Source organism: Bacillus rossius, chromosome 1 (assembly GCF_032445375.1).
Source record: "Bacillus rossius redtenbacheri isolate Brsri chromosome 1, Brsri_v3, whole genome shotgun sequence".
In the NCBI taxonomy this organism is placed as follows: Eukaryota; Metazoa; Arthropoda; class Insecta; order Phasmatodea; family Bacillidae; genus Bacillus; species Bacillus rossius.
The window spans coordinates 37149212-37437569 of NC_086330.1; the positions used below are offsets into that span (position 1 = coordinate 37149212).

General features: G+C 38.9%; 4 protein-coding genes across 8 annotated transcripts; 2 read left to right on the top strand and 2 right to left on the bottom strand.

Annotated features, from left to right (window-relative positions):
• Nucleotides 1–4006: 4006 nt before the first annotated feature.
• Nucleotides 4007–33033, top strand: LOC134534842 (lysosomal acid glucosylceramidase-like). 3 transcript variants are annotated; one of them, XM_063373471.1, is made up of 11 exons: nt 4007–4511; nt 5810–5855; nt 6657–6857; nt 7878–8004; nt 9939–10092; nt 14472–14632; nt 16607–16844; nt 19293–19437; nt 30239–30318; nt 32036–32316; nt 32875–33033. In XM_063373471.1, the coding sequence occupies exons 1-11, from the start codon at nt 4491–4493 to the stop codon at nt 32972–32974; spliced, it is 1554 nt and encodes a 517-aa protein (XP_063229541.1). In that variant the 5' UTR covers nt 4007–4490; the 3' UTR covers nt 32975–33033. The 3 variants fall into 3 exon arrangements, with proteins under 3 accessions (XP_063229541.1, XP_063229550.1, XP_063229558.1); XM_063373480.1 differs by having other exon boundaries at nt 4008–4229; XM_063373488.1 differs by lacking the exon at nt 4007–4511 and adding an exon at nt 4546–5564.
• Nucleotides 33034–35327: 2294 nt separating this feature from the next.
• Nucleotides 35328–84967, bottom strand: LOC134534858 (uncharacterized). 2 transcript variants are annotated; one of them, XM_063373501.1, is made up of 8 exons: nt 84704–84967; nt 55533–55669; nt 54079–54343; nt 45193–45404; nt 43922–44186; nt 41232–41336; nt 38916–39301; nt 35328–35910 (listed from the first exon to the last, which is right to left on the bottom strand). In XM_063373501.1, the coding sequence occupies exons 1-8, from the start codon at nt 84711–84713 to the stop codon at nt 35824–35826; spliced, it is 1467 nt and encodes a 488-aa protein (XP_063229571.1). In that variant the 5' UTR covers nt 84714–84967; the 3' UTR covers nt 35328–35823. The 2 variants fall into 2 exon arrangements, with proteins under 2 accessions (XP_063229571.1, XP_063229579.1); XM_063373509.1 differs by lacking the exon at nt 41232–41336 and having other exon boundaries at nt 84704–84932.
• Nucleotides 62672–175259, top strand: LOC134534874 (uncharacterized MFS-type transporter C09D4.1-like). 2 transcript variants are annotated; one of them, XM_063373521.1, is made up of 8 exons: nt 62672–62955; nt 155504–155748; nt 159636–159860; nt 165935–166076; nt 169357–169562; nt 170002–170105; nt 172284–172394; nt 173762–175259. In XM_063373521.1, the coding sequence occupies exons 1-8, from the start codon at nt 62883–62885 to the stop codon at nt 174066–174068; spliced, it is 1413 nt and encodes a 470-aa protein (XP_063229591.1). In that variant the 5' UTR covers nt 62672–62882; the 3' UTR covers nt 174069–175259. The 2 variants fall into 2 exon arrangements, with proteins under 2 accessions (XP_063229591.1, XP_063229600.1); XM_063373530.1 differs by lacking the exon at nt 62672–62955 and adding an exon at nt 136354–136472.
• An 11302-nt stretch (nt 175260–186561) lies between these two features.
• On the bottom strand, nt 186562–188517 carry LOC134539199 (pikachurin). Its single transcript, XM_063381403.1, has 3 exons — nt 188420–188517; nt 187647–187877; nt 186562–186601 (listed from the first exon to the last, which is right to left on the bottom strand). The coding sequence occupies exons 1-3, from the start codon at nt 188449–188451 to the stop codon at nt 186562–186564; spliced, it is 303 nt and encodes a 100-aa protein (XP_063237473.1). The 5' UTR covers nt 188452–188517.
• Nucleotides 188518–288358: the final 99841 nt, after the last annotated feature.

Genomic DNA, 288358 nt, shown 5'->3' on the forward strand with positions numbered 1-288358 from the left:
TTTAGCCATGTTAATAAAATATTAATTTATTACTGCAAAATAATATTCATTGCACGTATGCAAACATAAATAATATGTATGTACATTTTTACTATTTAGTTATTTCTATAACATACAATTTTTTTCCCGATAAAAACGAGTTTCTTATGTTATAGCTTACTAAAGTTTTTGTGAATGTATGACTAAGTTCGTGCACAGATTTACACTGATCAACCATTTCTATAACAGTGTCCGGTATTTTATAATTTCCGCTTTGGATACATTTGGTTGAATTCATATTGAAGTGGATTCTTTGAGGTAGGTATACTTTAATTAATTTGGTGAATAATATATATATATATTTTTTATGTCCAATTGGACCAACTTTTATTCAAATACAATAATTATTACACCATCTGGAATCAAACACAAATGAATTACTGATTTAAGTGGCTGTTTTTAAATAATTGTGTAATATTTCAAGGATTTTTTTTTTTTTTTTTGCTTTCGGTTCTTTAAACAAAATACATTTGTGTTAAATATATTTACGCATCTTTTTGACGAGCATAACATCCCGCCTTGTCAATGCGCTGGCCCTCCACACAGCAACGGAAACAAAATACAAAAGATTGAGAGAGAGAGAGAGAGAGAGAGAGAGAGAGACAGAGAGAGAGAGATAATACGCGCGCGACCTTGAGACAAGCGATACTATAGCGCTCTAGCGGGAGAGACACTAACCACGAATGCCTTCTTTTCGAAAGCAGAGCTGTCTGGCGGGGGAGCTTCCAACTACCTCAGTTTGAATTCCAAAACCGGCAGAATAAATCGTATCCCTTCGCGACTTCTATATGTTATATAATATTCAATGCTACCACTGTTCCGCCCCAACCATTGTGGTAAGGGTGCTTAATAACGTCTGATGATCATTAGTAAGTATTAATTATAATGCCAAATCTTAAAAACAGTCACTTTCATTAAGAATGTTATTTTTACACTAGAATCACTACCCCACATCCTATGTTTTGGACGTCTAACCAACATGGCGCTTCTATTAGCTGGAGAAACAAAACAGCTTCACACACTTAAAATTGTAATCATGCAGACATGGACATTTCTTGATTTGTTGCATGATATTAGGTATTATCAAAGCTGTTTGACAGGGGGAATCCTAATTTTCAAAAGTATTTTTCAGGTTCTCTATTTTGTGGTAGTTTAAAAAATTAAGACCGCGAAATGTTCTCTTCGCATACATTCTGACCTAGGTTCATTTATTTACCATTTCTAGGGAGCAAAGAGAAGGCGAGTAAAACAACAGTAGAATCAGATGAACGAGAAAAACAATAGAAACAATGAATGTCGATTCGAGATAGGGATGGGAAATATAGTTCTTTGGAAAGAACTAGTTCGTTCGGAACTAGTCACTTCAAAGACTAGTTCTTTAGGAACCGTTCTATTGAACTACATCGGTCGCGGACTGTATCGTGGTTTCCAATGTTTAAACAAAATATTCCATACATGACACCAACACAATCGTTACGAACTTTTTGTTTTATGGGCATTTCTTTTTCTATAAATAAAAGAGGCACACAGTAATCCGATGCTTGTAAACAATATCTCCCATTACAAATGAACGACTATCATATTGTTTTTCTTTCACACACTTCTTACATTTTTGAATGTTTATTAATTTATTTTCTGCAAGTAAAGTGCTTATTTTCACATGTGTACAAAACAAAATAATGGTATAGTGTTTTCTCATCTGTGACAACCTTAGCTGATTTTTTTCGTATTAGGTAAGTTTTATTATGTTTCTTTAAATTTTAGTGTAGTTTTGTAATGTGTGGTCTATGTGTAATTAAAATTTAATTTCAGATTGTATAGGCTATCTGAAATTTAACGTAATTACACTTATTTACGTGACACGTTTTTTAATGCCAATATGTAATGTAAATGTCTAAAGAATATTAGATAAAAATTAAGAGTTCACGATCGTTAAACGATACATCATTTCGCAAGAAAGAACGAAACGAAAATAATGACCGGCAGCCTAACTACGCAAATAAATAAACTTTTGAACTAGCTAGTTCAGTGTGTATATGTACTCCCTTTCTCTTCGGTCTTCGTAGTTCAGATCAGTACTTGGAACTGAAGAAGCGTAGGGGAAATATAAAAAAAGGGGGGGGGGGGATGAGACCAAATAAAGAACAAACGTAAGAGAGGGAAGAAAGGAAGAAAGAAAGACGTGGCATATTGGATGTCATTGCGCTGGCGTGGGGGGGGGGGGGGGGGGGGGGATCTTTCGCGCATGCGCAGTAAGGACCAAACAGAGAAGGAGACGAGAAACACGCAAAGAACGAAAGAACGAAAGAACGATTGTTTTTGGTAACAGCGAACGAGCGAACTAGTCACCCAGGGATCTTTCACGCATGCGCAGTAAGGACCAAACAGATAGGAGAAGAGAAACACGCAAAGAACGAAAGAACGAAAGAACGATTGTTTTTGGTAACAGCGAACTAGTCACCTAGTTCGCTCGTCAGAACAGTTCAAAATGAACTGGTAGTTCGCGAACTACCCATCCTAGAGGTGGGTTGGGACAGCAATTTTCGGTATCAGTCTCAACCTGATACTGATACAGTAATGTACCTAGGTACAAGTCTCTGATACTTCTGTATCAGACGGTCCCAGGAGGCAACAAAGCTCCGCGTACGCAGACCGTGCGACCGGAAGGAGAATCTGATACATTATTTATCACGCCCGGTAATTCTCTACCTCTGTTACTCTCATGCCCGCCTGATACAGCCAGTATCAATCAGTTCAACATTCACTGCAGTTCGTCCTGGCCGTGTATCACCATGTACATTGTTGCGGGCTGTCATGCTTTGTAGTTAGTATCTTTATAGTGAAATAAGGAATGGATAAGTGCACGAAAAAGACTTCATTTGTGTGGAATTTTTTCACGGAAAATAATGAGTTTGCTAATTGTAATTTGTGTAAACAAAAACTGAGTTATAAATCATCGACTAATCTGAAGAAACATTTGAAACGTAAACATTGATATAGTATGCTCACTAATGTACCTATCTGTTTTTTATTTTTTATTTTTGATAAAATCGTGCATTTTTAATGTATAAAAACACTAGTTACTAATTGTTTTCGAAAAAAGAAAGTCCATATGTTGATTACATCTATTATTAGTGTCAACTGAGAATTTATTTGCATTTTCATAGCTGTTAGGTGCACAAATATAAATATTATATCTTGTATTAATGTACTTTTTAATATTAAATTTTCATTAGTTTTATTATTGAACGAGACGGTGCACGCACTGCGCACTGAGCGTACTTTGAAGTAGGAGAATAAACAAAACGACTTGTAACCAGGGCTGCCACTCTGATATTCATGAAAAACCTGGATAACCTACAAAAAAAACCCAGACACATGGGTAAAAAACCCAGATGCGTCTAAAATGCTATCGTTGAAAATGTTTGCGTACTAATTCAAAAATATAAACATAACTGGTTTTAATATAAAACAATTAATTACCTTACAAGACTGAAAACGGTTAAATACAACCAATACAAGAAAATTACACTGCAGCAAAATGGCTGTATAAGTAATTCTTGGACCAGTACATATCATAAAAAAACCTACAAATATATACATGACAAAACAAACACCATCACTGCATCCTTTAAACCGGTAATTGTTTTTATAAAACTGCATCATGTACGTTAGTCTTTATTCAGAGTCTGATTCTACAAGATTGGTTTGAAGGTTAATTGTTGCATTGGTTTTGTGTTCTGCAAGCCTCTTTGAAGAACGTGTCTATTTTAATATTCGACTTAGCTTCTTGAAAACTAGTTTTGTGTTTATATGTATTTTTGTGTGTGAAACACATAGACTTGTTTGCATTTATCAAACAGATATTGCAACAGATACAGTAGCTACTACCTTTATTATTGTTTTAGGTATAAAAATAATTAAAATTATAAAAAACCTAGAATTGTTGGAATTCATTATTTAAAAACCCAGAAACCCAAACACCATTGGAAAAACCCAGATCTGGGTGGAAAAACCCATGAGTGGCAGCCCTGCTTGTAACAATATCGCTTTGCGCCTCTCCTTCAAGGCTTCAACGCCTTCCCCTGCGCTTCCTCCCCTACATTCATTCCCTTCTTTATCCCTTATTCGTCGTTCCTGCTCCCTCCCCTTTCACAAGCTCCGCCCAAGTGACCGTCATCTGCGATCGGGTACTGTATTCATTGGCCGTGGTGTTGTTCCAGCTGAATTCTGAACTGATACTAAAGTCTCTGATACTTTTCAAGTGTCCTCGTTTGCCATTCCTGATACAGGCGCGTATCAGTGCCAAAGTATCAGGTTGATACTTTTCGACCCACCTCTAACCCATCCCTAATTCGAGATTTTTGACTTGCTTAACCAGAATACTCTCCCTTTAAAGTCTGTATAAACGTAATTTTATCTAAATGTAAAATGGAGTGGTAGTGACAGCAATGTTACTACGGACTACGAATGTAAGTTATAAACTATAAAATATAAAAGTGATCGTAACTTGCACGGCACATTTATGTTTTATTGCTGCATTTAATATCTGTGTGGTAAATTATTCGATAAATTTTAATTGAAAAATATTTTATTATTTTCTATGGTGGTAGCTGGTAACATTGAAATATATGACTTTAAGCAAATGACAAAAGTAGGTTACCAGTAGTATACATTGTAATTATTGGTTAGGTTAGCTACATTACAAATACTGTGATATTGATAAAATAGAGGGGGACTAGTTTAAATCGTGATACCATAATGCTATTGATGGCTTCGTTGACATTACCATCAATATTTTTCTACGCGACAAGCATGGGAATAAGGTTTTGTGCTAGGAACATTCACACACTTGTTTTGCACAAAATAAGTACATGTCTTTATTAAACTAACTTTCGGGTATTGTATTTTACACTACAGCCCTACTTATTATAGTTTAGAACTCAACCTCGACAATATATTACCCATGATGTTGCATTATATACTACAGTCCTGTCCGGTTCAGTATATTTTGCAGTTATAATTTAAATATTTATTTTAACTACGGTTTGAACGTCCTAGGAATCATAAAGTATACTTATTTCTTATGTATTCTTGTTTAGGACATGATACTGAAGATATATTACTTTCCTCAAGAAATATATCTTGTGCTAAACAAACATGAATCTTCCTAGTCCTAAATTCTCTTCCTGTGCTTGTACCGTAGAAGGTCGTAATTACTTCAGCACCACCTGGCTTCATAAATTTCACTACCATATTGCAAATGGTGCTTATTAAGTATTTCGGTCAATTCACTACCGTAAAAATTTTGTGTGGTAATTAAAATCCCACAATCTTGCACTCCTGAGTCAACACAACTAAAGTAATGGTTATTAGAACTGAATTAGGCCTATAATATTTGAAGTAGATAATCTGGATACTTACCAACAATATTGATGAAGGTTTCTAGAAAGGAGAGTTAGCAGAGCCTAGCAGTAGTGAAATGTGGGAGTCCGACACTCTTGCCAAGGATATGTCAAATCCAGGCCTGTATCTTTTAATAGTTGTTTATATATCCATACAATAGGAAGTGTTTCATGTTTTTATACTTAACTTGTGCCTATGTTATCTTAGTTTGGTAAATAATGCCAATGACATACTGCATAGACATAGTAACTTTTTTTTCCAGTAATTTTTCTTAAAATCTTAAAATAATGGCTTGATTTTGTGGATTGTCGTCTTTGATTCACTGATATTTTGTTTTAATCTTTTTTTTTTTCTCTTTTTACAGATGAATATTCAATTTTTTATCTTGGCAGTTTGCTTCATAGGCTATGGTAAGTTACTGTATCTGCTTGAAGTAGGCCTAGTGAAGGCCTTCTCAATGAAATTTACCTTCGGGCCACTTGCATTAATTTTATAATTGCCTGAATTTCTGGGGCCAAAATTAAAAAAAAGGAGCTTTAATATTACATGTTTTTACACTGTTTATAAGACCATGTTCATTATAGTCTCTCGTTAATTAAGGGCAAATAAGGTTGTGATCATGAATATACTGTGCGGGCAGATCGCACAGATGGTGTGGCCATGTGGTCTCTGTTGTTTATAAAGTACTTATTGAATGCAAATACTCTAAGCCCCAAGCCGGTCAATGTACCCCAGTAAATAGAGAGTTGATTCAATTGACATTGAAGTCTTGTTTTTTGGAACTAGTGTCCTCACTTTATCATTTTCATGGCGGGCCAGCAAAAATTTGTCTGCGGGCTGGATTTGGCTCGTGGAGCACCTGTTGAAAAGGCCTGGCCTAGTGTGAACTTATAAAAATTTTGATGTTAGAAGGAAACCAAACTAATTTTTTTTTTAATTGTCTATAAGTTCATTCTGTGTGCATTGCTTTCTTTATTTTCTACTGAGTACACTACAGATGTTATTATTTGCATTTTAAATTAGTGGTTTCTGCATAAAAAAAATACATTAAAAATAGGTTGTATTTAACTGCTGCTAACCATTGTGGTGGTTGAGTTTCCACAGGAGTGCAAAATTCTGAAATTTTAATTAATTGCAAAACGTTTAAGGTTCATGTTTTTTTTTTGGGGGGGGGAGAGGATCAATATGTGTTTTTTTCTTTTTAAATGCAGTGTCAGCCGACCAGCCATGCATACGGCGGATGTACAAAGCTGACAGGATGGTGTGTGTTTGCAATGCGACGTACTGTGATACGATAGACAAGGCAGTGCCTGTACCGAAAGGCCAGTTTATTAAGTACACCTCTAGCAAGCAAGGACTGCGTTTCCACAAGACTAATGGATCATTTTCCACTGCTGGGAAACAGAATACAGGTATGTTCAGTGACTGGTGTTTACAGTAAGTTGTATAAGGATCCCGAATGGATGCTAATAAAGTGATGGACAAGAAAGGTTGATAAATGTGTAGTCGCAGCTTCTGGGGAATAATGGGAATAGTAACTTTAGTGAAAATTTTTGAATGGGGATAAAAACATTTTTTCAAGCATTTATAATAAACATATAATTAATGTTGCTGATGTAACCTAATAAACCTTTCCCTTCAGTTATTATTAGCCTTATTTCATTGGAGCAGTGATTCTTCAACATTAACTCAATTTTTTTTCTTTCAAAAATCAATAGTTTTTATTATTTGCACGAAACACCCCCATGGATGAGTACAGTTAATTTTAATTTATCTGATTGTTATAAACATTAATACCTTAAAGATGTTGGAAGGCTCAACATGACAGTACAATTTACTTTTCTTTCCATTTGTGTATTCATGTTTTTGCACATATGTACTTAAGCATGTAGCATGCACCCATACCTTTATGGGTATATTTCTTTAAGATATAGATTGTAGTATAGGAAATACCTTAGATATATAATTGTTTCATTTAAATAGTGATTGAATGGTTTGATAAATGGTATTGATTCAAAATATTTTACTCATATTAGCATAATGTTTATGGTAGGCCAGTGAGCTATCATAAATATAAAACAATCATAATGACAAGGGTGTAGTTAAATGGGGGAAAGCTAATTCCCCCCCCCCCCCCTTTTCACAATCCTCCTTTGAAGTGGGTAAACAATTTAAGCAACAAATTTTTGAAAATTGTTTGCTTATTGGTATTACGACACTTTAAAGAAACTGTGTTTCAAATTTCATAGTGGAGAAATGTGGTTCTTCCATTTGTTAATGTTTTTTATTGTTGTATTCTGAAGAATGACTCCCTTCTGTTTTGAGCTAGATACATGCAGGTCTAGCATGCTAACATCATGTAGCTGAAACCAGGTATTAACAGTTTGGTAATTATTTGAGTGGCACTCTGTGAAAATTGAAATAATTTTCAGGGGTCTTTCTTGAAGTTTCGTCCAATATAACTTACCAGTCTGTCATTGGTTTTGGGGGAGCTTTCACGGATTCGGCTGGCATCAACATTGACTCTATCAGTTCAGCAGCAGGAGAAAAGCTTTTGAAGTAAGTTAAGCTGTTAAAATTTAATTAATGAATAACTACTGGCTTGTTTCAGAAATACTACATTACAAACTTTTGTGGCATCAGTATTTGACACAAGTAAATTGTCTCTTATCTGTCATGATTTAGCCCAGACTAAATCCTTTGGTGCAGCTATAACATTTTTTTTCCACTGACATAACTCTTTTTTACACTGTGTTGGCTACCTTAAATTTTTTTTAATATTGTCGCGGTTTGAAATTTTGCAGGGTTGTTGAAATCAAATTTAGGGACTTTACTGACGGGACTCTGGGCTGGCTGCTCTGTTCACTCGTCAGCGCAAGTGGCGTGACCATGTAAATGGGGCACGGGGCCGGCGCGGCGCGCTGCGGACTTGCAGATTTTTGTTTGTTTGTTCGGCCACGCGCAGGCGCAGCCACAGGCCGCAGTTACTGGGGCGCTCTGTCGTAACAAGCCGCGCGGTGTGGCCTGCACGTCGGGGTAGAGGGGGGGTAGCCTTCCTAGATGTTCTAGTTAGTTGTTTAGTAAATTTGACTTCAATAACGAGCGTTTGTTATAGTAGGCGCGGCAGGGCGCGCGAATTTAAGCGCAAGTGAGTGGTAGCTCGGGGCTCACTCTGGCGGAAGCTATGGCGGTCGCCAGAGGTTACGAGTTGCTAGGTCGTAATGTAATTTAAGTTAGTTCATAATGTAGGCGTCTTCAAGCACTCGGGCGGAGGCTATGGCCCTCATCAGGGGTCACACGTCATAGTTTTTAAAATGTAATGTTCGTTCGGGTTTCAAGGTTTTTAAAGTAATCGATCAAGAGGTGCTTATTGGAAAATGTGAGTATTGCTTGATCTTTGTCTTAATTTTAATTATAAATTAAGATGTATTCGTAAGGATTAGGGAAGCGTTTAGTGAAGTTCTCTCTTTCTCTCTTGTAAGGTCGTTCAGTAGTTAGGGAAGAAATGAAGAGATTGTTGTTGTAAATTTTAATCCCGCTTTGTAAATGTTCAAGACTGATTTTACTTTATTTGACTTTAAGAATAAAATCATTTTAATTTAGTATTATGTTATTTTGCAAAATCTCCTGAGTTCAACTCTCTCCAGACATCCTGTACGGGATGCCGAACCTATGATCCTAGGTACAGTAAAGTATTTTATGAAGTTAAGACTAGTTGAAGCCAGCAAGCGAGTTGTCTCTATGTAAAGAGCTACGATTCTCTTTTCCCCCCAACATTTGGATATTTGCGATTTATTCTTACTTACGATTATCTATCTTTCTTAATTATGTCCCCTGTGACATATGGTGGTGGCACCGGCTAGGTGCGACGTTACAATATCATAATAAAAGTGCCTTTATTTGTGATGTAAAAGCAAATACTTTCATTTTACTACATATTTCTGTAACTCTAATGGTAATAAAAATTTGTATGGTAGTATATATTATTGTTCAAGATTGTTTACTATGATAGTTCCATATGTGTATTATTTTGTATAGATGAGTATTAATTATGTGTGGTATATATGCAAACACTAGAAATATAGATTATCAAACAATGGAATAAGAGAAGTGAAAATAGGTTTCCATTTTCTCGTGAACATTTGTAATTGTAAATTAATTTTATTAATTTTGAAAACATATTATTATTTTAGATACATTGTGTATTTTAATTTTTTTATTTAGCTACATGAATTATTTTGTGTTGTGTAACACTCACTAGTAAAGTTTTATATTTTGTAGATTAAAATTGCCTCTCACATACCTAATCCAGAAATGTATAGAAAATACTCACCTTATTCACTGACATACTAAAATATTTTCCTGTACTTTTTAATTTTTTAAAAATAAGAATTTATATAGTATTTAAGTTTTCTCATAATTAAATTACGATTACACTGCCACCATTAAAGCTTTGGTAGTAGGCTCACTACTATACGATTTCCTGTTCACAGGTCTTATTTTTCCCCAGAAGGCATTGAGTTCAATATTGGAAGAGTGCCTATAGCTGGCTGTGATTTCTCGACTCACACATACACCTACAATGATGCTGTGGGGGACATTAATCTTACACACTTCAAGTTGACGGAGGAAGATTATAAGTACAAGGTGAATAAAATGTACAAATTATTGACATAACCAACATAACTTATTCAGTGCAGCCATAATCTTAAGAACCTTTTCAATGTTCATTAGCTGCTATCTTTCATTTGCCATTAAACCAGGACCAGACTAGTGTAATTTCTCAGATTTGTCATATTTTCAGATTACTTAAAAGGTTAAAAGTGAACAAATAATAATGTTAAAAGCTTCTGCATCTTCCATGTCCTTCACAGATAGTACAGGGTCTGTGCACTTTCTTAACTTCCTTATAAAGTTCTTAATTTGTATGGATAAATGCCCTTAAATTTAACTACAAATTCTATAAAACTACTGACTAAAAATTTTATTCCAGTAACATAAAAAGTTTTTATGCAAAGCATTGTGTTGCGTGAATTTTTTATTCTTAAGTATTCTAAAATATGCTTTGTGCCTGCATTTCTTTTGTCGATGGCGAAGCAGAGAATTTTCGTAAGTTTAGTTTTGAGATGATAATTTTACAGATGGTGAATTACTAATTAAAAAGAAATTTACGGATATTTAGTATTTCTGAAGCCATTAAAATCCTTAAATGGCTCTTCAAAAACTCCCTAAATTGTATTAATTAATGAAGATATGAACCATATAGGAATATCAAAGATGTAAAATTAACAACAATGAACTTCCTGCCTACTTTTGCTATTTTTTGCATTTGGTTATTTTACTTAATGTTATAAACTGCAGGCAGCTCAGTATGTAATTCTTTAATCATTCCGTAAGGCTTAGAAGTAGGTGTGAAAGGCAGGAGTGTGCAGATTGAAGAAACGTATTCTTTGATTGGAACTGATAAATAAAAATGCTACAAATCGCAGAAAACTAAAATTATGGTTGGCTGTTAAATTATAGTTTATAGTTAAGTTTGTATTTCAGAAAAACTTGTAGCACTCAGAATGATTTTTTTTTTCTGGTATGTGATGAACAATTGGTTATAAACCAGGTACATGCAGTCCGTCCAGGCTTTGCACACCCTAAAAGAAAAATAATTAATATTTGTCATTGCTAAAAACTTATTTCTTTTGAATAATCAGTTTTATTACACACACTGAGTTAACATTTTTTGGAAGGATAATGAATATACATAAATATAAAGATAATTTTACTTTTATGTTCATGTATTAAAAAATAGTGATTTTAGTTGCTGTTGGTACCATGTTTCATTTATGACAATTAAAATATTTAGTAGAAAAAATTAAAATGCACAGTAGTAATATTATTATTTGATACAATCTTGAAATAACAAACTTTTGTTAAAATGTTTAGTCATAATTTTAAAAATCAAAAATGAAAGCTATTGAGGGGCAGCAAGTGGCCGACTTTTTAGCATTAAGATTTCTTCGGTTATTCTTTTAAGCTTTGTTTCAGTGTCATTAGTTAGTGCCTAATGAAAATTGTAAAAGAAACCATTCTAAAAAAAAATAATCTTGTGCTATTTTTAGCTTTGGGGAACAGATGCCCTGTGATGTCACAAGATCTAACTTTGACACAAATGTGAATTCAAGGGTAGGGGGGCTGGCCTTATTTTCAAAGGTGTAAAAAAAATGTTAAGAAAAATTTTCTGTAAACAGGTTAGTTGTTAGCATATTGACACTTAAATAAATTATTACAAAATATAGACACTGCATCATTTGAAAGCGGTTTAGTTCCAAAAAAAATCCCCCCCTCCCGTTTCCAATCCCATTCAGCTATTTTGAGATGAATACACCCATGCTTTGACATAAAATATTTCGCTTGTCATTACTGTATTTCAAGTGTTACTGGTAATGTGTGTTCATATAGTATTCTATGTTGCATTGTAGTGACCTTATGTTTATGAGAGGCATCTACTCAAGTAAATAAATAATGTGTACATAAGTCTCATTGAGTTCCTTGTGTGGAACTGAATTTTTTGATTGAGTTATGGTAGATATAGCATCCGTTATTCCGAATTGCTATTCAGTAACTTTATCTTCTGCATATGCAATTCCATCTTTCTACCTTTTTTCCCCGTATCATACTTTAATAATACCATATGTAAATAATAGTGGCAAACTCTCTAAGTCTAAGTGACTGTCCCCCTGTGATAGAAATAATAGACACAATATTGTTTTTTTAGTGTCATTAAAACACTGTCACTAATTCTTGATATTTGGTAAACGTATGTTGGTTTTATTGGTTGAATGAGATCAAAGTGTTAGAAATTTTAATTTATTTTAATAAAACTAGGCTTCACATAATTTAATTCACATTTTATTTTGAAACATTTTGTGAGCTTGTTAAAGATAACTTATTCACAACTTTTGACTGGGTTAATGTGTGTTAATGGTTTTTTTTTTTTAATTATATATTACTTAAGCATATATATTGTTCTAGAACCTTATGTACCTAACCTTTGTGATGATTATAGGAGCATGGGAATACTATATTTCTCACAGGATAGTTTCTCTAACCAATAGGAAAGAGTTTGTTATGGGGAAAGTCCATGCTATGAAATTATGAAAATATTTATGTATTTTGAACTGTAAAAATAATTTTTAAAGTTGTGTGGAAGCCAGGTTGTTTTTCAGTTTGTCTGAGCTCGGCAACTCAGGAAATATATTCTTTAAACGTTTCATGCAACGGGAAATTTGATTTAATATGTTTGGACATACACCATTGCAGTTTTGTACTGTTGTCATGGAAAATTTCACGAACGCAAACTATGAAATAAAGATTAAAATAAAACCATAGAGAACAAGCCTAAATCAGCCATGTCAAACAGATAAACCCAACTATGTACCTAAATAGGTATTCTGGACAACACAAGGATGACAAGACAGGCGAACACATTCAAACTTAAAAATCAGATGCCACAAGAATTCCTTGGAAAAAATTAGTCATGAAAAAACTAATAACAGCACAGACAAACACAGTGGACTAACAATGAAAAGATAGTTTCAACAATAATATTAAATGCAAGCAGATAACAAAACCTGTACAAAGAAGAAAATATATGAAAACAATGATGAAGATAAACAGATAATTAAGGACAACGCAATGATGACGACACCGACAAACACAGTAGGTTTCCTATGACGAAACAGTTGCGACATTTCAGGAACTGGCATCTGTTCCCGTCATCAGGCACAAACGTCATCTGACTTTTTTTTTTGGACTGCAGCCTCTCCACTTTGAAGTCCACGTGCTACCTGGTAGCAGCACCAGGCAACTACCGACCACAGTGTGCCTGGCGGTCGCGGTACGAACCCTTGCCGGCCTGCAGACCAGCCAGGGAACATGCCACAAGTAGTTGCATTGTCGCCTCTCATCGTCCATTTCTTCCTCCGACAGCTAACAACACCCTGAAAAGGGTGAGAGGCTAGGGCAATACCATACACCTCCTGACCACGCCATGGATTTTGAGTGTTGCCCCCTCTTCTGTGTGCGATGTAGCGAGCCCCCGAAGGGGCTGCACCATCCCAAAGTCCACTTCAGGCGAGTCTTGAGTCTTCATCAGGCCGCCCAAGCTGTGAAGACTACTGCTAGTCTAGTCCACGAGTCAGTATTTTATATTCCTGACTACCCCAACTGCTCATAACAACTGGGGCCCCGCAATCCGTCACCCGTGGGACGCGTTCGGTTGCAGATTTTTGCTGCATCCTTTTCACCGGCCTACACAGTGCATTTCACTCCCCTCCCACGCCGTCAGAGGCAATAATATCGGACATTTGAAAACGGGATTTATATATGTTCCACCACCTCATCTAGTACAGCCAATGGCAGGCGAGGGTTCCCTTGATTGGCCGCGCACCAGCCAATGGCAGGAATGAGTTTGTCTGTGCTGTCGTTGTGTTGTCCATAATACCTGGTCAGGTACATAGTTGAGTTTATCTGTTTGACATGGCTGATTTAGGTCTGTTCTCTGGGGGTTTATGTTGTCATTTTTATTTCTTAATTTGCGTTCTTCAATTTTTTCCAAGACAAACAGTGCAAAACTGCAATGGCCTATGTCCAAGATATCATATTATATCAGGAAATATAATTTGTAATATTTAATTTTTGAGCATTGAACTTTAAGTATTTGATACTATGTATGAATTAGTGTCGTGGCTGTGTAATAGCAGTCTTTTTTTTTCTTTGAAGGAAAATTAAATCTCTATAAATATTCATAAACCTTTTACTCAGCATGCAAGCCAACATAAATACATGTAAACAAATGTAATCTTAAAATTGTGACCTTATTATCTACTGTCTACAACACCCAATATTTCACAAGTGTATCATGAATTGTATCAAGGCTGGGCCAATCTGTATGGTTATAATTTTTTGTGTGTTTTGAAAACAGTATCAGATTCGAGGTACCATCGGCTAACGCAGCAGCTTTGCTGTTCCAGATTCCTTTCCTCAAGTATGCGCAGACAATCAGCCCTAAGCAAATCCTCCTTATTGGTGCCTCATGGTCTGCTCCTCCCTGGATGAAAACTAATGACGACTACTCGGGATTTGGCTTTCTGAGAGAAGAGTACTACCAGGCTTGGGCTGACTACCACATCAAGTGAGTGCATGTTGGTATTCACAAACTCGACTAGCTAGGCTGGGAGTATATATTATGTATTTGGGGACTTTTATTTTGTGATATGGTTTTCATGTTCTAAAAGACCTAGTTGATGAATTAAATAAATAAACACCTTTGATGATGCACTGCTAATCATTACCTCCCAGATTTCCGTTTCGAAGTGGCATGACGATTTACTTTGAATTCTCACATGGTCAGCGGTCAGAATTGGTTGTTTTCGTTTTGCACATTTTGACGTCTTTCTGGTTGAAGTCATTCTCTGGCAGACTGGACTCTTGGTGGAAGGTTTCTTTGATTGAGCTTGTCATCTTCAGAGCTTTGAGGGTTCCACTTCATAACTAGGTACTAATGCTCTATGTCATTGATAGGAACAAGATTATGTGGTAGATTGCGATAAAACCAAAATAGAACCGAAAAGTATTTCAATATACCATGTAAAACCGAAATGCAAGTTAATACACCATAAAGCACTGAAACACAACTTATATCAATCAGCATTTTTAAGTAAAACTTAACTTAAATCACAAACACATAAAATTTTAATATATTAAATTCAATGAATGAAATTTATTTAACATGAATTTTGTACCAAAATTTATGTACTAAATATATTTAAAAAAAAACTAATTTTCTTTGATTTTTGCTTTTGTCATTAGTAGGTACCTAACTGATTTTTACATTATGACATTGGTACATTTTTCAAACACAAAAATACATGCCGATTTATTTTTAGAGTTTGGAGTAATTCTGCCATAGACATGCTTATTAAAAATTATTATATTGTAAAAATGCACCATTTATCAGTCAAAATGACATTTTGGTGAAATATGTATTGTGAAAAATTTATGTTATGTTTGTTCAATAATTTGTTATCTTTATGAATAAAAATAATTCATAAAAATTTAAACAATAATACAGAAATCTCTCCGGTTGTAAAAATGAAATTGGCCTAAAAATAAAACCATAAAATCTTGTCTAGTCATTGACTGTTTTAAATCAATGCCACCCCTGCCTGTACTAAGGGTCTCTAATCTAATGGTTGTATGTTGTCTATGATCTGAATGTTAGACTTGATCGTAATTTTTTTGTTTCAGTAGCTGCTCTGTAAGTATCTAGTCTATTTGACAGTATGTTTGAGGTTACTGGTCATTATTTTTGTTTGCATTTACCAACGTTATTAATGCACTCTTTAGCATAAAAATTACGTTGCTCTGATTATTTGTACTGTTTCTAAAGACTTCTCATGCTGCATGTTAACTTTTTTAGGGGGTGGCAGCAATGTAGTTATCTGTTGTCAAAGCTACCAGTGATTGAACCTGGTAGCTCTATACTTATATTTCTCAGAAGTGGTGGGTTTCTCAGGCTTCTCAGACCGCCTCACCATTGTCATCATCATTGTTTGTGTTCCGCTAACACTTCATCAGTCAGTCTCTTGGATGGAAATAACTGAACCTGTTCCTGTGGAAGGATAGTTTTTTTTTGACAATGCTCAAATTGGCGGTGTAACTGTTTTAAAAGAAGGATTTCTGAATGCTGCTTATGATTTTTTTATATATGTACTAAATACAACATATATTGATACTGTTAACTAGCAAGTAAAATAACGTTTCAGAAATGTGAAGGGCTTAGAATTTAAAATTACAAAAACTGTTCAAAGTTACACTTTAATCTTTGTACTTCTTATCATAACTTTATGTTACTATATCTGAATTGTTTGTTATTTCACATTTTGTTCCACACATTTCTATGATTTAATAAGATTATCAACAACAGCATGCTTTATTTTTTTTGTACAGATACTGATAATTTACAGATAAAGTAATATGAGCATATTCAAATGAGAGCACATTCAAATTAGTACATCCCTACCTTTTATGCCAAATGTACAAAGTATGTTCTAGTGGAATTTTGTAAACCTTCTTACTTGTCTTTAGGTAATGTAGTGTGTTTAAGGTTCTTGGATGCGTACAAGAAGGAAGGAATTCATTTCTGGGCCATATCGAGTGGCAATGAACCTTCGAATGGAATAATACCAGTAAATCGCTTTAACTCTCTTGGCTGGTCTCCTTTCTCCCAGAAGCGATGGATAGAAAAGAACCTCGGACCATCGTTGCACGCATCTCTTCATAGAGACACTAAGCTGTTAGCTCTGGATGACCAGCGCTTCATGTTGCCTTGGTGGATAAATATCGTAAGTAGAAATCAAAAACTTAAGTATGTTATTTTTCACCATAGCAATAGAATATGTAAGTAAAATATTAAGTTGGAAATTTTTGGCTAAGTTGTTGCCATAGTCTAAATTTCCAGTCAGGATTGAATCCAAACATATAATAGAGTATTGAAACATCTGTAACTTGTTTGGCAAGTCAGGTTATTTCAATAAATAATAGCCTTTTATCTAGTTAACCGTGAAAACTTGATTGGAATGTCAACTCTTTTCTAATTTATTATATTTATTATTATATTTGCACCATAAAATCTTGTTCCTACTCATGGTACTAAAAAATCATAAATTTATACATTAAAATAAAAATTAAGTTTACTAAAAAAATTCATATCAGCCATTTTGATGTAAATATTGGCAACTTAAGGTTGTGTAGATAAATATATAAAATTAAGTATGAGAAATTATTTATAATGCAATTTATTTATAAATTGAAATGCTATCAGCAGATTTAAATAGTGTAACTATTGCATATAATAAACTAGTGACCAACCCCGGCTTCACACGTGTGCAATTCACTGTAATTATGCATCATTTAGATTTAATAAGTACAAACTTATAAATATCAAGATCTTGTAAGTGTTCGGTGTTATCAATAATTATATACATAACACATACTGCCCAAAACTAAAGAATTTTGTGGAAACAATGTTGACAGTTATTTCTCATGAGTCATGAGACAACACAATCATATTATTTTGTTTAGAACATGCGAATGTGCTACATATAGTTGTCTATGTTTTATTTATGACTTGATTATAAAACATTGAGATTTCTCTATCTTTATATTTAATTTGAATGTATTATACACATAAACCATCTGGAAAAGATTCTCTGGTGGCGAAAATGGCATTGAAATCCATCAGCTAACAAACACATATGTAGATAGCGACTTGGTTTTATAATACATATCTAGAGATAAAAATTTTTAAGTATGTTGTTAGCAGTATTAACGAGTGGAATATAACAATACGTATTCAGTTATAGTAATTTTTTTTATTTCAGTTTTTTGAGGTAAAGTCTGCTAAGTACGTAAATAAAATAGTTTGACAAACCAAGGAGTGCTAGTTCATACTTGTGTATATAACTCATTATCCAACAAATGGTTTGGAAGTCATTGTTTTTATTTTAAAAATGCATAGTTTATTTTTTCAAGTAATTTTTTTTTTGCTGGTTTCGTTGTGGGGAGGCATGCTGACGTAATTCTCCTTCGTTATTTCCACGGCCGAGGCTTTGTTTCACACGCTAGGCGTGTGAGTCACAGTCACGGGAGTGTGAGAAAGAGAGAAAATCACTGCGTCGTGGTAACAGAAGTAAGCATTTCGTGGAAGTTTCTGTTGCTATGCGCTGTGATTGGCTGAGAATTACGTCAGCGAGCCCAGGACAATGCCCGCACAAGAGGAAGGAAGACTGTAAAATTCAGTCATTGTCCGAGCACCGCGCCGAACGGTCGTTGTTCGAACACCGGGCTGAGCAGGCCGTGGTCGGGTGATGGCTCTGTGTATTATCTTTGTTTTGGATGTACAGTTAATTTTTTTTTTTTTTTTTTTGTATTCTGTTGTGCGGAATATTTTGTGATTTTTACATGAATAAAAAAAAAACAGATAATACATAGAAAATTGCGTATGAATTTCTTCGTGACCTGCTACCAACCTGTATGTACCCTCATCACCTAATTTTGAGCTAGCCGGAGGTGGTGAGTGGTAACAAACTACATGGTGATTTTCATTTCATGATTTAGACTTTATCTGCTGTTTGTAAAACTACAAACTAAACTATTTATAAATAATATAAAAAAAATTGTTTGGGTAACTGCTTAATGGTCACTCTCTAAAAATTCATTTTCTGTGTTTCTACAATTGGGTAATGTAGTCCTATTTTTGAAATATGTAGTTCTCTCTAAAGCTCTGGAACTAGCAAAAAATGTGACAAGCCCTAAATCTAATGTGGTGTTTGAAACTGAGAACTAAGGGAACCATCAAGTTAGGGGTGTAATCATGTTAGTGAGGTAGTATAATAAGTGCGCTATTTGCTGGTGCTTCTAGCACAGTATCACCTCTAAGCGCAAGGCTGTGGACTGGTGTGCAGTATTATTGTCGTGCACAGGACAACTATGTCATTTGAGTGGTGTCCATAACATTAGATTGCAGAGAAATGAAGATAAAGGTGTAGTGCTAGGTCCTCGCATATTTTCAAGTCTTAAAATTTTACTGAAATTACACGTTTTCACTCTTCTAAGAATACAGTTTAAAAACATAATCCGAAACAGATCTAGTCTTAAATGCTTAGATATTGTGAGCAGTTTTGAAATCACATGTTTTCTTCTGAAGTGCCCATTTAGGTGGGGCTCTGAATCCTTCCATACACTACTACTACTACACAATGTGTTTACCTGTGTTTTTGTTGTTGTTGTAGCTGATGTCGGACAGGCTGGCTGCTTCATATGTGGACGGAGTGGCCGTCCACTGGTACTGGGACAGTCTGCTGCCCGCACGGCTTCTGGACTGGACCCACGACAACCACCCGGACAAGTTCATCATCTCCACGGAGGCCAGCGTCGGTAAGTGCCGACTGTGGGTGCCTATTTTTTCAGCGTCGTTGGTTGCTGTATTTTTTCAAGTCCTGGAGGCCAGTTTCGTCTTCAACCGGTCTCTAGCAGGGTCGTTGATAGTAAGGGGACCCGAACACCATGCAGAAGGGCAGTTAGATTTTGTTTAATGCACGAGTTTATCCTAATATTACTACAAAATCCAAGTGTTTATTGCTAATAGCATTTCATGCAGTTTGCATTTACAGTTATGGCCACAATAACGTTTTTTTAAATTGTGGGATCTGAAAAATTTTACATTAAGTAATGGGGAGGGGGCCTGAAGAATTTATTTGCGTGCCGCCCTTAGTTTCTCTCTATGGCCCTGATCTGTAGTGGCACTCTGCTACGTCAAAGATTCCTGCCTAGGTCCAATAATACTGAGTATCATTGATATATCCTTGATAAGGAGTACTAAGCCAGGTGTTTAATGGTGCAAGGCGAAGTGGTTCCAGGAAAGTAGTGGTCGTAAGAAATGTGGTTCTTTGGTTGATGTTAGTTTGAAATGCCTGGGGGAAGGTCGGTTATTGTGAAAATTATATCATACAAAATCAATATATTTACTATTAACATTTTTGCAGAATCAAAATACTTTTAAAACATATGACTTGGTATACCTAAAATAAATAATATCTAAATTATATAGTATTTAAAGTTTTGAGGCCTTACTTAAGGCGCTCGAGTTTAAAGTCGGGAGCCGCAGAAGGGTGTACCAACTAAATGCAGTGAGAAGTACGGTCCCTAGGCAAAAAAGAATGACCTGGATAATAATTGAAAACATCACTGCCTGTTTACTATTTAATATTCCTGCTTGGCATCGGCTTGGTACATTAAAATACAGAACCATTTACACAAATCTACCGAAGATCTAGATCTCGCATTAAAGAAAAGGACATCTAATGTAATCACATATTATAAACACTATATTACGGGTAATTTTACAAATATTTATAAAGGATAAGTTTTTCCCTAACAGGTCCGTTGATTACACTCCTGGATGACGTAATTGTCTATAAATGTTATTTAGGCACAATTCCGAATATTCTGGTCTAACCGGACTCTCGTTTCGACGTAATTATGCGAGTCTCACATCCCGCACCACAGCAACGTGATAAGTCTGGCTTGCAGTTTACGTAAATTCTCACGTAGCGTAAAAAAGAGAAGTAGAGTTTATTTCGCCCAATTACGATTCAAGAAACTAGCAAGATAATGAATTTGAGTTTATGATCAGTCAAGTCTCTCTGCTCATAGTTTTTCCTTGAAAAACCAACCCGGTGTCCGGCTGTTAATAGCGGTTGCGTCGAGGCTTACTTGTAGTTGCGCAGCATGGTGGACGATAACCCGGGCTGGGCACTGGTCGATGCGTAGGTGAATGGAACAGCCTTTCCATTTTAGCAGCGGCGCAACACGCCTGCACCCGACGAGCCGAAGTCGACTCCACCAGCCGCCACCACCGTCTCCCTGCTCGCCAGCCGCAGACCGTCGCAGGTTAACGCGTCACCATGACGTCATAAGGCTTCGCGCGCCGCGCGGTGTTGGCTCGCGGAAACACACACAAGCGCAGCGCCGTGAATGTCCGTAATGCTTATGTTTTAATCAATCTTCAGGACGAAAATGAACCAAGTGCCAAACATATGATATAATTAATTACCAAATTAAAAGGAGGCGTGGCAAACGCCTCAATATCCCCCCCTTAAAAAAAAACTAAATTAATGCCAAAAACCAAAGAAATTTAGGTAGCTTCGAGCCACTATAAGGCGAGAAAACGGGGAAGCACTCAAAACACGCCATTCAAACAAACGACCTCAAAGAAAAGCAAGAAGAAAAAAGCACACAGTGAGAAAAAACACGCGAAGAAAAACACATGAGAGAGACAAAAAAAAACAATGATTAAGACCAAACAATGCTTTGTGCCACTTTCCCGTTTACTCGTTAACAAACAGCAACATAATTCCTTACTAGGGGGTAGTAACCGTAATCCACCTCTGAGACACGTAAGGCGCAATAAGAAACCTACTCAGCAGCATTAGCCCTATACTTAAGTCGAGCAGCCACCCAAAAAGAAAACAAAAAATTTAAAACCCCAAAAAAAAACTAACCAATACGACGATAAAAAAAACTTTTAGACCTCAAGTCAAACCCCACAGTCACGAGCGAAATGCCCTAAACGCCCACACCTAAAACACGTACCTCCCTCCCTTCTTAACTTTATTTGGCCCTCGCGAACTTTCACTACTTTTGCCCACCGCGCCTTGCATTAATTGCTTTTTGAACTGGAAACTGGTAAAACAAACGTTTTCCACCGCCACTGCCCACTCTAATAAATCTGACAACTTATGTGGCTTGTTCACGTAACACGACTCATGACGCACCTGTGGACAAACATTTTCGAGAACAAGACTAACCCATTCCTCCTCAGTCTTACTCACTCCTAGTGCCTTCGCATAATCCAAAATCTCCTGCACAAAATGCAAGACGGTTTCATTTAGCTCCTGAAATCTATAAACTTTACTCATAATTAATTGCTCACGAACCCGCCGAGGACAAAGCTTATTCCACAGCGCCTCCTTACAATCAACCCATGACATATGACTCTTATAACCCGCAATGACTATATCGTAAGCTAAGCCTGTGCAACGCGAAGCAACAGCTAAAATTAAATCGCTCTCCTTGGAAAAATAATTTGCGTTAGCTAGCTTGTCTACGGCCATGCAAAACTCTAATATATCCTCTACATTTGCTGACTGCAGTTTCGGAACGTTTTCTAGTGATCGCAAGGCAAACTTATTTTTTAGAAAATTTGTACTAAGCGAGCCACACCCACTCGCTTCTGCCTGTTCCGTTTGCCACGAAACTCTTTCTCCTTTCAAATGCGCCACAAACTTTTGTCTTAAAACATCTATGCTTTCGTCCGCACTGTGCTCGACTGACGCAGCTTTTAAATTAGTCATTATCTCCTCTTTATGTAATTTATATATCCAAGCCAATGCCATACTGGTGATATAAAAAATCAATAAGTATCTTAAACACCGAAAACTACCGCGTCTGCGACTCTGACTAGCAGAGTTGCGCAGTTTTGAGGCCTTACTTAAGGCGCTCGAGTTTAAAGTCGGGAGCCGCAGAAGGGTGTACCAACTAAATGCAGTGAGAAGTACGGTCCCTAGGCAAAAAAGAATGACCTGGATAATAATTGAAAACATCACTGCCTGTTTACTATTTAATATTCCTGCTTGGCATCGGCTTGGTACATTAAAATACAGAACCATTTACACAAATCTACCGAAGATCTAGATCTCGCATTAAAGAAAAGGACATCTAATGTAATCACATATTATAAACACTATATTACGGGTAATTTTACAAATATTTATAAAGGATAAGTTTTTCCCTAACAGGTCCGTTGATTACACTCCTGGATGACGTAATTGTCTATAAATGTTATTTAGGCACAATTCCGAATATTCTGGTCTAACCGGACTCTCGTTTCGACGTAATTATGCGAGTCTCACATCCCGCACCACAGCAACGTGATAAGTCTGGCTTGCAGTTTACGTAAATTCTCACGTAGCGTAAAAAAGAGAAGTAGAGTTTATTTCGCCCAATTACGATTCAAGAAACTAGCAAGATAATGAATTTGAGTTTATGATCAGTCAAGTCTCTCTGCTCATAGTTTTTCCTTGAAAAACCAACCCGGTGTCCGGCTGTTAATAGCGGTTGCGTCGAGGCTTACTTGTAGTTGCGCAGCATGGTGGACGATAACCCGGGCTGGGCACTGGTCGATGCGTAGGTGAATGGAACAGCCTTTCCATTTTAGCAGCGGCGCAACACGCCTGCACCCGACGAGCCGAAGTCGACTCCACCAGCCGCCACCACCGTCTCCCTGCTCGCCAGCCGCAGACCGTCGCAGGTTAACGCGTCACCATGACGTCATAAGGCTTCGCGCGCCGCGCGGTGTTGGCTCGCGGAAACACACACAAGCGCAGCGCCGTGAATGTCCGTAATGCTTATGTTTTAATCAATCTTCAGGACGAAAATGAACCAAGTGCCAAACATATGATATAATTAATTACCAAATTAAAAGGAGGCGTGGCAAACGCCTCAGTTCTTTATTTTGACAGTTTTTTTAAAATGCGCAAAGTATTGTGACACAAGTACTAGTTGACACAATGATAGGGAATCTTGCTTAGTTTTTAACAAATACGGTTCTCTTGTGCAGGAAACACAATTGGGGTATTTTACAAAACACCGTTTGACAATTACAAACTGTTCAGATAGTGCTGTCCAAAGTCAACTTGGTACACAACTATACAAAAGCTCAATAAGTCACATTGCTTATACCATAATAAAAATATTTAACAAGGAAAAAATTGCAAAATTCATTATATTATTTGACAAAGTTTAGAATAAAAATTTTCAGTGCCCTTCGTCATTGGATCGCAACATTATAAACCCATGACAAATACCTGATCAAACCATGTACAACCTTTGGAGAATGCGAAATGTGGCAGCAGTCAGCAAACACATGGCATCCCCTTTGTATTGTTCACATCTGTGAAGTTAACTTTAGCACTGGAAATAATATGAATTACAGGTCTCTAGCAATGAATATAATTAGTGTTGGTCACTACCAAATGGTTTATTATTTTTTCTATTGTACATGTAAGGCAGTGGTTCCCAAACTGGGGGTCGCGACCCCTGGGGGGGTCGCGGATCGTTTCGAGAGGGGTCGCGAAAGGTTTCCAAAATAATTTTAAAAAGTCGAAAAATACTCTCGAATAGAGTAACGAAAGAAAAAATGAAGTTCTGCCTAAAACAAATTAATTTACTTTAAAAGTAAATAAATACTAATTTACCATTAAACTAATTACTAAACACTAAAGACGATTGTGGTGAATTAAAAATGAAATATCTTCTCAAACTTTCAATATATCTATTTAGTAATTATAGATTAATACAAAATAAATCAGCTACATAATTCTTGGCTTCTGGGCCTGCGATGTATGTTAAATTGGCTACAGTTATAAAGTTTTTAAATAAAAAAATAGCAAATATGTAAAAAAAAAGGAACTGATGTGGCTTCAGTGCGACACATGTGCCTTCTTCTCGTTAACAAGTTTTTCTAGGTTTGGCTTAATTTTTGAGATACACAAAAAAAGATCATCTTCCACATCGAAACGATTTCTCGCCTTGGTTTTTATATTAATCAGTGTTGAAAACCCCAGCTCGCAGAGGTAAGACGTTGCAAATGGCATAATAATTCTGAGGGCTGCCGTAGTCAAACTCGGATATTCGGTTCTTCTATCCAGCCAGAACTTGTCCACGTCTTTGGTGCTGAAAGACAGCTGCAAAGTCTTGTCACAAGACAACTCAATAAGTTTGTCGTGGATATGTGGGCTTAGGTCCGCTTGGTTAACAGAATGCTCGTTAAAAGGGTTCAGCACCCACCTCAAATCGGTATGTTCATCTTCGGGAATGTAGTCGATGATCTGCTCTCGTAGACCCGTCAAATGTGTAACAATCAGTTTGGACAGCTCGCTGACGTCAGGAAAATCTTCATCGCGTTCATCAAGGGACGTAAGAAATTCGTGTGCCAATTCGAAGTTTTCTAAAAAATTTTTCTCAACCCTGGATGCCCACACTGCCAATTTTTTTACAAACGCATTCACTCTGTCTTGGGCAAAAATGATAGTTTTGTCTCTACCTTGCAAGGTAATATTCAGATCGTTAAGATGTTGAAATATGTCCGCCAAGTACGCAAGCTTTAATAGCCACTCCTTCTTGTCAAACAAACCAACAAAGTCTTTGTTTATAACTTGAAAAAATGCTTTAAGCTCAGTGCGCAGAGCGAACACTCGAGAGAACACCTTCCCACGTGACAACCACCTAACTTCTGTGTGCAGTAAGAGGCATTTGTATTCCGCCCCCATTTCTTCGCACAACTGTGAGAACAATCGACACTGTAATGGCCTGCTTTTTATAAAATTTACCGATTTAACGACATTGTTCAAAACTTCTTTCAGTTCGATGGGCATGTTCTTTGAAGCTAATGCCTGACGATGTAGAAAGCAATGTACCCAGACAGCCTTAGGCATAATAGCCATTAGAAGTTTCACGAAACCACTTTTTTTACCTGTCAGTGCTTTGGCACCATCACTACAGATCGAAACACACTTTTTCCAGTCAATGTTAGGGGAAGCGGTGGCAGAAATAAACAGTTTGTACATTTCCTCACCTGTTGCGTGGTCAGGCAAAGGTTTGCAAAATAATATGTCCTCCTCCACACCGTCATCATTTTCGTAGCGAACAAAACACATAAACTCTGTCAAATTAGATACATCCGTAGACTCGTCTACTTGAATAGAAAGAAATTCACTTTTCTGCAATTTTTCTTTCAACTGGTTCTTGCAGTCTTCAGCCATTTCAGTAATACGCCTCCCCACTGAATTATTTGACAATGGAACATTGGACAGTTTGCTAGCTGCCTCCGGACCAACCATTGTTGAAAGCATGTCTTGAGCGGCCGGTAGAATGAGATCTTCAGCAATCGTGTGTGGCTTGCCTTTCTTCGCTATTCGTAAAGCTACTTGATACGATGCTAGCAAAGCATTTTTACTCACATTATTGCTACTCAACTGAGACACCGAGTTTTTCTGACCGACTAGAACAGTTAATTTTCGCTCAAAAAAGTCCACTGGTTTGTCTTTCAAACTTGAATGTTTAGTTTCCAAGTGACGAATCATCTTGTATGGTTTCATACTCTCGGCGGATAACAACTCACTGCACACAACACATTGTGGCCGATTCCCGAGCACTGTAAATCCGTACTTAATATAACAGTCATTGTACTTTCTCATCTTAGCCTTTTTTGTTTCGTTCTTATCGTGAGAAACTGAAGGCCCCGCACGTTTAACAAATTTATCCATGACAGAATAAACGCAAACAATATGTGACCGAACAAAACACTATTAACGCACCAAACGACAGTTCGCTCGAGCCACTGCACTCTCCAGTGCTTTGTTTATCTCCGTTTTCCATCACGGCTTTGTGTGCCATCTTTTGGGGACAGTTTGAACTACTTCTTCACATATTTCAGCTCCGATGGCTCGGTGACTAAAAAATTATTTTTTATACACATTTTATTATTTTTTTTTTATTTATAAAAAAATGTAGCACAATATTTATATGTTTTAATTTTATCACTGTACCAAAAATGTTTAAGGGGGTCGCAGCAAAAATTAGTATCCAAAAGGGGGTCGTGGAACCAAAAAGTTTGGGAATCACTGATGTAAGGTGAAATTCACATACAACTTTAGGGTTTACAGCGCAACAGATTGTGGTAACCTTGCATCCAGTGACATATCAAAGAGTATAATAATGAATAATCATCATAACTTTGACGTTTTCAATGTAAATAACATCATGTCGGTGATACAAGAGTTTTAATTTCTGAAAAGTTAATAGGAACTTTAGTTGTTTTAGAATGACTTATTGATTGGGTCACTTGCACCCACACTTTAAGAATGCATTCAGCTAAGACAGGAGAACCAGAAGGATTCTGATTGGCCCTTGGGATATGGAACACAATAGTATTTGTTTTATAAATTCTCAATTATATTATATATTTTATTATGTGTAAACATCTTAGCACTCAGAATACAACATTTGGTAGGAGTAAATTTGTGAATGTAACGGAAGTCAAATGAACGGAAATGTGTATAACCACGGTGTTGAAGTTGTTAAGATGGCGGACCCACTTGTAGCAACATAAACCCTTATATAATCACTTTTGTAAACATTAGGGGGCATTCCAAATGTAGTGGTATACCAAATGAAACTTTATGATAGTGAAACTACTCTGGAATATATTTGGTAAAATAAAATTGTATTAATAAAATGTAGTCTCAAGTTTTAAAATACGTAAGAAACTGGCATTACAATGATGGTAATATGTACATATGTCTTCTCCTTGAAAATCCTAATAGACTCGGTAGCACAGCAGTAAATTGCACACTTGTAAAGTTCAAAAGCAAATTTTTGACGTGTTTCTAACTTCCTCGTCGCTGGGGAAAAAAAAAAATTTTTTTACTTTATAATATAAATACTATTTTTTGTAATAATAACAATAATAATATTGAATCAGCTCATTAAGGCTGTGCCAATCATGTGCATTATAGGCACCTTTTTTAATTTTATAATAAAATAAGTTTTTTTAGTTAAAAAAAATTAAACTTAAATTTATTGGCCTATGGCCTTTTTCAGCCCAGTGTACGACCGTGTCAATTCTTTTTGTAGCGTATTCTTTCTCCTCCCCCCCCCCCCTCCCGCCCACCCCCTCTTCAAACCTTCAGCTCCCAAGCTCGCCGAAGCTGCGTTAAGCAGCCATCTCCTATAATTCCCGGCTCCAGTCAGGCCTGGCGTCTCAAACCCCTACACGATTTCGTGACTAGAAAAGCTGTGGCAAGCACTGGCGTCGCTCCCAACGGACTTCATGGAAGTATGGCCATCAGCAGTCTTCAAGCCGGAGCAGACACATAGCGGCGTTCGTCCGCTGCGAATTTCCATCGCCCAAGCGGAAATTTCCCCTCTCCCGGCGCCTAGAACCCTGAAGTGACCCCGGGCGGTCATAAACACCTTTCGGTCACTGTTCCCGCTCAAGGCTTTCCCCCCACAGGTCCGCCATCTTGGGAGGCCTTTCAAAAAAACTTCTGGGCGTGCCAGAAGTGACAGCTCGCCCCATCTAATGGAGCTACACCAACTAACCAGGTGTCCTTCCCCCAGACCGCCGCCAGAGCGCTGCTCTGTCCACCCCTCCCTTTTTGCGAGGCAACTCGCAGAAGTCGACCATGCGCTTGAGGGTTCGAGAGATCGAAGAGTCCCCCTCCACCTGGACCCAAAGGGCAGAGCCCCCGCTTTTAATTTGGAAGTCCTCTTGATCGAGGAGGATTCTCTGGGCAGCTTTTCAACAGAGCAGACGGGCGGGTTTCTCCACTGATCCGCACCTCAGACGCATTTCGCCGAATTCCGTCATCTGCCTGCGGAATGTAGTTACCTACATTAAAGGCACCCTGGTCTTATAACTTTAGTCTTACTTTTATCTTCGATAGTCTGCCCAGAGCAGTTAGGAAAATTTGTAAATTCTTTTGTATTTTATTAAGCTCCAAGAACATGGCTTCCGCGAACGACCGCGTCTTCACGCGATGGGCACCAACCCGGTACCGAGACAGCTGAGTTTTCCCCGCTTCGGTAAGTGTTCACCACTGCCCCTTTTTGATTCCACCCCTTCACGAGGGCGAATTCCGCCCCTTCCTTAATCGCCTACAGATCAGGGCTAATTTCTTTGATTGGTTTGGTCTGTAGGCGGGTTCAAGAGTACCGCCAAGATTCCACCCACGTGACGGCTCCAGGAGTGCAGGCCAAGCCTCCGTTGTTCAGCCCCATTAGCCGGTCATCAACTGGGATACCACCATTCTGGTCTTAACTTCGTCCCGGGCAACTGGGGAGTGAATTTCCCACCTTCCACCGGCAACATGCCCCAAATAAAACCAACAAGTGCCAGCTGGGAGACAATTTAAATTTAGTTTGTTTTTGTCTTTATAAATGTATTTTATATTGTTTTTAAGGAAGGATTTAACTGTGTTGCATAACTGGTATAATTCTGTGTAGGGCCCGGGCCAACTTAACTTTTGTTGTTGTTTAAGAAATAATGTTGTTTATTACAATTCAACCAGCAAACTAAAAGAAAAGAATTTGAATGATTTAATTTAATAAATAAAAAAGAATCCTAGCAACCCTAATCTTGACTTTTTATTTAAGCTCATAAACCAAACGATCCTCCAGCTCCTTGTAAGCCATTCAGGGGCTGTATGAAATTTCTTGTACACTCTCTCTCTCTCGCACCTCTGTTATTCTTTTTGACCAGTTCGTTTCCAGCAATTTCTTGTGATTCAGATTTCCATTTCAAAGTGTTTCCTAATTTTGATAAGGAATATAAATAACTTTTACAAGACACGAGGGAGGGACGTTACAAGGCTAAGGTTTGTTTGTAGGAATTATTAACAGACTGATTTCTGTCATAGAAAAAACATATACAAACATATATTTGTTGTTATAAAACCTGTTATAAAATCTTTCAGGTGAATATTTTAGCAATGCCGTAGAGGTATAACTTATAAAGTATGCGGAAATTGTGTAGTATTATCTGTTAAATGAATTTGAACAAGATTGACAGTATTTTAATGAAATCATTTGTTGAAAATCGGGTCCAAAGCCGGTGTTCAGGATTTTTTCAAGTCTTTTTTGCTTTTATCAGAGCCATTTCGAATAGTTCAAAATTTCCTTTTGTTGTGACCTGCTATCTGTGCATGATGGTGGCAAGCAGCGAATTCTAGGGGAAGACGCAGAAGTGTGATTCACTTCTAGAAATTTTGGTACTTAAAAAGCACTGCATTATTTTAAAGAATTCTACTTTAAATTTTGTGTCTGAGTTTATTGCAACATGAACAACATCAGAACACATGAATTTGCTCGTTGCCGAGGTTAGATGTTTACACGTCACTGGCGAGTACTGGAAGACTCGTTCACATTTTTTTTATTCTGAACCAAATTTGGCAAAGGAATGTGTGTTGCCAGCACTTTTAAATTTTTGTTTAAGAACAATACTGAAGGGTTTTCAAAAATTTAGAAGTTATTTAGGAAGTATTTTGTAATTATGCATGGTCACATTTAGGTATTAAATAAAAAAATTTAGTTTGTAGTTTTTTAAATTTATTTTCAGGTGACAAGCCCTGGCAGTTTGAAAAAGTTGCCTTGGGTTCATGGTCTCGTGGAGAAGCATACATGGATGACATCATTGAGGTTGGGTCAACAACATTTGATTAAAATACCTATATTATATAGAGTCTTAAGTCAGGGTGTCTACAAGTCACGAAAGTCCCGAAAGTAACGAAAAGGTAACGAATTTTGATGCGAGGTCACGAAGTCACTAAAAAGTCACGGAATTCGGTACAAGCTCACGAAAAATATTTCTATTGACGTATTTTCACGTGTATTTATTGGACACTAAGTGACTGTGTAATTGGCACAGCCGTATTTTTCTTTCTTTAGTATGGTTTGGCCTGCAGTAGAAGAACAAAGTGCTGAAATAAGATACCATGAAACGCAGTGGTGAATTTCAATGCCATGCCAAGCTGATTGTCGTGCTATGTTCGTTTTCGTTGTTTCATTTTTTAGGGCACATGCCGTACAAGTCTAGCATTGCCTGGCGTATGAAAAGTCTCGTATTTGTACGAGGATTCAGAGGTTTTCAAACCATAGATGTTACAGTTTACTACGGTACGTACAACTTGTTACGATAACGATGCTTTCCGCCTCCGCGTCTATTTGTACACACACACTTGGTAAAAACTTACGTAAATAATATCACAGGGAACTTATCTATGAAGTAAAGTACGGGACTTTGTGTGTGTCATAAAATAACTCAAAATGTTTTTTTGTTTACGTGTTCGTGATCTTTATTTGCATATACATTGGCGAAAATCTAAGAAATGTGATAGTGCCGCAAATTACATACAAAAATGTGTTCTTAACCTGTTTTGTGATTTCGAAATAAAAAAAAAACTACCTCAATGGATAAACAGAAGTTTGTGAGAAATGAACCTTAATTTGTGTTATAGAACTTGAAGTTGGTTTTTCACTAAATTGGACTTGAACCACAGGTTTTGCTATAATGTAAATAGGCCAGTTGGCTCTTAAAGGTTGAATTAAAATGCCAGGGAAGTGTAGCTTTCAAGAAAGTTGGTATGACCAACCGTTTGCAAGTACGTGGAAAATGTGGTTAAGGCGAGTTGAAAGTGAGAAAGTGACAAATTCAAAGATCATTGCAGTACTTGTAGGACAGATTTTGATGTTTCTCATGCAGGGGTCAACTCGGTAAAAGTACATAAAAAAGGGAAACGTCACTCGCAGTTAGTGGCTGGCTTTCTTTCTGCTAAACAGTCTCCAGTAAACTATCCTTAAACACAGAACAGAGAAACACATCATGTTATCAAGATGATTTATCCAAACTAAGTACATATGTACATGTAATTATAAATTTGGTGGTCATTGGTAGTTTTTAGGCATAATTGTTATTCCTAATGTGTAATTTTTTTGTAGAAGTGTCAATTAGTTTAGTCAAAAGTACAAAGTAAAAAAAAATCCGAAATTTTTTTTTTTCCATTTAGGTCAGTTAAAGTCACTGAAAAGGTCACTAAAAAGTCACTAAAATTGATTTTGTCACTTCTGTAGACACCCTGTAAGTAAATTATTGATATATTATACAATTTGTTTCAAAATTTGCTAAGATACATTAACACTTTGGTTACATAACTATCATAGTTTATTGTAATTTTAATATTTAATTACTTAGTTAAAATATTTTTGTAGCCAGAGTTCAGTAGTCGAGTATTGATTTTCTATCAGTGTTCTGGAGCACTGCCAAAGTCTTGTGTTGGCGACCACTGTTCTGCAGTCTGCTGTGCCCATAAAACATAGGTGCATCGACAGTGATCATGGGTGGTTCCTGTGTCCGCAGGATTTCAGCCATTGGGTGACCGGCTGGGTTGACTGGAACCTTGCACTGGATCCACAGGGTGGCCCCAACTGGGCCCGTAACTTTGTTGATGCCGCAGTCATCGTGAACGCTACGGCGGACGAGTTCTACAAACAACCCATGTTCTACGCTGTGGGACACTTCTCCAAGTTTGTGCCGAGAGGTTCTGTCCGAATAGACGTTCAGCCTGGGGAACAAGCGGGACTGAGGGCGGTCGCTTTCCAGACCCCGGACCAAGCGGTAGTCATCGTGGTTTATAACAAGTGAGTAGAAGTTTATTCATGTTTTCGGTGGTGGCTCACAGTGCTAGTAACGTCTACCAATATCTAATTTCTGACGAAGTGTAGGAATATTAAACATGTGTTAATGAAATAATAGTAATGCAAAAATATGTTGGGAACTAAATTTATCTAAAAATCATATGCTTAATAAATCTCAAATTTGGTACACGAGATTCTCTGCGTAGGATGAATGAATGAATGTCATAAAGAAAAACAAAAAAAATGTTGTGAGTAGCCCCCCTTATGCAGGGGATTTTCTTAAGAGGGTTTTACTATATATCATAATAAATTTTAGATATAATTATGAATGCTCATCGGGAATGTTTATCTATGTTCATTTTTTTTTTTTTAAGGTTTGATTATGAGCTAACACTTTGATTTGATTTTGTAAATATCATATATATATATATATATATATATATATATAAAAGAGCTTTCAGACCAATATGGCACATGGTTCAGCTGTTGAGGTTTTGATAATGGTCAGTGTATGTATTTGCTAGGTTCAGCGTAATTGTTGGTGTGTGTGGTTTGTTACAGGCAGGAACACGAAATTCCACTCTCTATTCATGATCCAAGGCGAGGCCTCCTTAACTTATCTGTTGAAAGGAATTCATTTAGTACTATTTTGTACTGGTAATGTATATATATTGATGCATATGTAAATACTCATTATCAATAAAATTCTTATTTTTTTAACAATGTGTTTCATTTCTTCTTGTTTTTTATTTAGAACAAGTATGTCTTCAAGTATGCCTATAACCAGCTGTGTCAAATGAATTATGTGCGAGTTAACGCAGTTTTCTGAAGCAGTAAGATAAAACTTACATGTACAAAGGTAACGGCTTATGACTTGTTGAAAACATGTTGCCAATTACTATATTGGTAGGCTCCCAAGTATTTACTTTGTTAAGCCTGTAACTGTTAGACCAAGCAACAAATTTTTCCTTACAAATAGTCTGTTCACAGCAACCAGATGCTTCATATTGAATTAATGATAGTTAGTGATGGGCCGAGACTCGAAAATTCGAGTTGAGCGAGTAGCATCAGCTCGGCTCGGCTCGGCATTCGAGTTTATTTTACTCGATGGGGCGAAACTCGAAAGGAAATTCTGGTAAAACTCGATAATAAAATATAATAAAATTGAATTACAATTCTTAATATCTCCTTACGTGACTTCGGCCGACACTAAAAATTACGTACGTAAGACCGAAACACGTAGGTACTTACAAAAAATGATGACAATCGGCCATATTATTTATATTTTAGTTTAACATATTGCCAACTTAACAGGTGTGACCACATAGCAAAGAAGACAAACACATTTTTAATAAACAAAACACGAATTAAATTTTATAATCATAATATCGGCACAAATATTACTTTTTTTAGTAAATCCGTGCTACAACCGACGCAACGTTACAATAATAAATTAACGGTAGCGTTATATTTGTGTCACAGAGCGCATGTTTGTGCCTGATACGCCACCAATCACGAAATAGCATTAAAAAAAACTTTGTCTATTGGCTCCTCTAATTTTAGGAAGTGTAGGTTGGCGAACATGAATTTTTTTTCCGTGTTTGTATACACTATTACGTTCGGCAAGATTGCATTTTGTATAATTGTTTCTATCCAAGTTAAGTGGCAAGTTGAAATTAATTATGAAGTATAAAGTATTTTATAAAGTGTAACTATTCAATACAAATACAAAAGCATGGATTGGTTGGAAGTGCCAGCTTGCGATTGGCCGGCAACGTAACGACGTTAGTGTTGTAGCAATCATCTTTAGTTAAATGTATTATATTTGTCATGGGAACATTTATTGTAATGTTGCGCCAATTGTAGCACGGCCTTACACTTCCCATAAGTGAAAGTTTTTAAAAATGTTCTAATGATTGTGTGAAACTTAACCTAACCTTCGCGCCTACAAGCCTAAATTATATTCATTGTTTTTTATTGACTCGTGAATGCTGCAGGCCGCAGCTAACTCTTTCGGTCCAAAATAATCATTGGAACCATCAAACTGTTTGTGCACAAAGTCGTGTTCCATTGTCGTAAATGGTACATAATCTTCTATCTTTCGGCGATTAAAATTTTTTTCCACGCCACGTTAGTGTTAATTTAGGTGTACTTTTACTGAGCAAACACTTACAATGTCAGTCAAAAATTCATCTTCTAAGGGTATGTGGCCTTAAAATATTACTTCTTATAGTTATACGCTTTCCATAAAAATATTTTTAAATATGTACTGCTAGGAATATATTTTAATTATGTTTTGTAGGCTGATACCACAGTCTTTAATATTCTCTTTTATAGGTGGTATAAAATAATCAAAATGAATACTGTACAATATTTTCATTTTTTACAGTTTCATTTGTTGCTTATTTGAAATTGATTTCATTTACCATGTTAATAGTTAACTGCACCTTTGGAACAGTTTTTGTATAACTATTAACATATTTTTCAATTTTTATAATGAGTTAATTTACTGTGATTAGTAATGTAACTAGTAGTATGATGCTCTACAGAATACCTCAATTATTGAATTGTATTATATCAGTTAAGAATTTATTCTAAATGAATTATTTGTATTAATACTTGTATTTTAAATATATTTGATTAAGTGGGCCATGATATAACAAGACAACCATCTAAGGACTCTTAGCAGTAAAGTGCAAATATTCAAGCTCGACTTAAGTGTCAAAGATTCAAATAAAAATTCAGACTCGAATCGACTCGACTTGAATTTATGATCTACAAACTCGACTCGAACTAATTATTGTAAAATTCGACTCGACTCGACTTAAAAATTTGCAGGTTCGTAATTGATAATATTGAAGCTGACTGGTGATATTACAATAAATTGTAAACAGATATATATTATGAAGTTGTGAATTATGAACGTATATTTTACTTCAGAAGTTTTGTAAATTAAAATCTGAATCCTTTACATTGGGAAAATTTAGTAGGAGTCCTTGAGATAACCAACAATATGACAAGTATCATATTTATTTCACATCTTTGTGCTTACACATGTGTATCATTTTTAACTTAATATCAGTGTAAGTTTAACCAAAGCCACTTTTGTTATTGTTTAAAACAACATTTAATATCACCACAACTTTAAGGCCACTACGGCAGCTGATTATATCTTAACACATTTATCTAAAATACCTTTTCTGTATATCTACAAAAATACAATAAAAATTATAAAACAATATTAACAATTGATAACACTCTCTCAAACAAGTAAGCATGAAGCTGCCAACATTTATCTTGGAGATGAGATTCCTTAAATAACAACATCATTACAAACTGGCCGACATAACAGTTAGAAGGAAGCACTGCAGGAAGACAACTTCCACAGTAAATACAAGTGTTTCCAGCTGGCATGAATAGCAGAGTCCACATTTCTAGTTAACGCTGGATGTCGGTGCAAGTAAATAGCTTCCTAGTCGAGCGGCAATGCGTGTGGAACCATCACATCCTTTACTTGGCGACCATCACCTCGTACTCAGGGTAGCCAATCTCCATGCCACCATACGGAATGTAGCACACGCTGTGACTTGGCTGCACCTGCAAATATATCAAAGGCTTACAATTGTGCTGAGTCGCAAAACTTCCTCAAGATAACTGCAATCCCCAAAAACATATATTTTGTTTTGTCATTACAGATGTTCCACTTGATCAAAACTTTGCAGTTGTATTAAAATACTAGTTGCACAAATCAAACTATTAGCTGTAATGTTTAAAATAAGTGCTTTATAAAAAATTATCTAAGAAGTAAATACAAAATTTGCTTCAGTTGCCTCAACAATAAGACAGGGCTGAAAATCAATTTCAAGAATAGTGATTTGATTTTTGTGCATGTGTGGATGTGCGTGTATGTATGTATGTTATGTATGTATGTGTGTGTGTGTGTATGTGTGTGTATGCAGTGTTGTTAAAAGTATTCGGAAAAGTAATTGGGCTCAATTACAATTACTGTGGTGACAATGTAACTAATTACAAGTAAAAATTACTTTACATAGAAGTAATCAGTAAAATTAAAATTACAATTACTTTACGCTACCATTTTAAAACTGACTTACGATTCCATTTTTTTGCACACTGTTACATTAATATACATACATATATGTTTTGTTAAAAACATGATTTCATGTAGTGATTAAATTTATTATCTTTAGTTAAATGAATAATATTTGAGGACAAACTTGCTTGAATAACATCAAAAGACTTCATACAAGTAGCTACATGTAATAAAATTAACACACTTTAAATTTTGGAATTGACCTTACAAAACAATTACAATCGTGGAAATACAGTAGCTGATGTCAGTAAATGTTGTAAAAAAACAATGTTAATACATATTAATAAAATGCATTATCTAGTTTGCTTACCGTGATGTGTTTCCTTAAATTTAAAGCAGTGCTCCATGCTGATTTGAGTATTTTATTTCCCAAACATAAGTTACACTTCACAGACATATTCTCTTTCCTCTGCTTCCCAGATAATACAGAATATTTATCAAGGTAACTAAAAGGAAAAATTCTATCTACATTATTAACGACTTCTTCAGCATTTGAATTTGTTGCAGTATCACTTCGGTTACCTATACCATCCATGATTGCGATGCGTTTGCGAGGAAGAGCCTATGATGTACATTCTGTATTGCACAGACCCGAACAAGCCCGAATATCTACCTTTGGCCAACTTCGTCAGTTTTTTTGTTTATTACTTTACAAAATTGTGGATGGTTGGTTATGTTAGGTTGGTATTGCTACATTAAAAATACTGTCAAATCATTTTAATGCCGACGTTGGCTGAAGGTAGATATTCGGGCTTGTTCGGGTCTGTGCAATAAAGAATGTACATCGTAGGCTTCCCATTTGCGAGTAGTGAACACAAAACAAGCAAACTAAGTGAAGATAAGAAGGCAAAGATATCTAGAACCCTACAAGCCACTTCTGTACTTTGTCATTTTTGATCATAGATGTTGTGCATACGATTGTAGCACTACAAGCGTAAAATTATAAACTTTACTAATACAAAAATGTATGTTTTTCTTGTTCTTAATTGTATTCATTATATGTTCCGAGAATAAAAGTAACTGCAAATAAATATAAAGTATCGATTACCTTAATGTATCAATTACAATTAATGTTATGTATTCCGATTACAAGTACGAATTACATTTTTTAATTGTAACTCGTTACAAGTATAAATTACTTGAAAAGTAATCGTTACAAGTAATCAGATTACTTGTAATTCGTTAGTTAACAACACTGTGTGTGTGTATGTATATATATACACACACACACACACAAACATGTATATATATTTCAAGGCCCAGAAAAGTCCTTTGTCACTTTTAATGTCTATTGTACTATTTTATGACTTGCTCTCAGTACCTTATTGCTAAAGACAAGATATTGTGGTTTTGTTTTTAGTTAAATTTAATTTTTGAAATAGAAGATATCATTGTTATTGGTCTTATGTTTACAATTACTGTTAATTTTATGAAAATTAAGCAACATTCAACATATACAAGTTAAAATCTTTCTTTACATTACAGTTTTTTTTCCAACTCAAATAGTAATGTCTATTTGACTGTGATGCATTGCATTTTTTTAAAATCTCTATTTGCTAAAAACAAAAAAAAAAATGTACAAATGCGTGTTTATTACAAAAAAATTGTAATAAAACTGCAAAATAAGTTTGGAAAGGTATTGAATTTTTACCACCCACTCTTATCTGAATATTGTGTCAAAAACTACATACTAAAATAATTATTAAATTATTGATGATAAAGAATAAAACTTAAGTGATTTGAGTAGAAATTTGTTGGACTCGTGTTTTATTTTACTTGCCTTCGGGCATACTTAATGAATCAGCATTGTTTTTTTTGTCTCTTCAAACAATATTAGCCAACTAAACAAGTTATTTACATTTTGTTAACACTTATTGTTGTCGCAAAAAACTCGCAGAAATATGTTTATGATTCTACTTTTTTTTCCTAGTTACGATCAGTACATACAGTTTCTTAAGAAAATCCCACATAATAAAATTTCCTGCATAAAAAGCTAAAAAAATTTAGCACATAACCTTTAAAACATACAGTTTTACCTTTTAAAATTTTTTTCGTTTAGTAAATCAAATTTTTAAGTTAAACTTATGAACAGGAATTTACTGAAAGTGTTAATGTTTTAGTAAAACTTTCCTTATAATCATGTTGAAAAATAAATTTTATTATTCTACTTATTAATACGTCATACATGAAGAGAAAACAATTTTGTCTTTAAATTACTTGCATATCTGCCAAATATAACCTACAAATTCCTTTTCAAAATGTCAGTTTCTCTAACTCAAAGTAAAGGTAAATTTATCATTTTTTTGATTGTTTTCTTCACTACCGGTTCGACAGCCCTTCAGTACGTGTGAGTATATGTAGTTCAAGCATTCAAACACAGCCTCTGTGCTAACGGTGTATAAACTCTAAGTTCAATGTTGTTTTATCACCACAAAGTCTCGTCCCTACACATGCACCCTGCGTGTTGAGGGCAAGGCGAGTGGTTGGTTACCTTCCCGACGGTGATGGTGCCCTCGTGGTTGGCCCGCCCCACAAACAGCGGCTCCCCCTCCTCGGTCTCGCCCGCGGGCAGGGCCCCCTGGGGCAGCTGGCCGCCCGCCGCGGGCACCCAGGCCGGCTCGCAGCCCACCAGCACCTGGTACTCGGGCTTGCCGTGCTCCTGCCCGCCCCACGGCACGTAGCACACGCCGTGCGACGGGATCAGCTTGCCCGGGATGAGGGCGCCCTCGTGCTGGGCGCGCGCCACGTACAGCTGCTCGTTGTCGAAGCCTCCGGGCACGGCGTGGGGGGGCACGGAGCCGCCCGAGGCATCCACCCAGGTGGCGGTCCCGCCGGAGGGGGCCACGCTCTGGGCCAGGTTCCAGCCCGGCCCGGCCGCTGCAACAGGCCCTCGCGGTCACCACCGGAACCACCACAACTGAGGGGGCCTCTTTGCACTTGCAATGATGAACGTAACTCCATAGGCCCCTCTGGGAATCCTGTAGATTTTCGCTCCCGCATTTCACCGGCATGATGAACATTACATTTTCCTCAACATCGACATTAATAAGTAGCTTAGAATTTTTACGTTTATACAACATCTAACGTTAAGAACAGTTGAATTGCTACAGTATTACAACTTATCATGCAAATAGACAAGGTCAGTCAAGGATTTTAGAAAAAAGTAAATAGTTAATTAACATTTCATTTTCTGAACCAGTGTTAAATATTTGATCCTTAAACATCTATGTTTTTCTTAACGATAATGAATTACTTCAGCTTATTAAATAAAATGCAGTATGATACAAAATTTTATATAATTTCTTAACGGCATAATAAGCATTTTGATGAGCTTTTCTTATACTACTACACATTAAGATGCTAATAACCCTGTACCACTTGCATGCAACTAAATATAGTTTAAGGTTCTTTAAAAATAATAAAACCATTGCTACAAAATTGAAATTGAGAATCCAGTTGAAATATTATATAGGTATTTCAGAAGTGTAAACCTTAAAAATTAAACCAAAAGCCCCAGTGTTCTATATTTTGAAATGGATAAGCAGGCGCATGCAATAATGTAGCAAAACAACATCCTGACCATCACAAGTCATGCTAATTTATGTACATATTTAAAAATTTACAGAACTTACTGGAATTTTAATGTAAGAAATATAAATGGCATTAAGCCACTAATTATACCCAATACAGTATGTATCAACTGAAAGACATTACAATGATGCATAACATGCACTATGGTCTGTGGTTCAGCCACTGGTTTACATGCAGTACAGCAGTCAGAAATTTCCTCTGAAATAAGCAATACATCTAAAATAGTCATATTTTATGCTGAAGGAGAGTGCTAAATACTGAGTACCATGTGCTTATAGGTACTTAAATACAAACAGCATAAAAAATGGAAGCTGTTGAGTACTAAATGTAAATATATATATACACAATATATACATCAACACTTCCAGTATTTGGTTCGACATGTTCCTCAATTTTTTTAGTTCAGTTTATCTCTGAGCCTTTTTTGAGAATTATGTACAATGTCAAATAAATACCCTACAACTAATATCAGAATTTAAAATGTTTTAAAATAAATCTGAAACCTTGATGGTTAAAATTAGATATTTGGAATCACAGGCTTGGTTATCGAAACCCAATTTTCCTCAATTTTTCAGAAACAGTAAAGCAAATATATACATCAAAGTCATTTTTATTTGTTTGGATACGTATTTATACATTTCACAGTCCAGGATGTCTACAAATACCTGATTCACCAATTTCAGGATCTTTTAACATTGTTTCCATTTTTTTTATTAGCAAACTGTGATTTTTAGTGCACACATATAACCAAATTTAAACATGAAATTTTATACAATTCGTAAAACTTGCAGAAATTTTAAATTAGAAAGCTGAAACCCTATCAGAGATGATTTCCATGTGATTTAAATGGACTATTTTTTTATTTAACGTGTGACTGCAATATAAAGTGAGGCATCAAAAAACAAAATGTGAGTTAGAAAAGAGCTAATGGAAATTAATTTTCTTGACTTCCAACGCCACTGCTGTTTATTTCCCAACTTTAATGACTTTTGTGACCAGTCCAGTTTCCTTACACTTTCGGCACTTCCATGACGTGGCGACACCCTACTATTTTCATGATGAAATAGTTTCTACATCTCAGACTTGGGAAAGCCTCACCACCCTCCAGCTCTATCAGAACTCGGCACACTGGCTACGCTTAGCGGGAGATATGAGCCGACTGACTGATGCTTCCCTCTGGCCACGACGGAAGGCCGTACAACACGCAGTAATTTACCTGATGGTGCTGACGGTAAGCCTCCCGCCTGCCACGGCTGAGGGGCTGAGCTCCAGGCTGGGTTGCCACCCATATTCTGGGCTCCGTGAGGAGCCTGGAACGGCCCTGCTAGCAACAGGGACGTCTGTATCCTTCGCCGAAGACACAAAACTAACCCACCTCTTCCTTGAATCTCCTCTAGTGGATTTCCTCACTTAAAATCAATTGCTGCCCAGAGTCTCTTAACAAAAACTTTTAACTTTCAGCATGGTTGCCAGTTCTTTGAACAGTGGCAAACCCTGTGGCAATGGAAAGAATGGGTAAGTGCATACTACTTTAAAGAGAGAAAAAAAAAGCATTGGTAAAAATAACTTATACGGGTAACCAGTCTGCTGCGATTTTGCACAAGGATCACTCAACATACCACTTGTATGCAAAATTACGGAACTGAACTGACACACACAGCAAACAAGTTACCGCAGTTAGACTTGCAAGTAAACTAACTGTATGACATCACATGGGTGTCAATTTTTCCCACGCAAAACTGCCTCTCCCTTTAGATGCATTTTTCTCAGGTTCTTTTTGCATGAAAAAAAAATTGGTTTGAAGTTTGTGCCCCGGTTCTTACAAATTATCGTACCTTTTATTGGAAAGAAGATAAAATGAGGAATCACCCCTATTAAAGTAATGTGTTACTGTAATGTAAGTTTAGCTTCGCCGTTTTGCGTCTACTATAAAATAGTTGAAAACTGACCCTGTTATTAATTATTTTATCAGAAGGGAGTTTTACTCTTGTCTTAACTTGCCTTTCTTTTCCACCCTGAGGCTTTCACGCTGAAAGCCTTCTCTAAGTTCTTTACGGCTTATAGCCACTGAACGTAATCTTAGAGTGCGAGATTATGTCTTCAGATATATTACAAGTGCTCATGTTGTTCTGTTCACTGTAGTGAGCAAGAGTGTTGACCCACCACACACAAAGCACGTACTCAATGAGGCTAATTCATGAGGTGTTTCAACCACCTTCAAAATCACAAGTCAAGACACCCCAAAGTTTGCACCTTGGCTAGCTGCATCTCACTCACAACAGATTGAGCCCGGTGGAACATGAGCAGTTATGGATGAGTTTTTGTTTCATTGGGGTTTCGTGTTTGTTGACAGCGAAGTCGCTATAGTTGGATAGATACGAGTGGAATGACAGGGAATCTAGGAAGGAATTGGCAGTTTCCTAGATAAGTAGTTTTCAAAATGTAGGCCAGGGTGCATTGGTGGGCCCTAGATGATTCCAGTATGCGCCCTGTGGTATTCCAGAAATAAAAAATATATAGTTACTCTATCATACCATTTCATTACGGATATACCGATGTTTATGTTACATCATTATGATGTGTTATTTGTACAACTCTACAGGTTTTGCTCGAACAGCGATTTAGTTCAGTATGGTGCTGTAGCAGCTCGTTTGTAAACAAGCTTTAAGTTGATCATCAGTATATATTTCTGAAGCATTAATTATTGTAACATGTTTCTCAGAAACTGGTATATGATGCGCCTACAATTATTTGAAGGATTTTAAATGTGCCCCAACTTCAAAAAGTTCGATAACTACTGTCCTAGAGCAATACACACCTATCCTAACAATATCCCAGAGGAATCTTAGGATATCACAGGAAACATAATCAGATAGGCCGAACCAGGATTCTAACCCGTGGTCTTCCTGGACATGAGTTTTAATATTTTGTAACTACACCAACTTGCTCTTGCTATACCTTGCAGATACAAAATGGTAACTCTGAACATCTACTGCCAATCACGAAGGTAGTTTCTAGCTTGCTCGCACTCTTCTCAAACATGAGGAGAACGGGTAGTGGCAAAAAGGCAGCTCCGTCCACTCCTGCCTCATCCCTGGGACCTGACGATGCCTGCTTGTTCGACCTCGCGAGGCAACCGGCCCAAGAAAAGAGTAGTAATTCGCACTCACGGGAGTATGTCAAGCTTGATGTTACGTTCGCACATCAGCACCCACCCTTCAACACTTGCTGACTGAGAATGAGCCCTGAAGATTTTCCCGATACATCACTGCTTACAGCCTCACCAAAGAAAGCTTTTAAGCAACGGATCTAAACAGCTTGGAGACAGGTAAGAACAGACTGTTGATCTTCATCTGCAGTACGCTTCGGCTACTGTTTACAATCTCACAGCATCAAACCAGTTTTGGCTCTGCTCTTGTTACCAAAAGAACTCAGATTAAAAATGTTTTCATTTTTGTTCTTTACACAGATGCTAAAAGTAGGTTCTCAATGATAAATAGGTTTTACAACACCAGTATTACAGTAACACTTTGGAACAATTTTTGCTATGTCACAAGAAGGATGGGATCATGGAAGATAAAAATATCTCATTTATAAAACAATGAAATATATCAAGATGTTACAATACACTGCAAGATTGTCTGATTCGCCATTTCAACAATCTTTCTTTACTGCTTTGCTTCTCAAGTTTGCCATACAATCACTAAGAAAATACTTTCAGTTACTGGTAGAAGAAAGCTAGCATGGAAGTTTTAGTAAGCGATCCCCGGTATTTATTTTTCCAAACCCGCAGCAGCAGGGCAGAAGACATGCAGACCCGATCGCCAGCCAGAGGAGCCAGAGGACCAGTTCACGTGCCACCACAAGTACAAGCGAGCAACACGGATAACGGCAGCGAGACAGTACCTGGGACTGCGCGGGTGGTCATCCCACCTGGGGCAGGTGGGGCAGAGGGGGTCGCTCCATGGGGGTCAACCGCCGCGATGCGCCAGTGGCCCTTCGCACCCCACGCCGTGCGAATACCAAAGTGCGTGATTCCGAACGGCTTAGGGTTATTCCACTCTAGCAGCACGGCGCCGTCCTTCTTCACTTGCAGCAGGCCTCCTCGCCACTCGATAATAAAGCGCTTGGGCTCGGCCGATGTAAGCAACCCAGGGGTTTCCGCACGCACCTTTCCAACCAAACCAGTACCCGAGTTATGCCCTATTTGTGAAGATTTGACAGGTGTAACCATTACCCTTGAAAAAGTGAAATTTACAAATTAAGTATATGATATCAAATTTTTTTTTTATGTTTTGAAATTAAATCTTTAAAGCTAAAACTAATTTTTTAAAAAAAAATTATACTTGACTTCTTTTGGTTTGTAAAGTACTGAAGCCTAACATTACGAGTTGGCCAACAGCTAAGACTTGTTTTTAAGGAGGGGGTCCAAATATTTAATTGAGAGGAGGGAGGGGGAATACAGAAGGAAAACTTCATTAGACATATTAAATTTTCTGGTCCTATAATGCGGATATAAAAGTTATTAATTTCAAGGGAAATGATGGACCAGTCATCACGGAGCTACATATAATAGGTTTGTTCACTTGGTCAGCTTTTTCTGCCTCCAGGAGAAGGTGAAATATTTCAGGAGTAGTGAAGGAGAATAAAGAACTATTTTGCTCGATGTTGACAACAAAATGCTTCAGCCGTGTTGTTTTGGATTTAAGTGTAAAACCTAATTTACCCACCCCAAAAATATAATTAGTGATATAACTGTCAATCAAAATTTTTGAGTAACAATTATATTTTTGCATTATTTTGAAAAATCAAAGAGCTATCAAAGCAGGTAATCAACATCATCCCACCTTCAGTTGAAGCATTCATTTTTCGACCTGGTGTAATCAACTCACTTCGTCACGCGACTCAAAAACCATTCCAGAACGTGAGTTTTATTGCTTACTCTGGCTTTTTCTGTTCCATCTCAGAAAGCACACGCAGAAAGAGGTTGTCTAATAGAGCTGCGTTCTTGTGATGCAATTGCATGGTTAAAGCTGTTCCCGGTGACCCGAACGGAAGGGAGCGTGAAAGAGCGCTCTGGAGAGTTGACCATGTGAACAAAACTAACAAGGTTCAGTTTTGTTCGAACAGGACATTGGACACGACGCGTGGATGGCTGGAGATCCCCGACGGTCTACCTTGTCCGGCTTCTGCTTGTTGAGCCTGATAACGGAGGCAGAGTTCTCCCAGCCCCCCAGAAGGATCTCGTAAAGGGGCTCTGCCTCGCTGGGGGACGACGCCAGGGCCACGTGGGCGTTGGACGGACTGCGCACCTCCAGCTCCAGGCGGCCGGACAGGACGGGGAGGAAGTTGTACTGCAGGTTGTCCGCCGTGGTCACTTCCAGACCGTCTGGCAACACCCGCCCGCCCGTCCGCCTTAGAGCTCGCCAACCAACTACCAGGACTACAGTTCCACTCAAGTGAGAAAAATACTGCGCCTTATTGTCTTGTAACCCCTTCTTTGAACAACCGTTTCATTTTTTGGTAATTGTTCTGTATAACGTACCCAGGTTCATCCCTTGATCCTGATGGCATGATTGTGTACATATTGATCCTGTGGTGCATCATGCTTACCGTTATAATTTAGTGTGTCCAAAACATCCTGACCAAACAAAAACTCAAATATCACAATAGCAAATAAATTATTGTGACAAGTCTTTTCTTGTGGAAAGTTCTTCTTTCGTATTTAACTTACGACCATAATTCATACAGTATCATAAGTGTTTATTATGTCCGGGATCTTTTAAACTTAATACGATGAAATAGCAAGCATAATGTACCAGACAATCAGGCCATCAGGAACAAGAGATGAACTTGGACATATCAGTTTTAAAATGCCACATGTTTTGCTTATTTTTAAGTTGAATTCTCAGATTCCCACAAGAGTAGGTATATATTCATTATTTTGTATTATATTATTGGTAAGCAGTGTGCTTTGTGTTGCATACACTTTCGTTACATCAATAACAATGTATTTAGATTGAGTGATTTTATCTAAGAGACTTTTAGGCTATTGTAATAAATATATGTGTGTTTCCTTAGCTATACTTTTTGACCTACAATGTATTTTTTTTTCTTTAGGCCAACACTTCTTTGATGGTTAATGAAGCCCTTTTACATTCTTCTTTAGTATGAACTTGTTGCTATCTGTAACTTGCTTTTTTTTTTTGTAATATTATTCAGCTGGATGTATGCCACTATGAGGTTTTTTACCTTACAAATAACTAGATTACTGTAATTAAATAATCTACAATAATTAACAGATCACCTATAAACAACAGTTAACTAAAATGAACTAATTTAAAATATAATATACAGGATGTATCAAAATTCATGTTACAACGCTTGAGGGTAGAAAGCTCTTATTATTTGCAACCATTTTTGCCAATAAACATGTTGCTGGAAACGCGTAGTTAAGCCCCTGTAGCCCCAGAAAGAGTCAGCGTAGGCAACCCGTTGGGCTTTGTGCGAGACAGACGATGCTGTGGTGAATTACGTGTTTACGACGCCGGGCAGCGCTCGAGAGGACTGTATGATGTCGAATGCTGACCCCTGCCCCTTTTTACTTCCGTTGGTGGCGCCCTCACCTCTTTTCTTCAGTTCGTGCCGTGCCATAGCACTGCGCAGCGTGACATCGCAGTGTCGCAGTGTGTTTTGATATCACTGGTGGTCTGTCGTTGACTGTTCTGTCGTACAAGCAAACTCGTGGTGTCATTTATTTCGCTGTGGTTCTGAAAAGGGCGACGTTTTAGTGGAGCTCAATGGAGTAGACGTTTAGTGAGTACACAGACATGCTGCTTGTTTACGGGGAAGCTAGACAAAATGGACGAGCCGCCCGTCGTCTGTACGAAGAACGATATCCGGGTCGTAGGATTCCAGCTCACACCATGTTTGCAAGACTTACTCAGCGAATGCGTGATACTGGTACATGTGCCGTCACAAGACCAAATGCTGGTGCTCCACGCAGGGTTCGTACTCCCAGTTTTGAAGAGGATGTACTTCAGAGATTTGAGGAGAGTCCGGATATAAGCACAAGGGCAGAAGGTTCCAATATGGACGCTGACAAAATGGCTGTTTGGTGAGTTCTTCATGAGCAACTCTTGTACCCGTACCACCTTCAAAGAGTGCAACACATGGGTCCGGCGGACTATCCTCTTCGCATGACCTTTTCTTGTTGGTACATTTGAAGAGTATTGAGGAACCCCGAGTTAGCTGTTTTATTCAGCGATGAAGCCAAGTTCACTCAAGACGCTATTCTCAATTCGCACAACAGTCATGTTTGGAATGATATCAATCCGCATGCAACGTGTGTTACAGCTCGCCGGGAACGTTTTTCAGTTAATGTGTGGGCCGGTATTGTTGACGGCGTACTCATCGGGCCTTTTTTTCTTTCGCCACGACTTACCGGCGCCGGATACCTCCACTTCCTTCAGAACGAACTACCAGGTCTTCTTGAAGAGGTTGCATTGCATTTCCGACGTGTGATGTGGTACCAACATGACAGGGCACCACCTCATTTTACCCTGCAAGTGCGAGAGTATTTAAACCAAACATTTCCAAACCGATGTATTGGACGAGTGGGCCCTGTCGCATGGCCGCCAAGGTCACCGGACCTAACCCCGTTAGATTTCTTTCTGTGGGGTTACGTAAAAGGGCTTATCTACGCTACGCCAGTAGAAACGGTAGAAGAGCTTACACAGCGAATTATTGAATCGTTTGAAATCATAAGGTTGACTCCACACATGCTCCAGCGTATTCGTGAAAACATGATTCGCCGTTGCCACCTCTATGTCGCTCAAGGTGGGCGTGTTTTTGAGCCGTTGCTTTAGGCTGTCACGTTAAAACGTATGCAACAATTTCAATGTTGTGAAACAAAGCCGAAACTGTGATTGATTTCAGAGTGAAATTAAAATCTGTGCCACGATTAAAAAGGTTATTTCTCTACTCGAACGCCCGCACATCGACAACATAACACTACAACGGGTTGCCTACGCTGACTCTTTCTGGGGCTACAGGGGCTTAACTATGTGTTTCCGGCAACATGTTTACTGGCAAAAATGGTTGCAAATAATAAGAGTTTTCTACCCTCAAGCGTTGTAACATGAATTTTTATACATCCTGTTTACAGTGTACAATTTATGTTTGTCAGCATTAATTCTTAATAAATAAAAATCAGAAGAGTATGGTATATTCATTCACACTAGATCTACACTCTATCTAAACTCAATCTAAAAGCACAAATTTTGTCAGCCCTTCAGAGAAGCTCTCAAACCTAATCACACTAAATTTCAGCATCTTTGGCCAATTATAAGCTAATAACTCGGTAGGCCCTACAAAACTTCAGATGGCATATTTGAAATATCTAACAAAAACTAAAAATTACACACAACATTGAAATCTAATAAGATACTAACCACGGAGAAAGCAAAATTAAGTTAAAAATAACAATTTTACATCAAAATTCAAATATATAATCAAGCTGACAAGTTAACCCCAGTTACGAAAATTTAGTAGGCCTATGCTGAGCAAACAAATCTGATAAAAATACTAGGCATTGCATTCTAAAAAAACTACAGTCAATCATTATAAGTCACATCAGCAAAGCAAGTAAGTAGAGAAATTAAAATCACTATACTTTGGAATGAGATTTATTTTCACTATTGCCTGTTAATAAAAACTTTCATTTCCAAAAGCATACATAACTACAAATATTTATTTGCATATGGCTTAGATCTCTGTCTGAATATTGTCATCAAAGTTTTCCATCTAACGAATTTTGTTTTATCAGAAACATTATATGTCTATCATTCTGATTTCAAAGTAAAACAAAAAGGTTTGTAAAATTTGTTCAAAGTAACATAACAATTCAACCAAAACACCCAACTTGCAGTTACATAGTAAGTTATCAAGATAAATGAATTCTGTTCAATATTGTTAACACCCAAAATTTTTCATAAATAGGTCAACTCAATTTTTTGCACAGATATCACGACCCTGTAAAACAGTTTTGCCTGAACAAGAACTGATTCAGATGCTGATCCCATCTAGGTAGATTTTTTCAAACTATATTTAAAATAGCTGGATGTAATTACAACGGTTCAGGTAAAACAATAAGTCCAGTACTTAACACATAAATAACTAAAAGCAAAACATTAATCCTAGGTACCTTTTTATTCGAGGAACATTTTTTGTATCACAGTCAAGGTATCATTTTTGAGGTGGTGTTTCTTCAGTATCACAATAGGCCAAGAATGTAGTGTAGATATTACCAACATTCTGAAGTTAAAAATTGGTCTGAGGTGGTAGCAACACCAATGAGATATGGGTGTAAAATCATTTGATCGAAGATGTGGGAACATTAAATATTTAAGTTGTAGCAAATTATACTCCAACAGCCTAACTCATGTTTGAAATATTTTCAGGACAATACAACATAGCCTCTTGGCTGTAACACCGGATATTAAACAAATGTTGACAAGGACACAAATAAGCTAGCCTACAGAGCAATCAATCTTTATGTTTTATGTGCGTTTCTTTAAAAATGATATTTATTTTGGTCTCAATATTTAAAAAAAACATAACTGTTTAATAACAGTATAATAATGCTTTGAATTTATCCATGTCCCAAAGCAAATCATTTCTATATAATTTAGAATGTTTTCATTTCTATGGAAAATGAAGAAGAGATAACAGAAGTGAATACAGCTATAGACTCTGTGCGTCAAATAAATGAGAAAGTGAACAAGATAGGACAGTCACCAAAGCTTCATTCTATTGGTGTTTTCTGTACTAGAAACTTATATATGAAGACAAAGGAGAGGACTATGCCAAAAAAGTCCTAATTGTGGTATCATACAGAGAAGATATGTGGAATAACAATTTTGAAGAACTTGTCCGGGTTGTTGGTGACTGTAAAAGATTACCTAGATGTAGTTTCCAAAAGACAGGATGGATCATTAATTATTCATTATGTCCAAAAGTTTGTGATGAGAAAGAGCTAAAGTAAAGGAAGACTAATAAAAATAATGCTTTTATATTATTTAATAATTATCTTATCAATAAGTCAGTATTTTAGAGTTCATGTATAAAAAGAAATTTAAAAATAATATGGACAGCGCTCTTTATTCCTATTTGGTTTGGCACAATTTGTAATTTAATACCGAACTAGCGAAAGCTTTAACATTGCAGAACTCATCTTTTTATGAGTAAACTATCATTATTTTTTGAAAAATATATCAGAATCTATGAGGCAAAGTAACATCAAAGACATTTTTAAACAGTAAAAACTCGGATATATTTTTTTTCTTGCCATAGAAGCCTCTTATTACATCTTGTTTTGAATATCATTGAACTGTATATCAATCTTTCTTTGTTATTCATGTTAAAACTATGATGACATTCCTTTATCCGGCTAGGCCACGGTTCCGAACTGTACAGCAGCATTGTCGCTTTAAGTATAGCTCGTTTTCTGAGCTCCGGATGTCCAAGGCCAGCCTTTCATTGAGAAATGCCTTTGTGCTGCGAACATTGCTCATTCTCGGTCAGGGGTGAACATGACCTGATGTGTGCCCGGGATTTAGAGCATGTGCATCACACCTCAGTATAAAGGCATACAATGCTGCCAACTTTCACACCCATCAGTAACCAAATTAATGCACACAATCCAACATGTGTTAAACAAACACTATGAAATTTCCTCCAGATACTAGACACTAAAAAATAATTAATGCCACTTATATACAATGAGATGATTACACAGGTTTGCAAACCACTTGATAGATTAAAAGATAGAATACATTTCAGAGTTCATATTTATTTTAAGTACTTTACCAAAAGCTACACGAGTGATATTTATCGTACGAAAAACTGACGAGACGTCTTTAAGTTAATACATAACACTCCATAGTTCCATAACTGGATGTATAAATTAGTAATAATTACTGAAAAACTGCACTACTTGGCAGTACTGGGCGTACTTTGTGGCCCACAGGCTGTCCTACAAACAGCCGTCCGTGGGGGCCGAGGAGACACTCCCAAGAACACACCACTCCTGAGAAGATTCTCCTTGCGTGCCTTCCGAGGCTTGCTGGTGTCCATCCAACATTGTTCTTACCCCAGCCCCAAGCCGGAAGAACGACAGTATGGCACCTACTTCTTTCACGTGAGATAAGCTCTGTATGGATGAGATCAGAAAGAGGGACTGGCTTCCCTTAAATTATTCAAAATTATTTTTAGTTAAACAATCTCTTAAAAACTTCCCCCCAAACATTTTCACCTCAAAATACTTGGTATTACGTATATCTCTTAAAATTTCAACCCAGAGTTGCAGTCGTGTTAGCACTTGAATAACCATCTTTCCATTGCCACAATCATTAAAAATAATAATAATAATTTTTGTCAAAACAACCATTTCACAACTATGATACTGAGTTGCTTTTAACCATATACAGACACTAAAATTCAAAAACGGAGGTTTCCTGAAGAATCAAGAGCTAAACAACATCCTAAGAAATGATCACTCGACACAGATGCTAGACGGCAAGCAGGGTTAGATTGCTGATGAGAAAAATCACAAAGTGACACACAACAAGGAAGCATCACTACATTTTAGACACATTACAGTACAAAGATGCAGACCCTACTGATATTATGCTGTTAACAGGTATTAAATGTGCAAAGTTTTCACAAACATGTGACTCTAATGAAGACTTTAGGAACAAAAAATTCTGAAGAGAATGAAACAGGAAATCAGATGAGTCATTACACACATTAGGAACAGAAAAATAAAGAAACCATTAACTGAGTTACTGGCGTTATGGTTAAAATTTAGAACAACTATTTTGTTTTATTCTTTTAAGGTTGTTTGTAAAACTTACGTAATATTCCTGGATAGTAACCCCTGCTTAAAGTATTATTGATTTAGTGACAAATATACTCTGCCTTGATAAATATTATGATTTCCAAGAACATTACATATGTAAAGTGTTACATGATTAAAGAATTTGTTCACATGTTTAATAACATTAAGTGAATAAACTACAAATATGTGAAGCAACATAAAAATAAATGCCATCAGGGAAGCTCTCTAAGTATATTTTTAAGATAGGTACCTGGCTAAGATCATTGGCTTGGCAAATAAAAACCGAATGATATAGAAGACTTCCATTAGTTAATTTCTAAAGCATAGAATGAAAGAGAAAGCACTACAATAATATTAAACAAGACAAACTTCACATGCAATAACATTGCAAGCTCTCTATGCACATATCTACACATGCACAAACAACATGCACAGTACGATACAAAGTAGGTACTTACTGGAAACCCCAATTTATATATACCAACATAAATAACAGGTGCTTCTTTTCATTCTAGGTATACTTTTCTAATAATTTTCTTATAAGTATGTATATTTTACAAGAATTCACAAATTTTTACAGGCCATTCATACTTTTCAGGAACAAAAGTTTTGAAGCACAAAACTCCGATGATATGTACTTCAGATGATGTGTACTGTACCAGTAATGAATGGTTTGTTGACATCTTGGTTGTATTTTTATTTTAGTTATTTTATAAAAAAAAATTAAATACTGAGCTATTTGTGGTTTACTAAATTTATTGAGTATTTTGAGCTGCCCCAAAAGTTGTAAAGAATTGAAGGATTTACGTCAAACCATTTTGGAATTTTTTTTTTTTAGATTGGGCATAACTTGAAATTAAGTTACCGTATATTATTAAATTTTGATGTTTGATATACCACTGGACTCTAGCAGAAATTAACATTTTTGGCTTAGTATCACTGTATTACATGAAATGCAGTCCCTCATGAGAAACACCTAGTTAGTTACATTCTGAACATAACAGCGTAAAAAGTTTGGAAAGATATTATTTATGCTTTGTGTGTCAATAATGATGACAGATAATTATAAAAAAAAATTACCTAATCTCGGTTGGCTTCACATGCCATGTTGATTATTTTATTTTATTTTTATTTCAATTATTTTAAAGGCCTTAACAGTAAATTTATCATGACGGCTCTTTTCAATTTAATGTTTCATCCCAAAATGTGTAAACAGATGTTATTTACATATTTTCTAATAGGATTAAAATGCATTGTTTGTAATTATGATCACTTGAGTGAACTTTTATGCCTCAAAAATTTTTTTTATTAAATATCTACTGAGAAAAGTTGTGACTGAACATAAAATACAAGAGAGCTGTTTTGATGAATTTACCATAAAAGTTTTTGGTTAATAGTACTGACAATAAAATATAATAACCAACAAGTACCTAATGCATGAAAGAGCCTTAATGTTTGGTCTTACACACCTCATTACTATTATTTAATAGCTACTTTTGAAAATTATAACTCAACACCTCCCTTTAATTTGTTGTTCTGGCACAACATTTTCAACTGATATTCACCAAGTGTAATATAATGTGCGTAAAAAGTCACAAAGTTGATAATTACCTTTAAAGATAGAGGGCCAATTACAAAGTTTTTAAAAAGAGCACACCAATTTATATTTAGTATTAACCACAAACTGCTCTTCACCCTTTAACTTAATGTAATTTAGGTTTGTGAAGCAACCAAGCATTTTACAATAGGATATTTAAATTACCAGTTTGGTGAAATGTATGTCTTTAACCTATAATGGTTCTATGGAATATGCCACATTACCCGTGAAAATTTCTATGTATGTACAAACATTTCTTGAAGTAGCAGAAAACTCTCTCATGTATTATATACAGTACAACAAATTGACCACAGTTCACACTCGCAGAAATTTAAAATAATATTTAATTTAAGAAGTTCCCCTTGGCTTCTGGGTTGTAGCCCTGATGATGGCGGGTACAACCCAGAAGCCAAGAAACTTCAGACGATGTCCGTGAAAGCCTGCGATCTTTATATAATTTTAAAATTTTTTTTAAAAATGTGCTATCTTGTTTGATTTCAATTTATTTCCAGTGGAGCAGTAATTTCCTGTCAGTGTGGGTGGTGCACAAGGATGACGCTCACTCACTTTCAATGATCCAGGAGCCGGTGGCGCCCCAGCCGGTGCAGATGCCGTAGTAGCCAATGCCGAAGGGCTCGGGGTCGTCCCAGGTGAGGAAGGGGGCCACCTCCCCCTCCATGCCGACGGCGATGTTGCCGCCCGACCAGCGGATCCAGAAGCCGCGGTACTCGCCGCCGTTCAGGACGTCGGGGGTGTCCGTGAGGGCCTTCTCCGGCTTCTGGCGGTTGCGGCGGATGCCGGTCTTGGCGTTCCCCCAGCCGCCGATGAGGACCTGCCCATGGATTCACACACTGCTTCTGCTTGTCCACCGAGAGAAGACCCAGCTTCTTGCTGACACGTGATTTTCAAGTACGACATGTACAGCTTTCAAAGTTAAATATATTCATTTCAAAAATTAAATCTTAACTTCAACCGCTGTAATATTTCTGCATCGTTACACAATTGGACTGAAAATTTTCTGATGAATAGGGAAATTCACTGAGCATTAACTTACTTGCACAGATAGCATAAAAACTTACATAAGCATTGGTTACCATGACAAATACCAATAAACTAGATTTTTCCCATGTAGAATTTCTATTTTCTTGCCATGTATTTTTTTAAATATTAAGTCATTATGTCCTCTAAATATAAAGTTTCTTGCTACTGTTTTGTCTTACGTATTAGTAGATTCTTAGCTATCTTAAATATTTATTAATGAAAATACTTTCACAAAAATTTTAATTAATAGAACTGTTTACAATTTAATAGTATTTCAAACTTGGCTCCCTGATTCCAATTCTTAAGGACTTGCTTTCTGGTAACTGTAAAAGTATGTTCAAATATGTCTTTATTTTTTACAGTACTTTCATGAATTTCAAGTAAATAGAATCATTCAAATTTTTGTTTCTCTATAAAAACCTATTTAGGGCTTAAATTTTAAAACATCTCTTCTTAGTGGCTCCCTAAATTTTATATTAAATGTTTCCTCCACATTTCATGTTTCTAGGAGTAAGGTTAGAGATAGAATTTTTTAAAAAAATTCCTCTTTTATTGGCTGCATGCAGTTTACACTCTGCCCTCTTAATCCACACTCTTCAATTCAGCATTCTGTAATCCGGCATGGAGCAAACTGCTTGAGTTCAGGATTTTTTGAGTGGAATCAGGCATTAGTTGACTTCAACCACCAAGTCACACCACTGCGCTCCCAGCTCAAGTGAGTTTTTTTCTTACCATAAAGTAGCTTATTACTACTTTATTACTGTGCTGCATACATTTTTCTTGGGTTTTCCGTTAATTTTTTATTGAAGCCAGATCAAAGAAATTTTACTGTGTAAGGAATGTTTTAATATTTCTAGGGCCAACAGTTTAGCCTGGATGTTGATATTTCAGTCATTCAATTAATCAAGGGCAATCAAAACAGTTTATAAATGAGCATTCTGCTCAGAACTATGAACGTAACTGACGCAGTGTTGTCTCACCTCGTACATGGGATCCCCCTCTGATGGACCGGTGGTGAGTGCCACGTGGGCATCATTTGCTGCGCGTACTTTGAAGTTGAGTGACCCAGCTGTCACCGGGAAGAACTGGTACTCTAACTTGTCTTCCGTGAAGATTTCTGCAACCAAGAGTAAAACAATACTTTGTAGATACAGCAATGAAGGATTTTGGTCCGTAACACAACCATTGCACCCTCAGATCGATACATAATTGGACGAAGATGAAACGATTTACCTAATGGTTACAGATTTAAAACAGTAAGTGTTAATACATTGATGATTGTGGGTTTTAATGAAACTGCTGTTAGGCTTACGCCCCGTGGGAAACAGCCATCTACTTTCCTCTTACCCTCATTTAAATTACTCCATTCCCTACTTGTTTTAATGTTGTACCTCTTTCCATCCTCCTCCTGTCTCTAAATACTTTTCTGGAGTTCTACATTCTGCATCTAGGCTTACCTCTTCCCATCCCACCCTCCCACCTCACTTGTTACTTGGTACATCCTAACTGGCCGCTCTGTTCGCCTTCCGACTTAAGATCCTCCCTATTCAAATCCTTCATTAGTTCTGACATGCTGTTAATATATTCTCTTTTTATCCATTTTTCTATTCTCCTCCACTTCCCCGCCCACCTAGCTGCTCTCAAGCACCACTGTGTATGGATCCCACTCTGCAGCAGCATACAAAACCCCCCCCCCCCCCATGGGGCACACCATGGTGGTGTAAGGCTTCTCCTTCAGCACACTGCTTCCTCCCCTCAGAAGACTTCCCAGCTTATCTTCTTCCTACTTTCCCCACTTACTCCCCCAATGCAGGTTCCTTGGAGCACTAGCCCTAGCTTTAAGGATGCCCATTTCTTAATTTTATTTGGTTACACACAGCTCTAAACTGAATGGAAAAACTTCCATGGATTTCAAATGGCACCAATTTCGAAAGATAATGCTCAATGTTGGCAGGTCATAGGCAATGGTGTACAAGATACACAACTAAATGGATTGCGATTGTTGTATTAAGTAATAATATACTAACAACCTGTAATCTTGTACATACAATATTTATTAAGTCCTCTCGTCATTTTACATGTTTTATCACTGTCGAACCTGTGTACCAACATTACCCCTGTTCAATCAACATTACCAACACACAACACATACCAACATTAATAACACATCAGCGATGTTGTTACACAATATTACTTAGTGAATATTTCAATTTGTTTACATTTTCTCCTGTTCTTTTCAGTTGCTGTACCCTACTATTACTCAGGGTTAAAAATTGGAGTTAAAGTTGAGCAAACCCAATCCAGATTTTAAATGTGGATAAACTATTTGGGATTATGTTTTTAAATGAGTTAAGTAAACCTTCACTCTAAGTTAGCCTGGTATGGTTTTGGAAAGTACATAAAGGGAGCGTCTAGCTGGGCAAAAAAAATAAACATTAAAAAACGAATATGCAATGTAGCACATGGTTTGTTTTCAGATGAATAACAAATAGTTTATGTAACAAACTAATTAAAAACATTTGCTCACATATGTTTTTATATTTAACTAATAGACTACAAGTTCAGTTTTTTTATCAATGTTATCCTTACTTAATGAACACTTCATTTTGATGTTAACTATATGCTTTAGTTTATTTTTTAATCATGCCAATTGACATTTAAAGAAATTTAACTTACAGTACCCTTATAAATGATCTGAAAACACGCATTATAGCCATTTTCACATTTATAAAAATACATTTTAAAACTAAACACGAGACAGAACTACGCATCCGCTATCAGTGTATTTTTTAAACGCTTTTCATAAAGAGACATCACTAGGATATATTGAGCAGTTTTCAAATCACGTGGTTTTATATGAAGCTCTGCAAACTGTGTGTGTGTATGCCGAGGTAGGTGGGAGGCCTTAAGAAGTGAAGACAACAAAAATATCCAAGGTGGATCCACCTTACAGAAAAGTCAGTATGGTGGTTGTGGCCAGATGTAACCGACCACGCCCCACGGGTGCAGTGGGTGCTAAGGAGTGGAGCGACAACCTGTCTGCTGGCTGCCATCCAAGGGGCAAACCTGCCAGAGGCGTCTCCATGGCCGGACAATCCGGGCAACCGCCCAGGGCCCCACACCAACTATTTTCATTTCTATTTTCCTTGTTTGTTTTTTGTGAGAAATATGCACATTTATGGGAAAAGGAAGTCTTTATTTTTTTACTACTATGTAATTTAAAGTGCCAATCTATCTACCTATCGATTTAAAATTAGGTCGTCGTGATTCCCGCAAGAAAAACTTGAACCAATTTTATTGCCTCATACAGTGTCACAATTTCCCTGGACTATAAAACTAATCTGAGTACAATTTATCACATAAGTATATAAACATTCATAAAAATAAATTAGCGAACACACTGTCAAAATTAAAGTTTCCAGTTGGCTTAAAAACGTTATTTTTAAATTTTTCTTCTTTTCCTTCTTCTTCTTCGGGATTCCTGTTTTTCTGGGGGCTGTTCGATACCTTCCAGCCCCCTAGGTAAGAAAAGCAAAAGCGAAGTCTGGAGCCGCTACTGACGCCTGCTATCCGCGGTGAATGGGGAGTGGTAGAAGGGGAACTGGAGGGGAGCGGGCGGCGCAGTAGCGCGGCGCGGACGTCCTTGACACGAGGTGGTCGGAGGGGCCGCGACTGAGGTGACTTCATCGCCCGTTACGGGAAAGCGAGCTCGCCACGCGGCAACAATTGAGCACAGGCCCCGTCACACTGTCAAATGTTCGCTTCCAAACCTTCCAATGCGTTGTGTCAAATAACGTGGAGGGTTACGTCATCACCGAAAACGTTACTAGCGCAGCCATGTTTGTTTGACAAGTTGGATGACTGGAGTTTCCATCAAATATTTTGCATGTAAGGACGGGTTCTAAAATAAGTTGTATGCTGGAAACGATCGGCCAATCAAAATGGTGCCTAGCGAAAACGTAAATGACATCCGTTTCCGTCTCAACGATTCTTTAAAGTGGCGAAGAGCACATAGCCAATTAAAGATATTATAAAAGTTAAATAACTAAAATAATGTTAATACGAATGTTGTCTGCGAAAAAAAAAAAATTAAAAATTCCGCCCAGCCCTATGATGCATTATTTGATTTAAAAAATGAGGGGAAAAAAATGTTTGAGATAGCTCAGACCAAAAATAAACTTTGATAACGTGACAATTGAAAACATATTTGATGTAATCTGACCAAATAAATTTGATGGAGAAAATGGAAGCCATTTTTCGTCTGATACTTCTCCTCTAACTTCATTGTCAAATAGGTATATTTGTATTCAACCAAATTTTAGAATAGAGTTGGAGGGAAGGGGTGGTACTGGATGGATAATGGCTTCAAATTTTCTCCATAAAATAAATTTGGACACATAACCTCAACTATGTTTTAAATCACGTCACACTATCAAAGTTAATTTTTGGTCTGAGCTATTTCAAACTGGATGGAATTTTTTAACTTGTTATGCTAATTGTGTATTATATATATTTTTTAAACATGTTAAAATATAACTCATAATAATATTCGTTACATAATATAATTAATGTTCTGGATTTTTTTTAATTATAGAAACATTATTTCCTTTTTACAAATACTGTTATTTGACATGCGACATTCATATTAACATTATTTTAATTATTTCACTGTTATATCCTCTTTTTAAAAGTCGCTGTTCTCCGCAATTTTAAAGAATCGTCGAGACGGAAACGGATGTCATTTTCCTTTTGGCTAGGCACCATTTTGATTGGCCGATCGCTTCAAACATCCAATTTTTATAGAACCCGTTCTACATGCAAAATATTTGATGGAAACTCGTCATCCAACTCGTCAAACAAACATGGCCGCATTAGTGACGTTATCGGTTACGTCATAACCCTCCAACTTTATTTGACAACATATTGGAAGGTGTTGTGAGTGAAAGTTTGACAGTGTGACGGCCGTTACCGAGCGGGGAAGCAGGTAGCTTGACCGGCCGACCGCCACACGAGGCCGGTTCCTCACTAAGTTTGCTTACGTATGAGCGGTCGTGGAAGTAGCAGTTTTATTCCCTGTGCGTTTAAAAAAATAAAAAAATATATAACTGGTCTTCATGACCTCGTTCCAAGGGCGTATCCAGCTCAAAACAAAAAGGAAAGGGGAAAATTTATTTTCGGAATTCGACCTTGTATGGAGGAGGAGAGTTTATGGTGCCATACAATAATAAGCCAAAGTAAAAAAAAAAGAATAATATATAATATAAATATGCTCATCAGTCATCACTGACTCACTGGCTGACTCTGTAACGCAGTAGAATTCTGTCTTCACGGAGAAGCCTATGATGTACATTCTGTATTGCACAGACCCGAACAAGCCCGAATATCTACCTTCGGCCAACTACGGGATAATTTTTTATTACTTTACAACATTGTGGATGGTTGGTTATGTTAGGTTAGTATAGCTACATCAAAAATACTGTCAAATCATTTTAATGGTTGTTTAGGAATTGGCCGAAGGTAGATATTCGGGCTTGTTCGGGTCTGTGCAATACAGAATGTACATCATAGGCTTCCCGTCTTCACGCGCTTACAGTGTAACATTTTCATTGCTCTTTGCTAACCTGTTCCTCTTAGCATTGTTGCCGAGTCCGTGGCGCAAAGATAAAATGCAAGGGGGGGGGGGGGGGGGGGGGGCAATAGCGTCTTTCACTGCAGTTGCGTTTTTTGCGTCTCACGTAATTTATGAACGGGAATTTGGAAACGTTATTAACATTTTATATTTTGCGTTCCTTGCGTTTTTGCTTCTCATGCGTAAAATAATAAATCCGGCCAGACATAAGGTACGGCTACGTTCTTAAACTGTAGAATGGGTTTTAAAAAAAAGAGTATTTAGTTGAATTTTAATTTTAATTATGTTTTAACGTCACCGTATTTGATCAAAACATATTACGTTCAGAGAAAGTCAATTTAAAGTTTATCTTGAATTAATGGTTTCGTTAGAAAATAAATTTTGGGATTATAACGAGTAAGTACCTGCAATTTGACTGTAGACAATAGCTATTGTGTTTAATCTGTGAGAAGCTATTACAAGTAAATCCATTGTGTTGTCAATTATCTAGTATTTGCTAATCCTATGTCTGTATTCCAAGCACTGTGTTCGAACGATTATGAAAAGATAAGTCAGTAATTTGGGCTGTATCTTTTGAGGTAGATTTCGAAGAAGACTTACCTATTGTAGCCGTTACCATGGTGGGATTTCAGAAAGTTTTTATGTAACTTTTCATTTCATGATCCATAAACCTCAAAACAATCATCAACTCAAATGTATCCATATGTATATACACACATACATGTACACATATATCACATTTTTTATGGACACAACTGCTGTAATTTTGTACAAATCACTTCCAAATTGACACATAAAATATAGTAACGGAAAATATCGGTCGAGTTCATTAATGGGCCAAATTCCATCAAAGGGGCAGAAATGTGGAAGGTTTTATGAATAATAGAAACTCGCTATAACTCCCATACTATGAAAATATCGCATCCGTTGGAATGTATTAGAACTCGTAGGAGTGATACAAAAACATTTTGTCTAAATACATTTTTGATACCTAAGACCAACCATAACTGCAAGGGGGGGAAAAAACCAGGGCTGGAGAACAAAAACAATCCATAACTCAATTAGTAGGCACATTATCGAATCCGTTCAGATTGTTATGTAGATGGTATAATTTTTGTCTATCTAAAATCAATTTTGATCGAACGAATCATTGCAGTAAGGAGAGTAAAATAACTGGGGTATAATTAAAACAATTATTATTTTCGTACCACGTAGTACACTACTAAATCCGTTATTATTTATTGTAAAACCTTAAAAAATTTATCTAAAAATGTCATTCAAAATAATTTTTATACGGGTTCTGTTTGTGTCAGTGAGGCTGGATGATAAATGGTACGGTCGCTGGTGTTTCTAACTTCTAAGCGCAGGGCTGTGGTCTGGCGCGCAGTCTTCTCGTCACCCATAGGGCAACCATAACATATTATGGCGAAGAAATGAGAATATAGTTGTAATGCAAGCCCCTTGAGTGTTTTCAATAAATCTATATTGGGCGTTTCATGACTAGATATTACTCTGATAACACACGTTTGAGCCATTTTTCACTCTCCTAAAAATACAGCTAAAAAAAATTATTACTGATAACAGAATTACTCATCCTCCCTCGTTGTATTCTTAAATGCTTTTCATTACCAGACATGTAGTGTGTCCGGGTAGGTGGAGGCCTTAAGGCCCCTGCCTACCCGGGCACCACACGGTGTGCAGAGCTTCAGGAAAAAACAACGCGATTTCAAGACTACTCAAGATATCCGAGTAGGGTCTGCTAACAAAAGCATTTAAGATTTCGCTGAGGGCCGAAAAGTACTCTTTTATTTCGGATTAAGTTTTCAAACTGTATTTTTAGAAGAATTAAAATGGCAGCGTAAAACAACCGGTACAGATTCTTGAAAACACATTTAAGGGCTTTGCATTACACCTTTATCTTGATTTCTCCGCCAAATAATATTACGGTCACCGCTCAAATTTCACAGTAGTTATACCTTTGAATATATATACTGTATAGAAGTCGCGAGTGGATAGGATTTACTCTACGTTTTTCAGAAGCGTATGATGAGCAGCTTGGGAACTTCACCGCTGCAGTGCGCTGCCGTAACGCCCTGTATCGTCTTAGTTGTTATTTACACGTTAGAGTGCAGAACTGTCGCCCGCTGTCATCCCCCGCACCACCACCTATCATTCACTGCAGCTCAAGGTCGTTCAACGAAAGGGGGGAAGGGGTGTTTGAAGAGTTCGACACTTGTACGCTAGGGACCACAAGTCGATGCCCTAGAGATGGTGGTGATTGCGGCGGTGAATTAACCAACTACCTCAAAACCGTATTAGAAATTTTAACCTGGGCTGGCGACTTCTATACAGTATATATATTCAAAGGTTATACTGTGACGACGAGAAGACTGCGCGCCAGACAAGAGGCTACACCGCGCTTATCATCCCTGACTAGAGAGAACTGTCACATTGAGACAGGTCAGACGACACAGACTGTAACAGGTGTGTGAGTGCGCTGGGGCGACGGCGAGAGCGCGCACCGCGCGTTATCAGCCAGGGCCGCGACACGTCTCGATAGCAGGTAATCCCCAGGAGCGGCGCCGGGCGGCGGGTCAGATCGCGATAAGGGGGGGACACCGGGCCGGTGATAAGAGATCTGGGCGGCGCGATACGGCGCGAGGCACTGCGCTCAGGGAGGTGCTGCTACCAGCCTCGCGACATGGAGTCCAACGGCAAGGAGTCCCTGGGCAACCCCATCCCGCCCGCGGAGGCCGCGCTGCTCAACAGCCATGGTGAGTGCTTGCCGCCATCTTGCATCTCTCAATCACCGGTTATACATACTTCTTAAGGCGCGTTATGGAAAAAAAAAATGACGAGAGTGAATTTTTACGATGCGCGCCGACCATGCAACGAAAAAAAAAGGCTACATACAAATATATGCTTTTAAATGTTATACTTCAGTGATTGATATTGAATACTGGTCCATATCATTAAAAACGTTTATTTATAGTTTTATATTAGTGAAAGGAATTCGGTTTTCAAGTTTATATGAGTAAGGTCGTGTTCCCGTATGCATATTTTATTTGCATTGTAAATCATTACTTTATTATTTAATAAATAATTAAAATCAATACATTAGAATATAAACATTCGGAATATGTATTGATTTTCATTAATAATTAATTTTATACACTTGTTTATATTAGTATTGAATACTGAGTCTTTATTTTAATTATTTTTAATTTATACTTTACCAACCGTATTTATAATATCACTACGGTCCTTTTATTATTTTATTTGTCTCAATTACTTGCATAAAAAATATAGTTTTTATATTTCGCCAAGTAAGTGCACGAACAGATTTTTTTTTGTGCGATTGTTCCTTATCACGTATCCAAGTTTATCCCTTAAAGTAAGTTTTTTATCAGAAAAAAATATTTTTATAAAAGTGAAAACAACATTAAATAAGACAATATATATATTTCTTGGCATTTTTAATAGAGAAGACTTTTCTTGTTCCTTTAAAAAAAAATAACAAGTTTTTTTTACTAAGGTAAAAAATAAATTATTTTTTCAGCCTTTACTTTAACAGTAGGTAATATGTTCAAAGCCGGGGTTTAGTATTTTTTTTTCGTGTCTTTTTAGCTTTTATCGGACCAGTTTCATTATATAGTTTACAATTTCGGTCTGCTATTCAAATTATTCAATAGTCGACGTAGCTGCACCGGCAGCGAATTCTAGAAGCTGGTGAGGAAACTACGTGTGATTCGCCTCAATATTAAAAACACAAGTTATGTATATTTATTAAGCTCAGCATTATTTTAAATAATTCTACGTTAAATTTCAGATTCGAGTTCCATATTAGTATCATGAACACGAATTTGCTCGTTAACGAGGTTGGACGTTGCACATCTCTGGAGTGACGAGTTCTGATGACTCGCTTACGCTCCCCCCCCCCCCCCCCCCCCTTCTCTCTTTGCGATCTCTTATCTCGGGGAAACATTTACTTTCATGCACTGCTATTAAGAAAAAAGATTTATACTAGTTGTCAGTTCTTAACTCGTAAGCGAAAAACAAAACTGTGAAATACCACCTCCTTTTTCTCATTACCACCCACATGATCAGCATCTCTCGTACTCAACCACTGCCAATATTTCCCTGAACTATTGCTTCTGACGCATGCTATAGCAGACTGCGAATAACACACGATACGGCCACTGATTTCGCAGAAAAGCACAAAACCCTACGCATGCAAGCCTCGTTTTCTATACGCGCAAGCATGCGACGTGGACGCGGAACGACATTTATCTCGAATGTGGACATGTTATGTTTTAGCCTTTGATGTGGGGTTGGATCCCACTTGATCGTACGTGACTTAGCGCACTACGGCGAAGCAGACCCGCAGGAGCTAGCGTTATCTATGCTCGGCAGATAAACTAAAACACCAGATGCCTGCAGTCAGCTCTTAAGAATGTTAGTAATACCAGCGTACTGCTAAAAAGGCGAGTCACGTACCGTGATACGGAGCTGTTACGAAATCACACATACGAGCGCCGTTTTTTTTTTCAACCTACGACGGGCTATAAAAAAAAGACAAATTTACATGCTATTATAATTTTACTACCAAAAGTTCGGCAGGGTCTTACTTATTTTTCTACCTGATCGCCAAAACGTTCGAGGCATTTGTCATATAGTAAAACCAGCTTCTAGATTCTTTCTTCGGAGAAGTTAGCCGCCAGTGAATAGATGTATATTATACAGGGCCAGGGCCTTTGTCCTGCGTCACGACTTACCGCAAGAGATGCGAATAATGGGGCAGAATGCGCCGCGCGATTAGTCCACCCGCCTCACAGCGGCGTCGTGAGGGAGAGAGAGACCCAGCGCTGGCCCTGTGTCTATTCACTGGCGGCTAACTTCTTCCAAGAAGACATCGAGAAGCTTGTGTTACGATATGACGAATGCCTCGATCGTTTTGGCGATCAGGTAGAAAAATAAGACCATGCTGAAATCTTGGTATTAAAATTTTTATGTTATGTAAATTTGTCTTTTTTAAATAGCCCATCGAAGGTTGAAAAAAAAAATTGTAAACGTGTCGTGAAAAGCTATTCATGAACAGATTATGGACGGGAAGCCTACGATTCACGCCGAGTATTCGACATGCCTGAACATTACCGAATATACTTGCCTTCCGGTGTCTTCGGAATTCTTTTGTTTAGGTGAAAAAACGTCTGTTTTAAATGCCGGACATATAAAAAAAAGGTAGGAAGTTTCATAACAATAATACAAATTAAGCCATTAAAACCAAGACTAATACATTCTTATCTTTTACATTCGTCTTGCAATGTCATCAAATTAAAATGCGATGTAATTAACTTAAGATTTATTTGTTGTTTGGATATTGTTGCGCAAGTAATAAGTAAAAAAATTACGTGAGTTCCTACTGTTCATCCTTTGTCCCGGTTTGTTAGGTCAGGTCAGTTACATTATAAAAAATACTTTAAAAATAAACAACCATTAAAAATAATTCATATTATTTTTAATGTCCGCTTAGTTTGAAAGTATTTATAATGTAACTGACCTGACCTAATCGACCATTTTAATTAATTAGGTATTCACGAACACACGGCAAAATAAAAATGCGTTTTTTCACCTAAACAAAAGAATTCCGAAGTCACCCGGAGGCAGGTATTCGGTAATCTTCGGGCATGTCGAATACTCGGCGTGAATCGTAGGCTTCCCGATTATGGACACCGATTTCCACAGAGAAGTGTCGCACGTCACGTCACACCTCACGACGGTGTTTCGAAATCCACTCACACATGTCGTGCACATTATCAATAATACAAGGTTATCTGATAAGCGCTTAATACAATCGTAAACTATGTCGTTACGTAACAAGGTCCCACGAAATTTTTTTTGACGTGATAACGTCTTATAATTCGATGAACGCCGGCTGCACGCACGAAAAATTGTCACGTTCCGCCTGAGCCGAGCGTGCAAGAACCGGCCAACCACCGTGCAAGAAAATCTATAATATCAAACAGGTTAAGGCGGGCTTTTTAACTAATAGTTCGTGATTAAGTTTAAACCAATTATTTAAATTAAATTTGCAAAAACTGTAAATAATATTTGAAAATTAAAACGTATGCAATTTTTCATCAATTCATTTCTTATGGCGTTATCACATAAAATTATCGTCCGTAAACCGACTTTACAGACAACCCCCCCCCCCCCCCTTTTTTTTTTTACTGGAGTAACTTCGTCACCTTGCGTACAAGAGTACACACTTTACAGTGTTTTTTTAATACAAAACTTTCAAAGAGAAATCACCGAAGGCAACTGCAATAGACAAAAGGTATACACAAGACAAACAGAAAACTATAGCTAAGTTTTTGATTTGATTTTATTTGGAATAGACCCCCATTTTAAGACATTGAGTGTTTTCTTAGTATTATATTTTTCATAAACTAATTTTTTTTTACTTGCAGGTTTAGAGAGTACGCAGTTATTTTCAATACCTGCAATGAAAACAAATAATCGACTGTTGTGCATATTTATTAGGCAATTATTATAATAACCTGCCATTACATAACATAATATGACAGTAGGAATTTACTGGCTGTGCCAAAATATCTTTTTGTTGTAATTCGTATGTTATATCAACCATGTATATTAAATAAGGTATTCAGAGAAGAAACATGAATGCTGACATAACATACACTTACGAAAGGGGAAAAAAATGATCGCATGAACGAAAAAAGGCAGAAGTCGATAGAAAATTAGTGCCAAAATTATAAACTAGATAATGTAACGGCTCCGATAAAAGGGAAAAAAACTTGAATAAATACTAAACCTCGGCTTTGGGATTTATTTCTGACAAGGAATTTTATTAAAATACTGCCCATATTTTTTAAATTCCTTAAACAGTTAATGCTATGAAGTTTCCCTTTGGCTTTGTGAACTGAGGTTCCCGCCATCCGCCCCCAGCTGGCAGCACCGTGGTTACACATTTCCGTTCCATGCGACTTCCGTTCCATTCACGAAATTACTCCTACCAAATGCCATAAACCGGGAGCCAAGATGTTACACGTCAAAAGTTGAGGAAAGCTGCGGGTAAACTGTTGAGGCTGAGCTAAGACCTCGCATACACCGGCACACAGTCTCGGAAAACACCAGTAAAACGAGCAAACTGCGCTGTTTGCATGCAAGACTTCAAGAGATCCCGCGCGAGAGATTAGCGAGCATCCGACAGCCTTTAGATGGCGTTTCCTCGCGGCCCAAGTTAGGGGGCGTTCACGAATGTTTCGCTAATAACCGTACATTTCAGCGAAGGCCAACGACAACAGCTTTGCACGCCCGCTTAAAGGATCTTTCAATAACATGTAATTACGTATACCCCCTTGTATTAGCCATCTCTGCTTGCCTATATTGAAGATAAGTTGTCAGCAGACACTGTTATGACACCATAATCCCACAGAAATATTGAAAAATATTCATATATATTTTTTTTAATTTATATATGATTTCATGGTAATTGATTATTTGATAAAACTATGTTTCAAATAATAGTTTTTCTTTCCATAATGACATTACATATATATATATATATATATATATATATATATATATATATATATTTAAAATGTAATATTGATACATGTGTGTCTGGCCCTCAGATTGGTTTGAAGAACGATAGCTGGCCCTCGGAAAATCCTTGTAAAATATGAAGTGAACCATATTTTACGAGAATGGCGACGTGTCTTGACCTGGAAGGAGTATACTTGGCATACCAGCATACCTCACTTCCAGTTTGGACAGCTCTCGTGATGACGCGACTCAAACTATATTTCCACGGGAGTGTATAATTTAATAGAGAAATGTTATGATTAGGAGACATGAGTGGATTTGCAAAGTATCTTAATTTGTCACAAATCTCTCATAAAGTTTGGATTTTGTTCGCAGGGCCTGGCACAAAAAAGTTTAAAATTCTCTTACTGAAAAAAAAAATATATATTTCCCCTCCCCCACCCCCCTCACTAGGGGGGAGACAGCTTTCCAACGGTCGTGGCGAACGTCTCTGTCTCTCTCTAACACAGGACGCGATAAATATCGTCTAGCAACGTGAATTTTGAATTGCAAGAATACAGCTTTAGAAAAATTTAGAAACGTGTTAAGATATTCAGTCGCTGATCTATGCTAGAAGTTCGTTCGTTCGCTTGTTTGCGTGCTCGCTTGAGTCCAGTATTCCCTGCACGTGGTGCAGCTGTCGTCGGAGCGCGCGTCATCGAGCCGGAGGGACGTTATCTGGACCGTCAGCCGCGGCGGATCCAGACGAATGGCCCATCCGTCAGCCGGCGACAGCCCGGGAGGCGCGCCCCGCGTCCCAGGACAAGCTCCGAGTGCAACGCAACTCAACCATCTGGACGGAATACGAGCCGCGCGCACAACATTTCTGAGCCGATCTGCCAGAGGTTTCGGGCGCGCGTTTTACACGGGACTTTGAACTACTTCAGGTGGATGGTGCGTTTACACGCAGTCTGAACACGTTTCGTTCGAAGCCATTTCTCTTTCAACCCAAATAGGTTGGCAAAGTAAGTAGTTCAGAACATCTCTTCTACATAAGCCTATGATTGGCCGTTGAAAGTAGAGTGTAAAAACAGTGAAAGATGGAGAATGTTCCGGACACAAGTTCGTGTAATATTTTTTACAGACTGCGACAAAAAAAAAGATCGACACGTAAATATTTTATTGTTTCAAAATTGAAGCTGGCGGTAATTGTCTAACAGAGGGACACTTGCTAAACAGGATCCACAACACATTCATTCGACGACAGTAGTCAATCGGTTTTGGATACTTAAAAATGTTCACCTGAAGTATAAACCTGTTCACTTGGAGTAATGTGGCGTTTCCTTTTTCTCCCAGCCATACGAACCAGTTTAGTGTTTTTGATGCATAACACCTTAGTTCTCGGTATACGGCATTTGGTAGGAGTAATTACGTGAATGGAACGGAGGTCGCATGGAACGGAAATGTGTAACCACAGTGCTGCCACCTATGATGAATGGTGCGAACCAAAGTTGACAAAGACAATGGAAACTTTATAGTATTAACTGTTTAATGAATTTTAACAAGATGGACAGTATTTTGATCAAATTCCTTGCAAAAATCAGTTCCTAAGTCGGGTTTTATTTTTTTTTTTTCAATCTTTTATAGGAGCCGTTTCATTGTACAGTTTAAAATTTCGCTCTGCAAATCGAATGAGTCGATAGTCGACGTAGCTACTTCGGCAACGAATTCAATTCTAGTGGTGGGTGCGGAAAGAAATTTTGTTGAAAATACATTTTGCGTAAATATTTATCATGCTCGGCATTATTTTAAGGAATTCTACGTTAAATTTCATGTCCGAGTGTGTGTGTATCTGCAACATGAGAACACATGAATTTGCACGTTACCGAGGTTAGATGTTACACATCACTAGCGAGTACTGAAAAACTCGCTCATTTTTCATTTTTATTTTAAGTGATTGTCACTGGCTTGTAGTAATTCAGGTCGTGCCAAATAAACTGGGATTCGATGACAAGGATCATTCGAACGTACAAACATTTGCAATCTTGACGGTCGCCAAATTAGAGCTAGAATTTTGAATTATAAGTGATTTAAAATACGTTGTCATATTACAACGTTTAGTTCAAAAAGTTCTCTCCAAAACCACGAGTATGTGGGCGTACTGTGAAACCGAGTTTATAAACTACGCAAGGCACGCCACGTCGCAACAACGCAACACGCAACCAATGGAGAACAATACGATTGTGTATAAAACACGTAAGTCGCAAGACGTTACCAACCCAGAACTATTAAATTGTTAGAACAGTAGAAAACAAATTTCTACCCCGGGCTTCTTTTGATAATTCATATTTATCATGAAAACAAAATATAATGTCAACAATTTGATTTGAGTGCTTATTTTCTTTCACTGTATGAAGGCTTAACGTTGTGTATATAATAAACGAAACTTTTGGGCTTCTATGCAAAAAAAAATCAGCGTCTTTAAAAGTTTTCGGAACACTTCTCTTCCAATATTGACGTCAGAAACGCAAGCCAAAGCGCACGAAAGTTGAAGTTGAACAATACTTGCGTTGCGTTATTGCGCCTTGCGTAGTTTATAAACTGGTACTCTGAAACGTGGTTTGCTGTAAATTTTACGTTTCGCAAGCTTGAGTTCTTGCGTAGTTTTTTTAAAAAAAACTTGCCTTAGTAAACAAACCCAAATGGCTTTGTTAACATGAGTGGAATTCGTCAGTTCGTGTTGGTAAGTGGGTAAGCGAACCATGGGCTCGTGCGCAGAACTCAAGAATCTGTCTTTGTTGTGCAACTCGTCAATGGCAAAAACCCCTCGCAGTGCGGTGCAGCGGGAACAGGAGGAGGGGGAGGGCAGGGAGAGGCTGACACTGACCTAACCGCGCGAGGCACGCCGGCGGCCGATGACTTGCGAGGCACTCGCCGGCTATATCCGTGCCGCGACTCACCGCCAGGAATAGGACCCGCCCCGGCCGGCGACGGGGGCAAGCCGTTATTAACCCCCCTCCCCCCGCAATTACCCTTTAAGCAATGTCGCCTTTGGAGACCTAGCGACGGGCGTGGTCTCCAAGCTTCCGGTGGCGAGGAAAAGACGTCGATGGTAAACAGAGACGCCTGTAACCCGAGGGAAAAATTAAGCTGCTTGTAAGCCTAAAGGCCACCACACACTGTCAGTTCGGACTTATCAGTCGGAACTGTTGGCCCGACGAACTGGTGGCTTCCCATCAAATCGGACTGTGGGCTCGAGAGCCCCCTCAGTCCGAACTGCCGTGTGTGATGGGAACAGCGTCTCGCCAGTCCAAACTGTCAGTCCAAACAATCAATCCGTCAGTTGAGTGTCGTGGCAGACATCTTTGTTTATACTCTTCATTACTTTGCTGCCCCCCTCCCCTTCTTCTAACTAAAAGTGCAACTGCAATTGCAACATCCAAAGTTGCTTCCATAGTCTCCGATGAATCCAACCAGCAACAGCAACCCAAGACTGATCGTGTGTGGGAGCCTTAAGACACTGTGTGTTAATTAACTGCACAAATTCAAAATCCGTGTTATCATTTGGAGGGTGACTGGAACGCATATCATCATACAACAAAACTACGTTTTCATTTGCCCATATGTAGTTTTTGACACGTCTCAAAAGTCAAAATGATCCAATCATATGCAATCCTGCCGGAAGGTGGAATGCGGCAGCAACCAATGGACAATAACAGACAGACTTACTTATGCACAAGTGTGTGCATCCTGGGATCAGAAAATGATGCCAATTTTGCAAGTTTATAATTTTTTATTTAATTATGTTGTGTAGAGATGCTTCGCCCACTTTAATTAGCCAATTATAATTTGGTTACGCTCTACTGAACGTCTATTATTCGCTCGAAAACAGCTACGCTCTGTCAAACATTTTTCTACCAACCATAAAAGTTAGGACAAGCTACAGTGTTTCGAGAAATAGCTTGAAACGTTTAGGCGAAATACAGAGGTCTTAATTATGATTCAAACAAAAAAACTTACATATGGACACAGAAGGTATTTGCGGATTCATCTCGTAACATGTTTAAATTCAAATACCTTTGCACTGTTGTGCTGATTCTGATATTGGTCGAAAATTAATGAAGAGAACTCTGGGTCAATAAAAAAATCTGATTTAAACAAGTCTCGAATAAAAAGCTTCCCAGCAGTCAATAAACATGTGACGTAAGCAGGGGCGCAAGTCTTCAGTACAAGCAAGCCGAAAATCGCGGAAATTTGCAGGGGAGGATAGGCTGGTTTTATGTTGTATAGTGGCCATATTTAAACCTGTATGCATACAATAGGCAGAAAACTTTAAAACATACTACCAAAAGTTTTCCTTAAAACATAGTTTTGACGTTTACGTTTGTCCGTCCCGTTTCACAAACCGATTTTGAAAGCGCAAACAGGTCCCCTCAGTGAGGGACTTCTTAATTCCAGGGGGGCTCGGCCCCCCTACTCAACCCCTCCCTCCGTGATGTTCTGGTCCCAAATTTGACATTTCTCTAAGTATAGTGCACCCATTTCCCGTCTGTCACTTGCAAAACATCACAAGAAGTTTGTTTACGAACAATGACAACCAAATGAAGCTGTTCACAAAACTTATTGGGACAACAATAGTACACAAGGATACGTAGACCATTGGCACCTACTACTTATGAGAACTACTTGTGTGTTTCAAGTCACGTGACATAGACTATACAGGCGGATGTGCAGAAACCTATCCAACCGATGCGACGGAGCTATAGCCTTCACACACGAAGGTCACGGGGCTATATTTAGCGAATTTTTAATCGCTGCACTTCGGTTTCGTCGATAAACCCATTAGGATGTCGAAAAACCTCAAAATACTTTTGTCTTAGAAAGAACACGTAAACCTAAAAGTGGCTTGAAAGTCCTAAGAGCTAGCTGCTCTAAGCCGCTGACGTCATCTAGGATAATGACATCGTCGCAATTTCCGTTACGGCCGCCATCTTGAAAATCTTTATTTATTATCCGATTTTAATGAAAAAAAATAATTAAAATTACAAAAAAAATTATATTAATCAAATTTTAATAAAAAATATTAAAAAAACATACATTTACGACATGGAACTCGGGATTCCTCGGTTCGAACCCGACAAGTACAAAATAAAAATGGTGACCGATCCTTTCCTCATGGTGGCTGCAGGCAGACTGACCTCCCACCACTTATGTCAAGATATATATATATCGTTAGCTAGTATGACGTCACGTCCGCCAACTTGAAAATCCGTAATTTTAAAGATAGAAAATCGGGAAAATTTTTAAAAATTATAAAGAATATTTATTAATCAAAATTTAATAAAAATCTTTTAAAAACACCGTTGCACTTTTCGTTACGGCCGCCATCTTGGAAATCCATAATTTTTATCCTAAAAATTTGGAATTTTTGAGTCAAAGATAGCCGCCGTGACGTCAGAGCAATCTGTCATTGACCCGGCTCCAGCTGCACAGCCTGAAGCCTGGCGCAGGACCGGCCAATACATACTAATAACATAAATGTTCAAATTTTAGTACATCGCGAAATTAATTCGCGAATTTTTACGGTCTCTACCTATAATATTCGCTGACATGGAGTCAAGACGCCCGAACAAGGCAACGACTTCTCTCGCAGACGGCCGCCAATAGCATGGAAGGAACCGTTGGTGCGGGCATACCTTGTTGCAGTCTAATGAGCGTTCAGAATTTGTTTCGCGATAAGTGCTTGACCTTAATCATAATGAACTTTCTAGTCGTTGCGATTGCTTTGCCTTCTGAGGGGAAGAGGAAGGGGCGTTCAATTCGTTTGTTTAAAGTTCGTTTTTTATTTAATTCAATGGACTGAGAAATTCACCGTTAAAGCCACGCAAGAGCTACTTTGAAGTGAACTGCCGAAGGTCAGGTGTAAATCTTTAATTACGCCTACACTCGAGCAATCCGGCACAATCAAGGCAAACCTAATTCAACTTTGTTATCTGCTTGCCAATAATGATTAATTGGCTCCCATAAAACTAATTGCCCCCGCAAGACAGGCGGATTACAGCTTCGACAGAACATACAATTAGCTAAAAAGAAATATAAGGCCACAGAATATAACACAGTTACTTATCGCTGGAGTCAAGTAATCAATAGATAATGGTAATCAATAGATGGTTACAAGTGCAGTTTTGAACTTCACGCTAAACATAAGCCTCATTGGCATTAAACCAACTGACGCTTGAAATAGCTATAATGGACTAATCTCAAGCAGGAGGGTACACAAGAGCACAAGAAGAGGTAAAAAAGCTAAACCCCTAAATCCTTTTTTTAAAAAAAACTGTCATCCTCACTAACAAATGGAATGAATTTGAAAGCAAACCGCGGGCAAAGTGGTTCTATCACCTCCCCCTTGCCTAGAAAATTGAATTCTGCATGCGCTTCTAATCGAAGGTGCTTTAAATTATAGAATAAACATGACAGCCTAAATGTTTTTAATTTCACGTTAATTTTAGTAGTGGTATTATTCACCGATAAATGACATGCAACTGAGCGGTATGGGACTATGGTTTAAAAATTGGACTATTTAGGAAGAAACCCAGATGCGAATGCCGGACCAGACGTATTAGTCCCTATTTTCATGGTTAAAAAAAAAAGAAAAAAGAAAACTTCAGGCACATTCTGGGATGGTTCTGATATCCCTGTTTTGTAAGGTGTACAGCACAAAAAAAATTAACTCGTCGCAACGCTACTGAATATATTTATTCCAACGTCTTCGACTCTCTGAGAGCGTATCAAAAAATAACTGTAGTCCCTAGTCCAATCGTTCAAGTAAAGCGCAAGTATAAGTGTGTGAGATGGACCCATAGTTTCCAGTAATTTCTAAGTGTCTAGTTGTATTCTCTTCTAAACATATTTTTTGCTATGTTAATGGAAAAGTTTTCATGTTCTATATTTAACTAGTAAAGATGTATGCGTACTTCGCTGGTATTGCACGTTTGAAAGACACTGTCTCTATTTCAACAATTTTAAAGCATAAAAATTTTCTATTTTTAAAATTTCAAAATCTTACTATGTTAAAGCATAACAGATAATTTAGTGAAATTACTGAAGTCAATAGTGAATGGCTGCTCCAAATAGTTCCCCCCTCTTCCCACCCCTTAAAACGAAGTCATTGGAGTTTAGTATTGAATTTTACTTGGGGGGGGGGGGGACTACTACTACTATCAATAATTTTTTTTTATGATCTGTGTAATCGAAGGCTAATGTTAATCCAAAACGATAAAGAATTGTTACCTACGGCATACAAAAAGTTGAAAAATATGGTCTCTTTCGGCTCCTAGATCTCCCCCTGGAAGGTAGTAGAATTCACGTGGAAATTCAGCGGAAACCACATAATAATAGGGGAATGTATTTTTCACGAAAATACCCGAGCTCTCGTTAGACTGCAATTAAGTATGCCCGCGCCAACAGTTTCTTCGTTGTCTGCAAGAGAAGCCACTGCCACTTTACACCAGGCCAATCAGGACGAGTTCGCTTCCGCACAGGATTGCTGTTGATTCGTGCGCCGACAGTGGACATGTACCGGAGAGAAAACCCAAACAATCACGAAAACACAAACGACGATACAATTTCTTAACACACCGCTAATCTATAAATCTTTTCGCGAAAAATACATTCCCGTACGGATTAATCAACGAAATTCGGTAAACTGATATGGAGAGTATGAATGGACACATTCGAGTGGGTGTATCTGCGATTGAAACGTGACCGATGCGTAAGGCTGGAAGCAGTTCCCCGCTGCTGTGGAGTAGGGGCTCCAGTTCGAGGTCAACGCCTCCCCGGACACGCCCACCGCGCCGGCCGCGCTGAGGTCACGCTCTGCAAGAGGCGGTGGCCTGATCCCCGAGGTGGGTGTGCCGCTCCAGTGGAGGGAGGGGCGGTTCCCCGCGCCGCCACCGCGGCGCCACCTGTCTCGCCGCGTCAGCAAGTCGCGAAGAAACGAAAAAAAATTCAGCGAGTCTTCTTTCAGTACCCGCCAGTGATGTGTGTAACATCTAACCTCGTTAACATGCAAATTCATGTGTTCTCGTGACGCCAATATACTTAAACATGCCAAACTCGGACACGAAATTTTCACGTAGAATATTTAAAAAATAATGCCGAGCGTGAAGAAAATACGCCAATTGTGTTTCCAACTACATTTCTTTACGCGAATCGCACCCGCCGCTATAACTCGCTGCCAGAGCAGCTTCGTCGACTATTGAATCTTTGAAAAGCGAATAGTTAAACTATATGATAAAACGAATCCGACAAAAGCGAAAATGACTTGAAAAAATATTAAATCTCGGCTTTGTACCTGTTTTTGACAAGGAATTTTATAAGAACTACTTCCCATCTTGTTAAAATTCACTAAACAGGTGATACTTTAAAAATTCCTCTTGACTTTGTGAACTTTGGTTCGCGCCATCCACCACAGATGGCAACACCATGGTTACACATTTTCGTTCCGTGCGTCTTTTGTTCCACTCACGAAATGACTCCCACCAACTGCCGTAAACCGCCAGCTAAGATGTTAAACATAAAAAAAAAAAAAAAGTCGCGACCGTGGACTCAACCAGTGGCGAATGGAAGAGGAGGGGAGTGACAGGGGGATACATCCCACTCCCCCCTAAAGTTATGAAATAATATGCCAGATCTCGGTGAAGGCAGTATGTTATTTTGGGCGATTCAAGGAGAGCTATTACAACACCCTGGAATCACAAACCACACAGGAAGTGAGTGATACATGTTGAGAATGAGAATGTAGATAACCGTCGTTCTTTTTACTGACGTAAGATTTCTTAACACTGAAATTCTAATTTAAACATGGTCTTTTTTTATTTTTCAAATACTCTCTCGAAAAAAAAAATTATATATCCGCAATTGGCTCAACGTTAGTTACGGCACCGCCGGTTCTGTCCATCACACTAGATATAATCAAGCAGAATGTCACAAAATTATTTATTCTCTAACCCTTCTATCAAAACATTTTCGATGATGAGTACCTTTGCTCTAGGTGTAAGGCATTTGGTGGGAGTAATTTCATAAATACGACGGAAGTTAGGAACGGAAATATGTAACAACCACTGTGCTGCCATCTATGGCGGATGGCGCAAATCGAAGTTTACAAAGCCGAAAGGAAACTAAAGTATTACCTGTATAATGATATTTAACAAAATTTTAATAAAATTCCTTGTCGAAAATCAGCTCCAAAATCGGGCTTCAGTATTATTCACTTTTATCGAAGCCATTTCACCGTACTATAAAATTTTGGTCTGCTAAAAAAATTATTCAATAGTCGACGTAGCTACTACTCCGGCAACGAATTCTAGCGGCGGGTGCGGAAACTACGGTCATTCGCGTCAAGAAATGTAGTTCAAACTAACGTTCAAACTGGCATATATTTGCAACGCTTGGCATTATTTAAATATATATATATATATGTTTCATTTCGTGTCTGAGTTTCGTATTATATGTGTATGTGCAACATGAGCACACATGAACTTGTTCGTTACCCAGGTTAGATGTTACACTTCACTGGCGAGTTATGAAAAACTCGCTCACTTTTTTTTGCCAAGTGATCTCTTAGCTGGTTGCAATATACAGAATAACTAGCCTATAGCACGTTCCACAGAAATTCGATGGAAAATGGTCACAACAACATATCAGTACTGCTTTTGTAATTAAAGGAAAATATTTCACCAACTATTTCTCGAAAGAATAGTTTCGTAAGACCAAAGAAAAGATGTTTCACTGCGTGAATTATTTCCCCACAGTCATCAAGATTCAAAATGTTTGTGCTCATTCACTGAGCTCCTGTGCGGAGATAAAAAGAGTGATTAATTCGTGGACAATTAATATGTTATAACTAAACGAATAATGTTGGCGGACGTTTGTTTATATTTGTATAAGCCGTTCTAGTCTGTTTTTATTAACAACTGTAATTAATATCTGTTTTGTAGTAAATTATATCAAAATATTACTGTTTATATATATAAAGTCCAAAACGAATCTTCATTAATACAAATTATATGAGTTGACATTTTTTTCCAATTTAACCTCCAATACAGGTACAACTGATACATTTGTAAACAAACGGCCGCCATATTGGTACGTGTAGTACACTGAAATCCCCCTGCTCATTTTGGCTTCAGCGCCCTTGCCTAGGATCGGAACTTATGCTCCATCTGTATAGTTCTCTACTATGTGGGTAGGGGCTCCAGGTCTCCATTGTTATCTGCGCGGAGTGTACCGTTGGTCACAGTACCGCCTCGCTCTGTGACGTGGGCTGTTGGTCGGGAGCCGCGACCAAACATGGCGGCGTCGCCCTCGGCGCTTGCATCCGGTTCGACGGGTGTTTGCAGTTGTGTTATTCCCTTCGCATTGGTTGTGCCCAGAGTGGCTTAGGAAGAGTGGTGATGGCCAATTGTAATCAGCTTCAAGAAACGTAGAGCTGCATCCAAACGCTTACATCCCAAAGCCAGGGTTCGGCAGACTTTCGAGAGAGATGAGCCAAAACAATTTTTTCCTAATTTTTTACAGAGCCGCAACTTGTATTTTTCCTGTATCTACAATGTACACATACGCGTGAAAAGAAAAATAAAGTACACTGAGTATTTTTAATTTTGCGAACATCCGTAGATTCACGAAGATTCCTGTGGTTATATTTTGTAAACCGTGTTCGTCATGAATTTAAGGTGAAATTTTTAACGGTGTACGTGAGAGCTGCCACAAAAGTTAATATTAAGTTAAGTCAATATAATTAACAAAAATAAACTATAGAAAAATTTTCATAGTAAAGTAAAAAGTAGGCCTATGTATTCTCATGGACATAACATAAACGCTAAAGCTATGACTATGGTTATATTTCGCTGTATATTTTCTAGTCAGGGGTGTATTTGTGTTAGTGAGGCGGAATGGTAAGTGCGACCTCTCGCTGAAGACTAACCAGTTATCAAACTATTTGCTGAAATTTTTCATTCCCTTGGATACACGTGAGGTCCCCTACCACGCCACTGCCAAATTATTAAAGAATGATGGTGATGAGTCGTTTCAGCCCATCATTACTGGGTATCGTGAGCACAGGCGACTCCACCGTGACGTCCCTATGCCTGCCAAGGCGCGATGGTTCTGCGGTGGTTTCCCACTTCCTTCCGCGGGACGTGGATCCTGTCAAGTCCTGTCCTAACCCAGCATACATCCCCTCCCCGGCAGGGAATCGAGCCCGTGCCCCTAGGCCCGCTAGCCACCAGACCACGTGGGCGGACTACGAACGAATCAATGCATTAAATAATGAACTAAATAAAAGGTTCGACGTCTCCCTGGCATCGAAGTAAATTCTAGACGAATGTCCGTTGCGGTGTGGCGAGATGGAGAAGCGAAGGAATGCTTTAAGGAGAGGGGAGGATAACTGTAGCACCACGAGAAAACCAAAAAAAAACACTTCCGGCTCAAGGCAACATCCACCACGTTTCACACCCACGGAAAAAAAAATTCATCCGGGCTGATCCCGAAGAGAAAAAGAACCGCAGGCTGATCTTGTTGAGGCGAGTTATATGACCACCCAGCCACATCCCCCCTCCCCTTTTACTAAACTATAACCTCGGCCATGGGTACATGATGATCACTCGGCAGAATGAAAGGAATCAAGTGCAATCCGCTCAAGCTAGGGGTAGTCTATAATAGGTCGACCTACGCACGTATATTACTTATGACTTCTTGTAAAGCCAATCAGGAGATAATAATCCGCATGACCGAATCAATGTAGGTTTTATTTACTCTTTTCGTTAAAAAATAATAATAAAAATAGGAACGGAATAATACGACAATAAATTTCCCTTTAGTACTGCATTGATGTCTTGTTTAAAATGCAGAGGACTGCAAATCTAGTAACTCGTAATCAAACACCAAATTTCTTCCCACTCTCTACTCATGTCCAGAAGAGAACGAAGTATTCGTCGTTCGGATCCTCTAGTTGATGCTCAAGGCCAGCTGGAACAAAGATGACGTAGGAGTGCGGAAAATAGCAGGAAATGCGCGTAAGTATGTACGATTCAGTGATTGCTCAGGGACGCGTTTATTAATTACTTATTTACAACTCTAAAAAAATCTCAATACACCTCTCTCTAGATATACATAAATGTAACTCTATCTCTTTATATATATATCTTTATGTAGGTAGGTATCTATGTTTCTATTCATCTATTTATATCTATCTCTCTGCATCTCTATATATGTCTATTTATATATATATATATACATATATCTATATCTCTTTCTCTCTATGTCTATATCTTCCAATCTATATCTTTATATTTACAAAACAGAAGACGAACACACAAACATTCGTTTATACATATTACATATATATACCGGTTTACCTGTTACAGGTGTGACATAGGTATATATAAACACGCTCGTATTCGAATGCAATGTTGTGACAAAATTTCAAAGAAATCGGTAAGGAACTTTCGGAGGTTTGAGATGTTAACAAAGGTGTGTACATTTACATTTTTATTTATGTAAATTATCTCTGACACTGCATAATCTTAAATTTAAATTTAATTTAAGGTTTCAATTGCACATTCCATTTAAATTTGATCAGTTAAGATATACGTTGTCACTTTACACTACTTCTGCACACTGCGAGCAATACCCGGCAGCCTTGATTTACAACGAGAAGTTCAGGAATCGATGTGCAAACCATGCAAAACATCAGGATTCCAATCACCCGCGTACATACAACTGCTTAGGCCCGGTCCACACGAACGGGCAGTGTGCGGGACGGGAGCCGCGCGGCGCCCGCACGGTTTGTTACGGACAGTAAGATAGGTAGAGCAGCCCACACAGGGCGGGCACTGCGCGGCAGCGGTGCGGCAGCCGTGCGGCTGTAGCTGCCACCCGCACTGCCCATAGCGCGACGGGCACCGCGCGGCAGCCGCAACTTTGTTACGGGCTGATGTGAGATATCGAGTCGTCCACACGAGCGGTCGCACCAGTCTTGCGGGGGAACCGTAGCGATATCATTGTCTTCTGTGTGCTGTCAAGTTAGTAAGAATTGGTTTCCACCATGAATGATACTGATGTAGAAAAAGTTGATGTTGAAGTGTATACAGACCAGAAACTGGTTCACTCCAAAAAATTAGACGGGCAACATTGCAACCAGGTCAAATAATTGATTCCCTAAATACAGCTCCTATGTAGCCACTGCAAAGTACTTCCGCACACCCAAACCACATTTCTGCTTTCCAGACACCACTTACAAGTGTGTACCACCCACCTCCAACACCTATGTATGGACACCTCCAGGTACAAAGTGCAAAACCTATGTATACCCATCATCTGTCACAAATACAAGGAAGCCAAAACAGCGAGCTTACAGAAAATCGGCTTTTCACTTCATGTAGTTCCATCGTGTCACCATCTGACACCGAACTGTCTGCATTCTCGGATGACTCCTAATGTGCATACCATAAATAAACACTTTGAATATCAAGTTTCATATTTATTATCTTTAATTTTTTATTGTACGTGAATAGCTGTGCGAAAGAATTTTTTCAGACTTAAGGACATATTTGTTTTCCAGTGCGTACTGTACATAACAATATTAATAGAATTGTATAAATACACCTACAATACAATTATATTTTTAACTTTCTCATATTTAAAACAAACCTGTATTGTCTAAGAAAGTTATTGCGATATGTAAATGGCCTTGTCAACTTATTTAGTACAAGTTAGTACAAGGAAAAGGAAACACGCTTAAATAAGCGTTAAAGCCATCATTTCCATTGTAGGTATAGCCAGCCTCATGTTTGTATCTTGCTTTTGCAGTCTTCACAGTCTCATGCAGTTCATGAAAGCTTGCAGACGACATTCTGAAGTAATTAAAAAATTTCATTTCGTCTTCTTGCAATAAAAAGTTCCTTGTAACAAACGACTGCTCACTATGGGATGTACCCAATAGGTACTTAAGATTCGACTTTCTTATTTTTAACACCTGAATACCTACGTACACAAGTACTGCACTATGGCGTGCATCCATTGCATCTAATGACTGAACTCCAAAATGGTAATGCCCGCAGACATCAGCCGCACACTGACCGCTCGTGTGGACTGCACCACGCAACTGCTATGCGGGCGCCGCGCGGCTCCCGTCCCGCACACTGGCCGTTCGTGTGGACCGGGCCTTACTCGTTCTGATCTCGCGAAGCATTTCTACCCGCGCGCGCGCGCTCACTCACACACACACACACACAAACAAATTCCCCTGCCTGCATGTGCTGAAAATAGCCACCGAGTCCGGCAGACGCTCGCTGGCCAGAACTCTCAGACGTGCATGGCAGATAACGCAGGACTGACCCGAGTAACTTTGTCCTCGCTGACTCGAGTAACTTCACCCTCGCTGACACTTTACCCTCTCCCCCAGCATTTATTTCAATAAGAAAAAAGAAAGGGTGGGTTGGAGACCTTACAAGGCAACTCGCGCGCTACGTTTGAAACATTTGAACACACCCTAGCTTGTGAAGTAGCTACGATAGCGGCATGTAGTATTAGACAGCTTTCCGGCCAAGTGATACCAATTTGCAACTATTTCGTACATTAAAAATATACATACATATATAAAATATATGAGCGAGTCTTTCATTACTCGCCATTCAAGTGTAACACCTAACCTCTGTAACGATCGATTCGATTTGCAGAGCAAAATTTTAAACTATATAATGAAACGGCTCCGATACAAGCGAAAAAGACTTGACCGTCTTTCCGGCTGATTTTCGACAAAGAATGTGATTAAAATACTACCTTTTTTTTTAATTTACTGAACTATCGACACTATAAAGTTTCCCGTTGTGAACTTTGTTTGGCACCATCCGCCACAGATGGCAGCACCATGGTTACACAGTTCCGTTCCATGCTACTTCCGTTCCATTCAGGATTTCATTCATACCAAATGCGGTATACCGTGAGCTAAGATGTTAACACATCAACAATTAACCAAATATGTCGATTAAGGCCGGGTTTACAAATCACGCAAGGAACGCAACTCGCAACCAACGCAAGAAAACCAGTCGTTTACAAAGCACACAAATCGCAAGACGCCACCAACCCTGTAACTTGAAATGATAAAACAACAGAAAATAAACTCCTACCCTGCGGGGTTCTATTGGTGATTCATATTTATTATGAAAACAAAAGTGTGACAATAATTTGGTTTTAAAATGCAATTTTCTTTCACTGAGTGAAAGTTTAACAAGTGTAAACGTGGTATAGGTATATAAATGACACATCGAGACCTTAACATTTACCTAACGTCTGCGTCTGTAATTTTTTCGCAACACCTTTCTGCTCTCTTCAAATACGGCCGTCGGAAACGCAAGCCGAATCGCAAGTTGGAAGTTGACCGATGCTTAGGTTGCATTTTGCGTTTATAACGTGGTTCATAAACGGTTATTTGAAAACGTCGCCACTGAACTTTTTTCATCCTGCGTTTCTTGAGTAGTTTATAAACCCGGCCTTAAGACTACTCTCTCTTTTCTTCAGTGACGCATAATGCGAATTAAGCGGCCTGCCTAGTCAGGGGTGTATTTGTGTTACTGAGAAGGAATAATAAGGTCGACGCTGGTGTATCTAGTGCGGTATCGCCTCTAGGTGTAAAGCGGTGGACAGGTGCGCAGTCCTCGAGTTTTGCATTAGGAAACTGCGATATTCGAGATAACCATAAAATTACATGGTATTTAAATGAAGATCAGTGCTTTCAATTATCTCTACCGGGAGTTCCATGCATGAATTATTTTTCTTCTTCTTCTGAATACATGCGTTTCAGTCATTTTTACTCTTCTGAAAACACAGTTTAAAAACGAAATACGGAAACAGAACTACTCGTCCGCCCTCAACGTCTTCTTCAATGCTTTTCGAAAACCGGCACCACTCGCGTATCCTGAGCAATTTCCAGTTCGCGTGTTTTCTTTAGCTCTGCACACCGTATGTGTGTCCAGGTAGGCGTGGCCCATAAAAATAATTTAAGTTTTAAATGAGTTTGTCCTTGTTCGGCGCCAGCGCCGAATCAATACGGCAACTTGATATATGTAGGAATGACGTGGCCGGCGCGAGGAATTTCACCCAGCTGAAGGTCACGCGGTCGTCTTGAGATGACACAAGGCGTGGCATCTCAGAGCCGCGCGCGTGCTAACATGACGAATATATACTCTTCTTTGGACTTTATTTTGACGAATCCTCTCTAAAATCTAGATCTCAAGCTTTCGTGACAAGTGTCGCAAACTACTTCTTGGCAGTTAGAATCTGTCCTAGACCCTGGGCCCGCTGTTAGGTATACGTACTGAATTCGTGCAATGGAACTATCCCCGAATAAAAATTGGCAATTTCTAGAAAAACTTGTCGAATTACTCAAATTCAAATGTTCAATACACACAACTAAAACGTGATAGAATTGGCAACATGTGGACACTACAGAATTGTCACATGAACCGATATTGAATTAAAATAGTATTTTATGATTTTATTTCGAATATTTTGAAACAAAAAATTACATCACTTGACTTCATTAAAATTAAAACGTCGGTACGTCCTCCACTTATTTTGAAACTGAGAATTTACGAAAAGTAAAACAAGTAAAAGTTATAAACTGTAATTTTCGCTGGAATGTTTATTGAAATTTTTGCAAATTTTTGTTCGGGAAAAGTAGTTTTTGGGTTAAATAACATTCGAGACATTTCTGAGATGATCAGATAAAAAGTATTTTGGAATGGAAAACAAGTGAATGCTAACCACATTCCAACATGGGAAAAAAAAGTTTCAAAAATTGTATGTGTTGTTTACGTGCGTGTTAGTACACGTATGTCAACACGCAAACGCAATTTTGCGTATCGGCCTTATTGTTAATATATTTAAAAATTTCTTTCTTTACACTACTCTTACCTTGCGTCATGTTCAAAGCCGCCGAATGCGTTCGCCTGCAGTGCAGCACCACAACACACTTACTGCTCCACTCCTGACTCGGAAAGTATTCACAGATCAGACCGGTCGCGGTGCCTATAAAACCTCTCAGCTAGACGCAGTGACGGTGCCCGAGCAAGCGCAGTCCACAGTACACGTAGCGCAGTATGGCAGCCGGCTCGGCGCATGCGCAGTGCGAGTTATTTCCTGTCCCGCTCCTGCCACTCCGATGCGCAACGAACACTCCGCCCTAACCCCCCCCCCCCCCCCCCAAATTATCAACAGCTCTCTCTCTCTCATTTCCCCTCCCCGACCGTGGTCTTCCTCCTTCCCCTTCTCGTGGCCTCATTTCCGCCCAGACTTCCCCCCACCACCCCTCGCGCGCACACACATACACGTACACACACTGACTCACACAAGTGCAGCCTCGTGATTGCTGGTGCATTACGTCATTGTTCTATGCGCGACGTGATTTCAACGAACTGTGTACGAGTAACTTCGTCACCAAATTGGTGATTTCCGTTTGCGGTCCACGGCCGTTTCAAAAGTGTTTTCAAACACAGACCTTCTCCCACGATTGGAATTTTACTTGATAAAATGGAAATGGCGATGCATTTCAAAAATTATGAAAGTTCGACGCACTAAAAAATCTAAATATTAGTGACATATTACATTTGTCAAAGTAGAGGAAAATCAGTTGATTTAAAATAAGGAAACAAATAAAACTGCATATCTTTTAAAGTTCCCGAACGTTGCAACTGTCGTTTTTGCTGTCTTTGTGGTGTCCAGAATATATGTTTAGTCGCTAGGTTCGTTTTTGCGTGTCTGTGCTGTGTCGTACTGATTATCTGCTTAATAACATCGTTGGATTTGCCTGTTCATCGGTATGTTGTTCAAGGTCGATATTTTGTTCTTTTTTGTTGTTAATTTTGCAACTGTCTCGTCGTTGTTAGACCTTCGTGTTCGTCTGTCGAGACGTATCACAAGTTAACAGCCAATGAACAGGTAGTATTTTCCCCAGCTAGCAGAGGATTTTGGAAGCTAGCCTAGAGGTCATTGAATCCGCGAATTTTTCCAGTCCCTAAGAATAACGTATCATTAACTTGTGTTGCAAATCACTATGACAGTGTTACTGTCACGTAGCATTCGCTTTTCGCTTTGCAGTACTGACGTTTTGGATATATCTAAGGCACTGACAACCGTCAACTTTTTTTGTTGAAAATGGTCCTAAGAGCTTCCCATCAATAGACCTTATTTTGTCACCTGTGAAATTCAGTAATATAATTGTTCATAAAAGTAACAAAAACTCGTTCGAGATCATGCATAAGTAAGATGGAATATTTTTTTTCCCCTTTTCATATTGATTGTTTGGTTGTCAGTGGCTACACGTGAGTATTCATTAGTTAAAACAGAAAACAATCATGCAATGGATAATCTTAAATAGATTTTTTTTTTCTTGTAATTTGAAAGCTTTTCAGAGTCACTTGGAATAAAGAGTTAATTCATGTGTTCATTTATATTAACTTCGACTACTGCCATTTACATTATAACTTGTTGATGAAGCCATCCTTTTTTATGTTGTTTTATTTTTAACTTTAAAATCTTAGAATTAAACCTACTAATTTTGGACACGATATTGGTCTTCTCTATTTCGCTGTACCTTGCTAGTGGTTTTACAGTAATGACAATAGCAAATCATGTATCAAAAACCATCTTTCAAAATGGGAATTCCTCACTAGTTTACATGCTAGTCATTAAAATCTTGATTTTCCCATCCTTCATTTAGAAGAAACAATAATATTGTAGTGCTGTAAAGAGAAAAAAATAGGGAATTCATACGTGTCAGTTTTCGTAATAGCCAATCGCTCATATAACGTCCTCGGCTATAAAAGCTTGACATAATAGCTTTTGAAAAGAAAACGCTTCTCAAAACGACAGAATAGTGTTTTTTCCTTCATCTTAGATTCAGTACACAACAAATATCCTATATATTATATAATGTAATTACTATTTTAATGTCACAGTCTGTTTGGTCGCAGTGTAGATCATCCAGAAAGTGTTTTGACTACACACTGGGAAAAATGACGTTTAATTGGAAATAAGTACTAATATTTGACCACAAATTCTAACCCCCTCCCTCGCCAAATTCCTTATATTATATATATATATATATATATATATATATATATATATATATATATATACATATATATACAACAAATCTATCATTTCCACCAAGAAAAGGAAAGAATTTGAAAGCAAACCGAGGGCAAAGTGATTCTAACCTCTTTCCATCATCCCCCCCCCCCCCCCCCCATTTTTCTTTTTAACTTTTTTTACAAAATTGAAATTCTGCGTACGCTTCTGTCTATGCTCTCGTGTATTATTGTGAGACTATATTGTAATTGTCTTATGAACTCTGCGATAAGGTCCACACACATGATTGTCATGTTCTGTTGGCTGCAAATAAAATGAGATTCTTCTGGTTGTGATCTCTTCGTTGTGTGTGACTAACAACATATTTTTACACTACGTTGGTTGTGGCTCCATCGCACGGGAAAATCACTATCCCCTCGTCACAGCGGTGACTCACGCCCTGCCATAGCCGCGCGTCACGTGTGGCGCGGCGGGAGTTTCGTCACATGACCCGTGACGTCACGGACGGCGCGCCTCACAGCAGGAACCCGCCGGGACACCTGCCTCTCTTTAGCTCGCAGCTGCCAATCACGAGTTAGCTACGTGCTAATTAGTGCTCCACGTCACGCACTGCACGCCCAACGCCAACTAAGGACACGCCCACCTCGCCGGTTCCGTTAATTGCAATTGGGCGAGGAGTGGGAACAGGGCTCGTTTCCGACTGACGGAAGGTTTCTGAAGGCAGAACTGCCGCCCGTGCTTGTATGCGAGCAGCGGTGAACGCTTCTATGGAATAACACGAAGACTTACGTTCCTCACAGCTTGTACAATACTAGCAAATACACTAGAGACTAATACCGGACAGATCAAGGGTTTTGGGTAAAAACCTGGCTTTGTTGTCACGTTAGTCCGGTAGATGATAGTATTTGGTTGCCCAGTGTGAAAAATGTATATGTTTAATACATCTCGTACCAACATTAAGACAACGAAATTAAAGTTCTTTTCTTAACATTTTTTTAAAAATCATTGTACAGGTTAATGGGGGAAAAAATAACCTCCAGTGTAAAAAATCCTTAAAACGAAGTTTGTCTTGTTATCTATAAAATATTTTGAATTCACACCTCTTGCCACTAGGTTGTTTTTCTCGCTCTCCCCTGTGTTGTTAGTATAGAGCTATCCAGTATATGTCTCGAGTGTGTTTGACACTAGTTTGTGGGTGTTCATATTTTCGAATGGTTTTATTCGGGGAATCCATTGTAAAATAATAGATACCAACAAAAACAAGAATTTCTGATCATTTTTGCATTAGGATGATGCGTTTTATTACTTCGTTGCCGACGAAGCATAGAGCTAAACCAACTAAACTAAAAAAAAAATATATATTCGTGTTAAAAAGTTCACTTTTTTTCGGTTTTGAACAATATACATTAGAAGTTTTAATGAACTTATAACCCCCTCTTCATCTTTCCCTTCTTAACTACAAATGCCTATTTCATGACTTAGGGTTTATTTTTTTTTTTTTACATTTTGCCAAAAATGTTTACTTTAACGCACCCACAATGCCGATGTCCCCCAGGTTTAATGTTCACCTTGCGTTGTGAAAATAAGTTTTAAGGGGCCCACCTAGTCAGGGGTGTATTTGTTACTGAGACGGGATGATAGTGTGACGCTCACAAGTTTTTTTAGCACGGTATCGCCTTTAAGCGCAAGGCTCTGAACTGAAGCGCATTTCTCGTCGTGCATAGGGCAACTATGATATTGGAGCGGCAACCATAAAATTATATGGCGGATAAAATATTATATGGAGATAAAAGTTGTGATGCAAGTCCCTTAAGTGCTTTCAAGAATCTGTGCCGGTTGGTTCATACCTAAAGATTGTTCTTAAAACACACATATTGAACATTTTCACCCTACTAAAAATACAGTTTATAAACGAAATAAGGAATCAGAACTACTCGTTCACCCTCAGCGTTAAATGCTTTTCGTGAACAGACACCTCTCGGGTGTCTTGAGCAGTGTGCGCAAGAAAGTGTGGACATTATACTTTTCATTCTCAAAGTTACATAGCTTTCCTTTCGTTTTCACTACTATGATATTGCAGTTGAAGGATTATAATGTTTTACCAGGGGATTAGCATTCTTCTCTCCGTGCTCAAATTGGGTTTCACACTTTTTCATAAGTGTAGTCATTTGTGCCATTCATCCAATTCCCATTGACTTTTAACTGCTCCAGTTCAATGTGCAGCCTGTGCTGTAACTGCGACTCAGACGGACAAGAGAAGATCTGGACGAAGGTCATTCCTATTGGAGGCAATTGTATTCGAGTTCTCAGAATGGTACAGGACCAAGCGTGTTAAAATTGCTCCGTGTTTTATTAGTCAAAAAAAGAATGTATTCGGATGTTTGTAAGTTCCTGCGGTTTACACTGAAATTATAGTCCTTGTGGGAAAATGGCGCCGACTCAGAAGTTATGTTTGTTAGCACCGCCGTAAAACTGTGTTTTAAGAGATATTAGATGTGGGGAATGTACAAAAGTAGTATAAATTTAATTTTATATTAAAATTGTAACAAGTGGAATCACTAATGAGTGTAGTAATATAGAGAAAAGCAATGTTTTGGAAAAAAAAATGTGTGTTTGGGCCATGCGTGTAATGCATAAAGATGATGAAAATTACATGGCATCACAGTCGCTGGATTAAACCACCGCGCGACACATCTGTGCTACTGAATCAGAAGATAGTGCTACAGAAAAGCAGGAGTACCTAGAAAAAAACAACTTCTGTAAGAGGTGAGTTCACTGCAAAAAGTCATTAATGTACTGTAATTTGAACTGAAATCTCTCTCACACAAAGAAAAAGACACCGTAGTGACAAGTCTTCCTTCTGTTGGCTTATGGTCACAAGTGGTGCAAAAATGTAAGTCCATTTAATCAACTCGTGACTTTTCAATTCCTCTGTCTAACAAGTTTGATGCTCGGAAAGATAGGAGAGAAGAAGTTGTCAAACAAGTACGCACACCGTTACATGATACAATGCAACGAAAAAAGAAATCAAGTCCGGGAGCATAGTAATTCTTACTGACAGTCATGCCACAGTGATTGCCAGAGTGTTGTGAAATGTCATGCCTGTAAAATGTGTTTTAGGTGGTGAAACCAGGCGCAAGGATGGAAAATGTATTGGACAAAAGTGAAAATGCGATTAACAACTTGAACATAAAGAATCAGTTGTCATCATTAATGGATCCAATGATGTTTCAAAAATTGAAGGTGATAAAGTGATTAATGAGCTGAAACAAAAACTTAAAACATTCAGGGAAACATGTGCCTATTGCAGAAATACCCCCTTTGTAGGGCCTGCCAACTTGGTCGTGTGATGATATAGCAATAAAGGAAACGAATCGGAGAATCAACAAAGTCTGCAGTATGTTACATAATGTTCAAGTAATATAAACTGGTATTTTGAACAGGAAATTGTTTAATAGACATGGGTTGCACTTGAATCGTGAAGGTAAACAAAGGCTGACAACTCTTATCAGTAGCTCTATTAACATAATGTAATGTGGGGATTATATCTCACAGGCTATTCCTTTGGGTTTTACGGTGCAGAGAAACTACAGATGGGAATAAGGGAATCAAACTAATAAATAATAATAACAATAATAATACCTCCAATATAGCTCGGTACTGAAACACAGATGCTTGTAATGCCGATAATGGTAATGGTGTATTTCCAAAAAAAAAAAAAAAAAACCATTAGTAATTATGTAGAGATTGGGTGTTAAGATTTAAGAACAAACAATCCATATGTTATGGACCGACTCACTCTTAGATTGCAGAACTTGGCTTATGGCTCGCACTGTTGCCAAATCTCTAACTCCTTACAAATTTCAGGAAATGTGTGTGTTTTTTTTTTAAATTCTGATTGCACAAGAATCATTTTGAGAATGAATATATTAATTTATAATATTTTATACTATCACACTTATAAATTTGTAATAAATCGTCAGTTATTAACTCTTACTTACAACAAGAAACCATTCAGACCAATTCATTGGTACCTACGAATTCGTACAATAATAATAAAGTGTAATTTATAAATAAATTAATAATAACACATACCTTTTAATCACTATTGCTACCGCTGACCAAAGTTGACCAAAGTTTCCTTTATTGCATTGATCACACACATTTGTTACTTCTCCAAACACACAGCGGTGTTTCCTCGTACGACAGCAAAGTGGGAGCCTGCCTCTATTACAGCGCACTCTTGTGCTGATAAGACACACCTTCACAGCTATGGACACGAAAACTGTAGGAGCAATTGAAATGATGTTGCTTTTAAAAACAAATTACATTCACTGTGAACATCTTTCACGCTTTCGACCAAGATTTATTCGGTGGCATCTTAAAACATGAACTTATTAACAAAAAAAGAAACTAAATTGAATAGACCGGTAGGTTAAATTTTTTTTTTAAGTGATACATTTTGGAATATTTCCAAACAGTTCCCAGCGAGGAAGTTATGTTTTTTTTTCGGCCCCTTAAAATGCTATTCCGTTTGCAATGTATGTATGTATATATATATATATATATATATATATATGCACATATATACATATATATCGCCTGATGCATATTTTGATGCTATACAATATACAAAAACATTCGGTTCAGAAATACAATTTCAAATTCGTATGATATATGGCAACAGCGTATGAAACCTGGCTGGCTGGCAGCCTGGCGGGAAACGACGAAAGTCGCCCCCTAAAAACCAGTCATTCCCAAACCCCCAAATGCGGACAAAAATGTCCAAGTGCCCGCCCTTGCTTAGTAGATATTTTCTACTCTTCCAACTCTTCTTCCTGAGCCATCCTTCTATTCCCGTAGCCAACCCGCATGTAATTAATGCATGAAATTTTGCATCCCGCATGTAAGTGCCCAGGGTTTTCCCTGTGTCTATGCAGGTTTTACCTGGGCCAAACTTATCTAGTTTTAGTCTAGAATAGTCACTGAGGGGAGTTAGTCATGGCGCCAATCGCTGCCATGGCTGGCCAATCCCCCTCCTAGCACTCGATGCATGCACCCTCTCCCGCATGGCTAACCCCTGCATGATTAGAGCGTATAGGCTTCGGCCTGAGACGCACTTAGAGTCTGTCCCTAATCCAGACCCCTCCCAAACTCACTTAGTTTTAATTTAGGTTAGGAAAAAAAATCAGCGTATGAAGAAACAAGGACAGCTCTAACGGCAGTCAGGGTGTGTTAGAAAGAGAGAGAGAAAGCGCCTATTTACTTCCACACTGCTCTTTACCATATACATACATTATGTAATCAAATTATAGCATAAATAAACTGACTAATGTAGGTATTTGTGTGGACATTCATAGAGATTTGTTTAAATTCACAGAGGGTAGGAAGGTTCTAGTATTGCTTAATAATGAAAAAAAAAAAACTATTAGAATGTTCAGCCGTCGAAATCAAACTTGCATAAACCATATGTGTTATATTGTGTATGTACTTATAGACAACCTAATGAAGCCATTGTATCATTTTTTTAAACAACTTGCTCAAGTGTTAAAAAAAAAACCACGGAACACCGAAAAAACACAAGAATACTTTGTGGTGACCTAGACATTGACTTCTCGAAAGATACTAATGCAAAAAGAAAATTATTGAATATTCTTTATTCATATAATTTCTTAACATTATTAATGAACTTATCAGTGTCACCAAACAATCCAGTTCTGATACTATTTCACTGCTGACCTTACAAGTACCTACCTAATGTAGGTATGTTTTTATGGGCTCTCGGATCATATGGCTCAGATAATTAAAGGATATCTAACAAACTTACCTAAAACCTTTTTAAAAATACAATCATGTGCATTAATATAAAAAAAATATTCTTAGATAAGTACATGTGGGTGCTGCATTAAAGCCGGACGTGACTACCACCTGATGTGTTAGTACTGTTTACCCCGATCGTTAACATGCCCTTGTGAGTGTCGACAGAGGGTCTACCCTAGCTACCTACAGGCTTGCAATACATATGTCAGCGAGGGTTCAGGATAGTTTGCATAGCATCGTTTCTCCAGCGCGTGAGACGTCACTCGGTAAGCTACATGGCTAAATGTTCCACTATCTCCCTGTGGGAGGGTGCTCTTCCATGTCTCTGTACTCCAAAAGAGACCGGACCGCTTCAGTGGTAAGTAGGGAGTTGACATCTCAATTGTTATACTCCCCCTTTTAAATTATATCATATTAAACACACATTTTCGTACCTAATTGGATTACTAATGACTATGTTTTTGTGTGTTCTATTAATAATTTAATATATAAAAATATTCAATAATCAATTAAATGTTATCATTAATTGATAAAAAGCCAACAAAAATTTAATGCAGTTCTATGATATACGCCATTGCAGTTTTGCACTGTTTGTCATGGAAAAATGTATTTTTTATTTATTTATTTTTTCTCGGAATTTTTCATGACAAACAGTGCAAAACTTCAATGGTGTATGTCCAAAAAACTTCATTTAGTCAAAATTCCCCATTGCATTAATCATTTAAAGAAAGTCAACGAAAACTGCTGACCACCCACAAAAATGGTGAATTTGTAAGAAGTCACACTAAAATTAATCTCTGAAAACAAGTAAAGAAATATGAATATTAAAATTTAAATAAAATAATTGTTTTAAAATATATCACATTTGAGTTAAAGACAAAAACCTATCATATAATAATAACAAATATATTCTAACACAAAAAGTATAACGTACTCTGTTTAACGTATCGATATAGATAAAACTACACTCGAACTGATTACTCAAACCAACGCTAGATGCCAGGGTTGGAAGTGTGCAGTTAGAGTAACCTATATATGTTACTCTATGTGCAGTAGAGAAACATGTATATTTTCCTGAAATTTAACGTATGAGAGAGAAATGGGAATAAAGAGGAAGATACAAAATTAAAGGTGCCATTTGAGTATAAAACTTGTTTTTTTGCAATTATAACTTTTATTGCTTTGAATTAAAAAAAATGTTTTAGTTAAAACATATATGGTACTTATTGTTAAGTATCAACTGTAGACAATAGTTACATGCTACTACAATTACAGTAATACTGTTAAAATACATTATTGTATAGAATTTGTAAATATTTGAAAGTAAGATTAATTCCTTAATGTAACATTAAAGGATTAAAAAAAATCGTAAAAACAATTGAACCCATTATGGCGTTTTGCGGTCATTAACATTAATAAAATTTACATTTACCTTTAAGTTTAAAAAAAAGACACTATTTGTATTTTACACAGCATTAAATAGCTCTCAATTTCAAGTTTACCTCTTCACTCATGTGAATGCTGTAGCAATTATTATAACATTTAACGAAATAAGGTTAAATTAATCTCGAATTATTCTTCATCTATTGGTACGAATGCAGCCATGTTATATATGATGATTTTTGTATTTGTGGGTATTTTCTGCATTTTGAAGTGCATTTGGTTAACAATTATTGCCGATTGATAAGTTCTTCAATAAAACATTTTTATTTGCGGTGCAATTGGTTTTGTACCTACATGTGCCATTATCCACAGTCATGAGTTCGAGACACGGGGTGTGCCGATTGGGGGCTGGCATGAAATATGTTTGACTTTGCTTCGGGAGGGCGCCAGGCTAGCTCTTGCGGCTAAACGATGATGTCTCGTGAGTGGACTGCCCCAGCGTGGTTCACTAGGTTGAGAAGCTGAGGTTTAATTGGAAGCCCAATACACACTTTAAGCTGAAAAGGGTCTCTAAAATAATAGAAGCATTTGAAAAACATGTAGTTTTATTGCTGTTTGGGCTGGCAGCGGTACGCGGTAAAGGCATTGCACCGACAGAACAACAGTGCACTGGCAAATTGAAATGTCACGTTAAATGATTCATAATATAAAATAATACATAAATCTAACATGCTGTAATTCATGTTGACGTAGTACCGACCATGTCCTTAGCACCCGTGCTCCGCACTGCCAGTACCGGATCCCGTTTACGAAGCGCACCCCTAGCCCAGCCAGAATGAGTCAAGCGAGCGCCCCGGGCGTGACCTCAATTAACTGAATTAAACATCAGGACACGAAACTCCGGGGGCTAGACTACGGAAAACAATTCCCAAATTAGGCATTAAGACAAAATTAATTAATCACAAGCAGTGAGCAAGTGTGTCGTAGAGACTCCGTGCGTGCGCGGCACGCACGGAACAGAAAACAAACCTTGTTACTAGCCACAGTGGCTACTGGCCTTGATTAATTGGCCTGTGATAGTAGTCTAGCCAAACTAAGGGGATTCAAACCCAAACAGTGCACGTTGAGACAATTTATAGTAAAATTTACAGTCGCCAACTTGGTGCCACTTTTTAAATTATTAAATAATTTAAAACAACTGTTAAGCCTTAGGCAACTATTTACCAGGTGCAAAGTTTTAATCAAGCACCTGGAAAATGTTTTTTTTATTCATAGTATAACAAATTAGGTTATTATAAGTTTTTGGCGCCGACTCACAAAGGAGGTGACAGTTCCCTCCCTTGCGAAGCGCCCATCTTTCGGCAGTCTCCAATCACTCCACGCCGGGAACAGACGTGTGTCCGTGGGCAGCATTCAAGTTAGTTTCACTGATTATTTTTATTCTGCACTATACCTTCATAACTAAATCCTTTTATTAATTCACCGCTGCCCACGTCGACTCAGCGCGTATTTTGCGGAACCGGGCCTATCCCGACCGTCTTCATTGTGATACCGTGCTGCGTATCGGATCACGAAACTTACGGTACAGGCCGACTCCAGCGAGAGCATTTTATTTAAGGACGCCGTGCATATGCATGCCGGCTGCACTATCATGTAAGTGTTACTCCGAACTTAGGAGCCCGCTCATCGAGCCCCCCTGCACCTGTTCACTTTCGGCGCTGGCCGTCTCCAGCAAGCATTGACCCACATCCCGCGAGACTGCCGCTGTAATCATTTCAGTGTCACGTAGTTTGTTTTTTGATCGTTTTGTAAGTGTAACTGTGCAACTGCTAGACATTGCCAAGTGTTTGTGAGAGTTATGTAGCGGGACTGACCCGCGGAGCGAACGTGTAGAGCGTCCCGTGTACCCACGCGGACCCCCGGTGAAGCTCTTAAATTAAACGTAATTCTCACCAACTTGTGTTACAATCATTTCCATAGTCTTCTGTCCTCCACACGGCCGAGCGGCCTTCACAGCCAAGGGAAAACAATTCAGGTTAGATTTCAAGCCGTGTACCTGGCGGAGCACGCGGGGCAGAGTACCCACGACCCGACATCAACGGCCTAGCAGCCCGCTAGCCTGGCGCCCCTCCGGACAACAGCAGCATCACGACGCCCGTAGCGCCCGTCAGGTACCTCCCGGGCCTTTCACAGAGGTCGGGTGACGGCAAACTTATGCACTTTCATTCCACGATAATGGTCGTGGCTGGCAAAGTTACATATACACGTAACAAGACAGAAAATTACATGTTAATATTAATGTAACGTTGATGAAAGTTAAAAGATGTATGTTGCACTTCATGTTACTTGAAATAGAACCTGGTTACCATCTTGCATGAGTTCTTACTTGAGTCGGCCAGTACCGTTAATGATAGAGTAACTGTAGATTATAGCAGGCTATTGTAAGCTGTGAATTTATGTTAGTATCTACAAAGTTTGTTGATGTCGTCAGACGTATGTTCGTAGATAAAATAAATTATGTGTGGGTGTGGGTGAAGGGGGGGGGTTTGGGGGGGGGGGGGGGTAGGTCAGCCCGATTATGATTAAATGTCAATAGTTATTGGAAATAAGTAATCGATAAAAGCAAAGATGATTGTTCCCCATGGGATGGCCGAACAACTTGGGTCGTAGCCTGATGAAGACTGAAGACTCCCAGCAGGTGGTGCTAGCGAGAGAGGAGGGGAAACAGCGCCGCCTCCCACCAAACCATGTAAAATAAGTACAGTTTTTATGTGAAACTTAATAACAAACAATTCACAAATTCCTTGAATAAAAAATCGAATAACAAATTAAGTTAATGTAGGCTTAAAAAGTTGTATTAAAAATCATGTAAAAAATAGTTACAATTACTAGTCAAGTTGGAGACTGCCAGTGTTTGCTGTGGACCACTTCGTGGATTTAAGATGGATTTTAAATATAGATGGTGTGACCCAGCATAATTATGGATTAAGTTAGACCCCGGACCGTATGAGGAAAACTGCAACTTTCACAAAATAGAGTGCCCTTAAGGGATCAACAAACTTGTATGACGTACTATCCCTTGTGGGCACTAAAGGGGCTGATGTACATTGCATGGGCACACATGGAAATTAAAGAATAATTAACATCAAGATGGAGGCTTATCACAACACTGGTTACTTCCCTTCCGAGTTGGCACAGTTGTGTCTTTGACTCGGTTGGCGAGGGTGAGGGGCATGTTTCGACAGCAGGGTCTGGTACTGGTGGGGTGGGAACCGGGCTTTACTGCCACAGGAGATATTATGGCACATGAAATACCAGGCATTTCCATTACATGGCCGCATAGCTGCAAGCTGTGTTGAGCGACCCTTCTGGGGCTCAGAGGTATTGCCTGGGTGTTATTGGAGGTATTATTGGAGAGGTATGTTCCGGGTGCTAACTACTGGTAGAAAAGTGTGAAGAGAACATGGATCCTTCGGCTGGGCCATCTCCAGTGCTTGGCTTATTGTTGACCCCTTTGCTCCTTGTCTATCAAAACACCTACCCACTGGAGTGATATCTAGGCTCTAGCCATTCCTTAACTACACAAGAGCCAAGGTTCTAAATAATACTCACTCTTCGTGGTTACTGATTTACCTATGCTTGAACTTACATACACTTGCAGTAAATCGACAAAACAGCAAACTCCCATGGTATCCCATTGCATTGAATCCGTCCACCACGAGCTGCTCGTCTCCAACTAACGGTTTCTGACATGCAAAATCTCCACCTTTCGAAGCCAAGCTTTCCTACTTACATTTAAATAATTAATACATGTGATGTCCTTCGCCCTGCGGTCCCTAAGTCCCTGTTGCGAATTGTCCTGAGACTCGCCCTGATTTGCCCGCGTAGCTCCAGTCGGAGAGAAGGTGGAGTTCAGGCCAACGTGGCCGGGACCATAAAGCATGGGACCGGGAGGAAAACTTTTATAGGTTAGAGGATATGAAGAGGGCTGTAAGGAGAAGATGTTGCTATCCGTTTTCACGAGCTACTTTATTCCGTCGAAGCCCTATCGCAGCCTGGCCGACACATTGCAGGACGAACGTTCTCCCTCGCCGCGACCCGGACTCCCGGAAATACACTGGTAGCAACTTAAATGCGACTCGATGTGACTGCGGAGGCAGTCCCGTGACGAAACGCGCTGGTTACGAAAGTTCAGACGTGCAAAGTAACTTATACGTGGTCTGATACGACTACGGAGACAGTCCCGTGACGAACTTGCTGGTTGCGAGAATTCAGCAATACAAAATGACTCAGACGCTGCATGACACGACTGCGGAGGCAGTCCCGTGACGAACTTGCTGGTAGCGAGAATTATACCGTACTGATCGCGCGTCTCGAGCGGAGCGGAGCGAGCGAGAGCACGTCTGCTCGGCTCTGAGTCTGGCTAGCCATTGCCGCTACGCGCGGGTCGCGGAGGAGGGGAAGGGGAAATAGGCCGGCGTGGGAGAAACACGACTGGCGGCGGGCCAGGTTGCAGTTTATATTATGAACACAGCACTTGAAAATAAATACAAAATTATTTAAGAGTTAAGACGACATTATATACAGACACGTAAACATAAGTTATTAAGAATTTTGCAATGTTACAAATTATACAAAACGTAGACGCTCGTGATTATTTACAATAGAAACATAATGACACAATAATTATTAGAAAGTAGAAAATATTTACAAAACACATAGTCGTCTCTGGACGTTCCAGGGTGCACACGGGTGCGTCCCTGATCGTAGACACTGCACTGCACTTAGGTTGCACTAATGGGGGAAAATACCTCCCTTAGGCCCACGTTGGTGGACAGGTACGGCCTCTACGTCTAGGAGGGCACGACGTCTGTCGTCACATGGTTAACACAAAAACAAATTTACTCTCTACCTTAATAATGTTTAAATGTACATTCAATTGTCTCTTATTGGACATATTACAGAATGTTCATTAATGGATCAAATCACTGCTATTTAACAATAAAACTCTCTCTGAGCATCTAAGGCTGTCGGCTAGACTACCATTATGTGGGAAAACATATTATCACTAGTACTTGAATTAGGTACAGAATACAGCATTACATTTATATTGTTGTACTAGGGATGTAAGGGAACGAACAAATTAAATCTCGGAGTGGGCTCCACCACATGATGTGGGCACGTGGACCCGGCGGAGACTCCCTTCAGGGCGTGACGTGACCTGTGTAGGGCTAGGCCCGGTTCCCTTAGCATGCGATATCGCTCCAGTGGGCTCTTAAGGCTTCCCACACGCCTCGAGGTTCAGGAGCTGGGACACGTGGTCACTCGACTAAAAATCACAAGTTCGACGTACTCCTTTTATTTCAGCAACGTTACAACACGTCTCCAATTGCGCTACATCTACATACACTCAATGAAACTGTTAATAACACCAACAGCGGGAAAGAATCAGTTTACAGGCTGACCAGGTCACCTCGTGGCCTGGCCTCGTGAGTTTAGAACGTAGTTCGTGGTTAAATGTTCGAAATGAACTGAAATATTTATTAAAACGAGTCGGCCACCCGGAGTAGGCCTCGCAGATACAAAAAGGTTTTAAGAATTATAAAAAGTCCGGTGGATGTTAAAATATCAGTTGATTAAGAAAAAAATGAAGTTGCGCGGTGCTCACCAAGCATCCTACCCCGGGTGACGAACGGAAGCGACTGAAGAGGCCAGGGCAGCATGGCGGCCGGAAAGTGCTGGATTTACCGTTAGCCTCTGCTGTTATTTATTACCACTTATTTAACTAAAACAAATACACTAAAATTCTATACTAAAATGATAACAAGGTTTCCTTAATTTATTTATGTTGAGTATTAATTTATTTAATTACGATTATGGTTCAAACTGGTTGCGAGTAGTTCCATTGCCTGTTGCGTGGGGTGCTGCGCCATCCTTACCAACTAGCATTGCAAACATAATCCTTAGGTAATATTATTTAAAGAAAAGACATGTAGCAATTATGTAAACATTAAAATTGAATGATAAATTAAAGGGGTCGTGGCACAGACTCTAATCTCGCCTCTTGTTGGCGTCTCACATGCACACACACACACACACACACACACCTGCACACAGGGCGGGAGGTTTGAAATAGAGGGTGGTGATGTTCCCTCATCCCCCTACCCCAGTCTCACCCACCGGCTCTCCCGCTCCTCCCCTCGTCCCATCGAAGTTCCTCCTCTCCCCGACTGCCGCCCCCCCCCCCCTCCCCCCGAAGCACTATACGGCCGGTGACAGCCCTCGGGAGTCGCGGCTGCAGCCCATCTCGGCCAGACTTGCTGCACGGCTACAAGAGCTCTTCGTCCCAGACGCCTGATCACGTCACTCATCGGGGGTTTTTACCCCCACCTGAACCCAAAATGATGTTATGATTGAACCAAAAATTTGTAACATTTCAGTTTGTAACCCAGCATTCGTATACTAATTACAGTATTACCATTCATTTAAATTTAAATATTGTTAATGAAATGCTAATATTATCAATTCCAAGCCACTTAAAAATGAAAGTATAGTTAGAAAATAATTTCATGAATAGTAAATACATTTTCATGGACTCTTACAATGGAAAAAAATCAACCAGATACATACTATAAAAATCAATTCCCAGAATCATAAAACAAAATAACAATTCCCATAAGAACGTTTCTCAATATTCGGTGCAATTTTTAGTGAGTATTTTATCTTTTATTGACATTTTGCTAATATTTATTTTATTTTATTGTGCTTTCGTAATATATCATAAACTGTTTTCCACAAGGAAACATTATTTCGCACCAAGAACACATCCCACTGTGCTCTAAATAGTTATTTCCATAATTTAAAAAATATATATATTATATTTTGTTTATTTTTAATGTCAACATATGATTCTCACACGACCCATCAAAACTCCTACACAAAAATCATATATAATTACACTAAAATACATTAAGCCAAAATTTATTTAAACGGGTAATTATTAATAAATATTGTGCATTTTATTAATGCCAATTGTAAACACACTTTAAAAACTTATTCGAACGTATCCAAATTTAAGACCATAAGACGCCATATTTGATTCAAAAGATTTTAAGACATATCAAATTTTTATTTTTTAATGGTGAAAATTTGTCTATAATTAGGCAGATATCAGACAGCAAGAATGGAGGATAGGAACAGAAAACTGAATTCTGAAGTGGTTTCAATTTTTGTCGTTTGATAATGAAATTTTGCCTCAACATATTTACAAAACTATTTCATTTGAAATTATTAAAAAAATTAAATAAATTCTCTATATCATTTATAGTTCGCGTGTATTACAGCTAGTACCAATAAAATTCAGGTATTCCAATACTTTTGTATTAAGCTTTAACGATGCCAAACTTAAAAATAAATCAAATCAATCATAGAAACATTGTTAAAGCTGAAGTAAGTTTGAAATCAAGATGGCGTCATTTCAGGTTTCATCACTCCTACGAACTATTTTGCACGGAAAATAAAAAAAAAAACAATACATAGTTTATATTGTTAGGACCACTTGTTGCAGAGTAAATCAATTTAAATCTAAGCGTAATCTTTGCTGATTAATGAATTAGATAGGTAAATTCCAAGGTCAATAGATACCAAGTCATCTCATCCCGCTATTTTGCTGTTATTGGTCAATCGCATCTGACGTACATGCTAGACCACATTGCCGTGGGAATTCAAATTAATCATGTGTCTAAATGGTACTTTTTTAAATTTTCCTTTTCATATAGACTTATGTAATTTATGTACAGGTTAAATATATCATGTGTTTCCATGAGTAATATATTTAATCTTTGTAATGTTGTACTAGGTACTAGTTTTGAAATACTGTCGTGGTCTGGTCAGTGGCGCAGCGTGCCATCTCGGCGCCTGGGGCGGGAGACCCATTTTGCCGCCCTCATTCTATAGGTGCTTAATTAAAATTAGTGATTTCGCAGTTTTTCTTTTAAATAAATATTAAAAAATAGTTGGTGCGCAAAATTTTAGATAAAAATGGAACATTATAGTGTGTCTGACACATGTAATGAATGAATCATAGATCAGATCTCAACCCGCTTCACCGGTGACCCGCCCCCGCGGGCTGCCGCCCGGGGCGAGCCGCCCCCTCCGCCCCACCCACGCTACGCCACTGGGTCTGGTCGACTAGTCCCTGACAATGCTGCTGTTCTGCCAGCTACTCAGGGTTCGATAGAGGGGGGTTCAGGCCGCATGGCCGAGGGACTTAGTCTCCAGAGATGAAATAAGGACAACTCGATTAAAGTTTGATGGTCCTTTATACTCAAGACACTGAACACTTTACATGGGGCTGCCGCGTTTCCGCCTGTGACTATCTCTATGTGGGTCGAAACCCGGTTCCGCGCACTAATCTGATTAAGAAAATTACGGAACGTCCCGCCCGTGACGACTATTACTTCCACAGTAAGAAATATAATTCTTATGACCCACGCGCGAAAGGATGTCTGCCTGACGGTGCAGCACACTGGCCTGAAATAAATGAACAGCACAGAACCTATGACGACGAATGATCAGTTTGAAAATGAACCGCGACTCGCCAAAATTGAGAGAAGAACACTCGTGCGTGCTAATAACAAGTTGAGAGCTCGCGACTGAATAGCAAATTAACAAGCTCGACTGCAAAGTTGAGAAAACGTCTCAGCACGGCAAAAGTCTAGAACCTCTGCTAATACCGCGCCCGCTTGTCTCACCGTCCCGGAGCGGCGTCACCAACACGTTCGTCGCCTCTCGTGCCGGGTCCACGACTGCCTTCCCACTAGCGCGGAGCGATGACACTCGCGTGACCGCTGTTTTCCGAGTCCTCGCGACGACTGACTACCACTCCCCTGCCGCGCCTCAGCGCCCGCGTCTCCCCCCCTTCTCCGCGAGCCCGCGGAACACGCTGATTGGTCACAGGCGGAAGCCACGACCTTGGCGCCCGGTGAACAATTAAAACTTACACGAAAAACATAACCCTTCCATACAAAATTAATTATAATAAAATATAAGCAAAATATATACAAAAAAGTAAAACAAAATATATTTACAATAAAATAATAAGTCATATCCTGTAAAGAAACACAACGTCACACCTCACCGTCACTTGCGTCGCACAACACATGCAAGAGATGGCGCTGGCGAGGCATAACAACCTGAAGGAGCCGGGGAGACACTTGGGTCGACGTCAATACAGGATTAATTTTTTATGGCAACAACATATCACACTAATTACATAATTTTAAATTATTTTCAATGTGCCTAAAGTAACCAACCAACTGTTCAAATCTTGAACTACTTGATATATCGCAATACCGCTTCATAAAAACAAATGATATGAGAGACACTCAAAAATACCATTTTCTGTATTTTATTTAAAAATTTTCAGATGTGCGCCTAGGTACTTCAGAAAATTATCCACAATAATAAAATAAACACAATGGAAACATAGTAATCTTATTGAATTTATGTCACTACTAAGAAAGCACAATACAGGGTAAAAGTTCCGTATTGCGTGTCCAAGTTAACCCTGTGATCCTGATTGTATAATCCTGATGGCATTGACGTCCCTCGGCTTTAGGTCCCTGATTCCCCGTTTGCGTAATTGCCCTGTTTTGCCCAAGCAGCTCTCGTCGGTGAGGTGTGGGTCCAGGCCAACGTGGCCCGGACCGGGAAATATGGGACCTGGAGGGAGTTTTAGGTGAGGAGGAAGAATGGTAGGTATTTCCAAGGATAACTCGGTGTTGACAGTTCTACGAGCCCCTTTTATTGTCGCTTAGAGAACCTGCCGCAGCCTGGCGGACCCATCGCGTAACGAGCGCCCTCCCCGCTACGACCCGGACTCCCGGAAGAAAGTCTCGTCCGTTAACACGTCCCGACACAAACTGGGAAGTTTCTCCCATAACAATTGCCCCGATTAAGGTTGCTCCATAATGATGCGTAAAAGTCTCGTACTGACTGCGAGGTTCGGCGGTCCGTAACTGCGCGTATGCGGCCTATGACGGTCGTCTGGTGACGTCCCGGAAAACTCGTAAAACTCAATATGGTGAGCGATGCAACGGATGCAGCTCGGCTGCAGCGACAACCCGTGATGTTACACTGTCGTCGGACCACGAACTGAGAAGACGCGCCTCACGAGCAGCGCGGAGCGGCGTGCACATCTGTCCTCGATCACGCTCAGAACACCACTGCCCTTCCCCGCCCGCCAGCGGACCGAGGCCCGCGGGCCGCGGAGGAGGGGAGGGGAAATCGGCCGGCGTAGGAGAGGCCCACCCCGCGACGCGCCAGACTGCGATTACATTACTAGCACGGTGAAACACTTGAGAATAATCACAGAATTATTTACACAACTTAGCGAGACATTAATCAAAAAGCGAATTTACACATCAGTTAATTAGTTACGATTACAAAATATACACAATTATTGAGGCTCGCGACCATTTAAAAATACATAAAAAGCAGAATTATTTATAACACAAAAAGAAGCTCACTGGCATGCTAGGGTGCACGCGGGTACGTCCCTGACCGTCTCACTTCACAGATGGTGCACTGGGGTGACAAAACTCCCTCAGGCCCACGTCGGTGGCCAGGTACGGCTTCTGCATCTGGGAGGGTACGACGACTGTCGTAATATGCCCCCCTCTCCCGAGGGCGTCCTGGCCCCCAACATCGACCTAGACCGGCAGCTGCATCCGCGTCCGGCCACAAGTCTGGTCGTCGGAGTTCGTCACGTCATTGTGTATGGGTCGGGCGAACTGGGGCAGGAGCTGCATCACACTGCAGCGTAGCCCTCGGCGGCCGTCTGTCGTACAACTCGGGGCTTGTATTGACCTCCCCACTTGTAGTCCTTGAGGTAGTGAGGGGCCATTGTCTCACGCGTGGACTGTGGCAACGCCGGTCCTCTCCTCGCGTGAGTGGTCGTCATCGGCTCCCCGGAAGGCAAGTCCAGGACCACCTGCTGGGCCCTGTCGACATCGACCTCCCCACTGAGGAGCCGGACCGTTACCCCATCTGTCACGTCCTTGCTCACGTCCGTCCTCGTCACCCGCCGTTCCCAGGGGTGGACGCATCTCTGTCCACGTCTCTGGACAGGCTCCGGCAACGTCACTACTGGTTCACTCAGGTCGACCAGGTCGCCCTGTGCAGTGTCGTCATGCGTCACGTCCTCGATGAGCGGTCTGTCATTAACGTTGGAGTTGGCATTGTCGTCAGCGGGCGGAAGTACCCGGTCCACAAAGCGCTCCAGCTCTGCCATGCTCGTGCCACGCGGGGCCCTTCCGCCCCTCCTGACGCGCGTCCTTGTCCCGCCCCCTATCGCTAGCCGAGAGCCGCCGTCTCCTCCCTGATGTCCCCTCGTAGGGGGCTGAGTCGGTATCGTCGTGCGTGCCTGTTCTTGCGTCGTGCCCCGTGTGTCATCGACTCCGTCAACGCCCCCGCGTACCACCCGCTGTGACTTGGGGTGGGCGTGTCCCCGTCGACGTCCCTGGTACAGCTCCGGTGGCGTCACCACGGGGTCACCGAGGTGGACCAGTATTCCTACGGCGACGTTGTCATTGGCCCGGTCCTTGACCACTGGCCCGCCGCCGTCGTGGCCGCCCCCGTGTGTCCCGTCCCCGTCATCGCCCCCGCTTACCACCCGCCGTGACCTGGGGTGGGTGTGTCCCCATCGACGTCCCTGGTCCAGCTCCGGTGGCGTCACCACGGGGTCACCGAGGTGGACCAGTATTCCTACGGCGACGTTGTCATTGGCCCGGTCCTTGACCACTGGCCCGCCGCCGTAGTGGCGGCCCCGTGTGTCCCGTCCCGTGTGTCATCGTCTCCGTCAATGTCCCCGCTTACCACCCGCCGTGACCTGGGGTGGGTGTGTCCCCGTCGACATCCCTGGTCCAGCTCCGGTGGCGTCACCACGGGGTCACCGAGGTTGACCAGTACTCCTACGCTGACGTCATCATTGGCTCCGTCCTCAACAACTGGTCCACTGTCGTCATGGTCGTCCTCGTCGTGCAGCTCATCTACCAATCGGATGTCGTCTCTGTGTACTTTAGTCGGCCGTCCGTCGGCGCGACGTACCAGTTACGTGGTGGTCCCCAGTCTGTCAAATACCTCCTGCGGCCCTGACCACTTAGGTGCCAGACTGGCGCAGAAGCCCCTCTCGCCAGACGACAGGTGGTGACTCCTGACAAAAACCTGCTGGCAAGGCTCGAATTGTCCTGGGGGCTGGTGCGTCTGCGGCGTGAGTCGGGCCAGGTAGTCAGCTTGGCGTGGTAGGGCATCTTCGCGCAGATTATCCGTGGTCATGCCGTGCGAGTCGGGGGGTGTGCATGCTTCCCCGGGCAGGGCGAGGTTTCGGCCCTGCACCAGTTCAGTGGGGGAATGGCCGTGACAGCGTTCGTCCGACGGCGCAGGCAAAACAGCAGCGTTGGCAGGTGCAGGTCCCACTTTGTGTGGTCCTCGTCCAGCCGGATGCGCAGCTGAGTCTTAATGTCCTGATTCCGCCTTTCGGTCAGATTCGCGCGAGGATGGTAGGTGGGTGTCGTGTGATGGTCCAGCCCACATCCCGCGAAAGACATTCGCCAGCTTCTCCCCGTGAACTGAACCCCGTTGTCCGTCAGCAGGACTGCGGGGTACCCGTATCGCGGGAAGAACTCGCGCTCGAGCAGGGCAATCACAGTGCCGGCCTTCACGTTTGGCACTGCGAACGCCTCCGCCCAGCGGGTGAAGACGTCCGTGACCACAACAATGAAACGCCGGCCACGGGACGTGCGAGGATACGGCTTCATGATATCCACCACCACAGTGTGGAAGGGATCCCGGGGCCGTCGCTGGACCATAGCCCATGACCCACCGCCTAGCCTCGGGCGGCACGTGGGTCTGCCACCCGCTCGTTCTGTGAGCCCCCCTGGCCTGCAGCACCCCGTTCAGACTTCGGCAGCCCAGTACCACCCCTTCCCCGCACTCCGTTGGTCGAGTCTGGGTGTCGGGGTCCCGGAGCTGCGCAGCGTGGACCCACGTGAGCAGTCCAGTCATAGTCCCTGGTCGCGCGTCAGACGCAGGGGCAGTGGAGCTGGACAGCACATACAACGCACACGGTCGCGACACCGAGTCCTCTACCCCACGTTCGCGCTCAGGGAGCAGCACTTCCTCCCAGCCCTGGTCGTTGCGGAACTCATTCTCAGGATCCGGATTCCGGGACAACTCGTCGGCCAGCTCATTTTCACGTCCAGGAATGTGATCGACCGTGAACGAGAATTCCTGGATCAGCATGGCCCACCCATTGAAATTAGACTTCCGGCCCTGAGCGGAGTCTAGCCAGCGGAGGCATTGGCTGTCGGTTCTCAGCGTGAATGAGCGCCCCTCGACGTGGTGACGGTACCTCTACAGGGCCTAGACCACCGCAAGACACTCCTGCTCATTCACGTGATACTTCCGCTCAGCCTGCCCAAACTTGGCGCTGGTGTACTCGATCACATGCCTCACGCCCTGGTCATCCATCTGATACAGTACCGCACCCATCCCCTCCTGACTAGCGTCCGTCTGGATGAAGATGGGGCAACTGGGCACGAGGCGCGAGAGCGTGTGTCAGTTCCTGAATCGGTGCTTCACCTGTCTCAAGGACTCGTCCGCGGCGGGGGTCCACCGAAACTTAGTCTTCGGCGACAGTAGGTCCGTCATTGAGGCCGTGACCGTGGCGAAGTCGGGGACAAAGGACCGCAGCCAGTTGAGCAGCCCCAGCAGCTTCTGGAGCTGCTTCCTGGTCTTCGGTGCCCCCTTTTCCTCGATCAGCTCTAACTGCTCAGGTCGGGGGCGGCACCCCTCCGCCATCACAATGTGTCCCAGGAACTCGATCTCAGTGGCCCCAATGTGACATTTCTTTGGGGCACACGTCAGTCTGTGTCTGGCCATACGTTCTAGCACCAGCGCCAGGTGGTGCGCGTGCTCCTCCCACGTCCTGGACCAGATGATAACGTCGTCCAGATAGGCACTAGCAAATTTGCCAATGTACCCATCCAGAACACGTACCATCAGGGCCTGGAATGTTGCAGGGGCGTCCATGAGACCAAACAGCATGGCGCAGAACTGGTATCGCCAGCCGTCTGGTGCAGTAAATGACGTCTTAGGGCGGTCCTCCGGGCATACCGGCACCTGCCAGTAGCCCGATTTCAGGTCAAGTGCATTGAAGATAGTTGCGTCCCCCAGTCCGGCTAGAGTGTCCGTGATGTTGATCTGCGGGGGGCGGGGCGGGAATGGTCAGTTTGTTTACCGCCTTGAAGTTCACGCAAAAGCGTAAACTTCCGTCCTTTTTGGTGGCCAGCACCACCCGCGAGTTGTACGGGGAGGTGCTGGGCTCAATCACTCCGTCATGTAACTTTTCGTCAACCTGAGTCTGAATGGCCTCCCGCTCTCGGATACCAAATCCGTACACCTTCTCAAAGAGGGGGCGGTGCGGTACCATCAGTGTCTGGTGTTCGGTCACGTTCGTCCGTCGTAGCCTGTCCGCGGCCGCAAATACCTGTGCTTGGGAGGCGAGGACACTGTTGATGGTGCCGACGTACTCCTCGGGGACACCCTGCTGAAGTTCCTCTAGGCGGATGACTGACTGAGGGGGACTGGGGGGAACCTGGTGTACCCCGTACACCGTCCAGCGCCCCCGGGTGCCGAAGTGCAACCGCCCAGCTCGTACTTCCACGGTGGCATCGACCTCGTACAGCCATGGGACTCCCAGGATCAGCCCCTCGCGGAGCCCGGGGACCACCCAGGCCTCGATGTGGCTAACGTGACGAACGATGCTCAATGTTACCTGAGTGATGCCCCCTGCTGCGACGACGGCGTCCCTGGTGGCTAGCTGCACCAGCTCCCTCCGCGGGGTCACCGCCTCCACCCTCACCAGGTGGGCCGTGATGTAGGATCGGCTGGCGGCGGTGTCCACCAGGGCCAGCATCTCCAGTCCGTTAGCATGGACGGGAACTCGCAGCAGATCCTGCTCCTCGGGGCCGACCTGCCCCAGCTGTGCGGCCGTCTGTCCCCTAACGCCCTCGGCCTCCTGGCCGTCTGGGCTTGGGGAACTCGCAGCGAGGTCCTCAGCTTGTCCTGGAGTTGGCGCGTTGATGTTCCGGTGGTCCACCTCGTCGATGGCAGGTCGACAAGGTGGCTGGTCCGGCCCCAGAATAGCCTCCGTCGGGGCCGCTGTGGTCGTGGTGGTACTCACTTGTCCCTTGTGTTGTCCCGGCACGGGAACCGCTGAAGGGGGGCACTTCTGTTGCCCCTCGCTTCCCGGCGACGGACATGATGTTGGTGTTGTAGGCGCGTGCGGTGGTCGACGAGTCCTGCGGGTTACTGGGTCTGCCGGTGGTTAGCGGGTCGGGGAACGCCACCCAGTTGTCCCTCCGTCCCCGTTCTCGCGTTTCCCGCCTGCGACGTGTTGCCCTCGCGCGGGTTAGGGAGGGAGACTAAGTGCATCTCAGGCCGGAGCCCATATGCTCTAATCATGCAGGGTATTAGTCATGCTGGAGGGGTAGCATGCATCGTGTGCTAGGAGGGGATTGGCCAGCCATGGCAGCGATTGGCGCCATGACTAACTCCCCTCACTGACTATACTAGACTAAAACTAGATAAGTTGAGCCCAGGTAAAACCTGCATAGACACAGGGAAAACCCTGGGCTCTGACATGCGGAATGCAAAATTTCATTCATTAATATCAAGCAGGAGGCTTACGGGAAAACAGAAGGATGGATCTGGAATAAGAGTTGGACAGAGTAGAAAAGAGTCTACCATGGGTTGCGAGGGGTGAGGGGGGGGGGGGGGGGGGTTGGGGGCTTGGACATTGCTGTCCGCATCCTGTACACCTGTACATGATGCTTGTTTTATTAGCAGTAGGGAGGCTAATAGCGCCGACACTATTGAAGCGAAACCTGACATAATTTATCTTATACGTAATATCGCACGAAACGCGTCGGCGCGTACGCCTCCCCACTGCTAAAAAAATAAGCATCATGTACCACAGGATCAGGTCTACTGGATCAGGTGTACGGGATATGCCATCAGGATCATAGTTATATCTGGATACACCTGGATATGCAATACATAACTTTTACCCAATACAGAATATAACCACAAAAAAAAATTAACAAAATTCCCCTTATAAAACTTGCATAGGGAACCGATTTAATGCTTGATAATAAATTGCTATAATATTAGTCTTCATTATATCAGATATTACATGTGCCTTTTCTCTGTACGTACTGACAAACTTTTGGAGTTATAACGACTGTAATGAAATACATTATGTAACTTCTTATACCTATATACATTAACTTCCTTTCTTTTGAACTAAGCCCATAAGTTCGTTCCTGAGGTCTCTTTCGTGGTCCTCGTCTTTAAAATGAACAGAACACACATGACAGGACAATGGATTCCATTTACCATCTCGCTTGCAACGTTTTATCCATATCTTTCTCACATTCTCATCGTTTGGAAAACTGTGGTACTTAATATGTACAGTATCTGGATTTAGTTTAGTCTTTTGCAAACTATTGGAGAAAACACCCACAGAACAATGCGTCCCAGGCATTTTTACATTACTAAACCACAGCACGAAAACAAAATCAAAACAAGCACGCAATTTCACAGTTTTGTTTACTTTGAAGTTCTAGCGAATACGTCATATCACGGAAACACCCGAACGACCCAAAACTCGTTTCTCTTCTGTTGAGATGACCTGGTATCTAATGACCTTGAGTACATTCCTTTGTTTTAAATCACGACTGTACAAGCTGCACATAGTAGTACCTACTTATACAAAAGTAGTCATTACCCAAAATAAAATCAATACAAATCATTAATGAAGTATCTGAGGATAATCATTTGAGGAAGCCAGTTGCCTCCAACTTCAAGCAATCCACTTAAGTACAAAGCCAAATATTGAAAATTTAATGATAATTAAAAAAAAACATTTACGAATTTAGTTTTTACCTCCCCAACTTAATAGTTAGCATTTGGAATGAAATTGGCATTGTAACACAGCCAAGGATAATCTCTAAAACATCATGAAACTAATTATTTAAAATAAAATTCATATTTATAAGGCTGTGCCACCTTTCTACAGAATACCATCGATGATGTGATGAACTAGGGCCCCACCTAGTTGTTGTTCACCTGCTTGCTAGGCCACAGAACATGAGACACTGCTCCCTTGGTAATTGCATCACCTTTTTATGAGCAGTTGGCAAGTGGAAGTGCAGACAAAATACCCAAAAGTGTTTCAGCCCTCCCGGATGCAATGCTACTGATGAAGATGGGGGTTACTGACAAGAGGGATTTATTGGTATTTGATACATGTTGGGTTTCTCATCGTGACAGTCACCTGTTCTAATCAGAGCCATTGATAGTCATTAAATGTTACAGAGGTAACTCTTATTTTTGTTTGAGATAGGAGAAAACATAAAAGCCAAGAGGCTGAGTTATTACAAAATGCTAAATGGGCTGGATACTAAAGGTGGATTTTGGGCAATCCAGATTTAAATGCATTGCTATCACTTGCAGTTTGGGATTCACGTTACTTACAGTTTGGAATTGTCCCAGAGGGCACCATGCTTGCTCGAAGTTTAATCTAATGCTGTATCGTGGGTTGATAGCCCCAGCACGTCATTCGAAGGCTAATAATCTTACAGTGGAGACACACAGTCTCTAGCCAGCATACTCCGTGGAGGTCTGACTATTACTAATTACATCAGATATATATCTGTTACTCCTCAAAACACATTACACATTATGCTAATTGCTATTCATAATGGCAGTCTTTTTAGAGTCTGATTGGAGGTGACCAATCCCATAAGTTTTGATGTCGTTTCTCTTGTTGCAGTAAAGCCTGGTACCCACTGTGTCAGTCGCAGAATCCACTGGTAGAATACATCTGCTCGCCTGGCCCATGTGTGAACCTCTGTGCCAATATGCAAATAGCATAACCCAGCATTATTTTGTGACCATTCCTTATAATTTGATGACTTAACCGTCCAATGATTATGTAACCCAATTAATTTAACCCCAGTTATGCCCAAGAGGGAAAGTGCGATGTGAGACATGTGTTGTTGCCCCTTAATGGCACTGTGCTTTTTGAATGCTCTTAATTCATCTTGCTACAATTTTCTTGAATTAATTCCTACTATCTCTGTGTGTGTCACATAATTAATATTTGTTTAATCTATAAGTTATCATGAAAATACTTAAACAATTTTTGTGCGATTTTTGGTGCAGAGTGACACTGCCCCTCCATCCCACCATTACCTTTCAGTTCTTGTCAGCCCATGGCCTGGTGCGGACACACTGTTCCATGGGTAGCCTTCAACCTTGTGTATTGAATACTTCTTTCTGTTAAAAATTATTCTAGGCACCTACATTTTTTAGTTAATCACTCACGTTTCTCTGTGTCACTTTGCAGTGCAGAGCCTAACCTGAAAATTTTAAACTTGACTTCGCCACTTGAATATGCCGCGAAATTAATCATTTATGGGACTGGCCGATTACAGTGATCGAATTTTTAATTAATACGTCGTGCATATGTCTGGTGGACAAATTAACGTAAAGTAGGTTCACGGCTCTGACAAACAAGCCTGATCCATGGTTATATTTGCATACTTATAGGATATGCCACCTCTAATCGGACTTTCATTTAGACTGCCTCTATATACAGTTTATTAGTGTAATATGTATTTCTTGCTCAATGGTCAACAGAGCAACTTGTCGCATTAACCACAATTGTATTGCCGTCGCCTGGGTTCTCGTGTTCGAGATCCGGCGTAGTTCCTAGCGGGAAGGCTGGTTTTTTACGTGAAACGTGTCCGGGAGGGCGCCAGGCTAACTCGGTGGTTAACCACGAGGTGGGTCGGTGGGTACGTATGCCCCTGCGTGGCCCACTAGGAACGGCAGCGGTGGTCGTGGTGTTAGGGATCCCTGATTACTGATACACTACTGGCCCTACACTGCATAGCATGCTGATCCCTAACTGGGTTGGGGAATTCACAAATAACACACACGAGTCTGGTTGGCACTGTCGTATACACGTTGCGCACGGCGTGTGCGGAGTGGACGTTTAATTAACGTTGGCAATTACATTTGCAGTTACAGTTACACTATTTTCCATACACAAATTACCCTATGTTTACACTGGGTGCTCTGACGTGCTGTCACTAAAGTTAGGCCCTCATGCCAGTCGAGGTTGAGGGGGGAGAGTTCGTTTGGAGTCGGCCAATCCTGTAAATTGCGAACGGCGACGCGCGGGCCAACCTGTGTGGACCGCGGCTTGCTATGGAATTAGTTTTAAAGTCTTTAACTAGATGTGGCCAGTGCCTGTGCACTTCGGCAATTAACCAAATGTCTGTTATTGCGGGAGTCGGCCCGTGCCGTATACTGTACTGCCCCGCGTAATGTGTTGTGCAGGGAGTGTTACGTTTAAGCGGCTGGGATAGGCCCTACACCGTAAAATGACCGGGCGCACACGGGGAGTTAATTAAAAAAGGTTTTGAAGCATGACTATAATTACCAGAATGAAATCAGTGTAGACAATGATTGAAGGCTCCCCGTGGGACGCATGTCCGTCCCGGTCCGCGAGTCGCTCGGTATTGGCATCTGGCCCTGGCGCGAGGGGAGGGGTGAGCATCCTCTCGCGCCAAGGTTTCTAAAGTTCCGTTATTCGTAAAATATTATATTAACAAAAGATTGTAAGTGGCTCTAAATTCACACATTAAAAATTAACAATTAACCTAATACATATATACATTTTGGAAATTGGATTTAACATGTTTACATTAATTGAGTTTGAATAATCTGAGTCACACTGGAGACTGTTCGTCGCTTGATGATTGATCCAGTGGCGAATGATACATGAAAATTTGGGGCGGTTATAATTAAGTCACACACTACTTTATTTAAATTAGGCTGAAGGCCGCAAGGGGAGCTCTCACAATTGTATTAATAAAAAACCACACGTGAGTGACCCGGGCACACCTACATCGCACTTCCTTTGTACGGGGTTGTTAATTAAAAGTGATGTGATCATTAATGTATGTTGAATTTACAATGTACTGGAATCGTGTTGTCTGGTCGATTAAGGCATGGACTTTAATTCTACCTTTGCTCCGCGGTGCTCGCCTGACTCGGGTGGGCCATGGCTAGGGGTGCGTTCCGTTAGCGGGATCGAATACTGGCGGTTGCAGGTCGGACTTTAGGGTGGCCTTCAGCCGGACGACGTCAGTATAGTGATAGGTGTAAAAAGTGTCTTGCAAATAGTCTCCAGTCATTTACAAGTCAGTATTAATAATTGTCAGATATTATTTTAGTATGCTGGAGTTATTCAGTAATTTACAGCCCATGAGCCTAGTAAGACACATTAGGACTGATGACCCACGAAAAGTATAACTTTGGTTGGATGCACAACCTAGCCTGAAGCCCTCCCGGACAATCAACATATTAGTTCACTCAAAAACTCACTAGGCCCACCCCAGGTTTCGGGCCTGAAATCATAGGTGATGGCTGTTTGTAATTTAACCATGGATCGTGCTCAGCTGTCAGAGCTATGAATCAACATTATGTTACTTAAGGACTTTGTTGATGCCTGCAGACATATGCGAGACTAATTAGTTAAAAATACATTATTTACTGGATTCAGCCAGTGCCATAAGTTTGGAACCTTGCGGGCAGTCATGGCGTGTTTTGCCAGGGCCGGCGCGTCCATATAGGCGAACTAGGCAACCGCCTAGGGCGCCAAGTAGCTGGGGGCGGCGCAGCACGACACACAACAGCTCATATAATATGTTTGACGATTATTGAAACTAGATGAAAATTGATTTTTGTAACAGTTTGGAATGTTTATATTGATATAAGTAATTATTTAAAGTCCACAGTAACCTGTTTATGAATTGTAATAAGTAAAAAAGTAAAAAAAAACACAAGCCTGCTTACATTTGATTGTTGACAAAATCTTAGGCTTACGTGATGTATTTTGAGGCAAGGAAAAATTTTTTTGGGGTGTCCGGCCGGGAGGGGGGTGGGCATTAAGGTTATTCGCCTAGGGCGCCAATTTACCTTGCACCGGCCCTGGGTTTGGCCCTGCATCGCAAAATGACCCGCAGATGCATGGAGAGGAATCAATAAAAGGTTTGGGTGCGATGAATTATAATTACCAGAAAGAAGCTGTTGGAAATAAAATATGTTGACTCGCCATTAAACAAAGTGTCTGCCCCAGGCCGCGGTCTAACAAGGGCTGCTGGAAGGTAATGACGCTAGGGACGAGATAGCATCACCTCGCGCTAAAATGTATCAAAAAAAATGCACATACATTATATTTAGATAATATTATATGGAGCACATGCTTTGATAAAAAACAAAGCTAAGGTTGGGAATGTTGAAGTTTTGACAACTGTGGGCAGACGGTGGGTGTATTCAGCAAGCAGGAGCGACAATTAGTGGTTGGATAGGAACTGGGTTTCAGGCCTCGTGAGAGGTACGACATCAGTAAATATGTGCACGGATTTCCGCTCGCAGAACACATTACCCTACAAAATAAACTGAAAATGATTTTAGAGCCAGGATTTTGGCCAACCTGGAACTAAATTTAATGTTTGTTCATTGCTTGCCCATGGACAGAATCCATCGCAAGGGTGAAACTGTAAAATACTGTTGTGGTCACCAATGGTTAGATGAAACTTGGGACACGACATGTGTCCGGGCGGCGCTTATGTAAATCTGAGTGCGGAAAAATTCCGAAGGAAACTATAATTAAACTGCCTGTATGTAAAACTGGCCAGGTGACTAGCCGCAAGGGCAAATAAAGGTTTTAAAGAATTTATTATTCCAGTGATGATCGATTGAGTACCAAGAATGATGGGCCCCACGAGCAACGCACATCTAGTCTTGAAGCAGGTAGTAACCGAACTGCACGAGACACTAGGACATGTAAACCAGCAGCTATATTCACGCGCAAAGTCATATCGAATAGAAGATTGTTATAGTCCATGTTACAAAAAGAAAATTATGCACTGAATAGCTTATCTGTATTAAATCACGAACTTGTCATACTTTCAAATATTTAAGTAATGTTAAAGAACCATGTAAACATGGAAAAAACTGGGTCTATCATCATGTGGGCGATAATCGAAAGTTGATGTGTTGACCCGTACAGGGTGCATTCCAACACAGTCTTCAAACACCGTCGTTACACATGCCTAGCGAGACGGCATTGAAAGCTAATGGACTGCGAGTAAAGGGAGCATCGATGACTGTTGTGAATTCGTCATAGCTAACTCATGATAATACCGAAAAATGTAAGCTATTTTAGATAAAATTATGAGTAATAGAGTTGTTATCACCTATGGTTTCGGGTTCGAGACCCAAGGTGGGCATAGTGGTGCCTGGGAGAAAAATACGTTTGAAATTTTTCCTGGAATTCGGAGGGTAGGCTAATTCTATGTGTTAGACCGATGCTGCTATCGTAGACTGTCAGTCACAGCATGTTTTGGTTTAATGTTTTATTTATTCTACTATATACTGTACTGATTCATATGTGATATACAGGGGCGAAGCCAGGGGGGGGTGGGTGGTTTAGGGGTTCAACCCCCCCCTTACCACCAAATCTTTAATTAATTTCTTATTCATCACTCAAACAAATTTCATATTAAAATTAATACAATTTTTACCATTACAATATTTAAATTTAAGTACCGAAAACTGCTAAAATAGCACTATTTTACACCTTAAAATCCAAATTTTCCCGGGGGAGGACCCCCGGACCCCCCGTTTAACATCCCCCATAATCAAATCCTGGCTACGACACTGGTGATATATGATTGAGAATTGAAATTAAACAGTGATATTTAAAAGACACAAATATGTTTATTCAAAGAACAATTTACGATCGTAACAGGAGAATAGTGGTTAATGTAGATGACCCTTAAATTACTTGCTAAGGCATTCTTTGTTCGGAGTTTTACTGGAGTCGGCCAGTACCGTAAATAACAAGTTCAAATAAAGGGTTAGGCTAGTGATGGCTCTGGACTTTGAGGGGCCCTGGGCCATTTACTTTTTTGTGGCCTTTAGGAAAAGGGGTGTGTGGGTGGGAGATGGAGAATATATCCACAATGAATAGGCCGGAAAATGATTAAAATAAACTAGACAAACAAATATCATAAAAAAGAAAATGGCCACCATGGGCCCTGCTAGTCACAGGCCCTGGGTAGTTGCCTGTGTTTTCTGGCCCTGGGGCCGTCTCTGGTTTGGGCTCGGTGATCCGTAGCCGTGATGTGATATTAGTTGTAATTAAGAATGTTTGCTAGCTCATGGATGAAAAAAACGTTGCACACTGGGTCGGCAAGTCTCGTAAGCACAGCACCTTGTGATGCGATTGCTGGTGGATGTAAGTAGATGTGTTTGGGTTAGGCCCTACACTAGACTGTGGCCTGCATTAGACTGCCTACGTGAGCTGGCATGGGGGTGGGGGAAGTTCCATCCTCATTTCAAAACCATACCAAAAATAAACATAAATAAAATTATGCGATGACTAAAAGATTAAACTTATTACACTTCCTTATCCTATATGTAGATATGCTCATCACTCACTCAGTGACTCTGTATTGCCAAATATATATGTATACCATGGAGACAGGTGTATCATGAAGCACAAATTCTAGCCTACTCCATAGAGGCGTATATAAAATAAAAAATATAATGTAACAATAGAGTAACATTTGAATTACAGCTACATAATTAATTGTAACAAGACTTAATTAACAAAATATTTGCTATACTTATCATTAGACACCTTATTAATAACTATGCTTATACCTAATTACCAAAAAGACTTATACCTTAGAAAGTTTAGCTTTAAACGAAAAACTGTAATTTTTTCCTAATTGGAAATCTAAGATTACATTACTTGCAATCTTTTGATGATATTTTGAATTTTGTACTTATGACCTTTCGAAAAACTTTGTTTTTATTTTTTTAATATGCTTATATTTTGAAGTGTTGATTTTATTCAAACCATTGGTATTTTTGTCTTTAATGTGTGTGTGTGTGTGTATATATATATATATATATATATATATATATATATATATATATTTGAATGCCTGAAAGATTTTGGCATAATTGCTTTTTTGTAGTTAGGCCCTTTTAAATTTTTATACTATATTCTTCTTTTGAGGTCACTTAATTTCTTGCTCCTAGAATTATCAGTAAATATTACAGATGCATTATATATGAATGTGCGTGTTGTTTGCAAAATATTAAATGAAATTGATTTTTTTAATAAATAGGTTTCGTGTACTTACATACGCACAATATAAGTTACTTACTTGGAATAATAATACATTTTTTATTTTTTCATGCATATAATTATAAAAATAAAATTATAAAAGGACTGGAGTGAAATTATCAAAATGTATTTTAAGAATAAATTTTATTAAATTAAAAACTCAGTATTCAATATAAATGTTAACTCATGTCTAAAATTAATTATTAAATTTAGTAAAATAATCGAAATAAATCTAATAAATGTTGAAAAAATACCGAATGTTTATTCAAAATTTTATTAATATCATTTATTTATTAAATAATGATACCTATAATAGAAACATTATATACATTCGAGAACATAAATGCACTTATATAAATACACTTGAAAAAGTTCATAAACACAATAAATTTCTATTACTAATAATCACAATAAAATATGTTTTTAACCATATGGACCAGTATTCAATATCAACCATCAAAGTATATGATGAAAAAGCACATATATAATTTATTATTATGTAGACTTTTCATTCTGCCAATTAAAAAAAAATTCTGGTTTGTGTTAGAACTCTATTATTGCTGAACAAAGGAGGAGTTCACAAGCTGGCAGAAGCTGTTTTTGTAATATATATATATATATATATATATATATATATATATATATATATATATATATAGTGATTCACTGGTCTAGATTTAGGAAAACGTACTTTCGGTTTTCTCCGAGTGCTCCTGATTATTATTGCCAACATTTTGTTGGTTTTCCCGAATGCTTCTGATTATTCCTATCAAATATTTTGTTGCTTTTCTCCCTGTCCTGATTATTTCTGTTAAAACAATTTACTTCATATATTTTTTTTTTCATAATGAGACAGGCAATTTTATTCCGAATTTCGCCTACTTGGTGAATTCCTGTTACCAAATCAGCACTTAAAATGTTTTTTTCAGGTGGACCTCAGGCAAAAAAAATTAATTACTGAGACGATTACTGTCTTGGGACAGCTGATTAACACTTCCAGGTGGACTTCAATAAAAAAAAATAGTTTAATTATCCAGTAAATTACTCTACCTTGAGACAGCTGAGGAACACTGCCATGTAAGACGAACTTCCTTATCCTTGATGTCTTAGCGAACCCCTCCTTCTCTTACGATCATGAGTGAGCATCCCGCATCCCACATGAAAGAGCGACTACCTGTAAAACACATCGAATAAAAGATTCATTAGTTAGTTGATTACTATGTCTTGAGATAGCTGAGAAACGCTATCATGCAATACGAATTTTCTTCTTCTTGAGGTTAAGCGAAGCTCTCCTTCTATTGCGATCGTGAGAGAGCATCATGCACCCCACATAATAACAGTGACTACCTGTATTAACACAGCATGTGGCATCAACTGTTGGTAAGAATCCGGACTACTTGCATCACCTGACTGTACGTATTGTGAAAGCATCAAAAACTTGAAAATTTGTGATTATGTAATAATAACTCTGAACACATTAAATATCAGTGCACGTGGTGTTGTATCCAGTTTATACGCTATGGAAGATTAAAAAGACACATCAGGAATTGTGATGGACTGGTTGCGCATTCGATGGGATCAAAATGTATCTTCTGAGGCAAGATGTTTGTTCATATGTTCAGTGCGAGTCATCATGAAATATATCACTGTCCTTTTAACAAAATTGAGAACTCTGTACTGTGTGCTGTAAGCGGTAATCAACTGTGATATGGACATCATAAGGTATATGACATCATAAGGTATGCAAAGGACTTGCTTCCTACTATAAGGAAACTGTATAAACTGAAAAATTTTAGTACTTAGTTTGTTTTTTGTTCTGGTAGAAATTAAGTAATATTTTTTTACTTTTAATTTTGTTTTTTCTTGAACCAGAAGTTTTTAAGGAAATTTTAATTTAATTACGTGTTTTGCATCAAGTAAGAATCGAACCAATAACGAATATCGATCGAATCACTCAGTAAAATAACAAGTAATGTTTTTGATGATATTTGGAATTTTTTCAGATTTCTAGTTTAATAATTAGAGAATTTCAAGATGGCGGCTGGATGACCGAAAGTTGGCCTACGTCACAGAAATAAATGATTCCTGTTCTCTAGCGGGTAAAAATTAAACTAATATGGCGGCAATGCATTCCAACAGATGTTGTGTAAGCTGGTGCACCTAGTAAAGATTAGGGGAAAGGCACCTAAGTGTGCGCACCTAACAAGCAATATCCATATATGATTACATTTTAAATTTAAAATAAATGTTTCAGTCAAATTTGGTTTTATTATTCTATTATGCTTCCATCTTCATATGCTCAATCATGTAGAAATATTCAAATTGTTATAAAAAACACAAAACCCAAAACATGCAAATGCGCACTCTTAGGTGAGCTGGCTCCTAAGAGTGCGCATTGTTTACCCTAAGAGTGCGCACTTAAAACAGTTCACAAGTAAATGTTACAGATCCTTCAAATGACGAACATTGCTCATGCCACCACTGTAGGCATTTAATACACTGTATACAGTCATCTAAGATTGTATCAGCATATCTCTCATCACATCCTGGACAGAATACATCACTTTCCACTGTCTTTGAAGTTTCACCCATCTTCAATGGACCTGATGACTTTCCCCTCTTATTTAACTTCTGTGAATCTTGTGGCCTTTTCTTTCCACTCTCAAGAAAAAGAACATTTTCAAATGGCGAGCTTGTCATTACTTCCGATCGCCTGACTTTCCTTTGTCTCTTGACAGGTATGATGCTGGCTGGAGAGATTCCTTTCCCTTCACTATGATCTACAATCATAGGGCTATTATTTACAATGCAGGTGGAAGAGTTAATTTTCTCAACATTTTTCTCAATTGATACACATGCTAGCATTTGGCAACCCAGATTAATTTCACTAGTCGACAGCTCAACAATACTATCACTACTCGGCGTATCATTCTCATCAGGGTCAGAAAAATCCAATCTAGCTACATACATGAATCATATCACTAGTCGATGGTATTTGGTCCTGCATTGTTTCATTATTCTCACTAGACACTAAACATTCCATTTCAACTTGAGGATAATTTCCAGTAGTTGATGGGGATATGTCAAAGCTAGAAGGTCTCATGGAATTTTTCACAGTTTGTACATAAGTATTTGGAGCACCAGGAACCACCTCGTTGCCAGTGTTCTTTGGCTGTTCTATATATGTCCTGTCAGTCACATGAGATGGGATAAGATCCTCGTCGCATCCACATCAGGGTTATAAGGATAAATAACTGTTGAGCGAAATGAATTCTTTGCTTTCTCCATGGTGGCAACCTTCTAATATGAATTGCGGAACAAAAAACTAATTTCAGAATTGTAACTTGCACGGCAGGGGTGGTTGTGCATCCAAAGTGCGTGCGCACTTTTGTGGACAAACTTTGTGCGCACTCTTAGGGTATGAGCACGAGATATGTGAAAGACTCGACAGATAGCAGCACATATCATGAAAGCTAAACTGACTTTATCGACCCAAATGCTAATAACCATGGCTGTTACGTAGTATACAGATAATGAATGCATCTCTTTTTACCTAATTGGTAGAGCTTAAGTTACGTGATTAGAATATTACATGCAAAGAACAAAAAAAAATAACTTTCACCTTTCAAATCTACAAATATTATTACGCAGCTGCAAGTTTCACGCAATTCGTTTGTCACACCGTAACGAACCAACTGAGGCTATAGCCTACAGTTTTTTTTTTTTTCAATTTTGCCAACTTTAAGACAATGGCACTGCGTATTCTTAGGGGATGCGCACTCTTAGATGCCTTTCCCCTACTGAAAACAAGATGGCGACGACGCCCTCTAACCGGCGATGTTTGTTAACTAGCGCTCTTTGTAGCAAGTATTGAAAAAAATTATGACAGCTCGGCCTTAAACAGATGATGCTATTAGGCCTATTCCTTTAAATTAAAAAAGTCCGAATGTGTGTTATTTTATATACCTTAATTACTTACCAGTCTGGTAAATGTCTCGATGGCCGTGTGGTCAATGATTTATTTTTCCAACCCAAAAGTCCGAGCTGTCATGGATAAATCGCAGCTCTTCCAATGTATTTTGTAAAAATAAAAAATTAAAATTATTGTGTCGATAAGGACCACAACATTAGGAGGCATTGGAACATCGACATTATGTGCATGAGACAGAGCGATACTGGCATTCTCTAGGAACAAACAGCAGACACAAATATGTCGGTATCCAAGATGGCGGCTTCTAGCGGAACAGAATAAACCAAGATGGCGGGCTCTAGCAGACGACAACAAGATGGTGGCTGTGTCATCAGAATCTAAAAAAGTAGCTGAGTCATCAGATCCAAGATGGTGGAAATTTTATTAGAATTCAAGAGATAACGACCCAACGAAAATTGCAACATTCGGAGATTGGGGCGCTCCATGACAAGATTGTGGAATACAAGATGGCGACTGAGGTCAAAGGTCAAAGTCCAAGATCAAGGTCAAGGTAATCCAAGATGGCCACCGTGACGTCACAATCCAAGATAGCGGTCGGCTCCTCCATCTCCTCCGTCAGAAGCCAGTTTCCGCACCGGCTGTTATACACTACTTACATGATTTAAAAGCACATATTTAATTTTTTTCACTGAGAATAACTTAAATACTACCGAATATATTCTCGAAATGGCTGTTCCGACTGTCACAGCAAAGTTTCAGGAAAAATGAAACATCTAAATATCAGAAAAGAAAGTTAAACTAGTGCATGGCGAACTTTCTGTGTACATACGTGAATTAATCTTTTTCCAGCAAAATCATTTGTGGCACATATTCACCAGGTTAAGACAGCACGATATCAAAAGGAGGCGAGGATTTCCAACCTCAAAACCCAATACAACTGCAGTAGTGTGATGAAAAGAGTCTTATATTTAAAATATAATTTCTATAGAAGCAATAATTAATTAGGTTGGTAATAATGTGTGCAGCTCCCATGTGAGCAATGATAGCGGACACACGCTTAATTAAACTGCGAAGATATCAAAATAACTGTTCATGAATTGCGACAGACACTCAGGGTCATCGAGATAAACTAGGAGCCAGAGGGTAAATCATTTTGACACAATGTTCAATTTTAAAAACCCCACATTAAAAGAATATAAATCTAAAGACTAAAATTAACAGTGGTTATATCTGGAAATGTGATCTGTAAGAATTGAATAACTAGTCTACCCGTGCGAATTCTGGCATCACTGCTAGTATGGCATAAAATGGTATGTAGCAACCAGCAGGAAACGTCTCTTAGAATAAATGGTAAGAATGGTTAGTCGAAATATGCAAGCAGGGCGGAGAATAAAAGTCCAGAAGATGGGGAAACAAGAAATAAGCGAACTTGAGATCAAGCGCTAAAAATCAAATGTATAATTTTTTTGATCGTATAATACAATACAAATTTGTATCATATAATAAAATAAAGATAAAACATCGAATTTGATAAATAAAAAAAGGTTGTTTAGAATAACTCAAGCAGCTGTCTAGAAAAAACCTTTTTTAAAAATAATTATAGTAATGTATGATGTAACATATAAGTTATGGCACACGTCATGATATTAATTACATAGGAGTTAAAAAAACGATGTAAATTTTGTATTTTGATAAATTGTTATTCTAGTGTTTACCACAGCTCAGAACCTTTGAACAAAAGTGGACTTACAGTCCCTGTTTTACAACACAGGTCAATTAAATTCTCCCAAACATCTTACAGGAGGCGTTATCCGACAAAAATGCATTCTTAAATGATTTGAAACCTTTTGAAAAACACGAAATTTCAATTGAATACTTTTTAAATTCTTACATAAAGTGTTTATAAATACTCTGTTCCTAATTATATATTTCAACTAGCCGAACCCGCCCGCTTCGCTGGACGTGAAATAAGGGAACTGCATTGAAGGCAAATAATTAAGTAATGACTGTTATACGCAAGAACCCATTAAAATTAGTATAGTAGTTGTGTAGAACACCGCGTATAAACAGACAGACGGACAGAAAAAGAACTACTTTTTTATTATAGTAAGATAGATTATTCTTACATGTTCGCATCCATGCAGTATATGAAAAATCAGCATGCATAGCCCTATACCTATAACTATACGTAGCTGCTGCCCACGACTTTTTCCGCATGGAATTTTGTATTATCTTGCACCATTTAAATTTGAACATTATAACATAACAGTTGATACAGTTGTAGTAGTTTTATTATGTTCACAAATGATAATTTATCTCACCTCCATTTCAGTCTTTGCAATAAAAATATGTTACTACCTAAATTTTGTGTAAATATGTTTCTACTTTCAAAGGTAATGTCGGCAAGACACTTCATAAAATTTCTTTGTAAAACACATTTACTGTTTTCCCGTCTTGAGCTAGAATGTAAATATTGTCTGCATTACTGACCCGCGAGCTAGCCACATACATCTGGCCGTGGGAAAAACAATCAGACCTTAAGTCGACACCAGCTGCCTTAAGGCTCTGACACTGAGACTTATTTATTGTCATCGCGAAACAAACTGCTATTGGAAACTGTGTGCGCTTGAACCCGAACGGGAAGTTATTCGGGATGATCGGTATGCGTGATATGAAAACAGTTTCACCTGAGCCACATCCAGTGTCGGGTTCCATTGCACAATTTTGGGGGAGTAAGGTTCCTCAGAAGCATTATTGGAACACCGACTTTGATAACAATTTTGTGAACAGGAAGACCACTTGCAGTGAGAGAACTCAAAAACTCAATTGGATAATTAGTGGCGTCGGCCTGATTAAGGACGCTGTTAAACGATGTGTAAACCACTTCAGCCCCATTCAATTCGTTAAACATTTTTTCATTGATTGCAGCAGCTTGGTCATTTATTGGAGTGAGTATGGCACGTTCACATAACCACGTATGTTCCTGATGTTGTATGTTTGACAGATCCCCGAATACCGAACGCATGAGTTCGTCTTCCGAATATACGACTCTGCCAAGTATTTCTGGAAGCGTCACCTGACCGTGTTGCTCAGGGAGGGCACCTTCTCCAACTTTTAATAGAACACCGGAAAATTCTTGCGCATGAGAATTACCACCCAGCTGTGCTCTCATGTTAATTGTTAGTTGCAGTTTTTTTATTTGATGCCAGAGGTAAGAATTCTTCAGTGAACCTTTGATATCATCGGCTCTAGTCCCTCGACTTGCAACTGGTAGAGTTTGCCGAAAATCTCCAGAAAAGAGTAGTGTGACATTCCCCATGGGCCTTTCATTGCGCCTAATGTCCCGTAGTGTCCTGTCCACAGCTTCAACTGCTTTTTTATTCGCCATCGTGCATTCATCCCAAACGATTAGAGAGCAATCTTGTAACACTTTTGCCATATCACAATTTCTTGTTATCGAACATGTTGGTGATTCATTAGTGTCTTTATGAGAGCAGATTTTCATGAAATAAATATTTCAACGATAAAAGCTGTTTATTTAATTTAATTAAGCGGATGGGTTCGCCCCAAGGAGAAAATTGACGTGGCGAGACCTCGTGGACATAGAGAAATGACACCCACTCACTATTTATGTGTCTATGAAACATGATTTTTTTCTGCAATTAAAATTGTAATATACAAAAAGGGTATTGAAAATTGAAACAAATATGGCGACACTACAAACTGTCAGGATCTGTATTTTTTTCTTACTCTCTACTTAGTTCCTTACAATAGCAAAACTTAATGGTTTTCTTATAATAATTATATTGTATGTTTATTATTTTTATAGTAAATACAGGCCTATTTTAAATATGGAGGCTGTAACGAAAAGTGCAATGCGCAGGAGTGGGTTATTCGATGCTATCATCGTAACGGAAACACAAAGGAGTGGAGCATTCAATTGGAAAAGTAGAAAGTTCTAGAAAACAAAATGGTGGATGTGACATCATAATTCAAAATGGCAGAATGTTTTAGAGAACAAACATAGCAAAATACAAAATGGTCGCTGGAAGTGACATAAACTAAGATTGCCACTGGAAGTGACATAGTCCAATCTTGTTGATTTGATGGTTTCCAATTGAAATGTTAGGAAACGAATAACTTATTTTTTTTTCTTTTTTTTCACAATTTCACAGTGAACACAATACCGGTTTGTCACATGAAATTAACTGAGCAGAGAACAATGAGTAGCTGTCAAACAATGTATCACGCACCGGCGCCATCTACTTAAAATGTTGGTTTGTCCTGAATTTTTCCTGAATTTTCTTTGCTATAAACCTCACGGAGCCCGAGACCTTTCCAACGACTGCAAAACCGTGGAAATCGGTTCGTGCGTTCTGGAGTTATAGCGTCAGGAAGGAAAACCCGACTTATTTTTATATAGTAGATTTAATGATTATGGCCAAAATAAATTTAAGAAAAGGGAAAAATATAAATTTTTAATGAAGGAAAAATCACTTTTAAAATTAACACGTGAGTAATTTACATTTCTTAAATTTAACACGAATTATATCATACAACTGCAAATAGCTTAACTGTAAATTCTGCAAAAAATCTCACTAAATAAATGATTGCATAAGAAGGCTTTGTATGAAATTTGCAATTTACCCGTACACGACGAGCACTAAAACTAATTTTAAATATGATATAACTAAAAATTACAAACTATCATTAGAAACACGTTTAATTGAATAATCTAAGTATATATTTAAATTATTTATTTTAAAAATGCTGATTGTAGGTTCTTCATTATAAAAATTAATTTATAGAGATAAAAATTATGTGTGTTTATTAAAAGTGAATTTTAACAACAATATATATTTTTATTTATAAATATTATGACTGAGATAATAACAATGCAATTTCTTTTAAGATTTTAAAACATTTTTCTACAGAATTTTTAAATATTTAATCGGTAAATATATTAGCAAAGGTAGTTTAAATCATGGCTTTTGTACAGGTCTGACGCCTTTCGGAATGCCCTCAAATATAAATTTTAAAAGCTTAAAAACACTTTATAGAAATTTTTGTCACACATAAGTTTTAATAAATGTGATGTATCAGCAAAATGTTTCTTAAATGTATGTAAAAACAGACGTTTACAATGCATAATATATAGGCGGAACGGTGATTAAGTTAAGATACAGTCACGAATTGATAAAAGAGCTAAGTAAATGTAAAGTTAAATATTTAATGTAATTTTTATCTTTACTCTGATAATAGTTTGCTGCGCAGGGTTTGCTGTAAACATGTGTGTAAAAATATACAATTCATTATATATTACAATTCAGCTTTCAATGTAAAAATTTGTGTAATTTTACACTAAATGTATGTGGCAGCAGAGTTTCCACAGATGTTAGTGTAAGTTTACACCTACACGTGTTGGTGTATTTTTACTTATACACACAAGTGTGGGTTAGTGAATCATTACACTAACATCGGCGAAGACTCTGCTGCCACACACATTTATTGTAAAATTAAATTTGCTATGGTTTGGTAAATATGCCATAGCTCTTGGTGTATTTTTACTCCGTGTTATAAAAATTTACAAATGTATGGATTTGTGAATTGATCACAACTAACAGTTAATTTAACTGCATCTAACCTAATGTAAATGAAATATATTTGTCAGCATGAATAATAAAAAATTCTATCTTTGTATACGTGTGTATTTACCTCTACAGTATACTGACAAACTAAGAGGAATTTGATTAATTTAACACCTATTTTATGTACATTTTTACATATACATCCAAAATTGTTATTTTAAACATAAATTACTGGAAAATTTACATTCCGGTATATTTTACTGAAGCCTGAGCAAAATTTGGTTTGCTGTAAACATGTGTGTCAAACTATACAAGCGGTAGTTACTGGTTTTTAAAAAATATGTTACAAAATTTTAAAATTACGTATATTTTATATGTAATTTTACGAACTATTTTTACTCCGTAGGTGTAAAATTTCAAAAGAATCGTTAATTTACACGGCAACTGTCAATTTTCACACCAATGTTGAGTTTTTAGAATATCAACCTATATTTAGTTTAAAATGCACATGTAATAGTAATTTTGACCAAGTAATGTGGAAAAAAATACACTATGTATGTATGTGTGTTTTTCCTGATTACACGACGAAAATATAAAAATACATTAAACCGAATGTGTCAATTCACACAATTTTTTACAGTGTTGATTGATTTAAATTCATTTGATTTTTTGCCTGGAAATTATTGTTATATTCAGTGCTACAATGATCATATTTTCATCTCAGTATAAATTTAAGTGCTCGAAAATAATTGGAAGTATGACTAACTTAAAAATTAGGTCTGCAAATTGACATTATATTAGTCATTTTAAACGTTAGTCACAGTAAACCATAAAAACTATTCTAGCTCAGATCTTACAACTTAAATGCCAATGAATAAATTTTTCTCAAAGTCAATTAATTGTATTCAGTTTTATACCTTTATTTAAGTTCGTAACATGAGACTATGTTTATTTTGTATTTTGTATAATTCATAGTTAGTTATATTCATAAGTGGTTATTTGTTTTATGAAAAAACTATTTAATGAAATTAAAATAAAATGGGACAGAGCGAGTCTTGCGCTCCACGTAAAACACTGTACCTACCAAAATATCCATGTGAAAAATGCCGTATATTGCGTCTGTAAAATCTATAGGCTATAACCTGGTTTGTGACGTGCTATTCTCGTGCTCGGTCGCGCGAACCACACTTGAGCAGCAACCAGGCACACAGTGCGCAAGGACACACCTGCCTCACAAGCATATAGGCACAGCAAATAGACCGGGAATGAAATTAGCAATTGCGCTCACGATTCCCCGTTCTCATGGAAATGCGGACATTGTCCGCGACAATGCGCGGCCGACGTGCGAACCAGGTGGCGAGCCAGGGAAGAAAAGGTCGCCGTGTTGGCACCTACTGTGTGCGCGCCAGCGCAAACCCACGAGCATAATGGCCCCTGTCAATTAGCTGTGCTCGTTATTCGTTAGCGAGCGGTTATCACTGGCGTCAGCTATCACTTAGCGACGCGGGGGCCTTGAATGTGATCCCAAGAATCTCCTACTTTGGGTTCCATAGCTTTCTGTTATTCCGTATTATTACAGCACAAAGGAGCAGTGTTTGGAGTGTACACCCTTCAAACTACACCCCCTGACATGTTTGAACAACGGCGAATTTCCGAACATTTGTTAGTTGTACATTACACCAAGTGCAGCTAGAAAGTAACCGGTTGGGGAGGGGGGGGGGGAAATTGGTGATAGCCCCTCCCGAGTCAGCCCAAATTATATATATATTTTTACTAGGAGCAGGGGCGCAAATCTGTAGGATTCTCAAGGGGTGGCCCCCTGAAATTTTCGGGGGGTTAGGGGGAGGGATACATGGCCCGAGATTTTTGTGCGTGAGTTTTAACCGACACACGCTATCTCTGGATATGGGGCTTGTATGTTGCATACTGCCCATATTTGCCCTATATGCATGTAATAAGAAGAAAACTAAAAAAAACGAATAGACATAGTTTTGACATCAAACCCGTTTCACAGACACGCTTTTGGGAGCGCAAGTGGGCCCCCTCAGTGAGGGGATTCGGGCCCCTCTGCCTTTTGGGATCTAGGCCCATGATTAGGAGGGTATATTTATGTTTACCTGTACACTTAAATTCATGTGTTAAGCTTTCCTTCAATAAAAGTGGCAGGAAAAATCTAAAGTATATTATTTTGGACCATTAATTTAGTAAATATTCCAAGGCCAATCTTTGACTTATTTAACGTCGTGTTTTGCAACTGCACCCTTATCTCTCCCGAAAAGTCTTCCTGGAGCTCCCCTTGCATCACCAGGTTATGCAAGGAACATCAACTGCGGTACTACGGCAGGGGTGATGGGGTGGAAAAACACCCCCCCCCCCCCCCCAACTACCACCATAGCTAAAAATAACTGGAGATATAAATTTTTTTCTATGACGACAGAAATGCGTTAAAATAATTGGCTATTACTTTTCAAACTGTCTAATGTGGAGGAATTTCATACCTTCCACCTAAGACACCCCTGTCATCCGCTTCCCCCCTTCCCTAAAAATCGCGCACCACCAAAATTGGAAGCTGGGTCGCCCTTGATTATAAGTGGGCTCCAAACCACTTTGGTACAGACTCGACACTCGTAACTTTCAGCTATGCCTGGGTGTTTGTTGCAATCGAAGCCGCAACCCTCGATTTAAAAGATTTTCATGTACAGATATGCCATCGCTGATTTCAAACGTGTGTCAGAGAGAAAACTGAAGAATGAGCAACAAAGATAAAAACACAAACACGCAGAAAAGCCGTCGAAATCAGCCCATGTCAAATGTTAAACACACAGATAACACAGAGGGAATCCCGTGAATGGAATTGGCCGGAACAATTTATCACCGTACAGCTAAACAATGAGCTGACAACGGGACAGTTGTAACAAGAACAGAAATTAAAGACAAACACCTACCTTGGACAGCATAGCGACAAACAGACAAACACAAATATTCTGGAAAACGCCACGACGTCGGCACAGACGAATATAGCAGGCTTCCTAAGACAATTGCGACGTTTCTAGAACTCACGCACGTTCCCGTAATCAGGCACAAACGGGCTGAGCTATGACATACATTTAAAACCAGCAATGTCGTTATGTCAATGAAAATCTTTATAAAATATCGTGTGTTCTTTCCGCCGCTACCAAATGATTCGCCAGAGTTGAGACACAGAATTGATAAGGCTAAATTGCTTCCATTTCTTCCGGACATGTTAACCAAAGTGTGGGAAGAATGGGACTTCAGGTTGGATGTGTGCCGTATAACTAAAGGTGCACATATTGAACATTTGTAACATTTGTAAGGAAAACTAGGTTAGTTTACTTCAATTTTATATATCATTTGTTGTAAAAAGTCTAAATTAAACTGTTATAATATACCATTGAAACTTGGACATTCTTTTAGGTACATTCTGTATTTCAGTGTAATGGGCGTTCATATATATATATATATATATATATATATATATATATATTTTCACGAAAAATGCCTGCCCCTAACGATCACTGTCGCCGAGGAGCTGTGACAGTTTGAACATTAGTGTAACTAACTCGAGCACAATCTCCTTTATCTTAACTCTTTGATGAACACACGACGTCTACTTAAAAACCACGTACTTGACTTGAAACGGCATACACCGTACTCAATTATAACCTCAAGTCGCATATTTTTAACTAATGAGAAAAGAAAGTAGCAGGGTTGGAATATGTCTATTCTGAACGTTCACGTAATCGCTCATTCGCAAATCCGTGACAAGCAGTAGCTATAGTTAATCATTTTTCTTGGCTGAAAAATCCCTGGTTTTGGTATAGGGAAAGGAAAGATTACCAGTCCACACAATGATTTTTTAAAAAATTGAATTTGATCAAAAATACAACACTGTAAAAATACGCGTAATGTTTACCTAAAATATTAATTCATCACAATGACGATGTTGAGCGAACACATGATGAGAGACAATGTTTTATTCTCAGTTGAAAAAGGCTGCCCCTATAATCGTATTCCAGAAATAATTATATATATAGCCTATATGCGTAGGTATTGGCTTACTATAAACCTACTTAAGTAAATTAATGCGCAACGTGTAAATCGTCGTTTTCCACAATAATAATTCTTAATATAGCAGTAAAGTAAATGTATATGACTCATCTACGTAATCGAAAGACCTTAATTAAAATAAGGATACTATGTAAGCAACGAAAATAATAGTGTTTAACTAGTATTTTAATTTAAACCATTAGTTACAAAGTTGATACCGTTTATTCCTTACATAAATAAGATAAGACAATTTTGATATCTCATTCTGAAGTTCAAGTTGACGATGGTAAGTCCGAATATAAGTTTTATCTGGCTCGGCTTTGGTTGGGCAGCAGTATATGACAAGCAGTATTTTATCGCCTTGGGTTTCAACAGACTACACCCACTTGTAACTTGGTCAAGGCTAGCTAAATCTCAAGTGTTGTGTTCTCACGCCATTGCAAACCACGCAGTGTCTAGAAAAATTGAAAGTAGTTGCTTAGGAAATATGTAATATATTATCATCTCCTTTCACGATAATACTAGCCTTAATCACCAATGCATACATCGATTCAGAGCTTATCTTGTGAGTAAAAATATGATCTGAAATATAATTCCTCAAATTGATTTATTTTGATTCATTAAATAATAACCCATAAAAAATACTATTTTTACAGTTTGGTTCGAAAACTTAAACGAAATTTTAACTGAAGCTAAATTGCGATGTTATGTTACATGAAAATACTCATAAAATTCAAATACAATTTAGCCTCATAATTTTGGTATCCCAGTCACTTGTATCATTTCATGATTGTAAATGTTGACTTATGCGATGATACACTCTACAATAACGTAGGACTAATAAATTTCGATTATTTTAAAGACATTTTCATACGACACTAAATTTTTTGTTCCCCCCCCCCCCCCCTCATCGAAGTTATTAAAACCAGTAGAAAATGTATAATAAAAATGAAATTTTAAAAAAAAATCACCAAGACATTTATACTGTAAGTTTTTTGTAAATGGAACAGAAATATTAATGTAAAATTACAGATATTTGTAAATTTGTACGTGGGTACTGCATGGAGCCGCTTGTTGCCCCGCTGGTTGTCTGCACGATGTTTTCAGCACAAAAAAACTTTCTGAAATGTTCCGTCGTGGAAACATTTTTAAGGAATGCATTTTATAGAAGGGCCGTATTTGAAGACGGGCAGAATCGTCCCTAGACTTTTCGGTGCCCTGGGGCATTTACTATTGGGCGGCCCCTACCAGGGGCACTCCCCCGAATTATTGGAAAAATAAACTCTTTAAAACAACATTTTAAAGACAAACTGGGACTTCGGCAGCGGTTTTGAAAATTTATATTAAGTCGGTATTATTATTAATATTAGAATAAATTATATTTATATTGTATGTTGAAAAGGTATCTACAATTTAATGTTAAATATTTGACACGACTGGTGCACAGGTGATTAAAGGGCTTTCCCGACCCTGAGCCGCCCCCTTTAATAATGGCTACTGCTGTTATTAATGTTAATAATACTATCTGAATAATTACAATAAATGTTATTACTAAATCTTACATAAAATGTTGTGTTTCCTAAATGCGTTAAAATTAAATGACCTGCGATTATAATTGAAGTTAATCATACATATAAAGTTCCTGGTTGGATTAAATTTATAATAGTTTCAATACATACAAGGAATGGTATTAACACTCTAAGTTGTAGTAATATTCCTAATTTTTTATTTAAATATTGCATTATTACCTACTATGCCAACAAAAAATTATCAGAAATTAAAAAAAAAAATAATAATTTCATTAATTATTTTAGATGTGTAAACATCTTAACTCTGGGTATACGGCATTTAGTAGGAGTAATTTAGTGAATGTAACAGAAGTCAATGAACGGAAATGTGACACAAAGATTGCTGACTCACGTGTAGTAACATAAACCTGTATATAATCACTTTCGTTAACATGATGGTACCTATACACCAAACGTATTGGTGTGCCAAATGCCACCTTATGGTAGTAAAACTACCCCGGAATATATTTGGTAAACTAATATAGTTATAGTAAAAAGTAATAATAAGTTTTAAAATACCTAAGAAAGCTGGCATCACAGTGATTTTTCTTGCAATATGTAAATAGGCTCTGTAGCGCAGTGGTAATGCGCTCGCTTGTTTATCTGAAGGGACGTGGTTACTGGGAATATATTTTTATTTTTGAATAAAATTAAAAATATATTATACAATTTTAATATTGTTTCAGGTCAATATGATTAAGATTTGTTTCTAGTAATTATTTACACATTGATTTATGTATGTCTTTTAAGCGAAAACAAAAACAACAAATATTAAAACATATCTTACTTAGTGTTACAATATGTGTTTTAAAGCGTTTCAGGTAAATATTTTTGGAATTCCATAACTTCTAACGTGTGCGGAAACTTAAAAGTACAAATTTTTCATGAATTTTAACAAGACGGGCAGTATTTGAATAAATTTCCTTCATCGTGAAAGTTTATTTGCAGCGTGAGCAGCAAGAGAACACACGAACATGCTTGTTACCGAGGTTAGATGTTCACAAATCACTGGTGAGTACTGAAACACTCGCTCACATTTGTTTTTAAGCTGCTAACTAATTAAAAAAAAACATAAAATTTTCATTGTAAAATAAAAATAAAAATTTGTTATGAATATTTATCAGAATAATGATTCTTCCTTAATATCTTCAATAGCAGACTGTGGACGACAGAGATTAGAGAAAGTTACAGATGGAGCATAAGTTCTGAGCACTGTGGCCAGTTTCTTCACGTAATAATATGGCGGCCATTTGTTTATATAGCATATATAAATGTAGTTTATTACATACTCTTGTACACAATCATTTTTTCTCGAGTCAACAGTCTTTATTTGTTTAATATTCATGCACTTTTCCGCCACCATACATACATAACTTATGAGAAAATGCGATTTTCTGCATTTCACAATATGGCGGCGACCTGCTTCCCCCTTGGGAAGCCTACAACTCACGTAGTTTCGGTTCCCTACCACGTTCGTGCAACTTCTGATTTCTCTCAAAAATTGAAATAAAAAAAAATCGAAGGGTTAGGTTAGGTTAGGTCGGTCACAACATGCTTGTTTTCATTGCAAACTTCTGATTTAGCTGCTGAAGTGGCGTTAGCACCAAAACGCAAAACTTCGGAAATCTTCGGAAATTCTTGCAGGGAACCGAAACTACGTGAGTTGTAGGCTTCCCTTCCCCCTTACGTCCCCTGGCTTCAGCAGAGATACCTACAAACTGTGTTTTATGCTCCGTCTGTAACTTTCTCTAATCTCTGGTCGACGATGGGAATCCCGACTGGCACTCATGAACCATCTCGGAGGCGTGGCCAAGCGCCATCGACGACCCGGGAGAGGCAGAGCAGAGACTCGCACGCCGTCTCCCGGCGGTCCGCGACTCCGTGCTCCTGCACGTGGGAACCAGCGCACAAGTACACCGCTGGGCGCACAATTGAAAACAAAACAAACAAACAAACAATTAATACCAACATTATCTCGCGCGCACGAGATTCGACCGCCGTGTTTCCGAACCTGCTGATTCGCAACAGCGCTCGGGACTGTCGTGTGCACGGGAGGAAAATGAACATATTTTATTCCTGTGATGGACGGACGGACGGCGCAACGGCCAGTGAAAGTGGAGAAAGATGCAATTTCGGCGGGGTTTAGAGAATTTATTGTAATTTATCAATAACACCGTGGCAAGTAGTTGTCGAGATGTTACAATGTTCAAGTTTAATTCCTGCTTTGGAAATTAATTATTGCTATTGCTAGAGACTGGAAAAATTCGTGATTTCGATGACCTCTAGGATAGACTCTACAATCCCCTTCACACTCAGGAAAATGCCACCTGCTCATTGGCTATTGAGACTCGTGACACCTGTCAACTGGGAAGCTTGCGATTCGATACTCTTTTGGTTGAAGGTTTTTCATTGGCTCAGAGTCCTTCAGATAAATTGTGAGTCAATCACAGAAGCAATATAAATATACAGTTGTTTGTATTCTAGCATATCATGAAATGAACCCGCGAATTTTTCCGGTCTCTAGCTGTTGCTTATAAAAAGACACTAGAAATTAGTGCAACATAAAAAAAAAATATAAGTGTTTTGTGGTTTGGATGGTAAAATAAACCATTTTTTACATAACCCAAATTAATTTACATGTTGAAATACTGTGTTCACAAATCGCTGGTGAGATGTGTGTGCACCCAGCTAACCAGGACGGTCCACACAGTCCGCGCCGTGTGTGCGATTGTGGGAGGGGGGGATGGTGAGGGGGCGGAGGGGCGGGAACTGATAGCGCGGGAGGCTGTCGCCCGCCGCGGACATCTCCGCTGCAGTCGGCTTCTGGCGGCGCGGCGCGGGACCACGCGGCGGGCGATGGCGGAGCTCAAGATGGCGGGCCTCGTCGAGAAACCAAGTAAGGACGTCTTCCCCCAAAGCACTCCGTCTGGAACACGCTTCTCGAGCTGAAGAGAAGTCCGTGGAGGTGCTTGAAGCATGGGGGAGACGGACTGGCTGGACGTATTCCAAGGCAGTCGGCGTTGGTCAACTCGGTTGTACAGAGGGTTAAACTTCAGTGCATAAAAATAATATTTACATCTTAAAAATGACGTGTTACTAACGGGGATTTAAAAATATCAGCGCAGAAAAGTATGACATAAAACTGGGGCAGTGATGGTTTTCCAGCAAGTGAAATCCCAAAAGCCTTATCATCACCACTAGTTCAGTGACACTCGTCAAAAGCACGGGCAGATTTCACAGACACGACACGACATCTTCAGCTCTTACCCTCACACGCCTCGAACTAAAATAAACTCTGCTTCCAAAGGCCACCAACGTTTCACGTTGGACGGATGTAAATCGAGCGAATGAACATCGGGTACGTTGGAGTTTCACCAGGGATTTTTTTTTTCTCCTGTCCACTGCAAAAGTGTGCCGACAAGTGCGAACGCCCAATGCAGTTCGCGCAAGTTTCTGCTCGCCGCTGATGCAACGCGGCGACTTGCGACGTGGTCCTGATTGCTGGCAGATGGGCTCCGGGGAGGCGTGTGATGACCACGTGAGCTCACCACGTCCCGATGCGTCAGCACGCCGTCCGAACTGTCGTCTTGAGTTCGCGGTAAACACTGGTTCCAAATTACCCAGGGATCTTCGTAAACTTATGGACGTCTTCGTAAATTCACACGTACTGATGATACTTACTTTGACCGTTAATCACAAGAATAGATTTGGAGCAGGATGTAACCCTCGTGAACTTGACATATATGTGTGTATGTATATATATATACATACACATACACACAACTATATATGTCTTCTTTTCTATTTATCACTCCTCGAAAGACACAATAAGCAGAATAATAAAGCGTAGATTGTACGAAGACCCAGCTATCTGAAACTACGAAGAACTTTTTTTGTTGTTTTAATTTCAGGTGAAATCTAAGTTGAAAATCCTGTAAATTTCCTGTTATTTCCAACAATGCAGTAGATGTAAACATGCCACTAAACGAAATTCTTTTCGTTATGAAGTACGGTGTACAACATAAGCTAAGGTATGTCAACTTCCTTCAAAGAGAATCAAAACGTCGAAGATAGATATAGGCGCGCCACACGCTGCAGCACGACGAACAAAACTCGAGGCGCGGGGCCGCAGTCCTGAAGTGTGACCCCGAACACTTCGTGCTCGACGCGATTGGTGGAAACACGCTCGCGTTATCGGAGATCAAGACCGCGCCTAGACGCGTCGAGGAGTCTGGATCGAAAACGAAATAAAATTTAACCATGGCAAAATATTTAGTTTTCACACACACACACACACAAACTACTATTAATTTGTATGTTACATCTAAAAAAAAAAAAAAGACTACAAAATGCCCTTCCCCGTTTTAAAAAGAAATAGTAAATAAAACTATACATTAATTTTTTATAAATTATTTACTCTACCACTCAGTTAAATGCAATTTATTTCAATATCTATAAAACAGCTAATGATCTATTACGAGTTGAACTGATGCACACATAAATTTTATACCGAAAACAGTCAAGAAAAATAAAAAATATATATTTTTGGTGTGTTTAGAAGCCGCAGTTAACGTTACCAACCTGAGTATAATTCATTGCATTAGGATTCTGTTTCCCTCCCAGGTTTAATTGTAGTAAATGTTCAGCGGAAACTTCTCTCTGTACCTATTCGGCCGGTCCTCCTGGTTGTACTCATTCACGAACATCGATACGGTATTTAGGATTCGGCCTCTTACGCCATTTTCATTAGTTTTTCCATCTTTTTTCAATATTATTATTATTAAGGGCTCTTTCAGGAATTCTAACACCATACCTGCCGTGCATAATTTCAAAAGATGTTCACTAAGTGTAATGCAATGGCTGTAAAAATTCAAGCAAGTGTTCGTAATCAATTTGACACCCTCTGAGGGGCGTTTGACGGTTTTAGTGTGGGGGATATACCTCCTCCTTTCACAGAAATCCTAATATCGTAAAAAATCTATCATTCCCTCACAGAAAAGGCACAACAAAAGGAAAGAATTTGTACGCAAACAGCAGGCAAAGAGATCCTATCCCCGTTTTTTCACCCCAATGAAATTATTGGTACGCTCCTGCCCAATGTATTAAACTTAGTTAATATCTGTTAAAAATATTAGTGAAAATAATAACAAATGCAAGGAAGGTATCGTGTTAAAACCTAAGAAATAGCCTTATATTAAAGTAATGAAACAAATTTACAAAAAAATGTGAACGAGTCTTTTAGTACTCGCCAGTGATGTGTATCATTTAACCTCGGTAACGAGCAAATTCATGTGTTCCCATGTTAAAAATACACTTATTATACGAAACTTGGACACGGAATTTATTTTATGATTATTTAAAATAATGCCGAGTGTGATAAAAATACGCAAATTGTGTTTTTAACTACATTTCTGGACGCGATTCGCACGTATTTTCCGCACCCGCCGCTAAAAATCGCTGCCGTAGCAACTACGTCGTCTATCGAATCATTCCATTTTCCGACCGAAATTTTAAACTGTACGATGAATCGGCTCCGATAAAAGCGAAGAAGACTAAATGAAATACTAAACCCCGGCTTTGGAACCGATTTTCGAAATTTCTAAATTGATTAAAATACTGCCAATATTATTAAAATTCATTTAACAGTTAATACTTTAAAGTTTATCTTTGGCTTTGTGAACTTCGGTTCGCGCCATCCGTAATAGATGGCAGCACCGTGGTTACACATTTCCGTTCCATTCACGAAATTACACCTAGGCCCTACCAAATGTCCTATACAGGGAGCTAAGATGTTACACAGCTAAAAAGTCAACATGGCGTCTAAGAGCGAGCGTTATTGGTTCGGAGCCATTAAGCCACCGAGGCGGTCCCGTTGCCTTCCGCCTTTGAGCATGACCGCGCGACGCAAGCCCTCGACTGTTACCTTCACTTCATTCGGCGAGTTGTTCGCGATACCCTATCGCAATCGGTCGGTTCATTCCGCGCCGTTCCGCTGCTCCGTGTGAACCGCGCCGGTTCACGAGTCGAACACTCGGTCACGCCGCAAGCCGTTCTCTCGGCGCTCTGCTAGCCAGTTAGGACGTACGCGCTAAATATCGTATCGCAGAGGCGCTTCGCAGGTCGATAACTAACTAGCCCTGAGTGGATTCGCTCCCGTGTCAACAAAAAATGGATGTAAACAAGTTTACCTGATTCTAAGTGCTTTGAAATTATTTACGGTCATCACGTAATTGCTGCGGACTGGAAAAAATGTCGCAGTTTCGAATACCTCTAGGATAGACGCCACGATCCTCTACAATGCCGCCTGCTCATTAGCTACTAACTCGTGAGACCTGTTAACTGGAATGCTTGTTATTCGATACTTTTTTTTGTTGAAGGGGTTTTCATTGTCTCAAGAGTCCTAAAGATAAACTGTGATCCGATCACTGAGGCAGCATGCAAATGAACGAGTTTGGATTCTAGCCTATCGCGAGATGAATCCGCGAGTTTTTCCGGTCTCTAGTAATTTATGATGTTGAAGTTTGGAATGTTACAGATTTTTGTTGTTACGAGCGATCGGCGAAGTTCGGAGAACTTCGGAACTGTTCGGGTGTGGCTCTCGTCCCTGTGAACTGTAGACTTCCCCAAATTTAATAGAAGTTTTAGAATATTGTTTAGTAAACACTTATGGTGTATAATTTTTCTGAGCTAGCATAAAATTGATAGTCGTTCACATAAAAAATTACGGCATTGTTTTTTATTTCAAATAACACAGCCGCTCTCTCAAGTAATCACTGGTTTCGCCTCAACTAATGGCGGTAAAATTTTACGAAAGTGTTCATAGTTACGAAAAATTGCGTGAACTTTTACAGCTCGAAAAATAAAGTTCAACGAATATCTGGTGAAAACATTTTGGGAGCTATCAAGAAATATAAGGGAATAAAAGGAATTAATTTACAGGGAAATCACTCAGATAATAGTAATGGCAAGAAATTGAAGTAACCAACCCAGCTTATGAAACTGAGTATTAAGACGCAATGCAATATGCGATTAGTGTTACCGTTCTCGCAATTGAGAAGATTGATTTATGATGTTTTTGTGAACATAAGCCATTGGTTACACTGTATGTCATAAAAAAAAACCTTAGTATTGTTTGTTCCCGAAACGTCGCAACTGATGTGTCTTAAGAAGCCTACTTTGTTTGTCTGTGTAGTATTCGTTGTGTTGTCAGAATAATTGTTTAATTTCATCGCTGGGTTCGCATGAGGTTCGCTGTTCATGTTATCTGTTTTGAATAATCTTTGGGTACTTTTGTTTGTCGCATTGTGTTGTTCAAAAGTTGTTGTTTTGTTTGCATTCACCGTTCTCGTCTTTAAAGCCCACTGTGTCCATCAACGCTATAATGATTTCTTTATTAGTTTTTGACTAATTCCCTCTAGAAATTTTCTGTGCTATGTTCTTTCAATTTTTTGACATCGACTGATTTTGGCTTGCTTTATATGAGTTTGCGCATTCATCTGTTTTATATATTCATCTTCTGTGTCTGTTATTGAAGTTTCTTATACGGTGTAATCAACAATCAATATTAAATCAGTGCGAAGTTGTCCAAATACTGTGACAAACATCACGCTTGTCGGGACAATGACGTTTATGCCGGTAGGTTTTAGTGTTTTTTTTTGCATCACACTGTGGTATGTGGCCACGTCGAACAGGATGACTAAGTAATACGTAACATTGCTTATCAGTAGATATGCTTCTCACCGTTATGGATTCTCACGTGTATAGTTAGCTGATAGATAAGTGGACACCTTTCAAAGCCCAGCTTCGTTTCGTTTTGCTAATCGCTTTTTAGCTTTCTGTTACACCGTTAAAGGCCATCTGATAGCTAAAACTTTCTACTCTTTTTTATAGACCCGTCCAAAACTTTTAAATAATCCTAATCCCCGCAACGATCACAAAACATATAAATCCACCAAATATAATGGAATACACGAATATAGCCTAGTATATATTTTCAACATAAACACGTATGCAAGTAGCGTTGATAATCAAAAACTGATCGTAGGTACCATAAAAAATACATTTTTCATTTATATCAATCAGCTATGTCAAATTATATCACGTTTTGAATTGATGTTAAATAAAATCTAAGTTTGAAGTAAATAAATTAAAGTCATCTAAAAAATACAATGATTTTATATTACTGTATTACATTAAGACATTATACAACACGAAACACTCGTTAGGTAGCAAAGAGTGGATTTTACACATAGATAAAAAAGATTTGATTTTAAAAAGAGCAAAAATACTTTCAGTACACTATGTTGCGTCAATTCTTACTTAAATGCTTTGAATGTACATAAAAAACCAGAAAACCTAATTTAATGTCTGCCGAATTTGATCGTACCGCTCAACACGATTTTTGGGTCTGCTTCTGCTTGTGAAATTTTGGTTTCTCTTACGTTAAAAATAAAGGAAACAATTGTTGGCTTTTGTAGAAACTAGATCAATTTCTTGAATTTTCAAGAAAAATGATTGATTTTATACTTGTTTTATAATCGTACAATAATAGCTACTAATAGCAAAAAAAATGCAATTTTTTTAGAATAAAATCTGTTTAAGATAAGTGGACGAATGCACTTTCTTAAAAAAAATTACAATTAATTATCGTCCATTTCAACTTCCATTGGGATGGTTTGTTCCAAAGGTAAGCCTAACCGGTTAATTTCACTCCCTACACATAAAATGAAAATCTTTTCTTTTGGAAAAGATTAATTTGGAAACCATTTACCAATAATTAGTTTGAATTACTACAAGAAAGGTATTGTAACTTTGTACAGCACATGACTAGGAATAGTTTTGCATATATGACATACGTTTTCGGTATAATACTAAGGTTTATTATTAAAATAGGTGCATGATTTTATATTTTAAATGAATTTTCTTTCAACCATAACATTTTTTAAACCATGGAGAATAAATTCGAATATACCATTATTCGATTTACTGTTGTAATTATGCTTAATAATGTGCGCAGTTAAAACTGTAAAGATATTCAGGGAACGGTTACAAATAACTTTAACTATTGGAGGTACTGGGACAACACATTGCAAATGCGAGAGTAAGAATCTGAACCCAGCATTACTGCAAACACTATTTTGTAGTGATATAGTTGTTTTCATGTAAATGTTCTGATAAACAAATATCTGTAATTTAAAATAAATATTTATGTTCCATTTACAAAAAAAATAAATACATTGTAATAAGGAACCATTGATTTCAAGTTGTGTGACCCACCACGTCACACTGAAGCATCATGCCTTATGGTAGTTAAAGCACTTCAAACAAAATCTCTGCTAAAGTAAGAAACATACAATGCTGCGTGAGTGGAATTGACTTAACGGCGCGCTGTCTGGCGTGCCAGTTGGAAGAACCAACTCTTCCAGGGAGCAGTGACACCTGTACGAAGAGCACGCGTGTTTGATAAGTGAGAAAGAAAGCAACAAAGCATCTGTACATTGTCTCCGAGAGTTACATGACACGGAGTGTTTGTAGAGCCACAACATGCAGTTTAGATAGCGTCACCACCGGGAGCGAAACGGTTTTTAAGAAACCCCGTCTATGATGAACGCATCTGTTTATTTATTCGTCAGCGTCTGTTTCTGTCTTCCTCCAAATGATACACAGGCATAACACAAAGAATCATTCAGCTCCGTTGTCTAACTTAGCAGAATTTAAGATTTATTTTTCCAGAACCATCTTCCAACTTTTGGCCTTACGTGCATAAATCATCGAGCCCAATAGCACACCAAGTCCTGCTTCGAGCTTCAGTTAGTTTTCAATGCAATTCATTAATAGTCTTGGTTGCCAATTTATAGATATTTTGTTGTTTTGATGGATAGTTATTTAGTTACGTATGTTACTGAAATGGACGAGGTCGTAATCGGGTCAAGATTACCGTTTCATCTAAACAACGAACTGGTGAAAAAAGTAAAACAAATCAGTGGAATTCGACAGTAATCAACTATAAAAACTCCATAAGTAAAGCAATTATGAACCTTTGCAATAAAATGTTATTTATTTGCAACTGTTTTTAATACTTAAAATTTTGAGCAAATATTCGTACGAAAGCTGTCTATCAGGAAAATATATGAAGGGTTAGATGTCGCTGTACCTTACAATGATATTTTTTAAGTTCATTTTAAAAAGTGTTTTTTAAGTCATTATTTTTCATAGAAATTTAAAAATTTTAATCAAGTTTATGCAAAAGATAATCAGAACCAAAATTTTCCAGTTAGTAAACCAAAGTCGAATTGAACCTAACAACTTAGGACGGCACTTACACTACTTTTATTTTGAATACTTGTTAAATAATTTGCTAAACAGTTTATAACATTTGCTATCTAATGATCAGTTACAAATAAATATGATACTTAGTAACCAGCTGAGAATAATTTTAATGTAATATTTTAAAAGTGATTGTTGAATCACGACTTATGCATACACTATGCAGGTATAAATATTATAATGAGTTACTAAACTTTAGTTGTTTTATTGACGGGCGAGGTCAATAGAGATCGAGTACACTGGAGAAGAACTCTGCCGTACCAGCATCTTACTGTATTGAATTCAGGAACCCACGTAAAAAAAAAAAAAATTGGTTGTCTGTAAAGTCGGTTTACGGACGATAGTTTAACGTGACGTCATAACAAAACATTGATGAAATGATTGCATACTTTTATGAATAAAATTGAATCTTTTTATTGAACTATCACTATTTTGTATGGATACAAAGAAAAGGTGACATTAAATCTACAATTTAATTGATAAATTTACTTTTATTTGCACTAATTAATTCAAATATATTTATTACTTTAACGAAGAGATTATTTTAACTATAACTTTTATACAATCATGTTTGCTATTTAACTTCTTCCAATCTGTGTTATTCTGTTAACGATAGGACGATGATAGGACAATTAGGAAAAGAATGGGAGTGTTTCAAGTTTAATGTGTCTCGAAAAAGTCAAATCGGCCGGTTGTTCCAATCGAGTGGAAGAGAGATAGATGCGGCGCAAGCGTACAACGAGCGTAACGGGACACATCGTAACGGGAGAATGTGCGTAACGGGACACTTTTTCCGTGCGTGCAGCCGGCGTTCATCGATTTATTAGACGTTGTCACGTCAAAAAAAAAAAAGAAATCACGATGACCGAACCTGGGTTGGAAACAGGGGTCCTCCGGAAAGCGGGCGGGGTGCATTACCACTACACCGGTGACCAGGGGGGGGGGAAGGTGGAACCCCGAGTGTCCACACGCGTCACGGAGCTGCTAAATGTCGTCCAAACAGCCGCCCGCCCAGCAACACTCACCAAGCCGCCTCGCGGAAACACCCATTCCGCGACTCCCCTCTTCCGAGAGCATCTTCGAGTCCGCCGCGCCCGGGAGACGGTCCACACGTCCACGCCGTCAAACGGACGGAAGGAATTTCATACGCAAAAGCTAGGCGGAGCATGCCAAACCCGTCACAATTTCATATTTTTTTTTTAGAATTAATGTTTTATATATATATATATATATATATATATATATATATATATATATATACTAGATAATGCCCGGCATGCGTTGCAATGCCTCAATCAATTTTTTTTTGTAATTTTTTAAACGTATACTAAGCATCACTCTTTATCTCTCTAATTCTCTATCTCTCTATGTATATCTCTATAACTCTCTCTATCTTTCTATTTATATCTCTATCTCTCTATATATCTTTCTACATATATATATCTCTATATATCTTTCTAGCGGACCCGACAGACATTGTCCTGCCCAAATGTACTTTTTGTGAGATATGGATATGGCGGTAAGTATTTCTACGCTGGACATTTTGTATCTTCTCATTATACATACCCCTCCTCTTGGGCACGCCACTGCCGTTACCAAAAACCTTTCCCATGGTTACGCAGAAAGCAACAACAATGCAAAAGCCCGTTGCCATGGAGGCTAATTATCAACATTTCTTAGTTTTTTTGCTTTTAAAGCGTGTTTTTTTTAGTTTTTTCTTAACTCAGAATCGAGATAAAATATCCAATTGTGAATCTAAACCATCATCGAATCCCCGTGAACTCACACAAAAAATTTCATCAAAATCGGTCCAGCCGTCTAGGAGGAGTTCAGTGACATACACACGTACACAAGAAATATATATAAAGATATATTATATATATATATATATATATATATATATATATATATAAGAGATTGAGACGTGCCTTGCAGATTACGTCAACTGCAACGAATTATCTAGTACACGCTGCAAAATATATATGTGGACAGTAATACAGACGAATACAACACAGCGAAGACAAGCAACACGGGTGTTGAAGTGTTCGCGACGATAAGAAACGACCACTGCGCGTCAGTCTGGCTACCTCTCGTACAACCCTGCTGCGACTCCTGCCTACTTATAGGCGCACAGGTGCAGGGGACAGGTTGCAGTTTCACTGACGTCGCGTCTGTCCCGTTGCTAGAAGCCTTCTGTGGCTATCTGCGCTGTCTCCGTTTGTCGCCTAGAGTTTTTTAAAACAAATATTCATTACATTTTTGATGTGTAACCTCTTAGCTCTCGCTGTACTGCTTTTTGGTAGGAGTAATTTCGTGAATGGAACGGAAGTCGAATGAACGGAAATGCGTAACCTCGGTGCTGCCAACTGTGGCGGATGGCACAGAAATCTCGAAAAGATGGAGGACCTGCGAGATTCATCCGTATTAATTTCATTCATGAACATCACAGAAATTACACCACGCGTAGGTATTAAATAATAAAACTTAATAATTTAATTATTATATAGTACTTTATGCAATAATTTATAGTCATAAAAAGAAAAAAAATAACAACTGAAAAAAATATGTTAGAATCCTAGCATTATAATTTTCACAGCTCTTATTTAAAGTTAAAGTGTTGAGATAGCCCATCATACTGTAGAGACAAAACAAATTGTTATCCTCTATATATTCGACGCCATGACAAATTAAAAAAGAAATTCGTGATTAAATTGCTGCTGCTGAATCTTAAATGATTAATCAGCTATAAAAAGATCAAGGTTTGTTTTTAAGGAATGTAGTTACAGACTGGTTTCAGTCCTTTAAGCAAAATCAAACACTTCGTGTTATAATTAGTGTTTTAAAATTATTCAGGTCAATATTTTATTTTAAAGAATTATACGCGAAAATTTATGTCTTAAGTTTAGTATTGTATGCGTATATGCAAAACGAGAACATAAATTTTTCAAGTCTTTTCATTTTCATAGGATATGTGTCATTATAGAGTTTAAATTTTCGGTTTGCTATCAGATGATTCGATAATCGACGCAGCTGCTCCGGTAGCGAGTTCTTGCGGTGGGTGTGGAAACTAAGTTTGAGTCACGCCCAGAAATATAGTTGAAAACACAATTTGCGTATATTTATCACGTGTGGCACTATTTTAAAGAATTCTGTGTCGAATATCGTGTCCGAGTTTCATTATCATAAGTGTATTTGTATAATGAGAACCCACGGATTATCTCGTTACTGAGGTTTGATGTTACAAAACTCTGGATAGCACTGAAAGACTCGCTCTCGTTATTTATTTATTTTTGACGTGACAACGTCTAATAAATCGAAAAAGTGTCCCGTTACGCACATTGTCCCGTTACGCGGTGTCCCGTTACGCTCATTGTACGCTTGCGCCGCATCTATCTCTCTTCCACTCGATTGGAACAACCATCGATTTGACTTTTTCGAGGCACATTAAACTTGAAACACTCCCCATTCGTTTCCTACTTTTCCTATCATCGTCCTATCCTTAACAGAATAACACATATTGGAAGAAGTTAAATAGCAAACATGTATAAAAGTTATTGTTAAAATAATCTCTTCGTTAAAGTAATAAACATATTTGAATTAATGAGTGATAATATATAAAAATGATTCAATTTTATTCATAAAAGTATGCAATAATTTCATCAATGTTTTGTTATGACGTCACGTTAAACTATCGTCCGTAAACCGACTTTACAGACAACCAAATTTTTTACTAGTCTGTAGTTCTATATAATTATTGTACAGCGGGACTGTAAATTAGTTTGCAGAAAATAAACTAAAAAATTGCCAGACTACTTATACAAATTATATTTCACTGTTATGAAATTACATAATTCATGCTGAACTAAGAACATAAGAATACATAAATTTGTTCGTTACTAAGGTTAGATGTTACTGCATGTGTTAATGGCACACGAAACTACAGTAAACTCGTTTAATAACATCATGTTAGTGTTAAGAATACTTCAAGTATCCGCTCTACCGCTCTGGTTCTGGTGGTAGAGCGCCTGCCTTGTGACTTGTAGGACCCGGGTTCGCGCCCCGGCTTCTCCAAGGCGGATTGCCCAGATAAAATGGTGGCATTTTCTCTGGTATGAATACAATCCCTTGCAACAAGTCAGGCTACCAAAAGAAACGGTGGGTGGAACAGAAAAAAACCTTCCAGGTGGCTTCCAAATGGGGAGCCCGTTTCTTTTCTTGGGCTCCCCATGCGGTGGCCATTCCGGGGGTTTCTCCGGGGGAACGGAGTTTTGCAAAAATATTTTTTTTTTAAATTATAAAACAACCTTAAGTGTTTATTGCACAGTTATTATTATATTATTATTATTATTAATCGTAAAGTAGTTAATTGAACATTATAAATCAAGCACTTTGGGTTTGAACCTCCCTTCCGAGGTGTTTTTTTCTTGTTATTTCATTTATTTTAATATTTAAGTGTGGTTTAACTGACTTGAATGTTTTTTTTTTTGGGGGGGGGAATTCCATACGTGATATTTTACTTATTTTCTACATAATCTAACTTCAGCAAGTTGTCTGAGCTCTGTTAGTATATATGAATAAATATTATTTTTAATTTTATGTAAAGGAAATTAAAATACAGTGACATAGGTCCATAATATTTTACAAATTTACTTACCCCTATTACAAAGGACCTTTGAGATCACATATGCAAATTGTAATTGTACTATTTTGTTTTGTACGGCTAGATACTTTAGACCGATGACTATATTATTGAGTGAATATGTTCAAACGAAGAGCTCTAAATTGCTGACAGTTCCCCTCCCCCAAAAGTCACGACATCCCTCGAACAACAGGGACACCCACCTACCTACAGACGTATCGTAACGCCGCAAACATATCCCTTGAAACAGTCCTCCACAAGTCGAACAGAGTCGATGAAATCCACGTTCGTCGTGCGCGACCGGGCATGTGAAGCTTCAGTTACTCACGCTACTTCTTGACTTGCGAGCAGGCGATCAGCCTTAGATAATGTCTTGTCTGTAAACCTTGACCTCCCCGTCCCGTTACGTCGAAGCTTGTTTGTTTACGTTCGCCTGTGCGTGTGTGTTTGTGTGCCAGTGAGGTCACGCGTTAGTAGGGTTACCAACATTGTGGCAGGAAATTAAATCTAAACAACTATATATATTTTAGTATTTTCTCATGATTAGCTGAATATGGTTCAACATCTGTTATTGCTCCTAATATTTGAATTAATTAATTTTACGACCTCTAATCTACGTAAACTGTTTTTTTCTTGTACAAGAAGAATAAATAAAAGCTAAACCAATTTCCTTGGAGATGATTATATAACAGTGAAACGCGAGGAAGTTTTGGCCTGTATATGTTTATAGAAGTAGAACATACACATTCTTTTCGTTCCCATTTTTCGGCAATTAATATATTTTGCAACACTCTATATGGAAGCATTATAATTTTTTCACCCTTATCAAATATCTATTCCATGTTGATACAACAGTATTCACGTTACATTCACGACAGTTAGTCCATCTGAATCCAACATAAAGTCAACTTAGGTCACATAAAACTTTCTTCGCATATCGTTTAGTACAACGGCAAAACATGTGTTTTAAGAGTAGTGCAACATGTTGTGAAGATATAAATAAGCGCCTTGTTTAAATTACGACTCATTTAATCATATCAGCCTATTACAGTCAATTAAATTTACCAGGTAGATGGTAAGCTAACAAATGGCCACCACTAGTGTGGACTCTTTATTTTACATAATTCCAAAGTTTTAAACTATGGGCAGAAATCAAAACAGTAGGTTGTAAATTCATTACTTTATTACATATACCAATGAAATTCTGTTAAGAAGGTTATTTTGTACACCATAAACGCTGTATATTATTAAGCCCTAGATAAAAAGATTAAATAAATATTACATAGGTATGAAAGAACATTTTTGCACTATGAAGAAAATGCACAGTAGACACTATGAGCTCCGCTCTGATTAATACGTGAAATAACAAAACGCGCTGAGGGATGTTTTATAGCCCTCCGTTAATATCCTACTGAAGTCGTAAACCATTTTTATTTTACAGCACATTCTCTTCTTGGTATCACTTAAAAAATGCTAACAAGATTTTCTTTTTTAACGAAAGCTGGCAATGGAATAAACGGAAGTTTAACTTTATAACCATTACAAATTCACAGATAGTGTAGTAGTTTTATGAATGATATTTGAACATATATGTTTTAGTTTGATTGCTTGTGGATTCATATGCACCCACGTTGGTGACTGTATGAATATAAATTTGTAACGGGAATTTTGTCTGTAGTTTTCAAAATAGTACTAAGGGCACTTTATATCCTGAAAAAAAAGAAATAACAAAACTTTGGAAACACATTTTCAGTCGGTATGTTATGTTGGTTTACTTACTACTTGAGAATGAACCATCAAAGTCTTTTCCACAGACATTCTTAAAATATTTACTTAACCAGTGTCTTAACAGTTTAAGAAACGGTACTCCTAGTTACTCTAGGTTATCTGTGAGATAAGACGTGGAGTGAACTCTAAAGTCTATATGACATCTACACATTGCAGTTTTTACACACAGTTTTGTTTGGTTTCCCGTTGTTTTATAAGCATTTCAGTCATAGATTTTTCTTTGATTATATTTATACATCAAGTAATTATAGCGTTCATGAACAAAAAAATTGGAGATTATCATGACTCTACGGTTCTGTATTCACGTTAAACATTTAGTTACATAATCGAATAGAAATTTACCCGTTAGCTATGGTAATAACAGCTTGTAGTGAATGAAATCTTGTTCACGCTGCCATTATAAATCTAAACGTGAACATGTTTATTAATGTTATATTTTACTAACATGTCTGAAAAATGTATGATGATAAAAAATAACCCTCCATTATTTCAATGAAAAAAAAAAATGTTACCTCAAAAAAACCTCGCATATTACTTCCAATTAAAAAAATTATTCACCCCCAACTTCAAAAGAAAAGGCATGCAACATCCTTGAGAAGCACGTTAGACATACAGATTACAGATTCTTTTAACGTAATTTCTCATTATGAACATGCAGCCGAAATTTACCGGTTGAATTCTAATTCTGTGTATTTCGTCATATGTTTTTTTTTTTTTTTTTTTTTTTAAGTTGTGGGGTCTGAAAGTTTTGTTATTAGTATGTTAAATGTGAATGTGTGCGTGTGTATGTGTGGTTTTCTTCAAGAGGTTATTATCGTTCCCGCCTGGCGCTGGGAGGCTTAAGGCCCGTCTACAATTGTCCGAACCTGTGCGTGGTCCGCGTCCTTATCCGAATGTGAGTGACGTCACATTGTCTCACCGAAAACTTCCCTGTCCACAATTGCGATGTCCGATGTCCGAATGTATTGATTTCTAAAGTTGTCACTAGAGCGGAGTAAATGTGCCAAACCAAATGTTTTTGTTTATATTTTTGATGCTTTGTAGTTTGAGATTGAACTTATGTAAGTTATAAGTGACTAACAACACCTTCAATTTCCTTCTATAACAAAAACAAACACAGCATTTTCAAACGGGAACCGGAAATTCAAATATCGTGAGTGTTCTGTTCTTTTTCTGTTTCCGAAGTACACAGGTTGGGACAAAATGTTCAAATTGACGAATGTCTTCGGACCAGGTAGGTTCGGACCTTCGCCCACTTGACGCATGACGTCAGAGGGTCATGTGGACCAATCAGCGACGAGTGACCTTCGGACACAGTTTAGGACATTGCTACTGTAGACGGGCCATTACAAGCTTCCTAGTTCTCATGAATCCAGGCCTGGAGTAGAACTGAAACCCCCCGACCACTTGGGTCACAAGTAGCGCGCGCTCATCCTCACTCCGCCGCGCGGTGTTCAGACCGAGGTTCAGACCGGGCCAGTCACGACGGGCGTCGGGATGAGGTTGTGCTGACTGAAGCCCGGGTGGGCCACGTGACGGGAGGACACCAGCCGCGCGGCCAATCAGGTGACACCGGGATACGTCACGGCGCTGACGAGTCGCGCAAAGCCAGGAGCTTTACAGGATGGACTAGTGTCACTGACTTAAGTAATCAATCAGTGAACTCACAGTAACTGTAAATCATGCTGACGGAGAGTTTGCTGACTGGCGAAAACAGCGGAACTCGGCGGGAATCAGCGATGAAAGGCGCAATCCCCTAAATCATTTTGCTTCAAAAATTGTGAAAAATCTTTTCAATTATGTAAATTTAATCAATACTGTAACATTAGTTGATAGTTAACAAAGAGTTTTATTTGAATTAAAAAAGATTTTGAGAACCTTAAATTTAAATTTACATTTAATTTCTGGTATAAATTGAGAACATTAAATGCCTATAACATAATTTTTAATTAACCGTTGGCATTTAGCCGTTGACGCAATAAACTTTATTTTAATTACATCATTTATAGATCAATAAAAAATAAGTATTTCCAAAACCCAGAAGAAATAAGGTTTCTATGATTTTGGCAAAACGATTTTTTGTTTTGTTTGTGAATACTATCCTAAAAAATATTTTTTACTACAAAAAGCTACTTATGATCGGTTAATTCAAAACTGCATTCCACACGATTACATGGTCATGGTTCATTCTAGCGTTGGTGTATACATATGCTTAAATTTTTGCAAACCATTGCAATAATATTAATTAAGTTTATGTAAAATTATATAAACAATTACCATAGTTTATTCATGAACTTATGAGAAAAACTCGAAATTAAAGAAACAAATTAATTTATGATTAAAAAAAGAATCGGAATCCAATGCAAAATTAGTGGAAGTCACTGGTACATAGTTCATACTTTTTTTTTTAACAAACCGTTTTATTTCAAGTGAGTTAGTTCCGTCAACTAGTTCATAGTTGCAGGTTTTTGTGCACCGTTGGGTTATTTTAAATTCAGATTAAAGAATATTGTTACCGATTATGTGAAAGCGTTAACAAAACCCTGTAGAAGTTGTGATTTGAACACATACTAAATTAATTGTTAAGAACTTTTTAAAGTACCTATGCCTTCGAAAGTAAACAGAATTGTGTCAAAATTAATTTTACACACATGTAAAAGTAGATCATTAACACTATAAAAACCACTTTACTTTTTGTGAAAAACATAATATTACTATATATATACTATACTGCTTTGCACATAAACATCCTAATACACACGATGTCCATAAACTAATGTCCAAGTTTAAATGGTATATTATAACGGTTTAATTTATATTATTTACAACAAATCATACATCAAATTGAAGGTAAACTAACCTAGATTATTTTAGAAAAGTTCAATATGTACAAATGTTCAACCTTTAGTTATACGGCACACATCCAACTTAAAGTTCAATTCTTCCCACACTTCGGTTAACACGTCCGATGTAATAGAAGCAATAGTCTCATCGATTCTGTGTCAACTCTGGCAAGTAATTAGGTAGCAGCGGAACGTAGACACGATCTTTAATAAAGCCCCAAAAGAAAAAATCGCTTGGCGTTATGTCAGGTGAACGTGGAGGCCAGCGGAAAATAGCTCTGTCGTCTCGATCATCACTACTAATCCAACGGTCAGGGACTTCGACGTTCAACCACAATTGTACAAAGAGATTCCAATGGGGAGCGGTTCCATCCTGTTGCCAAATTAAGTTTGCAGGTTTATCCTCTACTAATAGGGAAAAGAGCCATTCTTTCGAGCTGCAAGAGAGAAAATAACAAAGCCTTACTCGCGTATGCGTTTATCTAAAACTGAGTTACTCTTTGTGACCTTAAACCAACAATCTAAATGATTACAGTTAATACTTTCAAATTTTAAAACTTGGACATTCTTTTATAAACATAATGAACTTACTCGACATACACAAATCCACTCGTGTATAAAGGACGTGTCAGCGAACGACTTACCTCAAAACATAGTGTATAACTAAATACTATATAAAGATAATATATATAATAATTGATAATATGCAATTATATTTTGTCAAACTAATTTTGTTTATTTTCGCCAAAAATCCTGGAAATATTTTAAACGAGATGATAACTAGACTATAAAAGTGTGCAATTTAAACAGTTGTTCCACCTCCATCCCTAGATTTAAAAAAAGTGGAAATGGTTATTATTTTCAAAAAAATCAAAAAAATATTCTCCAAGTTACAGTTTATGAATCACAGATAACCAAGAAAAACACTGCAAATAACTTTGGAAGTCACAATTTAGAACAGCCATTTATTGTTTGTAAGTAGTCAAATCTAAAACTAATGGAGAGATAAAAATTTTCTCTCCCCTATATAAAGCTACATTATACCAGATAGACATACGCTACATTTTCTTTATTTAAAAAAAATATATATAAACATTTCCGTAAGATATAGCAATTTTTAACTTAAACCGGAGAAAAAGAACAGATTCTCTGCATTCTGGGCTTAAGCTGTTTAAGCCGTTGCAGATATAACAAAATAACTATACCACGCTGGCACTCGTGCGTTGTAAATATACTTTCTTATGTATCATATTATTTTATATATCTTGCAAGATGACTTGGTTTTTGGTATTAATTCTGATTTATCTGTTATTATATTTTCCATCATATGGATACAATATTGGTTAAACAAATTTAAATTTTAAGACATTAATTAAGGATTAGACAGGTACACATAAAGATATTAAAATAGAATTTTTAAAAAATCTATATCCATCCGTGTGAACCTAGTACTACAGCAAGTAAAATATCTTATAAACATTCATACATGAGAGAAATATAAGTTTATTAATATACAGTAACAACTTATAGACACACATATAGTGACTTTTCCCCCCGTAATTTTACAAGGAAAGCAATTGGAAACTCAGTTGTCAACGATATCACTTGTAAAAATACAAGACAGAGTTTTGTAACATTTGTAATTTTACCAAGCCCTGTCTTGAAATTTTACAAGTTATACCGTTGGCAACGGAGTTTCCAAGAATTTTCCTTGTAAAAGTACGGAAAAAAAGTCACTATACATATGTGTGTAACTAAGTTGTTACTGTATATTAATAAACTTATTTTTCTCTCATGTATGAATGCTTTTTTACTTGCTGTAGTACTAGGTTCACACGGATGGATAAAGATTTTTAAAAAAGATCGCGCTTTGCTGATTTATTACACGCGCTCCCTTACCCTTGCGGGCTGGCATTTACTCCCTAGAAGGGCAGATCCGACGGGGTACTGCATGGACCAATGTAGCTAGGGAATTTGTACCCAGTAAAATTGCGGTCTGGAGGCGTCGGTAAAGAGCTATGTCGAGAGGCTGAGGCCACCCATCCCAGCATCGACACCACCCAACCCCCTAGCTCAATCAGCAACCAATAGCTTCCCTGCCAGCTTGACCTCCCTTCCCCGGCAGACAGTAAAGTCCCCTATCCAGACCTCTTACATCTTTGGGACTCCTGAGAACAACCAGAGAGCCCGCGATCCTGCCGAGGACCTAGTCCACCTCTACTAGCTGAGGCTAGTGCCGGAAGAGTCCACTCCTGGGCTTGCTCGTGATGTGACCGCGATGAGTTGTAAGACTCGCGAACGAGAGAGTCACTTGGCTGTCCGTGTTTGCAGACCAGGAGCAGGACCGAGCGGCCGACTACCAAGTGAAGGTGTACGGCCGGCGCTGGGTCATGCTCGCCATATACGCCTTCTGCGCCACCAGCAACGCCGCGCACTGGCTGCAGTTCTCCATCATCGCCAACATCATCATCAAGTACTACAACGTGAGCAGCCACGCCGTCAACTGGACCTCCATGGTGTACATGGCGGCCTACGTCCTGCTGGTGCTGCCGGCGTCCTGGCTGCTGGACAAGAAGGTAGCCGTCGCACTATCCCCGGGTTCTCTGGACGATCCTTGCGGTGGGGAAGACTGGGTTAACACAATATATGTCTTGCTGGTGCTGCCAGCGTCCTGGCTTCTGGACAAGAAGGTAGCCGTCGCACTATCCCCGAGTTCAATGGACGATCCTTGCGGCGGGGAAGATCGAGTTAACACAATGCATGTCTTGGTGGTGCTGTCGGGATCAATTGCTGCAATTGAAAGTAGTCGTCACTCTCTCCTCAGGTCCTCTGAAAGATTCTTACAATGTTGAAGACTGAGTTACCACAATGCATGTGTTGCCCGTTCAGCTGGTTTTCATAGATAAAATCTCAGGAATGGACAATGAAGACTATCTGTTTAGTTTCAAAACTGCGTTTGCCTGTGCGTCGCTGTATTGTCCGGGGTTGTTGTTTTTTTCTGTATCTACTGCCCTTGTCGCAAATGTCTCTACGTGTGCCCCAGATCTTATACAGCATTCATTCACGCCCAGTTTCATCCGCACAGATTTAAGTGGGCTCCGAACCAACGGGTATCCAACTAATTGCTCATAATTTTGAGCTAAGCCGGGGAGTTGTGATGTAGTCCACGACCTTTTCATATGAGCTTGACCCGTCAGCCATCGCCGGTGCTGAGGCAGTGTCCTTCCAACCAGACTAGGGATGCTTTTGAAAAACATTTTACTCAAGGGAGAAAAATGTGTAAAATCAATAAATATCGTAACAGCTATGAATAAAAATGTACTTTTACATTGAAAAAAGGTACTAATTTCTACGTAAGTTCAAAAATTAGTCTGCTCATGTTTTTGAAAAGTTAACTGAAAGCACTCTCATAACAAATTAACTTAATACGCCGCTGAGTCTAACTACATGTTCTTGTGTATGAATGCATTTGATTACAAACATTTCTCACCATGTGTGTATCCAGATATTAATTAAAAGGGGAAGAGGAGAGGGGTGGAGATATTTTCGGAATTTATCCTTTTTCGTGCGTAAGGATGGTCCATAGTGGCATTACATAATAAATAAACAATAACTATAAGCAAAATAACATTTATTTAACAGCATTTGAGAGGTTTAATTACAAAATTGTTAACTGTACAGTAGCATCTTGCTCTTTGTGCTTTCACTTCTCCCTGAATACGCCCTTATAAATCACTGGTCTGAGCTGGTACCATGGTAACTTGGTCGAGTTCCGACCAGATCGCATGTTACACTTTTTAATACCAATACATTTTCGGGTTCAAAACCGGTTATTCTGTGTACTTCAAATACACTCTGTGGGACGCAACACCAGTACCATTGCACAACTATCCTGCTGACGAGAAGGTTTGGCCTAGTTAAAATAGAATAAAGTGAATGAACAACGGAATATCGTCATCAATCACTCAGTTAAAAAAAAATAACTCAGCAATAATAACTATATTAACAACAAAATTTCAACGAAGTTATTAGTTGAAGATTAGGCTGTTCGGTCTGATGATAGGCCTACATCAGTATATTTACCGCAGAATGTGTACCGAAAACATAGGTAACTCTCATTTATGTGGCATGATTGCTAAGAATAATAAAAGTTATAGATTCTGCGAGTGGTGGCAACTCCTCACTATGTAAAATATAAATTTATTTTTCTACATAAGTGTTTTTTTGGCTGTGTAAGTGTTAACCAGGAATAGCTCAAGGGCTGAGCAAGCCAGCCCTTTTTACTGGATCTTTTGTAATGTCAAATGTTTTGTCATTGAATTTAAGACCTATATTTGTTACGTAACGTAAACTTCATTATGTCGAATTTGATAAGAAACGAAATTTCTAAAGACATTTAACAATACCATCGTCTAAATTAACAAGTTAAAAAAATTATTTCGTTTACTCCAGATTTTCGGAAAAAGAGCCTTGAACCCCGGGGCTAGTACACACCGCCCCCCGCCCAGCCCCTCTCCCTGCAGTAAGGACCATCTCCCAAATATCAGGGCTCAAGGGCGGTTCCAGACAGGGCAAGCCGTCGCCCCGCGCCGGGGTTGTCCATTTGGGCTTTACTTGTCTGACTAGTGTTCTTTTAAAAATATGGGCCTCAGTGGGAATAAAATAAAAATAAAAATATGATTAGCATATAAATTAAAGAACTGGTGTTTACTAATTCCAGTTCATAATTTCGTATTAAAAAAGCTTTCAGATTATCTTATTGCCACTTATACTTACGCGATTCCACCGGAATTTGATCGTAAGCATTTATAAATCTGACTCGAGGATAATTTATCGGAAAAGAATATTAAAATTTCTCAAGTAAAATGAGCAAAACTATCGCCGATACGTAAGTTCCAAGTTGGCTTAAAAATTTGTTTGAAAAAGATAATATTTTCAAATTTATCCTGGAAGAGCCTCGATAAAAGTTAAAAAAAAAAGCCCAGTTCCCGCAGAGTTTAGGACTGCAATTGCGCCTAAAGGCGGAATTACAATAGCCCGTCCGTCACTCTTTCGTCCGCCAACGACCGCAGCTAGACAAGCGTCCGTCAAAATATTTCCCCAAGTACCTAAATTATACTAACAATAATTAATGTTTTTCTCTCAGAGACTTATCTCGATGTTGTTTAGTATTTGTGACGTGTTTCTTTACGTGTTGTATCAGCACATCCTCGGAAAAATTCCGAGCAGTGATATAATTTTTTTGGACATGTGTTTTACGAACAGCGTTGTGGTTATGCAAAAATAATGTGAAAGACCTGATACAAAACACCACAGTCCTGTATTGACTCATATGAACGACCTAATAAAAACACCACAGTCCTGTATTCGAGTAACAATTGACTGCCGCGGCTATAAACCACAGATATAATCCATCCGTCCGTCCGTCGAAAGTGCGAGTTTGCCATTCTTTCGACGGGCTGGCGAATGAAGTTTGTCGGGCCCTCCGATCGGCTGCAGGTGAAGTGACCGACGGGCTGTTGCAAGGCCGTGTGGCTCAGACTTGTTGCTCAATCAGGCAATACCGCCGCAGGGTGAGCTGCAAATGTACTGTCATCACAGCCATTGCGGGCCTCGAGGTCCGAATGCAAGACCCGAGCATCGAACCGCGGGCCCGCGTAGAGTTCCAGGCCACGGATTGCCGCCCAACTACCTCTAGTTGTGAAAATATACGAGGGCTGTTTTTTTTTCAACCTCCGAAAGGCTATATAAAAAAAGGAAATTTACGTAACATAGTAATTCTACCACCAAAAGTACAGTAGGGTCTTACTTATTTTAATACATAAAAGCCAAAACTATCGAGGCATTTGTCATATCGTAACACAAGCTTATCTATGCATGTTTCGAAGAAGTTAGCCGCCAGTGAATAGAGATAACAGGACAAGTGCCTTGATCTCCCGCTCCCTCACGACACCACTGTGAGGCGGGTGGACTAATCGTGCGGCGCACTGGCTCCCGCGTCAAGAATTATCGCAAGAATATGAAAAATGAGGCACAATACTCCGCACAATTAGTCCACCCGCCTTACAGTGGTGTCGTGAGGGAGCGGGAGATCAAGGCACTTGTCCTGTTATCTCTATTCACTGGCGGCGAACTTCTTCGAAACATGACATGCATAGATAAGCTTGTGTTACGATATGACAAATGCCTCGATAGTTTTGGCTTTTATGTATTAAAATAAGTAAGACCCTACTGTACTTTTGGTGGTAGAATTACTATGTTACGTAAATTTCTTTTTTTTATATAGCCTTTCGGAGGTTGAAAAAAACAGCCCTCGTATATTAGGTTTTAATGGTGATGTAGATAACGGATGTTTGGTGACCCTGAGGTGTTGTGAGTCGGGTGGTTTTCGCCGGGGGTTGCAGTCGGGACTCGAACCCCGTGCTGTGCTGAGGGTGCAAGGCCGCGCGTGTCTCCGCCGCAGGGCCTGAAGGTGACCCTGCTGTGCGGCGCCGTGCTGATGACGGCCGGCTCGTGGATCAAGGTGGCGTCCGTGGCGCGCCACCTCTTCTACGTCGCCTTCCTGGGCCAGACGTTCGTGGGCGCCGCTCAGATCTTCATCATCGGCCTGCCCGCCCGGCTGGCCGCCGTGTGGTTCGGGCCCGACCAGGTGTCCACGGCCACCGCCATCGGCGTCTTCGGCATCCAGGTGATTCCCCGCTCCCTCGCCGCAGCACTCGCCGCGACACTCCGTGCTCCTGCACGGGATCCCTCTGGGAACCAGCTGCCGACAGACAGTCGGTAATATCGCGGGTGCGCGGGATAAAGGGGATATGTCAAAATTACTTAAATTAAGATGTTAAACATTTAAAGTTCTTCCAAGTATGCAAGATCAGTAATTAATCATTCCAAAAGTTCAGTGCCATAGAATAACTCACAAGGGTGCTAGACTTAACCCATTTGGACCAATTTGTAGAGCTTGTTCTCCTTTATTTCATTCCATAAAAAAAATACATTGTTACCAATATTTGACTTATCCCCTTATTCACGCGCACCCGAGAATTATACAATTGTACAACACGTGGCTGTGGCAATTTTTTCATAGATGAAATCCGATTTTCGTGATATACCGAGTTGGTGGATAATTTTATATTTTAATTGATATTTCATCCAAGCATAACTTTTTTCAAACCGTGGGAAAGATAAAAGAATATTAAAAAATTTGATATTACATGCGCATTTAATGCTGGAAAGCTATTCGTGGAACGGTTTACAAATATCTTTAACTATAATTGGAGGTGCTGGGTAAGAATCCGAACCCAGTATTACTGCGAACACTATTTTTTTTGTGATACAGTTGTTTTCATGTCAATGTGCAAATGTAGAATCAAGTGACCGTAAATTTATATGACTCTTTCTGTTCCATTTACAAAAAAAAAAGTAATATAGTGCAGGGTGACAGAAGGAACCTTACAGAAATGCGCGTCAGTATTTTTGTTTTGCTACGATGGTCAGACTAGTGCATTGCTATTATTATTATTATTATTAAAACAATTTTTAAATATTTCTAATGATAATTGAATTTGAATTAAACATTTATAAGTATTACTCTCAAACAATAATATTGTAACGGGATTGGGTTTAAAAACAATAAGTACCCGGCGACGACAGCCGTTGTAACCTCTACCGAGAAAAGGGGGGGGGGGGGGAAGAGAGAGAGTAAATAATACATAATAATTGGAGTTTTTACCAAATGTAACGTGACAGTGCTTTATAAAAAGTCAGCACCAACTCTCAATTACTATTATATGGTCAGTAATAAGTTACGCCCTTCTTACTTCGGGGAAAATTTTCCTGAGCACTCGCTAAATGCGGCTTTTAAATAATCGGACAAATACGTGAATATTTGTCATGCGAAAGGTTCTCTGGGACGCGACAATACGATAATAATTTTTTTTCTAGCATTGATGGGCTCTCGTATGTGTGGTGTTGGTTTCTCGGGTAAAACCTGCATGTTTACAATAGAGCGATGTTTTGCTGTCGCATCGTGACCTTCGCGTCGCGCTGTCGTGAGTGCAGCATAGCATAGAGCTTAGTCCAGTGAAGTTAACAAAAACAACACCTCCTACAGGCGCAGGTAGATTCCGAGGTGGCCATTTCTTTCGGTACGTACTAGAAACTTCTGGAACACTATAGAAAATTCTTGAATATTTTGTGATTGTAATGTACTTAACATCTTATGTATTTGCCAATAATCGAAAATGAGGACTCAGACATTTTACCACATTTCATGCAGCTAAAATATTTTGAGACCTTAATTCACTACATCCAGCAAGGGATAATTTAGAATGAAGTTCATACTATACTTACTAAGGTAGAAATTATTTTGTTTTGACTTTCAAACAATATTTTTGATCCTTTTTAATAATAAGTTGTTCGTAAAACTTGTATTGGACCAAGTTATAAGATCATGTCTATAAGGATTACAAACCAATTGAACGGATTTTAACGTGTAGCTACTGAGGGAGTTATGATTAATTTTTGTTCTTCAACATTTTTTTTCCCCACCCCTTGCAGTGATGGTTTACTTTCAAAAACTGTTTCAGACAAAAGTTTATGATAATATTTAGAAGGTTTGCAATAAATTGTAATGATTTGGTAATAGCTATGTCTACTAAGGGAGTTATGATTTTTCGTTGTCCTTAAGACCCTGTTTTTTTCACCCCCTACAGTTATGTTTAGTGATGAAAAATATTTTTACTTAAGTTGTAGAAAACATTTAGAAGGTTTACAATAAATGGTAACAGTTTTGATAGTGTATATGGAATGGAAAATATGATTTTATCCGTATTTCAATTACCTTTTTTAATCCCTTACAGCAATGGTTCGTCTTATGAAAAATTGTTTTAGGCAAATATTTAAGATAATATTTAGGGGGGCCTATAAGGTTTACAAACAATTTCAAAGGATTTGATGGTGTTCCTACTAAGGGAGTTATGAAATTGTTGTCCTCCAACCCCGATTTTTTTCCCAAACATTGTAGTTATGGTTACATGGTTACAAAGGTTTTTGGTATATCTATGAATATATATAATAAATTAGTACGGATGTGACATTTGTCATATTAAGGTAGTTATAAAAATTTTTTGGTTTTAAAAACTTTCCCCATATATAGGGGAGGACGGGGCAAGTTGGCGATGTTAAGAGTTCACCATTTTTTATAATTTTAATTTTGGAAATACGATTTCCTTCTTTCCAGACACTATTAGAATAGTCTTTTGTCGTGGTGTAACTACATGAAAAAAATCTATATTTCTATATTATCTCAAAAATTCTGCCCTTTTAAAAATATAATGCAAATGTGCCATCTTGCCCCGTTACCGGGGCAAGATGACTTTGACTACGGGGTAAGATGACATTTTTGACACAAGTTTAAACATATTTATTCTTAGAATGCAAACTACTGTAAACTAACTAATTTAACATTGTTACATGCGTTTTTACATATAAGGCATGTTATTAAAGGCTTGGTTTGTTGAAAATTACAATTAATAGTTAACTTACATAACTAATTCAGAGTTGGTGTTTTATAAACAATAATCGCACACAAATTTTCCTCCTTCAAAGTTCGAGCAGTCCTCGTGCCACCATGTGTGGCATTTGCAACACTCGATCCAGTCTTCTGATGGAGGATTGACATAAATCTCATCACACACTGGACACTGCACTTCGGATATTTGAGCTGAAGTCATGCCTGTCGAAAGTTGGAGCTTCTTGGATTTTTCTCGAGAATCGAGCTTCAGTTTCTTAGTAACAGTTCCTTTTTTGGCTTCTCTAGACTCTTGTCTTTGTTGCTTCAAACGTTCTTGTTCTATCCTCTGAGCTCTCCTCTGAACCAGAATCGCTTTCATGGGTGAGCTTGTGATGACACTTGCATTTTGCTTATGAGATTATAAAGCTCAGAAAATCAAACAAAAGTTATAAAAGAGTTGTATGTGGATACCACAAAAACCGTATAAAGCACTTGGGGCAAGATGACGAGTCGTCATCTTGCCCCAGTCAACTTGCCCCGATCAGCAATGTTATTAGTATTGGATTTTTTCGCTAGGAAAAAAAATTAAAGGTTAACAATATATAGTGGTTAAGAAAAGTATATAGTCTAAGGTAATAATGTGTGGCATTGAATATCCAAATATCTTACCTGTTTGTCCATGAGATATTACTTCGAAGTTCTTGAAAATTACAATACGTCAGACCAAATGTACGAACATCATCTAACAAACAACTAAATGGTGGCAGCGGCTTCACTGTGCGATTCTTTAGTGCCCACCAGTGTGGAGCGCTAGTAGTGTCTGTTAGGTGGTGCTATCTAGTGCCATGACGTGGAAATAAGTCATTCGTCATCTTGCCCCGCTCGTCAACTTGCCCCGTCCTCCCCTACCTATTTTTTTTTATTTTGCCCATTAACGAACTTGAACGAGATTTTCCATTACTATATTTTTTGTAGCAGTGATCATTTATCACAAAAATGTGATATATATGTTTAAACTTTTGAGATAACGATGGTTTTGGAGCATTATGACTTTGAAACGAAAAACTGTGTAAAACTGTTCCGTAAAAGTACCTAAAAAGTATATTAAAATTCGTGAAAGGTAGCTTGCTACTTTTTTCTGTGTACGAATACAAATTATAAATAATATCCATAGTGTAAACGATATGACAACATACCAAATTAAATTAATTTAAAGAATCGTTTTCTGCATCACTTTAGTTGGACAGTTAAATTGGGTGAACCGATCTGCGAACCAGTGTTGTAGACTTGTGTGAAAGGCGAAACGCCTGAAATGCTTATTGGTGATTCAGCTTTATAAATAAACATTTAGACGTTTTTTAGTTGATGGTACGTAATGCAGTCGGTTGTCCAATTTTTTTTCCTGGCCGCTCTGAAAAGCGTATGGCGTGTGTTTTCTTAAAAGAGAAGGGGAATGGAGTTGAATTAAGATAACAAGGCCAGTGAGAGCACCCCTGTAAAATCCCAAACGCCTCGTTTACGTGTCTGCCTCACCACTACTTGGTTTACTTGGACCTAGCCGTTGGTCCAACTGTGGGATGCAAGTGATTAGCCTGGTAACATTTATAACGCTAGGAAACAACTAACACTTATCATAACTTTACTAACTGCCAGTATATATATGTATATACAAATTAAAATAAAAATAGTTATTTACTAGTCTCGTACACAATTTCAACAATGAATGATTATTGAATTTCAACAAATTTAAAATTTTCGATTTTGAAAAAAAAATTAATTTTAGCAATTTTATTAGTTAATCTAAAAAATGCCCTTTGTCTTACATGTATGCCATATTGATAAATGAGAAGTTTGAGTCTTTGTAGAGCAATATATTAAGGCTGGGTTTCACATGCCATATGGATTTTATTTTCATATTTTTTCATCATTAGTGTTAGTTAAAGGGTATTTCTATAAATTGAAAACTACTTAAATTTGTTCGGTCACGACAAAATATTAACGGATATTTACTACGTGTACTATCAGTGGAAAATATTTGTGACAGAACAACAATTGCAAGAAAGTTATAGTGTTAAAATTAATATATATACACACATACATTTAACTACTAGTAATGACAATTAAGTTTTTTTTTAAATGTGAGCGAGTGTAAACATCTAACCTCGGTAACGAGCAAATTCATGTTTTCTAAAGATGAAAATAAACTTATAATATGAAACTCGGACACAATATTTAGCGTAGAATTATTTCAAATAAAGCCGAGCGTGATAAATGCACGAAAAATTGTGTTTTTAATTACATTTATTGACGGGATTCAAACGTTGTTTCCACACCCGCAGCTAGAATTAACTGCCGAAGCAGCCAAGTCGAAAGGCTCCGATAAAAAAAAAAAGACTTGAAACAATACTAAACCTCAGCTTTGGACCTGATTTTCGACAAACGAGTTTTATAAAAATGCTGCCTCATCCTGTTAAAAATTTCATCAAACCGTTAATAATGTAGTGTTTTCCTTTGTCTCCGTGCACTCTGGTTCACGCCGTCCGCCACAGATGGCAGCACCGTGGTTACACATTTGTTTTCCACGCGATTTCCGTTCCTGTCATGACATTACTCCTACAAAATGCCGTTTACCAAGCGCTGAGATGTTAACACGAAAAAATAAATCAACATGGAGATTGAGACCCGGTCGGAAAGTTCAATATTGCGTACACAAACTGCACGAGCAGTAGACACTAGCCAGACAGAGTAACAGGCGATTTGCCTAAAGGCGGTTTGCCTAAACATGAATTCATTACGGCGATTTTCCTAAAGTCATTTCGCCTAAAGGCGTTTTTCCTAACGTCGAATTGCCTAACGGCTATTTGCCTAAAGGCGATTTGCCTAAAGGCGATTTGCCTAACGGCGTTTTCCCTAACGGAGTTCTGCCTGACGGCGATTTGCCTAACAGCGATTTACCTAACGGCGTTTTGCCTAAAATGTTACTATGATGACAAAACCTCGTTTTGCCTAACGGCGTTTTGCCTAACGGAGAATTGCCTAACGGCGAATTGCCTAACGGCGTTTTGTCTAATGGCAAATTGCCTAACATCGTTTTGCCTAACTACGATTTGGCCAACGGCGTTTTGCCTAACGGCGTTTTGCCTAACCTAACCTAACCTAACGACGTTTTGCCTATCGGCCTTTAGGCTTAACGACACATGCCCGCCAGACAGCGCGGCGCGGTGCAGGCTCGGCTGCAACTGTGTGCGCAGGTCGGCATGGCCACGGGCTTCGTCATACCCCCGGCCATTGTGGGCAACCACGAGGACGCGGACCACATCGGCGGGGACCTGATGAAGCTGTACGTGGGGCTGGCCGTGGGCCCGACCATCGCCCTGCTGCTCGTCATATTCGGTGAGTGAGACTCCGCCGACCGTCACACCGGTATAAGGGACCGGTAAAATTTCGCGGATCCAATGACCTCTAGGATAGCCTCCATTTATCCTCTGCACTTCTCAAAGTAAACACGCGTGTTCATTGGTTACTAAATAATTGTGAGTCGTCTCCACTGGGTAGGCTTGTGATTCGACGCTTCTTTGGTCGGATAGTCTCTCATTGGCCCAGAGAGCTCCAGTTAAACCGCGATCCAATAGCAGAACCAGCAGAATTATACACATGTTTGAATTTTCAGCCTATCACGAAATGAATCCGCGAATTTTTCCGGTCTCGACACACTGGTCGTTCAGGCATCTGTCAACTCTCCACGCAGAAGCTTCCTCTGGGAAACCAGTTTACAAGAAATGGTTTCTAATGTCGTAGCTTTGTACAATACACGGTTATCATTATTAATTTTTGCATAATATGAAAATACGTTAAGAAATTTGGTGCAATATTTTATATGCTTATTAATGTTTCATTCAAGCATAACCTTTTTAAACCATGGTAAAGATAATCAAATATTCAACAATTTGGCTTTATTTTGTTTTTTTCACCGCGCGCAGTTAATACTGAAAGATATTCAAAGAACGGTTTACAAATAATTTTGACTATTGGAGGTACTGGGACAACACAACGCATAAGTGCCCGGATAAGAATCCGAACCCAGTATTACTGCGAACAATTTTTTTTACAAATATCTGTATTTTTACACTAATATTTCTGTTCCATTTACAAAAAAAAATTACAGTGTACAGACGACGTTTACATTTTATCGTAATTTGCCCATTATGTGTTTAGAACAACGTAAATGATAATTAAGTTTTTGAATAAAATTCATAATACATCGTACCCATAGAATATAAATGGATGTATAAAGTCAAATTTCAGAAATACCTCAACCCAAGTTACAATAGGCGTGCAAGGGACGTGTTGTACCCTTTACATTTTTTCATACAGTCAAATTATTGTATACTGGTAATTAATTATGCCAGGATTTTATAGTTCTTTTATACATCATGCACATTTTCTGTGCATATTAACAACAATTAATGGTTGGGGTGTACATATAAGCTATAAGAGCAAAAAAAAAAAATTCGTATCGCCCAAAAAGCTAACTTCTGGCAACCTGTTTTTTAACACAAAAAGTGATATTTTTCATATCCCAAAATACTTACCAACATGAATACTCATAAAATATATATTACAATGGCTACAAATCCATATTTTCAGTGCCAAATCGAAATGAACAATAATTGTTTCGGTAAGTTCAGTAGTATCAAGTTATAATCAAAATAAGGTAAGGAGGTTTTAAATCTCTAATTATCGAAATGAATTTCTGTGTAAATAAGACTTGGTTTCATTCGTAAAAATTAAAGAATACAGTTTTATAGTTTTTAAATAAATATTAGAGCAATTTTTGTATTGATATTTTTTCAGGAGGAATCTTACTTTTTAGTGTTACAAAAGTTCGATTACATCAATGAGTTTACTAAACTGAGTTCATGTAGACGTAACTATTATAGCCGGAGGAGAGTGGCCATGCATGCGTTACTCCAGAGAAAAATTTTTATGTACTTTAACAAAAGATTCCTTTACAAACCAGTTGCCAAGAAATAGTTTGTAATACTTCAGGAAATATATTTTAAATCTGTGGAACATATTTCCATGGTTAATTTTGCATGTATGAAATGCGTTTATCGAGATGATACTGAGTATTTATTACAAAAAGTGGCGCATAATTTTACATTTTAATTGATGTTTCATTTAAGCATAAACTTTTTTGAACAATGGAAAAGATAATCGAATATTCAATCATTTAACTTTATTTTGTTGTATCATGCTTATAATGTGTGCGTAGTTAATACTGGACAGCTATTCAGGGAACGGTTTTAACTTTAACTACAGTAGGCACTGGGATAAATGCATAAATGCCCGTGTAAGGATCCGAACTCATAAGTGATATAGTTATATTCATGTAAATGTACAAATTCACAAATGACTGTAAATTAAAATTAATAATTCAGTTTCAATTACGCAAAAAAAAGTGTTAGTGTGGAGTCCACGAGCGATAGAATTGAAACCTATTGCGTTACGAGGATTCGAGAATTCCGTAGCATCACTGCTGAGTCATTTATACCTCTCCCTTGCCGTCTTTCCTTCCGGCTACGTTACGTACCTATCCCCCAACCCCCTTCCCTTGCTGTCTTCCAATTCGACCGCTAGCGCGTGTGTTGGGAGTGGCGTCGCCTCTGACGCACTCTCCTCCTCTACCGGTTCCCCCACCACTTACCTAACTATTCCCTTCATGCGATCGGAATTGTAGCCCCCTCAGCAGTTTTATTCCAGTCTATGGCCGGCAACTTTCCCCTCCCATGTGTGCGCCCTTGTAGGGTAGAATGGGAACCAGGGATCACTCCCCCTTTTTTTTATCAGGAAGGTGTTAGAGCCTCGGCTATGACCAAATGCTCGGGATACCCATCCGAGCATAGTCACCACCTCACTCAGCTAACCAGACAGTTGGCTGTGTACTTAGCCCTTACACCTTATCAGTAGAGACCGGAAAAAATTCGCGAATTCATTTAGCTACAGGCTAAATCACAAATATTTATACCTCAGTGCTGCCTCTGCTATTGGCTCACAACTCACCTGGATGACTCCGGGCAAATGAGAAACACCCACACCAAAGCTTTATCGAATCACAAGCTGCTACGCTGGGACGTCTCACAAAGACAGCAGCCAATGAGTGGGTGACATTTGACCGAGTGTACGTAGAACTATGGAGTTCATCCTGCAGGTCATTGAACCCGCGAATTTTTCCGGTCTACTTATCAGTAGAGACCCGTGAATTTCGCGGATTCAATGACCTACAGGATAGACTCCAATATCCTCTACACACTCGGGCAAATGCCAACTATTCATTGGCTGTTGACTTGTGAGTCGTCTCGACTGGGTGGCCTGTGATTCGACACTTCTATGAGTGAGGGTCTCTAATTGGCCCTCAGTCCTCCAGATTAACAGAGAACCAATGAAAGAAGCAGCACTAAGGTATAATTATTTGTATTTTAGCATAACACGAAATGAATCCGCGAAATTCACGGGTCTCTACTTATCAGCATTGCTGATCTCCCACATCACGCTGGGACCCAGTGAAACAGTGGTGCCCTCAGCAATGATGAGTTGTGGGCAGCAGCTATGAGGAAGCACAGAGCTGTGGTGAGGGAATAAGCATGTCCGCAACGACGCGGGGGTGTCGCAGTGTTCCGCGCCGCCCCGAAGCTGCCGCCCAGCGAGGCTCAGGCCAGCGTGAAGCGCCAGGAGGAGAAGCCGTCCTACTTCGCCTCGCTCAAGGCCCTGGTCACCAACAGGAACTTCCTGCTGCTCGTCATCAGCTACGGCATCAACATGGGCACCTTCTACGCCGTCTCCACGCTGCTCAACCAGATACTGCTCGTCTACTTCGAGGTGCGTCTCAGCTGTCGTGACTCTGTACAACACACGGCTATTGTTATTCCTGCAAAATATAAATTACGTATGTCAAGATAATTGGCGCATAATTTTATATTTTAATTGATGTTTCATTCAAGCGCAATATTATTTTAAACCATGGAAATGAAAATCGAGTCGTGTTATTTTGTTGTTTACTGCTTATTATGTGCACAGTTAATACTAGAATGCTTTTCAGGGAACAGTTAAAAAATAACTTCAACTATTACAGGTACTGGGACAACATGGGTAAGAAACCGAACCCAGCATTACCGCGAACACTATTCTGTAGTGATATATAGTTGTTTTCGTGTAAATGTACAAATTTTTCAAATCGCTGTGAGTTTATATGAGTATTTGTATACTGTTTATATAAAAAAAAAGGTTTGTAGTGCGAGTTGTCGCTCCTTGTGGCCAGAACTCCGAGGCGGACGGAGGCAGGATCGGCTTCGCGATGGTGCTGGCGGGAGTCTTCGGGTCAGTCATCGGGGGCGTCGTCCTGGACAAGACCCACAAGTTCAAGTGAGTGGTGACCCGCGCGCGGACAGCTGGCGTCAGCTGTGAACGGTTGTCCATGTTTCGCCAGTGCATGAGATGTACGAAAAAGCAACTGCATTTTTGCTAGTGCCTCTTTATTTATGCTCTGAAAAGCCTTTTCTGCCTGAGATGTACCTGTGGTGGTCATTTGCACATTTTCTAAGTCTTGACACTGCCTGTGGCAACTACTTGCTGCATGGGACGTCAAGGTTTCTTTACGAAAAATTTGAACATCCTTTTACCAATGCCGACTCGAATGCTAGTTTGGGATACACTTCACAGACGTTGCAGTACATATTTCTCTGAGCATTATCATACCGAACCCATTGAAATTCTGTACACCAGTTCAGAATAAACTCACGTGCCCGCACTTTTGTTTTCATTTTGATTATCGTATTCTTTCTTGTCGTCGTCCGTTTTCCGTTTTTTTTTTTCAGGCGGCTTTGAAGCACCACTTACAAAGAGCTGGTCAGTAAGAGACTGACATCCATCGACGAACAGACAAACTATACGTCCTCGAAGTAACGGTATCTTTTTTTTAATGATTCTTGCATTGAGGAAGATTATTTCAATATTCACACGCATTTGCTATTTTGCACTGTATGTAAAAAAAGAAAAAAAAACGAATAACGGCAAAGAAAGATGAATACAAAAAAAACACGAAAAAAAACAACCCAAATTCTTCGATAGTAAGTGTATAGACTATAGCAGAGAGTTCCGCGAAGGAATTGATCACAACAATATCACAGCACAGGCGAACACAGTTGGCTGACAACGACGAGGCAGTTGCAACAAGAATAGTAAACACAGACGAACAACAACAATCCTGGACAATAGAGATACCGACAGAGAAACCCAATGATGGATCTGAACAGATAATCTGGACAACTCACCGACAGTATAGCGACGCAATGCGAACCCAGCGATGAAATGAAACAGGTGTTCCGACAACTCAACGACGACAGCGCAGACGTACGCAGCAGGCTTCCCTAAGACGAGACCTAATAGGCTGGTGAAACAAATAGTCTGCCACCATTAGCGAAATACAGAAACTACGTGATTTTTTTCATAGTGGTATTTCTATGATACCACTTTATAAATATGTTACTATTTGCAATGTTCCAGTGTTATTGCCGAAATACCTCGCGTGAGTAAGCCTTGTGCTGCTATCTGGTGATCCTAACAAGAACAAGCAACATTGGCTGCTTTAATTTTTCCTTAAAAAGTTACACAATAGATTCTAACTTATTTTTAATATATTTCTGTGTGCCTCAAAGGGTTAAAACAAAACATTTTCCTATACTAGAGAGCATGTGAGGTATTGCTTGTATTTCAATTTGGATGTTAGTTCGGAGATTCAGCTAACGGAAATATTACTTAACAAAATTTCCATTTTCTTCGTAATTGCAAAGCAAAATATTTAAGAGAAAGCTGTATTCAATACATGTTATTTACAAATAAAATACAACATAGTCTTTTACACATGCATTATTTAAGGTGACACTTTCCATATGTTAGGTTCTATCTTCGGGAAATTTAGTTGGAGGAAAATTTATTTATAAGTTTATTAAAGTAAATAAATACAACGATTAAAAACATTAGACACATTAGAAACATTGTTTATTCTTTATTTCGAGTTTTTTTTCTGAGGGGATTCCAGCGGTACCACGTTCTTTCTCGAAATGTAGTGACACTTGCCTCGTTCACCTTCCTATCAAAGTTGCATTATTGTTTCGCATAGAGTTGTGAAAATCGTGACATGAGCTTTAACTAAATTTGTACAATATTAAAGTTGAATGATTATAGAAGAGTTTGAAATGGTTATTGTTCCAAAATCCTTGTTTTCAGTTTGATTATTTAATGTTTTTTATTTTACACGTCTTTTACTTTTAAATTGTTAAAATCAAACAAAAATTGTATGCAGAAACGTCGTTATGGAAACAATGAACGACTATATGCATTAATTTATTTGAGTAGCATATTCTTATAATATTTTGTTCAAAAAATAAACATTAAAATATTTAGTTGGTTTAAATAAGTTTAGTTTTTGTGTTTTTAAATATGGTTTGTAGAATGTCTTTGCTGTAAATGCAACTCCGCTGTCGCCCGGGACATCAGCGGTGAGCGACGCTAGGAGGCCTGCATGTTGCGATTGTTTCGCAGGGAGACCTCTCTGGTGGTGTACAGCATGGCTCTGCTCGGAATGGTGGGGTACACCTTCTCCTTCAAGATGGGCTACATCCTGATCGTGTACGCCGTCGGCGCATTCCTCGGGTGCGTATCTCGCAACATTGTCGCGATACAAGGTGCGTGTGCTTCCCATGGGAGAAACTTAATGTTCATTGAACCCGGGTCAGACGCCCGAATAATCCGCTTCCGTGCGTCTTAGAATTGTTTTGCTGTTGTAGAAACAAAAAGGTGATAGCAATCACAAGCCCTTGCGCGCCTTTTAACTTAACATTATATAACACTTAGGGAATGTCTGTGAAAAATATTTATGGCAGAAGAACATATGCAAACTAGGTATGGTTTTAAATTTATAGAAATTGCCCTTAACTAGTAGTAATGACGAGATATTAATAAAAAAATCAATATGTCTTGTGAGACCTCACCTTAGGGATTACCAAATTTCTAGTGGGCGCTCGTAAATAAATTTTTAAATGCTTCGGTGGGGAATTATTGGCTCGTTGATAGACGATCTCTCGGCACCAAAAATAGGAAACAGAAACGCCTCATTGCTTTCTGGTCCATCTCGGAGTTTGTCCGTTCGCACCGTCTGTGGCAATGGCTAACTAAGGTGGCGCAGCGACAACACATTGGATCTGCATTCCAGAGAACCTGGGTCAGAATTCCGGGCCCCGTCATCGTGATCTCGGTTTTTATTTCAGACATTACTGAAATCACTCAGGGAAAATGTTGGGTTGTTTTCTTACTTCAGGCCAGAGTATATCCTTTCCCCAGTATCCTTGTTCTGTGTAGTTGTGTTATCGTATGTAACGACATTGCTGTTGACTGGTGTGGTCCAGGTGCAACTGGGCCGTCGAACATTTGGGGGAAGGGGGAGGAGGGGAAGCTAGTTCAGTTAAAACATTTTTTTAAATACAAGTGTTTTCCCTGGTAGCAGAACAAAATATTACAAGCCTTTCGCCAGCGGCCGGAAAAAATTTGCAGATCCGTTTAATGGCAGGCTAAAGTTCGAAATTTCAGCCTTTAAGCCACTTGCGATATTTGCACACAGTTCATGAGGAATACTCTTGGCCAATGAATGGGAATACATCAACTAAAGAATAATCGCATCGCCGACTACCCAGTTGACACGTCTCACCATTCTGCAGCAAAGGCCCGAGTATGCAGAGGACTGTGAAGTCTATTCTAGAGGTCATTGAAATAATGGATATTTTTTTCTGGTCCCTATCTATTGTTAACGGCAATCCAATGAAAAAACTACAAGTGAGGCAATATCTGCAGACATTGTTTACAGTTATGGACACGGTAATTTTTAATTGTGTGATTGAGAATGTGCACCTACATTAAGTAATTGGTAGGGAACGCAACAGAACGGTTTGCCCCCGGGCCCTTAGTTACGAAGGCCCTCGGTGCTTCGTGCCTCGCCGTGACCTTGTGACGGCCTCGCTCCGCAGGTTCTTCATCACGAGCTACCTGACCATCGGCTTCGAGTTCGCGGCGGAGCTGACGTACCCGGAGCCGGAGGGCACCTCGTCGGGCCTGCTGAACATGATGGCGGAGATTTGCGGCGTGGGCTTCACCATGATCACGGGCAAGCTGCTGGTGTCGTACGGCGACCTGGTGACCAACATCACCATGTGCGTGATGCTGGCGGCGGGCTTCGTCGCCACGATGATGATCAACGGCAAGGACCTGAGGCGGCAGGCGGCCAGCAGGCAGCTGCGGGCGCCCGAGACGGAGATGCTCAACATCGGGGCGTGAAGATCGAGGTCGTGCGTGTGCGGGGGACGGGGGGAGTGCCGGGCGCAGAACTGTCGAAAGCGCGTGGCACGAAGGGAGCGTACAGGACACGTAAACTTGAAAGGGTTCAGGGGGCGTGGTGTCTCTGATGTAAAACTCTTCTATTGGCCAGTCCCCCGCCCCCCGCCATCAGTTGGAAGGGGCAGGGAGTAAGATGGACTTGGCAGCCACGACAAACGGCCGCACGCGCTTTATGAAGGGTAAGGGGGCAGGATGAGGAGTGGAAGGGGTCAGGAGGATAAGGGGAAGGGGTCAGGTGGATAAGGGGAAGGGATCAGGAGGAGGAGGGGAAAGGGGCGGGATTACTGATGCGCGTCCGGAAACCCCTTCCTCGTTTGCGTGCTCTGTACGCCAATGGGTGCTTTGAAGGTTTCATAGCACTCCCTCCAACTTTCAAAGGAAAAAAAAAAGTAGCAAACGAGAGGTTGACTCCAGTGTGAGGCATGTAGGCATCTGCCGTCTACTGATGAGGGAGACATGAAACAAGGTCCTTACAAAATAGAGATGTTACGGGACGCGTTAATTGGTGAAACGGTTGTAAATTGTAAAAACCTGTGTGTGTCCAGCGATTTATGCCACTTTTTCTACAAGCAAAAGTCCGGGAAATGCTTGCCAGAGATAAAACTAGGCTAGACCAGCATGATCACTGCAGAAAATATAATTTTTTATTTAAATTTGAACCACAGCAGCTGTAATTGTAGTAACCAGTTAAAAAAATGTTCGATGCAATAAGATATTTATGAAAATATGTATGAGAGTTGTGGAACACGCCAAGAGACAGACGCATGAGTGTACTTAGTCACATGATCTCGACAGTTCTACTGGCAGTTCGTGACGCAACGTTGGGGGAATGCGCAGAGTACAAAAGTCAGTCTAACTGATGTTCAGACCAGGCTAAGTTCGCTCAAGGCTTCCACAGCCGCGATCAGCATTCCAGTGCAGTATCTGAAAGTTGAAAACACGACGACTGTGAAAACCGAGAATTCGTACGAGAGACGAACCACTTGTGACACTTGCAGTTTTATTCTGGGAATAACATGACGTCACAATGGATGCGAAGGGCCGTTAATTCAAATAGTTTCCTTCAATGCTCTCAGTGTTGCTGAATGTGTCTGCTCTGGAGGAAAATAAATTGAACATTCATCGCTGTGACTTTGTCTTGTACTTGATATGAGGTGTTAATTTTTTTCTTTCAAATTTTAATTTTTAAAATAATCTTAAAACTATAAATTAATTTAGGGTATTATTTGTAAAACTAAGAAATAGTATTCTATAAATTACACTAGATTCTAGCATTCATAGAACTAAACTTTGTGAATGGATTTCAGTATTATTTTAGCAGAAAAAAATTAGCAGTACTCAATTTAAAATAAGAAATAAGATTCACACATTACTTCAAGTTAGACGTTTCAATGAAAAAATAAATAAATAAATAAAGTTTTGAAGGACGACTGGGAAAATGTTTTTGGGAGAGTGATAAACATAATATATGTAGTGATTTCTACTACTTTTTAAATAATATCGATCATTTCCAGAAATACTGACAGGTGAATTTAAAACAAGTTTTAGAATTTTCATTCTCAAGCAATGAATTTGGAATTACGTGTAATGTATAAAGCATCTATATAAATGAATATGCAAATTTCACTAAAGACATTTTCAACTGAAGGAAACTGTACCTGTCATGTCATATAGGGATTATGGATCCTGTCCCTGTTATTTTATGTGTTTGTTATTGTTAATAGATAAATAAATTTAGTTATGAAATCTTGTTATAAAGTGAAAAAAATGCATCTAATGGTCTCAGAGGCATACATAAAATTGATATTGACCCAGTAACACAGCATGAAGCAGTAAATCCTGTCAGTAGATCTTCTGTCCGATAAATGAGTTTGCACTTAACTATTGTAAACGCTTTTTGATTAAAAAAGTCAAGTAAAATTATCTCTCATTTAAAGAATTTAAAAAAAATATTATTTGTTTGATATGTTTGTGTGGTCTTGAGCAGTATAGACACAGATATTTCAGTCTAGCCTGTAAATCAAAGAACAGCATCCACCTTGAATTTTGTCATATATAACTTACAACGATTACATATTTTGAGGAACTGTTATCTTTAGTAGTGAATTTACAGTAATTTATTTTACGTTCACTTTACGTTCTTTTGGAAAGGAAGTTACGTAAGCTAATGTAGAATTCATTGATTTTCAAAGATTTTATTCAAGTCATACAAATACAATAAATAGCCTTTTATCAACTTGTTAGTGTCAACAAGTACTTAGTATTGTAGTAGATTTAATTTGCAGTTGGCTTGAAAGCTGCTTGGATCAACAAATTTACTCTCTGAAACAAAAATAAATGCAGATGACTATTTCTGGAAGATGAACTGCATGAGTTCATGTTACAGTAAAGAATCAACACTAATTAACTAAATACAATGACACACTTCTCTTAAAAATCACATTAACTGTTAAGAGTCTGCAAAATTTTACTTTAAACTACAATGTTGTTTGTAGTAAGCATAAAAACAAATTTAAATAAATACAACATATTTTTGAAAATACAATTAATGTTTCAGGTAACTTGTAAAGGATATATAATACAGAGCTCTTTATACACAATATACAATTTATTTGGTTGTTTAGGCATATAATTTTAAGAAACAAAACCATGCAAATACCTGTATCTTTCCTACTTCGTAAAACGCTGTGCTACAAAAAAACATATTGTTGTAAGAAACTATTAAATGTAATAATATCGTACAGTCAGTATCAAAAAATGTATTCGACTATAGTAGACATTACCACTGATAAATATTAACGAAATTTGTAAAAAAAAATTTAAAAATTACAAAATCGCAAATCACAAATCACTAAGAATTCAGCTGCTCGCGTTCTTTGGGAATTCCTGAATAAGGTAAGTTAGTCATTTTTAATGTTTATTATTCATATGTTTTCAAGTAACCTCAACATTCAAAATGACCACGAAACAATTTTATTTTGGGAGGTGCATTTGTTTGTGTAGTTTATGGGACCCAAAACAGAAACCTTGATATTTCGACATACATATATTTATTTAAGTGAAGGGAGTTGTTCAATGCTGTTATTTTCTTGTAGCCGTTCGACGGTATCAAATTAGGTAAGTCACCAAGTTGTTTCTAGTAGCCAATAATTAACATTTACATTTGAAAGTGAAAAAAAAATCTCGAATATTTTATACATATTTACCTGTAATTTAAGGGTTTTAAAATTTAATAATTTGATTTGAAGCGCTAAATGAACGATATTAATTTTCATTCATAATAACTGGCAAAAAATTAGAATTTTATAATTTTTTTGTAAGGCTATGAAGTTTTAACTAGAAATAAGAGAGACACATATAGTTATGCTACTTTGTATTTATGTTTGTACATGAAACTAAACATGGAAAAATTATCACTAAACTAACATTAAAACGTTTGCCTGTGCAAACCACAACATTTATCCAGAATAAGCTTTAAATTGATCAAATTTTTATTACAAAATGCAATAAAAGCAGGTGTGTTTTTTAATTATTTTAAAATTATTTAAATGTGATAACTTGCAAAATACATAATAATATAACTGTGCAACAACAAAACTCTTTCATAATCATGCATAAGCACAAAAACGAATATCTTCTAATTTTTTTTATACCCATGAAATAATAAAAGACTCTACATCAAGAACGTTTCTTTTCTCAAGATATATTTTCATATTCAAAATTTGAAGAATACACCTTTCAAGTGAACCGAAACATTCTTTATGTAACTTCACAGACAGCGGAATTTATTAAAATAATGCAGGAATAAACAACCATTCACCTTTAGGTGATCGGCTTTACTTCCACATAAATTTTTTTAACACTTTTTGTTTTTAAATAAGGTATTCAAATTTCTTAGTTCATGATAGATAAATGTTAAAAAATCCTTCAAAAAACTTTTGTAAAAAAAGTATTTGTATTAGATAATTTCAACAATATGTGTCTCAGAAGAGCATCTTAGTATATTCTGGTTTACCATGTATATCTAGTGCCAGAATTATTTGAATTTTAATATTCACCATTGTCACAGGTGCAACTAATAGAACATAATTCCTCCCCACAAGCAAACAGTATTAAAACGAAGACTACAAATTTTCAACTTCTGCAGTATTATTCAAATAATTGCATAATACCAGATCCCTGGTATATATAATCTTTTAGACCATTCAATTAGATGGGTAGGGGTAATTATTTGTTTATTAGTATCAGAAAAGAAACTGACTAAGCACATTTTGACTGACTGACCAGAAACTGGACGGATGTTTAACAGGCAAAATAAAGATCTCACTTAACTCCAATTAGTGTTGGAAAAATTTCTAGACTTTATTTTAGTATCTGTCAAACAAGATAGTGATTAGTGTGTGCAATTAAATATATCATGTAGATTTCAAATATTTTTTTTTAGTAAATTTTAACTGTTCAAAATACTAACATTCAGTACTACATATGGGTGTGTCTATCATTGGTCAACATATGGTGTTGTTCCTTAGCAGTAGGCCTCTACATAATATAGCAGCTAACACCTTAGTACTGAATCTTATACATCGGTCAAGACACACTTCAAAAACTACATATTTTTATTATTTACAACAGATTGATTGCTTTAGCTAACAGCCAAGTGATAAGTTAAAATCAAGATGATTTAAACATTTTTAAACAGTATTACAGTATGGATAACAATCCTAAGTTACAGATGTATAATAATTATAATATTTTAATTGGGTTTTTGAAAACAGTAATCTCATAAACAACAATTTATTAGAATATAAAAAATCAAATATTGAATACCAGTACCATAATGAACTTAAGAGTTTTTGTACTGAAGGTTGAAGATGGATGATTGAAGGACTTAAACACTATTTTTTTCCACATTTGTGACTGTATTCAATTATCAAATTAGTAAGTTTAGCAAAGGGAAATCAACAGATATGAATAAATTCATAGCCTGAGATATTTTATATATTAAAATTAATGAAAGTTTTCCTTATTAGATACTCTGATTTTTTTGACCTGAAAATTTTGGAAGTTCTTTAATTCACTGTAAAGAAATAAGAGAAACAACTGTTTGCAGTTTAATGAAGTGTGACTCAACTCACCACATTCCAGTCAGCAGACACTTAGTGACACATTTGTACAGAAATAACATACAAAACTATTCCCTACAGGTCTAGACATTGCACAAAATGATATGTTTCCAAACTGTTATATTCATGGCTTCGTAGGAAATTGCATTTAAGTCATGTTTCTTACACTTGTGTTGCAGTGTTAAATATAAACACATGTTTTACAATATATTTGGATGAAATCGTATTATATTCGTGTAGTAATATTTTAGCAAAACCGTGCGCCATTTTTAGTGCTGCATTTCAAAACAGTGATGACAATTTTCATAAACAATTGTGCAGACACATACAAAAAAAGTGGAGAGGACGAAAAAAGTGGAAGTGGTTTACAGACTAAAATACTGAGAAGTGCAGAGGAATGTGCTTTTAAATCGTAAATGGCAACATCAAAGTACATACTGCCCTTCTAAATTCACACCAACTACAAATAACACGAACTTTTCACTTTGTAATAAATGAAAAAAAATTAAACGAAACTATCAGACTCTTTTTTTTCTCATTATTGTTATTCATCTTCTCGACACTTACTATTTGCATACGTTTAAACTTTTCTAAACCCTGATGACACTTTCCTAACCATGAAAACAATGTTAACGAATGTGTTCTTGATTACTTAATGACACTAAATCGACAGTTCTGTTTAGTTTCACTTTCACTTCACTGCAGATACACGCCAGTATTTTATTAATATAATACAATACGTAGAGCACATTTACACTGTACACAGGTTCCACGGAACAGTGAACGAGTGTTTGAGGCTTGCTTCGGACCGCAAGGAAAGATAGAAGAAGAGAAATCTTCCATAAAGCACTTGGAAACAATGTTAAGATACACTTCACGCAAACAAGAACTATCACACAACAAGTAACCATCGATTGCTGTTACATTGTTCAGAACAGTTTTATTAACTGGCTATTCCCTTGCTTATTTTTTAACGTAGTTTAGGAGCAGGAATTTTTTCATACTACAACGCCAATTTTAGTACCGAAGAATGATATTTCAATTTTCTTTTTCCACCATTATTTACGTTCAGAAGTAGTAATAGTTGTTCAGTACATGGCCATACTCTTTTCAATAGTACTGCAAGCGTTAACTTGCAAGTGTTGACTCATTACAATTTTTTTAAAGCATGAATTACTCAAATAGAGTAAAATTGTGTCTTGAAAATCCCCACCGAGATACTTAGCCTTCCGCTAGTACCATCGAATACCTACACATTCAGAAGCGAACTCTAGTCGCATATACCACCAAGACGGCTTAACCGGGCAGGCAATATGGCAGACCTCGATTTGCCAATCAAGTGTCCTGGAATTGCAAAAATCGACCATTGCGACGCATGAAGAGGCAATCGGACGCGGGGGCGTGCCATTTGCGCTTCTGTAGCGTTATTTATGTAATGGTATTGCGAAGGAGAAATGTTTTTCTCGACTAGCCGGGTAGGTGTGACAGCAAGGCTATCAGTAGCTCCGAAGTTCCAACGAGATATGACAGGGGCGCTGGCGACCCTGCTGGCAGTAGCCTCGGAGTTCCGGCAAGATACGCCAGGGACGCTGATAACCCTGCTAGCAGTAGCCTCGGAGTTCCGACGAGGGACGCCAGGGGCGCTGAGAACCCTGCTAGCAGTAGCCTCGGAGCTCCGGAGAGGGACACTCCTAGCCGCAGTGCTTGATGTTCCGGCCGGCGGTGGACATGTGCACGAGGTGCACATGGTAGTCGGTGTCGAGGATCAGGTCTGAGATGCACCCCACCATGCCGATCACATACTTGTTCATGGTGCCGTGCTGAATGTTGTCCATGCCACCTGCACAATCACAGGTGCCCGGTTAAAATAAGGCTACGGGACATGCTCCTTCACCTAGCCAGGGGCGTATTTGTTTTAGCGAGTCAGAATGATCAGTACACTTCGTGACGTTCGCTGGTGCTTTTAGTACGGTATCGCTTCTAAGCGCAAAACCCTGAACTAGCAGGCTGTTTCTTCTTAGTTCATGCAGAGGCGAACACTGCTTCGAATTTTTGGAGGGTGATTTGGGGGAAAAGGGGGGGGGGGGGGCGTGGAGGCGGATGACCGAAGTATTTTGAGTGTGGTAAGTATTGAATACCTCTCAGTTAAATGGGGAGACAGAAAAAATTCCCTTAGGCTATATTACTGCAATTCTGATGACTAGGAAAATATTTTCTTCAGAGGAGAAGAGGTAGAATTGTTTACTCACTATAAATTATAATTGCCCATAATGCAGGTAGTGGTCGATGAAATGGTTTCAATTCCATCCAATTATGAACAGATAATAGCAGCCCGAATATAGGAAGACCCTAGGGGTAACATGAGCTACATCATAGAGCCAGATATGACAATAGGACTGGAGAGACTCTTGACCGGGCACAGCATTACCAAGATTGATGTCACAAAATGAAGGTTTTGAAGCAGGGCGAACCAATAGCCAAAGGTGAAAGAGTCCTTTTTAAAGTCTAGTGAGAAGCTACTCCCCTCATGAGGGCATTCTACCACTACTTAACCCTAATCTATAGCAGTTATAAACACGATCTAAGGAGTACCTTACCCCTTAAGAAACATAAGAAGTTACTGCTTTTCTACGAAACAATCAGAATGTGTTCTTCCTGGGGGTTCTGACCTTGGAAGAACTAACCTAGTATACCACCGCATCAACACAAGCAATGAATAACCCATACAACAGGCTCACAACAGCTGTCTTTGGCAAAGCAAGAAGAGGCCGAGTAGATTACCAGATATGATGAAGGGTGGGGTAATAGAGGCATCAGTGAGTTCCTGGGCATTCCCAATCATTCTGGTAGCAAAGGAGGATGGTAAACCGAGGTTCTGTGTGGACTACTGAAAGCTGAATGACATTACCAAAAATAACAGCTACCCCGTCCACATTCTGATGACACTCTGGACACACTTGCAGACACTAAGTGGTTCTTGTCACTGGACTTAAAAAGTGGTAACTGGTAAGTGGAACTTCACCCAGAGGACAAGGAGGACTGTTTTCTCAACAGGAAGTGGATTGTCCCACTTCACTGTGCTGCAATTATTTTATGTAATGCTCCTAAAACGTTTAAAAGATTGATGGAACTTGGGTTGTGTGGCTTTAAATTGGAAACATGCCTGGTATATCTGCATTACTTTACAATGAAGGGGCATCTACAATAACTCCCTTAAATGTGCACAACTGAAAGAAAGCCCTAATAATTGCACCTTGTTCCAACATGAGGTAACATTTCTAGGTCGTGCAGTACCACAAGATAGAGTATCGACAGACCCTGAGAAAATCTAGTCTGTCAAGGAGTGGCCTCGACCTAAAGTTAACATGAGGTGAGGAGTTTCCTAGGTCTCTGTACCTACTAGAAGTGCTTTGTGCCTGTGTTTTCAGCTACTGCCAGACCACTGCATCAATTGACAGAGGAAAAGATACAGTTCTTGTGGACTTATGGATGAGAGGATATCTTTCAGAACTTCAAAGAGGCACTAACTATTTTACAGCCCCATACTTGTCTCCCCACATAAGCATGGAGAGTTATTCTTGATACATGTAAGTGGAAATGAGATGGGTGCTGTACTTTCCAATTTTTGGGATGGAAGCGGACGAGTCATCGGGTACTACAACAAAGCTTTATCTAAACCCGAACATAATTATTGCATCACCAGAAGAGAACATCTACCTGTAGTTAAGCTCCTGCTGCTTTTTCGCAATTATGTATATGGGAGAAAATTACTTGTATGGAATGACAATTATTCACTGCTTTTGAGTTCAAGAAGCCAGAGGAACAATTCGCTAGGTGGATTGAGCAGATACAGCAGTATTATTGCCGAATCGAACACAGTAAAGGCTGAATTCACAGCAGTGCTGATGCCCTCTCGCGATGAACATGCAATGTAGACTGCAATCACTGTTAAAGGGCAGAGAAGAACGAATGAATTGAAAACATCCGATGTACGACTATTGTTAATTGTGAGGATAAATGGGATCATGCTGGCCTAAAAGTGTCTCACCGACAAGACCCAACCTAGGGCTCACTATAGACTAGTTGTAGAGGGATATGGGACGTCCTTCATGGCATGAGATATCCAGTGACCGATGGCTGTGAAAGTTCAAATGGGAAAGTGGTTACAATGGTTATCATGCAGCTTCTCCTCCCGAAAAGCCTAGTACAAGAAGAGCTAAAAGAAATGCAAGATGGTACATTGATTGGCCATCTTGGAGTAACTACAACTCTACCCAAGATTCGTCAGCTCTACTAGTGGTGAGTTCATCAGTATGTAGAATCTTGGTGTAAACAATATGACACGTGTTCAGCCAATAAGGCTGTACAATAGTCGTGGACAAATGAGGTCTTACAATGTTGGATCCCCATTTGAGAGGGTAACTACTGACATTGCTGGGCCATTCCCCAAAACTAAATATAGCAAGCCAAGGTTGTGGCTGACCACCAAGATTGGGGTCTTCATATCAAATTATTTCTGATGGAATATGTGACTCGACTGGACTGACTCCTGTGAGTATTGTGTTTGGACAAGAGTTGAGACTACCCTGTGATGTTAAGTTTGGCCATCCTGGCCGAGAGCCAACCAGCCCCACCGACTATGCCTATCATCCCGAGAAGGATATGAAAATTATACATAACGAAGCTTGTAGAAACCTTCGATTAGATGAGTACAAGGTACAATCTGGATGCTAACTACAAATGATTTTAGAAAGGTGATTTGGTGTGACTATACAACACACAATGAAAGAAAGGCAAATGCTCTAAGCTTTAAGTGACGTGGGCAAGCCAATACGAAGTGTTTAAACGACTTAAAGATGTGGTATATCGCATCCAGAGAGGTAAGAGAGGTCGAATAAAAGTCACTTGGACTGACTGAGGGAATACATCGGAAGATATGTGTTGCCTTCTCGGGACGAACATGCTTTTGGAAGGCAGGGAGAGCAGTGTTATGAGTCTAGTGAGAAGCTCATCAGCCAGCCGGCCCGTATGCTTGCATGTGTATGAGATGCGATACATTACTGATACACGCCTAATCCAATTAGCAACTCCCTTCTCTCACCAGCGTGAAGTGGCATAACTAGGACAAAATTGCTCTGAAAGCTTCGGGTGTCAAATGGACCCTGATAATGAGGCATTTCTAAGGGTAGAAGACCGTTCCAGAAGGTATACATGTTTTAAATCTAACTGGTGATAAAAAAAAACCGCAAAATTTCTGGGTCTCTATCTGGAAGTATTTAGCCCACACATACCCTACACTTCTGTTATTGGTACCGATAGAGGTACCGCAATGTCGAAACATTGGACTCGCCTTCCGAAGAACACGAGTTTGAATCCCAAGATTTTATTTGTGCATTGTGTTGGTTGCAATGCATCAGTATCTAACGACAACATTATCGAAGAATCGTAAACCCAAAATAAAGTATGTTTTTAAAACATGTGAAGCATATCAGTGAATCTTGACTGCGGATGTCGGCGATACATTACCGATGTAAAGGCCAGTGTTGGTGTTGAGCTGCTTGAGGAAGCCCGGCGCTCGACTAGTCATGGCTGGTCCATTGTCCACCGACAGCGATCCTTCTTGCTCGTTCCTGAGGACACACACACACAAACATTAGCTGTCTTACGTTAGTAGAGGCAACATTCACAGAAATACTATGACAATAAAAAATCTTCAAATACATGGTATACTGAATCATTATTTTTCTTTAAGGGCATCAGATACAAATTTAAATATTTTTCAACCTTTGCATGTAGTTTTTTTTTTTCAATTAAATTAATGTATTAGAATGTAGTTAGAATGCAAGAACATATTTCTAAAAGATCTTTAAAGCTATCACATCCACGAATAAACAGTTGACCTATTTTGACTAATAACTATAGCCACAAATATTTCAAGAATTCATTTCTCTCCAAACAAGACTCAATTTGCTTACATGTAATCAAGCATTTTTTTATGTTCATTAGTCAATAATAAGGCCGTATTTTTTAACGGGTTACACGTGACTAAGCAATCACCTTTTCTCCTTGTCCTTAATTGGCTTAGAGTCGTCAAGGGAGCTGTAGTCCAATCATAAGCGTGAAGCAGATGCATATGTGCATTAAGTCTACTTTTCAACACAATCAACAGGTGGAATATTTGTGGTTCTACTGATGATAAATGTGGTAAATAAATAATTTCTCCAATATGGAGGGTTGATTTTAAAAATGTTAAAAATTTAAAACTCTTTAACAACTGATGGAAAACAAAGATAAGATAGTTCAAGAGGCAGATAGGAACCTTTTGTTCAGCCAAAAATTTCTGGATCAGAAATGAGATGTGGAATGGCGCCTTGACTTAATGAAGGAGGAAGCCAATGGCCCATTTTTCTGATATCCGTTTCGCAAACGAATGCGTTGTTTGAAATCCATGATTTGAGATGTGGAAATTCGAGAATTTATTAGGTCACAACTTAGAATGAAAATCTTCACACTCTCGCTCCGTGTTCATGATTGGACCGCAGTTATCGGGACACGCCCCTCTACAACCATCAGCCAACCATGACCAACTAGGAGAGAAGTAAGCGAATTAGGTAGTGTCAGCTAATAAGACTACAATTGTTCTCACTAAGAAATCAACCAATGGGAAAGCAAACATAAGTTGAGCACACCTATGACTGAGACGAGATGAATCTATGAAACTTCCAAGTCTGTATCCATGATGCGCGACAGACACGGCAAAAGTGACCTCACTCTTCCTGCTGTGGAAGCCGACTGTCAAGTCACAACTTGTTCAAACTTGACACTGGCTATCTCAATGGATCAGGCTATCAGGCTATTACTTCAAATAGATGTAGCGTCAGCAGTTGCTGCTATAAAAATTCATTCACCGTATTTTTTTTGATCACGCCTCGTATACATCATATGGCGAGGGTCGTGGGTTCGAACCAAACACCCCGACATAACTAAAAATTTTGAGCACTGAGTGTGCATCCAAGAGGTTCGGGCCCCACTATAATCTCGAAGGACCCGTTGCGTTTTAAGCCTCTATGCGTAACCAGGTGAGTTAAATCAAAATTGGCGAGGCCAGATTTCTTGACACTTGTCGAAAGTAATAAACTTTGTGCATATACGATATGTCAACTTTTACTTGGCATTGTATGAAATTGTTTACAAAAAAACTGCTGACAAAACAACAGAGGCAGAAGGATATAAGACCGCAGGCTTTACTCTTGAAAACAAAACAATTAATTTCAAACTAGAGCGCAGGCTTCAAGGGCCTGAGTCTAAGGTTAATTATTGGCTTCAGAGTTTAGACCAAGTCCGCGACGGCTGCGACAGGACATGCCGAACCGTCGGGCACAGCGTCACATCCACGGACACGGCCTCAGCCCAGAAGCCAAGAAGCGGTTGGCAAATCCGAGGCAAGTGACATGGCCCATTATACGGGGCAGGGGTTCCCAACTTGTGAATGCTCGAAATGCACAAATGAAAAAAGAAAAAAAAAACCTAGGCAGGATAGCGGGCCGCAGTTTAATAATATGCCGATTTTCACATAAGTATGCAAATATAACAGAGTTACCAGTATGGATAAACCTGGTATATACCTGGTTTAGTTAAAATATACACGCTCGGCTCAGGCGGAACGTGACAAATGAGTCATGCTTTCTCGTGCGTGCAGCCGGCGTTCATCGATTTATAAAGACGTTATCACGTCAAAAGAGGCTATAATTTTGAAGAGAAACATTGATCGTCAGTTTTGTTTTTGAAAATAATTCGCGGCCGCCAGTTGGCAGCCCGAGTACACTCCACTTGCCCTAAAGTCATTCGACCTAAAATGAATTTCGGCTGAATGCCTGTTAGTTCGAATGACAAGTAGGGCCTTTTAGGCGAATTGACTTTAAGGGCAAGTGACGTTTAGTAGATATGACTTTTAGGGCAAATGACTTTTAGGTCAAGTGACTTTAAGGGCAAGTGACGTTTAGGAGATATGACTGTTAGGTCAAATGACTTTTAGGTCAAATGACTGAAGGATTATTTAAAATTTTAGGTGAAGTGACGTTTAGGAGATATGAATTTTAGGTCAAATGACGCGCCAGTTGGCAGCCCCAGCTAGGGAGAGAGAGGGAGGGGAAGCCTACAACTCACGTAGTTTCGGTTCCCTACCACGTTCGTGCAACTTCGGATTTCTCTCAAAAATTGAAATTTAAAAAATGCTTGTTTTCATTGGAAACTTCTGATTTAGGCGGCTGAAGTGGCGTTAGTACCAAAACGCAAAATTTCGGAAATCTCCGGAAAAATTCTTGCAGGGAACCGAAACTACGTGAGTTGTAGGCTTCCCGAGAGGGAGGGAGAGGGAGATGCTGGCGCGGCTCGCCTGGTGGCCTTGAGGCGGTGCCACAGGCCGTCGCTGACGACGGTGTAGTTGTAGTCGACGCGCGCCTCGCCGCCGCCCAGGTTGAAGCGGAAGTGCAGGCGGCCGGCGGACAGCCCCAGCGCCACGCAGTCGCTGCTCGAGGTCATGTTGCGGCGGCCACTCCACAGCAGCAGGCCCGACTCAGAGGTCGTGCGGAACCGCATGTTGATGCTCAGCTTGTAGTTCACGATCCTGCCGCCACAGAACACACCGTCACTTGTCATCCCAACACAAACATTCCTGTTACACACACAGATATTCGTAAATTTGTACATTCACACAAAAAAAAATGTATCAGGGGCGTAGCCAGGGGGGGTGGGGGGTGGGTTTAGGGGTTCAAACACCCCCCCCCCCCCCTTAGCACCAAATCTTTAATTAAATTTCTTATTCATCACTCTAACCAATTTCATATTAAAAATTAATAAAATGTTTTACCATTACAATATTTAAAATTTAAGTACCGAAAACTGCTAAAATAGCACTATTTTACACCTTAAAATCCAAATTTTCCCGGGGTAGAACCCCCGGACCATCCCCTTTAATACGGGGGGGGGGGGGGGGGGGGTTGTTGCATGCTTCTTAACACCCCCCGTACACAATTTCTGGCTACGCCATTGAACTGTATCAATACAAAAATAGCGTTCGCAGTAAATACTCGCTTCGGATTCTTACCCGGGCATTTATGTTTCGTATTGTCCCAGTACCTTCAATAAAAGTTATTTGTAAACTGTTACCTGAATAGCTTGCGAGTATTAACGGCGCGCATTAAATAAGCACAATAAAACCACACATTTCAATCAAATGGTTTGAATATTAGATTTTATTTTTCCATGGTTTAAATAAGGTTATGCTTTGAAGGAGAGCCCACTTAAAATATAAAATTATGCGCCAATTTTCGTAAAAAAAAATACTCAGTACTATCTCGAAAAAAGGTATTTAATATAGCTATGCAAAAATAACAATAGCCTAGTGTTGTATATAGCTACAATATTTTTCTAGTAGTATTGCGAACTACTTCTTCTCAACTGGTTTCAGAAAAAGTAAAAGTACAGAATTTTTTTTTTTTGTATTGATGGATAGATATTTGAGTGGGAAAATTTTCCGACGAAAAATATAACCACATATATTTTTTTTTTCGGAAACTTATACTATTTTTCTCATTACCAACATCAATATTCATATATTTTTTTAGATAGGTTACAAACTTTTTATTGGTTTCTGGGTCCAGGCCACGTCCTTGTAAATGATGTTTTGCCAGACGTTTCGGCGTGCCTCGCCGCCATTATCAAGGACGATTAGCAACTGAGACTTGGAGTTCTGGCGCAGTATTTACGTAGGGGCCGATCGCAGCTGTAGCAGTGATTGGTGCGTATTTGTCGTCACTTCCGATGGCTGCGCGAAGTGAAGTACGAGCGGCCGCGCACGTCTAAAGAATAGTAGAGAGAGGGAGGGGATGAAGTAAAGGGAGAGACTCCTGGACTGGAATGTCACCCGGGGGCTGACGGTGACTCGCTCCCATTACAGCCACGAGGTCTTGTGCCATTCCATTAACGAGAAGAGAGATACAGTATATATTCCCGTCGCAAGTTTTATCTGGGAAACTCTGTACATCAATTTTGTTCCTTTTCTGGATAACATCTCCCATTTTGACTTGATGTAAGCTTTTGGACATACGCCATTGCTAAAGCACATGTTTGTCTGTAGAAGGAAACTACAAAAACACAAAAGACAAAAACACAAAAGACAAAAACACAAATTAAGCAAAAAATTGCTGTTTTCAACAGGATATAAACACCACATAATATTCCATAACAGGAATATGGTCAACAAAAAAAGGAAAACAAAGAAAATGGACTAACAGAACGAAAAAACCCCCACAAATGATGATAGCACAAAAATATTGAACCCAAAAAAATTCAGCACTACAGACATTCACGTGCTTTAGCAATGGCGTATGTTCAAAAGCTTACATCAAGTCATGCACTCCCATTGCACAAATCTTTCAAAGATAATATCTCCCATTTTGTTCACTATCAGTTGGTTACTCTTGTCTTAACGTAAGTTATATATCCTATCTGCACTATTATTTTTGTTTTCTATGTACATTATCTTCTTTCATATAAATTACTTAGTGTACATATAAATCCTTTGCACAAGTTAATAACTAGACTGAAGTTGCGGTTATTTGATTTTGAACTCTGCACACCGTTTTCGTACACGAAACGTCATGTAGGATGGAAGTAACATTAAAAATAACACGTATGACAAATGTATTTGAAATAAAAATAAAGTATCATTACCATGATTACTCAAGCCAATGCATGCTATGTAAATAAGATTCATTGTTTTTTTTGTTAGTATATTCATGCTTGCTTTTTTAAATTGTACTTTGTGCATATGTACTTATTCTTTTGTGTTGATAAAATTTATAGGTGTATTGTTGAGTAACCAAAACCTGTGTTCAATGTCAAGGTTAGTGTATATGTAAACACATGCGCCTGGTGGAAGGAGTTAGGGATGCTCTCGGTTGTTCGACTTCCCTACGGCACGCGAGATGTCTTCCCGTGGCTCGCCACGAACAACGCTGCCTTCGCCTCTTTGCTTATTTCGAAGGAAAAATGTCTTGAGGAAGTGAAGAGGAGCTGCAGAGGGTAAAAATTGTGTTGGGTGGGGGAGGGGAGGGGGAGGGAGAGATATTCTTCTCCGAGTTCACCGGCTGGGTCGGACGAACGGAGGAACGGGACAGTAGAAGAAAAAAGCACTATACGACGTTATCTGGCTCTCAGAAGCACCGCTGCGGCCAGGGCATTACTGGAGCGAACGTATCCTCCTGCACATTTCTCTGCAGACCGCGAGAGAGCGCTGCGTTTCCTCTTCGGATGATGCGATATGGAGATCGTACAATCCGTGCAGTAAAAAAAATAAATAAATAAAACTGAGTTAATAGGTACATATGTTATTCTTATAAGAGTGAACGAAATTAACATTTTGCCGATACGGACTATCTCATCTTGATGTTACTGGCACTAAAAAAAATATCTTCGGTTTCGAAGTGGTAGGGTTTTTTTTTTTTTTTTTTTTTTTTTTTTTTTTTTTTTTTTTACCAATGTTTAGCTCTTCTCTTCAGGGTTGAGAAATCAGTTGAAGATGCCTGCTGCAATGCAGAGCGGCACGTTGGTACAATCTACCACTTCGACGTGGCTCAACCTCAAAAGACAAGTTAGTTTGTTAGACAAACACCAGGAATACCTGGAATATATTTATGGCATGGAAAGATTTCAATAGCACCGACGTGCTTATTCTTCTATAGTACCTTCACAGCAGCTTGCAGAAGAGTTACACGAACCAAAATGGCAGAATGGGTACACTGTTAAAAAAATTTCTCTTTAAATTTACGGAGAACACTGATTCAAAATGATCCAGGGATCTTCGTAAATGTATGGGCATCTTCGTTAAATTACTTACTTTGAACATGAACCCACAAGAATAATCTTGGTATAATAGAAAAACATTCAAGAACTTGTTAAGACTCCGACAAAAACACACTTGTCCCTTTGACGTGCATACTTCACGGGTAACTCGGAAGTATAAATATGGCAAAGTTTTTACGAAGATACATTTATCTAAAATTGCAAAGAACAATTCTTTTATTTGAGGCCAATTCTTCGTCGCAAAGTCCGCAAATCAACTGTAATTTATGAGTTTAGGTAATTGGATAGCACACTTGGGAAACACCATCCTCAGTGTAGACGGCCCGAAATTGAACCCATGACCTTCCGAGTAAAAGCCGGGCTTTTCGACACGGTGGGAAACGCTTTTAATGAAACAACTGGCCATTTCGCGTAAAGGCGTGGCTTGAAAAATTCCCAGTTCTCCCATCATAAACTGATGGAAATTAAAGTAAATGAACTGATTTTCCAACGAAGAATTCACCTCAAATAAACGAAAAATTCTTCGTAATTTCAGACAGCTGTAGCTTCGTAGAAACTACGCCGTATTTCGACTTCCGAGTTCTGTTTTTATGGTAAACACACACGTAGAAGAAATAATGTTTCTTATGTTTTGAAATTTACCAAGGTTAATTTTGTTGACAATAAGCAAACTTGGTGCCTGTAAATTTACGAAGATAACCAAAAATGTACGATCTTTGGATGATTTGTAACCAGCGTTCTTCGTAAATTTAAGGTGCAGAGAATGTGTGGTTTTGGGACAGTTTGAAGTAAACATTGGCGGAGCGCGTGTGTTTGTTAAGATGAGAATTGGTAAAATCTGCTCGTTTGATTAATATATATATATATATTTTACCAATTCTGGAGATTTTATTTGAGCAGAAGATATTTGGGCGTTTGTCCTGCAAGTGCGAAGCCATACCCACCAGCGCAAACGTGAACACATTGCTTGAGCCCTTTCGTCACTTACTTTATATTTCATCTTCACAGCCTTACTTCCCCTGAAACTGAAAATATTTGGTTTCCCGGAAGTTGTCCTGTGAGCAAGGGCGTATACAGGGGGGGGGGGGGGGAGCGAGAGAAAGGAGAACAGCTAACCCACCCACCTTTTACAAAGTGGGAAACAAACAAGGAGCAACAATCTGTATTTAGGAAAACTCCGTAACCAGTACTCACAAAATACTGTTCAAAATATCTTTTTGACAAACGATATTCGTCTTTTGTTAGTTTTTTATTATCGAATAGCACCATCGACCCTCCAACTCCAAGACTCATGGACCCTCATTTTGTCGAATTTCCAGAAATTTCGCCCCCCCCCCCCCCCCCCCACCTTTTCCCCGTACCCCTATACTCATCAGAACTTTGGCGGATCGCTAGCTGGCAACGTTTGTTGTTAGTTTTTATTATTAGTAGTAATTATTTATAATTATTAACGTAGCCAAAGTTTAATTGTGATCTGTGCTCTTCTCGCTGCAAGGTCGTTTACGTCACCAGCGGTTAGCCAACTAACTGAGCGGAAAAGGTCACCTGCCCCCAACCCGAATAAATACTACTAAAATTATAATCAAGCACCAAGCATCAGCTTTTTGCTCACTACTATACCGTTGAGCCACCATTAATCTTTAAACCGTACACATGTACTATCACACTTAACTTGTCCAACTACTAACTTTAGTACTTTCCTAAATGTCTACACGAGGATAGTAACGGGACTTTTCTAACATGCCCTAGTTGCTATCCAGGTTACTCTACCCGTGTAATCGCTCCGAGTACGCTCATTCTTTTTCTTCTGTCCACGCGTGTACATGTCGTACATGCTGAGAGACATGTGCGTAGTAGATCCCAAGGGGGAGGAAGGGGGTTCTGAACCCCTTTGGAAATATAAAGCCCCTCTCTGAGAGGGGCCCGTTTGTGCTTACAAAATCATGACTGTGAAACGGGATTGATAAACGTAAACTTCAAAACTATGTTTCATTGAAAATTTTCTGTGTATTAAAAAATTTATGGTTATTGCATGCATGTAGTGCTAAAATATGGGGCAGTGCAGACAATAAAAGCACCCTAATCAGAGACGCCATGTGTCTGTTGAAATCCACGCCCGGACCTCCTAGAGAGAATCGCGGCCCGTGAAGACGTATTGCGATGGGGGAAGCCTAACATGCACACAAAGTTCTGCCATTCCCGATTACACCGAAACAATTCACCTTCGGCCAACCTCGGGTTTATTTATATACATTTATATTTATCTGTTTATTTAAAGGAGTTATACTAACCTAACTAACCGTCCATAGTGTTTTAAAGTGTTTCAATGTAGCTTAACGAAAGACCACTTTATATGTTTTAATTCATTTTTCCTGCGCAAAAATTAAAAAAAATCCCGAAGTTGGCCGAAGATGAAATGCTCGGGTGGAATGGGGAATGGCAGAACTTAATGTGCATCTTAGGTCTCCCCATTGCGACGGTGAGGCGTGGAAGAGGCGCACCGACCTCTTCATGGTGTCCGGGTCGCTGAAGTGCAGGAAGCTGTCGCCGCCGAAGCGCGGCACGGCCACGTCGTCCAGGATGACGGGCGCGGCGTGGCGGCTGCACTGCGGGTCCTGCTGCTGCTGCTGCTCCTGCTGCGAGGCGCCGCAGTCGCACGTGAAGTAGTCCATCTGCGGCACGCAGCGGCCCCGCTCGCCGCACGGCCGCGCCGCGCACGGGTGCGGGCAGTTGTCCACGTTGGCCCCGCCCAGCGCCGCCGACACGATCTGCAGCGGCCGGTCGTTGATCACCACCTGCCGCGCACGACACATGGCATGGCCGGGCGTTGATCACCACCTGCCGCGCACCACACATGGCATGGCCGGGCGTTGATCACCGCCTGCCGCGCACCACACATGGCATGGCCGGGCGTTGATCACCGCCTGCCTCGCACGACACATGGCATGGCCGGGCGTTGATCACCGCCTGCCTCGCACGACACATGGCATGGCCGGGTGTTGATCACCACCTGCCGCGCACCACACATGGCATGGCCGGGCGTTGATCACCACCTGCCGCGCACCACACATGGCATGGCCGGGCGTTGATCACCGCCTGCCTCGCACTACACATGGCATGGCCGGGTGTTGATCACCACCTGCCGCGCACCACACATGGCATGGCCGGGCGTTGATCACCACCTGCCGCGCACGACACATGGCATGGCCGGGCGTTGATCACCGCCTGCCTCGCACGACACATGGCATGGCCGGGCGTTGATCACCACCTGCCGCGCACCACACATGGCATGGCCGGGCGTTGATCACCACCTGCCGCGCACCACACATGGCATGGCCGGGCGTTGATCACCACCTGCCGCGCACCACACATGGCATGGTCGGGCGTTGATCACCGCCTGCCTCGCACGACACATGGCATGGCCGGTCGTTGATCACCACCTGCCGCGCACCACACATGGCGTGGCCGGGTGTTGATCACCACCTGCCGCGCACCACACATGGCATGGCCGGGCGTTGATCACCGCCTGCCTCGCACGACACATGGCATGGCCGGGTGTTGATCACCACCTGCCGCGCACCACACATGGCATGGCCGGGCGTTGATCACCACCTGCCGCGCACCACACATGGCATGGCCGGGCGTTGATCACCACCTGCCGCGCACCACACATGGCATGGCCGGGCGTTGATCACCACCTGCCGCGCACCACACATGGCATGGCCGGGCGTTGATCACCACCTGCCACGCACGACACATGGCATGGCCGGGCGTTGATCACCGCCTGCCTCGCACGACACATGGCATGGCCGGGTGTTGATCACCGCCTGCCGCGCACCACACATGGCATGGCCGGGCGTTGATCACCGCCTGCCTCGCACGACACATGGCATGGCCGGGCGTTGATCACCACCTGCCGCGCACCACACATGGCATGGCCGGGCGTTGATCACCACCTGCCGCGCACCACACATGGCATGGCCGGGCGTTGATCACCACCTGCCGCGCACCACACATGGCATGGCCGGGCGTTGATCACCGCCTGCCTCGCACGACACATGGCATGGCCGGGCGTTGATCACCGCCTGCCTCGCACGACACATGGCATGGCCGGGTGTTGATCACCACCTGCCGCGCACCACACATGGCATGGCCGGGCGTTGATCACCACCTGCCGCGCACCACACATGGCATGGCCGGGTGTTGATCACCACCTGCCGCGCACCACACATGGCATGGCCGGGCGTTGATCACCGCCTGCCTCGCACGACACATGGCATGGCCGGGTGTTGATCACCACCTGCCGCGCACCACACATGGCATGGCCGGGCGTTGATCACCACCTGCCGCGCACCACACATGGCATGGCCGGGCGTTGATCACCGCCTGCCTCGCACGACACATGGCATGGCCGGGCGTTGATCACCACCTGCCGCGCACCACACATGGCATGGCCGGGCGTTGATCACCGCCTGCCGCGCACGACACATGGCATGGCCGGGCGTTGATCACCGCCTGCCTCGCACGACACATGGCATGGCCGGGTGTTGATCACCACCTGCCGCGCACCACACATGGCATGGCCGGGCGTTGATCACCACCTGCCGCGCACCACACATGGCATGGCCGGGCGTTGATCACCGCCTGCCTCGCACGACACATGGCATGGCCGGGTGTTGATCACCACCTGCCGCGCACCACACATGGCATGGCCGGGCGTTGATCACCACCTGCCGCGCACGACACACGGCATGGCCGGGCGTTGATCACCACCTGCCGCGCACCACACATGGCATGGCCGGTTGTTGATCACCACCTGCCGCGCACGGCACATGGCATGGCCGGGTGTTGATCACCACCTGCCGCGCACGACACATGGCATGACCGGGCGTCGATCACCACCTGCCGCGCCGACACATGGCATGAGGCGGCGCTCTGCCGGTGGCGACCCTCATTGCCATCAGAAACAACCTACAAATACGCGTGACAGAAGTGAAACTTATTGATTATTAGGTATATATATTATTAGTATTTTCATAGTGAAACTTCTTTACTAAGCGGGTAAAAATTTTCGAGCGTTACGAAAATTCCGATCACATGAGGGTAATAGTTAGGTAAGTGGTGGGGAAACCGGTAGAGGAGGATAGTGCGTCAGCGGCGACGCCACTTCAACGCATGCACTAGCGGTCGAGCAGGAAGATGACAAGGGGGTGGGGGGGATAGGTAAGTAGCGTAGCATGCTGTATGCTAGTGAGGAGTGGACAAACACAAGCAGCTCACGAGAATACCGTAGCATCAATGCTGCGTTATTTCTACCCCTCTCCTGCCGTGTCCCCTTCCGGCCGTTACAACAAGCACACAACATTCTTTAAATGATTCGTGAAATGGGGAGTTTTGATTTAATACAATTTAGTGGACATACGCCAGTGCAGTTTTGCACTGTTTTCCATGGAAATAATTCAGAACACAAATCAAGATATAAAAAATGAAATTTTAAACTTACAGAAAACAAGCCTAAATCAGATATATCAAACAGACAAACCCAACGATGTTCGTAAACAGGTATTATGGACAACATAACGACGGCAGCACAGACAAACACACTCATACTTAAATATTAGAAGCATAAGAATCCCGTGTATGGAATGTAACTTTAATTTTATTTGCATTATTGTTGCAATTTATGTCATGAATAAAATAATAAATTAGAATAAACATTTAATATATTTACTGATTTTCTTTTTTAAATTTATCTCGGTTTTTTTATTAAATTAAATATAAACTTCATTCACGTGTTTATATTGATGTTGAATACTAGGTATTTAAATTTTTAAATTTATTTTAATTTATAACTTACCAATTGTATGTATAATATCAATCCATGCCTTTTATTATTTTATTTATATTAATTATTTGCATGAAAATTAGTTTTTTTTACTACGCCATGTAAGTATCACTTCAAAGTTCGTATATAAGAACACGCACCCATATTTTTCGTAATTAATTTTATTTAAGAACGATTTCTAAATTCGTTACACGATACCTACTTGCATTTGTGGTTCTGTTCCATATATTTTCAACATATGTTAACCAAATGTAACTATCGTAGGTGTAGAAAGGCGCGCAAGTCTTCGTAACCATCATCACTTGCGCAACATTTTACAACCATGCTATTTGCATTAAGTCAATATCAGTTGAAAACATTTCTGGCAGAACAACGAATTGAAGGGAGGTATCTAGATCAAATTATACAAATAGCTCTTAAATAAAAGTAATGATGAAAATATATTTTGTTTCTATCAGTTGGTAGAGGGTAGCACGAGTGCTAGCTAGGTATCTCTCGAATGTTAGGTGAGCCGTTAGGTGGTAAGGAAAGACAAACATGTATGTTTACTTTACCTCTCTTTAAAAACAATGGCATTTTTCTGTGAAAGTATAATTTCTTTTGAATTTTTCCCCAAAAAATACTTTTCTCCGGAAAACTAATATCTATATTTATTTTAGTTCTTTCATTCAACCTCATAGAGTACGATATGGACCACGATGGGAATGACGTATGTTTGATCTTTCATGACTTCCCACCGTCTACTAGAAACATTTTTTTTTTTAATTATGAGAGAAATCTCGCCTAAATTCGTGCTTTTCTTCAAAATGACCGACATAAAATCAAATGAAGAATAAAAAATATTTTCAACAAATTTTTTATGGTAAAATAAATTCGTGTCAATATAATTTTGTACCACAACTTCTTTGTGGTACGTTAGTAATTAGGTTTTTTTTTTAATTTGAAAAATATTGATTGACATAGCCTATCTAAAGTTATTTTTAAAATGGGATTTTTTTTTGTTTAAACGTAAGTTACTTGATTTATGCGACTTTTGCCATCTTTCTAAATAACGACAAATAAATCCTCGCAAAAAAACAGCTACCGTAATATTTTTTGTGATATTTTGTGACTATTGCTTGACGTAAACCGATTCTTATATGTATTCTGCGCATTGCGTACACATTAGCTTACGATTTACAAACGAAACTGTCAAAACCTGTTATCGCAAACAAATACACGCGTGGTTTGCTTGCAAGTGCAACTTCAGCGTAATATAATGGGATGCAATTTATGTAGCAAATAAGAAAATATTTTTATGATTTTCATTCAAATTAGAAGTGCTGTCATGCGAGATTTTATAACCTCCACAAAGTGTAAGACGCGTTCGCTATGTCACACCGTTTTGACAGTGCTAATGATAAATAAACAGCTCGATATTGGGCCAATAATTAATTTTTACACGCCTGGTCATATTATTAGTTTTTGACACGAGAAAGCCACTTAAGTGCTTTCTTTTCAAGCGTAATCAATCTTATATTATATAGTTACGCTCATCACCGACTCACTGACTCTGTAACGCCAAAGATATATATATATATATATATATATATATATATATATATATATATATATATATATACCTTGAAGACTGGTGTATAATGAAGCACAAATATTAGGATACTCCATAGAGACGGGTATAAAATATAAAATAGAAGTGTAACAAGTGTAACATTTGAAATACAGCAACATGTGGAACACGCCTTAATAATTAAATTCATGTGTTTGTTATGTCATCATTTTCCAATAGACCACTTAGACGCCTTACGAATAACTATGCTTATAATTACTAAAACTTTTTTTTTATATCTCAGAAAGGTTAGCTCTAAACGAAAAACGGTGAAAACGTTTTCCTTTATGGAAATCTAATTTTGCGTCCGGGGGAATATTTTCATGATAGTTAGATTTTATACTTATAGCCTTTCGAAAAATCTTAGTTTTATTTTTAAATATGCTTATATATTTACAGTTTATAATTTTATTAAAAACAACATTGGTATTTTTGTTTTTTGTGTAGGCCTATATAATATACGTTTGTATGCCCAAAAGTGTTTTTGGCAGATTTGCTATTTTTTATTTAGTTTTGTAGTTATTCCCTTTAAATGTTTATATTATATTATTTTTTGTGGTCATTTCATTTCTTGCTCCTGAAATTATCAGTACCTAGCATAAATGCACTTAATATATATGTATTAAAATATTATTTTAATATTTTATATCTATTATAAAAATAATTTTTATTTTCAAAATATTGAAATAAAATAATTTTTTAATTAAAATTTAGTTTATATTAAGTTAAAGTGTTTGTTATATTCATAATTTTACAATGTTCGCCTAACAGCCTCCTAGTAGAATAATATTTGGCGTAACAACAACATTTACTTGTCTTCCTCCTACCAATATAGCACGTTCATCTCACTTGGGCCTGCATACAAGTCATTCAACCCACCAATTTTATAAACGATAAACCGATGATTCAATGACCCCGAGTCAGTCTGTATAATAATCAGCGTTTATACATACATACATACATACATACATACATACATACATACATACATAAAAAACAATGTGTGTTTTTACTGGTGTAAAAGTAAAACGTTGCTTAGGTTCCTTCTATTATATAAATTATATTCTCCCGAAAATTAATTATAAATATGTTTGGAAGTCTACATTTTTGCACGTCTAGGTAATCGTTATTAAAATGAAAGGTTTGTTAAGTCAGTTTAATTACATAAAAAAAAATGGGGTGTGGCTGTGTCATGGACACGGCCGTGTGTTGTACGTGAATACGTGTACGCATCAGTTAATATTTTCTATACAAAACATAAAATACGCTATTTTATATACTGTATTATAATCACGTTTGAACATATATATTATTTTAACACCATATATATTCATTGTCACAATTATACACTAATGTTTTATATATGCAATCGATAGATTTTGACGAGAGCTGACAATTGAAACCTAAACGAGTCAAAAGTGATACTAAATGGAAATCTCGAAACGCAGTAAAATGGCCTCAAAATGGCGGCGCTTCCCCCTCCACCGCGCGCGATGCGTCACAGTCCTCACTTAGCGAAAAGAAATTCTTTGATACTTTAGCTATCCAGTGGTGTAATTAAATGTTGGATGGAGATGAAAGATATGTAGCTGCAACACCAAACTGTATCCCCCGATTTTGTTATCATTCGTTTTTTTGAATTGCCTACCAGTATGACAGTAATTTTACAGACGTATTCAAGTCAAAAATTGTTTCTGATTTTCGAAGTTTCCTAAAATATTTTACTTTGGCACGTATTTGAAAGTTTTTGGCTATGAATACACGGTGAGTGGCAGGTGGAATAGGGGGACGAGGGATAGGGTGGGGGAGGTAACGATTTGAATAATAAATAGCATTTGCTCGTCAGCGTTTTCTTTGGATTGTTTTCTGAGAAAGAAATTCGAAGCATTTTCTTTTTTTTTCTTCTTGTTCAGTTCTCTGAATTTCTGAAAGAAATTCAGTTCAACAAAAATTACGAGAGTGAAATAGAGAGAGAGAGAGAGAGAGAGAGAGAGAGAGAGAGAGAGAGATTTACTTTCCATTAGTGTTGCGATATTATTTCACGATCGAGTTTCTCGTATTAAAAAAAAAGGTGCTACCGAAGATACTATTTGTATTATTGGATTTTCGCAAACAGGGTGTGAGACAACATAAATATAACGGACGTTAAATTCCAAACAGGTAGATATGAAATGTACGAATCGGTCTTTGAAGGAGCTGTATTTAATCTTACTAACCAACACTACCACTGCTCCAGATATCTGGAACAGGACAATGCAAATATGCAATAATTTCATTAGTGAAATCTCAAGGTATTTCTTATCACAAATAATTTACTGGTGTGCTATAAAACCCGTTTATTTGATAACTCCATGCACTTTTGGAGAAAAAAGGATATTTTTTATAGTTTTAAATACTTTCACATGACCGAAATTGTTTTTACAACTAAAGAAAGAAAATAATAGAGCTTTAAATTGTTTTCTATAGTTACAATTTTGAACTTTTATCCCAATTTTTGGCATGACGGGGTTGAGTTTTATCTTCCCCGTTCGTAAGGGGCCGATATCTATTCCCACCCGGGGTGGGGGTTTGTGAAATGCTGAATTTTTTACGAAGCTATAGGCTACAAATGTCGTAATAATGACACCAATACACTAACGTTGACATAAACAAGCACTCAAAGCTGTGATCATTGTGGCTTGTCGAGGTATCAAATACAAAAAGAATGATGTACTGCAAGCTGTGGTTTGATACTGGGAAAACAAAGATCCCGAGGCATTTTTGCCCTTTGAACGAAACTACACACTTAGTAAAACGAAAGAATTTTGTGACTCAGTACTAGTCTTCTGTACAAGCAACTATCTGTTGTGCATGGATTTGCAGGGGTGGATAAAGTTTTTACGGACCAAGTTTTATTTTAAGAAATTCTGTACGAAAAAAAAAATTCATATTTAAATCAGTTCCAACTATTCTTTAATTTTTTGTCATACCTGGTTTTCAAATTCAGATTCATTTAACCAATAATGTGTCAACTTTATGGCAAAGATAGTTGCAAAAATACTGGATTAAGAAACGATAATATGTTCACTTGTGATATAATTTTATATTTGTATACATTATAGCATAGGTTATATACATTATAGCACATGTATGAAGCACGTATGTACATCACGCCGGCTAGCGTGGTTATTTTGTTATACAGCATGCCCCAAAACACAACGTCAAGAAGATAACAGTTGATAGGCCAATTAATCATAACTCTGAATAAAAAAAAATTAATAACAGTTTCATTGTTTTTGAGTTATAAACTTTTTTCTCCAATAATTAAAAATCCCCACGCTGCAACAAATTATTGGATACTGTGAATATTTGTTACGGAATCATGAATGATCCTACTATAAAAAACAATAAAATACTATACTGTTAGGGAAACAAATCTTTGTACTACTTAAACGGAAATTTTTTTGAAATCGGGTAGCGTTAACTATTCATAACTAGGAGGTTATAAGGTGCCTGAGGCGCCCGTTGAATAATTATTTAAATAAAAAACACTTTAATTTAATATAAACAAATATAAACATTTTTTAAAATCTTTTGCTTATTTTAATACTGTGCAATTGAAAAAAACATATATTAAGTTGCACTTAATATATATAGGCCTATATAAGAAAAAAAAGTAATGCTGCTAAAAAACTTTCGGACATACTAAAATATACCATATATATGAAATCGGCAAATATTAACGGGTTTTTAATAAAGTACAAAATTCTAACTATCATAAAAAGATTCCCAGTGACACAAACTATAAAACCAAAAAGTAAAAAAAAGTCGCTTTTTTTCGTGTAGAGATAATCTTTATGAGACATAAACCTTTTGAGTAATTATAAAAATAATTATTCGTAAGGCGTCTAGGGTGCCAATTGAAAAAATGATGAATATAACAAACATTTTAATTTAGATAATAACTTTAGCGTATTCCACATATGTAGCTGTATTTTAAATGCCAGTCTATTGTAAGAATTCCATTTTATATTTTATACACATCTTTATGGAGTAAGCTCATATTTGTGCTTCATGATACGCCTGTCTCAAAGGTATACATATCTCTTTGGTGTTAGAGTCAGTGAGTCAGTAACTATATATAGTACTAGCTGAAGTACCTGGCGTTGCCCAGGCTAAGGTTAATTCTACTACCCAGGCTGAACACAAAGTGATACATTGTCCGCGAGTTAAAGCAAAATAGATAGCGCTATATGAAAATGTGGTGGACTTAGAGAAATGACACACAATTACTGTTCTATGAGTGGACGGCGTTCTGTGACGTAGGTGACGCCAAAAATATTGCGGAAATGGTGCTTGACCACATAATTATGATGATGGTAAGTAAGTATGAATTAAAATCTCTTTCGTTAAAAACAGTCTTTTTCACGATAAAAGTCATTTAAAACTGTTTCCAAACTGCAAACACTTCACTTCAGCCAATGTTTCGGGCGTATAACCTATAGTCTATGGCGCAACAATGAACTGAAGGAAAAAAAGGTTGCTTCCCACATTTAGATGTAATCATGTAGAAATAGCCACCCCCCTGGTTCTATGTCTATAGCCTATGATTTTCTGTAAAAAAAATAATTTACCCATGGCGATTGGTTGAACAGTATAAAAGTTCTTGCGCTGCAGCACCATCTAGTGGAGAGTCACAAAAAATGGATGGTATAAAAACCTTCTCCATGAATAAAAAAAACATCGTTGTGCCAACTTTCATGATGGTCGGTCGAACGGTGTCGGAGTTCAACAATCTCATATACACTCACATTAATTTATATATAGATGTAACACATTTACTATGCTAACTTAGCAAGTTATTTTATTAAATGAACTATCTTTTCGAATAACCGCCTAACTAACACGAATGAAGCCCTGACTAGGCGAGACAAGGTCATCGACCTTGCGGTTGGCAGGGGAGACAGCGTGGATCAGGGGAATGGAAGTAGGGGAACGACCAACCAGTGATCGAGTTCAATAACGAGCAATCGCAGCCAGGTGATATATATATAGGCTCGGCTTCTGCTACAGCGTTGTAATTTTTATCTGATTATTTTTAAAGAAATATTTCGAAAATGAAACCACAAAAGTTAAGTTGTATGCAATACGAACCCATAGAACTACAGTAAATGAGAATATAGTCAGGAAAACGTTAACAAATATTTAATATTTAATTTTTTTATATTTATTTGTACTAAATACCTGGCGAGAAAATCTGCAACCAACAACAGAATAGTTTAGTTGATTATTTATGAAGAGTAGTCTTCTGCGAATACCTACTGTTTTTTTTTTTTTTCATTCGATTCACAAATATCGAATATTTTCCAAATCTAATTTTAACACAATGTGAATTTTTTTTTTACAAAAATCACAGGAGTCCAAGAAAAATTCATCCAAAAAGAAGGTAAAATAAAAAGAGAAAAAAAAATACATATAACAATTACAAAGAGGTGTAAAATAAAGGAAATAGAAAAAAACAGGTGATGCATTTTCTTAAACCAGTAAAATTCAAGTTTGAGAGTTGTTTTGTGGATCTAGTACCATACATAAAATATAATATTATTAATAATTAACAATCATAATCATTGACTTTTTTTAATACGTAAAATTTGTGGTAATAATATTGCAGTAAAAAATTAAATTGGGAATACAGAATCTATACTAGTATTATAAAGCTGAAGAGTTTGTTTGTTTGTTTTTTTGTTTGTTTGAACGCGCTAATCTCAGGAACCACTGGTCCGATTTGAAAAATTCTTTCAGTGTTGGATAGTACATTTATCGAGGAAGGCTTTAGGCTATATTATATTATCAATAACATTAGGGATCCTTACTAAAAGTCAATTTAGAATCAAATGCGTTTGAGGGGGTTAGATACAACATGCAGTACACGTACGAAGTGTGTGTTGACAATACCGCAGGCGCTAGAAGTTTATTTCCTATTGCCTAATAACATTGTTGACATGCACTAGATGCCTTATCATTCTTAATTTTCCCATACAAGTAAAAAACACCCGTGTGATATTAACAACGAAGCAATCAGTACCCTCATAAGAGTTCAATTAGTATTTAAATACTTTTTATCACTTGAAATCGCAAACCTAAACTATTGTTTTTTTCCCTCTCTCTGTTTAATTTGTTTTTTTATTGCCCTTTTTTCCAAGTATATATATTTTACAGACTTGAAACTTCACAGTAATGTTCCTTATGTTACGCAGGATGACATTTTCCGAAAATTAGATCCCATGGGTGGTTAAAACCAGGCAACAGTGGGTACTTTATCTGCATGAGAACAGGATTTTGCATTGTTCATGCCTTCTGCGTCTCCATGGCAACGGGCATCGCGCGGCAGTGGCGTACCCACAAGGAGGGGCATGTATAATGAGCGGCGCAAGAGTGATCTGCCTGTAGACTGCCGCAGCGAAGTACGGGTACATCAGTTGTACGTTGCGTGCACGAGTCGGGAAACCATCGGTGCTATTCATTTTCTCTCCGGTAAATTATACAGCATTGTAATAAATTTTCACTGAATTTTTTTTAATTTGCTATTACTGTAAATGGGAGATGTGGCTTAATTTTTTTCCATTAGTATAGCCGTGCGAAGCTGGGTCGGGCAGCTATTAGAATATAAAATTATTCATGAATAATGAATACTAGCAACTTTGTAAAGCTCTCTTAATTGTATATGTCCAGCAATCTAAAAAAAAAAATGAAAATAAAAATTTGGTATTAATTTAAATTAAAAAAATAACACAATTTTTCAAAAAAAAAAAAAAAAACAATCTGTTTATCCGATCGCTATCACCCGCCTGGCTAATCTGAAAACCCCAGTCGTGTGGGGGTGTACAGGGAACACACGCGTGCACGGACCAGGACTAGGGGCGAGGCGAGGGGGCCCCCCCTACCTTCTGGATGCAGCCGACGAAGGAGGTGCGCACGCGCACCTTGGGCGACACCATGTCGAAGTCGGGCACGCCGCCGATGTAGAGGTTCTGCGGCAGCGAGAGCTGCGTGAAGGCGCCCGGCGCCGCCGCCTGCGCCGCTGGTCCGCCGTCCACGCGCAGCGCGGCTAGCCGCCCCGTGCGCGACAGCCGCAGCTCATGCCACTCGCCCAGGGACAGCGTGGCGCCGCTCCTGCGTCGCAAGAGACAAGTTCCTAACACACTGTCCAAATACTCACACCATAAAGAAAAACTGTGCGTGTTACTGTTTCTTCAAACAATTCTGTCATTTTGGAACACGCCTCACGCCGGCCCACACGCACTTATTTATCTATCTATCGTCTTTATCGGTGGCGTAGTTAAGGCCGTACGCCTTTTCTTACACTTAACCACTTTTCTGCAATTAACATCAAATAGCAGAATATTAAAAATTAAAACATGATACAAGCAGATGTCGACTAAATATCAAGAGAAAAAATTAAAATTTTAACCTAATGTTCAAATATTTAACTATTACAAAAAGATTCAACCATAACTAATTTGAAGTAATTAAAAATTAAGCATAGACATACATAAAAAGGAAAGTGATTAAACATACAGCAAATAGTATTAAAAAAAGGACCTACACTCGGAACTGTGTCGCAAGGAAAGAGAGAGAGGAGACAAGTTTCTGATATAGATCGATTAACACACTGTTGAAATACTCACACCATAAAACAGAAAAAAAAACTGTGCGTGTTTCTGTTTCTTCAAACAATTCTGACATTTGTAACACGCCAAATCTCGATTTCCCCCACCCCCCTTTTTCCTAACCTAACTAAAACTAAGAGAATTTGTTTGGTAGGGAATACTCTTAAGTGTGTCTCGGCCATAGCCTGTACGCCTAATAATACTGGGTTTAACGCAAAAAAAAAAACTGTAGCATGCATCGTGTGCTGCGTTTGGAGATTGGCCGACCATGGCAGCGACCAACGAAATATTTAAGTCATAACAGGTAGCGCTATCTACGCGGGAAATACAGGGACTGTCTCTTCAAGGAGTAATGCGAGCGCGCTGGTAGCAAATATAAAAATTCAAAGACACTCACAGCTGACTGCATAGGATACCAATATCTATTTTCTGAAACGCATGCGCACACTCTCTGCCCTATTATTTCGTCCATCTATTATTTTTTCTTGGGCGGGGGACGTATCACTGCACAAAGAGGAGAACGAAAACGAGCACAGCAACATGTATAGCATAGTGCTCTAGTTATATACCTTTGGCCAAGTATCTATTCTCTGTACCTTTTCGTGTCAAAAAACGTTTCACAGCACTGTTTCACGAAAACGTTGCATTGAAATTCGGCCTTCAAACTTTACGCTCATCGTGCCCAAAGAAGTTTCACTTCAGAAACATCTGAGTACTCGTCAGAGATGTGGCGAGATGTGTAACATCTAGACTCACTCATGTGTCCTCATGTTGAAGATACACTCTAAACACCAAACTCAGACACAAATTTAACATAGAGCTCTTTAAAATATTGCCTAGTCTGATAAATATAAGCAAATCTTTTTTTTTAACTACATTTATGGACGCGAATCACACGTAGTTTCTGCACACGCAACTATAATTGGTTGCTGGAGCACCCACGTCGACTATCGACTTATAAAAGTGAAAAAGACTTCAAAAAATTACTAAACCCTGACCCTGGACCTGATTTTCGCATAAGGAATTTTAATAAAACACTGCCCATCTTGTTGAAGCCATTAAAGAGTTATTATTATAAAGTTTCCCTTTGGCTTTGTGAACTTTGGTTCACGCAATACGCCACAGTTGGCAGCACCGTGGTTACTAATTTTCCGTTCTAATAGATTTCCGTTCCAATCACGAACTTACTCCTGCCAAATGCCGTAAAAACCGAGAGCTAAGATGTTTTACATATCAAATAATTCTGAACGCCCGTCAGACTACAATGTGTGGTGCCCGTGTTGGGCCATTCAGAACGCGTTTGCTTCCACACTGAATTACGGTCCCCTGAAAGAAAATCGACCAATCGCGAAAACACTGACGACGCTACAGTGTTTTTAACTCTCAACTAAGTCACGTCGCACTAGCGCATTGCAGTTCAAACATCAGCCTTCTTCAATAATACACTGGAAATACAAAGTAAACAATGAAGTATAGGTATACACACCGAAGATTCACAATTATCACAAACATTAGCCACAAAAAAAAAAACTGAGAAAAATTTTTCGGGCGCTATTTAAGACGTTCGGGTAAGGTAGCGAATTAGCACTATCTTTCTGGGACACAACCGTAACCTAACTCTCGAGCCGTATTCCAGAACGTGTTGAAACCGAATCCCAGTAAGAAACCAAATCGGTTACCGTTTTAATAAACGGTGCCCTACGCGAGGCTATAAACTACAACTAGCGGACATTTCGCAACCATCGATACATTTGTTACGTCAAAAATACTAGAGATAGCAACACCATCGCCCAAAAATATAACAGCATTCTAATTTTCTCAAGTACTTTTAAAGATGCGATTATTCATTTTATGGCCAATAAAGTGTACAAAATGTATTCCAGGATAGTTTCTCAATAAAAAAAAATTCATTTGGCACGCCAACACGCTTGGTCCGTCCCCCGATGATCACAAAAATCACTGTATACGAATTAATGGCGCCAGACGTGGATCCGCCATCTTGGCGAAATCAACGAAAAAGTGAGCTGTGCGCATGCGCGGAATTTGGGCACTATGACTACAGTCATTTTACAGGTGTAGCATATTCGATACGTATACCTACCCTAATTTTTGTGTCTTGGAATACCAGCCTTAGGACACGTCTGTTGTGGAGCGCTTCCCGCTTTGCCGCAGAGGGTTAAACGGGTTGTGGAGGGGGGAGGAGGGGGGAAGCAATGAAAAGTTATTGGCGCGGTAATATTGCACCTGCTTATCTGCTTTAACCTGCTCATTCCGCTTCTGTCTGCTTGAGCCGGGATGAATTATTAATTCTTTTTATTGCTTAGACAACTTACCGCTTAGCACGCCTAATAGTAGGTCTACTGCATAGGAAACAAACAAAATCATTTTTGAACGGTAGATTTTGCTGACTAAAAAAATGGTTTCATCAACTAAAATAGGCTATACTTAGGAAATGCGGGAAGAAGTCAGTTTTATTGCTATTAGAATATAATCTAACCAGGAACCATTTTCTGTTTTTCAAAATATACTATCTACAACATCGGTAATAACGCTGCATGGGCAATGTTGCGCTGTGAAGTATGACCACAGACGTGATAACTGAAGAACAGGTTTGCAATGAACACGTATCATAACCTCAGTACCAACAACATAATGATATAAAAATGTTGAACTATTCTTCCAAGTGTTTTAGCAACAGGTATGATGCGGTATAACCAACATAGTTCAATTTTGTTCCTATATTAACATTCTTGGAATGTTATAGATGCAAAGATTCGGTAATTTCAGACTTACATGAACCATATTTTCCCCAGCGTACGGTCAATCAGGCGAGAAGAGAGAGAGTTTGCCAATAGAACCCACAAGCAACGTCCGCCACGTCTCCTGCTAGCGAGAGAGCGGCGATGAGTCAAACTGTGTACTCCGAAAACACATAGCTATCTATGTACTTGTCCCAGGAAGTGATATAGGCCTTTCACAAGGGCTCTGTCCAAACTGGAAGTACGCAGATATGCAAGTTTTCCTTCAATTACTTATGTTTGGAAGACACTGATGCAAACCCTGATAAAAAAAATCCCGCTGTGATATTTATAAGCGTTCGTCTCTAATGACTAAAGCAACGATTATTTTGCGGATTCATTACACCCAAGAATAGGTTCAACTTGTCTATACATATGAAACCAAGATTTTTTACAATGCTCATTGGTAGAGACCGGAAAAATTCGCGAATTCATTTCGCGGTAAGTGAAAATTCAAATACCTATACCTTTGGGTTGATTATTCTGTTGGCTCACAGTTTTACTAGAGGACTCTGTGACAATGAGGGACCATCAGCCAATGAATCATCAAAACACAAGGCTACCCAGTCGAGACGTATTACAAGTTAACAGCCAATTAACAGGTATTATTTTCCCCAGCAAGCAGAGGATTTTGGAAGCTAGTCTAGAGGTAATTGAATTTGCGAATTTTTCCAAGTCCCTACTCATTGGCCGATAACACGGGAAATTCCTTAGGCGGGATCCATGCCTATTGGGTAATCACTTATATTTGTTTACAACTAGCTCAGTGCGTGTCAAGAGCACAGTAGGACATTCATCAACTTGAAGCAGATGTATCTGTGCTTCAAGTCCACTTTGCTACCCAATGAGTCCATGGAATAACCGCGGCTCTAGAAATAACTTTGTTGTCGACGAGATGTATAGCCTCGATAAAAATAAGTTGAAATAAAAAAAAGTTAGCGATTATTTCAGTACTCGCCAGAGATGAAGATAAAATTCATGTTTTCTCATGTTGCAATATACACTTAATAATGACTTGATCTAAGCTTTTGGACATGCGCAATTGCTAAGTACATGTATGTCTGTAGAAGAAAAATACAAAAAAACACAAATGACAAAAACACAAATAAAGCAAAAAATTGCTGTTGTCAGGATATAAACACCACACAATACTCCACAACAGGAATATGGTCAACAAAACAAAGAAAAAACAAAGAAAAATGGACTAACAGAACGAAAAAACCACCACAAATGATGACAAGCATGATGACAAATGATGACAGGTTTTTTCGTTCTGTTAGTCCATTTTTCTTTGTTTTTTCTTTGTTTTTTTGACCATATTCCTGTTGTGGAGTATTGTGTGATGTTTATATCCTGACAACAGCAATTTTTTGCTTTATTTGTGTTTTTGTCATTTGTGTTTTTTGTAGTTTTCTTCTACAGACATACATGTGCTTAGCAATGGCGTATATGTCCAAAAGCTTACATCAAGTCATGCACTCCCATTGCAAAAATCTTTCAAAGATAACACTTAATAATACGAAACTCTGGCAACCAAATTTAATAAATAATTCTTTAAAATAATGTCGAGTGGGGTAAGTATAGATACGCAGATCGTGTTTTCAACTAAATTTCTGGACGTTTCTGGACGCGAATCACGCGTAGTTTCCGCACCCGCCGCCTGAATTTGCTGCCGGAGCAGCTGCGACGACTATCGAAATCATACCATTTGCAGACCGAAATTTTAAACTGCTTCTCGACAAGGAACTTTCATTAAAATACTGTCCGACTAGTTAAGATTCATTAAATAGTTAATACTGCAAAGTTTCCTGCCATCCTTGTGAACTTTGGTTCGCGTCATCCGCCACAGATGGCAGCACCGCGGTTAAAAATTTTCCTTTCATGCGACTTCTGTTCCATTCGCGTAATCACTGCTACCAATTGCCGTATACCGAGAGTTACGGTGTTACACATAATTTTTTTTAAAAAAAGCAACACATTTGGCGAGTTTGCCAAGAACGAGTGAGCTTGCAGGAGAGTAGTGGATCGTCGGGTCTCTTGGAGTCGACAGCGACTCCACGGCGCGCAAGTGGCGCTATCTGGTGGTTGGGGGGCACTCACATGACGCGCCACCATCAACTCTACAGACCAACACCTGACAGCTCTACACTAATAACACAGGCTACAGTAAGTAATTTACTAACACAGTCAACATACATAAAAATTGCGCCTAGTATGTGAGGCTACCCTTAGTACAATTTGAATCATTACATGATCTAGCCATATCGGCTCTTTTATTTGACTCATAAGAAAAAAAAAGAATCTACGGAGAAAAATAAGTAAAACAAGTCACTTATTCTGAAAATAATCAGGAAAAAAAATAACTGAATTTTCTAGAACATCATTATTTTCTATGGGATGTGGAGGAAGGTTCTCGTTCACTTTATATCGTTGTGTAAATCACATCCGTGACAACTGAGTACACCACAAAAATTAACGAATGTTTACATCTAGAAAATAAACATAACATTTAAACATTTGGAATAACATAAGAATCATGTCCCTCAGAAAAAAACATAATTATGAAGGTTATTTTTAATTATATAAATAATGCAGACATTAAAAAAACCACTAACTGTTATTAAACAATGATAAATTATAAAGTCCAGGCGATAGTGTGAAAAATAACCCAGCGGCAAGAGGTGCGACTACAGATATTATTTTATACATAAATAAATTAATTGTATGTTATTTGGTATCAAACATAATTAACTCATTTTTAAGAGATTTGAAGCACTGCAGTGGTCCCCCCCCCCCCCCGTAAATATGTGAAATGATTATAAATGCTATTCTAATTCTAAGGGAAAAGAAGAGTATTTTCTTTGTCATAATGTGTACCACATTTGTTAAACATATGCGTTGAGCATTGTTCATACTGGGCATACCATACATCTATCGGACTGACGTGACGCACGAGAAACTTGGAGCGGTCCGGCATTAGCCTGTAGTGTATTTGGTGGCACGTCGTGCTTACCTAGACGGGCGACTGTCTGCCCGGCGCGCCAGCCCTCTTCGAGACGACAACTGGGGCCATACGTCTGGCGCCCGCCCAAACTCTCCAAGTCCCCAACTCGAGCGGCCAAGCCACGCGGAAAGTAATCGCCGAGGGGGCTTTTCGAACTCTTCCACCGGAATAATCTATGCGAAGTGACAGCGACGAGAGGGGTGGGATAAAAAAAAATACTTCTCTCGGCGAAAAAGCTACGCGCGGACTTCAGTAATGGCGCACGACGTTAAGAAGGTTCGGTATTTTTTTTTTCATCTTCCATGTTTGCTACTTTCTTCATGACCTAATTTTAGCACCAAGCTTAAAAAAAAATCCCCGTCAGGAATCAAACCTTACTACAACTGTTATTTTAAAATTCGTCCTATTTAATAAATTACTAGCTGCAGTACCAGGCGTTGCCCGGGCTGAGCACAGGGTGATATATGTTCTGCGAGTTAAAGCAAAATGGATAGCGCTATATGACAGTGTGGTGGACACAGAGAAATTAAACAAAATTACTGTTTGTATGTCTATGACCTGTGAGTTTCTGTTTACCTACGGCGATCGGTTGAACGGTTTAGAAGTTGATGCGCTGCAGCTCCATCCATCTGCGAGTTACAAAAAAAAATTGATAGCATAAAAACCTTCTCCACGAAAAAACACTTGGATGTGCCAACTTTCATGGTGTTGGGTCAAATGGTTTTTGAGTTTATCAACGGCACACATCATTTTATACGTGTTATATAAAGAATGTCACTAAATTTTTAACCGTAGCAGAAAATATATATATAATATTTGGTCTGCAATTATCAGTTATATGTGTGTATGCATATATATATGTATATGTGTATGTATATATATATTCTATAAAGTAATTTTTTAAATAATGAAAAACTATCCTAGATGGAAGGTAATGTGCTCCCTCCCGATGCATTAAGTAGCAAGCCACAGATGAATTCAAGGAATTTTTAAATATTTGTCTAGGATGAAGTCGAATAATATTTTTACCGTCACGTTAGGTAGGCTACATTTTCACCGCACCCAGTGCAGGTTTAGTAAAAATTTTAAGAACGAATCGATTCATTCAGCCTATCGTTAAAACAAAATTTCTTCACATGAAGTCTCTTTTCAAAGACTTAAGTTTCTGTGCCAGTTCTACAAATATTATACATTTCCGACTATGGCTATGGGAATTGGTGTACAGTTAGACAACACTGTCTCGGTCTGACATTCTGTGGACAGAGCAACTTTATAGTTGGAACACAACACGAAGAGGTTACGGAACGCTTACTTCGAAGGTGATGATTGAAGGAAACATATTCAAGATAATCTTCCGATCGATAAGTCTCAAACTTTGTAAGTATTTATGTAATTTATTGCAAGCATAAATAGTACATATCGTAAGCAATATTTTAATGTATTAAGTTTGGATGTAATGTGGTGTATTGACTGTGTTATTTGCTTGTAACTTCTCACATATATCTGGCTCACAATGGGGTGCCGCAGAATGGGGCATTTACCCGAGTAAAGATTTTCGTAAGCTTTTGAAAATTATATATATTTTTTTAAACTTTACAGATGGTTCGAACATATGTAGTGAAGACAGTAATGGTCATCAGACAGAATCCATGTATAATTAGGTTAGAGCAGTAATTTATGGTGAAATGGTCTACAAAACAGCTGCACTACAGTTTGATGTGCCTTAGTTGACTTTGGGACTGTGTGCAAAAAAAGAGAGAAGCTGATAATATTTTTGTTTGACATTCATAGCGAGTGTTGTCAACTTAACTGTTTCATTTGTGCGAGCTTTCAAATGTTACACGTGGTTGGAGCATTAACAGAGAGATAAATTTATCACTAGGATTTGTGAATTCTTATGAGCTCTTTGTTTGCTATCGATATCAAAAATGTACAGGACATATTATAATAAATTTTATGAGACTGATGGAGGGTGGTTTGTTATACCATTATTGGGGTTGTTGTTATCTTTAAAAGTTTGTTTTGTTAAATCCGAACGTTTTTGCAGGGGAATAAATTTGTTTGTAGCTATTCCGCCGAATTATCTTTCTAATTCAAGAAGGCCTTTATTTCTTTATTTCCTGGTCTAAAATATCCAGGGAGAAGCCAAATTGTATTATAAAAAAATATATATTTTATTTTGTTCATTGTCCACCAAGTATGCGTAGAAGCCGTTAATGATTTCTTAGAGCAATTTAGTTTTTAACTTGACAGTCTAAGAAAATGCTATTTAGCATATAATCTAGGATAATCCATGTGACTTACATACAGAACAAGAAAGTGCGAATATCCCGATAAACTCCTCGCTGGCTGCGAACCACCGCAATATCATCTACACTATAAAAACATTTTTCCTAAATTTTCGGAGAATATGGTTGCAAATTATCCTGGGATATTCGTAAATTTACCAATATCATCATAAATTTACGAGATTGTTACGCAGTTTACTTACTCTTATCATGAACTCACATTCATCATCTTGGAGTATTAAAACAAAATCCACAAAAACTAGTTCCTAAATATTATACACTCTTTTTCATTATAATTCTTTTTTAAAATACTGTTTATAACGCAATAAATAATTCGGCAGACGAAACACGACGAAGTTTCTACGAAGATTCAGTTATCTGGAAATACGAAAAATCATTAGTTTATTTGAGGCTCATTTTTCGTGGTAAAGTCCGTAAATGTACTGTTATTTCTAGCCTAGCCTAGCCTAGCATAGCCTAGCCTAGCACACCCCAGTCACACCATGGTCATTCCCCGTGGCGATGTCTGTATACCCCGACCAGCCTTCAGGCAGACCAACACAAGCACCATCACTGGGTGCTTGAGACTATCAGCCGGAGCCCTGGACGTGTGAAAGTACACTATTGCCGTCACGCTTAAAAACAACAGACACGTGCAATGGTCTAACATAGCTTCGTTTCCACGTCGTTTCCCCCTTCACCACATCCAAAACTATGTTAATAAGCGAAATTTTACAGAGATTGGTGGACGTGATAATAGTTACGAAGACCCATCATAATAAATTACCTAATGTTCAAAATATTTGTAAAAGAACAAAGGGAATGCAAGGGAGTTATCGTAGTAAAATTTTAGAAATAGTCCTTAAATAAAAGTAATGACGCAAAAACGAGAAAATCAACATGGCGCGTGAAACCGAGACTTGAGACGTGGTTGAGAGCCAATTTTGGCATGTTAGTACTAAGTCAAAAAGAGAATGACCCGCGCTCCCACCCTCTTTCTTATCTCGATAACAAAACCATTTTCGTTTGTAATTAAGTGAAGCGCAAATTCGTTTTCGATGTGTTATAATGATCGTTTATAGGCGTATGTCCCGTTCCTGGTCATTATTTTATATTTACGTTCTACACGGTTAAACTTGCCGACTTTGTGTTTGACTGAAATCTCACAAAATTAATATGTTTATTTATATATATTTAAATATATATCGCATACCTTTTATATATTTAGCTGGCAAAGTTGCATTTTTAGAATTTTTGTGCAGAATGGATAAGTTTTAAACTGAATATAAAACGGGAACTCTTTAGGTTAATGTCAATTTTACTGGCTACTATGAGATATGATGGAATTTATTTTAGAAATAAATATGTTATTATACACAGCCTTCCAATATTCTCAGAATTTTTATGATCTTAAAAGTCAGAATAAAATTAAATAAAATTTTCTGAAAGAAATTTAAACCATACCACGCAGTAACCACCGGCATTTACTTTAAATCCAAACATAAGTATTTAGTTATTTATTCCATTTGGTTCTCCTAATCCATACTGCACAAAAAAAGTTAAGAATTCTACTTTGCCAGATAAATATGCGAAAAGTATACATTTTGTTGAAGTTCGTCCAATCAAAAAGTCTACAAGTTTAACTGCGTTAAAAGTAAATTTAAAAAATAATGAGCGGGACAGTACCCCGGGTCGTTACCACAACGCCGAAATACCATAACGCCGAATGTCAAAATTGACCACAACGCCGACAGCTAGAAAATTGCTGTGTACCACAACGCCGAAATAACAACTGAATGAATTTGTGTGTGTTTCTCAAATGTACCTTAACGCCGAGATACCACAATGAAATCTAACCTTACCTAACCTAACCTAGTCTAACCTAACCAAGTCTGACCTAACCTAGTCTAACCTAACCTAACTTTTTTGGCAGTCCTGCAATGACATTTTTCGGCGTTAGTGTATTTCGGCGTTGTGGTAATTCGGCGTTGTGGTACACAGCAGTTTTATAGCTGTCGGCGTTGTGGTCAATTTGGCATTTCGGCGTTGTGGTATTTCGGCGTTGTGGCGCGTCCCCTAGTACACCCTTAACAATAATCACTACTTGGTGGCTGTTTTTTTTTTTTTACGTTTCTTCCTAGCGAGTTGTTTTGAATGTTTCAGACAAACTTCTAGCAGGGAGGATCGACCGGCTGACTCGACTCGAGAACAGACAGCCGCTCCACGAGACTAATACCTCCATGTCACAGCTCCTCCGTGTGTTCCCGACGCGACGCCGCGCCAGCGCCAGCACCCCAGAGTCGACCAACGAGCGTCGCCGGGCCGGGAGGGGTGGGGTGGGTTGTTTACCCTGGGGCTCCTCCGGCATTGATTGCCCTCTCGCACACACGCGCGCACACCCACGCACACACACACTGGGTACACACAGCGCGAGCGCACCTTACATCGCCCCGGCGTCGTTAAGGCGAGGTGGAGGTGGTGGCGGGTGGAGGGAGTGGCGTCGTCGACCACACGAAGCAAGGGTCAGGTCAACAGCCGCCCTTCGCGGAGGTGATTCACCCAGGAGGGACCCCGCCCAGCTTCGGTGTTCTGTCCGAGCGAGGGCGAGCTACACTCTCAACTATTTTCACTTTTAATTTACAAAAAAAAAAACTACTTATAAATAGGGCCATGCATATTTCGAGTAAAGGTACCGAGGCCAACTGAAAGTTAAAACACTGTAGCCTCGTCTGTATTCCGTGATCGGTAGAGACTGGAAAAATTCGCGAATTCATTTCTTGAAAGGCTAAAATACAAATAGTTATACTTCAATGCTGCCTCCGCTATTGGCTCACAACTCACTTGGAGGATTCTGGGCCAATGAGAAACACCCAAACAAAGCTTTATCGAATCACAGGCTGCTACGTTGGGACGTCTCACAAGACAGCAGCCAATGAGTGGGTCACATTTGACCGAGTGTACGTAGAACTATGGAGTTCATCCTGGAGGTCATTGAACCCGCGAATTTTTCCAGTCCCTAGTGATCGGGTGAGTTTCTTTCAAGTACATGTGTATTGTTACAACACCAATCACAGTAAGTCAGCGCGGAAGCAAACGCGTCCTGAGTGGTTCAAGTCAAACAAGGCAACGACCTCTCTCGCAGACGGCCGCCAATCACAAGGAAGAAACTATTGCCGGTATACCTTGTTGCAGTCTAATAGACACTCAGATTTTTTTCGCGAAAAATGCCTGCCCCTACTTATAAATTATCCAGTCAGAACGTTGTTTGTCCACGTCTGTGTTTACCCTTGGCATATAACGAAAAAATACTACTAGGAAGTCCAACTACGAAGATTCGGTTAGTTGAAATGACGAAGGAACCTTAATTCATCTGAGTTGAATTCTTCGTTGGAAAGTGCGCAAAATTACTGCAATTTTCAAGAGTGTAGTATGTGTTCCTGGCAACGAGCATACATATCTGAAAGACTGGAAACTCGAAGTTGTCTTCCTGCAACCCGTATAAAATCACCCCAAAACTACACTGCCATCTATGAATTTACAACGGAACTAGTTAGCTGTGGTAGCGCCATCTATCGTGTCGATTTGAAACACCTCTCGGGTACACATCGGGCTGTTCGAGTCGCCGCCCGCTGGTTCCAGGCGCGACTACGGAGTGCACCCGCGAGGCAGCCTCGTGACCCGCGCGGTGTCTCGTGGCGAGGTAGTGTCTGAGCGTCATGGCCCTGGGCGGAGACCCTGGCACGAGCGTGGATACCCGGGGAGGGGGACCCACCACAACGCCGAAATACCGCAACGCCGAACGTACAATAACGACGAAAACCATAACGCCGAAATGCCAAATTCACCACAACGCCGACAGCTAGAAAACTGCTGTGTACCACAACGCCCAATCACCACAACGCCGAAATACATTAACCCCGAAAAATGTCATTGCAGGACTGCCGCAAAGGTTAGGTTAGGTAAGGTTAGCACACAAATTCATTCAGTTGTTTTTTCATTTTGCTCCTGTGGCAACATTTTTTGGCGTTACTGTATTTCGGCGTTGTGGTACACAGCAGTTTTATAGCTGACGGCGTTGCGGTCAATTTGGCATTCAGCGTTATGGTATTCGGCGTTATTGTACGTTCGGCTTTGTGGTATTTCGGCGTTGTGGTAACGACCCCCCGGGGAGCTCCCCCCTTCCTATCCCCTTCTTGCTACAAGGAATAATATACCCCATCATTTTGGGGATGACAGCAACTCTGTGAAACGGGGATGATACAAGCAACAATAACGCTGAAACTATATCCTAAGGCAAACTTCTTGAATATTATAAAGTCTTCTTCTTATTGCATGCTAGACCACCTGGTGAGATCACTTGTGTCGGTTACCGCCATGCGTAAAACCTTTAGATCTGGTTTTTAAACTACGCCAAGAGCGCAAGATGCAAAAAGGGTTCAGCAACCCCATTTTAGAGTAACCGGGAGTATCAACGTCCCAATAAGTCTACCACGTCGCCGTCGGTCGCAATCGTTTACGAGTGTGATAAGATGACTGTGTTGCTGAGCTTGGTTCCTGCTAGATCATCGATGGTGAGACTATTCCAAAGATTAGACTTTTCAGGAGCCTCAGAAATCGCTGATTACTGATGTCGTTCCAGTTTCAGCATCCATAACAGAAATTGTTCTTTGCAGCTATCCTGCCATGGGAGAGTCTATCCAGAGGACCAAAGTAAGCAGAGAATCTTCTCTACCGTCGCATAGCAGCTAGTCGCTTGGGATTTGCGTGTGTTCTGTATTGACTGACATAAATTATATGTAGAGTCATATCACGTCATCAATATTGGCTCGTAATATTAATGAAGGGTTGGCTCAAAAACTAACAAAAATTTATGTTAAAGTCATATCTAGTTTTTAACGTTTACCCTCAAAGTTAATGTTTTAACCAGTGAATAATTATAAATTATCAGAGGTCCAAGTGCACATGTTCTGTGGTAACATATTATTTTGAAGGAATAAATGAATTGTTCTGAACCAATCATCGGTGTTAATTATTACTAGTATTAAAAATATCGATTTGAAACTACCCAGAAATATCAGAATTGCATTTGTCAGTAGATAGCAGATGTGTTTATTATGTCAGTTGTAAAACTGGACAGAATATGACACATATACTCCAATGGGAATTTAAACTTTGTTAGTTTTTTTTACTACACACTTTAATACTGACAGTTTCCTTATAAGTATTGAAAGTTCAAATCAAAACTGGACACGGGGGTGATGTGCTGGTTACACTGCTGCGCATATTGAAAATAGATCCCATTCATTGTACCTCCAGCAATCACGTGAGCTGCGTGTGCAAATCATTACAGGAAACAGTGACAGTAGTAGTGAGTCACGCTGTGACAAAGAATAGCATTAAAACATACATTTTATGAAGTAACACACATAATTTGCAGTCGTGTGACCTTTTGTTTTGTAAATTAAAAGCATGACAAAACAGAATTGATGTTTGTCAAGTTTGCAACTGGTAGCACAATTATTAAGGGGGAAAAAACCGGTTTATTCTATGGGGGTAAGAAATAAGAGAGATGGTGTGTACAATCTTTGCCATGTTAATATTTGAAGTCAAAATGAGAATACCCTCCCACCCCCACCCCTTTTTCCTATCTGCATACCAAAACAATTTTTTTTTTGGTTATATTGAAGTTTAATGGTTATATCTTGCAGATGTGTTAGCATAATGTTTGTTAAATAATATTCACTACACGATGGCGTCTTAACGATTCTTCCTAAGCTAGTTGTTTTCCAGCTGTTTAGCAAATTTATAGAAATTTATTCTTTTGTTTTGCCATCCAATTGCTAACCAGTTGACTTTAACCGCAGAACAGACACAAAAGCAATTGAGTAATACTCAATATGGTTTATTCAAAAGAATTGAGTGGTCACTCTTACTACTAGTACATACTTTATTCCCTGTGTGCACTCGACCACGCATGAGTAAACAACAGAACTGTTTCGTTCCTTCGCGTGCGAGAAACGGAACACGGAGCTAGCGTTGCGTGTCCCCGCCCCCGCCACACCCCCACCCATCCCACGCCACTCCCCCGCTCATCTCCACCCCCACCCTACGCCACTCCCCCGCCCACCCCCACCCCTCCACCCCACCACCCCGAGGGAGCGAGCGGCCAAGTACGGGCGACACGCGAAGCCATGCAACTTCCAGGCGGGGGCCAAGTCCCCTGGAAGAAGTTAATGGCTTCGTGTTGGCTCGCTATCCGGGCGCGGGGGTTTCTGTGTGGGTATCTGAGTGCGGGGGTCATAAACCAGCAATTACAGACAGGATATTAAACAGTGTAGCCCCGGTTAGCGTTTACAACTCCAGGAATAGTTACCCTCCCTCTACTTTCCCTCGCAAAGTTTATCACCACTAAGGTTGGTGTTCCAACACACAAAACTTAGGGTCTAGGTGTTGAATATGCTACACATGTACCCTGGCCGTATTCCTAGAGCAAGATAGGACACGGCCAGTACCTTATTTTTAGGGAGCGGATCTCGGTATCCTTTCCGTGACCTATCATCTGTTGCCCAAATTCCGCGCATGAGCAGGGCTCACCTTTTCGTTGATTTCGTCAAGATGGCGTATCCGCGTCTGGCGCCATTAATTCGTATATATTGAATTTATTGAATATCGGGAGATATATAAAACGTATTGGTGTGCCAAATGAAACTTTATGGTAGCGAAACTATACTAGAAAACATTTTGTACACATTAAATGGCATTGACAAGAAATATTCGCAACTTAAAAAGTACTTGAAAAAATTAGAATAACTAAATTTAATTCGTGTGACGGTTATGCAACCTACAGTATTTTTTTTCCGTAACAATTGTATCGCTGGTTGCGAAACATGCGCTAGAATGCGTTCGAACCAGTTTCTAGCCTCGCGTATGACACCGTTTATTAAAACGCCTGCCGATGTGATCTGATACCTCACTGGGATTCTGTTTGGACACGTTCCGGAATACGGCCCGTGAGTTAGTTTTACATAAATCTAATTAAATCCAAGCTCTGAATATACTTCTTTCAAAAGGTCGCCTTTATAGTCTCAGAAATCACTTGTTCTTCCATACAAAAAATGCGTGCGTTCCAGTTGTATCCCGACAAGGCAGTCCTTTTTCGCTGCGTTACCCGAACGTCCTGGAATACCGCCCTAAGATTCTGACATTGGCATTTGGCCTGTGGCGTTGTCGGTTCGAAGCCTCAGGCCATTTATTTGAATTTCAACTTGATAAGGTCTACATTAAAGATTGAAGTAGCTTGGCTTCTGGGTTGTAGCCGCATCCTTGGCGAATAATTCACCGACTTTTCGGCCGACATTGCAGTCGCCATCATCAGGGAGTAGTAGAAATTACGGTACATGTAGTAGTTTCAAAAGTTCACTCAAAAATGAAATGGGGTGTCATTTTGTGGCTATACTGCTTATTTTATTTTATGTTTTACTTTCAACTGGTTAACTTTCTTTCTTTGGTAAATATTGTTCTAAAAAAATGATATCACTGTAAAATTTTATAAGTTATGCTTCTTTAAGAGCGTTACAGGTACAATAATCCTGTATGAAATAAATGAGAGTTAATTTTCAAAATGCGCGTGCAGTATGCAACCAAATTTTCACGAGAATAAAAAAAAAAGAGGCTGCATTTTAAAAAGGCTATATGCAAATAAACATGATTATATTATTTTAAATAATACCTATATTTTAGAGATTGAAATTGAAAAATGTTCCATATAGTTTAAGAAAAACTTTATTTCTTGTAAATATAAGTAATAGAGATTGTGTTTATAAACTTTTTCAAAGGCATTTAAAAGTAATTTTATAAAATTCAGTTTATTTTCCCGTATGTATAATTTAATAGCCTTATAAATTATTTAATTTTATTTAATAAATAATAAATTAATAAATTAGAATAAACATTCACAATATTTATTGATTTTCATACTTAATAAAACTCATCTCGATTATTTTACTATATTTATTAATTTTGAATAATAAGTAATTATCTAAAAATTTAATTTTATTGAATTTATATTTTACCAACCGTATCTATAATATCACTCCAGTACTTTTATTTTTATTCCTATAAATTATTTGCATAAAAATTAAAGTTATTGTCTTGTATTAAGCCAAGTAAGTACAACTTCTAACGCGCGTAAATAAGTACACGCTCCCATTTTTATGTATTTTTACAAGGATAGTCCTTGAAAACTCTGTTGCCAACGACATCACTTGTTCAATTGCAATGCAAAGCTTTGTACTATATGCTATTCAACAGAGCTCTGCCCTGCAGTTTTACAAGTGATATCGTTGGCCACTGAGTTTCCAAGGACTACCTATCATTGTAAAAGTACAACAATTTTTACATTGTAGAAGGTACTTCGTTACATATGTTTTTATTTTTTTGTGGCCGGTCACACACTTCCTTCCGTCCCGGACTCGAACATGTATGCAGCCTGTACGCATACTAACCGCCGAACACGGCATTTCCTGTTCTTGTTCTTTTTTTCTCTCTCTCCTGAGCGGTTAGGCTTCCCTGCGACGCTCCACATCAGCCCGTGCTGCCCACGTGGCACCCGAGCTCTCCCGACTTCTGAAGATTGTTCCAACATGTTCTGGAAGCCGGAGTTCGTCACTCCTCTGAAAGCTAAGGGGGTTCAGTCTACTACCGGTACTCTAGGAGTCAGAGGCGCACCCAGAATTTTTTTTTGGGGGGGGGGGGGGGGATTTTAAGTTTTATTTTATGAAGGAACACCGGTTTCAAAAATAAAGAGGGGCGTCCGGGGGTCCTCTCCCGGGAAAATTTGGATTTCTAGGTGAAAATTGGTGCTATTTAAGAAGTTTTTGTATCTAATTATTTAATATACTGCTGGTAGAAAAATGAATAATTTTTAGTACGGTACTAAATTTTGTTTCAGACAAGAATCAAACAAAGATACTTTTATCAAACCCAGGGTCTCGTCCGCTCAAAATCAGTATTATTTTAATACCATGAGAATCATAGCATGCATTAAAGTCAACTTTCTGTGCAATTTAAATCATTGACAATGATGGTTTGCTTTTTACTGCATTCACACACACAAATTAAGTTCACTCTACCAGTAAAAACAAAGGGTATAAAATTCACACATATAATGACTAGTTAAAACTGCAGAAATACAGTCCAAAATTATGCAAAAATTGAGATAAACGTAGCGCACAAACAATACTTAGTTTTTATATAACAGAAACTAATTTGTCAAAAAAATTAAAGTAATTCACGGTAGCAGACTACAAATGTAATACTAACACCATAATGTATACACTGACGTGAAAACATTTCACAAAGTTTGGTAGATTGAGCGCTGCCCATAGACCATCGTACCTATTTTGCTGGAACTGGGAATGTTTTTACTTTTTCCATTCTCGATTTTTTTCTTCACATTTTCTGAGGGGGTTTAAACCCCCAAACATCCCCCCCCCCTAGGTGCGCCACTGCTAGGAGTCGACTACCGAAGAAGACCGCCCGCCGTGACTACGCCGCCCCCCTGGATGACGTCGTGTTGTCCGAGTGCAGCTCCAGTCGATGCAAGGACTTAGCCTCTGCAGCGGTAACCGCAATCAACGTACCGAGTTCAGCCGGTCTTAGCATATGACGAGAAGAAGCAGCCACAGACAATTGCCAAGACAGAGAGGTAACTCCTCGAGGGAAAACGACACCACATTCTCTGCCATAGTCGACTCGCAGAGCGAGTAAAACCTGGAAATTCGCTCAGTGGAACCTGACGGATTTAGTGCTACAGAACAGCTGAATGTAAGCCAAACCACTCGCCGGAGTAACTCACTCGCTGGGCGAGTAAGTGACGAGCGAGTAGAGGGCGAGCGAGTTCACGGTAACGGCGAGCAACAGTGACTCAAGTACCAGTGTGTCAAAGCATCATTAACCTCGGAAATCCAAAATAAGTGCTGTCTTAACCGAGTAGGAAACAAGGACTTGGACGTTTACGACCCGACAGGTCGCGTTGAAGTCATCACCAGGTCGCTGTAGTGCGAAGGAGGTGAAAACGGAACTGAAGGTCTGTTTGTGTGACATAAACTTTGCCAGTGTTTGAAAGAAAGGTGTTGCATCAACTGTACGCAAGTCTCGGGTGGAGGTCATCACCACAGGGCCTCGTGGTGTGCCCCGAGTCATTTCGTCCACAGTTCTCGTCATCGAAGTCAAGTCCGCCGAGTTCTTCGGTGGCGACGTCTTGGTGCACTTCGCCGTGGGAGAAGTCGGTGCGTGATGTCAGGCGAGTGTGGCAACACTAAACACCCAAGTACAGTGGGGGCTATCTGCAGTAATACTTTTCCCGTCGTCATTCTAAGGACATAGTTTGCAAAATGTATAGTTGGACGATCAGCAATTTTAAAGTGTCAAAACATAGGTCACATTAACCTTTCCACAACACGGCCTCAATCAAGAAGCCAAGTAGTTCATTTTACAATGTAAATGTACATTTATTTAGGTAATCAATTAATTCTGCACTTCTTTATCAAGTATCTAAGTATTAAGTAGACATAACAGATATTGGATGTTAAAGATGTGGTTCTTACATTAACATTCAGCTGGTCAGACTCTAGGAAGGGAGACGATAATTCAAACCCATTGCTTCCTGCGTAATGCTCTACGAAGATTGAATACAATGTGCACATATTACACAAACATATCAGAAATGCATTACACTCTTAATAGACCTTTCTCTTACAAAACACCTTGGTAGTTTAATGTTCATACACATAATTTTATTTTTCCTGCAATTTGTATATTGATTTCTCACAACACAGGAATTTAAGTTTATGATTAGTTGCAATATTTTGTCACCCAGTACCTATGCTAACTACAGTAAAAACCTGTTAGTAATATTGAGGAACCTTACAGACCACTATAAGATAAATTTGAGTGTTCCTGCAATTTAGTAGCCATACATTTAATAATAAGCAATTTCAGTTTTATTTATTATTACCTATGTTTTGACACGCCTTGTTGTTACATTTAAGTATCTTTGAAATCACTAATTTGTAAATTTCTAATCAACTTCCGTGAAGTGGAATAATTTTGTATTTTATTGAAGCGCTTCACCACTTAATTATTTTCCTCAGTTTTAATATGAATATTAAATAATCCTGTAGAAGAGAACTATTTATAGTTCATTTGTAATAATTGTTGTAAGGGAGCAATGTAATTTATTTTTGTTAGTGCGTAACATAACAGACAATAATTCTTTGTGATCAGCTATAGCAGTTGTAATTGAACTTGTGCTAATAAGTATAAATATTAATTTAATGTTTTCTATTATTTTTGATAGTTACCTGTCTCGCTAGTGAGCCAGTATTCATAGCTCATTGGAAGCGAGTAACAAGAGATTACATGCGATGTCCGGGTTACGTTTTTGTTTGTTTCACTTTGATATTGTTAGTCAATTTGTTTGCTTGGACACATTCGTTTGTTAAATAAAAGTATCATTCTTGTTTTCCTTCCGAGTTGCAACAACGTAATATAGATATTTTGTTATTTTGAGCATAAAGTTTTCGTTGTTAAGTGAGATTCAGTTAGTGTTGTCTAAACATTATTTTTTTAGTGGGAACCCCTTGGTGACAGCTGCAAATATTTGGGAACTAGTGGTCTACAAGGTAAACCAACAACCTCACTGCTGATATTATAAAGTCAAGCGTAGAAGACTTAATTTTTGCGTGCGCATATGAACACTCTACAAAGATTCACAAACTACGGCCAAGTCTTTTGCAGAACCAACAATTTTGCATAACATCACCGAATATGCACCGCATGCTGAACTTGCCATTTCCCAGGCAACTCTACGCTGAATATAAATAACGACTTCCCGCGCGCCTGGGGTGGGTCCCGTCGCTTGACATTTCCCTGCTTCCCCGGGGGGGGGGGGGGGGGTGGTACGCGGACACCCGGGTCAAAGGTCACCGCGACGTACAGCGTCAGTTTCCTTTCCGCAGAATGTAACACGCGAAGAGATACCCGACACAATTTAATTCAAAAGGAAGCCTTACACAAGTTCATATAAAATTACAGTTATTTGTATTGGTGCATTTACATGAAAAAAACTGTATCACTACAACATATGGTTCGCAATAATACTGGGTTCGGATTCTTACCCGGGCATTTATGCTGTGTGTTGTTCCAGTTCCCACAATGGTTTAATTTATTTGTAAACCGTTCCCTGAATAGCTTTTCAGTATTAACTGCGCACATTAACAATCACAATGAAACAAAATAAATTCAAATTATTGAATATTTAATTATCTTCCCCATAGTATAAGAAAATTTTGAATGAAACATCAATAAAAATATAAAATTATGTGACAAAATTTTGTAATAAATAGTTAGTATTATCTCGAAAAACGTATTTCATACATGGGAAAAAATAAACTTAGCCATATTTTGTACAAAATTTCACTATCTTTCTTGTAGTATTACAAATTTACATTTATTAATAGATATCGGCTGATTTAGGTTTGATTTCTGTGTCTTTGTGTATTTATCTTTCTGTGTACAGTCCTAGAGCTTCTTTATGACATACAGTGCATATTAGCAATGTCGGATGGTCAAAACAATTGTTAAAATTAATTTTCCCCATTGCAAGAATGGCAGTGACTTTATAATTCAAGACTGCGACCTCCAGCAAAAAAAAAAAATATATGGCAGCTGTGAAGTAAGAATCATATATAGCGGACAGAACGTCATTTTACAAAATGGCGATTTACAAAATGGTGGAATTCAAGATTGGAGCCGAGGTCAAGATCAAAGGCCAATTTCAAAATTCAAGGTAAAATGTCAAAGTCAAAGGTAAATGTCAAAGGTCATCCAAAATGGCCGCTGAGACGTCACAATGCAATTTAGTGGGCCGGATCAACGACTTCACACCTGGAACCCGGTTTCCGAACCGACTATTATATACCACTATTAACTATAGTCAAAAAGAAATAAGAATACAAATGAATTAATTAAATAAACAATATTCACTAACATGGAAAATTACTGAACGAGTAATAATGGACGAAACAAAGTGGACAAGATTACTGACACTGGGAAAAACCTGTACGGCACAGGCAAACAATCAGGTGATGAAACAATTGCGATTTTTCGATAACTGTGATCTTTCCTAACAACAGGCGCAAAGCATACTCACTGGAATATCCTGCCTTATCTCCTATACATACACTCAATTTTAAAATACAGAACGTCATGTATAGGTGTTTATATATGTGTATAATGTGTATGTGTATATAATGTGTATATGTTTGTATATATATGCTTGTGTATATATGTATATATATTCATGTACTTGTCTTAAAGAAGATTGCTGGCTTTCACGGTCAATGTATAATAAACTCTCTCGGCTTTCAACTGAAACCTGGAAGACCCTGAAGATGCCTGCTGCAATGCAGAGCGAAATGTCCGTACAATATACCCCTTTGACGATCTCAACCTCGAAAAACAAGATAGATTTTGTTTTGTTGCCAAATAATATCTGGTAAGATTGTCATTGAAAAACAAAATTCGCAGCGCCATCAAGACTGGTTTATCAGTGTGCATTGCTTTAAATACCCGAGTTTGTGATTACATCGTTTCTCGCAGACAACACAAACTTTTCAATCCACCATCTGGCATGTTCGCCTCTTTCTAGACGGAGCGTCTCAGCTTCGAAACTTCTCGAGGAAGTTTCCAAATGACAGTTTACAACTCTTTTTTATTTTTCACATCAATATACTGGCGACGAGGGAATGTGGGACGTACGTTAAAGCTATGTGGTTTGGTTAATTTTCTACGAAATACTTTACAGATTATAAAACTAAGATGCCAGTCGGAAAACTACACAGAGATAAATATTTGGGTTAACTTCACACGCGAATGCAGAAACTTGGATTATGTCCCGAAATGTCACAAAATGTCACAAAATAATACTTACATGGTTAACAACAACTTCGGGGTAATTTTATACAATGCCTTATAAGTTAGAATAATTATCATTGTCGTTGAACCCATATTTATTCCACCCCTCGAGATAATGGTTGGTGTTATCAAAAAACCTTTCTCACAAAAGATTTTGATATAACTCATACGAGGTATTATAACTTCAAATGGTTGAAATGGTTTTCATACTAAGGGATGTATAGTGATTATTAAGTATCGCAAAGAACCTTCCTATTGGTCCGATTAAACCCATTTAAGAGTTTACGGTTATTTTGGTATCTAGCGATCATGAGACGATGAAACTAGTAGTCGGAAGTCGTCCTTGATCCAGAGTTTTGGTGAATGGGTAAAAAGGCGGGTGTAATCGGGAGTGCCTCAATTTCCTCCCGATCAAACGCCTTTCGTCACTTCGCATCGCGTAACCATCAGCTCGCCGACCCAGCAGACGGGTGTGTCACGTCTCATCCATGCTGATCCTGCCTTGACATGAGGTCAACATGCTTCTTTCTGATCCACACCTGAATCATTCAGGTGTGGAATTCACGGGTTCAGTGTCCTATAGCCTGGCCGGATTTAAAAACCGGGCAAACCGGGCATTTTACCAGACCTCCAGATTTTGATTAGCGGGAGAATTTGCGGTGCGCAAAAAAAAATTAGAACTAAAAATTGAGGGGAGGAAAAAAACTATTTTTTTTAACGATCAGTAATTATTTTATATTCTAACAAACATAAAGCAACGCTAAGTTTAGTATTTAGTTGCATAATTTGTTGTTTTAAACTGACAATAAATAAGCTTGAATTTGTAAAAAATTTATGAAGTTTGGGGGGAACTGGAAAAGTCAAGGGGGTGGGGGGCAGCTAAATATTATCTGCCGCGAACGTTAACTACCTGAAATCGGGCACTGCCTATAGCACAGGATTCACAATCATATTTGGGAAAATGACATTTGTTCATTGGCTGCCGACTGTGAGGTAGTCTTAACTGGGTAGATTGAAATTCGACACTTCTTTGGTCGAGGGATTCTCTATGGCCCAACAAACCACATATAAACTGTTAGCGAATAGCCGAAGCAGCTGAAAGGTATAAGTATTTAAAATTTTAGTGTCACAAAATGAATCCGTAATTTTTTTCACCCACTACATAATTTTAGCGCATTGTTTCAGTGAAAATACATAGTTGCACTTGAATGTAAGAGTTTAAATACAGTATAGAGCCATAAATATTCCACGTATTCATTTCACTACAAGCTAGACTTGGTTTGCATATATGCATATGTTTGTTTTTATATGCATAGTCTACATGCACAAATAGCAATAGCACGGCAGACATCGTTCGCAGAGATGGCCGATATGTTTATGGTGTACGGGCAGGCGGATCTACCAAGGGTGCTTACCGAATAGGAAAACCTTCGTACTACTCGTCCAGCAACTGCCTGTAACTGGTAGTGTCATGCCACAGAGGGCGATGTACTCCAAACTGCGCATGGCTCACTCTAAATATCTGCACTCGGCTCGACGCCTGTTTCCCGCAGAGCGATTGAGCACAGCAGCACTGTCTTCTCAGCCAATATAGTGACCTCCTGATGCTCGCCAAGTACACATTTACGCGTTACTGTTCGTGCCTATAACTTTGCAGGGTTTAGTTTCTGTTCACATGTAACTTGTCAAAAATTTGATCGTCTTGGCATTCCCTGTAAACCTTTAAATGTATGCCCCGAAATTAGCAAAAAATTAGATACATAATTTTTTTTTGTTCGTTGGTTATAACGTCATATCTTCTAGTGTTTTACACGAGAGTGGGTACCCTATTCTCATTTTATAACTGTTTACAACTGTCTCAGGATCTACAAGTTCGTGTCAAGAGCATTGCAGTGCAATCATCGATATGAAGCAACAAGAAATTATAGTAGTAACTGCTGAAGCTAGATCTATTTAAAGTAAGAACGCCAATAGCCTAACCCAATGAGATAGTTAGTGTCAAGTTTGAACAAGTTATGACTGGTCAGTCGGCTTCCACAGTCGGAACATAGAGATCGTGTTTACCGTGTCTGTTGCGCATAACGGATAAAGACTCAGAAATTTCGTGGTTTCGTGGATACCTCAGAGTAAAATTCAAAGTCATAGGTGTGCTCAACCTCTTTTGCTTTCCCATTGGTTGATTTATTAGCGAAAACGATTTTTTAATTACAGTTAATTTTCACTACCTGATTCGCTTACTTATCTCCTAGCAGAGTATTATTGGCTCACAGTCGTACAAGGGCGTGTCAAAATAACTGCGGTCCAATCACGAACTCAGTGCGAGAGTGTGAAGGTTTGCACTCCAACTTGCGACTTATCATGTATTTCGAACAACGCGTTAACATTAAGTTTTGTTTGCGAAACGGAGACCAGAAAAAATGGGTCGTGGTAAAAGGAAAACGTTTTGACACCATTCCCGGCTTTGGGATGGTCGAGACGGATCAGTTTAAGGCTGTTCCATAAAACCTTTCAGAAATGCTTCCGATAATGGAATACATATTTGGATGAGTGCACATCGCCAGCCAAGTAGAGTATTTTGAAGGAGATTAGTTCAAATTGGGCGTAAGCTTATTACTTTGTTCACAGTATGTTTGGATCACACCTCATACGTGCTTCAAGTCTACTTTGCAGCCCAATGAATGAGGGGCACATGCGCACAAGACAAGGACCAGTCCACTGCGAGTAGCGCACCTGATCGTGGCCGCTCCCGTGCCCAGGTCGAACGTGAACTCCAGGTGTCCGTCGCTCATGTACACCGCCATGAAGTCCCCCATGCCGTCCGTCCTGTGGCCGTTGTACAGCACGACGCCGTCGGCTGCGCTCGGCTTCAAGGTCAGCTGCAGGTCGAGCCAGGAGAGCGCGGAGCCGCCGAGCCCCGGGTAGCGCAGGTAGCTGGAGCCGTTGAAGGACGGCACCTGCGGGTAGGAACACAACAGTCAAGGTCAGCTGCAGGTCGAGCCAGGAGAGCGCGGAGCCGCCGAGTCCCGGGTAGCGCAGGTAGCTGGAGCCGTTGAAGGACGGCACCTGCGGGTCGGAACACAACCGTCAAGGTCAGCTGCAGGTCGAGCCAGGAGAGCGCGGAGCCGCCGAGCCCCGGGTAGCGCAGGTAGCTGGAGCCGTTGAAGGACGGCACCTGTGGGTCGGAACACAACCGTCAAGGTCAGCTGCAGGTCGAGCCAGGAGAGCGCGGAGCCGCCGAGCCCCGGGTAGCGCAGGTAGCTGGAGCCGTTGAAGGACGGCACCTGCGGGTCGGAATGACAATCGTACGACTCTACCAGCAACTGCCTGTAACTGGGAGTGTCATGCCACGGAGGGCGACGTACTCAATAAAGACTGAAAACACATACCAGCATTTAAAAGTTAATACAAAACGAAGCAGTCGGAAATATGAGTCTTTTTTGACTAAAGAGAAGCGCTTCTATTTAAAATGGAAAGTAATCGTGACGAAACAAAATTACAAAACATCAAAAAATGAAATAACAAGCATTTCAAAATTTTTAAAATATGGGTGTTTTGCACAAGAAGAAGTTGTAACACTAGAATAAGTAAAAAAATTTATATACGTGTTTTATATATGAATTGAAAATTTGTAAATAATTGTCTAATAGTTACGTCTGATTAGATTAACCTGCATAAAGAAAGCCCGTGGTAATTAAGGCATAGTCTATCCGAGAGCATTGCTAGGAACAGACGTGATGGTGTTCGCAACTCAGCGGTGCAACACAAGGTGGACTGTGGCGGTGCGACTTGCCGGACGCACCTGCAGGTCCACGCGCGTCTCGCACAGGTCGCCCGCGAAGCCTAGCGGGCACAGGCAGACGGCGGTGGCGTCGCCCGACGTGAGGCACTTGCCGCCGTGCTGGCACGGCACCTTGCTGCACTTGTCCGCCACGCACTCCTCTGCAACACCCACACAATGGTCAGAGCTCCCGAGCATTGCGTCGTCCAGTCGTCTCCGTACTTCGGGAGGCAATGGAGAACTGCCGCACAATAATCTCGCCGCGTGCGTCCCAGTATCCAGGGCCTGCGCGTCCATGTAGGCGAACTAGGCAACCGCCTAGGGCGCCAAGTAGCTGGGGGCGGCGCAGCACGACACATAACAGCTCATATAATATGTTTAACGATTATTGAAACTAGATGAAAATGGATTTTTGTAACAGTTTGGAATGTTTATATTGATATAAGTAATTATTTAAAGTCCACGGTGACCTGCTTATGATTTGTAATAAGTAAAAAATTAGAAAAAACACAAGCCTGCTTACATTTGATTGTTGACAAAATCTTAGGCTTACGTGATGTTTTTTGAGGCAAGGAAATTTTTTTCTGGGTGTCCGGTCCGAAGGGGGGGAGGGGGGGGCACTAAGGTTTTTCGCCTAGGGCGCCAATTTACCTTGCACCGGCCCTGCCAGTATCCATGGTGGCTAGGGATCAAAACCATCCCCCCAGGCTGAACAACCTATCATCATCACCATCAACATCATCACCACAATCACAATAGTCATCATCACCGTAACCACCATAACCCCCATCACCACCGCCATCGTCATTCTGGAACAGTGGAGCGCCCTCCCAATCGCAATCGAAACCTAGGAACCTCCGCAGCGACTCGGACGTCTCATCGCAGCGACTTCTCTCCGCTGCGCCGGTCGGTCGCCAGAACGACAGAGACTGCAGTGGCGTCGCTGATCCGCAAGACGTGAAGACACTCCGGGGACGGTGCTCGCTGGACGAAGCGGAAAACACGAAACGACGCGAGGAACCGTAACATTTGCGGGAAAACGTTTACCCGTGACAAGTTTCAGACATCTTAGGGTCCACATTTGGCGAAAATTGAAACTGCTCCGAAATGTGTATTGCTATTCAGCAGTATTTGGGTTGCGCATGTGCCTGAAAGTATTTTGATTAATATGTTAAAAAGCTCTGTCCATTGCCATTAATAATCCTGCAATACGAAAAAAAAAATCTTGGTTTGTTTAATTACCTGATATGCTAATTATAAATTTTAGTTACAAAAATCTCACGTAATCATTGCTGTATTGATGCCCATTTCTTAATTACACGATAATAATTGGTTTAGGTTTATTTAGCTAAGAATAAATATAATTGAATAAATTTATAGCTACAAAAGCAGGTTATTACGAATGCACATTTTAATCATAAGAAAAATGTTATTCATGTCCACCCTTTTTATTTCCTGATTAATCCAACTAAACCCATCATGTTTAATTTTTAAAACTTAAAAATTATCAATAATTAAACAGAAATATATTTTACCTCGCACTATATAGCGGCTATATGCCATTTACATTACTTTAGCAGTTGAACCCAAAAGTAGAAATCGCAATCATAACTTTTCACGTAATAGTCTCAAATTCACACACAAATACTTCGCCAGTTTACTGTTTACACACGGGACACGACTCAGCACTCGCTCGAACTGTAGCCTACTAGCGACCTCACAAGAAACAACACTAGCTGACAACCAACTGGTCCGCTATCCAAACCACCTGACGCAATGACTCACGAACTCACACGCGAGCTTTACTGCCCGACTCGCCCACTCACTGACTGGGTCTCTGGCCCACTACAAGTCACTGCGACGAAGTCACCCCCAGGCCTTGCGTCGGTGTGGGTCGCGACGGTCCGGCTCGAGCCCATTAGCTCGTAACACCTCAAAAAAATGACTTTACACTTTGTAAACAAATCTGCCCTGAAGGGGGAAACCGCATGGTAGCGCCTAATCCCTTTGGCACGCGGCCAGGTAGCAGCCGCAGGTGTCACGTGTGGCAGCTGGGAGGGGTGGTGAGGGGCTGTCCGTAATCCTCGGACGCGTGGCCTAGCAGTTGCCGGGGTGTGGAGGGGAGATCCACTCTGCAGGCCTCATTGGCCCGGGTGCAAGGAGGGGGGGGGGGAGGGAGGAAACTGCATGTATACAACGTGAGTCTGAATTCTACCGGCAAACTTCAGCTGCCGGTTCATCACCACAAAATAAATCGAGTACATCTCAATGACTTATGATTAGGGGCAGGCATTTTTCGAGAATAAAGCTGAACGCCTGTTAGATTGATACGAGGTATACGTGCACCACCGGTTTCTTCCTTGTGATTGGAGGCCGTCTGGGAGAGAAGTGGCTGCCTTGTTCGGCTGAGCCACTCAGGACGCATTTGCTTCCGCAATGAATTACTGTGATTGGTGTTTTAACAATCGTCATGTACCTGGAAGAAGCTCGCCCAATCACGAAACACAGACGATGCCACAGTGTTTTAACTTTCAGCTTGCCTCGGAATCTTTCCGCGAAATTTTCATGGCCCTACTTATGATCGTAAGTCCTTCCCTAGGCTGGTATACGTCTTTGAAGTTGGGGCTGAGCGACGTTCTTATTTTAAGTTATAGATGGGGTATTATTCAATATGGAACACTTAAGTTCTACAACCACCGTGAATTTGGTTGCTGTCGTGAAATTATTTCATTGAAACAATCGGGGGCAGCATCTCTCGCAAAATATAAGTTGGAAGTTAAAAGGTGTTACCCCCCAATGTGATTACTACAGCGACAAGATTTTCTGTGGTGTATAACATTGTTCAACTAAACATTATCTAGACGTCTAGTGTGCTATCTTAAATACTTTCTTTATTATTTATAGTACAAATGTTGTTCAGCTTCAACTTCAAAGGCTTATACCACCATTGGGAAGCACTTTAGACCATAATTCGTGTATACAAGTTCAACTCTTTTTTTTTTGACGTGACGAACCTGCAGCTGTAGTTTGACGGTCGAATTCAGACACATCCTGTATGTTTTTGTTGGTGTGCATGTGTGTAATATTCTGACCGACATTTGAAGTATGAAGCTGATGCGCATATTCCGCACCAGGGAGGAACAGTTGTTGTGAAGAGTGGACTTGATATGTCGGTGCCGGGACTTCACAGAGCGCAACAGCGCGCTCGGCACAGAACGCGAAGAGGAAACAACACAGAGGAGTGTCACGTGTTCATCGCCGCAGCGTACGTGAAGAGCGCCCCCCCCCCCCTCCCCCCTCCCTGCCGTAACCCCGAGGCGACGCGAACCACCCCCCGGCAACCTCAGCTCTCGCAGGCGCCTTGCCTGTTTGTCGGCGCGAAACAAAAGGTTCACCGAGCCGCAAACAATGGAGGGGGCTGATTAAAGAGCGCGGGGGCCCGGTGAATAATTCATAGGCGCAGGAGGGGGGCAGTACCTGGTCCCGATCAATAGGCGGCGCTAGTGCAGCAGGTGTGTGTGCGAGTGTGTGTGTGAGCGCGCCGCACATTCCAGAGCCACGCGGCAGCTCGGTGGGAAGGGGACTCGAGTATCATACGTTTTCGCAACTGAAAAACTTATACGAGCTCTGGAGCACCACTCCTGTTAGAAATTACTCCTCCAGTCTGTTATTTGCAATTGATTTAAAAATTCGCAGATGAATTATTTTAGTTCATGAATGTCTGCTACTCCAGCTTGACATTGCTGGAATTGAAAATTGGCGTACCGCCAATCTTGTTGCTCTCAATAAAAAAAAATGGCCACTAGAAAATTTTACCTTAAAAATATGGCATTTTTACATATCAGACTGTTAACATAAATCGTCTCCAAGAACTTGACAGTAACTATATAAAAAGGTTGTGTAACTGCCAAAAATTAATTTTTGACAAAAATATTATCTTTTAACACACAAAAAGTATCTAATTAGTGACAAAAATTTTAAATTATTATTAGTTGTTTGTGAGTCAAAAACAATTTTTTTTTGTAATCAAAATGTTTTGGTGTAATACCTAATTGGAATTTCGTGGCAGCCACCAATTTTTTTTTTTAATGGCAAGTCTAAAACGAACTAACTTGGCTAGTGGTTTAAAGACATGCTCTCAAACTTTCCGTTAAACACTGTAGGTAGATGGTGACGCAATTGCTAGAGGCCAACCAAATCCTCTCTATTATTTTCAGACAGACTAGAATACATAGAATTATGCATTTGAAAGGCATTTTCATTGCGTTATGGGTTGGATTTATACATAAAACAAAAATAATAAAAAATTATAACAGAAATATATTTGTATTGTTGCGAGGATGCTAGCGACGAGGCCGGCCAGCCTGCGAGAAGGACGCGGTGCAGGTAATCCGCTTGGAACGGGCCTCTCTACCCCTCTCGAGGGTTCGGCAGGTTCCCGGGCCCATGCCGTTGTTCTCGCAGCTTCGAGTGTTGACTCGAGAACTGCCACGGGACCTTCAAGGGCGGGGCTTGGCCGGTGTGTAAGAGACGGACACCGACTTGCGGCCGGTGAGAGAGTGACAGAGCCTGGTGGCGACACCGCAGAGTCCTCGGAGAAATGAGAACAGTGAAGTGAAGAGGGTGAGCGGGTGAGTGACTCTCTAAGCGGAATTTCGGGCGTATATTTTCCCCCCAAAAGTACTTAGACGACGGATGTTTAAAGAAAGTAAAAATAAAACCTAGTACAACCGTATATATATTTTTTAAAATATGTTGAAAAACTAATGGAATTTACATAAAACTGAAATACAACGAACTACTTGAAATAGTTTGTGTTATCTAGTATCCTGTGTAATAATTTATAAACACATTAAAAAAATTAGACTAGATTATAAAAGCAAGCATATATTTTAGCTCCACCCACGATGCATTTGTGTTCGTTCCTATAATTTTACTATGAGGTGATACGCGTTTTTAACCCTAGACCACAAGGGAGCAGAAAAGAAGTTTATCTGTGGAGAACACACATTTTCGTTTACAATGCCGTTTTTTTTCCAACTATATGCTTTGTGTTCGGTTTCTGCGGCACATACATCATTCTGTTGGCCGTGGTCTAATTTATGCCTGGGGTGCGAGCTATTTTTCACATGAGCGTATGAACGGGAGGAAGGTAATGAAAAATAGCTTTCCGTACGGCAGCGTGCGACAGAGCACCTTGTTTAGAAATCGAATATTCGGAATGAAACCAGTCGACGACGCGTACATTCGGCAGCTTCTACAGCCGCGTAACCCGGAATAGTTTGCTTGAGCTCCATTTAAATACTTTCAAGTTGACTCGCAGTTGTATTTTACTACTCTAGCTTTGTGTTTTGCTATTCATCCAATTAGCAGCACAGGCAGGTATTTTTTTTTTATGGAATGAGACATGATTGTACAAAGTGCCAACACAATAATATCCCGAAGCCCATGGTAGCCACGTATTAAATAATTCCTTTTTTTTTATTAAAAATAGTTTTATATATGTATTGCTGTTTGGAATGAAACTATTGCATTTATCAAGTGGAAAAAAAATTAAATTGGGCTGAATCCAACATCTTTGCCCGGTAAAAGACTTTATGGTTTTAGATCCATCACTGATTAATTAATACACTAATTTTAAGCGGTTGAATATATTTTTTCGGTAGTTTCTGGAAAGGATCGTACGTACCACACGTTTCATCGCCACTGCGTCAAACCAGACATTACTTTCGAAGATATGCACTGACTGGGATAATAACACAGTGGATTACTAGTTCTTAATTGGCGACGGTTAGGATTGAAATGTTTGTAGTTTTGAATTCCCCTTGTCATTGGATACCGAGTTATTTGGCACCACCTGAATAACAACAAGCCAATGACAAACACTTATAAATAATCTGCTCTAATAACGTGCTACTCGAAGAGAAAGTGAAATGAGTCATCAGCTATGAACACGTTATATTGACTACACAAATTTTCTTTTTAAATGGAAGAGATATATTCATCTATTTGAAAATTTGTACATTTAAATAAAAACAACTGCATCACTACAAATTAAAAGTTCGCAGTAATACTGGGTTTGGATTTTTACCTTGGGCATTTATGCTTTGTGCGTTGTCCTACATTAAACCGTTCACTGAATAGCTTTCCAGTATTAACTGCGCAAATAAGCATATCACAACAAAATAAAGATCAATTTTTAAATTTCCTTTTCATTTTTCACTGTTTAAAAATATTATTCTTGAATGAAACATCAATTAAAGTATAAAATTATGCACCATTTTTTTGGGAAGCAATACTCAGTATTATCTCGAAAATCGTATTCAATATATGCAAAAAAACATAGTCATGTGTTGTACAAAGTTACATTATATTTCTTGTATTATTAAAACTAATTCTTGGCAACTGGTTTCTAAAAGAATCTTTTGTAAAAGTATAGAAAATGTTTTTCTGTGCACACTGACAAAATTTGTTGTACATTTTAAAAGGAAAATCCTCAGAAACTCAGTTGGCAACGATATCACTTGTAAAACTACAAGGCAGAGAGCTGTGTAAAATTGCAAATGATACAAAGCTCTGCCTTTCAGTTTTACAAATTATATCATTGGGAACTGAATTTCCAAGGACTAGCCTTGTAAAAATATAAAACATTTTTTTGTGTGCACGTTTAGTGGAGTCTGGCCTGCGCCAGAAAAAAAAAACACAAATTTTTTAAGTCCCTGCAGGTCACGCGGCAAAGATCAATGACAGAAACAAACGCTTTTTTATTATTCTAACGAAGCTTTTTTTTTTTAGATAAGGTTGATTTTATTTTCAGCAGGATTTCGCATACTCTTCCAAATTTTAATTTCTTTAGAGATTATACTGCCGGTAGGGTAGTTCGTGTCGATGACTCATAGAGCGTAACGAAAAGTGCAACGCTCAGGTAGAGAAAGGGAGGGAAAATGTGGCGGCCCGCTCCTCACTCGCAGGCCAGCGTCGGTGAAGAAACTCTACAGGGCGGCATTTTTCGCTACTTTGGAAATTACAAATTATAAGTTCAATTATAATGGTGAAGATGTGTACATACATTTAAAACAGAGTTAGTGTGCTTTGAGCATGCTGTTTACACTGTTAGTAATTGCAGTAAATTTACAGATTTCAAAACAAAACAAAAATAACTTAACTAAATTAATAGTTCATAATTCCAAATAAATGAATCTTCGTAGAAACTACCGCCGTTATTTCCGACTTCCGACCTTATTGTTTCGCTGCAAACTAAGGTAAACACACACATGGACAAAATAAGAGTGTTCTTAATGTGAACTTAGTTTTTTTTTTAAAGTTTTGTTAATTTGCCAAGAATATTCTTTTGGTTTCATGTTCAAAGTAAGTGAACCCAGGGTCCATAAACTGACTAAGAAAGCCGTAAAATTACTAAGATCCGTGGAGAATTTGTAGCAGATGTCCTTCGTAAATTAAAGGTGACAATTTTAAACAGTGTTGTTATTTGGTGTTATGTTTACGATTCGAGTGAATTACTGAATATATTGATTTTAGTGGCCTAGTGGATTACTGAGGTATGATTTTTCACTTCTAGCGCGCGTGGCAACCATGCACACATTTTTTTAAAGCATCTTATTTTCTAGAGAAAGATTTATAGTATTGTTTTTATTACCATATTTATCTTAGATTTTTTTTCCTTCCCCATTTTTGCATTATTTTCCTTCGACTCGAAAGGGAAAGATCGAGTGGAAACCACTCACATCCTCTCCCGCCCACATCCATCTCCCACGCTTTCTAGTGGGAAGACGGCCGTGGTCTGAACCGAGATTAGGATCCGAGGACTCTGCCTGATGGAGCTGGCCGGGCTTGCTTGGTCTCCAGACAGTGACTCCTGTAGTTTCAGCAAACACGACAGAGCCAAGCTCGTACTCTCTGTCGCCAGGAAGTCCGTTCTCGACAGCCGCCATCTCAGGTCCGCTGTGATTTCGCTTTCTTGGTCTTCGGGTTTTGCCTCAAGTAGCCTACTTACCGAATATTGGAGAAACATTTATTTGAAAATTTTACTTTTCAACCGGGAGTGAAAATCTGCAATAGTTTGGAAGCTCTCTCGAATTTTTCCAGGATTAAAAATTTTCACGAAGTAACAAACGTATATAGAAGTCGTTCAAGGATGCTAGTACATACATGACAATTCCACCAATACTATACATACAGATTATTCTTACTCTACAAATATTATGCTGTGGAAAATGCACAATTGAAAATATTATTTTATAGATTTTCAGAGGCAAGTATTGTTCACAAAAAAAATCTGCACTCTCATTAAACTGCAATAAGCTATGCCCACATCATCGATTTATCCTTTGTAATCTGTGACCGTCTGCAAGAGAAGCCATTTTACCTATTTGGCCACGCCATTCAGGACGCGTTTGCTTCCTTCCGCAACTGAATGGCTGCGATTCACGTGTGTCGACAGTGGAAATGTGCCTGAAATAAACTCGACGAATCACAGAACATTTACGATGCCAGTCTCGAAATATTTTCCGCGTAAAGTCCGTGCCCCCAATGTATTTGCAATAAAATTCGACTGTATCAGAGCAGCGCCCACGATTCAAATTCACTACCGTGCGTGCTCTGGCAAGCCATATCTACGTAGCATTTGTTTGGCATTCATAAAGCTTCACATCCGGGAGAAAATTAACGAATTTCAGCTCAAAGAACCATCGACGATCTGTGAAGCAAAGAGAGCAGAGCATTGGTGGAACGAGTGGTTGGTAAACAATGCGAGTACTCCGCGTTACACGCACTATATATATATATTTGTAGATGGAACAGAAACATTCATGTAAAATTACAGATATTTGTAAATTTGTTCATTTGCACGAAAACAACTGTATCACTACAAAATAGCGTTTGCAATAAAACTGGGTTCGGATTATAACCCGGGCATTTATGCACTGTGTTGTCTTAGTACCACCCATAGTTACAGTCCCTGAATAGCTTTCCAGAAATAACTGCGCACATAATTAGGACAATAAAACAAAATTAAGTCAAATTGTTGAATATCCGATCATCTTTTCCATGTTTTTTTTTGTATAATTCAGAGCACGTGATAGAAGAAAAAATTCTTTGGAAAATAAAACCTTGACTAGTAAGTACATTGTAAAAGGGAAAATGGCAAAGAGAGGAAGAGAGAGAAAAGAAGACAATTTTCTAAATAACAAGAAAAAATTGTTCAGGTGTATTTATTTCATTTCTTTTTAAAGTATTTAATAATCCTAATCTATTTTGTATTTATTGGATATTTGGTTACAATAGAAATACATTTATAAATATAAATCAACAAAATTATTATTCACTTGAAATAACAGTTCAGGATAACAATAATAACTGATCACTCAATACTGAAATAGGCTACATAGACATAATGCAATGCATTCACAGACATTTATAATGTTCTGCCGTCGAATGAATGAACAACGATATGTCCGCTGCTCCGCGAAGTTGAAACTAAACCTCACGGACCTACCTCGCGGCATTTTTTTACATTATAACCATATTGTCACAAAGTGAAATATATATATATATATATATATATATATATTCCACACATGGAATTTTATTAAAACTTTTTTTAAACTAACACATTGTTGCATGCGTGCTAGGAGGCACGGCCACAAAGCGTGCCAGGTACCTGAGCGGGCCTTCCAGAGAGTCTGGCCAGCGGCCCCTCACGGGCGCTGACGTCACGCATGCCACGCGTGCCCAGCAGGATTACAGTGTCTGGCTAACCATCCCCCTCTACTCACCACTAACCATCCCGCCTCGGACTATTGCCACTGACACTTTCAGCAGCCTGGGAATTCTGCGGGTTTCCACGAGGCCACCGCGCGGAGTGGCCCGAATAAACGCCGCCTTTCTGGACTTTCCGGGAGTCGGGTCGGCCCGGGATGACGCGACACGTCACAGCCGCTCTCGTCCCTTCGAGAAGGACGCCATGGGTATATAAGTGACGATGCCGGCCTCCGCGGGAGTTCCGCGAGTTCAGAGAGTTCCGCGAGTGAAGGGAAGTGTGACATTGGAAGAGGGTGAGAGACCCCCTCTAGAGTGGCACGACGAGGAGTGATGGGACCGTGAGACTGCGACCGAGTGGCGCGAGGTAGGGGGCGAATCACTGTCGAGTCTAGGTCAAGTGAAGAGTGCGAACTGTGGAACTTGACAGACATTGAGTGATTTGCGAATAAACATATTTAAGTGCTAGTGATTGCTGATCAGGAATTATTAAGTACAATGAATAAACTGTAATAAAATGTAATTGGGCTATCCATTACAACCCAGCAACCCCACATTATACTCGTAACAATATTCATCGTTGAAATTAACATATTTACGCACTCGCGGGCTTATAATTATAATACGATGTATGATTCAGTAAATAAAATAACAATTCATGACAATTAATTACCCTGACAAACTAAAGCGTGAGAAACGTTATACCAGCAAGAAATATTTAGTTGCACAGTTAAAACAATGCTCATATAACACTGTTTAACAATACTGGCTTACACAAGTAATTAAAATAAAACATACTAAAAGAACACCATTTTATTGTTAGTATGAACCGTGTTGCAGTGCACAACAATCATCTGAAACCCCGCTGTGTTTCCCTTAGTCCAAATACTCCCTTACTAGATGCCAGCAACTCGGTAGCCCCAGGCATAGGCCTATCCCTGCAGCATGGCAGGGTTAAACCTGAGCCGCAAGCCAAAACTTGGAGCCCGCTCAAGGGAAAGGAGCCCTACCAATTCTCTGCTCCGTCCACAACCTATTCTCCGCCCCTTTCGCGTCCGGAAAGTTTCACAACAATGTTTCGTGAAAACGTTGCATTAAAATTCGGCCTTGAGATTTTACTCCGATCGCGCCCAGAGAAATTTGACTTTAAAAATTATGTTTGTACGCAACATCTATAAAATTATGCGCCAATTTTTCGTAAGAAATACTCAGTATTATCACGGAAAAACGTATTTAATAAATGCAAAAATAACAATAGCCATGTGTTGTACAAAGTTACAATATATTTATTGTAGTATTACCGACTATCTCTTGGCAACTGATTTCCAAGGGAATATTTTGTAAAATTACATAAATATATTATCTGTGTAGTCACTGTGAGCTCTACTCTGCCAGAGGGTCGAACCTAGGACCTCGCTCGCGGGCGCTCACCACACTGCGCATCACGGCGAGGTCGTGGCGCCTCACAGACTCCACGCCCTCGTTGCTGAAAGTATTTCCTAATATACTCTTCGTGACTGCAAAGAACGCTAACGACCGGCCTAACGTCGTCCCGATCCAACCATCTCGCTTCCTGGCGGAACACACTCTCCTCTGATCCCTGTGTCTGCGTTCTGGCGGACAATGCACGAGGGGGGGAAAGAACCAATGACGTGAGCTGGTCGAGGGTGATGGGTTGGGGGAGGGGGGGGGGGGGTGGCTCTTTTGAGTGCGGACCTTGAACTGAGCTGCTGACGCGACGACTGTGCAACGCTGGCGACGTTCACAAAGGTTTAAAACTAATAAATCCGCCAATCTTACACTACGCATCTGGCAAAAAAAAAAAAAACGAAATTGAATAATTCGCCCGAACGATGTTGTATCCAAAAAAACAGTATCACAACAAAAGTGTCAGCCATATTGCTCGTATTGACAATTTTGCTCTACTAAACAGTAAATTTAAATTTCCATCACGGTGCCAACTGTTGTTTCCAATAAGAACAAAGTTTCCCATGGCTTTCAGGATGAACGACACAACTTTATCCCATCTCTAACACGCTTTCAGAAAAGTCTATGGTTACGACGTTGTTGAATGATTCAGTCATTAAATATATGACTACCCAACTACGCCGAACAGGGAAATTTTCCAGAATTTCCGTAGAGTGACTTGTGGAAACTATCGCAAACCAGAACTAGGATGGCTTGACTGGGATTTGAACCCAGCTTCTCCTAAACGTGGAGTCCATCATCTCGCTCGGATAGACCGGCAATATACTGTGAAGCTGAATATGAGGCCTTAAATGAGTTAAACTGTAAGTAAGAAAATTTTGTGCTAGTAAGTTGCCACTGGATGGTGAATCATGACTCCATTATGAATCTGTGATTTAAAGTTTTAAAATTCACTGATCACAAAATCATAAAATTCACTCACTGAAATAAATAGTAGCAATCCACAGATTCAGGTGCAGCAGTTCAAGGAGGGGAGTTGTAAACCGAAAGCCATTATCTTGGTTTCAACAGTTTTTCGGTCAGAATAGTATTTAAACTTTAATTTGTCCTCTCTTCTCCGCTCCAGAGTAAAAGGAGACAACTCTTGCACCCGGCCCAGATTTGCGTCTGTTTTACACAATATTGCTGATACAAAAAAAAATATTTAAATCGTGCAAAAATTCTGATTAAAAACCAATCATATCAGGGTGTAGGCAAAATTAATATAAATAATATACCATTTAAAATTACTTTAAAAATGTGCTTTCAAAAAATGCAAGAGAAGGTTTTTTTAAGCAGCAGTCCACAAAAGATGAATAACTTTTTTGTAACTTAATTTTTAAACTGATTTCTTATATTTTTTACAAACTCTAAACTCATTAGAAAAACTTATTTTCAAATCCGAATAACAAACCGTTAGACAGGTTTCCTAATATATATATATATATATATATATATATATATATATATAAACGTTCATAAAATTTATAAATAATAATATATAAAAAAGGTAAATAAAGGCTATAATTACAAGGCTCGTAGCATATAAAAAATATTTGCTACATTCATATAAATTCTATTACAATTTGGCCATGCTTCCATGTCATACTAAAATAATATTACGATAAAATACAATATTTATGAATATGCATTGAAAAATAAAACAAAGGAAAAATCTCAAAATTCTGGGAGCTCCCTACTTTACTACCGCCAGACGTCTTGCTACTAACGTAATTTACAATGCTAAGAATAATTACAAACATTACGTTCTCTTTAAAAAAAAAACCTTATAACAGTTCGTGCCGTGCAAATTCTAAGTTTGTTTAAGCGGGTCGTTACCACAACGCCAAAATACCACAACGCCAAACGTACAATAACGCCGAATACCATAACGCCGAATGCCAAATTGACCGCAACGCCGACTGCTAGAAAAACTGCTGTGTACCACAACGCCGAATTACAGAAACGCCGAAAAATGTTACTGCGGGGAGGGGGGCCACAGGAGCAAAATGAAAAACAAATGAATGAATTTGTGTGTTTCTTAAATGTATCTTAACGCCGAAATACCACAACCTAACCTAACCTAGGCTACCCTAACCTAGCCTAACCTAACCTAACCTAACGTTTGTGACAGTCCTGCAATGACATTTTTCGGCGTTAATGTATTTCGGCGTTGTGGTAATTCGGCGTAGTGGTACACAGTAGTTTTCTAGCTGTCGGCGTTGTAGTCAATTTGGCATTCGGCGTTATTGTACGTTCGGCGTTGTGGTATTTCAGCGTTGTGGTGCGTCCCCGTTTAAGCGCACTGCCAACCAGTTTGAAAGGCCGTGACGTCACTAACTCCGCAACTTTATCACCACGTTACCAATGCACACAAAACACTCGTGCGAAGTCCTCCAATCTCTGCATTATGTCTATGGGCTCCGACTGCGGTTTTTTTTTTTTTTTTTAACAGAAACACAAACACACATTAGCGCACCGCTACTTGTCCAACCTATGTATTTTATCACCGCGCTTCCGACCCCGGGATCCAAACAACCATTCAAAAACATGTAAGTCCATGGCAACTTACTTGTCCTCGGTTCTGCCTCTTACCTGATCACCTCGCCCCCATAGCTGCATCTTACGTGCTCGGTCGTAAGGCTGTTTCCAGATGCGAAGCATTTGCGCGCAGAGATCCCGCTCAATAGATTCACTTACTCGGCGTAGGACTCTTCTCTCACTTGGTCATTCGCGGAATTATTTAACACGCAGCACACTGCGAGTAGACGTAATGTAACGTAAATTAATTTAATTTTATGCACCACTACTATAAACCCGGTGCCCGAAACCAGGGACTGATTTAGAGGTCTGGAGGCCTCGGGGCAACAGAGGAGCGGAGGCCCCCTGGCCCCAAATTATTTTCCAAATAAAATGAACAATTTTTTTGCAGCTGAGTTTTCCAATAAAAAATTTATTGTGAAATCAAGTAGATTCTCTTAGTATTTAAAATAACATACATAAATATAATCGGAGAAAAGAATTATATTAAATTAAATTTTAGTGTTAATGAATATTTCTGTTAATATTTAACAATAATATAATCATGTATGTACAAAGTACTGTAGGTAAAGGTAAAAAAGCGAAAAAGGAATATCGAAGGATTCGTGGGGGCCCTCCGTTTGTGGAGGCCCCGGGGCTTTCGCCCCGGTTGCCCTCCCCTAAATCCGGCCCTGCCCGAAACACGCTCGCGCCACAGCGCTCCACGTCCGTCCAGCTCGCCGGCCCAGCCATCACCGTCTGCACTGCCGCGGTCAACCACCACTGGCGGCGAACTCAAAAAATTTCTGACCCCGATAATTTTCTCGTAACAGTCCATACCTTTTAAGTCCTGATAAATACGTAGCACAAAAAAATACAAATAAAATGTTACTAAAAAAAATAATAGAAATTACTGCCAACATTTTTATATATTACAAGCTTACACTTGACTCAAATTCCAGAGACTGCTAAAACTTTCTGGAAGCGGTGGCCTTCGGCCAGAGTTTATCGGCCAACCGGGAATAAAAACTTTAATAAACCACTTACCATAAAAATAATTAAAATATACACAGAATCACCTGAAAATATACCGTAACAAAATATCAATACAAAAAATATGATCATCTAAAAAAATTGGTTGTCTGAAAAGTCGGTATACGGACGATAGTTTAACGTGAAAACGTCATAACAAAACATTGATGAAATGATTGCATACTTTTATGAATAAAATTGAATCATTTTTATTGAATTATCACTTTTTTGTATTAATACAAAGAAGGAGTAAAATGAAATCTACAATTTAATTGATAAATTTACTTTTATTTGCACTCATTAATTCAAATATGTTTATTACTTTAACGAAGAGATTATTTTAACTATAACTTTTATACATGTTTGCTATTTAACTTCTTCCAACATGTGTTATTCTGTTAAAGGATAGGACGATGGTAGGAAAAGTAGGAAACTAATGGGAGTGTTTCAAGTTTAATGGGCCTCGAAAAAATCAAATCGATGGTTGTTCCAATCGAGTGGAAGAGAGATAGATGCGGCGCAAGCGTACAATGAGCGTAACGGGACACAGCGCAACGGGAAAATGCGGGTAACGGGACACTTTTTCGTGCGTGGAGCCGGCGTTCATCGATTTATTAGACGTCACGTAAAAAAAAAAAAAAAACATGATTTGGGAAGCACAAATGGTGTAGTGGGGGAGGCGCCACGGCCTGTAACTCACCGACGTCGAAGCCGTTGACGGAGTCGCCCTGCGGCGCGGCGGCGAAGCTGTACACGTGGTCGTTGACCTCGAGGCGGCGGATGCAGCCCCGCAGGCCGACCTCGACTGGCAGGCGCTCGGCCACGCCGGTGCAGTTGCCCGGCCCGCCCACGAACAGCGGCTCGCGGAACGTGATGCGCGAGAACAGCCCCTGCGGCACACGCGCGCGCAGTCCGCCCCTCCGTCTACAGTGCGTCCACGCCAGTGGCGGATCCAGAGTAGCCAGAGAAAATAAATATCTCTTAAAATTACTAAATTTGTATTTAATCTACTCACACAACACAGAACAGCCAACCATCAGATTTTATGATTTTAAAAGAAATTCATTAACTATATTAAAATATTTTATTGGTTTCAGAAACAATCATTTTTGTCGGCAATATTAATGTAGCAGACAACTGTTTTTTCTTATCGTACTCAAGATAGTATACGAAATAATAATTTTTTAAATTTTAACAAGCTGGGTTGTATCAATCTTTCAACAGTGGGTGCCATTCGCTCTGCGCTTCAATCTTAGTGAAACCTTCTTTCCACAGACGAGAGAGCCAAACGCCCGATCGTGCATCTTAGGTTTTTTTTTGTTCATTGTAAATACATATGGCGGTGTTGATAAAAGGATAGATACTAATGGCCAATTACGTTAGGTTAGCTACATTATAAATACTTTAAAACATTGTGGACGGTTGATTTGGTTAGGATAGCTACATGAAAGATACGGATAAAAAACATTAACTTCGGGGAACTTTGGGTTTTGGCTCTCTCTTTGGGTGAAAAGAAGGCTTCCCTGCAGTCTTAGAGTGAGACAGACTTCAGGTCCCGACACGTCTTCCGAGCGCGCTGTGGCCGCTGCCCTGCCAGCTCTTCTCTGCGCGACCACGCCACAGAGTGCACTGGTCACTCAGGGACACGCTTACCAACTCCTCTTATGCTAAATAAAGGTTTGCCCGTATGTCCCGAAATTCAAGGCAAGATTTGAATTGTGTGCTATCTGTGCATTTAAAATTTCTAATTAAAAAACCTGTGTTTTCTATCACTCTTACTTCTGGCGTGAATAATGCTATTCCATACATAACCCTACACTGTGTACTATATCACACTAATATTATAAATGTGAAAGTTTGGATGGATGGATGTTTGTTACTCAATCACGCCAGAACGGCTGAACGTATCTGGATGAAATTTGACCTACAGCGAGCTCATAACCTGGATTAACACATAGACCACATATTAATATTAAATTCCATCCCCAAGGAAGTGAAACAGTGATAATTTCATTTTATAACAGAAAAAATCATAGGTCATAGACATACAAATAGTGAGTGAGTGTCATTTCTCTATGTCTGCTACACGATCATACACAAGTAAGGTCTGGAAAATTCATATTTTTCTCCTTGGTGAGACCAGCCCGCTTAGTGGAGCTCGCAGCGGCTAGCAAAATAAAGGCGCTAATAACAGTTTTGTTCTTAACTTTTCGTCAATAGATAGAGTTGCCTCGAATTTTAAACGCACCACCGTTTGATGCGTTTGTCATGTCTTTAATTTTCGTTTGTTTGTGCCGAAAAAGTTCCCCTTCACCCTGTGTTCAGCCCAGGCAACGCCGGGTACTGCAGCTAATGAATCAATAAAGCGTTTCAAAGATTTTTAATTAAGAGTTTTATAACAAAATTACTTCTTGCGTGGATTTTGGGACATTCTATAGGATGGCCCAATAAATATGTGTGGTTGATTCAAACAGATATTTTGTTATAGGAAAGATTTGTTTGACCCGAACAAAATGTGTTTGGCATTTCAACTAAAAGTTTAAGTTTACCTGTACACTGCAAAAAAAATGTAGATGGAACAGAAAAAATAATGTAAACTTGAATATGTTTGTAAATTTGTACACTTACACGAAAACAATTGTATCACTAATACAAAATTGTTTTCACAGTAATACTGGCTTCGTATTCTTGCCGGAGATTTATTTTTGCTTTGTGTGGTCGCAGTACCTACAATAGCTAAAGTTATTTGTAAACAGATCCCTGAATACATTTTCTTGGCTTCTGGGTGTAGGCCGTGTCAGGTAATTGTCTTGCGACATTTCGGCAGTCGTCGCAGCTGCCATAATCACGTAGACTAAGTCCGACTGACTGGTGCAGATGATGCAGGTGCTGTTATACCCTGGTGTCTGGGTGGCTGTTTTCTGGTTGGCTGGGCCGGTCGGCTGACTGCCGAAACGTCGTTAGACACACCGAGAGAAAGGTTTGTTTGCCTCAAAAAAATAGTTGTTTATATATCGCGAAATAAATATATTTTGTTAATTCAAACAAATATTTTGTAGTAGGAAAGATTCTGTTGACCCAACAAAATGATTTTGTCAACTCAAAAGTATATTTGGTTAGGTGTAACAAATTATTTTTGTTACTTACCGAGTTTGGTTAAACTAACAAAATATTTTGTTCCACCAAGTAAATATTTGTTTCGCCATATATAAAAATATATTTTTTGATTCAAACAAACCTTTTTCTCTGTGCAATTACCTGACACGGCCTACAGCCAGAATCTAAGAAAATGCAGACAATGTCCGTGAAAGCCTGCGATCTTTAGATCCTTGAATAGCTTTCCAGTATTAACTGCGCACATAATAAGCATGATACAACAAAATAAAGTCAAATTGTTAATATTCGATTATCTTTTCCAAGGTTAGAAAATTTTGCTTAAATGAAATATCATTTAAAATATTAAATTATAGCAATTTTTCTAATAAATACTCAGTATTATCTCGAAAAACGTATTTCATACATGCAAAAATAACCATATCCATGTGTTGTGCAAATTTGCCATATATGTCTGGCAGTATTACAAATTATTTCTTGGAAACTGGTTTCCAAAAGAATTTTTTGTAAAAATACAGAAAAGTTTTGTGTTTGGAAAAGTATTATCCAGTTACAACACAAAATAATTTTTTCCTACAGTTTAAGGACTGATTTAAGCAATTGAAAGAAGGAATATGTAATATATATGTTTAATTTCAAGTCTTTATCTTCTCGATCATCAGCCTTATAAGTTTCACCAACACGTCTTATTTCATTTTCTTAATTTATCGAGTTAAAAAATATTTAAACATACGAAAATTTCAGTGAGTCTGCTTATCGTAATTGTGATTTGATGTCAAAGAATGTTACGGTTGCTCATTTGCCACGGTTGTTATTTTAAGATGCAATAGTTTACAAGTAGAAAACGGAATGTATTTCTAGCTTTGGTAAAGAATAATTCACAACGAATCAAGCACGGTTTACCAGATAAAGATAATAAGAGTTAAAAGTGTCATCGCGATAAAATTATGTTAAATTTTCTTTATTATAGCCATTCGTGAGAAAATATATGTTACTGAGTTACTGCTTACAAATTTGGTCCCTTAAAAAAAATTTTTTTCGAGTGTTGTTTAAATATTTAAATAAAACATTGTACTGTAAAAGTTGATTTTCTGTAATAAGTACGAAACTTTGAATGATAAATAACTTGAAATATTTTGTACTCATTCAAAGCTTTTTTAACATCAGTGGTCTGTGCGAAAGTTTGTTTTTAGCATTTAGTTTAATTTGTAAATGGCATAACACAATTATAATTAAATTAATGGTTAAAAAAGAACCGTTATATTTTTTGCGCATCTTTGTTTGTAAACTTTCTTTTCCAAAATTACTGAACTGTGAAATTAAAATGAATTAACGGAAGTTAATAATTAAGTCATACATTACAAACGTGCCTCGACGCAAGTTCTAAAATTTTGAAAATAAAAAAAGTACTTATAACGTCAAAGAGATACCGAAGTTCCTTTATGAGTCGCATTTTTTCATTACTTTAGATTGTCAAAGTGTACATTAATAATCTTTCTTAGTGCAAACAAATCCTTCTGAATTCCAGAAAATCTACGTTCCTTAAAAAGCATTGCGAAATGATTTTTAATTAAAATATACACTTAATGGTTCTGTAGTTTATAAAATCCTTCTATAAATTTAGTTTAATGGAGTGTGACGAGTTCTTTAAAAGAAGTCTCTATGAAATTAATTTAAAAAAATTGTTAACTAGTTACTGTAGATTCTTGTACAAGGATTGAGTAAGTAATTAATTATTGCTATATAAGGAACCGTATATTAATTAATAATTGTTATACTAGCAGATTGTAAGACGTCTAAGGCGCAAAAACTTTAATTTAATATAAACGAAATTTTTACAAATAATTTATTCTCTTTATATGTTTACATAAATTTTATAAAAATATTTTACATTAAAAATTATATTAATGTATATTAAGTGCATCTGTGCTATTAAAAATAATTTTAGCATGAAGAAATTAAGTGACCACAAAGAAAGAATATAAGTAAAAAGATTTAAAAAATGTGTAACTACAAAAAACCAAATCTGCCAAAAGAACTTCCGGGCATACAATCATATATATACAAAAATATACAAAAAATATACAAAAAATACAAACTGTTTTTAATAAAACTATAAACTTCAACGATATAAGCATATTTAAGAAATAAAATAAAAGATTACCATAAGGGCATTAGTACAAATTTCCAAATATCACCAAAATATTCACCGTTTTTAGTTAAGAGCTCAACTTTCTGAGATATAAGCCTATTTATTAATTAAAAGCATTGATATTCGTAACGCACCTAAGGCGCCCATTGAAAAATGATTAATATATAAAAAACCTTTCATTTTATTTTTAAGACGTGTCCCACTTTAGTTGTATTTCAATTTCTATTCTATTGTTACACATACATTTTCTATTTTCTACACATCTATATGGAATAGGCTACTATTTGTGCTGCATTATACGCTTGTCTCCAAGTATTTCCATGGCTTTAAATAGTCAGTGATGAGCGTACTAAAAATAGAACTAGCTGTAGTACTCGGCGTTGCTCGGACTGAACACAGGGTGATATATTGACCGCTAGTTGAAGCAAAATGGATAGCGCTAATGACAGTGAGGTGCACATAGAGAAATGATGCACAATTGCTATTTGTATGTCTATGACCTACGATTTTCTGTATATACCTATATGGCGATCGGTTGAATGGATTATTAATTTTATACGATGCAGCGCCATCTAGTGGTGAGTTATAGCAACATGGATATCGCAAAAATATTCTCCGTGTTCAAATATCTATGTATACCAATTTTCATTTAAATCGGTTGAACGCTGAAGAAGTTGATGCTCTGCAGCGCCCTCTAGCGGCGAGTTATAGCAAAATTTATATAGCGAAAATATTCTCCGTGTTCAAATATCTATGTAAACCAATTTTCATGGCGATCTGTTGAACTGTTTAAAAACAGTTGGAACCAAACAAATAATTTGTTTAGAGTGTAAAAAGGAACGTATTAAAGCATATGGGTTTATAAGTTTATAAAATCATTCCCATTTTATTTTGTAAATTACGAGTAACATGCCCTATTGACGTGAGATTTAGAATATAATAGTAGTAATGTATAAAGGTATTACAATTTGTAAATAATTATTTCATATCTTAAAATGACTTTTGGAAAACCTGAACAGAGCACTTTTCAACTAGACGAATAATATAAAAAAAATACATGTACTTAAAACTGGATTAGATTACAAATTTATAAATCATAAATAAAATATAGAGTTAGAACAATAATGATCGTATTTAAAAGAATGGAGAGAGAGAAAGCATTACTAACATAAGTCCCCAAAATATTAAATAAAATTGTTTTAACATTAAACAAATCCAAAATAAAAGAGCATCAAAAAACGATCTAGAGAGTGAGAGGGTAATGACTAAATTCTAGAAAGCGTTCGTCCCTTTCGAACAGCCACTATGTGACGTCATATACTAGATATACTTTGCATTGGAACAAAGTTACTCCGAGGGAACTCAGGAAGCGAACTCGGAACCCACGCAATTTGAAAAGTCCACGAGTTAATGAACATTTCTACGTGAGCGAAAAGTAAATACACGGAAATGTGATGTTGGAAGAAGGATATCACCACAGTATTTTTTTATAGTCTGGATCATTTCCGCATTTCTCACAGCTTCAGCTCTCAAGAAATAACATTTCCGATGATCACGAGTCTTCGTTCGCCGTCGCAGTTTGACAATTCTCCTTCCGCTGAGAAGACAATCCAAGTACTGGCCTCTAAACTTCCATGCAGCCAAACCAACTCACATAAGCAGCAACACAACGCAACACTTAACGGGAGACATGACAGAAAGACGCCATATTAGCGTCAAACCTTGTCATCGCATTGGAATTATTTAATATTGAAAATTTGTCATCATTAAGACACGCGATCCACATAAAAAGATTTTGAAAAACCTTTCTGATAGTATCATTTCAGGTGTAGTATATTTCCAAGAATAAACTCAATGCTTAGCGCCAATTTTCTCAAGGAAAACTTTTTGTAGCAGACAGTCACTATTATTTCAATCATTTCATAAAATCACATACAATGCTTTAATGACGTCAAATTTAGAAAATCGAGCGACACAGAAATGTTATGGTCTAAAAAAGCTGTTGAAACCAGATGGCGTATTTTTGGTCATTTCTCACCCACTTATCAAGTTGGAAAATTGGTAATAAATGTATGTTATATTTAGGAAGTGGCCCACATCACTAGCATGAAATCACTACACGGCTGTTAAATAAATCTGAATCAAAAAAGGTAAAACGTTCTTGCAAAAATTTGTAAAATTTACTTTATACAAGAGCTGTGATTTCACGGGCCTAATGCCCTCATGGGCGTACATACAGAGTGGAGGGGGCAGAGGTGCCCGGTGCCTTCTGGAATTAATAAGCCCCTCAATGAGAGGGGCTGCCTGTGCTTGAAAAAGCGTGACTGTGAAAAGGGTTTGATGTCAAAACTACGTCTTATGGAAAACTTTCTGTATATTTTAAAGTTTTCTGCTTGTTGAATTCATATGGGCTAACATGGGCAGTATACAACATAGAAGCACCTCATTCAAGGACTGACGTGTCGGTTAACCCCGCCTGCAAAACTCTCGGGCCACAGCCCCCCACCCCCCACTTTTTAACCCCGGAAATTTCCAAGAATCCTGCAGTTCTGCGTCCCTGCTTGTACCTATGTTGTATCTCAAAATAAAATTACTTAAAGCCAGGTAAACGGATATTGGATATGTTTGCCGTTGATAATAAAGAAATATTACAGTATCACGCATTGGCCAAATAGATTTTTTAAATTCAGTTATTGGCCGTCACAAATGTTGGTTGACCGCCTCTGATCAAAGTCATAGTTTGCAACAGTTTCTTGTGATTCAAATGAACTGAAACAAGCGAGCTTGATGTCGCGGCGACATCGGATCATTTGAGACGTTTAAGGGGCTGATGAGATGAGAATGGAGCAATGAAGAAATCGGGAGCACCCAGAGAAAACGTATGCCACGTTTCCCTCTTTCCCGCCGGGAATGGAAAAACCAATCGTCTTGGCGGGCAGCAAGTGATCTGACCACGATTTAATTTTTTTATTATTTGCCAGTTGCGTTGACTGACATATTTGTGACAGATTGTTTTTAGACACAAATTTACAATCATTTTGGAATGGAATTGTTTTCAAGTAGATGACGGAATGTATTGCAAACTCTCTGTTAATAATGATTCATAACGAAAACAAGCACAGTCCACCAGATAATGATAAAAAGATAAAATTTTTATCTCTATAAAATTATTACTAAGTAGTTTCTTCCAAAATTGGTTCCTGCTAAAAGAAAATCGAATTTTTTTTAAACATTTACACAGAGCATTTTGCCGTAAAAGCCTTACCTGGGAATCAAACCCAGAACCACAAGCAACAAAAGCGGGCGTGCATCTAATTGCGCTACGAGGTCGACCCACTTAAAGCCCAGTAGTAGCCCCATCATGCAGTGCGGGGAGTAATTATGGTACGATACTTCAGGCCTACCTCATTGTAGTGTTGCCCCCCCCCCCCCTCCCTCCCTCATCAAACAGAAGGCCATGCATGGATAGGGACTGGAAAAATTCGCGGATTCAATTATCTCTAGGCTAGCATCCAAAATCCTCTGCTTACTGGGGAAAATACTACATGTTCATTGGCTGTTAACTTGTGATACGTCTCGACTGGGTAGCCTTGTGTTTTGACGATTCTTTGGCTGATTGTCCCTTATTGGCCCAGAGTCCTCTAGTTAAACTGTGAGCCAACAGCATAATCAACCCAAAGGTATAGGTATTTGAATTTTCACCTATCGCGAAATGAATTCGCGAATTTTTCCGGTCTCTATGCATGGAGGATACTGCATGAACTGCTTTTTGTTCAGCTGATGGTCTGCGCTGTGTTTGCGTGGCACCCGCATTTGGGTGAAGTGCAGCGTTTGCATTGTGGAAACAGCTTTATAGGACCGTACTTTATTAAAGTGAATGTGTTTAAGTGGCCCGCCTAGCCATGCGTGTAAATTGTTTTAGTGCAGCATCTCCATTAACTGGGGCGCAGTTTTCTTGTCGTGCATAGGGAAACCATATGGCGGAAAAATGAAGCCTAAAAGTTTATCTGAAAACACGCTTTTTAGCTATTTTCACTCTTTTAAAAATACATTTAAAAATCTGAATCTCGTAACAGAATTTCTCATCCACCCGGCGCATTCTTAAATACTCTTCTTAAACAGACCCCCACTCGGATATCTTGGCCAGTTTTTAAATCGTGAGGTTGTTTTATTCTAAGGTTCTGAACACCGCAACACCGCGTGTGCGACCAAGCAGGAGGGAGGAAAAAGTAGGGGGGGGGCTTAACGAAATTAATTATAAATCATACTCATCAGCCACCATCGGGCGTGTTGAAGCCAGCCGTCCAGCAGTGTTTCGTTTATGATTCAAAGACGTGGCAACGTCACATTCTCGCAACCGCACGGATTTCCGAGGTGATAGAAAAAGCTCCGGAGGGGGGGGGGGAGGGTTACGTGGGGTCCGGGCCCCTCCCTTCCAGCATTTGAAACAAACCCAGCGAAGACAGAACGAGACATTTACAGCAACTTGGCTTCACAAGGTTACAAAGATAAGGATTATTGTAATCTTTAGTGGGCTACATACTGTTAATATATTTCCTCTCCATCATAGCCCGACGTGCCCCATGCACAGAAACTGAAGAAACGGTGTTTCCAAATAGTCTGCAATTTACTGCCGGTTTGCACGCGTGTTACTGTAAGCATGTCTTTCATGCAAACTTGATATGCGTGTTTCACTTATTTTATGACATTATATATGTACTTCGGAGACATAAGACAATATGTCACAACTTTTTTTCTTCAAGGGAGCAGTTAAAATAATTTTAAATAGTGCTTCACTTATTCACTCAACTATTTTTAACCCAAAACATCTCAATTGTTTTAAATATCGTAGGGATTAGTGTTGTATGCCATTTGAAAGAACGTCACACGAGGGTTAAGTTTATGGTTAAAAGTACATTTTGTCCATTAGTTTCTTATGACTCCGAACTTTATTTGACGAAATTAATCAAAGAATTTGCTTATTAAAAACAAATAAAAACCAAAACATATAATGTATTTTTTTTTTCTCGAGCAAAATCATCATTAAATCTGTATGTGTATATGTTGCATTGTAATAACGTAGAGACATACAAAATTCGCGGATTCATTTCGCGGTAGGCTAGCATCAAAACAACTATACCTTCGTACCGCTTCTGCGATCGGCCCACATTTTATCCGGGGAACTGTAAGCCAACGGGAAACACTAAACCAAAAGAAAGTGCCGAATTACGGACAGCCTAGTTGAGACGTCTCACGCGTCAGTAGCCAATGAACAGGTGTCATTTCCGCGAGTATTTAAAAGGACTGCGGAGTCTATCCCAGAGGTCAATGAATCCGCGAGTTTTGCGGGTCTCTAGTAATATGTAGAGACCCGTGAAATTCGCGGGTTCAATGACCTCCAGGATAGACTCCAATATCCTCTACACACTCGGGCAAATGCCAACTGTTCATTGGCTGCTGACTTGTGAGTCGTCTCGACTGGGTAGCCTGTGATTCGACACTTATATGAGTGGCCCTCAGTCCTCCAGATTAACAGTGAACCAATGACAGAAGCAACACTAAGGTATAATTATTTGAAGTTTAGCATAGCACGAAATGAACCCGCGAATTTCACGGGTCTCTGGACTGATAAGAAAGGCAGGGCAGTGGGCTGTGTCACCTTGGAGCGGCCCTCCACGTGGCGCCCGCTGTTGAGCTGGATCCACGCGTCCCAGCGGTGGCGGTAGAGCGTGGCGCGGTTCCACTGGTTCAGCAGCACCGTCTCCTCGGAGCGCACCACGCCGGGGCCCGAGCCGCACTCGAACCTGCGCCATCCACCACTCTGCGGTCCGCCCGAACACTTCCCAGCTCCAGTGCCAGTGTCACGAACAACTCATACTCCTCCAGGCGCCTGCGCGCGCACTGTGCAACCACATTTTCACAGGATGAAAAAAAAGCTACATACAAATGGGGGACGCACCACAACGCCGAAATACCACAACACCGAAATTCCAAATTGACCACAACGCCGACAGCTAGAAAACTGCTGTGTACCACAACGCCGAAATACACTAACGCTGAAAAATGTCATTGCAGGACTGCCACAAAGATTAGGTTAGGTTAGACTAGGTTAGGTTAGACTAGGTTAGGTTAGGCTAGGCTAGGATAGGCTAGGATAAGTTAGGTTAGGGCATATTACGCTAGGTCAGGTTAGGTTAGGTAAGGTTAGGTTTGATTGTGGTATTTCGGCGTTAAGGTACATTTAAGAAACACACACACAAATTCATTCGGTTGTTATTTCGGCGTTGTGGTACACAAAAGTTTTCTAGCTGTCGGCGTTGTGGTCAATTTTGACATTCGGCGTTATATGGTATTTCGGCGTTGTGGTCAATTTTGACATTCGGTGTTATGGTATTTCTGCGTTGTGTTAACGACCCCATACAAATATATATGTCCTTTAAAATTTAATACTTTAGTGGGTGATATTAATTGCTGGTCCATATCATTAAAAACATTTATTTATTGTGAATATTAATGATAGAAATGATTGTGTTTATAAACTTTTTCAAATGTATTTTCAAGTGTATTTATACAAATGAGGAAATTTTCCGTATCAATAATTTATTTGCATTATAATTTATTCAATTATTATTTAATAAATATTTAAAATAAATAAATTTCAGTAAACATTCAACTTATTTATTCATTTTCATTATTAATTAATATTTATTTAAATTTTTTATTAATTAAAAAAATATATACATGTGTTTAGATCAATAATGAATACTGAGTATTTATTTCTTTAAATTTCTTTGAATTTATATTTTATCAACTTTGTATATTATATTTCTTCAGTATTCCTATTATTTTATTTCTATTAATTATTTGCATGCAAAATTAAAGTGAGTATTTATTACGCCAATTAAATATAAATTTTAACAGGTGTACGTAAGTACACGCACCTATAATTTGGGAGAGTAGGTTAGATTATCGTAATTAAAGTGAAAAGGTTAATAAGCATAACGTTTTGAGTATAAAAGAATAAAATTATATACCAAGCACTAAAAAATATATTGGAAAGAAAGAACACAAGATCTGTAGATTACATAAATAGTCTCTCGTCGCAATTGAAAGAAATACTAATTACGTATTTGGTTGGAAAAATAAAAAATAAGTGATTTTTGTCATTTTAGAGCACATTTTATAGCAAACACTCTATAACCGTAAAGTATATAAATCCTTGCAATATGGTATTTTTTTCACGAGCGATCGGCAAATTTGAGAGAAGGTGGCGCGCACAGCAGTGAGCTGGTGCGCCGGGCCCCATGCAGGAGTTACGGGGCGGAGACCTAAGATGCACATAAAGTTCTGCCATTCCCCTGATTACACCCGAACAATTCACCTTCTTGCCAACTTCGGGATTTGTTTTATTTTTGCGCAGGAGGAAAAATGAATTCAAATATTAAAAGTGGTAGGTTAGGTTAGCTACATTAAAACACTTTAGAACACTGTGGACGGTTAGTTAGGTTGGTATAGCTACATTAAAATAAACAGAGAAATTTAAATATATATGTAAATAAACCCGAGGTTGGCCGGAGGTGAATTGTTCGGGTGGGTGTAATCGGGAACGGCAGAACTTTATGTGCATCTTATAGGCTTCCTGAGCACGGGACGGAAGATCTCACCGGCGGTAGCCTACAACTCACGTAGTTTCGGTTCCCTGCAAGAATTTCCGAAGATTTCCGAAGTTTTGCGTTTTGGTATTAACGCCACTTCAGCCGCTAAATCAGAAGTTTCCAATGAAAACAAGCATGTTGTGTCTGACCTAACCTAACCTAACCATTCGATTTTTTTAATTTCAATTTTTGTGGGAAATCCGAAGTTGCACGAACGTGGCAGGGAACCGAAACTGCGTGAGTTGCAGGCAGTTCCCGCAGGTCTCACCGGAACTCGAGGAAGCCCTGGTGCAGCAGCAGCGCCATGAAGTCGCCCGCCATGTCGTCGCGCTCGCCCGCCAGCAGCAGCACGCCGTCCCACGCCTCGGGCCGGAACTCCAGCTGCAGCTGCACGTGCTTGTAGGCGGCCCGCAGCGCCGGGAAGGCGAGCCAGCCGCGGCCCGAGAAGCGCGGCGAGCGCACCACCACGTCTGCCGACACGCGCGCTCACGTTACTCTCGCTCTCCGCTCTCACACGGGTTACTCGGGACCGGGGGGGAGGGGGGTTAGGGGTTAAACCCCCCCCCCACCCTTAGCACCAAATCTTTAGTTAATTTCTTATTCATCACTCAAACAATATATTTAAAATATTTACAATATTTAAATTTAAGTACCGAAAACTGCTAAAAAATAGCACCATTTTTACACCCTTAAAATCAAAATTTTTCCCGGGGGAGGACCATGCTTCTTAACACACCCCCCATAACACAAACCTGGCTGCGCCACTACTTGGGAGAACACCACTACTGATACTATGTGAACCACAATGCACATCTGGAATACCTACGTATTTCGAGGGATAATACTGAGTATTCCTTGTATTTTAAGTGATGTTTGCTCGGTTAATACTGGAAAGCTATTCAGGCAAACGGTTTACAAATAATTCTACCAATCGGAGGCACTGGGACAACACAAAAGCATAAATGGCCGGTCTAGATTCCGAACCCAGTACTACTACTGCCAACAATATTTTGAAGTGATGCAGGTGTAAATGTACAAATGTATACAAATATCTGTAATTTTACAATAATTGATCTGTTTCATTTACTATAAAAATTGCAGTACAATCGTGAATCAGAAACTTAAGCACAAGTTCATATATATATATATTCCGTGGAGGGTGGATGGAGGGACACTCTTTGTACACGCTTCGATTGAAAATTTATTCCAATTGTTGGTTGGGAAAGGTGGGAAAGATTTTTACACATTTGGAAAGATTCAGAGTACGCCCCTGTTGTCAACCCAGACTTCCATGCGCAGACTGGACACATGTACCACGGTCGTGTAGGTAGGTCTGGCCACCTAGGGTGCTGGCATATCTTAGAGAAACACAACTTAGAAACCTACAAGTTTTAATTTTCTACGTTATTCCTAATCTAAGTTGTGGGGTTCCAACTTGTGATATTTCAAAGTTATGTGGTTCGGCGTTGTGTTTGCCCAAGTTATGACAGTTCAATGTTGTGTGTTTCCAAATTACGTGTGCATCCCTGGCAACTTCCCTTCACTCTCCGGCCGCCTAGTGAACCTCGCGGCGGCTTGCGAACTAACAGCGCTAGTTGTCAACTCACCCATTCTTAGCATTGTGTTTAATAGGAGTTTCGTATGTAAATGGAATATTTTAGGTTATTCTGTCACGTATTTAGAACGTAGTTTGCAGATTATGTTTTTTTTTATTTATTTAGGAGCTTCGTAGGTGTTGGTTGAAAGCATAGCAAAAAAAATTATAATAATTTAACTGCATTTACCAGTTGAAGTGGTGAGAACTTTTCAGTGATAGTTGAATACGTTTTGCGGGATATTTCTCATATTCCCTGTATAAAAATACCGTGAAAGACATTAACTGCTAGCATTCGTTTAAACTTCCTAGTAGAAAATTATATATATACCTATATATTCAGAATTCTACGATAACTCTCTTTTAAAGAGAAACTGTGTTTTAATATATATCAGCGATATTTTTTTCTAAATGCTGAGAAATTTTCTTAAAAATATTTCAGTTTCTCGCTTTAAATGAAACTCCGATGAGCGCTCTCGCGGGATATATGATGTTTTAAATCTTTCCTCCAAACAGGAATTAATAACCTCAGCGTTGGAAAGTGCCCATCGCACTTTTTAACTCTTAGGGTAGGGGGGGGGGGGAATTGAAATTTATCACTCCCCGGTATTGAGGTCATCAGGCAACTATCCGAATAACTTCGCCACCAGAAATGGCTGTCGCTCTATGTATGCGCTGAAGTTAACAAATGTTTTCTCACGGCGTTGATCGGTCGCTGTCAGCGCAGTGCAATCAATCATCCAAACTTCGGGACACAACTTTTATATCCGAAACATTTTGTTGGAACGGGCAATATACTCCTTCCGGGCGGCGTTGTAAAAAATTCTCTCAGCTGAGAGTTTCACATTGAATAAACTCTTCTTACTTTTGTACACAAATTTCGAGAACTGAAAAAGTTTGGAAACCCCTGTCCTAGAGAATTGTAGGTTTTAAGAAAGGACTAAAGAAAAGTAAAAAAACATATTATTTTGTGTTACATCATGAGAAAAGAACTGTCATTATTGATTTCAAAGAAATCCTTTAGTTATAGGCAGGACGTGTTAGTATGTATACAATTTTTAAAAACACAGAACACTAACGAGAATTTGATACTTATAAGTATACTTACTTGATCTAAATGATAGCACATTAGTATATCGCAAATGTGAGAAGCCGCACCGAAATGTGTTTTTTTTTTTTTGGTACTTTAACAAAATATCCCTTTGGAAACCAGTTGCCGAGAAATAGTATGTAATACTCCAAGAAAGATATTGTAACTTTGTTCAACACATGGCTATTCTTTTATTTTTTGCTTGTATGAAATACGTTTTTCGAGATAATACTGAACATGTTTACGAAAATTGACGCACCATATAATATTTTAGTCGATGTTTAATTGAAACGTTTTTTTTTAAACCATGAAAAAGATAATCAAATATTCAATAATTGGACTTTATTTTGATTTATTATGCTGATTGTGTGGACAGTTATATACTCGAAAGCTATTCAGGGAACGGTTTACAAATAGTTTTAATTATTGGAGGTACTGGGACAACATAAAACATAATGTCCAGGTAAGAATTTGAACCCAGTAAAACTACGAACTCTAATTCGTAGTGATGAATTTGTTTTAACATTTAAATGTTAAAGGTAGTATAGTGCTAGGGTTCATGCGGCAGGGTCCAGGGCGTGGATTGTGGATTGTGTTCTCCATCTTGTATTGTGACATCACGGCGACCATGTTGTGTCAAATTTCTTTAAAAAATTTCAAAAATGACATAAAATTCCTCAAAATTCCTACAAATTTCCCTCTTCGAGGGAAAAATTCCCGTTTTATGGGCAAATTTCCTGTTTTAGTCCTCAAAAATGCCAGAGGCTGGAAAATTCCTAAAAGCTGCTTAAATTCCTTATCGGCAAGCCACCCTAAGCCTCTGAGGTCAATTAGTATGTCATGGCCGTCATCTTGAATGACGTCACGTCCTCATATTATAAATCTGTAAATATCGTAAAATTCGGGAAATTTTTAAAATTCATAAAATAATTACCCTAACAAAATTATCATAATGAAATTTTAAAACAGTTTTGTATTCGATCTCAGTGAGTACATTCGATTAAAAATGGCAACGGATCCTTCCTCCACAGAAGCCATCAGCAGACTGACCTCCCACCACTAATGCCAAGGCAGATATTACGTCAACCAGTATGGCGTCCCGGCAGCTATCTCTTTTTTGTCTGATGTAGGCTGCCATCTTGAATCCGACATTGTTTTCGTCTGATAGAGGGCGCTGTCGTCATATTAGTTTAATTTTTACCTGCTAGTGTAGTATTTATTTATTACATTGGCATAGTTATTAAGCTATAAATTCGGGAAAAATTCCAAAAATCATAGAAAAATTATTTTTCCATTGATTTATTGATTAACTTGATCAATTAGTCTCCTTGGTTCGATCCCTGGGTGATGCAAAAGAAATTTAATCAAAGTTAACTAAAAAAAGACAACTTCGAGGAAAAAAAACCACAACATTACAAATAAATATTTATTAGACAATTTCAACCGTACTACTTGAACATTGCGAAAATTATCAATAAAATAAACATTTAGTTTTGCATTAGCTTGAACTTACTAATTCTCAGTTTCAATCGGTTTACTGAAGACAGAGACCAGACAGATCCGTTACTGACGTAGTCTTCCTCTTCCCAACAGAGCTTCTCGATACTGTATATAACAGAGTGCTTTACATCGTTAGAACTGTAAATGAAAGTATTCATAGTCTTGATAGCGCACTTATTCTCTTGGTACTCGAAGGATATGGTTCATCATATACACAGTCCAGCCACAAGTTATGTTATAAAGGTCCTCACTTCATCAGTAAGCTGATTGATAAGGTTCTACTTGATATCTTCAAGAGAAGTACAAATGTCTTTCAACTCACTAAGTGTATTAAGATAATAGTAGTCTTTCAAAATTCCACGAAATTCAGATTTCGCTAAGTGGAATCCATTTACCTGTAATGCACTGAGCACACTCGGGTTTAGTTTCATGTCCAGGCGTCATCGAAATCGGTTGCTGCACATCTGCTTGTGTGCTTGTGCGCTTGTGCGCAGATGAGTCTCCAACACAAACCGAGGAATCGAAATGTCTGCAGGTAGATCCACAGTATACACACGGACTTAAACTTTACAGTTTTTTGCATGTCGTCTCTAACTGTCAATACGAGTAAACCACTCATTACACTCGTCACAGCGAGACTTCATACGAGAAGGATTATTCGTACATTTACTTCTCTCGTGTCTTCGTGCATCATGGGAAAATGCGAAAGACATATCGCAGTAGCGGAAAGGATGTCTAGTCGATGAAAACGAATGTTTCAGACCCGAACCAGATACTGATGTTACTTCAGTTGTACCAATTCCCGGGGTAATCTTACGCACACCGATGTATCATTGCAGAGAAATCTTTACTTTCTGTCGTGCAGCACGACCTTTGCTTGTCTTTAAGTGTGTTTTCTATTATCTTTTCTGGTAAACTCCTTATGGCATTTCTCACAGGCAAACATTTTGCGAGGCGGATTCTCAGCACATTCTCTCTTATAGTGTCGATCAGCATTACTGTTGTTCGAGATTATCTTTTCATAGCAACGACATCGATTCTGGGAAGACGCCGATGCACCTTCGGTGGACATCGTTGATGCTAGTGGTACTGCAACTCCCATTCGCTAACGAAACATCTTTCATCGAGGTTTCCTCTGCAGCCAGCACTGCAGACATTAAAGTCTCTTCTGATAATGGAACCACACTTGTTGAAGTCTCCTCTAACGTTGTTTGTGGCGATGATACACATTCCATCGTGTTCTGCGTCACCATCGGCGTCTCTGCCATCGGCGTCTCTGCCAACGAGGTCTCCGCTGCTCTCGAGGTCACCGCTGCCATCGGCGTCGCTGCTACCAGATTCTGCACTGCTGGTGGTAAACCGTCCATCAAGGTCTTCGTGGTTTCCGTCAATGATGCCAACGGGATCTGCGTCGCCGTCGTCGTCGCACCCAACTGTGTCCCCGAAGAGGACGGTACAACTTACATCGAGATCGACATAAATGTCGTCTTCAAGTTCTCAAGAATAGCCAGATTCTGGGCTTATGTATCAGACGAACTTACATCGAGATCGACATAAATGTCGTCTTCAAGTTCTCAAGAATAGCCAGATTCTGGGCTTATGTATCAGACGAACTTACATCGAGATCGACATAAATGTCGTCTTCAAGTTCTCAAGAATAGCCAGATTCTGGGCTTATGTATCAGATGAACTTACATCGAGATCGACATAAATGTCGTCTTCAAGTTCTCAAATATAGCCAGATTCTGAGCTTATGTATCAGACGAGTCAACTAGGCGATCCTTATACCATCCTTAGCCAGTAACAAACTGAGAGTCGCGTCGTCCAGTCCTGACTTGTATACTCACTGTCACTGGAATAATATGCTGGTCAAAACACTAACCATTTGCATTAAAAGGCGAGTCAAAACAACATTAAAAAAGGAAATATTTTTAGAATTACAATCAAAAAAGCAAGAATATTTGGAAGCACAATAAAACAAAAGAATCACACTGGAAGCACAATAAAAAAGGGAGCACATTTGGAAGCACAATAAAACAAAGGAATCACACTGAAAGCACAATAAAAAGGAAGCGCATTTGGAAGCACATTCGACAAAAAAACGCATTACACAAAAAGGAAGCACATTTGTAAGCACATTCTAACAAAAAGGAAGCACAGTCAGAAGCACATTCGACAAAAAGGAAGCAAAATTAACAAAAGAACATACATGTGCAAAAACATTCATATCAGCGGGGATACGATCTCATCACAGGGATACGATCTCGTAACATGGATACGACCTCGTCACAGAGTTACGATCTCATCACAGGGATATGTTCTTGTCACAGGGATACATTCATGTCAAAGAGATACGATCATACGATTTCGTCACAGGGATACGATATCATTAGAGGGATACGATACTACAGACATGTCAGTAGTAAAAAGGGCGTACATTTGCACGATTATTCAACTCAGTAGGATACGATCATCAATATACGGTAGGCTCCAACTGCTCCAACTGTCTTTGGCTCCAACTGCTTCAACAACATTTGGCTACAAGACTTCTTAGCTACTAAGATGCAAGTCAACGAGACTACGAGTCTAGAATGCTCCAACTGACTTCACATCTCCAAGGTTACAAGTCTACTTGGCTACGAGGCTACACGACTACGAAGCTACAAGTCTACGAGACAACAAGGCTGCAAGACTTCGAAGCTACAAGACTGAAAGCTTCTAACTGGCTACGAGGCTACATGGCTATAAGGCTACTTGGCTACGAAACTTTATGTCTACAAGGCCACAGGGCTAATAGTCTACATGGCTACAAGACATCCGACTGAGTAATGAATCTTTTATTCGACGTGTTGTACAGACAGTCCATGTTTTTATGTGGGATGCGGGATGCTGTCTCACGATCGCAAGAGAAGAAAGGCTTTGCTAAGACATCAAGGATAAGGAAGTTCGTCTTGCATGATAGCGTTTCTCAGCTGTTCTAAGGTATAGTGTTCAAATGAGTAATGTTTTATTTTTGTTTGGATTCCACCTGATTAAAATATTGTTAGTGCTGATTTGGAAACAGAATTCACTAACTAAACGAAATCCTGAATAAAATTGCTTGTCTCAAAACGAAAAAACAAAACAAAAATACATGCAGGGATTGTAACTCGGAGAATATCAGCAGAAGTTTTACCAGGAATAACCAGAAACGCACGGAGAAAACCAACAGAATTTTGTAAAGAATAATCACGAGCAATTGGAGAAACCACAGGAATAATCAGGAGCACACAGAGAAAAACAAAAAAAAAAAAAATACTGTCAGGAATATTCAGGAACACTCGAAGAAAACTAACGCACGTTATGTTAAATCAAGATTGGTGAACCACAAACACTATATTAAAAAAATTTAAAAAATACAAAAAAATTCTGGCATGTGCTAAAACTCTTGCTGAACAAAGGACAAGCTGACAAACGGTTAGGTATTTTTTGTCAAATTTCGAGGAAATTTGACACCAAAAATGTCCGCCGTGACGTCACAATCCAAGATTGCCGACACAATCCACGATCCACGCCCTGTTCCCTGCCGCAGGAGCCCCATTACTATACTAGTGTTAAAATTTACAAATAACTGTAATTTGAATTTAATATTTATATTTTAATTACAAAAAACTACAGAACGTGTAGGGTCGCTAGTAAGGCATATTTGTTATTCAATTATGTAAAGAATAAGCTAAGTGAGTGGTGGTTAAAACTTTGTGGATCACCGAAATAACTGGCCAACGACAAGAAGGCCGTTAGAATTTAATAAAGGCGTTGCGTGAATTGATTTTAAAACTCAGATGAGTAATCCATTGACTCAATTTTAATAAATCAAGACTAAATAGTCAGCGAAATACACACTAGCTTGTTATTTGGGTTTAAGTTTTAGGCCATCCCTTTTATGTAAATACACGAATAAATATTTCTTAACTAGAAATGTGCTTATCAGTTTCTTCAAGGAGACCGAAAGAAAATTTGTCAGGCGTAAATTTTGGTATAAAAATAACTAGCAATAGTAGCTAACGTAACCCGGCTACTTTTTCGTGGCGAAAAAGCGCGGCAAATTCTGGTTAAACTGTTAAATACTTTTGACAAGAACGTTATTTTTTTTAAGTTACAAGCCAAGATTGTGTCGTAAAAATTATCAATGTAGTTTATTTTGACAGATAATTCTTTTGCAAATGATTATTTGTTGGTGGTAATTCCTTACCTGTTGGCAAGTTAGAACACAAAATACACAGAACTAATAATATATATTACAAAATTATAATTTTTTAAAATAAAATCCTATTTAAGTGGAGTGTGAGAATTTAATAGAAATTAAATTTATTGCACCACTAAATATTATAATAAAATATATCTATTATACTGTAAATATTATTTTTATATTGTAGAATATTTATCTAACAAATTTTAAGGAATTTTACGTTCTGGTTACTAAGCCAGTTGTATGAATACTCAGTTTAATGTAGCAACCAAATTTTTTAACTATTTATTTGAAGAAAAAAATGTTTACTATTCATTAAATCACTTTAAATTGGGGTTATTACATTACAAAAAAAATAATAATAATGTTAAGTCCACATGTATTTTATTTTATTTCGAAAAAAATGTTATTCAATATTATATAATATATTCACTGTCTTAGACAGGATTTAGTATTTTAATCATCCAAAATAAAACTCATAGTGGAAAAGGTGGATTTCGAACTAAATTCTTTAAAATTCTAGAGCAGTAAGTATTTTTACACAAAATTAAAAAAAAATTAGCATTTTATGGTTTTCAATTAAATTTAATATAAAAAATTGAAATTTTTTCTTACTTTGATTGTTATATATGTGCCCCAGAGGTATAGGATTTAATTACTTTTTTTTAAGGTGAGTTAGCATTGTGTCCATGTTGAACATGTTTCGCTCTCTATAGTAGTGATATATAGAGCATTATGTCCCGGTACTACAAATAGCTGAAATAGACATGTCCAGTTTCATTCAGAGGTAGAGAACATTATGGACATAACTCGGAAATTTGCTCTCCTGTAAACTCCCAAGCCAACAGAATATTCACTGCACGCATCTCTTTTCACCAGAGGTCAATTTGGGTATACAAAAAAGAGGAGGGGGCACAAGAGAATGAGAGAGAAGAGTACAGACGTACATCGAATTCATGCAGTTAATTTGTACTATGTTATTATGGTCTCGGCCAACTGGTGTCCTTCGCACAGTCCCTGGCAGTGCATGGAGCACTCTACATGGTTCGTCGGCCGGAGGCGGAAATGAAATAATTAATCAATCGCTTCTCTCCAGTTTATGAATGGTTCATTTATACAAGAAAAAAACTACAGCCTCATCTACCATTAATTCCACTTTTCTCCCACATGTTTAGGTCTTAAGGTTTATCTATGAAAGTTAATAATGTTCGCAGGCTATCTATGAAAGGCTTGAATATCAAACTAAACCTGAAATTACGTACTCCTGTTTTTTTTCGCGTAAATATGGCCCCTTTTTTTCCAAATACTCTACCTAATGCCCAGAATCCTCTAAACCAATTTTTTTTCTTGTAGTCATATAATTGTCACTTAAACTGCGGTAGTGTCACAGACTTAGTTTTATTATTTTTTATATTTCAGGACTAAGTTTTCGTTGATATCTGGGTTATAACCACATACTTTCTTTAATAAAGTTTATCTCCATTAAAAGCAGTATTGTTTAATATAGCAATAACATAAATAACTTCTCCATTCATAATTAAATATTGTTGATTACATAAAAGAGTTGTTAAACGAATCAGGTGTTAACAAGATTTCCTTTAACTCGCAATCTTAAGGCTTGGGTTCACACGTAATTATTTTTTAGTTTGTCGTTATTACGATTTATGAAGGGCTATTTATGTAAATTTTAAACTTTTTGTTATCTATTGTTCTGACACCAATATATTCAACAGATGTTCACCAAGTGTAACATAATGGGTCTAAAGAGGGGTGCAAGTGATAATAATCATGATCAATTTCCCGACGTTTTACACCCAGCAAGTGAATTTCTGCTGAAAATATTTATGGCGGAATTACAAATGCAAGGGAGAAAACGAGTTAAATTTATATTTACAGAAATAGCCCTCCAACAAAAGTGATTGCGAGAAAATGAAGAAATAATCATTGCATGTGAGACCGAACCTTTAAGACGTCATCTTTGTTTCAACAATTTATTCCCCCAACAGATTAAAGGCCCCAAAATTTTTAAAGCCCGAACAGTTTTAATGCCCCAAAAGTTTTCAAATCCCAACAGTTTAAGGCTCCAACAGTTTTAAGGCCCCCAACAGTTGTAAGGCCCCAACAGTTTTAAGACCCCAAAAGTTTTAAGGCCCCAGCAGTTTTAAGGCCTCGACAATTTTTATCAATTACTATGTGAAATTTAACTTCGTCAAAGCATGGTACCTAATTTGATGAGATCTCTGGAGTTAATACTGATTTACTGCTATTGCACTTACGCAATACCGAAGAAACGTACTACTGATAACAATTCAAAATAAAAATCAAATATGCTTTACTTATAGGGGAAAATAATTTTTAAGACTTATGCGCTTTAACACTTTTATAGGGTAACTTTGACTATTTACGCTGTTAACATTATGTACTATGGAAATGCATTTGTTTTCTTCTAATTTCTCAAATCATTCTTTCTCCTCTTCAACCCCAATCATCACATAAAACGAGTTCTTGTTGTATTACATCTTAGCGCTCGGTATACGTCATTCGGTAGTAGTAATTTTGTGATTGGAACGGAAGTCGCATGGAACGGATATGGATAACCACGGTGTTGACATTTGTGGTGGATGGCGCGAACCATAGTTCATAAATATAAAAGGGAAACTATAGTTTATAAACTTTTTAATGAATTTCAACAATATGGGCAGTATTTTAACAAAATTACTTGTCGAAAATCAGGTCCAAAACAGGGTTTTTGTATCATTTCAACTTATTTTTTTTCTTTTCTCGGAGCCTTTTCATTGTATAGTTAAAAAAATTATGTCTGCAAACGAATGATTCGATGGTGGACGCAGGTGCTTCGGCAGCGAATTCTAGCGACGGGTGCGGAAACTACGTACCAAGAAGTGTAGTTGTAAACAAAATTTGTGTATATTTATCACGCTCGGCATTATTTCAAAAAAATTCTATGTTATTTTTCGTGTTCTAGTTTCGTATTATCAGTGTATTTGCAACATGAGACGACATGAACTTTCTCGTTGCCGAAGCTAGATGTTTACACGTCACTGGTGAGCACTGAGAGACTCGCTCACATATTTTTTTTTGTGTGTGGTTCCAAGAGAACGCGTGCCAAGCACCTGTTGAACAGCGAGAGAGAGAGAGAGAGAGAGAGAGAGAGAGAGAGAGAGAGAGCCGCGCGGTCCGTCGCAGCTTGCGATGTCCTCCGCTGATTGATTCACGACTCGTAATTACTCCACCACATAAAAAAAAAAACCTTCCGCCAGCCCGGCTGGGTCGACAAAAGGGGAAATAGTGGGTTGGAGGGGGGGTGGAGCGAGTAGGGACGAAGAGAGGGGCGAGGTCCGGTCGGAACAGCCTATCTTTACGATTCCCGCCTGCTTTTATTAACTTTTTTTTATACCCGTATTAACGACGGGCCGAGTACGCCCGCGCGTGGATACGTGTATTCCAGTACCTCTGCCCTTTACTCCAGGGCTAGGCCTCAGTCGCCATGTCGGATCATTGCATTTCCAAGTAGTTATGTCTGTGTTAGAGCCGTTCCCACCGGTGTTTCACTACACGGGCATTTAATGTTTTATTGCTAACTATCTTATTCCTGGCATGCGTTGCAATGGCTCAATCAATTATTTTTTTTGTAATTTGTTTGAAGTAGGTACACATATACAAAACATCTCTCTATCGCTTTCTCTAATTCCCTATCTTTCTTTTATATCTGTATATCTCTTCATCTATATATATATATATATATATATATATATATCCACACCTCTCCTTTCTTTCCTCTACATACATAATCTATAAATCTCTCTATATATGTCACTCTAAAGCAAGAAAAATATTTTTAATAATCCATGTTTTTACGTAACTTAATTTTTATCTAATTTTTTTACCAGTCACAGTTGTGACATAGGTATACATAGGTATACATAGGTATACGAATGCAAAGTTGTGTCATAATTTCGAAGCAATAGGTGAAGAACTTTCGAAAATAGAAGATTTTGAACAAACAAACATTTACTTTTTTTTATTTATGTAGACTAGCTGAGGTACCTTGCGTTGCCCGGGCTTCACTGAGAGAAATTGGGATTTTTTTTCAAAGTCTCAAGTAGACAGAAATTTTTTCCTTATTTTGAACGCTAAAGTGAGCAAAATTTCATCAAGAAGAACCAAAAATGTGCTTTTATGAATACAGGGGGATGGGGTTTATTATTATAAATTTGAGGTAAAAAATGACCGTCCTCTTGTTTTGAAGGTCAAGTGTGCATAATTTCATCAATAGCTGAATAAAACTGAAGATTTGTATTAACTTATAAACAAGCAAACAAAAACTCTTTACTCTAAACAAATTTTGTCGCGAATACATGCAATACTGTATCTGCTGTAAGTAAAATATCAGGCATGTTGTCATAGTAACAATTTTTTTGTTGTCGTCATGGTTACTCACTTGAAGTTAATTTTTGTGTTTCTACACCCAAGCTATCAATGCTTTAGGTAAGTTTAAGATATTTCCAAGTTCAAAAATTAATTTTGGTATTTTGTTTTCATTTTTTTTAGCGATTACTTATATTTAAAGATTTTATTTTATTTTAACCTGATTTCTCCCTAGAATTGTTTTGTTCAGCCACAAATATTTTCAGTCGATATTCACTTACTGTAATATCTTAGATTTAAAAAGTCGCGAAACGGATTATAATTGCCAAGACTTTCGATTCTTTTCGCGCTCTTTATGTTACATGATATTATAGAAATAGACCTTAAAAAAAGTAATGATAAAATAAAATGGCGTATGAGATCGAGCCTTAAGAGTCCAACGACAGTATTAAACAAAGTTAACTCCTCGAGGCCATCAGTGCGGTTGAAGTCACTGGAGTGTAAACTCCCACACGCCGCGAGCGTCCTCTGGATCCCGCGGGCCATCAAGGACGCGACCCTGAGCGCAGCACCGCCTGCCCGTCAGCAGGACACGGCCTCTCCTGCGCCCGGGTCGATACACGGTCCGCGAGGTCCTCCGAGGGCAGGACCTGGGCGGAGGCTCTCAAAGCGCCTGGCCAATCACTTCATTACTATTAGTAGAGACCTGTACAATTCGCGGATTCATTTCGCGATAGCATAGAGTCCAAATACTTTTGACATTATTTTGCTCAAGTGATTGGCCCACAGTTTATCTGAAGGACTCTGGGCCAATGAAAAATCTTCAACAGAAGAATTAGCGAATCACGATCATTCCAGTCAACAGGTGTTGCGAGTCGGTAACCAATCAGCAGATGTAATTTGCACGAGTGCATAGAGGATCATGGAGGAATTTTACAGGTCTCTAACTATTAGATACTTGTTAGTAGGGACCGGAAAAATTCGCGGGTTCAATGACCTGCAGGATGAACTCCATAATTCTACGTACACTCGGTCAAATGTCACCCACTCATTGGCTGCTGTCTTGTGAGACGTCCCAGCGTAGCAGCCTGTGATTCGATAAAGCTTTGGTTGGGTGTTTATTATTGACCCGGAGTCATCCAGGTGAGTTGTGAGCCAATAGCAGAGGCAGCACTGAAGTATAAATATTTGTAATTTAGCCTGTCGCTAAATGAATTCGCGAATTTTTCCGGTCTCTACTTGTTAGTTGTAAGTCGTCTAAGGCACCCCTTGAAAAATGATAAATATAACAAACATTTTAATTTAATATACACGAAATATTTATCAAAAATTTAAATAATTTTAATAATTTGCAATTGAATTTTTTCTGATATATATTTAAAGATAAAACATATTTGACAAAAAAATTGTTTTTAATGAAAAACCTCTTGAATAACCCTACATTGCGTGTGGATTGTCCCTGGTTATTCAATAATCTTCCTTGCCGTGGATTCGATTCAATACACACAAGGATGGCAACCAAATTGGCAGTGCGATGCTCAATTAAATAGCGTTCGCAACAACATTAGCATTCCACAATTCAAATGTGCCTTTAACATCTGTTCGCGATTAATTTGATTCTATCATTAGCGCTGTGAAATTGACACAGCAGTAGTTGGTAGATTCATATTTGCAAGTTGAGGCCAACAACTTTAATTATGTTAAACAGATTTACGGGGCCAAAAACGTTGCAAACTAAGCTACGGCTTGCTATTTTATCACTGGAAAACGTTGAAACTATCGGTCTCATCAAAATATGACGCACATTATTTTGCTCCACGGACTCAGCAGCAAAGCTAGAAGAAACAGATTAGAAAATATAATTTATACAGCGTTACAGAGTCAATTAGTTAGTCAGTTATAGAGGTATTTATATTTTATATGTTTTCTGTTACAAAATTAGATACCTTGCGTTAAAATTTTCCTTCTGTATGTAAAAATTTAAAATTAAAAATTTACTAATTCTATTGACGTAAAACTCTTACTAGTTATAGATTGTTTAGTCTTTATTTTATTGTGATATTGCTAAAGGTTTCGAAGAAGGATTATAAATTACGAGTTCGTACTAAAGTTTAAAAGCGAGTATAATTACTTGTATTTTTATTACAAGATTAAAAAAAATTCTTTTGTAAGTTTGATAAACATATAACATGAAATAACTTAAGCAATTGTGCATTTTTTTAGTTCTACTAAGAATTTTTTTTAAGATATTTTTAAAAATAGTTTTAAGATGTTTTTATAATTATTATTTCAGGTCAATTTGGGAGCAAGCTGTAAATGATCAGACACATGCAGCATGTTTCCAAATTTGTGATTACATTAAATTGTTAGTGCTTGCTCCCGAACGTGAAGTTTATAAAAAAAAAAGCTTTAATACAACTTTGACATTAATGTACAAACTAATAATAACTGCCCGTCTTTTGTGTCTAAAGCAATTGTCTGAATTATTAGGGACAGCTATATTTAATCCTTTAATTTTTCATCGGAATGTCCTCCATTTTGTCAGAAAGATCTTTACGCGTGGTGAATTCCTGCTTTCAAATAATGCATTGCGATAGTCTCTTTCACCCTTAGATTGCAGTACAAGGTAAATAGCGAACTCTGTTTCCAGATGGATACTACCGGGGTAGTTAAATTAAAAATCTTATTTTGTATACCATCGATTATCATAAAAATTTTTTAAATATTTTTAATTTTGTTTTTTTCAAAGACCATAAAATAGTGTATACCGACAGCATTATCACAGTTGGAGTCATTATAACAGAAAAAATAATTAAATGCTAAAACCAAAATATTATTTCACAGTAGAAACTATTTTTAACAGTCAGTCACTATTAATAACAAGGCCTTCCATGAAAGTATGTGCATTGCTGAAAAGAGCAAAACTTCTTAAAATTAAATTATATAAACAAAATTTCAACAAAAACGGCTGAAACTAAGATAGAGTCTTTCAATTACATCTCCTTGGAAAAAAACAAAACAAGAAAATGTATTTCCACAATTCTCATTCCAAATTTTATCTTGGAAAATACATTTTTTTCTGCTACATTAAAAAAAATTTCATTTAGTTACAAATTGGTGTCTGAAACATTTGCGCTCTATGGCGTGCATCTGGCAACATAGAACCAAAAAAAAGGACAGCGCTAGTAGCATAATAAGTATATTAGAAAGAGAAAGTAATTGACAATTTAATTGCGCACTGCAACTAAGGATGAGATGCGCTATAGTGCGTGCAAGATCTTATCCCAGACAACGATACATCCCAAACTAGCCCTTATAATGGCTGAAACAAAATTCTGCTGCTATGGGTAATGAAATTAATTTAAAATTATTAATTTTTAAACATAAATTGGCTTGATATACATGAAACACTACAACTATAATATAGCTTAATTTATAGTTGAAACATAATAGATCTTGGCAAAAGTTTAATAATAAAACACGATTTTTGATGTAAGCCAGATACAATACTAAATATTTAACCACGCAAGGATGTTCAAATTGAAGGTAAAAGTAGTCGTAACGTATTTTATTAAAGGCATTTACATGAAAAATTAATTATATAAAAAATACGAAGATGGCTGTTATTTGCGCCCAGTTGCACTGCACCCATTAGTAGGAAGAATTTTCAATTAGATTAAATACACACACACACACACACACACACACACACACATATATATATATATATATATATATATATATATATATATATATATACTAGCTAATGCCTGGCATGCGTTGCAATGCCTCAAACCACTTTTTTTTGTAATTTGAAGAAGGTACACATACATAAAGCATCTATGTATATCTCTATATCTATCTTTATATCTCTATCTAAATAAATCAGTATCTACCTCTCTCTATCTTTTTTTATCTCTCTAGCTCTATATATCTATATCTCTCCTCTATATATCTATATATCTCACTCTATAGCAATGGAAATATAAAAATCTATGTTATACCTATCTATATTTTTATCTATCTTTTCTAAATGTCACATGTGTGATGTGACAGAGGTACATATAAAGACGCGGGTATTCGAATGCAACGTTGTGTCAAAATTTCAAAGCAATCGGTAAAGAACTTTCGGAGATATATGATATTGAACAAACGAGCAAACGAACACAGACACACACACACACACACACACTTATATATATATATATATATATATATATATATATATATATATGGAATGTCAGAGTTCTTACGAGTGCTTTTCAAGTATTTGCCGGTGGTAAGTGGCTGGCATGACTGTGGGAGTGGTTGAGTTGCCTGAAAACGCATTAGCGCTCGGTATGTGCAAACCGTAAGCAGCATTGTCCCATCTATTTTCATTTCAATAGCTCAAGAAGTGCCGCAATTGCCATAAATTTACCTTGCGTCGAAAAATTTTATTTAATTTTTATATAGTCCACCAATTATTCCTGCTGTTCACACACGTAAATTTATATGTATGGTGAAATGTTGATTGCTTTAACTTTTTTTTTTAATTTATGATCCCAGCCAATAATATAGGAATGAAAAACTATATTCTGTAGGGTAGTGAGTTAAGCAACAACCTTTAATGCTTCTTTAATTATCGGATTAGACTCGTGGCGGGGTTTAACAAAGATGGTTTGCAAGTGAGAAACGTGGCGGACATTGCCGTGAGCCGGTGGGTTTTCTCGGGATGCTCCCGTGCGTTACAGCGGTGCTTGATTCTCGCACAAAATGTCCGCGATGTCAACTAGGCGTAAACCTTCAATTACATCATTCAGGGAAATTTCTCTGGAAGATGATTCTTCTGGGCATCCTCCATACACAGATTACAGTTTCGAACGGTTAGTAAAAACGTCACTACTTAAGATTCATATTGCTATGATTTCGGTAGTTTCGGTCACCTACAGTTTAAGTTTCGTAATCATTAAATGAAGCTATTATGGTTTCTTAAATAGTACGCATTAGCTGTCCAAATATTTGTGCAGGATATACATTTTATTCTAAATATAACTGCCTATATCTTTCTTTCATAAAGTTAAACACGAAGGGATTGCTTTATTAATACGTAATTTAATAACTTAATATTTACTACTTTTTATGTTACATTTTTAAATGTCAGGCTTAGTATATTAATGTATAAGACCTTGTCAAATAACATGGAATGCGAGAGTGTAATTTGCTGAATTAATCTTCCGTATTTTCCAAGAGACCTACTTTAAGCGTGAAGCTTAATCAAAACGCATATATTTTTTATTGTTTACTAAGCAGATAGGTATTTTAATAATTTGTTTTTTTTTTTTTGAATTTTTAAAATATGAGTGGGATGATATTTTTTAAGTGTAACAATAATTCACACCGAACTTTGGCTTTAATAGGGCGCTGTTATTTGCATTAATTTTTCAGGCTTATGTTTTGGCGTCGCTGGTAATGGAAGTTGCGTTCTATAATGTCCCGTGCTATATAGCAGATAGCTCATTTTGCCAGGCTGAGTAATTATTCACAGCGCTGCTGGTTAATAAAAAGTGTCTGGGACAAACCTGCCCCGGAACAGGTGAAGCAGCTAGGCAATTAGTACTGAACAGAATTGAAATGTGAATAATTGTTTATTTCAATTTTATCAAATTTTTGTACTTGTACACTTTTATGGTTTTGTATACAGGATATTTTTAAAAAAATCAATAATAAAACCGTTAAAGGGAGATAGAATTTAACTACACAAACACAAGTAACCATGGAATAGATGCTGGGAACTAAACTGGTAAAGCGCTACGTCCTACGGAATTACAGTACACCTATGAATTCGAGGAAAATGTTTCATTAAATATCTTACCAAACAAATCTACACCACAACAACTGCTCAAAATTCTGGACGCAGTCTTCACTCGGTATGCGTAGTGGCATGGCAGTATTACACCAGGCGTGTCTCGTATGGTGCCAGCAGCAACATGAATCCAAGCAACAAGGCCTTAATCTGAATCGACGAGACTTCCCTCGACGGTGGTTTCTGTGAACTTCAGTTTATCGTTTGCTGGGAAGCGCCCTTTCAGAGCTTTACCGGTTCATTGCCAAGCATAATACATTGTATGATTACTTGTACTTTTATAGTTGCATTTTTATAATCCCTACCGTAAGTATGCAGTACGAAGTATACTTAATACTTTTGTCTGTTTGCATCAAAATGCAAGTCTGTGCTGCCACGCTGCTGTGGGATGTTGCTTAGACCGCTTTGCTGCCCCGGCTCTTCCCTCGCGCACACTAAGGGTTAGTCAGCTACGCCTGAGAGGAAATATGCAACCCTCGTCACAGCAGTGTACTGATGAGAAGCAAACGTCGCAGGCACACATTATTTCAGCTCGGCTGAAGATTCTATAGAGAAGTTAATCAGAACTCGTGAAGTGTGGACTTAAGGAGCACCAAGACCAATTAGAAACATGCAGGTGCAGAGAAACGAAGATTTGACACATCACTTAGAAACCGCACAATATATATGATTTTTTTTTAAATTATGGGGTTCTTTCTTACAAAATTATTAAATTCTGTTTTTTCTTACAAGCAATAGTTCTAAATCGCGAGTTTCAACTGTAAAACAGTTCTTAGTTTCAAATCCATCAGTGCATTAATTTTGACGATTATAAGTTATATGGCCTAGCGCTGTGTGGTTTATGTTGCGTGTTTATATCGCGTGACGGTGCTTCGCTGTGCGTTTCTGCATTGTCATAGCTCTATGTCACGATTTTTCTGAGTTAATACTGTTTATAACTTACAAAATTTTTAAGTTATGTATTTTCAGGTTTTTTTAACTGTTTTTTTTACAGTTCTAAGTTGCGAGTAACTAATCCATAAGTGTTCTCACTCAGATTTAGTTGTGATGAGGTTTTTGAGGATTCACTTGAAAATACGTTAGTATGTTAAAATTCATTATTTACAACATAATCAATTAATCTTTAATTATTAAAATATTTCCATTTATTTAACAGTTTGGCTTTACTATTTGTAAAAGCTGGAAGAAAAGCGCACAAGCTCTTTAAATGTTCTGGCCCATCTGTAGGTAAAAAGAAAGCGACGCAAAACGACGGTGAGAAAATATACCGTTTTCCTCGCTCTGAATTTAAATTTCTCGCGAAAACATCGCAGGTAAACGAGGAACTTCCAGGGTGCTGGGCGGTGGGGAATAAGTCTCTCCGCGCCGCTCCAGGTCAGGGGGGGGGGGAGGGCTTATTAATCAGACGCCAGCTGGCTAATCTTGTCGCGGGGCCCAAGACGCCGGGGGTCTTGCGCTGGAAACTGCTCCCCCCCCCCTTGGCTGGTCCGAGGTAACGTACAGCCCCCGGGGTCCCTCCAGGGCCGATAGCAATTCCGCCGTGCGGGGAATGCAGAGAGCCCGCCTCCTGGGAGGCGCGCGCCCAACCCTTATCTGCTACAGTTCTTATTTTCACGACCTCGTATATCCACGGCCTTCCTTCTCGCGCGCTCTCTTTTATATGCCACCTTCCTCCCCCTCGGTTTTTCTATTTTCTCGATTCCTCCTCCGAGCCGTTCCCGCCCCCGCTTTTCCCTCCTTCTTCCTCACGAGCGCGATTCGTTCTCCGGATACCGCCGCCCTCGCAGATTGAGCCCTGGAGTTCATTAACAGCGCTGGAAGAGTTCCAGTCGATCGCGGGGTCGGCCCAGCCCACGGCGCCCTGGAGACGGCCGGGTTCGACCCCCGAGACCAGCGCCGCCAACCCTCGCCCGAAGAAAACCTCTCAGACCGGGCTAATCAGCTGCCCCGCGTGGTGAAGGCGAGGAGGGGAGGCGAAATCTTTTTTTTTTTCACCACGCCTGGATGAGGCCGCACCTCCACTTAAAAACAACGGCCAAGAAAATTCAAACCTAAGTTCTTGGAACCCCGCAGGAGCTGTGTTGAGGTGGGGGGGGGGGGGGGGAACTAACTAGCGATGAAGCAGCACTCTCCTCCGTTAAAACCACCACTTTCTTTTTATATCACCGCTCGGTGAGTTCCGCGCAAGATGATCCAACCAGTATCGTCTGTGTAGTGTAACTTGTCTTAAATTCAACAACAAAGTAATGTACGTAACCTTCTCCACAGAAAAAAAAATTCCTGTACTTTTACAAAAGATTCCTTTGAAATAGTGTGTAATACTACAAGAAAAATATTGTGACTTTGTACAACACTTGTCTATGGTTATTTCGACACATATATGAAATACGCTTTTCCGGATAATACTAAGTATTTATTACGAAAATTAGGGCATAACTTTATATTTTAATATGTGTATTATTGAAGCATATTTTTTTTAAAACCACGAGAAAGAAAATTGGATTTTCAATAACTGGACTTTATTTTGTTTTATTATCCTCATTAATGTGCGCCGTTAATACTTGAAAACTATTCATAGAACGGTGTACAAATAACTTTAACTAGGTATTGGAAGTAGTGGAATAACACAGACCATAAATAGCCGGATAAGAACCCGAACCCAGTATTACTACGTACACTATTCTGTAGTGATACAGTTGTTTTTACATAAATGTACAAATGCACAAGTATCTGTAAATTTACTTGAATATATCTGTCCCGTTTACAAAAAAAAAATTAAAGTGTGCAATTCTTGTTCTTTCAACTGTGTTATATGGTTAGGTTTAAAATAAAAATTAATTCAATCTTACTGCACCTTGATGTCCGGTAATTTAGTAATTGGAAAATAAATTCGGGGAACCGTAAATTTGAATTCGGTATCTGTCAGAAAACTCGATGCTCGAACACGGTTATGGCTAAGAGAGTGTTTGGCAAACTTCGATTTTCTGTCAGTTTCTTAAGTCGTTAGTCAGTCAGAACTTAGGCTTCCCATACACTAGTTATTCACATAGTAATAATGCTGAACGTAACTCTAAATTACATTCATTTTATTAAGATCAACTATTCTATTCAAAGATAGTTACATTCGATTGACATCTTGTTTACCCACTAAATAGCTTGTGAGGGGTGTCAGTAAAACAAGTTTTATTCAAAAACTTCAAAAAAAAAAATATTTTTAATTTGACAACTTACTAATGAATTTATTATAAAATAATTAAAAACCTTAATTGTGGGGCAGACGGCGTAAAGACCTTAGCTATATACTTTTCAAAGTCTCTGCATATTTTCTGAAGTTTCTTGGGGCGTTAGAAGTCTGTTTTGAAATATTTGGAAGATATATTCTATCCCAAGAAATTTTGACAGCTTTTGTTTTGGGATGGAAAGGGGAAAATATCCCCGCCCCCCCAACCTGGGTTTGTTATTTTCAGCGTTGTGCTGCTGCTCTTACAGGATGTCCCCGACAGGTGAAAAAATGTAACTCATGAAACAAGAGAGAACGATGGATGAATGTTGGTGTCAGCTGCGTGTGTTGTGTGGTTACGTGTGGTTTTTTTTAAATTAAAGGGAGAAAGTTAGTAATAAATGGCGTGCGTTAGAAATAATGAAATAAACACCACCTGTGGTTGAAGCATACATGTTGATGAGAAATGATTACACGATGATTACCATACACGAAAAAAAAATAGCAGCATCCATACAATTTTAAAAATTAATATAAATTTTAATCCGAGAATTACAATCTGGTATTTGACAGCAGCCTTTTATATGTATCTATGCAATGGATATGAATTAAAAAAGTACTTGATGCCGATGTAGAATACTTGTCTCCCATCCATTCCTAATCTGTTAAAAAGTATACCCTTAAAATTTGCGAAGAACACAGATAGAAAGTTATCCAATAATCTTAGTTAATTTACGGATATCTTCAAAATTTAATTTATTTGAACCTAAACGTACAGTAAACATTTTATTTTATTAAAAAATAAACTTGAAAATCTTGTAAAAGGAACTGCAAACCCACTACTTTTACTTTAGAGTGCATGTTTACTTTTTTTTACCGCGAAAAACATAAATCGGAAGTCGTAATATGTCTTAGTCCATGCGGTGATCAAATTAACCGGAAGTACGGAGAATTCTTCGTTCATTTGAGGCGCAATCTTCGTTGAAAATTCAGCAAATCTGCTGTAATTTTTTAAAAAAAAGTGTGGATGACAAATATTTCTAAGAGATTTGTTTTTCACGCTGACGTTCAACGTCTGAATTTTTTTCTTCTTTTTAAGTTTTGTTTTTCCCTGTTTGCGTCTGTTGATAAAGTTGAACACAGAGCCGCGGAATGCTGAGCAAATTGGCGGTGCGAGAGCACGACTGCCTATACGGGTAGCTTGAGAGAGGCGCTATCAGTCACATGCGGGCGGAACACACAAAGAGCGACAGGAAGAGACACGACTTCCAGCTGTCAAACTTCACTAATTAACAAAGGTTGCATCTCAATCAAAGTGCAAAACACGAGATCTCGTTCTTGATTTTTTTCATTAAGAAACAGCCGAAACATAAATTTCATTTGTTTCGTGTTGAGATGCATAGTACCAATGCACTTAAAAGTCTTTCAATAATCATAATAAAGTGCACGGATTTTTTTGGTAATAAATTCCCTCAATGTGTTATATAAAATACTTGGTGCTTTGATAACAGATGTACAATAAAGTACAATCTATTTTCTGGCATGGAAGTACAATTTACCTCGAACATGCTGTATTCAAAGTGAAATTTTAATTTACAATTGCATTTAGAATAAAATCTCGAAATAGTTGAAAACATTTTCCCGTTAAAAATAACAAAATCCTAAATGGCTATGTTAATGAACGCGTAATAAGCCTATTTGTAAAAAAATTTGTCATATATTCATCATTATTGAGATTTTTGTATTACTGTGTCATGTTAACTCCCTAGATGTGCACATATTTTTTTCGCTGCTGAGAATGCACACAAATACATTCATACAGTACAGTTTTCAAAATATTTCACATTAATGTCTGGACTTATCAATTAAATATTAACGAGGTCTTAAAACGTCGCACTAGAGTTTGGGTTTGAAATGAATTTCAAAAGGTTACATCATGAACTGTAGGCTAGAGTAGAAAGTGATAAAATATCGTACGTAGTAGAAGGGGTTGCCATGCATGTGTTTCCAAATGAACACTGCGAGAATATGCTTGTCCAACTGACAATCTGCACAGTGTTTGCGGGACACCCAAAACATTGGCTGAAGTGTAGTTTACACTTTCCGGAAACGAATGTAAAGGATTATATTTGATCGAAGTGACAGTGTTTAACGACGGAAATTCTAACTCTTGCTGATTGACCATCATCAGGTGTGGTCGAGAACCATTTTGACAATGTTTTCGGGTGTTGCAATGTGAAGTATAAAGTTATCTTCAACTCAGTCACAGCATGCCACTTTCTATTAGTTTATAACTCCATGTATACAGAAAAAAAAGTATTATTTAATTTTTTTTAAATATTCCTTTGGAAATAAGTTGCCAAGAAATAGTTTGTATTACTACATGAAATATATTATAACTTTGTACAATACATGAGAATAATTGTTATTTTTGCATACATGAAATACGTTTTTTTTCGAGATAAAATATGGAAACGAAAATCTAATATTCAATAATTTGAATTTATTTGATTATGTTATGCCTATTAATGTACTTAGTTAATAATTGAAAGCTATTCAGGGGACGGTTTGCAAATAATTTGAACCATTGGAGGTACGTACTGGGACAACACAAAGCATAAATACCCGGGTGAGAATCCGGAAACAAGTATTACGGCGAACACGTTTTTTGTAGTGATACAGCTGTTTTCATACAAATGTATAAATTTACAAATATCTGCAATTTTAAATTAACATATTTCTTACATTTACAAAAAAAGAAATGACAGTGTAGTAGAGTGATAGTCTGGGCCGCAGTTCGCTCAGCAGGAGGGTAGGTTCATCCTCCTGATCGCGATGCGTGTCAGGAGAGACAAGCAGCGCTACAGAGTTGCAAGTGAGCTGAGCCTGGTAGGGGTGGACCCACGAGTAGTGCCTCAAAGTCCTCCTGAATCAGCGCAGACTCTCGCGTGACTGCGCGCACCCGAACGGAAAATTAAGTCACAAGACATCTGCGATGTGTCACCTGCCGGAACCAAAGACGGTACTTCTTCCCGCCTCATTTCCTTCAGTGCTCGATCTCACACGCCATTCTCTTTGCTACCTTTTCATTTCATTACCGTTATTTAAGAGCGGTTCGTGTTAATTTAGCGCTGTAGCTCTATTGCAATTATTTTTTTTGTTTGATCGCATGGTTTTTCATCAGGTATTCAGTAACTGTTATTTAACAGCCGAAATAATGGCGCCCAAATGTTACAAATAGAGGCATGAAATTTTTTCGCGAAAAATATACGGGATTAGCTGAAAGTGAAAAAACTGCAGCTTCGTCTGTTTTTCGTGTTGTCTACTGTCAGCACATCAAAAACAGCAAATCAGCGCGGAAGCATAAAACGACCTGAGTGACTCGGTGAAATAATTATAATGGCTTCTCTCGCAGACGGCCACTAATCACACTCGTAATCACAGTTCGTGTGGGTGTACATTGGTTGCAGTCTAATGGGCGTTCAGTTTTTTTCGTAAAAAAATCCCTGCCTCTCGTCATTAATTATCAATTGCATGAATTTAACCGCTATTGGATAACACCAAGTAAATATTTGGAAAAAAAATCTGCTACCAAACCAAAAAAAAAAAGATTTCCTGATAAATTTACAGAAATATTTTTATGTAAGAGTCCAATTAGAAGAAAATGAAATACTTAACCATGGTGTGTGAGACCAAGCCTTAAGAACTAGTGTTTTACCTTCAACAGTGTTAGCATTGAAATGTCCATTAACAAATTACGTTTTTAAACACGTGAGCGATTCTTTCAGTACTCGCCAGCAGCGATAAGTAAACAACCAACCAAACATCAGACATGATCTTATATTGCAAATAAAATTATCATACGAAATTCGGACAAGAAATTTACAGTATAATTGTTTAAAATAATGCCGAGCGTGAAAAATATAAGAAACATTTTTGAACTACTTTTCGTGATACAAATCACACTTAGTTTCCGCACCCAACGCTAGAATTCGCTACCGGAGCAGCTACGTTGAATATTGAATCATTCGATCTGCAGAGCGAAAGGTTAAACTTTATAATTAAATAACACCGATAAAAGTGCAAAAGATTTGAAAAAAATACTAAACCACGGCTTTAGATGTGATTTTCAACTTCAAATTTTATTAAAATACTGCCCATCTTGTTAATTCATTAAACAGTTAATACAACGTTTCCCTTTGTTTGTGTGAACTTCCGGTCGCGCCATCGCTCACGGGCGGCAGCACCGCGGTTCTTCATTTCCGTTCCGCGTGACTTCCGTTCCATTCACGAAATTACTCCTACCAAATGTATACCGAGAAATAGATTGGGTGAAAATTAAAACGTTCACAGAGAATGGAAATGGCTGCTAACAATGAAAGAATCAATACAGGCTTAAAATAACATTGACATCAGTTCCATAAGAGACTACGAGAGATATGAGTCTCGAGTGTATCACTGGTGGAATGCATGAGTCGAAGTTAACGGGAACACACCAAAAAAAACCGACTCACGACCACGTGTCTTGTCTCGCAAATTACGAAGAAGTCCCGGATTCAAACCCCTTCGGGAATCGAACCCGTGTTAACTTAGTGGGAGGCGAGTCATCTGACCACTAAATCCCAGTGCCCCCAAGCTGCTAGTAAGCAGGTGTCATGAATGTACAGGATGCAACGTAACTCATGTTACGAACTTTAGAAAGTCATTCGTCATGAAAAGGTACGTAAAAGAATAACTGCCATTTTTCTATACCTCGATACATAAAACATTTATAATTCCAGAAGGAATGCTGATATTTCTGACAATTTTGGGAATTTAGAAAGCCAAGGTAAAATATAATAATTGTTTCTTAAAGAAATTAAAACCATGTCATAAAGTAGTCAGTAGAATTGCCTTTACTTCTATAAAAAAGTTTCCATTATGTAATACATAAATTTACTAATACATACTGCACATACTTTTCTCTACTGAAACTAAACGTTAAAAATGTAGTTTTGGCAGATAATCAGCTACTTAAAAACTGTATGCAGTATATATTCTTATTCTGTCCAAACTAAGCGAATAAAAAATGATAAAATTTTAAGTTGTTAACGGACGTATAAAATAAATACCTGGAACGGGGCGTACCCCCTTACGACTAGACTTCGCTCAGTTCTTCACTCACACAACTGATGTTTACTTCAGCCTCTCGTTTGAGAGGAAATCAGGCTTTCGGAGACGTCGTGTTTCTCTAAGGCTTTCGGCTAACATCGCGTCACAGTGGTGGAATTTAGTGACGTTTCACAGCTTCAAGCTGCATAAGTGCTTCGTTGTCAGCCTGAAGATACTGACTGCAAGTTTCAGTGAAATGACAGTAGGTGCGGTCTTATGATAGGGGCGAATGGTGGCGATACATCCCCCCTCCCTTATAATCGCCAAAGAACTAAAAAATAAGTGATAACAAAATAATATCTAGTCCATATTTTTGATAGTAAATTTTCAAGATGTCAAAAATTGGTTAAAATAGGTTTTTAAAAGGTTGTTCATTTTTCTGAAATTCGGGCTACCATTCAACTGGGAAGAATTCTATTACACTCAAAACCCACTTGTAATCTACCACACCCTCCTTTTTTTTCCATTCCCTCCCAAAAAAATGATTCCAAGAAGGGTCCGCCTTTGAAAGTCTGTTAACTCCCAAAATCATGACACGTATTCAACCTTAATATCAAGACTATCACCCTCAATAGCATCTTGAAGCTTTTTTTGTGGTTTAGCGTTTTAATACCCAGCCATCTTGATTTTAAGATTTTTATGCCATTCTTTCTTTTTGAGATAATGTTTACACATGTTTCATTATATAAACAGACAATTACGTTGGTGGATTTATATGCTTCATGTTTCCACTATTTGAAATCCAAATAACTGTGTCTTAATCGCTCACTCAAAATAATTTACAAATTTACTTCGATACCTAAATTTTAATAAAATTTTCTCCATAAACATCTAGATCGAGCAAAAAAACCTTAAGTATTCATCGATGGCAGGAAGCCGGAACCTCAAGAGACAGAAGAGAGTCTGAACCAGTCTGATGTAGTGAGTGCCAGCTTACGACTGTACTGTTGGAAATTACAATATATTTGCGGACTTTTCAAAGAAGAACGTGCCGTGAATTAACTAATGGTTTTTAGTATTTCTGGATTACTATATCTCTGTGGAAACTACGGTGTACTCTGAATACCAAGTTCAATATTTCGTTTGTAAACAGTGTGAACACGCACGTGTATCGAAGAACTCTTTCTATGTTGTAGTCTAATATAAGTTTCATGAGTGAAAATTTAACATATCCTTAAATTTCCGTAGATTCCTAGATAATTTGTAACTCGCCGTAATTTTTTTGTGTAAATTTAACAGAAATATTCATGTAAATAAACAGATATTCATAAATTTGTACATTTACACAACAACAACTTTATCACTACAAAATAGTGTTCGCAGTAATACTAAGTTCGGGTTCTCGCCCAGATATTTATGCTTTTTGCTGTCCCAGAACCTCCAATAGTTAACTGGTAAACCGTTCCCTGAATAGTTTTACAGTATTAACTGCACACATAATATGCATCATACAAAAAAACTTTTACATTGTTTAAAACAAATATTATTGATTGAAACACTCATTAAAATATAAAATTATGCATCAATATGCGTAAGAAAATACTCAGTATTATCTCCGAAAAA

Excerpts from the sequence above, each read along its gene's own strand:
- LOC134534858 (XM_063373501.1), bottom strand. Across the intron at positions 45,405-54,078 it reads CGGCTCCTGGATCATTGAAA|ACGGTCTGGAAGTGACCACG; the intron begins GTGAGTGAGCGT and ends GGGTGTTGCCAG. Across the intron at positions 35,911-38,915 it reads GCACCATCACCGTCGGGAAG|GTGCAGCCAAGTCACAGCGT; the intron begins GTAACCAACCAC and ends ATATATTTGCAG.
- LOC134534842 (XM_063373471.1), top strand. The coding sequence starts at position 4,491 with ATGTTACTACGGACTACGAAT. Across the intron at positions 16,845-19,292 it reads TGCCTTGGTGGATAAATATC|CTGATGTCGGACAGGCTGGC; the intron begins GTAAGTAGAAAT and ends TTGTTGTTGTAG. Across the intron at positions 30,319-32,035 it reads ACATGGATGACATCATTGAG|GATTTCAGCCATTGGGTGAC; the intron begins GTTGGGTCAACA and ends CTGTGTCCGCAG.
- LOC134534874 (XM_063373521.1), top strand. The coding sequence starts at position 62,883 with ATGGAGTCCAACGGCAAGGAGTCCCTGGGCAACCCCATCCCGCCCGCG. Across the intron at positions 169,563-170,001 it reads TACTGCTCGTCTACTTCGAG|AACTCCGAGGCGGACGGAGG; the intron begins GTGCGTCTCAGC and ends CCTTGTGGCCAG. Across the intron at positions 170,106-172,283 it reads GACAAGACCCACAAGTTCAA|GGAGACCTCTCTGGTGGTGT; the intron begins GTGAGTGGTGAC and ends ATTGTTTCGCAG.
- LOC134539199 (XM_063381403.1), bottom strand. The coding sequence starts at position 188,451 with ATGCGCGCCGTTAATACTCGCAAGCTATTCAG. Across the intron at positions 187,878-188,419 it reads AATACTCGCAAGCTATTCAG|GATCGTGAACTACAAGCTGA; the intron begins GTAACAGTTTAC and ends CTGTGGCGGCAG. Across the intron at positions 186,602-187,646 it reads CACCGCCTCAAGGCCACCAG|CCGTCGCGGACTTGGTCTAA; the intron begins GCGAGCCGCGCC and ends GTCCTGTCGCAG.